The sequence below is a fragment of the Ambystoma mexicanum genome, chromosome 7q (assembly GCF_040938575.1).
Source record: "Ambystoma mexicanum isolate Mex_15411 chromosome 7q, UKY_AmexF1_1, whole genome shotgun sequence".
Taxonomy (NCBI): Eukaryota; Metazoa; Chordata; class Amphibia; order Caudata; family Ambystomatidae; genus Ambystoma; species Ambystoma mexicanum.
The window spans coordinates 684,885,470-685,173,827 of record NC_090941.1 but is presented as its reverse complement, the minus strand read 5'-3'; the positions used below and the strand labels follow the sequence as shown (position 1 = coordinate 685,173,827).

General features: G+C 46.2%; 1 protein-coding gene across 6 annotated transcripts; it reads right to left on the bottom strand.

Moving 5' to 3' along the window:
* Nucleotides 1–77,821: 77,821 nt before the first annotated feature.
* SPATA13 (spermatogenesis associated 13) lies at nt 77,822–260,874 on the bottom strand. 6 transcript variants are annotated; one of them, XM_069640701.1, is made up of 13 exons: nt 260,353–260,874; nt 255,301–257,082; nt 182,707–183,066; nt 180,977–181,121; nt 146,722–146,858; nt 143,343–143,522; nt 129,237–129,422; nt 125,571–125,750; nt 122,945–123,177; nt 114,801–114,930; nt 113,189–113,561; nt 86,997–87,071; nt 77,822–81,994 (listed from the first exon to the last, which is right to left on the bottom strand). In XM_069640701.1, exons 1-13 carry the CDS (start codon nt 260,383–260,385, stop codon nt 81,813–81,815), a joined length of 3,996 nt encoding a protein of 1,331 aa, XP_069496802.1. In that variant the 5' UTR covers nt 260,386–260,874; the 3' UTR covers nt 77,822–81,812. The 6 variants fall into 6 exon arrangements, with proteins under 6 accessions (XP_069496802.1, XP_069496801.1, XP_069496803.1 ...); XM_069640700.1 differs by lacking the exon at nt 260,353–260,874 and adding an exon at nt 257,633–257,728; XM_069640702.1 differs by lacking the exon at nt 260,353–260,874 and adding an exon at nt 257,228–257,355.
* Between the last annotated feature and the right edge of the window lie 27,484 nt (nt 260,875–288,358).

The window sequence follows — 288,358 nt, the reverse complement described above, 5'->3', positions numbered from 1 at the left end:
TACCGCCTAGACAGGGAGACCATACCATTCATGACCTCCTGACCCTGATCCAGGATGACATCGGGAGCAGGATCGGCATCAGGACAGCCATACCACCGATGTTGAAGCTGGTGTTGGCCCTGAACTTCCTGGGCGCTAGCACATTCCAGCACTCTGTGAGCCAGCTGCATGCCATTTCACAGCCTGCCTTCTCCAGAGTACTGGTGCAGGTACTGGAGTCCCTCCTGCGCCCTGTGGGCCAGCACATCACCCTTCCAATCACTCAGGCACAGGTAAACATCACCAAGGCCGGCTTCTATGTGATTGCAGGCATGCCCAATGTGTTGGTTGCGTTGGACTGCACGCACGTATAGCTGATGCCCCCACCCATGCCTCAGAGGAGGTCTACAGGAACCGGAAGCAGTATCATTCTCTCAATGTCTAGGTGACCTGTGACACCAACCTGACCATCATGCACTGCTGTGTCCGGTTCCCATGGTCAACCCACGACTCCATGGTGAGCTAAAACGTGGTTGTAGACCCTCCCGAGTGGGCACGTTCCCATAGCACAGGTTATTTGGCAGTGCTCGTTCGCAGTAGAGGGGCTCCAAGACCTTTTTGTGCATTTCCAGCAAATTTGGTTTTCACCCTAAGTTACCCAGGTTAATCCAGACATGGACCCCTTGCTCACTGTGCTTAGAGATGCAAAACTTCACCTTGCTGATGAGGCTCAACTAGGCCGAAACACGTGTCTGGGGTTGCTGTTTGTACTCTTGTTCAGAGGAGAATTGCCTAGCATTTCGGTGCTGGACTGTCCTTGTTGGTGGGACAAAGACTGATATGCAAATGGATATTTCTCCTCTGTGAAAGTTACAGTGAGCTAAAACGTGGTTATTGACCCTCCCGAATGGGCACCTTCCCATAGAACAGGTTATTTGGCTGTGTTCATTCTCAGTAGAGAGGCTCCCGGACCTTATTTTGCATTCTTGCGGAACAGCACCCTGCCGGCTTATGTGGCGTGCCACAGAGGACAAAGGACCTGGATGTTGTGTGAGCACATATACATTTACACCTACATTGCAGCATGGGTCACAGGCAAATGGGGGGAGGTAATCTCACAAATGCATGTCCGGGGCCCTTTCGGACTCTTTGGGCGAGCATAACGAGGGCAACAGAGGTGCGTCCCTGGGCTTGTGCGCTCCTGCGTCAGCTGGCTTGAATTCACTCCTGCAGGAGCTGAAGCTCATTCAGCTGTTGCTGAAACATCCCAACTATTGCCCTGTGCCGGTCCTCCATGGCACGGATCCGCACATCCATATCCCTGATGTTAGGCAAAGGTGGTGGAGGGGGCTGTGCAGAGTGACCGGGCTAAACAATGGTGTCGGGTAGGGGGTGTGCTCATCCTCCTCCTCCACCGTGCATTACCTGCCATGATAGGGCAGTGGCTGGCATGGCATTTGTGGTGTGTGTGGTGTGGGAGGGATGGTGGGGCCACTGGAGATGGGTGTTGTCTGGCAGCTGGCAGTGGTGGTGGATGTGCAGCTGTCACGACAGGTAGTGATGGTTGTGGTTGTTGGTCCGGCTGTGCAGCACTCCTGACAGGTGGTGGTGTTGTGTTTGGACTGCAGGAGGTGGTTGTGGTGGTTGGGCTACAGTAGGTGGTGGTAGTTGGGCTGCAGGAGGTGGTGGTGGTTGGGTTGCAGGAGGTGGTGCGGCCGTTGCGCTTGCATGTGACCATCCTGACAACGTACCAGCGATATCGCTGTCAGAGAATGTGCCTTTTGGAGTGAGATGAGCATTCAGTTAGTCTTCAGGGAGTCACATCTGTGGGCTTGCATTACACTCATGCTACATTTGTGTGTGCCCTACACTTGTCATGCTGTTTGTTTGGTCTGTTTGCTCCGATGTGTGCTTTTACATGTCGGTGGTGGTGGTGGTGGTGCACATTGACTGTTGGTCTGCCAAGGTGGCTAGTTGTTGTGTGTGTGGTGGGCCTATGTTTCACAAACTGTTCTTCCTTGGCGCACATGGGCGCTCATCATGTGTCCATGTGTGGGGCAGTGCATCTTGGCTATGGTGCTTATGTATGGCTACGTCTGCCCACGAACCCTGGCATATGTGTTTGATTGGCCTATTTACTGTGACTGACATGTGTTGTACCTGTTCCCTGTCTCCCTGCCTGGGGATGCATTTATTTTGACATAAAGTTGACATTTACATGGGGTTTATTGTACTCCTCACCATCGCCTTGGGTACCAGCGCCGATCTCTGCTGCCCGACTCCCTCGATGTCCTCCATGTGCAAGATGAAGCTGTATATCTTTTCCCAGGGCATCAGGGTCAGGGGTGCCACTGTCCCTTGTCCTGTGGCAGCAGATTCCCTCCGATGGGTGGCCAAGAATTTGCTGAGCCGCAGATCATCTCAGTCACTGGGCATGCGTGAGACGGGCCCCACTGCAGTCACCTTATCCACCACCTATTGCCATATAGCCGTCATACTCCTTTGGCTGGTCCTCTGATTGCCGGCCGCAAATAGTGCATCTGCATTGGCAACCACATTGTCTATGAGTGCTGTCAGTTCAGGCTCTGTAAAACGCAGCTTGCATAGCCAGACCCCTGGCACTCTTAATTTGACATTGTCTGACATGTCTGCTGTGTTGTCAGCGGTGGATGGCAGCAGGACGTGGCTGGTATTAAGTGGATTGTGTTTTTCAAAATGGCTGTTGGAGCTCTTTCTGTTCATGCGATGATGCTATTTCCAGTGCCGGTAATTCCGGTGTAGGAAATTCCTGCTTTGGAATTTCCAGCACTATTGATTCTGGGAGTCTGGATGCTGATGATGTTGTTTCCGGCACATTTCTACCGGAAACACTGGATATTTTTGGTCTTTGGCAGTAATTCTGACATGACGGTAGTACCGTTTCTGGCAAGGGGGTAAGCATGCACCCGCAGACCTGTAATATACAGGTAATTCCAGTGTTCAGGATGCCGGTAATGGTACTATTGGCACACCGGAAATACCAGCATTGTTTGGGGAAACTCGTAATGAGGGCCATAATCTTTGTACACAGAGGTGGCATTTGAACCGTCTGCAACTCTGATCAAAATTAAAATGATTTTGGACTCTAGACAGTCTGATGGTATGTAAATCTGCAAATATTTACCATGTTTGATTTTGCAGGCTTATATTTGGTGACTGTTAGAATCACACAATTATAAAGTGACAGCAATTTGATATCACACCAGTGTCAGCTCTGTGAGCCGGGCCTAACTATGACTGGAAAGATGTGCATTGGCGGCCAGACTGACTGTCTCCACACCTGCCAAGTGGAACAATAGCCAGGATACTGCCCCTTTGATTCTCTAGCAGGAAGGGTAACACCTTCCCACCAAGGGCATACATATATAACCAGCCTCAAACCAGGGTGCTGGTCACTGGAGTCCTTTTGAAGCTAGCAAGCATGGGAAGGGGGTGGGGTAAGAGTAGCCAGAGAGGGCAGGTAGGCCTGGAAAAGGCTCCAACCATCGTGCTTTCTCTTAGGGTTCTCTTCCTTTTCCTGCCCCCTTCATTTCATGCAAGCAAGGTATTCTGGGTGTGATGCCATAAGTAAAAGGGCACTTGTTATAAAAATGGGGATTGGACCTCTTACAGCAGGCTTGCTTTGGACCAATCTCATATGGCAAATTGCCTTTAAAAGGAGAAGGGAATCCACTGTTCTTTGTTTCATCTTTGGACCATCAAGTGAAGAAGGAAGATACACTTTTGGACCTCTGTTGGGAGTGCAGTCCCTTCTAAAGTCATCTGCCATAGAGGTGAAGACAGAAGAAATCCAAGGCCAAGGAGTGCTCTAGTCCCATAACCACCCTCAGGGGACAGTGGGGGTGACTGCTGCTGGACCAAGCCTGTTCTCTGCTGGCCACACTGGAACCAGGCTCCTGCTCAACGAAGGTGATGGATCTCTTACAGATGTCTGCCATCTCCTTGGAGGGAGAGTGCAACCAAATGATTTACTTTGTGCTGAAGCCACTTGATTGGAACTCCCAGCATCTGCAGAACAAAGGAAGTGACCCCTGGCTCTCACTGCATCTCCAGAACTGCCTCAACATCAGTTTGTGCAACCTTGATCCATCCAAGCTGCTGCACGGAATCTCCTGAGTCTTCCTTGACCTCGACGCTCAACTGCCTCTGCATCTCTAAGTTTGTTTGACACTGAACCTCCCGCATCCATACACCTGTGGCCTGCTACCCCTTCTTACTTTTCCAGCATAACACTGCTGCCTGGTTACCAGCTCCCTTGAACTCCAAGCCGATGCCCCTGCAGTCCCCCAACGCCATGTCGAGCCCACTCGCCGCTGAATGCAAGTCTCTGCTTGTCCATCCCTGAGGTTACTGAGTCTTTCAGCGTCACCAACCCAACAATGCCTGCCATTCGCAGAATCTTCAACTTGCAAACCGATGCCAGTGACAGCACCACATTGTTTGAACCTGTCACCGCTGCCACCATGGAAAGCACACAGATTCCTGGTTTGATGCCGAAAATCCTGGCTCAATTCCGTTGTGCCCCAAAAACAAGTATAAAGAGGCCTTGTCCCCCAATCCACTTATGGGGCAGTGGTGACTTTTAAGGCTCCCTTCTCTGCCTTTTCCATCTAAGACATTCTTGAACATTGATATTGTGCCAGTTAAGTGCCCGAATACTCCTGCACATCTACCCAGAGTGCCGTTCTACAACAGTGTTACTAGTGTTGCATCATCACCTGGGCCCTCCCCCAAAAACCTATCTCTTATTCCTGTTGAGTGCTCGGAGTGGTAGACCATATAGCGGGCCAGTATAGGTCTAATTCTACTGGACCTTCCATGTTAGGTGGCTGACCTGCCCCGTCTCCAAGAAACTATCTATCACATTGTTGCAGGGTCGCAGACTTACCATTGGCCCTTGCCCTCTGCCATCCACCCCTGGATTTCTGTCTCCTAATTGGTTGGGACTGGTCTCCCCGGGCCTGGGACCCAGTTCAGTTCTAAGCCCTCTGTGCACCTTTCCAAGGTGATGTGAGCGACTATGTGTCCCAAATGTATCTGAAAGTCACACCACCTTTGCCTGTGAGAGTGTGGACCACGTTGCAACATTTGTTTCACTTTTCATCTGGGTTACTGAGAATGGTTCCTCTTCCCATCATGGGTGAATACACATTGTCTAGTTCGGTCGCATCACGTGGTTGTGGAACACACAATCGAGCTCTTCAGGTCTGCAATTATGAGGATGTATTCTGTTTTCCTTCAGCTGGCCCCTTGTCGTTTCAAGCTTGGAATGCACTTGTTTATCTCTGGCCTTGGCTGTGAGCTCAGTCTTCCCGCTTTGTGCAGCCTGAGTCTGCTTCCCTCGTTTGGTGTCCTGCAGCTTAAGGCCTTCTGTGATTTTCATTAGACTTATAATATGATTTCTACATACGTATATTCCATAGGGTTAGTTGCCAAAAGCATCTGCAAGCGTGCTCAGGATCTCTTTGTTGCATTGCATTTGGCATTGCTACACTTGACTAATAAGAAAAATAAAAAGCTTTGAGAGCATGTATATGTATCTGTCCTCTAGCTACAGAACTGTGCAAGCATGTTCTTCGTGTATACGAGTGAGTGTTTGTGTAAACTGTGTGGGGTTGCGAGTGTTCTTCGTGTTTAATGCAGCTATGTCGTGGTGTCACTAATGACATCAGCACAGTGGCTTCTTGGCATTTAATCGATGCAGTCCACTATGGTGTTCGGATCCCTGATCACTGTTGAGTCACCTGTATCCGTGAGGACATGCACTGGATACGGTTGGAATGGCTGTCTGCGGGAATATCTCTCTGCATACGCGTCAGTCAGTGGTGCACTTGGGGGTTGTCCAAATAATGAGTGACTTTGAGTGTTCTTGACTCTTCCGGCCGTCATGTTCATGGGGGTGAGAAGGGGCCTTCCTGGGACCCTCTTTAGAGTATTGTGGCTGGGGACATTCAAATTAGTCATAAATATATAAATAATTAATTACCATTAATGGTGTATTTCAACAATGTGTGTACCCAACTCTAATGGTCCACTGATTCCAAAGGTAAACTAAACAGTGGTCCTAGGAGTTGCAGGGGAAGGGTCATTTTATGTTCTATGTCTAAAATGATTACATTTATATGTGTCATAAAGACAAAATAGCCTCACATTCTAGGGTGTTTACATCCAAAGCAGAAACAGTTTCCCAAACATATGAGTGCACTGTCATATTGTGGAGTATTTGTAGTAGAGTCCTTCCCTTCTACAAGCACCACTACAAGACCAGGATCTTGAGGTAAGTGCCTTTATTCCAGTGAAGATGGAGAGATGCAACTACTGGCATCCAGCACCCGAGCCAGCTTACTTAAAACTTTATCTCTGTGGAACACTGACACAGGGTCACGCACCAAAATTCCACACATGCATCACCTCTATGCACAAACATTCCGACAGGCAGAACACAACACTGCTCCCTCTATACATATTCCACTTGCCAATGAGAAGTGGTCACTAGACCTGAGCAGAAAACAAATCTCTCCTCACACCAACCTATCATGTCTCCAAGAAATCATTCATGGCCACTAAATGACAACCCAGAGCCCTAAACAGAATCAACACAACTCCACCTACACACGACGACGTTCCTCCACTGCTACACAAATAACTTACGGTCCATATCCAATAAAAAGCAAATAGATAAACAACAACCTGAACCCTCCTTAACACCCACTCAGCGCACAAAAGCGGCAGAAATGCGGTCCACTGAAGTATCCAAAGGACAAATCAAGACTGTCATAGGAACCGACTGCCAGACAGCAAAGCGAAATACAAAACTACTTTTACTCTGGGCTTCCACCCCAGAGTCCCAGGCCTGCCAAACCCGAGCACAGACTTGCTCTCCCCCAAGCAAAGAAACAACCTACACACCTGAACAACCAAAATAAACCTTACTCCTTTTAAACGGGGATGCCACCCGAGAGTCCCAGGCCTGCCATGCACAAGCACAAACGTTGCTCTCCTGTGAGCATCTAAACAGCCAAACACAAATCCTGCCAGACTTAAAAACCACAACCATTTTACCACCTGCAAACACATTTAATTCCTGAACCACACCAAACACTTCATGACTGGTCATGAAGACCCCATTGAAACAAAATAAATTCTGTCCAAATGCCCCTAACCAGGGAAATATGACCAAACTACAACCAGATGACAACATCCCCATAACCTAACCCAAACCAGAATGTAAACCATCACACAGAAATGGAACGTAAAACACATGTCTGTCACCCGACACTCACATCCCAACACCTTCTGTAAAACAGCACCAATATGAACACCAAATCTCACCTGCTTGCACCAACGCTTTTAGGCTGTCTGCAGTTACTTGGTACCTGTGGCAATGACTGTCACCCAGTGGCAAGAGATACATTATTTATTTGGACTGTTTTGTACAAAATGTGTTGAGACGCTACTTTGCCACGCCTCTTCTCACCAATAACGTCTAAAATGGACAGCCGCCCGCACCAGCGCGCTCACCAACGGCATGCATCAATGAGTGCTGTTAGTCTGCTGTTACCTGGTACCTGCGGCAGAGACTTTCACCCAGTGGCAAGAGGTACAGGTGTAGGGAGAGCATCTGGGCCAATTCCTTGGACTTGGGCAAGCTGGAATCCTTGGACTAGTAATTTACGTGTTCTCTATTTTTATTTTTTACATACATTATTTTTTTGGACTGTTTTGCACAAAATGTGTTGAGCCACTCCTTGGCCATGGCCCTTCCCGTCAAATAACTTTTAAAACGGATGGTGCGCGCCTTGTGAGAAACCTGAAGGTGTCTCACTCACTAGTCCCCAGGGATCTGTCATCCAAGTGGACAGGACATGGCCATCGCTATTGGATCCAGTTCCTGGGGGTTGACCAGTGCAGGAGGATCACCTTGATGGTGTGTCCTCTGGGAGTGGAAGTGGGACACAGACAGGTGAGACACGGTACCCCCTTCCTTATAACACCTTTTCCCCATCCTACCCCATAGGATATTTAGAAACTCTACCCTCTCCCCTTTTCCAACACAAACACTTTCTTACACCCCGAAAGACAATGGACTAAAACCAGGGCCATTTAACCTGACATGCCCCAACACAAGGGTCGTGTAGAATCAGGCAATTGACAATAAACACGCACACACACCTGACGGCCCTTTCCCTTCCCCACAGGGATTAAAGGTGGAGCACAAGAGCACACGTTGAGCAAGGCAGACTGCACAACGAGGCGGCCATTCCAGGACAGCAGTTAAAGAGGAGGAGAAAGGCAGCGGTAACCAAAAGGATGACAAGGAGGGAAGTGCCCTTGCCCTTTTTCGATCCAGAACCGTGGTGTAACAGATGTCAATTGTCCACAGAGCCCTCCTACACTGATATCCAAGTCAGGGAGACACGTGGTACCGCCCTTAACTCCAGAGACAAGAAATACCTAGCAGTGCATCACAGCCGGTGAGTCGGAGGGAGAACTGATAGTAAACGGAGCTGTGTTGAGTGAAGGTTGCAAATGGCAACATAATGTGAATCAAAGAACAAATGAACTGTTGAAACAACACAGGGGGAGACGAGTGGTCTGGTCACCAGCTCCCTCGAACTCCAAGACGAGTGGTCCGGTGCCACATGGGTGCTCATTCGAAAGATTTGTCCGGTCTCAGTTTGTTAAGACTGCAGATCCCAGGAGAGCCGACACAAGAGGTCAAAGTGGTCATACAAGGGTTTGAGTAAAACCCCTTGTACAATCAAAAGTCTTTGACCCACAACCACAGGAAATACAGTGAGTTGATGGTCTGAGCACGATCTAGGGGGGCTATTGTAACCAAGAGGAAAGCAAAGGGAAGTAAATCCTGCATTGTGTAAAATAAAATCAACTAGACCACTCCAACCCAGCTCTTAATGGGGCACTAATAAATGCCAGATCTCTAGGTGCGCATGCCACAGAGATCTCTGACCTGATTTTGGCAAAAAACGATGACTTTCTCGCCATAACCGAATCTTGATTGCATGCTGCTGCAGGCCCTGCACTAATGCTAGCAGTTCCTGATGGCTACACTATCCTGAGAGTAAAAAGATGCGAGGCGCAAGGGGGAGGCATTGCCCTCATCGCCAAAACTAGCCTATGCTTAAGATTAGCCCCCACACAAGAAATTCAATCCTGTGAAGTCCTCACAGCCAAACTACCTCTAGCTAACTCCCAGACTCTTACCATCCATCTCATCTATAGACCCCCAGGCCCCATAGGGTCATTTGAGGAGGATATCTCTACTATTCTCTCAAATAATTAAAAAAATACTTCACAAGTACTTCTATTAGGGGACCTCAACTTGGGCTTCAATGACCCACAAGATAAACACGCGAATACTACAGCCAACATCCTGTCAAAACTAGGCCTTACCCAGAGAGTTAACATACCCACACAAAATAAAGGCAGAATACTCGATTGGGTGGCGGACTATAACTGCAACGCCATCATCACAGCCATCACCCCTCAAGCCTCGACTGACCACCACCCTTTGTCTTTCACATTAGCAACGACAAAACTCACCCCCATATATACTCCTACCGCTCCCCCCCACTCTAACAAGAAACAAAAAGAACATCACAGCAGACAGACTTATCCCCCTCATCCTTCCCACCCTCAACTGCCTACCTGACATGGATCCTAGCATGCTAGTTGATGAGTAAAATAAAATCATGACAGTATCTCTAGACTCCATTGCTCCTCTTAAAATAAGAGAAAGCAAACCTAAAGCTCACCTGAACACATGGTTCACCCCCCATTTGAAAACCTTACGACTGGAAAGAAGAAGCTGTGAGGCTTCTTTGTGACTACTCCATCCAAGAACTAATAGAACTAAACTTAACAACATATCATCTCTTTACAAAAAAGAAGTGTGTCTAGCTAAACGAGAATCTTACAACAACTGCATCTCACAAGCTAACTCCAGTTAGAAGGAACTATTCATAATTTTAAAAGAACTAGAAACACCAATCATAGTGCAAGATACCTTTACTAAAGACAAAACCTGGTGCTACAACATTCAGCACGCGCTAGCCAATAAAGTTACTACTCTCCAAGACATAATTGCTATAAAAAAGTATCCTTAACCACCTTGACCTTACCTAACAACACACCAGTGCCCCCCAACATCCCTCCCACCCGTTTCTACTTCTCCAAAATGTCCATTCTCAAGGTTGAAAAAGTTATATTATCACTTAAACCATCAAATTGCCAAGGCGACGAATGCCCAGCCCAACTTATTAAGGATGCGGCAAGGGACCTGGCCCCCTTTATATCAAAGCTGATTAACGCCTCATTCACATCAGGCTCCATTCCAAGTAATCTTAAAGAGTCATGGATACTCCCACTTCTAAAAAAACAAACCCTACCATACCATCTAACTACCGGCCCATCACCACAGTTCCATTTCTTCTTAAAATAATAGACAAGGTTGCATATCTACAAATTCAGAAGTACCTGGAACTGCACCACCTGCTAGGAACCCGCCAGTCAGTTTTTCGCCCACAACACGGAACGGAAACTGCACTAACCAACCTCAAGGCTCAAACTGATGAGCTCAGAGACAACGGGAAATCAGCCCTCCTCCTCCTCCTTGATCTCTCTGCTGCATTTGACCTGGTGGACCACAAGGTCTTATGTAGCCATCTAGACTCAGCCGTGCACTTCTGTAAGGAGGCCATAACCTGGATTGAATCATTCTTAAGTAACAGGACTATGAGAGTTTTCTCACCTTCAGCAGCCGCAGACCCCATCCCTATTACCTGTGGAGTGCCCCAGGGATCATGTGTCTCACCTACCTTGTATAATATATTCACCAAGCCCCTTTCAATGATCTGGACCATCTTGGCATCCCCTACACCAACTATCCAGATGATACCCAGATTCTCCTATCACTTTCTGGGTATTACGGCAAGGATTTGGCCTTGTTGAATAGAGTCTACCTCATCATCCATGCATGGATGGATAGCAGTACATGGTCTATGCCTGAATGATGACAAAACCAAACTCATCATCCTGGCTACTTCCACTAATCTCCAAAAATTAGGCCATGAATACACTGCCTTCATAATCAATGGTAACTCTATCTAAGTTGCCAATGAGGTAAAAACGTTAGGTTTTTACCTCGATTCCACTCTCACATTCACCAAACAAGTCAATTCCAAGGCATCCACCACTGCATACACATGTAAACTCATCAGAGCTGGCAAACCATTTCTATCTAAGAATAGCTGCATTACTCTTGCTAGAGCCCTTATCCTGTTCAAATTGGATTACTGTAATTCCCTCTACATTGGATCCAATAAGTACATTATCAGAAGAATACAAACACTCCAAAACAATACCCTCAGAGCGGCCCTTGGCGTAGCAAGGAGAGAGCACATCTCTGAGATCAGGAGACAAAATAACTGGCTCTCCACAAATGCCATAATCCGGCTGAAAACTGCTTTGCTTACATACAAATGTCTGAACAATGCCGCACCCAGCTACCTTACTGAGAGATTCCATAGAAAATCCTCTACTAGGCACACTAGAATAGCTAACACTAACTGCCTTGCTATCCCAATATTTAAGCTATCTAAGGTCGGGGGCAGTAGCTTTCCTGTCAAAGCCGCTCAACTCTGGAACTCCCTGCCTCCATCCCTTCGAGCGGAGCAATCAATCTTGAATTTCAGGCACAACTGTATCAACTGGCTGAAAACTAATGACCCTAAGGTCTTTTCATATTCTATGCTTTGTAAATAGCATCCAGAGCTTGTTTTTATGCTATCTGCATAGTGTTTCTGTTCCTGTACTGCCTATTTCTGTCATGATACCCTGTAACTGTATTTGCTTTACCTCTTGATTTGTATTCTTGTCACATGTAACCTAGGCTGAGAACCTTCTTGTAATCACTCCGCCCTGATACCCTTGGGTCTGGCGCGCAATATAAGAAAAGAAAGAAACAAACAAACAAACTGTGTAACTGGCAAGTGTGAACCCAGCTGAGGGATGCCTGCAAAATGGGGTGAAGTACGATAACCCTGTGAACATTTTGTTGACAAGAGTGAACCCAGCTGAGGGATGTTCACAGTAAAAGATTGTTTTGCGACTCGTGAATAAAAAAAGTAAAATATTATGAGAAAAAGGCTGTAGTGAACCCGACGGAAGGAGGCTAACATTCGAGAAGGGTCTGAGCCCGGATGAGGGGGATCCGAAGGTGAAGAGTCATCACGCAATGTATATACAGAAAGGAACATTTGTTTTTGGTTATTTTGGACACAACAGGTCCTCGGAGGCAAGAGACTTTGTAGAAAAGAGACTTAACCACCAAAGGTCCTGATATCACTGAAAGGAACTGTAGCCTTGTGCTGGAGAAGCCCAGGAGTGTGCTCGCTCAAGAGTCCTGCCTTGTCCCGTGCTAAAAACGTGGGGAAGGGAGACCCTGGCTATAACATCCTAACTTATCATTTGTGAACACTACTTTCTTTTCCTGTGACCACTAGCCCACTTTCTTTTGTAACTTAGTGGTAAGGATTGGCAATAGTTTTTTCTTAGTATAGGCCCTTTTATTTGACAAGACGCCACTAGGACTGCCTTTTTATTATTTGATGGTCATATCTTGCTCCCATCTTAGAAGTAGGTTTAGATTATGTGTTTTTCTCACCCATTTATACAGTTTAATAAACACCCTTGAACTGTGATCACTTGTGTTTGTCTTTACTGTTGCCACCATGAGTTCCTTATATATGGTGTCAGCAGTGGGATGTGACTCAATGAAACTAATTGGGGGACCATACAATTTCAAAAACATAGTCAAAAAGCTTTTAGCCCTTCCATTGTCACCAAGGAATACATAGGTTTTGATATCTGTAGCAGAAGAGAAGCTATTATTCCCCCTGGGAAAAGAGGAATGATTCCTACAGCTTTGGTCGTGATACCGCCTCCGGTGTGCTATATAAGATTGGCCCTAAAATCTGGCCTAGCGTGGAAGATCGGGAAAGACGTCTTAGCAGGCGTCATCGATCCTGATTTACGGGGAGATTTAAAGGTTCTCCTACAGAATCATGGTGAGATCCATTTTGAAGTACCTTGTGGAGATCAAACTGCTCAAGGAATTTTGGAAAGGGCTCTATTTCCTCAGTTTAAAGAAAGGAAACCAGATAAGACAAAAAGAGATACCATAAGATTTTGGTAAGCTGATACATATTTTAACATTGAAGAAAGGAAGGGAGAAGAGCCTACCATCTATCCCGATCTAGCCTTCACCCAGCGAAATGATCCAGCTCTCGCTGAAGCTTTTCTACAAGCTATTCCAGAAGGAAAAGGCTTATAAAGAGTAAGCTCCTTTTTCTTCTTAAAGCAAGGATTACTTTATAGAAGAGAGACATCTACGGAAGGCTTCATAAAAACACAGTTGGTAATACCCAAGAGCCACCAAAGGGTTGTGTTGGAGATTGCGCATTCCCATCTTACTGGGGGGCACTTAGGACAATCTAAAATCCAGGCACATGCTAGTGGGAAGTTTTACTGCCAGGTTTCCATGCCGATATAAAGACCTTTATCCAGACGTGCAAAATATGTCAAACAACCAGCACGCACATTCCATTACCTGCCCATCTGAACCCATTGCCAATCTTAGAAGTCCCTTTTTCAAGAATCGGAACGGACAAAATTTGACCTCTAGAAACATCCAGACTAGGCAACAAATATGTACTTGTGATTGTAGACTATGTGACCCGATATCCCGAAGAATTCCCCAATACGAAATAATACCACACAGCAAATCCTTAAACACTTTCTACCATATTTCTCCAGGGTCGGCTTTTCAAAGGAAATACTAACAGAACAGGGATCACATTTTATGAGTAAGCTCATGGCAGAAGTCAAAGAGCTACTCCACATTACCACCCTACGAAAATCGCTGTTCCATCACCAAACCGATGGCTTAGTAGAAAGATTAAATAAAACTCTGAACTTAATTTTATGAAAATTGGTAGATAAGGATGGGAAAGACTGGGACCGAAAGATCCCCTGGGCACTATTTACAGTAAGAAAAATCCCTCAGGCCTCCACGGGTGTTTCCCCGTTTGAACTTCTCTATGGTAGAGAACCTAGAGGTGTCCTGAAAATGCTGCGGGAAAGCTGGGAAGAATGAGAAGAGGCACCCATTCCCATCTCGCACACCACCACCAGAATGCAAGAACATATGAAATTGGTTCGAGATCTAGTTTGTACTCATGTGGAAAAGGCCCAGAGCCAACAAAAATCCACTTACGAGAAAAAAGTGAGCTTAAGATCATTCTCCATAGAACAGAAAGTACTGGTCCTCTTACCCACCTCAGAAAACAAACTTGTCTCCAAGTGGCATGGACCCTATGAGATATTAGAACTAACGGGAGCCTGTACTTATAAAGTAGCCCAACCGGACAGAAAACAGAAGGTCCATTTGTATCACACAAATCTCTTGAAAGAGTGATAAGAGAACCCATGAGCCACCCATGCCAAAGTACTAGCTTGTCTGGTCCCCGAAGAGATAGATAACTTTGACTTAATTCCTCCCGAGCTATCTATCCAACAACAATAAGATCTCAAAGATGTAGATACCTCATTTCCCGATGTGTTCTCAGAAAAACCAGGAAGAGTAAAAGACACATATCACTATATTAGAACACCTAAGGGTAAAGTGGTTCATTTGAAACCGTATAGATTACCAGAAGCCCGTAAACAGATAGTGATTAAGGAAGTCAACACAATGTTGAAAGCCAATATTATCGAGCCTTCATCAAGTCCATGGTCCTCTCCTATCGTGTTGGTCACTAAACCCAACCATTCCTGGAGATTCTGTATAGATTTCCATCAAGTTAAGGCCATTTCATACTTTGATGCCGATCCCATGCCACACATCGATGACCTAATTGATAAACTCGGAGCAGCTACCTTTCTATCGACCCTAGACTTAACCAAAGGGTACTGGCAAGTTCCTGCATATGGTCCAGCAAATGGAAATACCACATTTTCAACGTCTCTAGGACTGTTTCAATTCAAAGTCCTCCTTTTTAGCGTACACAGCGGGCCAGCCACTTTCCAACGCCTCATGGATAAAATCCTGCACTCCTATTCCGATTTCTGTGGAGCTTGTATTGACAATATCGTAATTTATATTAAGACTTGAGAGGACCATATCTTCCATCTTTATACCATCATGAAAGTCCTCAGAGGGGCTGGCCTAACTGCTACTCTAGTTAAGTGCAGATTGGCCCAGTCGTCCGTAAAGTACCTCGGCTTCTTCGTAGGTAATGAGAATGTGCAGCCTCAACATGAGAAGGTGAAAGCTGTCTTAGATACAGCAACCCCCAAAAACAAAAGAGATCTTAGAGCTTTTCTCAGGTTAATAGGATATTACCGTAGGTTTAGCCCCAACTTTTCAGACAAAACAGCCAAGCTTGGCAGATAAAATCAAGTATGCCGAACCCCAGAAACTTCATTGGAATCACGAGGGTGGTACATGTTATAAAACCTTAAAACAGACTTTGTGCCAGAACCCAATCCTGAGGGTATTCGGATTCTCTAAAGAGTTTGTATTACAGACGGATGCGTCCCTTACAGGGTTAGGAGCAGTCCTGTCCCATGTTTGCGACAGATTGGAACACCCCATCTTATTTGCTAGCTGCAGGCTGTTCCCAAATGAAAAGAATTACTCTTTGTTGGAAATAGGGGCCCTGGCCTTCAAGTGAGCCATTATCCATCTTAGATACTACCAAATTAGGACGAACGTTCACACTCGTTAAAGATCACTCACACCTAGTTTGGATTAATCAATGCAAAGACTCCAACCCTCGGGTCATGCAATGGTTTTTAGACCTACAACTCTATTGTCTGTTGTGGAACAAGAAAAGAGAAACACCAGGGAAATGTAGATTCCCTTTCCCGGTTCCCCTGTGTAACAAATGTGGCTACATCGCATGGAGGAAGGGTATGTGAGAAACCTGAAGGTGTCTCACCTGCTAGTGCCCGGGGATCTGTCATCCAGGTGGCCAGGACATGGTCATCCTCTATTGCATCCAGTTCCTGGGGGTGGACCAGTGCGGGAGGATGACCTGGAGGGAGGGGTCCTCGGGGAGTGGAAGTGGGACACCAGACGGGTGAGACGTGGTACCCCCTTCCTTATAACACCTTTTCCCCATCCTAACCCATAGGATACTTAGAAACTCTACCCCCGCCCCTTTTCCGACACAAACACTTTCTTACACCACCAAAGACAACAGACTAAAACCAGGGCCGTTTACCTGACATGTCCCAACACAAGGGTCAGGCAGAGTCAGACAATTGACAATAACCACACACACCTGACAGCCATTTCCCTTATCCACAGAGATAAAAGGTGGAGCACAAGAGCACACTTTGAACAAGGCAGACCGCATGACGAGGCAGCTATTCCAGGACGGCAGTTCAAGAGGAGGACAAAGGCGGTGGTAACAGAAAGGATGAAAAGGAGGGAAGTGCCCTTGCCCTTTTTGACCCAGAACCACAAAGCCTCTGTGAAAGGAATCATAATAATAATAATAATAATAATAATAATAATAATAATAATAATAATTTAGCATTTATATAGTGCTACGAACCCTCAGGTATCTGAGCGCTGCTTATTATTACCCACAGTGTGTGGTGCTCATTTATCGACCTCAGAAGGATGAAAGTGTGAGTTTGGCCCTGCCGGGATACGAACCTGTGTTAGCAGGCTCTGCACAGATGTCAAAGTGAGCGCTCTACTTGCTGTGCTCTCGGAGCAGCTGGGAACAACAGCTAGCGTATGGTGTAACATATGTCAACGGTGCATGGAGCCCTCCTACACTGATAACCAAGTCAGGGAGAGACGCTTGCTACCGTGGTACTGCCCTTGACTAAAAAATACAATAAAAGTAGGACATGAGAAATCTCCTAACTTGTATAATACATTAAACAATGAAAATTGATTGAACAATTTTAAATATCTAGAAGAAAATGGAGGATATTTTTGCGAAATGAAAGTAGGACGAACAAGGGAGACAAACAAGACAGATGATATCTATAGACAGTGATATCAGCGCTGCATATGTAATCATTATTATTCAGTATTATTAAGATATTGGATACAAAAATATTCAATATTTTGTTACATTTATTAAAAAGATTTGCAGAAAAAGCATGACATTGTTAAATACGATGGCTAGAACAAATGAAATATGACCATGTATTATACGACAATGTGGAGGTGTGCTTGCAATTAGAAGTAATGTTGTGAAATGCAATATGTAGAAACGAGGCACACCAGGGGTAAGTGAAAAGCTCAAGCTTTATTTTACAGTCCCGCTCAGGAGAGCCCAGCCCAGCCAACGCAACGCTCGCCAACCGTCTCCACTCCGCTATGAGCTGGGGTAAACACCCCAGGAATTTGCTGATTTTCGGCGCAATTACTGCGCAGCAATACCGCTGACCGGTGCTCCGCTGAAAATTCCCCATTGGGGCCAATGGAGAATGGGAAATTCCTGAATGGGCCCAATGGGGAAGGGGGAATTACCGTTCTGCCAAACCTGTGATCCGGCGCTGATAGTACTGGGGGTGTTTGGCGGTAATGCTATTAGTGCCAGGGTATTCCCGGTGGTAATACCGCCGGGATACCACCCAACTCGTGATGAGGCCCAAAGTCTTTAGCATCTGGGTGACAAAAATGCCAGGAGTCAATTAAATTAAATGTATTTAACATACTGAGAAAGTTATTGTAGGATTTGGAATCGACAAAGTTGGAGTTAGATTTATGATCAAGAGTGAAGTCTAAAATGTGGTTAACATCTCCACACAAAATAAGTCTACCCAAGTCCTTTTGCACAAGTTTCAATTTAAGGTTGGATCATAAAAGGCGGTCAGGAGCAGTAGGGTCATATACATTAACTATAGTCACAAGTAGGTTGTTGAGCATTGCATCAATAATGATCCTGCGTCTTTCAGGGTCTTTTTCTTCATAGACACGAGAGAAGGTTAAGCACTTATTAATCAAAATAGAGACACCACCCTTTTTAATTAGACCATTAGAGAAAAGGGTGTTACTAATCCAAGAAGCTTTAATTTTGTAGTTTTCACTGTCAGAGTTCAGATGAGTCTCTTGAAGAAAGGCAAGGTCAACCTTGAGTTTTGCAAGATGAGTAATAACCTTATGGCGTTTAATGGGATGATTTAACCCCTTAACATTCCAAGTGACAAACTTAATAGACATTAGTGATTAAAAAGTAGTAGATCAATTGACCAAAGGAAACAGCAAAATGAATGCAACAGAACAGATAGATTAAATATATGGTCTTATAGTAGGTGGAGAAGAAGCTAAGCATTAGCTTCCTTACATAGCAGCAATGTTGGGATATATAGGGAAGCACAGAAGGATGGGAACATGACGAAAGGGAGAAAGACATAAAAAAGAATGCTAAGATTATTCTAAATTGAATGTGGAAATGTTGAAAAGTGAATGTAAGATAACTGAAGGGAATCCACATAGAAGGACAAAAACAAAAGAATATCATGAGAGATACAAGAGAACGGCGACGAACAAAGCAAAAGTGAAGAAAAGCTATTCAACAGGAGATAAAGAGATCGAACAATATAATAGGAAATATAGGCCAATATATAAGTAACACACCTAGAACATCTAGGTTATGTGAGCTTTTTGCATTAGATAGGTTGTTAATAAGAACAAATCAAAGCAGAGCACTGTAAGAAAGTAACAATATGTTCAATTTTGTAAGGCAGCAAGAGCAGGTTCCATGGTTTTAATCAGTGATCTGGATTTGTCTCTGGAGAAAGTAGGGTTGAAAGGAGAAGCCACAGGGGTTGATGAAACAGATCTGCTTCTTATGGAGTTAAACTTTCCTTGTTCACTTTTTGTTTTTTATATAAAGGTAGTTGAGGATGAGGGTCTGATTTAAGAAAGCAGGATGTTTAATCTGAAGGAGAATAAGTATCCATCGGAGTAGTTTGAAGAGACTGGAGTAAATTAAGGAGATCGCTGGGTTCAGTGACGTATTTCGTCGGGCCGTCTGGAATTGTAAAAATCATGTTCACAGGATTGAGTAGTCCATACCTGATGCCTAGGGTTTCGTGAGAGGTCTCATATCCAGAAATGTTTTCCTTTGGGCTTGAGTGAGTTTGAAAAAATCTGGTGAGACAAAGATTTTTTGACCTTGAAAAAGAAGAGGGGAGTTTTTCCTGGCAGCTATTAAGGTTTGGCGCTCTTGTTGATCTCTCAGAAAGCAATCAATAAAAGGTCTAGGCGTACAGTTGTTTTTGGCAAAACAAGGCCTTACTCAATGAGCTTGTTGTAGTTCCAATGGAAGTGAAAAAGTGATACCTCATGCTGAGATGATCCATTTAGTAAGAAAATGTATAGGATCATCTAATTCAATTTTCTAAGGGATCCCATAAAAGCATATGTTATCTCTAAGATTTCTATCCTCCAATTCTGTGACAACAAGCTCCAGTTGAAGACATTTCTGCTGCATGTTGTCAAGGCCTTCCACCCTATAATCAACAAAAGAAATTCTCTCCTCAGCCTCATCTAATCTGCCTGAAAAAATGCGTGTCTCATGTTTGAAGCCTTTGATTTCTTCTTGAATGTTGGAGGAACGATAATCAAGTGTGTAGATTGAGGAACGGATATTGCTGAGCTCCTCTAGAATCTTTTCCATACGAGAGTTGAATGAAGAATTACCTAACATATGTGGGGCCTTGGCGTTATTATCCATACTTGTAATAAGAAGCAGTAATAGTGTGGCAGGAATTTAAAAAAAAATCAAATTAATATGTGGCACGCAATATCTTATTTCGACACTGGGTGTCAGTGTTAGGCAGGCCAACGAAACTCAAAAGAAGCCAGGAAGGAGCAGGCCATTTCAGCATGGCCAGGTCACCGCAGGAGCCGATTTGGCGCGGCCGGTTTGACAAGGCCGGTTCAGGGCAATTTCTCAATGAAACAGTGTCAGTGCAGCATCCTGTGGAATTTCTACGAACATACTTACTGCGATTGTTTGCATACTTTTAAAAGTCTACTTTCAATTAAGATTGATCAGGATATTTGTAACAATTACACATACAAGTAGTTCAACCAAATCACGTCCTCTCCATTCGGCAGTTGGCCACAGCCCCCTCTATCAACTATGTATGGAATATAAATCGGGATGAGAATTGTTACGCATAATCTGGGGAGTCCAAGTTTCCAAAATATCACAATCTCAATATAACAGTATGGCGTTTTTTGTAGCATTGTTCTACGCGCTGACTGTTGCCTTTTTAAAGCACCTGCATTTTCAATGCTTAGCATTTTGTTATTTTTCAGATACATTCATAAAAAGAGGAACCTACAATTCCACTTTTACCCGGGTTATATCAGGGCTATTTAGATACACGCATTACTTCCTCAGTTGAGATTCTGGCAGCTTCTCCTTGCACTTCGGAATGCTTTGTGGGAAAGTGGAAGGGCAGCGTTCTACTCTTGCAATTCAATGGCCCACATGAGACACGAAACATATCAGCTGTTGTAATTTTATTCACAACTGGCCATTGAGCAGCAGAAACCTTTATCATGTGTGCCCATGGGCAGGCATGAACTGATGCGCTGAAACATGCTGGCACCAAAACATCCCTGCGCCGGACTGGTCGTGCCAAATCGGCCCGCGCTGAACTACCCACGCCGAAATGGTGTGTACCAGGCCGGGGAATAACGTGATGTGTGATGCCGTGGAACGGGAAGCAAAACAACCGAGAGAGTGATAAGGCACCACAGAGAGTGCAAAAGAGGGCTGTCAACGAGAGGTGCAACCATGGGCTAAATGGTGGCAATTGGTCCACCTTCTGCGAGGTCGCAGGCCACAACAAATGAGGATCCACCAAAAGACGCCATACGCTAAATGCTTGGGGAAGTTTATCTGAGAAGGGGAACAAGGCGGACACACAAGACTCTTACCGGCACCAAGAGGACTCTGCTGCGACCACAATCGGAGCTCAACAGGATGCCAATGGATAACCTCCTTTGCTTACACTGGCAAGATACACCATCAAAGTCCGGGAAGAAGCGTAGTGGAATTTAACTTCCAGAGGCCCGGATGCCACATTTCCTCAGACGCGGGGCCTCCAACATCATGCTAGGATTATTAGAGTGCTGGAGTTCAGAAACGCAGCGACAATTAGAACCTGCTGCTGTTCAATGTTCCGTAGTGATTTTGAAAAAAATAATAAAAGTTAATAAAAAGTGACCATATTTAAGAAATCATCTCTCTGTCAGAGGGAGCCTCTTACTTAAGTGGGCATTTTAGGTGCTGCTTGGCCACGCCCCCCTTATATAATATACAGCTTTAAGTACAATTTTATATAACATTAAATACAATGCTAAATACAATTTTAAATGGGAAAAGAGAATATTATGCAGAAGAAAGATCAAGTGAAAATTCCATTTGATTAAATACCACTAAGGTTTTCATAAAAACAGTCAGATATATCGTTAAACCAATTGAGAATTTAAAATTTCTAAAACGAAAAAAAAATTATTGTTGTTAAATCACAGCAACATGTTGGCTGGTAAAAATCTTTTCCCATAAAATGTCTGGTGTTCAATATCTGTAATCCTTAAACACATGTTGCAAGAACAATTTTCTTTGTCTCAACAAGTATGGACACAAGACCATCAAATGTTTCAGGGTTTCGAGCTGGTTCTTGTTTTCACAAAATCGGCAGCTTCTTTTCTTTATTGGCCAGTTTAGTCTTGATCCTAGAACCTCCCTATTCTGTCAAAGGTCAAAACGGAGTCTTAAAAACAACGCTGTGAACTTTGGCGACAGGAACTTTATGAGGTAGAAACTAGTTTGATGCAGAGGTTTCAACTCAAAAGGGCCACTCTTAAAAATCTTATATTCAGTACCCTGCTCCCAAGTAAGTCTCCAGTCATAATTCCATAGTTTTAATTTAGCTCAGTCTGGATTATTAAGAACTAAATCTAGGGCAATGTATGTTTCCGTCATAGTGTCTATGCAAACCTTTTTCCATGTCTCCAGTGCTCCAGATAAGATTTTGAGGTGGGAGTATTTTACGCTTGAGTTTTCAAATTAGAGATTAAATGCACTTTCAAGAGGTTAAAAATTAGTGTTATCCTCTACAACAGAGTAAAACTTATCCAACACATACAGCCAATACATACATAAAATCAGACTCGTAGACCAAAAGAGTTGTAGATCAAAGTTGTCTGGCTTGCACATAGCCCTTCACGCCACATGCAAACGGCGCATCCCTTCTAAGCACATAGTAACAGCACATCACTTCACTTGATAATGGTATATATCCTTCCTGAACATGCTAGCTACACATCTCCTCTTGACACATACTGACAAGTACGACACATACTCTGTTGCACATATTAAAGGCACATCTCCTTTCAGCATTTTCAGAGATGTGCTGTTAGCATTTGAAGAGCAATTTTGTGTCATTTGCATGTGTAAATTGCACCTTTACACTGTGCACATGCTAACAGCACATCTCTATGCATATGCTAATGTTAGACACTGTTTTCATGCATTGATAGAACACGTTCTGTTTAGCAAGTCTGATATTTGCACACATTGACAGGACATCTCTACCCATAGTGACCTCAAATCTCTTCGCTGTGCATGCTATTGGCACATCTCTTCTTGTCTGCTAATGGCGCATCTTCTATGCGCACATACTAGTGGGACATCTCTCTACATGCGTGCTAACTGCGTGCATGTGCACAGAGGAGATGTGCATGCTCACGACACGCATTCTCAACATACATTCTAATGGGACGTACCCTCTCTGCACATGCTAACTGCACATCACATCCCTGCACGTACTAACTGCACATCCTGTGCAGCGACAGGATGTGCAAACTCCACATCCTGTCTCTGCACATTCTAACGGCACATCTCGGCTCTGCATGCTAATTGCACTTCTGTTCCATACTAATGGCACATCTCTTCTTGACACGTGCAAATGACACATCTTTACTAAGTACGTACTATGGGGACATTTCTCCTCTGCTCATGCTATAATGGCACATCTCCTCTCTACCAGACCTAACAGCAGGGCTCCCTTCTGCACAGGCTAATGTTGGCAAAGCACATGCTAACGTTGCATCCAAAGAAAGGGTGGAAAGCTATCGGGTAGGAGGGTGGCCTGTACTTCCCAAGTTCCAATGACGTGAAGGGCTGACACAGCCTTGATGGTTGTGGCTCAGAGGGAAGACCGCAGAGGAGTCGCTTTTTTCTTACAAGAAATTCAATAATGAAGAATGACCGTTCACACAAGTTACTATCAGTGCTGGAAATGGACAAAATGCACTGGGGCCAAATGTACCTTATTTTCCCCCTCCCCTTTCCTTATTCAGCCTGACTCAAACACGTCCTCGCCAGCCCCCACCACAATGCCCAACAGTGTTCCCCAGGCATTCTGCTCGGTTTTGCTGTAATAAATCAAGTACAATTTGAAATGGGATAATAACTGTTACCACAGTGCTTAAAAACTGAAGGAATTTGACTAAAAGTGCTATGTAAGAACACATAATCCCTTTCCAGATGTTCTTGGCAAGCCTCCGTACACATGCAGCAGCACATCTCCTCTCTGCACATGCTTACTGAGCATCTCTTTTCTGCATGTCCCAGTGGCACATGGCCTCCCTGCATGTGCTAATGGCAAATATATTCAGTTCCCGGGCTGCCCCGCATCTCTTGTGCAGGCTAATGGAACCGTTCATCCCTGCATGGGGTAACGGTCCATCCCTCGTGGTATAGCCCAACAGCAAGCGCACTTCTTACTACAGCCAGTTTAACTTTTTAAATTCTACACTACAGAGCAGGTTTGCAACGGGCCATGGTGCAGCAAGTACAAGTAAAAGAATAATTGCAGATGTGTTGGCTCCCGCCCCTTTATTTCAGCACTGTGAGGGGAGAAGTGAGGGTGGCTGGTGGGTTGTGAGAGTGAGCCAACCTACCTGACCTCTCTCCCATGCAGGGGCACAACAAAACCTACATTTCGGGTGGGGGGAGAAATTATGTTGTGATGGGAGGAGCTACTTCAGAGGATAGGCATGGCAAACTTGGAGGCTCTGCCCCCACTGTTCTACCCACCTCCCCTCACCTCTCTGCCTAACAAAATGCAACTGCGCACATCCAGGGGTGCACCTATGGACTAAAATGTAAGCAGGGATAACCCTTTAAATGTTTGAGAGGCACCACCTTCAGAGACTGTGGAGGAGTGGCAAACTTACTTGTGTAGGGGCATCTAACTTCATTACTCATTGTAATAAGACTATTCTAGTGCAGCTTCAATGTTACAATCAGTTAACTGCTCTCTCATTTGAGTCTGAAACACCCACTTCTTGCCACTCTTGAAGGTCCTAGAAAGTGTGAAAATGGTAGATGGTGTGCAATGTAAGATTCAATATCATAGCATAATAGGACATTGCAGAGTGTGGGGGCAGTACTCTGGACGGCCCAAGCAACTTCAGTGGCTGGGAGCAACAGGGGTTAAAATGTAATGTTGGTTCTACCACAGTCCACTATACTAGAACCTCTGGTGCACTGACAGGCTGGTGAGACGATGGAGGTCATTATGACCTAGGCGGTAAGGGGTTAACGGTCCACTAAAGGTGCTGGAGCCGTCAACCCCTTACCGTCTCATTACGAGGTCTGCTCGCGGACCCACTAAGGACGCCTGGTAAAACCTGGACGCCTGCGAGCAGACCAGGATGCTAACAACGGGCCCGTTGTTAGCACCCTCCCCATTCCCATTGAGCCCTATTGGGGATCACATGGGAATGGGGATGGGTTCCTTGCATGAGGAATTACCGGGCCCTCCAAGGTCGGAATGGCCCGGTAATTCCTCATTCAAGGAACCCGGACCCAGTACCCGGTAAAGGGGTAGCCATGCCGCTATTAGCGGCATGGTGACCTCCTACCTCGTAATGACCCCCTATGTCTGTCTATCAAATCCAGTGTTACAAGACTTGGGGAAGGCCAATGCAGCAATAATGCAGTTCTGGGCACCAGTATTGGAGCCACTAGCAGAGGAGCACCATGGTACACCGATGTGTCCCAACACTTATAAATAAATAATTTTTGCAATTGAAGTCAGGGTGAGATTACATTATTTGCCCAGGATCACACACTTACGCTAAACCATGAAGCAGGGATTATAACCCACTCTTTCAACTTGGGCACGGCCACCTTCTTCCGCGCTTTACTTGGAACAAAAGTTTTAGTTTTGGGTGTCAAGACCTACAATAATACTGTCCTATAGAGTTTACTTGCAAAATAAACAAATTGCATAGTAAAGCATCATGATAACATGTAAATCCTTATAGCAGCATGTTGGGCCAAAATAATATCAGTGTACCTTTATTTTCCACATCCTGAATGAAAAACTATAAGATGCAAAAGGCAAAACATCCTGATTTACCCACTTTATTTTCAGCACTTTAAAAACACAGATTCATCACAAACCTCCATCTTCTTGTTATGTATGGTTAAAGAACATTCAACTAAGGACATCAAAGCAAACTTTAGTTTTTAGCATATCAAGCTATTAGACATAATAGGTTTGAACACATTTTAAAAGGGTGCATGCTTTATTGTGTTGCTCGCTTTAACCATCACAGATTTGCAAGGGGACTCGTGGACTTTCAGTTGGAAATTCACCATCATGCATAAGAAAGGCTAAATTGCTGATCACAAAAGAAATGCGACATTGCCATCTAGTGGTGGGAAGTATGTTTTTTAATGAATGAATAAATACAGCGAACATGGTACACAGTCGAAAATGAAAATATCCGTATTGGCTATAATTACATGCGTAAAAAGGCACAATACACACCTTATCTGGAGGTCTGCATGTCTCCAATGAGCGATCCTGATTGGGTTCTAAAAGAGTTGATATGAAGGGAAGTATTGACCCCTAGGCAGCCCTCCTACATTACCTAGCTCGTAGCAGATTTCTCTGTGAGCTGCACCGTCAGGCACCTGCCTCACCTAGCCCATATAGCATCATAGCACTCGCTGTCCTATCTCAATATGTACACAGCCCACACACTGTACATTCTCATAGGTTTAGTTTACATCATACTTACTAGTAGTATTGCCTACCTCGTGCCCAAAGAGCAACCCAACAGCCACATCATGGAACTAAGGCACACCACCACACACGCTACTCCCCCTAAAATGCTCGAGATCATACTCAGGCAGCACAGATTCAGAACACGCACATTCCCCTTAGCATTCATTTCCACACCCATGCAGGTAACACTTAGGAACTCACGCCAAGGATCACGCACTCACGCTAAGATCTGCCGCCCGCCATACACTTTTACCCACAAGCAGCTAAACAGGGCTATGACGCTCTCTTCCCCCAGACATCACATGACCAATAAACCTACTCACACCACCAAAGAGCTCATTCCAATTCCCGACCTCAAGCCACCACAATCTAAAAAGCTCCAACACATTAAATGTGCTCTATTAAATGTTCGCTGACTCAACGCCCACACTTTAGAAGTCAATGATATTATTACCAGCCATGACTTAGATATGTTAGCCATAACAGAAACATGGTTGCATTCTGCCTCTGGCCCTACTTTCAGCCTAGCTGTACTGACAGGGTTACTCGATCTTAAGACAGGACAGATTAGCTAAAACGGGAGGTGGGGTTGCACTAATTTTTAAAGACACCCTAGCCTTAAGACAGACTCCCACCACCGGGGAAGACACCACTGACATCCTCTCAGCCAAACTAACCCCCTCCCCTAAAGATACAGTAAACATTCATGTCATATATAGGCCCCCAGGCCCTGTCAATAACTTCACAGGCATAGTCAACCACCTCCTTGGAAAAAACATCAAACATATTTCCAAAATGCTGCTCCTAGGAGACCTAAACCTTGGATACAATGACAAACTTGACAAAGCAGCTACCACTCTTGCCAGAAACCTCACAGATCTAGGATTCACACAGATAGTTACTGCCCGACCCATAATAAAGGCCGTAACTTAGATTGGGTGGCAGATCACAACTGTGGCTCCACCCTCAACTCTAACACAGCCATTCCATGGTCTGATCACAACTGCCTTCAATTCTGCATCCCCATTTCCTTATACTCCAAACCACTAATACCCGCACCGGCCAAGCTAGCCAGAAGTGCCAAAAAACGTACAGCAGTCAATATACGTTCCTTTCTCAACAACCCCTGCTTAGCACCTCCTTTCTCCTCTGACCCCAACATTCGAGCAGAGATATTCAAAGACACCCTCACCCATGCCATCAACGCTGCAGCTCCTCTTGAAAACAAAAAAGAAAAAAAATCGTTTCACTCCAACACATGGTTCACGGAGGACTTATTAAATCTCCACCAATGCAAGCGCCAATCCCTCAAAACATGGCAGGCCAATCCCTGTGATGCCACCAAAGTAGACTTTCTTTGTATTTCTAAAAAATACAAAAGTGCCATATTTAAGGCGAAGTCAGAAACCTACAATAAACGTATCATGGAAGCCAACTCCCACTCAAAAGAGCTTTTCACCATCTTTAAAGAGCTCACTGTTCCCCTAATCTGTGCAGATGAGATTGTTAAGGATGAAGCCTGGTGAAATAGCATCCAAACAGTGATGTTAAAGAAAATAAACCTTCTCCAAAACAAAATAGCAGGACACTTCAAGGCTCTGCACCCCCAACAGACCCTCTCCGTCAATACCTCTAAAGATAAGCACTCCTCCAAATTTAATTTTTGTCCTATCTGTAACAAGCGCCGCGATGCCCTCTGGGCAGCCTGTGCGCTAAACAAATGCCTATAAATAAATAAATAAATAAATAAATAAATAAATAAATAAATAAATAAATAAATTGAAGTAGACTTAGTTCTGCTTAAAATACATTCCCTATACAAAGTCATAATCTTCCATTTATACATAATATCTAGCGATACCAGTCCAAATGTGTGTCTTATCAGTTGAACTGGCAGGCTTGATGGAAGAGACAGCACTTTCTTCCAGAACAATCCTTCCATTTTGTTCCAGGCCAGCATAACTTCAACCATCTTGATCTCTACCCCGTAGATCAAAATGGGGACCACCTTTTGTTTATAAATGGTGATTAGCAGCTTAAAGGAAAATGCCCTGTATTTCCTGTGGGTAACCCCGGCCTGTGCAGCCACCTTGAGGGCCTTTCTTCTAATATCAAATTTATATGGGGCCTCTTGATCATTATTGTTCATGTTCATTACCCAAATAATGATACTCCTGTAGAATTACCATAGGCTTTTTGTATAAAAAAACCATTTGTTCTAGGCTTCTTGGATTGCTTTCTTGCGGTCAGAATAACAATGCTTGATTTATGCACATTAATGGTCAATGGATTCTTGTTCACATATTGTTGGAGGGCGTTTAATATTCTTCGGAGACCCACCGGTTGAACCACATCCCACCTCTGACACCAGTTGTGAAGGCATCATGAAGCAAGATACAGACAACAGACTTAAAGTTCATACAAAAGATATTTATTAACTAAAATGCAGGATAGTTGAAGGCCTAACTTGCCCTATGCTAAGGTGGGATTTCCCTACCTGAACGAAACTAAGGAAAGACTGAGTTAAAGAGTTCAACACGAAAGTCTGTGTGTCCAAAACCTATTCTGCCCCTCACAACTAAAGCTAAACAATCTATAGGGATGCCAATAATGAAAGTAATGGTGATCAACATCCGGTTCTGAGCTTCGTCCAGCTGTTAGCTTCTCCAGCTCCCCCTTCCCCAAGTTCCAAGCAACAAAGTTCAAAAGCAAAAGGGTCTTGAGACCTCGTTATCAAGACAGTGTTCACAATTTCTTGAGCCTCTGGGTGCCCTTCCTCAAGTTCCAAGCACCAATGTTCAAAATTAAAAAAGTCTTGAGACCTCGTTATCAAGACAGGGTTCACAATTCTTTGAGTCTCAGTGTGCCCTTCCCCAAGACTTTAGTTCGCACAACGGGCCTCATTACAAGTTTGCCGGTCTGGAAACAAGGATGCCGGTAAACTCACCGGAAAATAACCAGAACCCCTACAAGCTTTGTGCCATCTCCAAAATATGGTACTTACAAAATCCGAAGTGATGCAACAAAATGCACCAAAATGGAAGCACCTGCAAATTCAAGTAATCAGTTCTGGGCTGCAAGATAAGCTAGCAACTAAAAGAGCATTTGCAGGTGTGTACGCAAAAAAAACAAAGGTTTCAGCTCTGTGCTACTAAAAAGAAAAAAAAAACTGAAACAAGATTGTCCTAATTCTGGTCAATCACGGATGGATGACATCCTGATTCTACCTCAATGGGATTCAAACATGTGACCTTTAGATTGGATTCAGCAGCATTTGCTCAACCTAGCCATCCATCCTAGCTAGCAGAGCTAACATTTTCCCTCACATCTAACCTGCCTTTGTCCCTCACTTCCTCTGCTTCCACTCTAGCACTTCACCCATCATAGTCACATCCAAAGCGCAGCTGGCCGTACTGCCTACCCCTCCTTAAACATTTCTAATGTTGGTTGTCCGTAATCTATGTATGTGCACTTATCAGGGTGCAGCCTTGGAGCAGCAGAGAAAGTGCAGTGATCGTGTGGGGCATTCCTGTCCTGGTGTTAAGTGGGTTGGACATGAGCCTAACACACTGGAAAGCCTCCGGATTGGCCAGCTATGCCTGCTGACTGGAACAAAATCAACCCTGAGATCCTGAGTGTTCTCCTGGCAAGGAGTAAAACAAGAAGCATGTAGCACCTGCTTTAGGAGTGTACTTTCCAGGACAGTGTTACACCAGAGACCACTGCTGGACAAGCAAGCCAATAAGATTGGAGTGGGGGTGCACTGGGAGACACGCGAGTCTCACTGCAGTTTGTTATTGCAGGTAACTGGTATAAAGCTTAGCTTCTTCACAGAATGGCCAAGTAACCACCTTCGGTTGACACAGAAATACTTTCCGGGAGCTGAGCCCGCACACTTTTTGGCATTCTGTTCTACTGTCCTGTGGAGGATATTGGAAGAGAGTTCAAGTTTCCTGTGTCTTCAGGTGAAAACACAACAAGAGTTCACCCTCATGTCTTTATCAGGTTCTCACAGTCACCTGAGGAGGGGAGGGGCACACACCTTTTTCACTGGGTGGCGAGGGGAAGATGAATATTTAAGCTCTACTATTTTTCAATCAAGGAGGTGGCTAATCAATGATATATCAAATCAAGCGTTGCTTGCCAACAGGCCTCGGAGGCTGCCCTGCCCTACTTGCAATACTCACCAGCCACACCTTGCATCTCTGTTATGTGGTCTTTGTACTTCAAAACTGGTGAAAAGCTGCCCTAGTCGACATTCTCGTTTTCTGAGAAAAGGGGAGCCACCCAGCAAGGTCAAGATTGCCCTAAACCAACAGAAATGCCTGCTTACCATTTCTCAATTAGTTGGAATGTTTAAATGACAGTTTGCAAGCAGTAAGAAAACACTTCTAAAAGCAGTTAATTTATTCTGGAAGCATTCACACTGATTTTCCCATTGCAAAAAATGTTTTCAAATCAGGCCCATCATTTTTACTAATAGATAGCATTGACACAGTTTTGTTTTTGTGTGTCTTTATGACTTGACGGAAACGCTGCATAACGCATAGAAGATTTTAGGCTGACATAATTTTGCATTCATATACTTATATTCTTCCATTCCAAATAGGGAAAACAAAGTTACTGTCATACTATTTTTGATTCACAGAAGTATGTATATATGTGTCATTTCAGTTTACAATGCGATGTGTACATAATCCCGCGATCACACAAAGAACAATGCTCAAAATCCGTGAGCACTGTCCTTTGTGTGTTTGCAGGAATTTGCTCACACTTCAGATTTCTAGAGCTAATAATCCGAAGTGCAAGTGAAAGCCTGTGAATACAGAGGATATTGCTCACGTGCTGTAAAACATTGATACATATTAAAACTGATTTAAAAAGGATGAGCAACAGCCCTGGCTATATTTAAATAAACAAGGAAATGAAACACAGAATGGACAGAAATAATTACTGATGTCGAAAGTATTGTAAATTACTTTAGCTATTTAAATAAAGATTATACTCACATGATTCAATGTATCATTTTATTTTGAAGACGCCTGGTAGTTTCGGCTTGTTTCCAGAGAGCTTCCTTAGAGACAGTCATCCAAGATGGCTGCCTCCATGGAAGAGCTCAAAGAGCTCAGAGAAGAAAGGGTAGGAATGGGTGGGATTAGCAATAGGGATTAGTATAGTAAGGGACAGGGAATGGGAGGTGTTTAATAACCTAACAACTGTGTATCCATCCTCATATCCATTGGAAAAGCATTAAGACTCTCATTCAAAGCCCATATTTGAAGCTCTTATGTTAAATCTCCTATTTTAATGACAATAGTTTCGACTTAAAGCGCCATCTAATAGCCCAAACTAAAAGGGGTATATTAATATCATGCTACAGGTGAGGAGGGGGTAAGAGGAGCATATGTGTAGTGGGGGAGTTTGGGATCAGCTGGGATGGGCTGGGGAACCAGTTTGGGGGAGAAGGTTTTTGGCTTATCGTGGAATCCCACCGGAATCTCGCAATATTTCTTCAGTAACCCCTTAAGGTGCAATTGGAAAAGAACATGGGTCACATGAGCCAGAAAGTTAAATGGTAATGGCAGAGGGTCAGGGGTAAAAACAAAACATGGGAGGAGACTGGGGGCATAGAAAAGAGGAGGGGGGGCACATGGTGATTGCCATTGAGGACATGAAGACTTTTTAATTTTCACGCGTTTTCCCATTACCACAGTAATCGGCAAACATTGCCCTACTATGGTAATGATTTCAGGAATTAATCATGTGGGAAGAAGCTGTTTATTGTTGGTGTGATAAATTAATGTGGGAATACAAAAAAGGCAAGAAACAACAATAGCCTATAGACTACTGGGCTTTAACCATAGTATTTTAAACTTTGCAGAAAAGTGCGGTCTACTACATTGGCAATGTACACTGGCAGTGCGGGATCGGATTCATATGATAGCTGGGATAATATGAAAGAACGTTTATACTATAGTTTTTCTAAGGTTAGAGCATAAGAAAACCCTTGAAATGCAGTGAAAAAATCTGTCAGTTCCTGGAAAGCTCAGAGGTCTCGTTTGGTCTTGGCGAATCATTGTTAATTGGACTGCTTTAACCTTCTCGGCTTGAGGCTCCTGTGAAATGTGAGTATGGTTGAAGTACTTTGTCATTTAATCTCTTTAATGTGGTGAGTGACCTGTGTAACCCAAAGGGTAGGACTTTGAACTGAAAGAGTCCCGGGGGCACGAGGAAACATTTCTCACCCTGTCAGATGGATTCTGGGGACCTTGCCAGTATCCTTTTGTTAAATTTAACATGGCTATATATCGAGCTTGTCCTAATTTTTTCGATAAACGTTGGTCTGGCTGAGTGACTACATAGTTTAGGGGCCTTTTCTTTCTATGTTCTTATGAGGCCCATACCATTATGAGACCATTTTATTTTCAGTAGTGGGCAATAAGACCATGAGAAAAGGACCAGGCAGCTTTCTGGTGTTCTTGTGTTCTAGTTAGATGATATTTCACAATTTCTCGTACTGCGGACATTTGGTTCTTATGTTTCTGGGCGGGTTGGTCAGATGGGTTACATAGCCTCTTCCCTTTCTTCTCAAGTTTCCCTGATCATGTCTAAGACATCTTGCAGTTCCTTCCAATAAAAACGTTCGAAGGGGGAATTACCCAAGGATGCCTAGGGTGTTTTCCTAACAGAAGATCCCAGGGAATCTTCATGTCCCAATTACAGGCATCAGTCGCTACTAACTTATGAAAGATCCACTTGAGAGTCTGATTAAATTGCTCCACAATCCCATCGGTCTGAGCGTGGTATACTGAGGTTCATAGGGTCTTAATCTGTAGGATCTTCTTTACCCCTTGCATGATCTTAGACATAAAGGTGGTGCCTTGATCTGTAAAGTTCTGCTTAGGGAACCCCACATGGGAAATAAAAGGGAGTAATTATTTTATTATTTATTGACTGGTGTTATTCCTTAATGGAAACATTTCAGAGTGCCAAGCGGGTGGTCAACTATTACTAAAAATAAATGTATTCCCCAGATTGGCTGTCTCTAGCGGTCCCACAATGTCTATAGCTATGCAGGAGAATGGAATCTCAATAGGGACACAGGGTACGGGAGCAGTTGCAGTTTTTTGGCATATTTCACAGGCTGCAACATAGTTGTTTTTTACATCCAGGTACACTCCCGCCAACAAAATCGAGGAACTACCTGATTTAGGATTTATTTTCCCTATGCCCTGGTGAGCTGCTATAAGATGAAAATGGGCTAACTACAAGACTATTCGCTGATTACTTTTCAGGAATTATGAGCTGGGTTCTAGGAAGGCTGTCTCTTTCAGTATCTCCCCGATATAACAAGCCCTTTTCAAATGGTCTGGTCTGACAGCGACCCCATTCCTCTGAGATGACTTGCCCAAAGGCTTTGGTGAGAACAGGGTCATTTCTGTAGCAAAGGCCAGGTCAGTTAAGGATAGGGGATCGACAGACTCTATTCTAGAGGTCACCCTAATGGAGGTGTCAGTGTCTCCAAACCCTAGGGAACCTCTCAGGGTATTAGTTGGCTCCTCAACCTATTGGGAACAGGATTAATGTTCCAGTACATCCATTGTTCTACTGACCTATCCTATTTTAAATGCATAGTGGTTGGATCCATGGTTATGTAAAATAATCTGGATCTCTCCTCTAAACTCAGGATCTGCAAACCCCTGCTGCAACAGCTAGGGAGTGTCACCATGCTTGCCAAAAATGTTCTGCTAGTCTAATATAAGTCCCGGGAGTAGGGGAAATGCTAACCCTCATGGGTATCAAGCGTCTTTCTTTTGGGGGGTATATGAACTTTGTCTGTACTGAATAGGTCAAACCCTATGAGTTGGTGGGTGATCCAACTAGGAGGTTTGGCGTTCGAGAATAGGGGTTGAACTAACATTGGCCCCATCCTTGTATTAGGTGGTACCAAACCCACTTCTGACACCATATATGGCAAGCCAGGAGGAGGACTCGGACCAAAGGACATGTTTGAATGTAGTTTTATTTACACTAAAAGAAAATGACTCACTAACCCTATTACTAAAAGGGAGTTCTCTTCCTGACCAAACCAAACTAAGGTGCTTGTCAATTGTCCAAATTGAAATAGTCTTCAGTGCAAAACTATCAACTAAACTATCAAAAAAAACATAAAAGAAATAGGTTGAGTGCCCTGCACTCTTGGTTCTTCATAAAGGGATCTTCGGCAGTCCCAGCAATCCCTTGCAGGTCTGGATCCTATGGCCAGAAGTAAATAAATGCTCCACTCAATGAAAACAGTTCTTGTCAGCCTATCAAAAGTTCCTAAAAATTCTCCAAATTTTCAAAAAATCTCAAGTTCCTGGAAAAAGAAAATGACCAAACTTCTTTAGAAAAAGGGATATTTCCCTGATCCCATTCAACCAACTTGGCTGATCTTTCCACGCACTCACCAACTTTCGGAAGTCTCTGTGCTCTTGTTAAATCTGATTTTCACTTGGCTTATTCTGGCCCTGTGGCTCCTTTGGGGTCCCCTGACCCAATATCTCACTTTGTTCTTTAGGGTTCACATGACCCCCCTCTGCTTGTGGTTCTTGTAGTTTTCTCGGGTCCCTGTGACCCTTCTCGAGGTTTATGCTGCTTGGGTTTCTTGGGGTCCCGTAACCCTTTTCCTTGTCTTGTTCTCTCTCTTATCTCAGGTGCCTGTGACCTTCGGATGGGGCTAGGGTAGTCCTTCCCTCTTTCATGGTCGTTCCTCCCCCCAACCTGGGCAACCTGCATAACTGCTGTGTTGCGATGCTTTCTCCAGTGAGGGTCTGTCTTGTAAGCGACGGCAGTGTTCTCCATGGCTTGCTGCTCTTTCGTACTGGATGCTAGCATTCTTTGCATTCCACTCGGCTCTTTCTCTCTCTCGCTTGAAAGGCAGAGGACCCAGTCCTCTCTTCATTCCTGGACTCAGAGTCTGTTTTCGGGTTCCGGGCGCCTCCAGGTCTGGTTCACTCTTCATGGCCTCTGTCTCTCTGGCCATGCACTCTTCTTTGTTTAGCGTACAGTGTCTGCCTCCTTCCACTCTGCCCGGCTCTTCCCCTCCCAGACTGTCTCATGTTTGGTTTGTTTGTTTGTTTATTATTTATAATGCGCGCCAGACCCAGAGGTATCAGGGCACAACTGTTACAAGACAATGCAAAGCTTAGTTTCAGGGATTCAAAAGTGTGAAACATAAATTACAGAGCAGGATAAATTGCTATTTACAGATATTACAGGCATTATGTATAATGTTATAGTTATCCCCACGGGGTAACATATGTTAAGTCATGAAGTGATCTACATGCTTACAATGGCAAAATTTACAAATATTTACAAATGTTATATACAAGGAACACCAAGTAGGGGTTGCAAACTTGGGATGGGCATTGTTAGTTACAATTCAGTTGACATCATTTGAGTTAATGGTCATTGGCTTTCAGCCACAGGATGGTGTTGGTTCTAAAGTTAAGATAGGACTGGTCTATTCTCAGTGTAGGAGGCAGGGAGTTCCATAGTTTAGCCGCTTTAACGGGGAAACTATTACCTCCAATCGTGGTTAGTTTAAATTTAGGGATGGACAAGCGGTCCCTGTTTGCTAATCTGGTGGGTTTTATGGATGTCTGTTTGTGGAATCTCTCAAAGAGGCAGATAGGGACGGTGTTATTAAGAGATTTATGGGTAAGCGACAAAGTTTTTAGAAGGATTTTGTCATTGGTTCGGAGCCAGTTATTCTGTCGTCTACTCTCAGAGATGTGGTTTCTTTTGGAGATGCCTCGTGCCGCTCAAAGGCCATTGTTTTGTAGGGTTTGGATTCTTCTAATGATGGATTTGTTGGAGCCTATGTACAGGGCGTTGCAATAATCCAAGCGGGACATGAGTGCCAGGGCCAGGATGGTACAGCTGTTATTGGAGAGAAATGGCTTACCTGTTCTTATAAGTTTGCACGTATAGGCCGTAGAGGATGCTAGCGTGTTGACCTGTTTGGAGAGTGAGAGCGTAGAATCAAGATAAAAGCCTAATGTTTTTACCTCCTGTGCTACCTTAATGCGGTTACCATCGATTATGAATGAGGAGTAGTCAGGTCCCAGTTTTTTTAAGTTAGTACGGGTACCCAGGATGATGAGTTCTGTTTTATCATCCTTCAGGCATAGACCGTGCGTGGCCATCCATGCCTGGATGATGATGTACACTCTGTTCACCAAGGCCAAATAATTGTCATAATCTCCTGAAAGTGGGAGGAGGATCTGGGTATCATTTGCATAGTTAGTGTAGGTGATACCAAGATGGTCCAGATCATCGAAAAGGGGCTTGGTGAATATGTTGTACAGTGTGGGCAAAATGCAGGATCCCCGTGGAACACTCCAAGTGATGGGTATGGGGTCTGGAGCTGCAGAGAGCGAGAAGACCTTCATAGTTCTGCCACTTAAGAAAGATCTAATCCAAGTTATAGCGTCCTTAGAGAAGTGTGCTGCTATGTCCAGATGGTTACATAATATTGTATGATCCACCAGATCGAACGCAGCTGAGAGGTCCAAGAAGAGGAGCAAGGCTGATTTGCCACTGTCTCTGAGCTCATCGACTTGGGTCTTGAGATCAATGAGGGCAGTCTCCATTCTGTGTTGTGGGCGGAAGCCTGATTGTCTAGCTCCTAGTAGGTGGTGTAGTTCCAAATATTTTTGTATTTGCGTGTAGGCCACCTTATCTAATATTTTTTAAAGAAAAGGGACTGTTGTGATTGGCCTGTAGTTGGTAGGTGTTGAGGGATATAACGTTGTTTTTTTAAGAGTGAAGTACCCATGATTGTTTGAGGTTAGTAGGTATAGTGCCTGTGGTAAAGGAAGCGTTGATAAGCTTGGATATGAAGGGTGAAAGGTCTTGAGCCGCATCCTTAATGAGCTGTGCGGGGCAAAGATCACCCTGACAATTGGATGGTTTGAGGGACAGAATAATTCTTTCCACCTCGAGGATAGATACTTTGGAGAAGTTGAATCGGGTGGGTTGGGCTTCGGCTGTGTTCCCAGTTATTTTGGGAGATGGTGGGTTCTTTAAAGAGTCTTTTTTTTGGATATTTTATTTTGTAAAGTAGATACTTTATTAGCAAGTGCATGTTGGATGTCTGAGCACCATTTTTTTTATCTTTGTTACATGTGTCTGGTATAGCGATGGGGTCTCTAATTGTTTGAGAATAGTAAATAATGTTTACATATTGGAGTTAGGTTGGGAGATCCGAGTGTTGTAGGATGCCCGCTTAGCTAGGCAGATTTCTTTTTTGTAGAGGGATGAGAGTTTGGTGAGCTTTGATTAGTTGGTTTCCGAGGGTAGTAATTTCCATGCAGATTTGCAATTTCTTTTTTGTTGCCTTAGGTTTTTTAGGAAGGGTGTGAACCATTTCTTCAGATGGTTTTTTGGCTTACTTGGTCTGAGTTTAAGGGGGGGGGATCTGGTCCAAGGAAGAGGCCATCATTTTGTTGAACTGCTCAACCAGACTCTCTGGGTCAGCACTGTCAGGAAGTGCATTAAGGATAGGGAGTAAGGCAAGGATAAGCCTGTGGGTGGAGCCATAGGGCAGGAGTGGGCAGAGGTCTATTGGTGGAGTGTGTAAATGAGAGTAGGTAGTGGTTGTTCCAGGCTAGCGGTGAGATGGAAAGGATGTTGGCATGGCAGTTGTGGTCTGCCACCCAATCTAATATTCTACCTTTGTTGTGGGTGGGTGTTGTGCCTCTTTGGGTGAAACCTAATTCTACTAGATTATTTGCTGTTTGCCGGGGCAGGGAGATCTGAGGGGTCATTGAAACCCAGATTGAGGTCGCCTAATAGTAATACTTGCGTTGAGCTTTTGAGGTTATTAACTAGGATTGTGTTAATGTCATCCTCAAATGTCCCAATTGTGCTCGTGGGGCGATATATCAGGTGTATATTGAGGGTTTGAGAGTTAATCAAAGGTACTTTGACTGACAGTGCTTCACACGATTGAATATCATAAGGGGGGCTAGTCTCATAGCAAGACTGCATTTGGGGATAATGGCAATACATCCTCCTCTAGTTCCCTGTCTGTCTTGTCTCAAGATAGTATAGTCATCTGGGACTGCTAGCATAAGCATAGGGCCAGCTGCGGCGTGTAGCCATGTCTCGTTGGTATCAAGTAATATTATCCCCATATATATGGTCGCCATAAATAATATCGCCGGGAAAAGGTTGCAGCGATATTATCTGGGTGACCATATATATGGGGACAGGGGCAAACAAAAAAAAGAAAAAAGTTTGGGGGTTGCGGGGGTGTCCCCCGCATGTTCCATGCAATAATGTCACCAAAAAAACGGGCATTTTCAGCAATATTTTTGCATGGCGAGATTTTTGTGGTGACATTATTACATGGAACCGTCTCGGTGATGGCGAGGAAGTCTAGGTTATCCCTCAGGATCAGGTCGGCAATCTCTGTGGCATGAGCTACTAGGGATCTAGAATTTATTAGAGCTCCCTTCATGGGCGGGCTAGTGGGAGCTGTAGTTGCTGTGTGAGAAGCTAGTTGGCCTTTAGGATTCAAGTGCTGGACTGTGCAACTTTTTGACTTAGGAGGGCGGTTATTTGCTAACTCGGTACCTGCGGGCATTAGGCTCGGCAAAGCGTTAGGTATCCTTTTTCCTATAGAAATGGGTAGCGAGCTTCTAGGTGGCTCATATATTTTGGCTAGTCTAGCTCTAAGGCGAGTATTCCTAGATTCCGTTCAACAGGGGTTACTCGGGATTCGGTGTATAGAGCCATCCATAGCTAGAGGCTGTTTAGTTGTCGTATTGTTGGGCAGGTTGGGGGTGTTGTTGCGGGTAAGTCCCCAAGGGCCTGTGTGTGGCGTCTAGCAAGGCAAAGTGTGAGACTCAATATAAGTAATGAGAAGCAAAGAATTTGTCCAATGGCTTTAGTGAGCATGCTGAAGCTTGGTGAGCGAGTCACTTTAAGAAGACTGGTTCATGTAAGGCAGTGGTGACCAAATACGGGAAGACACATGATGGCAATGGTAGTATAGAGAAATTGGATGTGGGAATAATACAAAATCACAATGACATAACTGTAGATAGAATGCCGGTGGAAGTGCAACGGGCACAGCAGTTAGAGTCACTTAGCTCACCTTCAGGGCTAGGTTGCAGTTTTAAGCTAGGGCAAAATGGTCAAACAAGATGCAGTTCAGGGCTACAGCACAATGATCAAGCAAGATGCAGTTATAGGCTAGGGCACAGTGGTCAAACAAAGTGCAGTTCAGGGCTACGGCGCAATGATCAAGCAAGATGCAGTTTTAGGACAGGGCCCGGTGGTCAAACAAAATGCAGTTCAGGGCTACGGTGCAATGATCAAGCAAGATGCAGTTTTAGGCAAGGGCACAATGGTCAAACAAAATGCATTTCAGGGCAGAGGAGCAATGATCAAATACGCTACAATTCCGGGCTAAGTAGTAGGCAGGTAGTGTAAACTGGTAGATGGCAATTTGTCAGTGTGTACATATATACAGACGGGAGGGCAAACAGTTAGACAATATGATCAGAAGGCAGAGTAGTACAGGGGGGATATCTAACAGGCTGTGCTGGAGGCTCAATGTTACCGAAATGTGGTTCAAGGGGGGGTTAGGAGCAAAAAGCCACAACATAGGTGGCTTGGTCACGGTAGCAAACAGTCAATTTAGAGAGAACTAACAGTCATGTAAAGCGATAGCATGCAGGAGGTGGCATCAGAGACAAGTTAACCAGTGACGAATACAGATTGCAATATAGTCATGAATTTAAGCAAGGTGCTCGTAGGAGGCAACTTGGTAAAGTCTCGTGTCACACGGTTATATGAGTGACACAGTGGTACCTTGCGGTCATATTGTGTAGTCGGTGTCTCACCGTGTAAGCTTGGAGAAGCTGGGGTCCGGGCTTGCAGGCAGGAAGGAGTGGCTAAGGTGAGACAAGGAGGCAGAGCTTAGGGACCTGGAGCAGCCCGCAGCACAGCACGCTCGGTCAGCTCAGTCAGAGACTTTTTCCTCGAGCCTTCGTACGAGAGCCGGCGCTCGCCTGCCAACGAGACTCGATTGGCTGTTGTACGCTGAGCCAGCCAATCTGGAGCCTTGGGGAGGCTAGATGCCTATGGGCTCGATGTGAGGGGAGTCATGGAGGGCAGGGCGACCATCTTTGGGTAGGTTTCTCCTCGTGTGGCTCAATGGTGGATGCAGTGCGGCTGACCAGTGCTGGTCAAGATCAGCAGCCGTAGGAGGGGCGAGTGTGCATAATTCAAGCACACGATGAAGAAATTTTAATAAATTGCATGGCGAAATACAGTGCGCCCAGTGGGTCCTTTTGTGCACTTGGTAATGTGCCCTGAGCTTACCTTTGCCTCCGGGCAAGGTAGATGGTGCTGGTACTGCTCCTGCAGCACCGATGGAACACAGCCAGAGCTCCTGCTCTACCGAAAAAGGGCCTGATGCTTTCTGAGGCATGTCTGAGACTTGCCTCTGCTTTGGGTTTCTCCTCCATTCAAGGGTTGTTTGCCCTTTATTCTTGCTCTGGTATTCAACAGGGGCATATTGTTCACCACAGGCTGTCAAGCATGTGGAAGGTTCAGGATTCCCTTGATCAAAACACAGATGTATTGTCAGTTTTTCTTAGTCCCATGTGTGCAGATAATACCTTAGGCATAGAGAGTTTCCTATGGGAATGTGAGTTCTTGTCCCCTAAAGGGGAGTCACTCCGAGTGAGGTCCCACTTTTCCAAACTGCTAGGAAGAGTTTTGCTGAACGGGCTCACCTCCCTAGCCCCAAAGGGGGTGGCGCCACCTAGGGAAGAGGGGAGGAAGTCTCCAGATTCATTACAATGTCCAATATGACAGGTGGCTAAAACAGCACAATAACTCCTAATTCAGTCAAATCTAACATATGCGACAAAGCTTTGAGTACTCATCAAGTGCAAGACAAGACCTTTTTAACCATTCCAGCCTTCTGATGCATAAAGCTAGCACCATGGGCGTAATTATAGGGGGGCATAGGGGGTTTTGTCCCCCCCCCCAACTTCTGTGGCATGCCTTTTTGTCCCCCCTCCAACTTTTGGAGGGAGGGCAGGGGGTCACAATGATCAATTATGCAATTGGACTCAGCGAGGCTTGCGCTGTCTCATTACGTAATGCAGAGATGCATGCCAGCCGTGCTGCAACACATTCAGGGCTGGGATGCCCTGCGTGGCTCAGTCCCTCACCCTGGCTGGCCTGACTCAAAGTCAGCAGCCAGGGTGCTGAACTCGGTGTTGCAGGGCCTGGCGCCTGTGCTGTCACACAAGCAGCAGCACTTCCGGGGGCCATCGGCACAGAGCATCGCTTTCCGGCTTCGTGTTCATGCGACACACAGACAGGAACTAGGAAGCTCATTCAGCTTCCTTATTTCTATCTGGAGGCGCGTGAGCGCGAAGAGGTTAGGTCGGTGTAACATGAGACATGGCCGGGGTGGCATTTGAAAGCAGAGCAGAGGTACTTAAAAAAAAATAATGTATTGTGTTTGTTTGTCCAAGCCCTCTGAGGCAAAATAAATGCAAACTTCCTAATTAGCACAAGGATTGTACCAACAGAAGTGACTTCACAGAAAAGGATATTGCAAGGCGCATCATCAGTCTTTGATACTTGGAGGCACCATGGAATGACTTTAGAACAAGTTGCCATAAATAAGCCAAATGACAAATAACTTTGTGGTGCGAAATACCTAAATTGCACTATTTTTATATATGGAGCAACTCTATAGTCATTAGGCTCTTCCATTATAATAGCATGATACATTAACATAAGCTTTGAAGTGAATCAATCACTTACAGAGCTTCAGATAAGGCACAATGTGATTAAATTATTTGCTCAGGATCACACACTTGGTTAAATGGTGAAACTGGGATGTGGATAATTTACGCGACCATGCACCTCTTTGCAGGCTTAGTTGATATAGATATTTATTAAGGTTTTGCTTTACATTTCATGTGCTTGTTAATTATATAATACATATAAAATATAATTATTTATAGCAATGTATTGGAAGCAAACCACATTACATAATAAACTAGCCTTTCATAGTAAACTACCATACACTATATACATTGTCATAGACATATATTGAGCAATGGGATTATGGCTTTAGTTTAATTCTCCCCATTCTGCATGCAAAGTCACAATAGCATCATGCAGATTAATGTGAGCCTAACAAATCCTCCCTGGGTTTTAAAGCCATAATCATTATTTCATAAAACATCCAACATTATGCACCCTTCTCACTTCTGATCACTCCCTCCCATCCACATTTCTAAAGGGACAAAAGTCCCTGCTAAAAGTACCCCCTCCCTCCCATCAGTGCCTAATGGCTCACATTCTAATACTCTGATACAGAGCAACGTGAGGACTCTCTGCTGCCCGGAGCTCCTTGGGACATTGTCCTGGCAGCGGGACATCTCTGCCATTCGGACAGGTAAGATGTCCTGCTGCCAGGACAATGTCATGCTGAGCAGGAATTGCTCAGCACACATTGTCCTGCCAGCGGGACATGTTTGGCGTTGGGCACCCTCTTTGAGGTGCCGAATGGGAGAGGTGTCCCAATGACAAATGTCCCAGTCTGGCACTTAAAAGAGCTACAGGGGGCGGCTTGACTATCCACTTGCGACTCTCCCGCTTGGTACTCCACTGCTTGGAGCCATTTGAACACAGGAAAACATACCTTCATTTTAATCAGTCAGAATTTTGTACCCACGTTTGGAGATAAATGGAATTTAAACATCTATACCAATTATACTTGGTCACCCACTGCACTGCATTAACCAATGGTTTCTGCCTTTGAATGAAAGGAAAAATCAGACAAATTACTGATATTGCAGTGAATCTGGTTCTTTCAGCCATGGATTTTATAGTTCAGCTGGGTCAAGTCAACGTAGCCCAAAATTTCAGGTATCAGGGGGTGATAAAGTCTGGTCTGCTCAATGGATGTTGCACCACTGTTTCCATGTGTTATTGTAAATGTACATATAAATGTTGTGTGCACACAGTGTATGTCAGTGGAGGTGCTGGGTGCATTTGTGTGTGAGTGAGAGTGTGTGCAAGCATATGTGTGTTGACTTTTGTGTCTGAATGAATGATAAGTAATGCATTGTTTGTATGTTCTAGTGGAATTAAGTTTGTGAATGTTATGTTGTGTCACTGGGTGCATGGCAGGCCGGCTGAAGATGTGGGGAGGCACAATTGAATTTTAGAGATCATTTTAGAGATAAGCCACCAGTCTTATTAAACTTATAACAGAGCGTCAGCAATGGACTCTTGTGGTGTAGTAGTTTAGTGTTATCCCTCAGGGATTTAAGTTGTTTGACCGACGTACAAAATCACAGCAGAATTAATCAGTCATTTTCGCTGCAAACATGTTTTTACCTCGGTACATAAAACCAAACCCATGTCCCCTCAATCCACCAGTACACCCATAAAACCCCCACTTAACTGTTCTCCATCTGCTGCCTATCCTGCAACCTGCAGCGTCAGATCCATCCCTTTAACATGGGTCGGATCTGATGCTGCAGCGTCACTTTTCTTCTTTTTTGTTGGGTCCCCTCCCACCAATGCTGAGGAAGCGGGGGACACCCCGGCAACCGCCAGAGCCAACAATACCAAACATGGACTCAGGGAGCCACCCCTGCAACCGCTGCTCTTCATGTTCAGTATCTTCGGCTTAAAACTAATGGTGGTGACTGAATTTGGTCAAATCTACCATTCGACCACTTTTATTTTTACAATTTGGCCGAAACAATCCCTCAGAGCCACCACCCGCCCTCCCTTCACCGCACCCCTTTCCTTCAGTTGTCATGTCTGTCCCCCCCAACATTTTCAGCAAAGTTACTCCACTGGCTAGCACCAAACTGGGAAGCACTGGCCCTGTCTCACTCCCAGTGTATGATTTTACACCATAAAGTTGCCAACAGTCTGCGTGTTGACTGCGGACTTTAAATGTTTTACTGCTCTTCATCTCTTAGGTTTCTTCTCTTTCTGCACATTTCCAATGTTACTTTAATCACAAGACATGTACTGCATAAATGGACAGATGCAAACCTCACCTGCATTGTGCTGTTTGGCTGTTTCAAAATGGCTTTAGTCTTTCTGATGCAGAGCCTTTTAGATGTAGCCTCTTGGTGAGCTGGTGCGGGAAGGTTTACATGTTCCAGAGATATACCGAAGACGCTGCGTGGCTAGAAATGTGCACTCCAACTTCTCATTGATAAATATGCTGTGCTCATGATACATGGGAAGGTGTCTATTTAGTCTGCAAAATATGTCATGGTTGGGGGTGCTAAAAGAAATGTCACTTGATCCTGCCTCGTGAACGGTGAAAAGCAGAGAGGGTGAAGGAGTTCATGTATCTTGGGGGTTCCTCGGAGAACCTTACAGGGTTTATTCAGGTGATTAAACAGGCCCCTGCCATTTCTTCAGGCTAATGGTGCAACAATGCAATTCTTTGCAATCTTTCTGGGGAGACAACCAATCGTGACGAGCATGTCTGTTTATCAAGCAGAATCCCACTGTGTTGCACTATATGGTGCAGATGTATGGGGACGTAAGTGCAAGGATCGCCTACAGAAAGTTGAAAATCTCTTCTTTAAAACTATTTTGACTTTGTCTACCTCAGCCCCGACTTTTGAGACTCATAATGAATTGTAGCAGTTTTACATGTCAGAGGAGTTCAGGCTGAAACCAGTCCACACTTGGTTATCCTCTTGTGGTGCCTAGAAACACTTGAGTACAGGCATGCTATAAATACCAAATCATATTATCTCATACGATCAGCCATCACAAATGATGAATGGTAAGAAATTCTGGGCACTATTAACCATTAGTCTCCCAATATTCCTCCTTCTTGCCTGGCTGGGCTAAGCCAAACACCCTTGATATCTGAAGCAGCTCCCTGCTTTAACTCCCATTTCACTGCACACTCAGCTGCCCCTCGCCCCCTCGTTGCCCATCTCACATTGCTGGGTGATGTGGGCCCCGCTTGCTCGCCCTTCTCAGATCCTTGTTGCTGCGGCCTGTGCACCACCTTTTTCCTTGCTGAGGTCACACAATGGTTTTCCTGCACAGGCTCTAGTAGAGCTGGTGCTTAAGATGGTTGTCCACCTCACAGCACTCTCACAAGCTGCAGGATTCTTATCTTCCATAGATGTGCTCCTCTGTCAAACCTGCAGCACTGTGTATCTAACGGGTACTAATAGCTTTAGCAACCCAAGGGTGGTCAATGGCAGCAATTAGGTACCCACAGACCTCCTTTAAACCCTTGCTTCACGCTGGCCATTAAGATGGGTTTTCCGGGCATGTAATGGCCTCAACTGCCCACTCCCATGGGTATTAAGGATTATTAGAATGCTGGACAGGTGAATAACCCTTCTCCATTGGTCAACTTGTGGGCAATACGAGCCAGTGTCGGCTCAGAGTTTTCTTATAGCTTGCAAATGGGGCCTTTGCTTTTTTTTAGCTAGGAAAGTCGAGCACTAACAGTGCTTCACCCCCTCTAGTGGTCTTGTTTAAAATGACATTTTCCTACAAATACCTTCAATTTTTCGTTTCTTTCGTTTAAATGAATGAAAAGTATAATTTACTATAAACAAGCATGACATTTTTTATCATGTTATTTTTCATGTTTCTGTAAACTTAAATATTCCACATGGAGTATTTAAGTTCCCCAAAGAAATATAATAATTTAAAAAATATATATTTTTACATACACTTTTTTGGTGTTGGACCATGGGTTCTAAAAGCTTTATAGACCTCGGCCTCGGGCTGTGCCATCATTATAGGCCCTCATACCTCGTTGAAGGCACTCGCTGTGCGCAGGCCTTTAACTCAGTCTTCAGGACCCATAACTCCCAGTATGGCCCTCGGGCAAGGTCTATAAAGCTAATAATCCCAGGCTCACTCAGTGAGCTGCTCTTGGCAATACCCAGATTCATTCAGACTTCGATCTCAATAATACAGAGGAGGTGGTGGCAGTAAGTCAACACTGCTTGTTTTTTTTTAGTAGGAGTACAAGAGTGTAATACTAAAAGTAAAATCAGATTGGATTTGTATATAGCACAGTGGGGTAAACACACATCTCTTATTCTGATAACAGTGTGTCCTGTCACGTGTGTGCACTCTTAGATCCGAAGTATTTTATCATTTGCCTCTGTGTACCTTTATAAATTCATGTGGACTCCCTATGAAAAATTCCAGTCTTTGAGTCAGTCTCAAAGGGGGACACATTTTAGAATAAACTGTGAACTGATAACTGCAATGATAACTGCAATTCCACCACTTTCTTGCTTTACTGTTCGCATTTTAAAAAGCTTGAGTTTCGCCATATTGCTGAACAGTTAGCAGACACCCGTTGAGGTTATGGCCATGCTATACACGTCTGATCAATCAGTCAGCTGACACAAGATGCAAACAAAGGAATAGTCATGTGCTGCAACTTACATAATGTTTCTGCATGCGTGTCAAATTCAGGTGAAAGGTGGAGAGAGGTTGAGACAGGTGTGCGTTCTTCATTGCTGTTTACATCTTCCCTGCTCATCGAAGTTAAGAGGCTCATTCAATCCCTTGCCTCTCTGCTGAGATTTAACATTTGCACCTGTTTGGTACTATTTACAATGAAATGAACTCTGCTCAGAAATCCCAGTAATATTACCTGAAAACTATACCTACTCTGATTATAAGGTACTTCAATGTGAACTATAACAGCCCTATTGAGACATGCTAGTACTGCCTCGCTAAAGGTATATCATCATACGTGGTAAAGAGGGGGGTCTTGGGGTGGTTTGTGGAAAGGGTGGGGGGAATCTTTTGGGTTGTTTTTGGAGCAGGTGGGGGAGCCCTGGGGTTGTGTCAGGAGTGGGTGGGGGAGCCCTGGGGTTGTTTGTTGAACCCCATTTGAGGTATAGGTGCATTATAAATACCCAATGATTGAATAAAATAAAATAATAAAGGACAGAGGGTCTTTGGGTTGTTTTTGGAGAGGGTGGGGGACGCTTGGACTATGCAGGTGTGGGTTAGGGGGAGCCCAAGGACTATGCAGAGGGTGGGGTAGGGAGGAGAGGGGCGGGGTAGCCCTGGGTGGGGGTGGCTTGTCCATAATGGATGAGGGGGCATTGGCCCAGTGACCCCCTCACCCATTACGGAGAAGCAGAGGAGCAAAGGAGCCAGCTCAGTGAAATATGAGCTCTCCCTCAGCTGCTTTTTCCAGCTCAGGGGGTGCTCCTGGGCTGGCTGAATGGTCAAAGGGAAAAACTGTTTCCCTTTGACAATTCAGTTCCACAGCCATACATGCTCAATGAGGCATGGAAGGCTGGGGGCATTTTGCTTTGGCAGAGCTCATTGTAAACTCTGGCTGGGGAACCGTATGTATATATGTGCGAGGGGGTGCCCCTGCGCTTCCCTGCATCTACAGACAGAACAGATTGGAGCAGGGCATTTCAACACCCACACTCCGGCTCCTGCACGCATGTGCAGGAACCAGGAAGCTCTTGCTTCTCAATTCCTGTTCAAGATGCAGTAGCTGGAGCGCTGGGGAGGAAACCTAAGTTTATGTTCATTTGTTTTCTATTTCAATATGTGTATGCATGCATGCATGCTTGTGTTATGAGTGAGTGTATGATGATAGGTTCTTGTCTGAACGATAGAATGCTTGCTTTGTGTGTGCGTTGTGTTGGTTCATGGAGCTGATTTTGGCGAGTGGGGGGGGTTGTACATTTTAAAAATACCTTTGTTACACAATCCCCCTACCCACCTGCCAAAATCAACTCTACTTCTGAGGTGCTGTGGAGCTCAGGGGACAGGGAAGGTATTTTTTTACTGGACATCTATCATAGATGTCCAGTAAAAAAAACACCACGCCTTCCCCCCCTGGGCCCCAAGCGCCTTGCATACAAACATAATCCCATTTATTATGTTAGTGTGTTAGACACTGTGGGGCCCAGGGGATAGAGAGGGCATCTTTTTGCTGGATATCTATAATAGATGTCTGTAACAAATACCATGCTGACCCCTGTGCCCCCTAGCACCAATTTCAAACTGTTTGTCTTTTTACCCAATTTATGCAAAAATATGATCTAAAATACAACATTTTAACCCATTATTTTAAAAATATTCCCAGGGGGAGAACCCCCCCCTAAGCTAGAGCTGGGCGAGCCCGGCAGGACTCGGGCTTGCCCGAGCCCCACCTAAGGCTCTGGCCTGACCCCCCCCCTCCTCTCGGGCCAATGCCTGCCCAACGCAGGGACCAGCCACGAGCCCCACCAAGTGCTCACCCAATCCTATTTAAAAAAATAATAATAACATGCTCGAGTTTGCCTTTATTTCGGATTGGTTTATAGTTAGTGAGGACATGGACTTCCTAAGTTAGTTTATCATTGTGCAAGATATGATCCATGTTTTGTTAACCCTTTTGGTTGCAGGGTGATGTTTATTGAAGAATATTTAATTTGAAGTCAAATTTCTAATGCATAGTACTAATGTCGTAGTTAAAACTGTGAAAGAGGTCTGTGTGTTTGGTGAACTGTGAAAACTGTTGGAATTGTGATGCCTTGGTCCAGTGTGAGTGGTCATGGGTGACGTGTGGTTGTGTGTGGCTTGCTGCAATGGAGATGTTAAAGTTTTGGAAGTGGAGTGGCCTCCTGCCAAAGGTGTGTAGTTGCTTCTGAGGGGTATTGGGCACAAAGAGAGCTTGGAGATCTCTTGTATAGTATAGTATAGTACTCCCTGCATGCATGGAATGCTGTGAGTGACAGACATGGAATGCTGTGTGAGAGAATGTTATGTTATGAATGGTTCTGCGGATGTCAGTTGAGAAGGAGGCTTGACAGAGAGGATGCCGGTCGATGTTCTGTCCCTGTAACCTACCTCATGTGACCTAATGTAACCCTGTACCTGGAGCTGGAACATGTTATGCTATAGTGCATTTGAATAGCACCTTATGTACCATTGGTATGACCTCAAAGCACTGTGCGTTGAACACCCTCAGGGATAATCAAACAGAGGTCATGTGAAGAGGATCATTGCTATTGTTTCCCCCCCTGTCAGCGACGAAGGGGACACTCATTTTCTGTCTTTATTGAACACCCTCGGGGACCATGGTCCATATCAGTTGAGAGAGTAGTGTTGCATATAGTGCTTGGGTGCACTTGGTATGTGAGCAGCCAGAGTGGTTTGCACCAGTTGGCTGCATTCTAATGCTACGTGTGGTGCGGTGGATGTGAGAGATCAGTGCAATGCACGCAGCATTGAGGGTGGTCTATGAGTCTGCATTCTGGATGCCGTGGGACATGTGTAAGAGATTATGTGTGCTGCTAGGCCGATTTATTCGTGGGGTATGGCTGCGTTCTACCAGGCTGTCGAGGTGTTTTATGAGCGATATAGGTATGTGTGAAGCTAGGCCGAATTGATTGAGGGGTGTAGCTGCGTTCTATTGATTGTTGATGGAAAGTGGAGAGTGAGCATATTGGTAGGAATTAGTGTCTGCGGTTAACAGTGGGTGGCCCCCTTCCTTGGGATGCTTTCGAAGTTCAGTGTGCCGGCTGTATCTGCCCTGGTGTGGTCGTGGTAGTGGATTACAGAGAGAGGTAGACTGGTAGGTGGGGTATGTTGTGTTATCTCGGCCGGGCTAGCCTTTCCAGATGCTTTCTAGTCAGACTCAGAGGGCCCATTTTCCGGGTCCCTGGAGGAATTTTAAGCTGAGTTGCTGGGTGCTTCTTGGGTTATTATATGATTTTCCGGAGAGTTTAGCCAAGCATAGTTACTTCTCTGCCGCCAGTGCAGGGTTGTAGGTTCTTATTCCTAGGTAGGCAGAGGTCACCACTATTGATTATAAAGCACCAGCTATGCGTTGACAGTTGAGCTAGGTGCATGCAGCTTGCAGCAGCATAGGCCGGAGGTCTTTGGTCCGTAGGCTGACTTGCGTGTTCTGACTGTTCCTGCTTTTCCAGGGTTAGGTAATTAATTAATTGGTCAGCTGTCTTCTATGGCTCTCCTGTTGTGTTTCAGGTTAGTGCTGATTCACAGAGAACTTTGGTAATTGAGGGATGGGTTTATGGCCATGGGCGGACCCTGTCACAAATTTTGGAAGAGCTATGATTTACTGCTTTATGGAAGGCCATGTAATTCTGGTTGTGTCGAATACGATGAGGTTGCAAATTCCATAGAGTTGGTGCCAAGGTCGAGTATGCTGACCCTCTAAGTCTGGCTGAATTGGAGGGTGGGATCATTAGTATGAGGGCCGTGATTGACCTTAGGGTGTGTGTTGGGCGGTAGCGCATAGTCTTCTCTTAGAGGTATGTCGGGCCGGCCTTGTACACTGCTCTGTGGGTGATGCACAGGATTTTGAAAGTGGCTCTTCATCCAATGGGTAGTCAATGGAGGTGCGCAGAGCAGGTGAGATGTGGTCTCTTCATCCCAGTGCCAGGAGGAGTTTTGGACTCTTTGGAGTTTGTTAAATTGGTATGCCGGTGCACCCAGGTACATGGAGTTCGGATAGTCCAGTCTGGACAGGAAAATTGACGTAATAGAAGTCAATCTGTTGGGGAAGGAGAGATAAGGGAAGATGCATCTCAGCAGCCTGAGGTGGTACTGACAGGATTTGGATACATTATTGATCTGGTGGGATAGGGTTAGGCCCGAGTCCAATGTGCAGCCAAGATTTTTGACTGTGTTGGAGGTGGGGCGGGGAGTGGCGAGGTAGGGAGTCTGCATTGGAGTGGTTGCTCGAGTAGATCTGTGTTGCCACATACCATGATCTCGGTTTTCCCTGGGTTGAGAAGGAGATGGTTTGTAGTCATCCATTTGTCTATATCACTGAGGCAAACTGCTAAATTGGAAGATGATCAAAGCTCGCCTGGGGGATTATCAGGATAATTTGGGATTCAAAAGAATAGTTGTAACAGGTGAGGTTGTGCGAGCGGATGATCCCTGGCAGCGGGGTCAGGTAGAGGTTGAAAAGGAGCGAGGAGAGGCAAGCGCCCTGGGATGTTCCAGTGTTCAATGGAAGAGGTGAGGTGGTAAAGGGGGTGGGGAGGATAATGATCTGTTTCCTATTGTTAAGGAATGATGGAATCCAGTTGAGTGCCAAGTCTCGGATTCCAAGGGAGTGGAGCCGGTCAAAGAGGATTCAGTGGTTAATGGTGTCAAAAGCAGTAGAGATCAAGGAGAACCAGAGCAGCATATCCTTCAGTCTGCAGTGACTTTGCGGTTGTCCCAGATTGAGATCAGTGTGGTTTCAGTTCCATGGTGAGGCTGGAAGCCAGGCTGAGTGGGGTCTAGTAGGCTATTGGATTCAGCGAAAAGGTTGAGCTGACAGTAGGCAGAGAGGCCGATGAGTTTCACCAGGAATCTGGTGTTGGAGATGGGCCTGTAATTGAATGGCTGTTGGGGGCCGAGGCCTGCCTTTTTCGGAAGGTGTTTGACGTGCGCTACTTTGAAGGGGAGGGGGTTGATCTTGAGCGGCGGGTGTTGGGCGGGGGGAGAGGTTGGAGAGTTTGGCATTAAGCGTGGCCGTCCTGTCCAGTGTTGTTGTTCTGTAGAAGTGATGCCAGAGGGTGTTGCAGAGCACTTGTGTGGGCGTGGTAGGGGCAGTGGTGCAAGTGGGTTTCCCGAATTCCGAGATGATCCTGTGGAGCTCTTTACTACTGCTGCAGCAGTTTAGGATTCTTTTCTTATAGTAGATTTTTATTTGCCTTTTGGATCTCGAATTTGTAGTTATGGTGATGAATGGACGAACAGGGATTTACTAAGAGGGGTTGTTCATGCTTGCCATTTACGCTCAAGGGAACGGTTATGGGATATGACAGTCTTCAGGTGCGGTGTGAACCATTTCGGGGTTGGTCCCTTGCGAGTGTGGGTGGGGCATGAGGGGGTGAGAGGGAGGAGTGAGTCAATGAGCAAAGAGTCAAAGGATTCTATAGGTATAGGTCTGTCTGTCTATGGTTGGGAGTGATCGTAGCAAGGCTTCAGCCAGGTCAGGTAATACCCTGACCATGTTCCAGCATTTGTGGTCATGAGGTGAGACCGGGCGGACCATGGGTGGTGGGGCCGTTATGCGGAGAGGGAAAGGTAGGGCTGAGTGGTCTGTCCAGATGAGGGGTGGGGCTGGACACCAAGAAAGTCAGAGGAGCTGAAGATTGCATCAAGGGTGTGGCCTCTGGTATGGGTGGGACCAGTGGTAGGCCCAGAGAGGTTGAGTGCTTGTAGGCTTTTGACTATGGGTTGGGGCATGGGGTTGTTCGGTATATCAAACCAGATATTGAAATCCCCCATTAGGGTGAGTGAAGGATGGTTGATCAGAATGGTAGCTAGTGAGTCACAGAGATTGTTGGCAAAATGTCTGTCATATCCCGGTGGCCTGTAGATGAGTCGGAAACTTTGTGAGAAATTGGGCAGCAGCGAGAGTTTGATCAGAAGGGATTCGCAGGGATTGCATGACTGGGCTTCGGGAGGAGAGATGGATATGTAGGGTTTGTAGAGGATGGCTATTCCCCCACCTCTGGTGGCTCTGTTGTGGGGGATGAGAGTAGTCGGGAGGGAAAGCCTTGTGTGAGACTAGTTTAAAGTCGTCTCTGAACCATGCTTCAGTAATGAAGTTTAGATTGGGGTTGCCGGTGGATAGTTGGTCAAAGATGTTGTGACTGTTTCTGGCCACGGAGCGGCCACTGAATAAGAGGCAGGTGACATGGTGGGGGGAGGTGGTTCCAGTGGTGCTGGTGGCCGGATGGACATGATGGGCATGGGTGGCTGGTGCATGGCTGTCGGGAGCAGCGGGAGGCTGGGCGGTGGGAGAGGCCGGAACAGTCTGAATAGTCAGGGAAGATGTTTGGGGGGGCAGCGGTTGGAAGAGGGAAGAGAGAGCGTGCGGTGGCCACTTTGCATGCAATGGGAGTAGGTGAAAGGATGGAGGGGGGTGGGTGATGAGTGGTGTCAGTGTGGTGGCTGGGTACCGGCCAACTGATGGATTGGCTGTAGGTCAGGAGGGATGTGGAGGTGTAGAGGTAGTTGGTGAGAGGTTGTGTGCGAAGAGAAACAATCTGGGAATTGATAGCAGCGAATTCTTAACAGCTGAGCTATGGGTAGATGAGACGGAGGACTGATGTAGGCGAGGAGAAGCATAAAGTGTCATTATTCTTGAGATTACAGCATTTCGGTGCAGGAAGTGTGTAACGGAGGGTAGGGGGGTCAAAGGGGTTGAAGAGGAAGCGGGATGAAGCGATAGTTCTGGAGAAAGCAAGTCGTGCCATGTTGAGAGAAGGGAAGGGGTTGGAAGGGGATGTCTTGAGATGGAGGGTGAGTGGATAGTGTGTGTGTTGGGGGGTGGGCGTAGCTGGTGGAGAGTGAATGTGGTTTGACTCGGGGGAGATGGGGGTGGTGTGCGCAGGCTGGGCCTGCTGAGAGCACAATTTAGGTCAGAGTTGGAGGGGTGAGAGGGTGGTTGTGTCGGTGGGATGGTGGTGTTATTGGAGGGGTGTAGACCCTTTCTTGAAAGAGTGATTGGTAGGGTTTTAGGGGAGGGGAGGGTCTGCAGGGTTCTGGCTGGGGCGTGGCGGTATGTGGGTGGGGGTGGTGATCTATGGGGTGAAGTTCTGTGGGGAGGCGCAGATGAAATGGTGGTAGCAAGAGGGTTGTGTAAGGAGTAATGAGCGCCAGTGTTCTCCTCAGGTTTAGGAGTTGGATGTAGCGCGCTGTGGGGTTCTTCATGTCAGCAGGGATGATGGCAGCAGATCTGGGTGGATTGCGGAGTTGGGCATGGAGTTTATGGGGGGAGGTGCAGATGTTGTCTAGGTGGTTTGAAGGATTTGTTTGGAGCGACAGAGTACTCCTCTGGCTTGGGAGTTTGAGATAGCACGATCGGTGCTCGAGTAGGGGTGAAGGTCATTCTCGGCATATGACCAGGTGGAGGTGTTGTGCGATGGCAGAGCATGAGTAGAAATGAGCGGGGGCTCGGTAGGGTGGGATGGTTTGTGGTGTGCCAGATGGCTCCTCTGGTCTGAGGGACAGAGTTCGAGGTAGCACGGTGAGTAGTCGAGTGGGGGTGACTGTCATTCTCGGCGTATGACCAGGTGGAGGTATTGTGCGAGGGCTGAGCAAGAGCGGAATTGAGCGTGGGCTTGGTAGGGTGGGGATGGTTTGCGGTGGCCCAGATGGCTTCTTTCGTCTGAATGACAGAGGTGGTGTGGAGAGAGTGTGAAGGGAGTAGGGTGTCAGTGTGGAATGCTTCTGGGGCTGGGGGGTCGAGAGGAGTGGCAGAGTTTGTTTGGGGTTTGTGAATGAAGGTGCTTGGTTGGGCACAGAGTTTATTCGCTTGCCATTGTGCTATTTTTGCTTGTTAGTTGGGAAGTGTGAGTGGAAAGTCTGTGCGCAGGATTGCTATTCTGAGTGGCTGTGTAGTTGCGGGGACAGCGTTGAGGGTGCGGAGAGGGGATCTTGGTTCTCACTCAATTTCGTTCAGGTTGGAATTGTCTGTCATGGTGGAGCATTGCAGCAGGTGGGGTTCATCAGGCCTGGGTGGGTCACTGCAGGTAGGGAGTGCTGTGGTAAGGGGTATTTCAGTGGTGCGAGTCACTCACGTTTGGTAGAAGCAGTAACTGCTAGATACTAGATTTGGGACAGTCGTATATGCTATACTATTCTACCTTGATTTGGGATACCTGAATAGAAGGAGGAATCACCTAAGTGCCTACGGTGAGGGCACAGTAGTGAATGCAACAACACCTAGGTTTAAGACAGTTAAATGGGGGGCAGCAGTGAATGCACCAACACCTAGATTTAAAAGGCCTAATGTGGAGAATGTAACAACATAGGCGCGCAAACCTGCAAAGAGTACTGCAGAGTACCGACTGCTGTCCTGCTGCAAAGTATGTTCCACGCTATGGATATTCACCTTCACCTCAACTCTGCTTGAATTCAATTGGACTGCTTTCAACACAGGTTTTGCAGACTTCATGGAGTCCTATTGTTAGGGCACAAATAGGGGGGGGACATAGCCTAAGAGCCTCATGACATTCGCTGAAACACAAGGGTGGATAGATGAAGACGAAAAAGCATTTCTGACTAAAATGCGTCCAGTAACACCAGAATTTTATTGCATCCACAAGATACATAAAAATAACATCAGACCACCAGGAAGACCAACAGTATCCGGATCAATTCACTCCTCAAACCTTTATAAATATATACAGACATCTTCCTATGCCTTTTGTGAAATGTATGAAATCTTTCATCCAAGATACAACAGCCATGATACATAAACTAGACACCATCAGAATAGACAACAAAGACATACTGGTAACCTTAGATGTAGAATCACTGTATACCAGTATTCCACATGAAAAATGCATACAAGCATTAAAACATTACATGGAGAAGAGATCTAACACAAGTACCCCCACATCATTCATTTTAGAATGTGTGCGGTTGGCACTAACAGAGAATTTTTTCATGTACAAGGATCAGTACTATCAACAAATTCATGGAACCAGCATGGGGCTACATTTGCCCCCGATGTAGCAAATCTTTACATGGACAATTTGTAAAACAGGTACATTTAGAGTAATAAAAACCATTTTGCCGCCAGCATCATATGTTGGTATCATTAAATAGATGACATGTTCATGGTCTGGAGAGGCAACTTAACCCATCTACAATTATTCCATACATGGTTGAACAACCAAGACCCACACATCAAATTCACCATTCATCGCAATCAAGGACACGTACCTTTCTTGGATTTAGATATTAAAAAAACAGAAGAAAATACGTTTACCACAAAATTATATAGGAAACCGACAGATAAAAATACCTTGCTTACTTAAACCTGTTTCCATCTACTAGCCTTAAGAGAATATTTACCATATGGTCAATTCTTGAGAATAAGAAGGAATTGCACCACCCTTACTGAATTTGATCACAACAATAAAGAACTTGGAAGCTGCCTTGCAGCATGCGGATATCGAGCACAGATCATACGAAAAGCTCGAAAAACAGCCAGAAATACTAACAGATAGGTTTGCCTGACAAAAAATCAGAGAGAAGAACATAAAGAAAAAATGACATGCATGATCACATTTTCACCTATTAGCAATGAGCTGAGAAGAGCAACCCTACACAACTGGAATATTGTGAAAACAGACACGTTTCAACCAATAGAACCTCGGTTTGCATTCAAATGAAGTGAGAATCTAAAAGACTGATTAGTACATGCTTAGCCTGGGCAAAAAAATCAAAGGAATACACAAACCAAACTGTGGAATTTTCCCCCCATAGTCGTCCTTCATAAATGTTGTAAATGCTCGGTATTTAGCTTGACACAAAACATCAAAGCGATTGATCTCAACGGATTCATATGGAAGTACAAAAGCTTCACCAACTGCTTAACAAAATGGAAGATATATGTGATCAAGTGCCCATGCAACCTCCTATACATTGGCAAATGCAAAAGAGAAATCAGACAGCGTATATGCGAGCACAGATTGTGTCTAAAAAACCTGATCGATGATAAACCAATGGTGGCACATTTTAAGTCCAAGAAACACAAAGCCTCAGAATTACGCCGTTTCATTATACAAACAGTGAACAACAAATCCAGAGGTGGCGACCGACACATGGTGTTAAGCAAACTAGAACAAAGATGGATACATCACTTGGACAGTGTCAAACACGGACTCAACGGTAACGCAGTGCATTTACTTCGCTTTCTGATGGTGGAGATTGTTTTTTATTTGTGTTGACTTTTACTGCTTCACCCGTTCCATCTTTTGGCTGGTTAAAACACTACTTTGGTCGGCGTGCACTTGGAGCATATGATGACGGCATATCACCTAACATTAGGCATGCCGCATCAAGCACCAGAGACTGCAACTAATCATCACAATGCCACGCCAAAAGCTACTTCTGCGCGCTCCTCCTTTGTTACGCAGTTCTAATATTAAGGCAGACATTAGAAATTTACTAACCTCAAATGAGGAAACACTAGTGCCACCCCCTCATGAACTTTAGCATGTCCGCGAGCAAAGACTCGCCTTCAGTCACCTTTGCCTCAAACTCCCGCTTTTGCCCTACCCATTACTCTCAGATCTAACCATTCAGGCACATGCCTCCCCGCCTGTATCGGGTCACGACATTGAAACATTTTACACCCCAAACCTATGGTTGAAGCCCAGTAGGACAAGATCCAGCTGCCATTCACACAATAGACTCCTCCGCAAGTAGTGCAGCTACACACGTCTGATAATTCTCTCAGTATTCAACCTGCAACTTCTAAGTCAGTGTCCCACTCCGACTCAATTGCTCAATTTCATTCTACTCAAATCTCATCTTTGCCTAATCCTGCATTTGATTCCCCCATCCAGCATAACCCTGCTGATGCCAAAATGAGACTCTCTAATTCTCTGGCTCTTTAATCTAATGAAGGTCCAACTCATAACATTTCCTCATCCAAGTCTGAATCTTCCATGGTTGCATCGTTCTCTAAACCTACTCCTCGACCCTCTTTGGGTTTCCCTTCTGCTTCTTCTCTCCTTGATTCAGCCGTTACAGCGGTTAACACAAGCAAATTTACCCTAACCAAACTGTATGAAATTTTAGACCGGAAAGCTACTTTACACACCACCCTGTTACAATCTCTTATTGATAAACTTGATTGGGTAGCATGGAAGTTACCCTGCATGATGAATTTTGGTCCTTCATAGGATGTCTCCAATACACTAAATCCAGTTGCATCCAGTCAAACTCCCTTGGTGATGCCAGAAACTAGGACGGAGAGCCCCATCAATTTTGCGGCTTCCTCACCTGGTTCAATTATTTAATTAAATTCTCTTGCTCAGATGTTGTCTGAAAAACACAACCTTGATCCCATCGCTCCAGAAGCGACAGAAATGTTTGGTTCTGAAATTCCACTATATGACGTATTCTGTCCTGGTGCATTAGGCAAGATGAAAAAAAGAAAAGTAACAGGAAACGTACCTCCTTGATATGTGTTGATTTTAAAACAAAATAAAAATAAAAAACCTGACCATGCCACCTATAAAAAGCTGCAATCACAAAACCAGAGCCTTTATTGTCAACATCTCAAAACCGAGTAGTGCTCAGTCTCCTCCGGATGTAGGTGCCACTGAAGACAACAAACAAAGCACTGATTGCCCTACTTCTTCACCATTGACAGGGCTCCCTCCTGGATCGAATCTGGCATCATTCCAAGGTAAGATTGCCAATCATGCTACGAATTTCAATGTTGCGCATGACAATGTTGTACCTTCTGACAAAGTTCAAGCTGATTCTGATAACATCCATGATGAACTCATGGACCTTTCTGCGTATTCTACCAACTCAATCCACATAACATAGATCATGCATCATCCTTGCCTTCATGGTTCCTGTTTCACATATGATATACCTAAACAGACCTTTTGTGTCAATTTGAATGTAGATGTTTCGACCTTCAAAACTGCGGACCAGAAACCTGCTGAGTCCCTAGGAATATCGGCACTGCCCAAAGATCATCCTTCACATGACCCTCCTCATTTTCACCTAGCTTCGAGTCAACAACTGTCTACTCACATTGAGACAAACACAGTCCTGCATGATCTCCCTGTCTCAGACCCTTTGCTATTCGACACAGAGATGCTACTAATAACAATGCTCGATAGAATGCGATCATATCCTTATCCCAACAGGTCAACACCTTTAACAGTGTTTAATTCCATTCCAGCTTTTCAGCCCATCCGATCAGGAGACATTGAATCCATAAGATATCCCACGCCCTCCAGTCAGGACACTATAGAAGCTATCATCCCTTCAATGATTGTTAGAAACATAGTTTGGCAGGAAAGGAATGCGCTACAATTAAAGGGTCTCCTGCTTGAAACTCATAAGCCTCCTGTACCTCTCGACCAACCTGTCCCGCAGCAAGCACGATCACAATGGCCACTTGGACTAAATTACCAATCCTTGCCACTTCCATCAGATCAATCCTGTTGTAGATGTAGAAGAGAACTTCCATTAGCTGACCAACAGCCAGCGCAACAAGCTGAACCCAAGTCAAAATTACTCTGGGTTTCTAAAGCTAGAGATGGTGTCTCAAGCACTGCCCTACATTAGCATGATCCCTCGCATTTGCCACATGCCTGTTCAATGGCAATTTGGAAAACGAAGGCAACCTATCAAAGAAGGCACAATTCCTGACCTCTTTTGACCTTGTTCTATTTCAAGAAACTTGGATCATGATAGAACCAATCTGGGCTGATCATCAAATTGCAGCAATATCAGCAACAAAGGCAGCCAGAGACCGACCAGCTTCCGGACAATCAATAGCAGTCAGAACTGACTTACAGCTTCATCTTGAACCTTGGCTCTCACCGGACCCGGGAATCTAGGCTGCGAAAATATTCACTCTAAATCCTCATCACCCTTTTTTCCCCATTAAAGCAATTTTAAATATTTACTGGAATCCCTTATCCCCCAAGGAATCCCATTTTGTTAGAAAAATAGAAACAATCCTAGATCTCATTCTTCTTGACTCTCAAATTCAAACTACCATTATTGCTGGCAACTAATATGAATTGTATTCCATCACCTAATAATCAATACAAATCACGGGCAACTGAGTGGATGTCTCATGAAAATTAGAAACGTTTCCATGTTAAACGGCCCAACCCCCGAAGACTCCCCACCTGCCCACACGTGATTGCAAGGCTTGTGTGCTTCTATAACAGACTATGGGGCTCATTACTAGTTTGGAGGTAGCCATGCCATTTTTAGCGGCATGGCTACCTCCAAACTAAGGTCCGGGTCCCGCAAAAAGGGGCTTACTGGGCAATTCCAACCTTGGACGGCCCAGTAATTCCCTTTCGCGGGACCCGGATCTGTTACATCCCCATTTTCATTTGAGCCACCATAGAGCTGAATGGGAGTGGGGAGTATGCGAACAATGGGCCCGTTAATGACGGACCCGTTGTTAGCATCCTGTTCTGCTAGCGGGTCCCGATCTTCACGTCTGTTCTGACCAGGCGTGCAGAGCGGGACCTGCTGCATAACTCGTGATTTGGCGGCCTGGAATGAACGGTGCCGGTCCCTTACCGGCACCGTTCATTCCGTGGCCGCCACACTTGTAATGAGGCCCCATGTCTTTATTTTGACTAATGCGAATAAGAACATCGCCTCGAATAAGAACATTGCCTCTTAAGGTTTCGCCAAGAATTACTAGTGATCACCAAATACTTGAAACTCACTGGACTCCCCATGTACTCCAAGGTACACAATACTACAACCAATCACTTGAGCTTAATTCCGGTAGAAACCGCTTGCGATGGAATCCTACTCTAATTGCTTCACTAACTTAGCATCTCACTAAAAACTACGTTTGCAATGAGATCACTACGTAGATACTTTATACGGATTATATACAAATAATTACTCAATCAACACAGTTCACTTTTCAGCCTGTATTCAGACAAATGTACCTTTAGCTTGGTTATTCATGAACTTAAAAGAAAATTACGTCAAGCTTTACGGTCTCTCGCCTCTCACCCAGTCCATACAGAGGTGAAAACTTAAGACCAAATCCAACAATAAAATTAAACAAATATTAGTAAATCAAAAACAAGATGATGCATAAAATATGCTTAAAGCCATTATGAGTAACCATTATGAGTAACCCTGGTACAACATCACCTATAATCTTTCCTAAATTCCCTGATTTTACGAAGTTTGCATTTGACACTCTAGACATACAGCTCATAATTAAGAAACTGAGCCTGTCCAGAGTCCCGGGTCCAGACAATCTAACTAACGCAATACTTAAAGCACATCCTGAGGATTGGGCTACTGCTCTCGAGCTAATATTCGAACAAGTCATTTATACAACTCACATATCTCCCTCTTGGCAAGGATCTATCATAATTCCGATATTTAAAAAATTTGATAGAAACAATCCTAATAATTATAGGCCAATAGCCCTCTTAAATGCCCCAGACAAGATTCTTGCAAGGCTGATATTACGTGACTTTTAAAATGGTTATGTGATAACAATTTACTGATTTTAGACAGAACCCCTATAGGACTTCAGAGAAAGTTAGCAGCCCTAGGTTCTTATGCCAAGGCCAATCATCTTACTATTAATACTCACAAGTCCAATATTCTTATCTTCCACCACCAATTACCCAAATCGGGATACAGGTTTCATTGGCTGCTTTCCAAAATTTCTGTTTCACAAACTTTACAATATAAATATCTTGGTGTAAATATCAATTCTCATTCATCTGATCAACCATATAAAACCGAGCTTAAGAGCAGAATGAGACTTTTAGCGACGAGGCAAAGCGATGCAGCGCAAAAATGGAAAATTCTCCATTTCGCCGGCATTAACCTTTTATAAACAAAAAGTGTTCCCTATAATTACGTATGGAGCCCAGACAAAATCCCTGACTGATTCTCCCAGATGGGACACTGTAGAAGGTATCTACAGGAAAACCATGTTATCTCGTCCTCTAAGCATTCCCATTTCTATTATCAGATTTGAACTAGGCCTCACCTCTCTTTCTGCAATAGTATCATTGGAAATACTGGCGGCCTACAGGAAATGCTTACTCACTTCAAACACTTCCGACAATCTCTTCCCTGTACTTAAATATTTACTTGAATCTCCCCTATCTGGCCCTCTCCAATTATGGAAGAATCATTGTCTAACCCTATTGCAAAATGCTGATATCTCGTTTGGAGTATTATTAGAAAATCCGGAAAAAGCTAAACTTAAGCTACATCGATGGGATTGTATATGCACTTGGGAAAAATGCAATACTTATATAGTCTTCAAAGCTGAAACTTTTATCTTAAAATACATGAGTGAATTACCACACTATCTTGCCAAATCACCAGACCCTATTTATGCTAATTCAATCCTTCGCCTTCGACTCAATCTCTGGCCAACAAAAGCTAAAATAGCGAGTTATCCCAAAACAATCATCCTCAACATTGTTTGTCGATTCTGCAGAATAGAGGAACACCCTGAAACTCTTCAACATTTAATAACAATGTCCCGTCCTCGCTGATTCCAGACATCATTTTTCCATAAACATTTTAAGCATGAAGCTATTGACCAAGAAACAATTATGGGCTGAAATTTTTAATGCTACCAAAATCACGCTGAACATTTCTACTGTTCAATTCCTTTTATCCTTGAACCTGAATCAGGCCCAAGATAGCACCTAGAGACTGATTTCCATTTTATCTCAGTTAAATCACTCCAAATAATGAAAGTTATGAGCTGTTCAGAAGGTTTTATGCATAATATATATTTTATATCAAAATGCAGCTGAATTTTATGCTTCTATGATTTTAGCTGTTGAATGTTCAATTTTATACTGGCTGTAAGGAAAATTGTTTTACATAATTTCGATTTACATTGTACATTGCATCGTTTTTTGATACTAAGTGGCAATGAAAATAGATTATTGTTACAATGCAAAGCCATTTACCTATAGGCCTGCGTTAGAGCTCTCTTGCCAACTACATAGGACGACCATACAGATCTCCATCTTATGTCCTATTGTTTTACCAATGTTGATTGATTTTATATGCAGCGAATATTTTTTAACAATATTTAATAGTGAATTATATTCAAGCAATGCGATGAAAGTATCATCTGAACACTCTATTACTTCCACCACTATGTACGATGTATCTTGAATAATCAGGTTTTTTAGTCTGTTCACATTCGCGATTTCCAACCTGAATAAGTTTATATAATGATATAGCATCCGATCTGATCATTTGTGGTATTGAGTTGAACATGTAATCACCAAATGCAAACTTTCTAGCTCATCATGATTGTTTTAATTAACTTATTCATATTATTGTAATCTTTTCACCATTATGTCTGTACTGTACTATAAGATTGTATTGAAAACGTTGAAATTTCAACTAAATCAATTTCAAATTAAATTTTTAAAAAATGAATGCAACAGCAGCTGGATTCGAGACACTTAATTTGGGGGTACAGTAGTGAATGCTACAACACCTTGATTTTAGAGGCCTAATGAGGGGTCCCAGTAGTAAATGCAACAACACCTAGTTTTGAGACTTCTAGGAAGGGGTTACAGTAGGGAAAGCAACAATACCTGGATTTGAGATGCCTAGAATGGGGCTGAAGTCGTGAATGTAATAACACCTAGAGTTGAGATAGGTCGTTGAGGGGGCACAGTGGTGAATGCCAGAGTGCCTAGACTCGAGACACCTAGATTGGGGGCACAGTGGTGAATGAAACAATACCTACATTTAAGATACTTAAAATGGGGGCACAGTACCAAAAGGCAACAACACCTAGAGTCGAGAAGCCTAAATGGGGGTACAGTAGTAGATGCACCGACACCTAGGATTGTGAAGCCTGCATAACAGGAAAACACCTACAATGGGGGCACAGTAGCAAATGCAACAATACCTAGATTTGAGATGCTTTAATGGGGGCGCAGTAGTAAATGCAGCAGCATTTAGATTTGAGAAGTTTAAAATGGGGGCACAGTGGTAAATACAGCAACTAGAGGTGTCACACCTGAATAGCAAGAGAGAGATCCAAAATCAGGGCACAGTAGCTAATGCAACAACGTTTGCATTTGCAAACTAAGTTTTGAGATGCCTAAAATGGGGCAGAGTAGTAAATGCAGCAACACCTAGAATTGTGATACCTGGATAGCAGGAGAAACACCTACAATGGGGGCACAGTAGCAAGTGCAACAACACCTAGATTCAAGAAGCCTAAAATGGGTGGACAGTAGCAAATGCAACACCTAGATTTGAGAAGCCTAAAATGGGGGCACAGTAGCAAATGCATCAACACCTAGAATTGTTACAACCGGGTAGCGTGAGAGAAACCTAAAATGGGGGCACAGTAGTAAATGCAACAACATCTAGAATTGAAATGCCTAAAATGGGGCCACAATGGGGCCACAGTAGCAAATGCCTAAAATGGGGCAGAGTAGTACATGCAGCAAAAGCTAGAATTGTCATATCTGGATCGCGTGAGAAACACATAAAATGGTGGCATAGTAGTAAATGCAGCAGCACCTATAATTGTGATATCTGGATAGCAGGAGAAACACCTAAAATGATATATAATAAGTCATTTATAACGTGCCTGTACACAAGACAAGGGAGGGAAGACAGAGGGAGGACAAGACAAACTATCTTACTAGGCCTTGTGTCATTAAAATCGTGCAAGTGCAAGAACGAGAAGAACATGGGGAAAGGGGGGGGGGGTGCAAGAGCGAGGCGAGGGGAAATCAGGGCAGCAATGCTCTGAGAAAATGCAGCCAGGGCAGAGCAACTCTGGGTAGTGCAAGGAGAACAAGAGAATGTAGGGTAACGGTTACAGCCCCTAAGTGCATGGTAGGCCCGGAGGCAGTGCAAGGTTGACTGATCAAGAAAGAGCCTGGCACCCACTAAGACTCTGAAGGTAGCCAAGAAACCAGTCGGTACAGCAGACAGGTTGGTCAGGTACGCCAGAAGGGGAGGGAGAGAAAGAAAGCAGAGGAGAAGAGGAAAGTTTTGAGCTGCTTACAGAACTTCAGGTGGTCCGGCTCAAGTTTGAGAGGGGTTGGGAGGCCATTCCAGAGGGATGCACTTACAGAGGAGAGAGATCTGCCCCCCCACTCTCTGCCTGCAGAAGCGTCTAACCCTTAGAGAGTTGGAAGTAGCTGAGCAAAGGGCTCATGGAAGAGAGCGTTGGATGTAGTGCGGGCCCTGGCCCCAGAAAGCCTTCTGGACAATGCAAAGTGTCTTGAACTTGATCCTTGCAGCCACTGGGAGCCAGTGGAGAGATTTACAGTCCCTGGGCTTGAGGCCAAGGATAATTCTTGCAGTCCTGTTCTGGATTAGTTGCAGAGGGCGGTGAGTAGAGGAAGGCAGATTGAGAAAGAGGCTGTTGCAGTAGTCCAGCCTAGAGAGAACCAGGGCTCTGGAGACAGCGAGCTTCTGAGGGTAAGGGAGAAAGGAAAGCGTCCCTTTGAGGAGGTGCAGCTGGTAGTGGGACTTCTTGGCTACGTCTGAGATGTGAGGAGTGAAAGAGAGAATGGAGTCGAAGAAGCCACCAAGGTTTTTTGCCTCACAGGAAGGCGAAGGAAGAGGGCCCAAGGCGGGCAGCCAGAGTGAGAGGGAAAGCAGGGGCAGGGGTCCCAATGTGAAGGATCTCTGTCTTACTGGCATTAAGGCAGAGATTGTTGGAGGCGCACTAATCCTGACTCGCGGATAGACAGTCAAGAATGAGCAAGAGTAGAGAGAAGGCTGAGGGGAGCCTGAAGGAAAGTGGAGTGTCATCCACATAATACTGAAAGTTAGAGGAGAAGGTACAGATTAGGTGGGCCAAATGATAAGGTATTTGTAACGCGCCTATACACAAGTGTTTCAAGGCGCGACGAGGCAGGGAGGGAGGGAAACAAGGGGAAGACAGACAAACGATCCTACTAGGCCAGGTGTCATTCAGATCGCGCAAGTGCAGAGGAAGGGGAAAAGGAGAAAGTGCAGGGGGAGGAGGTGGGGGGGAAAGTGCAGTACAAGGTAAGTAGCGTAAATAAATAATAAATAATAAATAAAAAGGGCCAGCTGGTGGCAAGTGCGAGCTGGGAAGGGGGCTGTAGGGATACAGTGACAGTCCCGCAGTGCAGGGGGAGCCAGGGAGGCAGTGCAAGTGGAGAGTGGCTGGGCCCTGGACCGAGGTCGCTGAGAGTGGCCCAGATGCAGGTATAGTGCAGAATTCAGTGGGGAGTTAAGCAGGTTTAGCAGGGGAGAGGGAGAGAGAAGGCAGAAGCGAAGAGGAAGGTTTTGAGGTGCTTCCGGAACCGGAGATGGTTCTCCTCAAGTTTCAGGGAGGCAGGAAGGCTGTTCCAGAGGGAGGCCCCTGCTGCGGAGAGAGATCTGCCCCCAGCTCGTTGCTTCGAGAAGCGGCTGACCATGAGGGAGTTGGAGACGGATGAGCGAAGGGCTCGTGAAGGAAGATATTTAGGAAGAGAGAGTTGAAGGTATTTGGGCCCCAGGCCCCAGAAGGCCTTGTGGACAATGCAGAGGGTTTTGAACTTAATCCTCGCAGCCACTGGGAGCCAGTGAAGAGATTTCAGTCCTGGAGAGATACGGTCCCTGGGCTTGAGGCCAAGGACAAGTCTCGCAGTTCTGTTCTGGATAAGTTGCAGAGGGCGGAGAGTGGAGGCAGGCAGATTAAGATAGAGGCTGTTACAGTAGTCCAGCCTTGAGAGAACCAGGGCTCGGGAGACAGTGAGCTTCTGGGGGAACGAGAGGAAGGGAAGAATACCTCTGAGGAGGTGCAGCTGGTAGTGTGACTTCTTAGAGACGTCAGATATATGAGGAGAGAAGGAGAGTGTGGAGTCGAAGATGACCCCGAGGTTTTTAGCCTTGCAGGTAGGGGCAGGAAGGGGGCCAAGGGAGGCCGGCCAGAGAGCTGCAGGGAAGGAGGGAGTGGGTGTGCCGATGAGTAGAATCTCAGTCTTACTGGCGTTAAGGCAGAGGTCGTTGGCGGCACACCATTCCTGGATAGCAGACAGACAGTCAGAGATGAGGGAAGGAGAGGAGGAGGCCGAGGGTAGCCTGAAAATGAGCTGGGTATCGTCCGCATAGCACTGGAAGTAGGGGCAGAGAGTGGCGATGCGGTGGGCAAGGAGTGCCAGATACTGGTTGAAAAGCCAGGGAGAGAGGTTGGATCCCTGGGGGACACCACAGGTGGAGAAAAAGATGTCAGAGAGGAAGGAGCCCATTTGGACCTGGGAGGGTCGACCGGAAAGGAAAGAGGTCAGCCATGCCAGAGCCTGACCAGTGATACCCAGGTTATCACGGAGACGGTTGAGCAGGATGGCATGGTTGACAGTGTCAAAGGCAGAGGAGAGATCGAGCAGAATGAGAACACAGGGAGTGTTGGAATCGAGGTTCAGGAGCAGGTCCTCACGGATGTTCAGGAGAGCAGTTTCCGTGCTTCTGGCCGCTCTGAAGCCGGATTGATGGTCATGAAGATTACCAACAGATTCAGCATGGAGGTTAAGCTGGGAGATGGCCAGTTTCTCCAGGAGCTTGCCCAGGAAGGGAGTAATGGAGATTGGGCGATAGTTGGCCGGGCAGGAGGGGTCGGAAGAGGGTTTCTTGAGGAGGGGGTGCACAAGGGAGTGCTTGAGGGGGGATGGGAAGACTCCAGAGGCGAATGAGTGGTTGCAAAAGTCAGCCAGGGCAGGAGCCAGGGAGTCGATGTGGTCCTTGATGGTTTTGGAGGAACAGGGATGAACCTGTTTAGACGAGGCTTTCATAGATCTGACTTGTCTGGAAACCTCATCAGCAGAAAAAGGTGGAAAAGCAGAGAAGGAGGGCGGAGGGGCGGCTGCAAGAGAGCAAGAGGAAGAGCCGGGAAGAGAGGGAGGGGGGAGGGAGGAGAGAGGAGGAGAGCGAGGACAGGATGTCCTGAGTTTTTGAGATGAAGTGCGAGGCCAGTGCAGTGCAGAGGGCCTGGGAGGGGACAGGAGAGGTAGAGACTGCAGCAGGGTTGGCCAGCTCCTTGCAGATTTTAAAGAGTTCGGCCGTGTTGTTAGAAGCCTCAGAGATGCGGGCTTGGATAAGGGCTCTCTTCTTGGTGAGGACGGAGAGCCGGTATTGCCTTTGGAGCAGGCGGCAGGCCAGTTTGTCAGAGGATGAACATGAAGCACGCCATTTCCTCTCTGCCACCCTGCACTTGCGTTTTAGGGTGACGAGATCAGAGTCATACCAGGAGTTACATTTGGCTTTGGGCTTCAGGCGGATTCTCATGACGGGGGCAAGGATATCGAGAGTATCAGATATAGAGGAATAGAGCATGGAGAGGGCTGTGTCAGGGTGGGAGTCAGCCGAGGGGGGAGGAGGGGGCGAGAAGGTAGCAGCGAAAGCCTCAACTGACACGCGCTTCATGGGTCGGATGACCGAGAAGGTGGGTGGCAGTGGAGAGGGTGGCTTTGCCTGTGGGGTAGGGAGGGAGAGGTGGGAGGATAGGAGAAAGTGATCGCTCCAGGAGAGAGGAGTGGAGAGAGGGAGGGAGAGGGGAAGGTCAGAAGAGATCAGAGCATCAAGAGTGTGCCCTGCAGAGTGAGTAGGCCCAGACGGGAGAATAGAGAGTGAGAGAGAGTTGCAGAGTTCGCGAAAGAGACCAGTGGGGGGACAGGAGGCATCGAGGTGGATGTTGAAGTCACCGAGAAAGAGGAGTTGGGTGGTTGAGGACAGGAGTGAGGAGGAGAGGTCAGCCCACTCAGAGAGGAAGGAGGAAATTAGACCAGGTGGCCGATAGATAGTAGCCACGGTAAGGGAATGGCTAGGAGAGAGAGAGAGTCGGCAGACAAGACATTCAAAAGAGGAGTAGGTCTGCGTAGGAGTGACAGTGGCAGGAATCCACTCAGGGAAGATAAGGGCAACACCACCCCCTGAACGGTTGGGCCTGGGCACGGAGAGGATCTTGTAGCCGTCAGGTAGGAGTGTGTCGAAGCTGGTGGCAGAGCTGGCAGTGAACCATGTCTCAGTGAGACCGAGGACGTCGAGGTCCAGTTCCTCAAGAAGGCGACAGATATCAGAGGAGTGCTTGATGGCAGAGCGAGAATTTAGAGTGGCAATGTGGAGAAGGTTGCCACCCTTGAAAAACTTCCGGGGAGGGGTACAGATCAGAGGTACGCCCTGCGGAGGTGTTAGAGAAGGAGTTGAAGAGGGAGCAAGAGAAGGGGCAGGGAGGGAGGGGAGAGGCAAGGTAGCCGAGGACAGAGGAGGGGGGACAGCGGGAGCGGAGAGGAAGTTGATGAGGCGTGGGAAGCGTCTATCAAAGAGGTGAAGGTTGGCCTGAGGGCCTTGGACCAAGACGGTCCCGTTAGCATAGACATTAATGATGGCCTTAGAGGAGTGGAAAGGGGCCAAGAGGACATCCCAACGGGTGCCACCATTAATGGGAGAGGAGGAGAAAGGAGAGAGCACAGCGACCATGTGAAGGGTCCATAGGTCAGGTGAAGGCACGAAAAAGAGAATGTCAGTGAGAGTTTCCTTGGAGCAGGCGCTCGTGTAGGTGTCAGCGATAGGGAGGCCTGGGTTGGAGACCAGGATGTCCTTTTTAAACTTTTTCCTACCGGATTTAGTGAGGAGAGCAGGATAGTCAATAGAGAAGCAGTTAGAGTAGATAGGCGAGATAGAGAGCACCATGGAGTAGGAGGGGAGGCGGACGACACGAGTATGCAGACAGGAAGTGAGTGGAGGGCACTAGTTTACCACAATGCAGAGCAAACAGTAATGCGTAGTAGGTCAGGGCCACCTAAGTTTGAGAATCCTGCGAGGGGAGAAAAAGCACCCTAGTTTACCACAATGCAGAGCAAACAGTAATGCGTAGTAGGTCAGGGCCACCTAAGTTTGAGAATCCTGCGAGGGGAGAAAAACACCCTAGTTTAACACAATGCAGAGCAAACAGTAATGCGTAGTAGGTCAGGGCCACCTAAGTTTGAGAATCCTGCGAGGGGAGAAAAACACCCTAGTTTAACACAATGCAGAGCAAACAGTAATGCGTAGTAGGTCAGGGCCACCTAAGTTTGAGAATCCTGCGAGGGGAGAAAAACACCCTAGTTTAACACAATGCAGAGTAAACAGTAATGCGTAGTAGGTCAGGGCCACCTAAGTTTGAGAATCCTGCGAGGGGAGAAAAACACCCTAGTTTAACACAAAGCAGAGCAAAACAGTAATGCGTAGTAGGTCAGGGCCACCTAAGTTTGAGAATCCTGCGAGGGGAGAAGAACACCCTAGTTTACCAATAAATTGGAATAGGGGGGCGAGGCATCATGCGGATGAGGTGAGCAAGGTGAGGAGGGGTGGGCCGGAGAGCGGAGGAGCTGGCGCCTGGCGTCCCCTGCGGACACCTGCAGACACACAGGGAGCCGCAGTCGTAGGAGCCACCCTTTGCCTAAGGGGCCCTTGGCCTAGGGGGCTGCCGGGCAGGGGGGCTGCCCAGAGGGAGTGGGATATAAAGCAGGGGGAGAGGAGGAAGGGGAGGGGGGGTGGGCAGGAAGGGAGGCGGGAAGGGAGAGGGGAAGGAGGACCAGGAAGTGAGGAGGAGGGAGGGGGCAGGGGGCACCACAGACGCGGACGGAGCGCTAACGACAAAAAATTACAGAAACAGGAGGCTTAACTGGAGCCCAACGGGGCTAGGGAGGCAGCCTCAGCAGCAGGCCACACGGGGCTACGGCGACCGCTCGAACCCGCTCTGGCTCAACAAAGAAGCGAGCGTGGTGAGCGGTCGTACCGTAGTCCCAGAGCGGCTGCAAGGACAGCCAATCAGAGGGGGGGTGGGCGGGAAGGGAGAGGGGAAGGAGGACCAGGAAGTGAGGAGGAGGGAGGGGGCAGGGGGCACCACAGACGCGCACGGAGCGCTAACGACAAAAAATTACAGAAACAGGAGGCTTAACTGGAGCCCAACGGGGCTAGGGAGGCAGCCTCAGCAGCAGGCCACACGGGGCTACGGCGACCGCTCGAACCCGCTCTGGCTCAACAAAGAAGGGAGCGTGGTGAGCGGTCGTACCGTAGTCCCAGAGCGGCTGCAAGGACAGCCAATCAGAGGGGGGGTGGGCGGGAAGGGAGGCGGGAAGGGAGAGGGGAAGGAGGACCAGGAAGTGAGGAGGAGGGAGGGGGCAGGGGGCACCACAGACGCGCACGGAGCGCTAACGACAAAAAATTACAGAAACAGGAGGCTTAACTGGAGCCCAACGGGGCTAGGGAGGCAGCCTCAGCAGCAGGCCACACGGGGCTACGACGACCGCTCGAACCCGCTCTGGCTCAACAAAGAAGCGAGCGTGGTGAGCGGTCGTACCGTAGTCCCAGAGCGGCTGCAAGGACAGCCAATCAGAGGGGGGGTGGGCGGGAAGGGAGAGGGGAAGGAGGACCAGGAAGTGAGGAGGAGGGAGGGGGCAGGGGGCACCACAGACGCGCACGGAGCGCTAACGACAAAAAATTACAGAAACAGGAGGCTTAACTAGAGCCCAACGGGGCTAGGGAGGCAGCCTCAGCAGCAGGCCACACGGGGCTACGGCGACCGCTCGAACCCGCTCTGGCTCAACAAAGAAGCGAGCGTGGTGAGCGGTCGTACCGTAGTCCCAGAGCGGCTGCAAGGACAGCCAATCAGAGGGGGGGTGGGCGGGAAGGGAGGCGGGAAGGGAGAGGGGAAGGAGGACCAGGAAGTGAGGAGGAGGGAGGGGGCAGGGGGCACCACAGACGCGCACGGAGCGCTAACGACAAAAAATTACAGAAACAGGAGGCTTAACTGGAGCCCAACGGGGCTAGGGAGGCAGCCTCAGCAGCAGGCCACACGGGGCTACGGCGACCGCTCGAACCCGCTCTGGCTCAACAAAGAAGCGAGCGTGGTGAGCGGTCGTACCGTAGTCCCAGAGCGGCTGCAAGGACAGCCAATCAGAGGGGGGGTGGGCGGGAAGGGAGGCGGGAAGGGAGAGGGGAAGGAGGACCAGGAAGTGAGGAGGAGGGAGGGGGCAGGGGGCACCACAGACGCGCACAGAGCGCTAACGACAAAAAGAGGACAAGTAGAGGTTGAAAAACCAGGGTGAGAAGATAGAGCCCTGGGGAACGCCACAAACCAGGGTGAGAAGGTAGAGCCATGGGGAATGCCACAGGTAGAGAGATGTGGCAGAGAGAAAGGGATCAAGTTGGACATGGGAGGGGCTGTCCAAGAGGAAGGAGGTCAGCCACTACAGGGCCTGATCCGTGATGCACAGGTTCTCACTGAGTTGATTGATCAGGATGGCGTGGATGGCCATGTCGAAAGCAGAGGAAAGATCAAGGAGGATGAGAACAGAAAGAATGCCGGAATCAAGGTTAGAGAGCAGATCTTCACAGGTGCTCGGGAGCGCAGTTTCCGTGCCTCTGGCAGCTCTGAAGCCACACTAATGCTCATGGAGACAACCAACAGATTCAGTGTGCAGAGTAAGCTGGGAGATGGCCAGCTTTTCCAAGAGTTTGCCCAGGAAAGGGGTGATGGAGATTGGGAAATAGTTTGTGGGGCAGGTAGGATCGGCACGTAGCTTCTTGAGGAGGGGGTGAACAAGGGAGTGCTTAAGGCCAGAAGGGAAAGTTCCAGTGATGAGTGTGATTACAGAAATCGGCTAAGGCTGGAGCGAGGGTGTCAATATGGTCCTTGATGGTTCTGGAGGAGCAGGAGAGCACTTCTTTGGACAACACTTTCATAGGTCTTACTTGTCTAGAAACCTTGTCAGGTGTTGTCAGAGAGAAAGAGGAGAAAGGAGGATGAGAGGTAGAGGTGGCCAGTGGGGGCCCGATAGAAGAAGGAGAGTAAGAGGAGATAAAGGACAGGATTTTCTGAGTTTTAGCTGAGAAGTGAGAGGCCAGAGCCATACAGATGGACTGGGAGAGAACAGGAGAGGTAGAGACTGCAACAGGATTGTCCAGGTCCTTGCAGATTTTAAAGAGTTTGGACGTGTTTTTAGAGGCCACAGAGATGCAGGCTTGAATGTGTGCTCTCGTCTTGGACAGGACAGATTATGTATTGCCTTTGGATCAGGTGGCAGGCCAGTTTGTAAGAGGATGCGCCCAAGCCCTCAACTTCCTCTCAGTCACCCTGCACTTGTGTTTCAGTACGCCGAGGTCGAAATCATACCAAGAATTACACTTGGGGGTATGCTTCAGCTGGATTCTCATGACAGAGGAAAGAATGTCCAGGGTGTTGGAAATGGAAAGATGCAGATTAGAAAGGTCTGTGTCAGGGTGTGAGTCAGCCGCAGGAGGAGCAGAGAAAGTTGAGTCAAAGGCATCCTCTGACACACGCTTCATTGGCCGAATGACTGAGAAGGTAGGTGGCAGTGCTGGATGGAGCTTTGCCTGAGGGATAGAGTGTTTCAGATGAGAGGAGAGTAGAAACTGGTCAGTCCAAGAGAGGGGAGTGCTGAAAGGGTTAGATAGGGGGGTGACTGCGGTGATGAGAACATCCAAAGTATGTCTGGCAGAGTGTGTCGGGCCAGAGGGCAGAATGGAAAGAGAGAGAGTGTTGCAGGAGTTGCGGACAAGCCCAGAGGAGGGATTAGAAGCATCCAGGTGGATTTTGAGATCTCGGAGGACAATTTGAGAAGTAGAGAAAAGGAACGAAGAGGAGAGGTTGGCCCATTCAGAGAGGAAGAGGGCAACCTGGCCAAGTGGCCTGTAGATAGTGGCCACAGTAAGCGAGAGGACAGGAGAGAAAGAGCCTGCAGACCAGGCATTCAAAGGAGGAGTAGGACAGCATAGGGATGACAGAGGCGGGGACCCACTTCGGAAAGATCAGGGCTACACCACCTCCAAGTCGGTTAGTTCTGGGTCAGAACGGATCTTGTAGCCCACAGGGAGGAGCGTGTCAAAACTTGTGACAGAACTGGCTGTAAACCATGTCTCGGTGAGAGCAAAAATATCTAGGTCGAGTTCTTCAAGGATGTGACAGATGTCAGGACTGTTTGACAGCAGAAGAAGAGTTGAGAGTAGTGACGTGGAGCAGGTTGCCACATTTGAAAGACTTACATGGAGGGGTACAGGTTTAAGGTACAAAATGAGGGCACAGAAGCAAGACGTAGAATTCTGGTATCTGGATAGTGGCAGAAACACCTAGAATTGCCACACCTGGATAGTGGGAGACCTATAATGGGGGCACAGTCGTAAATACAACAGCACGTAGATTTGAGCAGCCTAAAATGGGGGCACACTAATAAATGCACAACACCTAGATTTGTGATAACTAGATAGTGGGAGAAACACCTGAAATTGAGGCAACAGTGGTGAATGTCCCTTCCCTCGCTGCACTTACCAGGTTTGTCGAGGATTATTGATGGCTGCAGGCTCCCCTGCAGTGGATTCTGCTGAAGCGTCCTTTGCCTTGGGGTCCTTCGACACGGGCTGCACGAGCAAGGGGCTGCCCTGGATGGTTGCTCTAAATGGGTCTTGGCTGTTCAATCAGGGGAGGGCGTAGGGATGGGAGGCGGGTGGGAGGGTGGAATGAGGATGCACGGTAGAACTTCTCTCAGACCAACTAGAAGTGGGAACACCAATTGCCTAAATATCCCCCAATACAAACACACTACCATCGGGGGCAATGGCTTCACTGTTAAGGCAGCCAAAAGCTGGAATTCACTGCCCCACGAGTTGAGAGCTGACCAACCATATCCACTCTTCAGGAAAAACCTAATAAAACGCATCACTGCCACCAATCTTTAGACTCCCATCACCCTCTCCCCTGAGGACACTATCCTGCAATCAAGATCTTGCTATATTTGTTATGTAAATATTGCTGCCTGTGTATATGTAACAATATAAGCTTTATATCCTTAGTGCATATACCTTTGCTTCAGCCCTATTGTTCATATTGTATATATCCTGTAGTCATGCAAAAATTGTTCATCTAGCTATATGTAAATTCTGTAACCTGTGTATACGTAACTATGTAGGCCTTGCATTTCCTCGTCATTGCGCCCTTTTACTCACAAGTCTGGGGCGCTTAACAAATGAATAAACAAACAAACAAACAAACGGTGGAGGAGAGGGGAGAAGGGGCACTGAGAGCATGCTAGGCACTAAAGGAGCTTTACAAGCCCCACAAAGGACTCCAGCAAGCCCAGGGGGGTTACAGCCCTTATCAAATACAAACATAAACGAGTAAAGATGTTACCTGTTCTTAGACTGGTGTCGGAGTCATCTTTGGTCAGGAACCCAATGTAACACTTTGCACTTGGGGAAGGGAGCTGAAGAAGTGCGGACATTTGTATTGGACACGGTTTTCTTTTGGTTTCTGACATCCCTACACATTGTACATAATTAGTTGTGAGGGCAAGCATAGGTTTTGGACTCAGATTCCCAAGTTGAACTCTGACTCAGATTTTCATTAGTTTTATTTCGTAGGGGAATCCCACCTTAGCATTGGGCAAGTTAGGCCTTTTTCCATCCTGACATTTACGTTAATAAAACCATTTGTTTTCAACTTGGAATCCGTTGCCTGTGCCCTCCTTCCTGATGCCTTCATAGGACCCATGTCATGAGAATTAACAATCAAAAATTTCACATCATGATCTTAAAAGGGGGATGTGATTGCAGATGTCTGCAATTATCTCTGGGCCATTTCTTTGATTATGGTCTGGTCTGCAGGCTACAGACGTTATGTTATGTTATATGGCATTTGTATAGTGCTTACTGCCATTGGTATGGCCTCAAAGCGCTGTGGGGTGAACGCCATTGAAGGACCGAGGTCCGAGATGTGAAGGAGTATTCTAGAATGTGTGTGTGCGTTTTTAGCCAGCACAAAGGTAGGTAGGGGTGGCCAAGTCCTCAATAGCGACCCATGGAGATCTTGATAGTGGATGGGTGCTGTGATAATCTGTCAGGAGAGTAGGTGAGTCAAGATGACCGATTATGTGCACAGCTGGACTGAATTTTGTTCGTGGGACTCAGCTGCATTCTATTGGAAGTGGTGATGTGTGTTGTGAAGTCCAGTAGTGATTATTGCAGATGTATGCAGGGGGGGCTGTGCCTGTGAGGGATACAGCTATGTTCCATTTTGATGGAGTGCTATATGTACCAATGAATTAAGGCCGATATCTAATTACCATGAGGTTATGCAGATGACAAACCAACCTGAACAAATAGCCCTACAAACTAACCACATTAATTTAGGTATTCTGCATTTTCAGCCAATTTTGGTGGTAATGCATTTCTACCGGCAAATAAGATATCTCGGGAGGATAGCTCAGGTGCAACGCGCTCGCCTTGGAAGTTAGATGACGCAGAGCAACACAGGTTCAATCGCCGGGTCTGCACTTCAAAGTCTCTGGGTTTTAAGCATGTTAGAAATAACCAATTATAATTATATATCAGATTAAATCGTGTGGAACTGTTCAATATGCAGTAGGGGCTGGCCTACTTTAATCACTATCACTGAGGTGGAGAAATTAGCTTTTCATAAGATTGCCTACAGCAATTTAACCCGTACATTGTTAAGGCACACACAAAAGCTCTGTCTGGCATTCTTCACATTTTCCTCATTTTACTATGGCTATCAATTTGGACCAAACATAGGGTCGCCGTTTCTAGCCATATTTTCAAGGACCAACTAAGATGATAGATTGAGGTCTTATTGGGTGAAGTCTGTCAAGGCAAAGCTCTAGCAAGACAGGTGATCGATTAATTTTACTGAGATGGCCCATGCAACCAAAACGACTTTAGTGATCAAAGCTCTCGAAAATTGAAAGGAGGAAAAAATATTGCATGCTGAATGGTCAAAATCAACTATTAACACGTTTTGTGGGGCTTCTGGAGATCTGCATGTTATTTTCAGCACTTATCAGAAGAGTCTACTATGCACTTTCTTTTGAAATTGCTATGTATGTCCACATCTTTAGTTCTGGAAAATAATGGATTTTAAGCAACGTTATCTGGCTTATTTGCACCTTATGTTGGCTCATGATCCTAGGGCCTGATGGGGTCTACAACATTTCTTTCCTGCTGCACCGAGAATTGAGGGAATATCCATTCTGAAGACATTCCACACTTTAAAATGAGGCGTGTAGTGCCTGTTCGCATAGTGATGATCTTTTAAACTTGTATTGTTTTATGTATTTACTGATGAACTGCTTTATGGATTATTCCACTCCACAAGAAACACGATTATGAGGTGGAGGCCAGCCACGTAGTTTGAAGAGGCTATATTGAGACCAGAAATGATACATGAGGTGGGACGGACAAAGAATCCGGAAGTGCAGTAGTTAAAGATCAGCGCTGGTAGAAGACTTGGCCCAGGCCCAAAGAAACACAGGCACCTGAAGAACCTGGATGTGCCAAAATGGGAAATTAGCTTTAGAGAGGCAAAGGCTGTGATAGTAGTACCCTCATGTGGCCAGCTGAAAGAGGGCACATTGGAAGTGTTTAACCAGGGGGTGACCAGATCCATTAAGGTGGCAACAGAAGTACAATGCTAGAATCCTTCAAGGTCCCAACATTACTCTCTGAAGGAGGATTGTGTGGAGGGGTTACCATCTGGGGATTAGGCGGGAGTTGGGGTTCAGTACCCACATGGGTTAACTGGTATCTCTATATTACGAAAGTCCCTTAAAAGGGACCAGTCCTCACGTTGGCTCCATGCGCAAGACCCCACCATAAATCTAGGCTATGGTGGGGCAAGCAAGGGGATCTAATCACACCACTCCCCTGATCCCAGTGCCACGCAGCATGCAGGAGCACCCTATGGCTACTCAACCCTTCACCTTAAGTGCCAGCCAGGGGACTTCGTCACATGAAGTAGCATTTCCATACTTGCTCCGTGGCTGGTTGGATTTCAGAATGAATGGCAACCACAATGGAAGGTGTCCTGTCCAGCCATACACACAATCCCTAAATACTGTTGACAAAATGCTCTTTAAGAATTCTGGTAAGCTGCCCCTTTGCAACCTCATCCCCCAAGATGAACCATGCATGCAAAGCTCACTGCTTGAACATCTCATTCTGGATCATGTAGTGTGTTGCACAGCCCCTCATCAACTAAAAACACACTGGATTCTTTAAAAAGAGACACGTCAGTCTAGCATTACATAAGGTGCATTGCACTTATTTTAATGAAAATATATACAAACGAGGGATGGGATGCAGAGTTCTTGCAAAGGAAAAACACAGATGTTCTCAAACCCAAAGACAGAAACCTGCCTTGTACCACACAGAGCTTTTCAGCACTTTCACAGCAATGTTGAATGGCCCATACTGTACATCACTCTTCAGCTGTCAACAGCCAATTATTGTGTTTCACAGCTGTGTAACAAAATACACATGGATAACATTCTGATGTGGCCGCAAATACAAAAATACATAGCATAGGTTATCAAAAGGCTTGACAAAATAATAACGATACAAATATATATGTATTTATATAACATTTTATATTCACATGTAATACAGAACATATTACTAATATATACAAATATAGCTCATTAAATTACAGAATCCTTCATAAGGCATCTTCAGAACACAAATGCCAAATACACACTAGAAAGAGGGAAGGCGATGCAAAGGGTTTCTTATGGCTAAGAGGTCCTTTGGCTCCAAAACTCTGGCTTGTGGTCCCATTAAAGGCCATTCAAGAGAAGAGAGGTACTTCTTTTGGCAATGGCTAAATATACGCTAATCACCATCATGCAGCAGACAGATGAAAAGATCAGGGTTTTAAAAGACATTTGAATTTTTATCAAGATCAGTTTTCTGGACTAATGAAGGAGTAGCTGACTTAGTTATTGAAAAAGTAACTACTCAATGGCAAAATGAGGGGACTTTCGCTCATGTTTGCTTCTATTTCATTACTTGGTACCGGCAAGGGACACCACATTGCAAGATCTAGAAATAATGATGGCTCTAACAAAATATGAATTGTCTTCATTTTTAGAACTGGAGCTTGATAAAAGAATCAATAAAACACCAGTGGCAATCTGCTCAATTTGAGCATCCGTTGAAAGCATCCTATTTGCTCTAAAAGGCTTGTTAGTCAAAGCTGAACATGGACAGCTGGGCTGGGTTAAAACTCACGTGTACAGACTCCCTGAATTTATCCTTGCCGGTGCCCATGGCAACAAAAAATATGCCTATGCATCCGATCATGTGACCTTCTCTTCCCACAGCCGCTACACATCTCAAACTCCTGGGCATGCCTAATTTGGATGGCCGTTCCAAATTAACACAACTGGCCAAGTGACTTGATCTGCACATTATGTTTCATGTGTGCCAAAGGTAGCAGCATTCCATTTACTCATGCTTTAAATCAAATAAATATCACACAGAATAGTCTGCTGGCCTCGCGTGCCTATTTCTGCACTCGGTATGGCAGTTTGATGTGCTCAATAAAGCCTTGAAATCTTAGGATGAAAAAGGTTTGAAGCATTAAAATCATCAAACGGTAAGCGTAGGTAGAAATCGGATCTTTCATTCTGGCTGAAAACGCTCAACTGTAAATAACACGCTGTGACATGTCTCAGATATCAACATTTTGAAGAAATCATGCCAGCTCATACTGTATAACCATATTTCACTAGGCTTTGTGGCACAGTTCACACGTTATCTGAACCAACTGTGGATAAATCGTACATATAAGGAATGGCCAGGCAATTGTTTTTGGCACTTGCCCAAATATCCGAGTCTATAACCGTTAAAATCAATCCTGTGCAGTTTGTAAATGCAAAGAATTAAACTGAACCCAATTCGAAGGCAGATGTCTAGTGTTCAAAATACTTAAGATATTATCATTGTTTTTGGTTATAAAGTTTACAGTTTGCCCTTGATAATAGATGGACATCCAGTGCCTAGTTCTACTGTTAGGGTAGCCCTTTGTTGCTTAGCTATGAAATACAGTAAAGTAATTAAATCTGTTTGAGAAATGACAGCTCAAGCTGTTTTCAGATGTGCATCCTGAAGAAGACTGAAGACTAAACATCTAAGAAATCAGTGTTGCATCAGTCGAAACCTCTTTGCAACTACTGCCAAACCACGAGGCAAGAGGATCACAAACACTCTATAATTTAACATGTACAACCATAACAAATACACACCGTTTTGGTAAAGAACGGCCTCGGTTTGTAAATCACACCTTCGCAATCCTGAACGCGTTGCGATCAAAAGGAATCTTCTTACATTGGTGCGTCTATAACTCATAAGAAGGCGTTAATTGACATTTTCCCAATGTATTAAGGAATTACATTTATACCAACTGGTTGGATGTATTGTTTCGGCATAAATACATTATTATTACAGGCAAGTTAACCGCTTTACAGAACAGTAAACAAGAGTACAAAAACATTTTAACACCAACTTCTACTTTGAAAATAGATTTGATCTTTGTAGGTTACACAAGTACCTCACACATCACTGTACATTTCAAGCTCCCTAAAAAAGAGAAGCTGCCTTCTAGACCCCAAGCGGCAACGAGTTGGCCCTTGTCCACTAACTGGACAACAGTGATAGAATTCCAAGATAGCGAAAACGTTTGGACCAGGGTCACTCTGAAACATTGTTCGTTATCCCAAACATTGTGCATAAGGGACAGTAAGAAGGTTAGTGGCCTGACCTATACAACTGCAGGTAAAACTGAAAATACTTGGTTTAAATCGCCTTAATTTTACCCGAGTGCTCGTTTAATCAGCAAGAATTACAAAACAATACTGGTCAAACTAATAGAATTGATAAAAGCAACCCAATGCTCATCAATGTCAGTTGTCAGAAATTATGTTTTTCCCCCAGTTTTAAAGTGTTTCTTTTCTTTCTATGGAAACTTTGTTGCAGAGGTAAGATCCGAACATTAGCTCCATCCTCATCGGTCACTCCAGTTTGAGATTGCAGAGGTCTGGGATGGACAGCAACGCAGTAGTGGATCAATACAATAAAACCGAGTGTGAGGACTGAGAAATGAGTTGTGAAACTGGAATTATATTGTCCTAGGTCTTTCCGAGAAACTACAGGATGCCAAAGCCCACAAATGTCTGCGCAGCAAAAAGGAGACCACCTGGGAATGCAGAGCACAATGCTGTATGAGGGTTGTCCCCGATACCTCAAAGAGAGGTAGGTGAGGATTTGAGTCATGCAATCATCATTGCACCAGACACAAAGCTTCAGAAGTTCCCCGGCATGCATGAGACCTGGGTCTGTGGCGATGGACACCCCCTTCTTAATGCCAGGAACAGCTGGCATTTTCAACCTTTCACTGGTATTCAAACCAGGCTTTTCAGTACCCCATTTGTCCTCGTGTTTCACATTTATCAAGAAGCCTGCAACATGCATTCACATTAATCCTACCCGTATACCACACTTCGATTTTTTCATTATGAAAAGTAGGCAAAGTATAGTACGGTAAAGTTGTGCTTTAAATAAGAGTTGAAAATTAAACATATCTTATTCGATCGCTCCCCAAAAAAAAATATCTACAATGTTCACCGTCTGCGAAGCGACTGAAGGATCCATGATACTCCTTTGATATCGTTGGGACAATTAATCGGTTTGCCATTTACAAAACAAATAGGTATTGTTTTACCAGAGGCAAGCTGAAGATGGCCGAGTAAGAAAGTCCACTGCTGGCAACAAAACCAGCATATTCCACTTGAATTAAAGCTGAACATACCAAATACAAGACACAATTATTCCAGCAGATCAGTTTTGCAACAAGAGGATATCTTCAAAACAACCTGGAGCGCACAAGGTCTTAAAATGAATAAATATACAGAGTATATGTTACTGATCTGGACAGAAAAGAAATCGTAGCCTGGTTTATGCTCCAAGCCCATCACTAATCACTAGCCGTGTCAGCGGGTAGTGCCTCTAGTCCACCAGGCAGGCAGCCTTTTACATTTCCCCATTGCAATGTTTCCAAATCGTCAAGTTCCTGCTTGCGATTGGTGAGAGTTTTTTTGGTGAAATGACAAAGGGATTTCTTTGAACCAGGACATTTTGTTTGGCCCCAGTAGTCCATCATCCCAGCTGAAATGCGGCAGAGGCTGGCGCATGTTCATGTCCATACAAGCCCCAAAAATATCAAATGCTTGTCCTCATCACTTCTTGAAGGGTGTAAGTTTGGTGAAGGTGTGCCAGAAGGGAGCTGGCTTATATTTGGGTTCAGCAAGGGCGTAGACCTGCTGCTGAGGGATGCTGGTGGGCACGGTAATGTGCCGCTGTTGAAGAGGATGCAGGTTCTGGTGAGGTGGCGGCACAGGACAGCCATTATAGTTGACACCTGGATTAGGGGGGAGGGGACAATGTGTTAGACCAAGAGGAAATGTATTCAACACTGCACAAAACAAAATATTCAAAGCTGTGGACTGCAAACAGACAATTACCAGGAACCACGTGTTAGTTCATAAATACATCTGAAACAATCCAAGGCTTAGTCTTCTTTCAGTTTTCACATGCTCTTGCGAGCATTACTGCATTCTCATCTCTATCTAATGACAAAATTGCACACTACATTAGTATTTACTCTAGTTTCTCAGGAGATATTAGTGCCCACTACATCACTGAATACTCTTGGATTATTATTAGTTATTAGACAGGTGTTCCAGGGTGGACAGGTCTGGTATTGGCCCACCAACCTGAGCCTATGCTCAGTGAGAATTCATGGCCATCAGTGGCCTTGTCTGCCCGCAAAAGAATCTGGTAATTGATATTAGCTGAAGGTATTTCTCTTAGGGCCATGCATACGGTACGTGTTCAATTTTCATAGGAAAGCAGGCTGCCGTGGAAAATTGTAAATGGGGTAAGTCCCTTTACTATGTCCATGGCAAGTATGACTGGCAAGCAAGATGGCTGGTGGGGAGGTAGTCCGTGAGCTGCAGAAAGGTAAGTGAGGAAGTCCGGGGCATTGGAGGCAGGAAGTGCCCAGGAGGAGAGGAAGCAGAAGTGAGGACCACTAGGGCGAGGCTGAAAAAATAAAAAGAAACAGAACCAGGGGAGAGGCGACAGTGGCCAGGACAATATGTGGGGAAATATTGGCAGATTCTGCCCGCTTTCCCAGTCACACGATTGGCCAGTGCCTCATCCCTGGTGCTACTAGACCCACTTTTATGGTACTAAAAGCTCCTCCATCTATGCATATTACGACCGCTTGTGAAAGGACTGTCTATTGTAGGACTGCATACCAGGGTCTATCTTAATAGTATTAGAGACTATGACATCCGTTCCTTTCTGCAGCCTCTCAATATTATTGACAACATCATTGGTGCATTTCTTAAAGTGTGCTGTAATACTGCCACATGTTGGATGTAGTAAATTACAATTCAAAAAAGTAAGTCAATTCATTATATTGTGTCGGTCATTTGTAATATTGCTATGCATTCCTAACAGGGCATACTGCACCATCTCTAGTGTATCCTCCAAGAAGGCATAATGCAGTCCGTCAGGAAATCATTGCTCACCACATGTGAGCAACGGTTCACATCATCAGTGCATACTTCTGACTCTCTCGCAATGTGAAGACCAGGGAGATAGAGATACATAATGGAAAGCACAGAGAAGAGAGGCAGGATGGGAGGGTAAGAATGCTGAAGGAAGAGAGCAGAAGGGGGATTGCATAATTGAGAGTGAAGCTAAGAGAACAGGTAAAAGAATGAAGGAGGAACACGACATTGAGGGAGAGAGAGAATGTGCATAGGAGCATCTCTCTCAATTCTCCATAGTTTGCAGGGTGAAACTGGGGGTCACACTCCAGATATAAAGGGGCTGGTCCATGGAATTTGTGCGCCGAAAAACAGGGATGTGTGTGCCATTCTGCCGGCAAATCCCCATTTGTTAAACAGGGATTTGCAGGCAGAATGGCACACAAATCACCGTTTTTCGGCGCACAAATTCCATAAATCTGCTCCAAAGTTTCTTCTTGAGAACGCTGTATGTTGGCCTGAGAGTGTGGGCAGTTTGCCAGCTGTGACTAGGAGCAAGTGGTTTCTGGGCATCCTGTCTCCCCCTCCAACCTAGCTAATCATACTCCCAAATATTTTATTCAAAACAGGTGGCTGGGCCTAAAAAGGTTTGACGGCCACTGACATCACAAGAGAAACCGGAAGTGATCACTGACCCTAGAATCATAGTTTGGTATTACCTAAAGATGCCCACCAAGCCTTTTATATTCCCTACCTGTACAAAACGTCTATTGACGTTACCGTGACATGCAATTAGACTAGTCCAAGCTCACCAAGCACTACCTTATTCCCAATAACTGGTTCGGTCTAATCTGAACCATACACCAGAACATTCTGCTCCTCATACCCACCCACGGCCTATTTTCCCCATGTAAATGCAACCTCGGGATGATAGCTCAAGGGCAACGCGCTTGCCTTGGAAGCAAGACGACGTGGAGCACCCCACACCCTCGATCCCCGGATCCACGCTTAGAAACCTCTGGGTATTAATACCCGATCAATCATAATCATAAGATGTTTACGGGTGAGGTCAGATTTATTGACAGCAGCATGGAAGTAATGCAATCTAAATGTGAAGTGTTCAATATTTAAACTTATTGATGAATGGGTCTACTGTACAGGGCCTGGACCCATGATACGTGTGTGTGACATTCTCTCGTGCAAGTCCTGAGTTTCCAGCTATTACAAGCATGCTATGCCCTTGCCCATCCAATGGCCAATTAGGCGAGCAGTGTTGTCTAGTACCAAGGTCATTAATGGCCTAGACATGGTTTCCTGTACTTGCACCGCCTCAGTCCAGATGTTTCTTTGCTCCGCATCACAGCAGAGCAAATAATAATGGAGGAGGGTAATACCGTCTGCCCAACTTGTGTGTATCGGTCATATGGAAGAAAAGAAGCGATTCCATGAACTTGGCATGTCGTGTGACGAGATGGTGCCAAGGTCAAGAGCCAAGCAACACGGATATGACGAAGCTTCACATATGCACCAATGTCACAAGACACTGGGAAGAGTGGATACGGACTACCTTAGACAAATTAATAATGCTTCTTGTAGTGGATTATTACAAGAGAACTGAAGGCTATTTGCTGTTGTAGTGAGCATTAATACTGCGTGAGGCCCCAGCGTGTGCTGACGAAGTATGAACTAATATAACGAAAGAGCCCCCCGTACGCAGTGAAGTGGGCAGCAATATTGCCGAAGCCACTGGAGTATGCACGAATATAGTGGATACTTTAGTGGAGTGTACGCAGCACCAGCCTTGAAGCAGAGTCATGGAGTATTCCCCGATTTGACACGAGAGCCGCAATAGGCACAGATGCCGTGGGTGTTCATTTCAAGGAGAAACCTGGCTGTACAATAATGCAGTTGGTCTTATGTGTCACCAAGAGGAAGTAGTAGCCCGGAACTGTGTGAAACGTAATACCAAAAGAGAAGCCAGACTATATACTAACGGAATGGATATTCATATCATAAATGGGGCCGCAGCAATGAGGTAGGCAGCCTTATCTTAAGAGAGGCCACAGTATCAGATAAGAGAGTGGACCGCAATATCACAAGCGGCTACACCATGCATTGAGAAGTATGCACAAAGGTGGGCCGACGCTGCATGCCATTCTCCGTTACTGCTCTCTCCGGTTTGGTCACTCTTTTCTCCCTCTTTCTAGCTCGGTCCCATTTTATTTCCCTCCTCCTCAGTTTGTACCTCGTCATTCAGTTCACTCACTCCTCCTTTTCCCGCTGGTTCAGATTCTGTTCACTCTGCTTGGCATTTTGGTTGCCTTTTCATTCTTTCCAACAATGGTCCTTCCCATGTGGTCTAAATCTCCCTTAACCCCCTCTCATTCTTCTGCCTCTCCTTTTCTGTCCCACCTCTCTCCCATTAGGCCTTTCTGCTCTCTTCATGTCATCTCCCTCTATCTCCATCCATTTTCGCTCTCCCTCTAGTTTGCTCTCTAATCTCTCTTTCCATTTTTGTTGCCTTATTCTATCGTTCCTTGCACTCCTGTACCTGTTGTCCTGGCTCTTTGCCCACTTTCCCTACACTCTACTGTTCTCGTTTTAGCTCTTCATTGGGTGTCCCTCCTCTCACACACCTCTCCATTTCCGGTTACGGCTGTGCTGTCTGGCTCTTCTTTTGTGATCTCCCTGCCAGAAAGCTTTTTTTTTAGTTCCTCAGGTAGTGCTCCTCCCCCTGACCTGGAGTCCCCTCTACGCATGGCTGGTGAAAGTCTGATCTTTCTGCAACAGGGCCTATATTGGTCAAAGCTTACTATCATGCTGTGGAACTTGAACCCCCACTCTCCGCTGTTGGTCTCCCCATACCCCAGTGAGGTCATGACCCAGAGTTATATGACCACTGACATAGGCAAACATACACATGTAATGTCGGTTCTGGTTAATCGGTTTTAAGCAGCTTCTTAGAGGCTCTGAAAAGAGATTACCCAGCTCTAAGCTTTTAAAACACCAATGCGTTAAGCATAAGGAAAAGAGAGGGGGAGAAAGTGAAGGGAAACAGAAAAGAGGAAAAATGAAAATAAAAAGGAGTGGCGGAGTGAGGCTGGGGAACATGGAGAGAGAATAGAGATGGGACTGAGGGAAAAGGCAGAGGCGCGAAAACAGGATAGCGATGAGCACAGAAGGAACCCAGAAGGCGGGGTAGAGTTGCAAAGAAGGGGTGAGATGAGGAGGAAGACAAAGAAATAAGAGCGCATAGTTGGAGGGGTGTGCAGAGTGTGAGAGGAAATGAAGACAGCGCGTGAAAGAGGGGACGAGAAACAGAAAAAGTGAGAGGGAAGAAAGGAACAGAATAGAGGTGAGAAACGTGAAAGGGGAGAGAAGGAAAAGACAAAATGAGGCAGAAATGCGAAGGGGAGAGGTATTTGCAGAGTGAGAGGAAGTAGGAGGGAAAAGGAGAAGAGGAGAGAATGAACTAAAGATGAAAAAGTAATTGAACTTGGAGTCACTAAGAGCATGGGGGCGCTGGTACAGTGAGCAGGATGGGCAAAGTAAAAGGAAAGGAGTGGGAGGAGGCCCACCTTGGGAAAGAGCAAGGAAGAAAACAGGGAACAGACAGGAAAGGCAGGAAGTGAGGGGAGAGCGAATAATTCAGGGTTTTCGGGATCCAAAGAGGAAGAGAGAGATAAAGAGTGAGAAAGGGAGCAAAGGGGAGGTACAGAAGTAGCCTTGGAAGTGACAAACCTCGAACTGTGAAGAGGGTGCGCCCACTGCATGTGGGCAGCAGGGCTCCGAGCACGGGTGGCAACCCGACAGCCTGAAAGGCAATCAAACGGAAGTATTGCAATACAGCGCCCACTTGCTCACCTTTAATCTTTCCGTGTCGAGATTTCCGGGCATTTTGCATGGCTTGCTTCTTTTGGTGTTCGGAAATTTCCATCCCTAAATATAAAAAGAGGAGAATGCGCTGTGAGTGTCACTACCCGCTGGTTCCCTACCAACACATAGGCGTGCCATTGTTTTTTCGATGCTCGCTTATCAGTGGACTGCAACCTCGGCCTCTCCAGATGTTTTGGACTACAACTCATCAGTCCTGGACAGCATTTTAGAGACCAGGCATCATGGCAGCCACAGTCCAAAATATCTTTAGAGCAGCAAGTTGCAGATCCCAAGAACAGGCACAGATCTGGCTGCCACTCACAACCCCCGTTTCCGTCAGAACCGGAAGTGTGGGCCTCGTGCACAGCGGAAACCGAGGCACCCTGGGGCCATTATCATTCAACGAATCCACAGAGGCTGGGTTAGCGGGGCCCATGTGGGTGCCCGTGTGCAGGATTTAGCAGTAGCCAAGCTTGGGGTTTCCCGTCTGAAATAGGATGAATTCTGCTCCTCAGATTTGGGTAAAAAAAAAGTGTTTCATAGGATTATAGTGAAAATATCAGTTCGCCCTGAATATTGACAACCCCAGACATGTAGAGGTGGAAATGCAATCTACAAAAATGGAAACTGATTAAAAATGCAGGTTTCAAACGTGTATGAATGGGGTCGCAGGATAGTAGCCGGCTGCAGGGTAAAAGGGGGAGGCGTGCACGCATGTTGGCTTATCAAGTACATACTCCGTGTTTGTAGGGCCCCGGGATGAGCAGGGGTGCGGTGGCATTGGACAAAAGGGCCACACTAGAGGAAGGGTTTGATTTTGGTGACGTGTGGGCCCAAACGATTTTCTTTCCTTCTTTTCACATATAAAATCACTCAATGAAATAATTAAAGTCTACTTTGGACAAATAATATTTATACAAATACAACTTTGTATTCAAAATCACTACCTTGAATAGTTGGTGTCTTGTAAACAGTATATACTCCTCCAAGCCATCATATGTTCCCCAATACACAGATTGGCAAGTCAAACCCCCCCCAATAATTCGCAGACATATACAAACATCTCTATATAGACGGACACCGTGAAAAGCCAGAAAGGCTGAAGTGGACGAGTGAAAAAAGAAATTCTGCGGTTATAGTCAAAGGCTTCCTCTTTTTCCCCCCCAATTTGACTTTCTTGAGAAATACTGGGTTTCCCCATCTCAAGAAAGCTGAAGTGGCAGCAGAACTGGCTACGGCAAAATTACCAGAAGGAAAGTTCCCACAATGACCTACCGAGGAGAGACCAGCCCCTCACTTCTTAAGCCATCTGCGCGTGAACTGCAGTCACACGTATAAATCCTGGCAGGGCGGACTCAACCCTTTCACTTTCTGCACTCACTGTCTCAACCTTGGTTAGTGGGGTCATCAGAACCCTTATCGTCACAGCGCTTAGAAGGCGCAGGAATCTGGTGTTAAGCTCTATATTAACAGCTAGGCATTGTTACGGTCAGACTGCAGATGGCACACAAGCTTCCAGCTGCTCCCAACTTCAAGTTAGTCACAGCCTGTAAGTTCATCAGCCCCGTGGCTGCGGTTCTCTTTGATTTGGTGAATTTTAACAGTGTCCTGAAAGAGCGCAGCAAGTGACCCAGAGTAATTATAAATGTAGTTCTCTACCTTTATTATTTAGACACATTTTATAGATTGTTTCCTCCCACCCCCAATATCCGATGAGCACTACATTGCTTTTTTATTTTGCTTCTTGGCTTCTTGAAAATGAGTTCCAACAACAGAAGCCAAAATCCAAGAACCCAAGAAAAAGAACAGAAATAAAAGGCTTCCGTTGTCTGCGTGCTGCTTTCTTACACATCTAGTGATGGCTGGAACTCAGTAGGAGACCTTATGTGCCACTCATTCACGCCACCAGGAAAATGTGAGGGGGTGCGTCGGTCTACTCAGGATTTGAACCGGTGACCTGTAGGTTAACACTTGGATCCTTGCAGCTAGCACCGAATCCATCGAGATAAACGACATGGCAGGCTTACATTTGGGGGAAACCATTTTTTTAATGTGGAGGGAGGTTTTGGCAGAAACTTAGATGGTGCTTCAGGCTCGAGCTCCAAAAGTTACACAAAAAACTGCAGCCAATAGGACCAGAGAAATCCCCTCTCCCCCGTGTTCATAAGGGAGTAGTTCAGATCAAGAGGCACCTCCTGCACCCCTTAAAGTACTAATGTCTGCAGATACGTCCCAAGAAACTATCCATCAGTGCTGTTGTGATGCTTTCAAGGGTTACATTTTCCTCTGAAGGTTGCCCTCATCATCTGAACTTTGTGACATTGGCCCCTGGCATGCTCAGGATTTCTACAGAATTCTGCCTAGAGCCTGCTTGCTTTCACTTTCTCCACTCTTTCGGGTCTGCTAAGCCCCACACCCTGCGTACTGATGCACAGAAATAGGGCATCCTTAACTAATGAACCTGGCCCTGAATGGATGCTCCCTTCCTGCTTCCATCACTCCAACACTGCCCAGGATTAAGCGCTCACAAAGGAAAAACTGGCATCCTCACTCACGTAGAGACCCAATCCATGAAGCTACATCCACCACTGCCCAGAACTAAGAGCTCATAGAAGGAAATCTGACATACTCCTGGACACCCCCAATACATGAATCTACATTCATCACTCCAACACTGCCCAGGATTTAGAGCACAAAGTAAAAGCTGGCATCTTCACTCCTGGCCAGATCCAATACATGAATCTACATCCATCAATCATTCCAACACCTCCCAGGATTAAGAGCTCACAAAGGAAAAGCTGGCATCCTCACTCCTGGCCAGATCCAATACATGGCGCTTGTTTGACATTTTGGCACCGTTTAGACAGAGGAATTGGCTAGTTTGTGAAATAGGAGGGCTAAACTCCCTTCTCATCACCCCAACTGTACATAAACAAGATATTTACATTTGTGGGGAGCTCCGAGACCATACAGAGCCTTCATGCTACTTACAGATCTGGGGTGACTTGCCGTACCCCACTCCGTAGGGTAGTTCTATACCATTGCAGGTAGGGGCTTCAGCTTGCTGAACTCCAACACCCAACAAAACCCCCAATGCGGAATGCCCAAAAAGAGGCTATCAAAACTGAAGGAGCACTACACAAAACTATACAAAAACATTAGCTCACGATGCAGATGCACAAGCAGGAAATTGTAACACACGCCTTGCTTCGTGCAGCAGATGTAATGTAGAGCATCCTCTGCTCTGATCCATCTGCTCACACCAACTCTAGGACTTGAAGTGCCAAGAGGCCATGCAAATGGCAGCAGTTGTACTATAGCACTACTCAATAACATAATATGTTGTACAGCTCCATGGCTTGGGATTTTGAATAGATTGTTCGAACTGCACTTGAACTGCACTTGACCGCAGTCATTACTGAACTGCAGGGTAATAAATTGCGGCAGGCCTCCTCGGTAATAAGTGCAACATGATACGCCATTTCTAAAGTACTAAGGCAGTCGCCCAAGCAACAGATTCCATGTCACCAAATTCAATCAGATTAATTAAATAACGAGAACAACGAGGAACACTGGTTATGCAAGATGAAAAAACCTTGAAGGCAGATTGGATTAGAAACCATTAAGAAAATGTCATCTTATAATTATGACTGGAAAGGAAATGCCAAAGGATATACACAGCAGGTGTCCCTACTCTACTGGGACAACATACAGTTTAAACTACTCGGCGATGGAAATCAAACCCTGCAAATACAATAGCTTTGTTCCTGTACAAGATGTCCCAACGATTAAGGATGACTTGTTAAAAGATCGCACCCCACAAGCTCACCTGAAGCGGCAGAATCCCAGGCCACAGAAGAGGCAGACGGAGGATCTTCACCACGGCCGGAGCAGGATCCAAAATGTACTGGCTGGCAATTCCCGGCCTCTGGCATTTTATAGCGTTTTGCGTTTGCTACAGCCCAGCAGGCATCCTAAACCAAGAGTCATTGTGACGGGAAATGTAAAGGCCACTGCCTTGTAAAAGCCACTTCTTGGGAAATCCCAGATTTCCAATAGTTTCCTGTTAAGGTGTTGCTTCAGGGAGGCATTTCCCAAAGGATTTCTCAACATATTTGGCTCCCCCCTACCCCCTTCAGATTTTGACCGTTCAATAGATCTAAAAATAGCGTGACAAAACCCCTCCCTCTTTCCGCACAAAGGGTGGAATATGCAGGGCATTTTTTGAAGCTTGCAGTCTCCAGGTCTGCTTGGGATGAGCCCACTGGAAGTGGCTAGGAAGGGATGAAGCTATTTAAGCTCTGCTTGCCAGGGGTCGGTCGCTGCCATCAAGTGCTGGACGCAGGATGTTCGTAAACCTCCGCTAAAATTCGGATAATTTCGGAGCATTAGGGAATCTCTCTCTGAGTAACGGAGCACACAGTCAGAAGTTGGCGATGAAGATCTTGGCCAGAAAGTATAATTCGGAAAAGAGAAGACTTCAAAACATTATTTCAAGAGAGGAACCCTAGCAATCCCCAGCAGAATGCCAGTGCGTCGTTGTTGGGACACATGGAGTGAATCGGTCGTGCTGGGCCGCGTGAGGTAATCGGCACTGCTGCTCGGAGCCAAAAGCGCTGAAATGACACAGGATCCGGGTCACAGCAGGATGTTAGGGAGGGAACAAGTTTGGTTCCTCCCACTTTTGTTCTGGTGTGTCCTGAGCTTGTGGGACACCTCCTCCCCCATGGTCTCGCCACCGGATTGTTGTTGGGCCGCCTACATCATGCTTTATCTTGCTGTTCCATGACCCGTGCCCTACGGTGCAGTCAGGTTTCCACAGTGGAACGCTCGTCCTGGGAGCTTGAAGCTGCACCAACATAGCGACAGTCTGCAGCCCCAGGTCCATGCCTCGGGCACAGGCAAGTGGAGTTTGGTGACAGGCTGCTAGGTTAGCGTGGCTACCGGGATAGGGGTGCTGGGTGGCGATCCTGCCGAGTCAACAGGGAACGGAGTGAGGATAGAGAAGCCTGCGGTAGAGCAGCTCTCCTTTGCTCGGGAGGTTCGGTCTGAACAAACAATGAATGAATCTCCGATGTGTAAAGTGGGAAGTGTTATAGCTCTCCTTCAGTAGGGAGCAGTGAGGGTGAAACGCTAGTAAAGGTATAATTTTGCTTATACGCGGCAGCATTTTGTTGAACTTGCCCTAGCCCTGCTCCAGTGGACTGAAAAAGCTGTGGCACAAGGGTGTATCGAGCATGGCCTTGGAGGCTGGAGATCTGAGTTCTAATACCGTCTTTGGTCCAGAATTGAATTGTATGGGCAATTGGCCATTTATGGAACTGGGAAGTGCAGCAGAATTTTAACTGTACCATTTGGCTCCAATGACTGGTGCAAGGCACACAAGAGGGGAAAAGTTAATTGGGTATTAATCCATCAGATGCTAATTAGCAGGATTTAGCAAGATGGTGGCCGACCCGAACAGTGCAGTATGAAACACATTGATGGATGCATTGAGTGCAGTGTGGGACATTGGGTTTTGTGCAAGTGCTGGAGCAACCACACGGTGCAGGGGCACATGACACAGGAATGAGGTGTCTGGGAGGAAAGCAATGCAGGGCCTCGAAGGAAAGGGATGCCCCCAAAGGCAGCTTTACACCTCTTTGCCAAGAAAAAGAGGATTCAATATTTTCTGTCAATACGAGAAACCAGTGCCAGTTATGCAGGTGCTAGTGGAGGTAGTGTTCGGTTCAGTGCATGTGGGGTGGGGTGGGGAGCAGAATGTTGAGCCTGGATTGGGATCACCTCCTAGGTTAGACACTCCTTGAGACGGGTGAGCTGGTGGTTGTGGAAATGTTGGCATGGCAGTAAAGGTTGGTAGTGTTCTCAAAGCAAATGTGCCTCCAGCACCGATGGGATCCTGTGGCAACAACACACTCAAAAATAGGGGACAGTTGGTGTTGGAGTAGCGTGGCTATGGGCATGCCACGTCTGATGGGGCAGGGCAAAGGCTCAGGGGGTCTGGTATGTTGGGGGCTCAGCCCAGGATCGACAGAAAGCAAGGAGTACTAGGGGCTACAGGCCCAGTGGTCCAATCTCTGCAGACAGGTAGCCCAGTGGCTGATTGATGCAGGTAAGAGTGGGGCCTGGATGACTCCACCTTCCCTTCATCTGAGGTTGATAAAATAATTACAAAAAAACAGGCAAGTGATTCTGATCATGGAAAGGGTATGCGAGAGGTGCCTGGGTGATCCATTTAGATTCAATTTGGCAATAAGAGTCAAGGGGTGGGATGTTTTAAAGATGGAGATCTCATCCCAGTCCAATGCAAAATGGAAGGTGAATAGGACTATTAAGTGCATTCTCTACCGTTTGTGTGTCTTCTTAGCACTAGGTAATGTAAAAGGTTATTGGAAGGAGAGGGAGAGGTGAGATGTGAACCCGGTTGTGTTTAGGAGTGCAGGCTGGAAGAACCAGTGTTCTGGTTTATTTGTAGGCGAGTCGTGGTGGGGGCACTTGGGTTACATTTTTCCAGAGGGTAGTCACATGTATAGGTAGCCAGCTTGTTTTGCTACTAATGGGATTGGCCCTGAAAGCGAGCAAGGGTTGAGGGGTTCTGGAGGGCTGTCTGTGACAAGATGGTGGGTGAGATGTAGAGTTTGCGTGGTGACAGAATGTACAGGGGATGAGGGGGCTACTAATTAGTGTTCAGCACAAATATGTAAGTGTACAGTATAAGATGGGTGTGTACTAAAAGATGGGTGTGCGCAGTATAAGAATGGTGTGCACAGTATAAGAACGGTGTGCGCAGTTTAAGACGGGTGTGTGTAGTATATGATGTGTGTATGCAGTAGAAAACGGGTGTGTGTAGTATAAGACGGTATTACCCAAATTGACCTTTTACAATTGACCTTTTGCACAATTGACCCAATTATAGTGGTCCTACTTGACCTTCTGCACAATTGACCTTTATATTATTTTAGTTATTTTGTATATGTATTGGGTTGGTTTTGGATTATAAATAATATAAAGGGGATTGGGTGGGGGGTTGCGGGTTTTTTTGGATTGGGTGGGGGGTTGCAGGGGGTTTACCCCCGCATATATGTCCTAATTGACCTTCTAAATTAGGTCAATTCTCCCGAGGTCAATTCTCCAGAGGTCAACTGAGAAAAGGTCAATTAGTAAACAACCGTATAAGACGGGTGTGTGTAGCATAAGATGGGAAGTAGAAAGTTGAGCAGCTTAGTGAGAGGTGCAAACCATCAAGAAGCCACATGGATGGTTGTAACCATGCACCGTATATACTCATTGGGTCCAGCGCACGATTTGAATGCATGGATAAAATGTCTGCACCATGGTCACTCCAGTGAGGTTCGAGGGCCGTTTGCTTCCAATTCCCTGGTCTGGAAGCTTAGCAGACTTTCAGCCCATTCCATGCCGTAGGCTATACACACGCATCAGTGCATGTCTGGCGCAGGGCAATACCCATCTCCAAGGCTTCCAACGTTGGTTGAAGGGGCATCACATAAACCAGCAAGGACAAAACACGGGTGTCCATGCGCCGTTGCCATAGAATGGGTGGTTAGTAGTGCCACATGACACTGTTGAGACTCCCACAAACCATAGTGTGCACGTAAACAAGAATAGGAGACCTTTCACAACAATGCAGATGTTGCATGTGCATGGCCAGAAGCCATACCACCGCACCACAGTACAGTGTTAAATGCTGTAGCACGAGGTGAGATAAACGTCAGTGGGCACGTCCAAAGAGGTTAAGAAGTGTGCGTCAATAAATGACATCGTCAGCAGATACAAAAGACACTAAATGAGTCTTGTGAATGGCACATCACAGTTGTGGCAGCAATGGTACCGTTATGCAATGCATGAAACCATGGCAAAACCAAAAAAGTTGATGGCTGGAAGGGTTTGAATAAATCATAACCTCGAGCACAGCTCTGAGCAACCCTCCAGACCATGATTCTTCGCCTGCCACACCATTACAGAAGGGGAAAGACCAGATGCAAATCAGACTTGGTCCCACCCCAAAATGGCAGTCCAGCCCGAACTGCTAGGCCACATCCCTTCTGCACAAAAACTGTAGCATCCCCAGACATGTTTTGATCTTGTAGGGCCTCATCAGTGAGGAGTAGCTTGGGTCTCGAGGACCAGCAGGCTCGGGACCCACGTCTGGGCATACCCGCCCCACCCGGGGTGACCAAAGCAAAACCAAACGTATGAAACCATGCCTGGTAAGCTCACAGAAATACACATTTACTATGCACCCAGGTGCACACAAAAAGAAGGTGTCCACTACGCAAACGTAGACACAAAAGGTGCAGTGTTCAAACACAAAGCACATCTTAATTGGCACAAGTGTTACTAATGTACAGGTAAATCTATGGCAGAAAGTTGTATGGTATACCACACTTATTAGACAATGTAATCACACAACCATATTAAAACAAGGGTACATTTATTGGAAGTGCAAATATGCAAACACTATGTGCAGAAATGCACTGTTAGTTCATTGGCAAAAAAGTGCCAAACGGTGTATGAAAATGTACTCTTATCTGGCATATCTGCATCCTTGTACTTGAACCTCTTGCCCCAGGTTTCCTGAGCCAGCATCCCTCTTCCCATTTATCTTATAAGAGAAAAGATGTGTTTTTCCTAAGGGTCGTGAGGCCCGGGTTGGAACGGTGTGATGCATGGAACCATGGGTGCACCAGCTGAGAGTATGTTCAATGAATGCCAGTTAGACCCCGATAGAGGGACAGGATGAATGAAGAAATGGCCGGTGGATACTAACCAAACACCATCTTTTATGCTACTTGAAGCGAAGGACCTGACCAATTTAGTAGGACAGTGGCCCTCATTAAAACTCTGGCAGTAGCCGTGCCGTTAAAAACGGCACGGCTGCCGCCGGAGTTGCATTTTTTACGGCACCTGTGAATGGGCAAGAACCGGGTCGTGCCGAGTTAGGCGGACCCGGTAATTGCCCATTTTCGGGTGCCAGAATCAAGGGCCTCCCCATCCCCATTCTGCCCCATAGGTCTGAATGGGGATGGGGACATTGGATGCACCGGCACATTCAGAGTTGTGCCAGTACATCCGACGTTCTCTGCTCGCGGGTGCCGTTACACCCGCCAGGAAAAACCTGGCGGGTGAAACGGTTCCCGCGAGCAGAGCCCGTAGTATGGCGGTCCGGGAAGTATGGTATAAGTATGATTACCAGTACCGTACTTCCCAGACCGACATGCTCGTAATGAGGGCCAGTGACTTATTCTCCATGAAGAAACCCGGGACCAGAGTCATATGTGTGCATCCTTTACTGCAACACTGTTCAACCAAAATGTGAACCTGTGACCTGTAATTTTCACACAGATCTTGGCTAAGGATGCGTAACCTATAGGATTCTTATTTTGCCAGCTGAAAATAAATAACTATATGAAGATATATAAGAGCCACTTGTGTACACATTTCTTTAGAAGTCTCATTTCTGTGTGGAAAATGTTGGACCTTTCGAACTGCTGCTTACCTAATCTTCTGGCAGGCCCCATTTATCCCTCAGATTGTTACAGGACTACTGGCAGTGTCACACTCGCAGATTGTCTCTCGTGTTAGTGGGTTGGGTATTTACAGTCACCACTACAAACATGACCGACTACTACACACCAGGTTTTCCCAGATTGGAATGGAGAAATAGTGAATGTGTTCTACATACTGCAGCAGGACTCAAAGGAGACTGCAAATTCGACCACATCCCTCTGGCCCTTATCGAACAGCACTGGCTTCCACTGCAAGTACATTTCTCCTTAAAATCCTGCTGCATCATCTACAAAGCGGTCATCCTAAAGTCCCCAAACTTCCTCGCCTAGAAGCTCCGACTCTCCACAGGCCTATGATCCACCAGAACCAATGAAATATATAGCGCGTACTCTGCCGGTACAAAAAGGGAAGAACCAGAAGGTGGGGCTTCTTGCTCTACGCCTTCAAATCTGGAACCTCTCACCATTTAACACCAGACCCACAACATAGCTGGAGTGCATGGAGATTAAGATTCTCAAAAGAGGAGGAGATAAGCTTTAAATGTCACTGTGATCTATATTATTAGATTGTATGACAGTATTATCTTAAATAGTGAAAAGGCACATACGCACCAGGGGAAGGGTGCTCATCCAATCAGGTGGCTGGAAACACAGCCAAGAACACAGTGTACCGCCTGCATTTTCCAGCCACTGAGGCCCTTCCCTGGGCGCTGCCATCTTGATTGTGGGGATGTAACAGAGAGCCTTCTCCCTATCGCCGCCTCCCACCCTTTCAAGAAATCTCGCACCCTTCCCCACTTACCTGCTGGATCTGAGCTTTGTGCTCCAGTCCCAGTGCCCCTTCCCACCTTTGGCTGCAATAGAAAAAGAAAGCGGACTAAGTTCCTTTTCCTATGGCAGCAGCCATATTTTTTTTTCCGGGAGATTGGGCTTGTGAGATACCGGCAAAGTATGTCTCCCACTAAGATAAATAAATACAACTATTGATGTGAATAGCAATCGCCCCTGCTTAGGCGTGTGTACAGGGCTGAGAATGGCCCTGAGGCCCCTACATAGGCTCAGACTGGAGGGCCGTTTCTGGCCCAGTTCGTACCCCTAAGCGGAGGCGATTGCTACAGTCAAGTGGGTCATTATATGGTTATGTGGACTTCCCATTTTAGGGGACTATGACTTTGGTAATACATAATGTTGTTGAATGGTCAGTTTATAGGCCAAGGTCGAATGGCATTTTATTCTTAGACTATTTCAGACGTTTCTATGTTCATGATGTGCCACTTGAGACGGATGCCTGTGATGGTTCTACATTATTTTGCCACAGAATTTTTCGTCGCGGGACTTTTCATTGCCTTTTTTTAATTGAAAAAAACTCAGTTTTTTTTTCACCCACAAATATTTATTTCATTTTTCACCCCCCCCCAAAACAAAAAAAACAAACTTTTTTTCGATAAAAAACCGCAATGAAAAGTCCTCCGACTAAAAATCCTGCCGCAAAAGAACAGTATACCCCTGTGATGGTCCCTCATTTATATTTTTGAAGGGTAACATGGGGTTGTTCAATGTGGATGTATAGGCTCTGAATACTATAACTTGTTTGGGTTATTCTTGTTCTTGGTTGAGAAGGGGGTTAATGTGGACGACCACTTGGGATGGGTATATAAAAGGATTCCCAGGGCCCAGTAGTTATTTTTCACTTTGTCTCAAGGAGGTTCAGAGGTTCTTGCGGTTGGGATTAGGGGCTTGTTTTGTACAGTTTTAAATGTTAATGGCTGCATATGAATCATGTCAGGAGCCAGCAGCTGGCTTGTTTGAGGGCTTTCCCTGGGTGATTTTCTTCTGCTCGTCTACGGGGCTTGTCGTGGTTCTGGTAGACTATAGATTCTAGGGGACCTTTTGCTGGAGGGCTGTTTCTCCTATGAGTGGAGATACCAGCATCCTAGACCTTGCTCGGTGTACCTCGGATGTTCAGTTTGTTTGCTCATGGGCAAGGACTGGTGTGATTGTGCAGGCTGTTAGTCCCTGTAGGGTCATGCAAGCTTTGGTTTTTCTGCCTTATTGCTGGTCTTGTTGCAAAGAATTCATAGTCATAAAATATGGTATCGCCAGCATCATCACGTTTTATAATATTTCAAATCATTAGCTCACCACTGTTTGTTTTTGTTAGTGTTTGTGTCAACAGATAACAGAGCTTGGTGCACAATAGTACCCTACACGGAATGTGTTCTGTAGCTGTATTTGCACATGGAATGTAGTGGTCTATTCTGCAGGCGCTACAAGGCCACTAGGAACACAATATCCTCGAATGGACACCACGACCGCAAGAATCTCCCAAACAGGAATAGAATGTACGCCTTGAGAGTTGCTCAAACAGCCCGAGCTCATCCACTATGGCAGCACGGGTGAGACACATGTACATCTACCCATTTTGCAGTGGGAAATACTGTGCATCTAGGCTACCTCTCCCTTATTGGCTGCTGAAATACATGGTCAAGGGATGCTTTGTGAACAAACCGAACACAGAACTCCGTCGGCCAAAGGAAAGCATGTGGCAAATGCATGTTCCTTTCCATTTGATTCACGCGAGGTGTGAAGTGGAATTATTGAACAACGCGAGGGCATTTGACAGATGCCAGTGTTAATTTTGCTCTTGAATTTATGGCCTCTGAGCGAGGGCTCAGGTGGTGGGCCAAGATGCCAATTTATTTGCATTGGGCACAGCGTGTGGGCGCTTTGAAGGCGGTTGAGCCATAGCATCTTAAAAGGGTGGAAAATACAATTTACATACATATTGCCTACATGTCTAAACTACCATTGGCAATATTTCTTGCTGTTCTATTTCTATTTTTTTTTATTTAGTGCATCTTACACCATCTTACACCAGTAATGGTATTTTAGCAATGGGATTAACTGGTTAGGATCTTAGTGGTAGCATTTAGATACTTGATAGAGGCTAAAGTCATTCAGGATAAAGCTAAGTTTGAACAGCTTTCATCAAAGAAGGACGATCAGAAACATCGAATCTTAGGGGCAGCGAGCTTAGCCATCAAGTATCTTGGACGGAAAAAGCACGGGCATCAAGCTGCGCAGAAAGACACTGTGGAGTGATTAGATAAGCAGCTTGGTAAGGGCACAACATTTGAACGAAAACTATGACTTGGGTGAAATAGGTACTAACGGGAATTACAGCAAGGACCTGCTGGTGACATACTAATGGAAACCAGACTTTTTGGCCAGTCTGGGTTTATGCTCATTGCTGGAAGGATGTCAGAACTATTCTCATTTCAAATGGTCCCCGCTCTTAAACGATGATCATGGACAGGTTAACAGAATTTTACTTTTTATAAAGTCAGTGATTGTGTTACCCCAGCCTAGAGACCCAAGCTACTCCTCACTGATGAGGCCCAACAAGGCCGAAACATGTTTGGGGATTCTTGTGGTCTCGTGCAGAAGGGATGGACTGCCCCTTTTGGGGTGGGACCAAGCCTGATTTGCATATGGTTTTTTCCCCTTCTGTAATGGCCTGGCAGGCGAAGATCGATGGTCTGGAAGGTTGCCCAGAGCAACACCAGTGGTAAAGATTCAGTCTAAACCTTCCAGCCATCACCTCTTTGTTTTTGCTTACCCCAGCTTTAGCCAATTCATTTAGAGGCTTACAGGAGGGACACAAACGAGGAGTGATTGGATCAAATGATGTAGGCATTGGGAGAGGGAGGGAGTAAAAACACTACTTTTATTACGCCAATGCAGGCATAGTAAGTAAGATGTACTACTCTGAGGAGTGATCGTCCTGCCAGGTGAGGCAGGCATACCATTATCCAGATGCATCCAAAATGGGTTGCACAATTGTTTTTACAGGATTCATAGACGTTTGGGAGGACCATACCCTGTAATACAGTATTCTGGGGACATGAATGCTGTCCCCAGAATACTGGGCCCCCAGGCATAACCAGCATGGGGGGGGAGCGGCCCTGATCTTCCCCGAGTTTGTCCCCGCTACCATCATACCCACTCGAGCCTATTCTTCTTTCAAATGTCTTGTCTGCAGGCCTGATGCCTCCCCTGGCAGCTCTCCAACTCTGGCCACCATCTAAATGCCCCATGGCCAGGTCTCCCACTTCCTCTCGGATTGGGCCGACCTCATCTCTTCTCTCCTGACCTTCTCCTCCAAGCTGCTCCTCTTCAGAGACTTTAATATTCACATCGGCTCCCCTAATGCAGCCTCTGGGCACTTCTGCAACATCTGACTCTCCTTCACTCTCCTTCTTCCCTCCAGTCCTACGCAATCTGCCGGACACACCTTGGATGTTCTCATAATCTCAGACTTGCTCATCTCCAACCCTCTCATTACTCCTCTCTCCCGGTCCGATCATGCTCTCCTTTCCTCTCACCTGGACCTCCTTGGGTCCTCGGCTAAGCCTCCACCCGCACTGCCAGCCTCCTACTTCATTCGACTAATGAAGCGAGTGTCAGTTGCCGCTTTTGCCGCCACCTTCACTCCCCCCTCCTACGCCTGCCACTGATTCTGACACAGCCCTCACTAACCTTCAACTCTCTATTTCCTACACTCTGGACATGCTTGCCCTTGCCATGAGGATTCGGCATGAAACCTGCCTCTAAGTGCAAGTCCTGGTAGGACCTTCACCTTCTCTCCCAACTTCCAGTGTTATGCAGAGGACATGCAGCTCTCCTTCAAACTACCCGCCTCGCTCATTCCTGAATGCCCCTCTGCTATTTAGCCCTGCTCCCTCTTTCCCTCCCACACTCTGATCACTATCCATGGGGCCCCTTCATCAGCCTCCTGTGAAGCAAAAAACCTTGGTGTCATCTTCAAATTCCCCTCTCTCCTTCTCCCCTCACATCTCTGACCTTGCCTAGACGGCCACTTTCAGCTGCACCAGAGGCATTCTCCCTTTCCTCACCTTCCCCCAGAAACTCAATGTCACCAGAGCTCTGTTCTTTCTAGGCTAGACTAATGTAACAGCCTCTTCCTCAATCTGCCAAACTCCTTCCTTTGTCCCCTTCAACTAGTATCACTAGTATTACTAGTACTAGTAATCCAGAATAGGGCAGCAAGACTTCTCCTTGGACTCAAGCCCAGGGACCGCATCTCTCCAGCCACAAAGTCTCTCCACTGGCTCCCAAGTGCTGCAAGGGGGGGGGGGGGGATAGCTCAGGGGCAACAAATTTGTCTTGGAAAAAGACAAAGCAGCGCAACACAGGCTCGAATTCCGCGTTTAGAAACCACTAGTTGGTATTAAGCGCACTATATAAAATAACCAAAAAAAGGATTAAGTTCAAGACCCTCTGCATCATCCACAAGGCTTTCTGGGGTCTGGGACCCCTCTACATCCAACTCTCTCTCCTGAAATACCTCCCTGCTAGAGCTCTTCGGTTATCTAACTTGCAGATCAGATGTTTTTCGAGGCAGAGAGTGGGGGGGGGGGGGAGGCGGGAATTGATCGCGCTCCTCCACAGGTCAGAGGTGCCTTACTCTAGAATGGCCTAAGACTTGAGTCGGATCTCCTTAAATTTCAGAAGATCCTCAAGACCTTCCTTTTCTCTTCTTCCTTCCCTCTCTCCCTCCCCAGCTAATGTCCCCCTCTGCCTTAGACTGACGGCCTGGTTCCTTAAGAGTCATACAGGGCACCAGCCTCCCACTCACCCCCCATGTCCATTATACCCCTGCACTTGGTCTCCCCTGACCCACCCACACCCACACCCGCCTCCTCATCTTTCATCTGCCTTCACGCCCCCCCCACTTGACTTGATGACCTTGGAGCCTTTCCAGCCCCCTACCTCGCACTTTTCTTGTGGTCCCCCCCCTTCCACTGCTTTCTCTGCTTCCCCTGGCCAAGTCCATTTGGCCTCCCCCCTGGCACTCCTCGCGGGCCCTTCTGCACAGTTCCTGCACTTCATCCTCCCCTAACCTTCCCCTGGCACTTTGCGTTTCTGTACTTGCATGATCTTAATGTCACAAGGCCTAGTAAGAACGCTACCTTTCGTCTCCCCTGTTCCCACACACTCTTGCATTGTTGCGCATCAAAACACGTGTATAGGCGCATTATAAATAACTAATAAATAAATGATTTTCGGAGCATAATAACCTGCAGACCATCAGGTAAACATTCTGGAGACATTGCTTTCCTCACAGAGAATTTAAGCAGGACCATTACCATGGAACAACAGCCCGGTACATGATCTTCTGCACACTATGCAGCACATTATTTTTCAGGACCGTATTCGTATGAATTTAGCACACCCTACATGTGAACATATTCTATACCAAGCATTGTAGAGAAAATTCCTGCCGTGGCAGTGGGCAGTTTACTGTCTGCACATGCATTGGTAGACATTTTACTCTGGCACAATGATTTGCTGGCATGTGCTCAAGGTCAGTGTTCATGGTTCCATTTTTAACACAATTTTAGGGCCCTTTTGACACAGCAACCCCAGTAGAGCGAGTATACAGTAGAGTATTGCTTTCTCCAGTAGAGTATGGTTATGCGCAAGTGCTCCTTGGCTCTGTATTCCTGAAGAGTCATTACCCAGTATTACTTGTAACTATTGCTTCAGGGCAACGTGCTCCTCTCAGAAATCCTCTTCTCTGAACAGGATTACTGATGGCATCGCTGCGTCTGGGACACATTTCTGATAATTATTCATTCTTCTGGCACCGTTTCTCTGGTGTTGCATTTATTCGGGCACAATGTTTATTATACCCATCCTGATGGCATTATTTTTCACTTTTTCCCATAGCTAAGTATTTTGGAAAGGCAACATTTCTCTGAACTAACTAGTCCTTAGGGGTGAATCTGATTATTGAGCAGTCTTACAGTCAGATTTTAGGATGATCACAGAATACCTGATGGGGATTGGTCATTTATGGAAAAAAGAGCATTTTTGGTATTGCCCAATTACTGTGGGCACCATGCTCATCTAAGTATTACTGAAGGTCCCACTGACTACTTGTATGCACAGAGGAAGAGCAGACATCCGGGGCAACCACATCAAGTAAAATATCACCTAGGATAGTATTTATAGGAATGGAATTTCTCATGCCATAATATTTAGAATGGACATCATTTCTTCTGGATCACAAAATTCTATTTATTGTGCATTACATCTTTACATTGGATGTAATAGAGCTGCAATGAGTCCTTAAATCAATGACTGCGCTTAATCAGTGAATTTTTGTGATAAAACATGTTGAACTACTAAACAGCTCTTCAGAATGGTCTGTCTTCACTAAAGACACATTAAAAAAAAAGGAAAAGTTGGAATGGCTCTAAATGGACAATCAAGGCATGAACAATAATACAGATATCCTATTAACTATGAAGTAGATGAGGGGCAATAGAATGAGTAGATCACTGCGCTTGATCTTTGACCTGAAACATTTTACCCTGCAACTGGTGATGGGGTTCTATTGAGAAAGTGCCTTCCTTTCTCCAAGTGTTTAGTTGTGAGTAGGGGATTGAGCCCTGTTCACCCGAGCGGTGAGTTATTCAATCAATGCTTGTTGTGCTCAATAAAACAGGATTTGTACAGACTTGTTGGTGCTTTGTTTTTTGTTGGAAGTCAGCCGACACATGTTTCGACCCTCAAGGGTCTTTCTCAAGGCGTGTGAAATGTTGGTCAATCATTGCTGGGGGTGTTGTTGAGGTGTGTTCGGGGCGCACTTTGTAGAACCTCATGCCCCCCTCACCCCAGTCATCCTTCGGGCCTCACAGTTTGAAGACCACTGTAGATGGCAGTGCCTTTCTATAGCATGAAGTCTGCCACTTGAGTCCTGCAGAAAAACAAGGGTGGGGTTGTGGGTGGTGTGACAAATCCCAGGGTAACATCACTGCTTCCATGGAGCGAGCCCCTTTCCAGGAGTCCAGAGTGGTGAGGCCGCTACCTGATAGTCCCACTCGGTGTGGTACTTGGCGGGTAGATCTCACGAGGAGGGAAACCCTTCAGGGGACCAGTGACAATGGCCCTGGGAGAACGCAGTATTTATTCACCCCTTGGATGTCGCCACCTTCCTTAACCCCCACTCAAAATGCCCTCGGATTGCACACACCACTTTTTGCTATGGTTTAGCAGAGGACATCCTTAATAAGACTGGGACGAGGAAGAGGGAGAATCACCCAAGCCTGATGCAAAATATCTCTGATGAGGAAGATGAAGCAAGGAGGTGCAGTGCAGCTGTCCAAAGGCAAGCCAGATTGATAAAACGAGAAGAAAGACTCACTCAGAGGTTGAGCCGCCAGCACTGGAGGAATAGGGAAAGCAACGCTGGTCCTGTACCGAAAAAACCAAAGATTGGGGCGCAGACAGTCACAGACCAAGACATGCGAACAGAACAGTGAAAAACGACCAGGAACAAAGACGCAGGCAGCCAAAGGTGAGAGAAAGACACTGGAGCTGTAGAGCCACGAGAAGGAGAAAGCTGAGCACGGGAGGTACAGAGAAGCTTTGTTCCACCTTCAGAAGAGACCACTCTGAATTCCCAAACGTAGGGAAAGGGACAACCTGGTTAGGGGGGCTTTGGGGGCGCTGAGACACCTCATGAAAACATCCTGAAGAGCCTAACGGGGTGAAAGTGATCCTATACAATTTAGTACAAACTTTGCAAACCTTATAAAATTACCCCAAAGGGATAAAAAAGGAAGCAATACAAATATATACAAGCTTTATGAACCGAATAAGAACATCCCAAAGACCACAAGAGGGTGAGAAAGGGAATATACAATATAATAAGAAATGTTTGAAGCTGGTAAACATGCCTAGAGGGGTGCAAGGGAACAATAATAGAGGCATACAATCAGATACAAACATTGAGAGTGCACCTAGGTGGGACAGTAACAAAGGGTTGAGATCCCACCAAGACAAAGCAAGAGGGTCTGGGACCCAGATGAAAGCATGCAAAGCCCACCACTGGAATGTTTAAGGGTTGAGAACCTGGAATGGAGGAGACAAACTTTCAATCTAACGCAAGAAAAAGTGGGTAAGGGACGGAAATGGATTAGATACAGGATGGTGGACATGTTTGACGGACATCCTGACTCGGCTAAGAGAGCGGTTTTGTTGAGGCAGGGCAACTCCTTATAGTTAAAAAGGGCCAGATAGGCTTTTCGTTCCTTCTTTTGGTATAAATAACACTCTTTAAAAAGTCTGACTCCTGCTTCTGAACCCTTACAGTGAGATAGTGAGAGAGCGCAGTCTTCTATTTCAGTGGTTGTGCAGGCGAGTGTGTGCTGTGTGCATGATTTTAGTGTGGAAGCGGACAGCAGGCCGGATGGGTAATGGTAGGGTGCGTGTCATCATGTTGTCACTGGGTGAAGTGTTTTCCAGCCTGGAGCCAATTTCCTGCATTTGTGTTAATATAGGTAGCTTGAGGTTGTAGGTGTGGAGAGAGAGACCTATTTGGTGAGTTAGTAACCTGCATGATCCATGTTGCGTGAAGATGAGAAGGCAAGTGAGTGATGCTAGAGCAGAGTCGGGGAATCGGTAACACAGCATGGGCCACTCACATCACACCAAGACGCAGTCTCAGGCCATTGCTCACGACCAGACAACAGCAATACATATTGCAGTAAACAGGGCAACAGTGGCAAGAAAACTACATCACAGACCGAGGGAATTACAGTGCAGTCAGGAAGGTCAGTGTGCGCAAGAGGATCTATGCGATTATTGCGATGGCCGAAAATGCCGACTTTTTTAAAAACCCCTTTGCACCACATATATATGCGGGAGTAGACCCCCCCCGCAGCTCCCCCATATTAATATTATATTCTATACCCCCCCCAATATGTATGTGGTGTAAGGGGGTCCCCAAAAAAAAAAGTTGGAATTGTCAGCCGTCGTAATTGTGAGGGCGACATTGTGGTACGATTCCTGCGCAAGATGCACACAATTATACTTTGAACAGGTGCACACCGAGGAAAGCACCAACAAGGGGAATCCAGACTGGGTCTCCTTTCCACTCCCTATCCTGTGTATCCCATGTAGTAGACCCCCGTGTCCACCATCTTCATAGTCTTTTAAACTGTACCCTTAGAATTCGACCATCGGGTGTATGGCTATCTTCTTGTGGCGCACAGCTCCTATGCGTCACAGCTGGCTACTCTGCTAATTGTAACCCAGCACATACACGCGCCATTCAGAGGGCAGCATTTTGTAGCTTGGATCTGTCTAGTGCATCCCTTCCCTCTTCCTAATCTAGTCATCTATGAAACAGTAGCTATGCCAAGAGCTTTGGTAAATCATAACCTTTCCCCGGAAATAGATACATTTCCAAGTACTGAAAACACGTGACAAACTCACAACATGCCACTGTGGGATTTTTATGTAAAAGGGGCTAAGAAAGAGCTTAGTTTTATCACTGCACCCCTCCGCCCCACCCCCCATTTTATTTACCACTGGTACGTTTATTAATGCGTCACAAAGCAGACTTTTTAATGCAGTTATTGAACTACAAGAACTATGGAGATAGTTGGCTCAGTATCCCAGCACTCGATATCAGAAGATGCCATTGAAATCCTATTTTGTTGTGGGCATTCCAACACCCACAGCTTTGCCCCATTGAGGCGCTAACTTTGGAATTCGTAGAATATTTGGCACAGAAACAATGGAGGAGTTTGTAACCAGAAGATGCCAGAACATAGTACTTTTGTACGGACGCCATTTACATTTCTAATCAGCAGTGTACGGGTTCCTCCATGCACGCCACAAGGCTCCGTGAGGATTGGACTCTGGAAAGCCTGCTTTGCCTCGCTCCTGTGGTTTAACCTCGGTCATGCAGCTTATGGATCTGGAGATTGAAACGCCAGAGTTGAAGCTAACATACAAAGGGAGTTGAGAGCAAAGTCCCCAAAAATGCAGATGCACTAATTCTAGTGTCGCGCGAGATCCGAAAGGTAGACTGTATTATTAATAATCCCTGCGGTGCCTACTTGGCCCAGTATTGCCAGTCGGTTGGTACCACTATGATTCAGCGTGTGGCACTATAACAAAACCATACCACCCCGTGCTTCTGATCTCCGATGTGCCCCGCTCTCAAACAGTGTACATTTTGAGGTATACATTTTTACAATAACAAACACCAGTTACAATGAAAAGGCGGAGGATCCTGCAGAGCAATGGTTACCTGCAACAGGCAACACTATTCACTTCCTTTCCTGGCACCACTCTGACAAAAGGCTCTCCGGGTTATCATTGTTTAAAATAAATGTCTTCATCACATTAAACTGTATGGTTAAGGCCCACAAAGTACAGCAACTTATATCTATACCGAAAACCCAAATGCCAGCTTTTCACAGACCCTTTATTTTGTCCCTGAAATTAAAAAGGGACTTTTTTTTTTCAACATAAGCTTGTGGGCATAGGAAGCGTTAGAATTAAAACTGGACCGCACCCACATCCTTGCTGATTAATGGATAAGAGTCATAGGGCTGCTGCAGTGTCTTACACACCATAGGCGGATTGCCAATAGGGGGCGCCACCCCTTCAATTTTCAGGATCCTCTGAATCCCAAAAATGAGGTAGCTTAGAATAGATAAAACTATGCATCTGCAGGATTAGTGCCTTTTATTCGCTAAATAATGCAAATGTAGCCTTGCCATTAACAAAGAGTCTAAACGTATTACAAAGACTGGTGTGGTGTCCCCAATACCCCACAAAGCATTTCCAATTGAATATGGCCAGTGACATGAACCGCCCATTCCCATATTCAAGCAGAGCCTGGGAAAAGCATTAAGGACACTAGAGCCGCTCAGAAATTGGGCATGGTGAATAAAACAAAGAACTGTTTACCCGTCTGTCTCTTTGCTAGTCTCAGGCCATTGGCGGGGCCAGAATGCTGATCCTGGCCTATGATGGGCAGGGAGTTGGAGGAGTGAAGAGCGAGGAATCTGACGCCTGACCCGCTGCATGCTCCATGTTGCTTGTGCCTGGAGACTGAAGCTGTCCGAAACAAGTGTTTAAATGTTTATGTAGGAGTCTGCAAGTCTCTGTGAATGTATATATGTGTGTTTTTGTTTGAATGCGGAGGAGAGCATGTTAGTGAGTGAATGGTGAATGCAGTGGTATGTATGTGTGTCAGAGAATGAATGATACATGGGAGGTATTTTTACAATTGGATACTGGCCTACATTGGAGTAGCCAGCATGCAAATGTTTCCTTACAGTGGGCATGGTATTTTTACTGGCATTATAGGCACGTGAGTGTTCTTACGAGGAGCATTGATATTGGTCTACACCGGTGCATGGATAGGTTTTCCTACAGTAGCATGGCGTTTTTAGGTCATTTTGGGAAAGGTCTACTTAATGAGTGTTCTCACTTTTCGATAATAGCATATATTGGCACAACCTGCATGAAACATTTTCTTTAATTGCTGAATGCTGACATATGTTGTGTGCTACGGTATCATGAAAATGTGTTAGAAAATGCTCCTGTGCACTGTTGGCGTCCTGAAATATATTGGATTTCCTTAATGAGTTACCCGCAAAACTGATTTAAACTGTGTGGCTTTTTGCCCACTATTTCCTAGAAATTGTGCTGTTAAATGCGCAATTTAATCCCATTGTTTTAAAACATACTCCACTGGCCTAGTTGGGCTACATCGCTATGCTCGGTAGCTCACACATTTTTGAGAAATGTTCACACCCCTCTAATTAAAAGGTTCACCAGCTTCCATTCGGAAGAAGCATCAATCCTGCAGAGGCAGATAAAGAATTGCATCACTGTATGCATCAAATAACACAAACACCATAGAAAGTAGCTCATCAGCCAACTCAATAATTAAACACAGCTCAACAGTTAGCTGTAATGCTTATGTAACCATTCCACTTCAGGGAATACTGTCCATCCGGCAGACACAAGAACACCAACCGCCGCAATCAACATCCCTCTGGAGCCGTGTCTGGGCTCCATGGAAACGGAGCACAACAAAGGAGGAGCGGAGTCAGCTGACTCGCGCGCCGCGACCTGCAGCCCCTCCTCTCCCGCTTTAAAGGGAGAGGAGGCCCGCCGCCAGGCAAAGCCGCCACTTGGCAAAGGCCTATGGAAAAGGCCTTTGCCTCTCTCTGCAGCTCTCCGCTGCTCGACGTCGCGGGACGGAGCTCCCAGACTCCATCATCTAGGTAAGCCATCCAGCTGCCTCCAATCCACATTCCTCAACACCCTACCTTGCACTGCCCGAAATGCACGACTTAACTCACGTACCATAATTTCCCAACGGACTCGCACTCAAAGTATAAGCTCTCGCAATAAGCGTCTCGGCAGTAGGTGCTGGTGTGATACCTCTGCGGCCAATACCACCCTCTGCCTCACTGGCACTGCTTGCCATGATTCTAACCACCCATTAGCTTCCACACGAGCACCCAATGTTGCACACTGGCCCGCTGTGCCTGCTGCCCCCACTGTGTTGAACCTGCCTGCCACTGTGTTGAACCTGCCTGCCACTGTATTGAATTTGCCTGCCATTGTATTGAATTTGCCTGCCACTGTATTGAACCTGCCTGCTGGGTCTGCTGCTCCCACTATATTGAACACACCTGTGCCTGTTGCCCTTAACAACTATCCTGCCTACGCATGACCCCATGGCCATCTCAGCCACGGCCCTTCCTACCTCCACCCTTAAGTGTGCCCTAATTAATGCCCGCTCTGTTCGTGCACATGCTCTAGACATTCATGACCTAATTCTCAAAAACAACACTGACCTCCTTATTATCACTGAAACCTGGTTGAATGACTCATCAGGGCCTGCCCTCTCCCTGGCCATCCCAGACGGATACACCATTTACAGGCAAGACCGACACCTTCTCAGAGGCGGGGGAGTAGCCCTCATCGCCAAAGACAACCTCACCATTAGGAGGATCGAAGGGGAACTTGGCAGCTGTGACTACCTTCCCCTTAAAATCTATCTTTCCCCCAACCTCACCCTGACCCTTCACATTGTTTATCGACCTCCAGGTCCCATTGCCGAATTCCAGGAATCCCTCATCCAAGCCCACGCGGCCGCCCTAAATAAAGCCCTCGCCACTCTCGGATTCTCACAAACGATCTCGAATCCTACCCACCTCAAAGGGCGCGCTCTAGATTGGGTTGGCCACCACAACTGCCCAGTGCTAATCACTGGTAACTCTCCTGTCCCGTGGACAGACCACCATCACATCCAATTTGACCTGGACACTTCTAAAGGGCCCCCCAAACCCACCATCCCACTTCCTGCAGCTCTGGCAAGAAGCTCCCGCTTACTAACTGTAGAAAGATCACGCCCTTCCTTGAGGTACCGGCTCTCCAAGCCCCCTTTTCAACTGACCCTGACACCCTTGCCAACGCCTTCAAACTGACAATCACCAATGCGGTTGACGCCGTCGCCCCTCTCACTCTCAGAAAATCTAAGAAAGCCAAGCATACCAACGCTTGGTTCTCCCAAGAGCTTCTTCAGCTTCGCTCCAAGAAACGAGCTGCCCACTCAGCTTGGAGAAATAAACCAAACGACGCTACCAAATCCTCCTTCAAGACTATCTCTAAGGACTACAAAACAGCTATTATCTTCGCTAAAGCTAACTCCTTCAACAATAGGATTGCCAATGCCAAATCTACTACCAAAGAAATCTTCACCATCTTCAGGGAACTTGAAACTCCGTCCACCCCACCATCCACCATCCAGAAAGATGAAAAATGGTGTAATGATATCCAAACCGCCATGTTTAATAAACTAAATACCCTGCAAACTAAAATCCAGGCACACCAAAAAGCTATGACCCTCCTAATCGCCAACCAGAATACTAACACCAACAAGGAGACCAAAGCCCACTCCTGCCCGCCTTTCGACTTCAAAGACATCACTGAATCTGAGGTCATCACGCTCTTAAAAACCATCAAACCATCTAACTGTAAAGGCGATGTATGCCCTGCACAGCTAGTCAAAGACTGCGGTCCTACCCTGGCCCCCTTCCTCACAGCCTTCATAAATGCATCCTTTCAGTCTGGCCATGTTCCAACTGACCTTAAGGAAGCCTGGGTCCGTCCGCTCCTCAAAAAGCCCTCACTTGACCCATCAGTACCAGGGAACTACAGACCCATCACTGCTGTCCCCTTTCTATTGAAAATTTTGGACAAAGCGGCCTACCATCAAGTCCAAAAATTCCTCGAAGAGCACCGCCTTCTCGGCCTTCGGCAGTCTGGTTTCAGACCTCGTCATGGGACGGAAACAGCCCTACTTGACCTAAAAAATCAAATGGATGACATTCGTGACGCAGGCAAACCAGCGCTCCTGCTCCTCCTTGATCTATCAGCAGCATTCAACCTCGTTCATCACAACACACTCTGCCACCATCTCTCTATAGCAGCCAACTTCTCCCCAAAAGCATGCGCATGGATCACCTCATTCCTACAGGAAAGGGCCATGAAAGTCTTCTCGGACTCAGCATGTGCATCTCCTAGTCACATCAAATGTGGCGTGCCCCAGGGCTCCTGCATAGCACCCACCCTCTACAACCTGTTCACACGTCCTCTCTTCAATCTCCTTGATTCTATGGGCATCTCATACACGAATTATGCGGATGACACCCAAGTACTCATCCCGCTTACAGGTGACTATGAGCTGGACAAGAACACCCTCAACTCCATCTACGCCACCATCCAAGCCTGGATGGCTGACAATTGGCTTTGTCTCAATAGCGAGAAGACCGAGCTTTTACTTATTGGGTCACCAACCATTCTAGGCAACCTTGACAAACAATACACCTCTTTTACCATCGACAACATACCGATTGCGGTATCCCAATCAGTCAAGACTCTAGGAGTCTACCTCGACTCTAATCTCACCATGGACAAGCATGTTAATGCCATAGCCTCCTCATCAGCATACTACTCCAAGCTCATCTACGCAGCAAGACCCTTCCTATCCTCACAAAATGGCCTCACTATTGCTAGGGCTATCATAGGATCTAGGTTGGACTACTGCAACGCACTCCTTGGTGGGACCTCCGGAAAAAACATCGCTAAACTCCAGCTTGCCCAGAACAACGCCCTCAGGGCCGCTACAGGTTTTTCCAGGAAAGACCACATTTCTGACCTTAGGAGGCAGGTCCACTGGCTGCCCATTAGGCAGAGGATCATCTTTAAAATCCTCTCCCTCACCCATAAATGCCTCCATGACCTTGCTCCCCCCTACCTTGCCCAGAGAATTTCACGACCCACCTCGGCCAGGCCCACCAGATCTGCCTACACCAACCTGATTTCTACTCCCAAGACTTGTAGAGTACGTGCGGGCGGCTCGAGCTTCTCAGCCCTAGCAGCCTCACACTGGAACGCCCTACCTTCGCTCCTCAGGGGGATTGACTCTCACCTAGCCTTCCGCAAAGCCTTAAAAACCAGGCTGTTTGTCTAAACCTTCCTGCCTTTATATTTACAGGCTTACGAACGTCATTTGTAACTATGCTCCGCTCTTCTCTCTGTAACTAAGTACCTTATGTTTCCTATGTTTACACAATCTTGCTGCTTACGCCTTCATGTAATAGCGCCTCGATGTCTATGGGCTGCAGTGCGCTCTATAAATGTAAAAAATAAATAAAATAAACCGTCCCCTTCTCGCCTAGGTCTACATATAGTCTGACATCCATTGGTCCATTCCACATAATATTTCACATGATGACTTACCCATTTCTTTGTCCTCTTGAACCCTTTTTCTTTCAGCCGAGAAGGCCTGCAGCCACCGTTTCTTATCTTCTTGCTTCTTCGCACAAAACAAGTGGACCTCTTCAGTAGCTTGGTTTAAAATTTTAAAAGCGTTCTTGACATTGAAGTTGAAGTCTTTATCCTTCCCGTCCTTGGTATCCAAGAGCTCCATCTGGTCCATGTCCAGCCGGCCCTTGTAATAGAGCATGTCCCTGCGGAGGAGGTCCTTCTTGCAGAACACCAGCTGATGGTCAAACAGGAAAAACGTCCTCTGCTGGCTTTTGCCTTGCTTGGAGACACTGGTCAGTTCCCCCGAATGGATGAGCTCAGAACTTCTCCCCAAAATGTCTTGTCCCTAGAGCAGGAAAAAAAAAGGCAATTACTCTTCAGCGAGTCTCAGATTTACGTTCAAGTAGAAGAATCCATGACTGATGCTGGCACAATACATGCACATCTGTGCATTTGAGAGGAGCTTTCAGCAGAATAAGTGGGTAACGCAGAATACATTTTAAGGGTGCTAAAAAATGTGACTGTTGTTTGTGTTCGCCATATATTACAAATGCAATACAAAACACGGAATGGATTTGGGGGAACAAAGTGAGGAATAAAATGGAATACTACGTAAAGGACCCATTTAAAAAAATCCACCTTTATTGTGTGAACAAAAAATGATGTCTTCAAATAAGGAGTGTGCTGTGTTTTCAAACACACATTTTAAAGGATTCTCATCACATCCTTTACGTATCTGTACCATGTGGAGTGATCAATCGGAATAGAATTCATGAGCCCGTTGCTTACCTGCCAAGGCTTCATTCTGGCAGCACAAATCTTACGTTACAAGCTACCACCCAGGCACAGAGGTCCTTTACCCGCTGGGCAGAATTGCCAGTTCTCCACGGCACATCATTTCTTACTCACCAAGAGTGAATAACCACTCACCAATGGCCAGCGCCCATTTTGTGGCCTGCTCCATTCATAATATTTGTACTTTTTTTAAAAAAATTGTGGGACATGCAAATGTTGTCCTATTTCTGGGTGCTGAAAGTATTACCAAATTAATGGCACTATATTTATTGATTGCCTAAAGTTAAACGCACAAGTTGGCCCTACCATGAATCTAAATCCAGAAGTGCAGGCCGCCTAATGTGGGAGGCGATTGCTGAACCTGTGAGCTACCACCTGGCCATGATAAATATGCATATGGTGGATATAATATGATTGTTTATATAGCGCCTATACACAATGTGTTTCATTGCATGTACATTTAGGAGAAAGCAATGGATGGTATTTTCTCTCCTGTGTCACAAAAATCTCTTGACCCCTGTGCCTGCAGATGTTATTTTAAGGTCATTCCTAGACCTAGGACATCAAAGGTTTTATTTCAGTAAATTAAATGGCCATCTCAAATTAAAGGCTCACAGGAAGGGTAGGGCACAAACTGCTCTACACCAAGAGTGAAAGGGTAAACAAAGAAGCTTAAGCAAGTCTGAAAACAGGAAGGCTGCCAAGCATCAGAGGACATACAGAGAGAGCACAATCAACTGGAAGGTCAGTACTTTCAAGATATCATAGGACCAGAAATGCCATCACTTACCTCCCAACCTACAATCGACACCTGCCAATGTGCAATCTTATTTATGCTTTCCAGCCGTCGTTTGCGCTCATTGATCAGACATGCAACATTCTTCATGGCTTCATAGGCTGCCTTCACATTCTCATAGTCACTGCAAAAGGAAAATCCGCACCAACAACATGAAATGGAAGTAGAATGGTTGGCAATCTCCAAGGTTACAATCATGACAGGACTTGAGCAAAAGACCATTTGCATGACGTGACTAGGGCAGCGGATGCTCACGGCCCACCTTATCTTGAAATCTAGGACTACGATTTGTAATGCACAGCGCGAGTGGCTATTATGACCTAAGCAACCCAAACAATATGTAGCCAATGCATCATTCATTGAGGGCTACTGTGCTAGGAACAGTGTTCGCTTGATCACAAAAGAAGGTACAATAGGCAAGAAATCAGATTTGATGGGAATCAGTGATTTTCTTACAATGTGATAAGTTGTGGCCAGGTTGTGGGGGTGGAGGGCTATCAGGTGTCAATTTAGACTCCTCGGCCACTTTAACCTAGCCATACAATCATTCGGAAATGTTAATTATCCTTTTTTCCTTTTTTTCTGGCTACGTTTAGAGTTTTCCTATACTGAAACAGTCACCGTTAAAGGGATCTACCAGCACCCAGGATTGTCCAGAGTGGCGTATTGTGCCCCGTCAGGGGTACCAGACCTTTCTCTGCGAGAGAATAGAAAAGGGCAGCAGAGGAGGGAGACCTGCAATAGAAATCCTTTACCTTTATAGGATGGGGATATTGTTCAGAAAGGTTTTCTTTTTTTCCACCATTGCCTTCAATGGAGTCCCCCAGCATAACTGGTTTTGTCTGGATACTAGCTGATTTTTGGCGCAAGGGAGGCCCCGTTGCCTCACTGGCCTGCATCACTCATTTGGTGAGGGGCGCACTGGACAGTCCCTATGGCTAGCAATGCGGGGAATGTGTCCCCCTTTTTTTATTTTTACACTATAGCACAAGCCACCTTCAGTGGAGTGCTGCAGGGACACTAGAGTTACCTTTGTGTTGTTAAGTGAGCAGGCTGGTGGGAGTGAATAGTTTTTTCATCTTTTTCCAGGTGCGTAGCATGCACCTTGTTTATCTCATAATGCCTTTTTATGTACTATATACTCAAAATGGTTGCTATTCAGGGTATAAACCATGTTATTTGTGCCATCCTCTCTGTTGGCCATCTTGCTTCCTCTTTCGGTCAGACTTCGCCCTATAAGGAGCCTTGCAAAGGACTCCGATCTCAGCTTTTTGTGTGTGAACAGGCTGAAACTGAGTCCAGGAAAAATCTGGTCCTAATCCACACTTTACCAAGGCTATCTCCTGTTGCTGGGAAGATTATGAGGTGCCAGCAGGTCCCTGTTTGGACAGCCTCCACCTTTTTGAATGTTGCAGGTCCCTTCCATTGGTGGGTCAAGGCACCCCCCCACCCTGAATTCTGGATAAAAGGAGAGAACCTGGAGCCGTTCGGGATAGCCAACCCCAAGATTGAAGATTCTGAAGCAGGAGGGCCATGAGAGACCAGCCTGAGGACTACTGCAGTGACCAGCACGGTCAAAGCCAACCACTGCGTACCAGACCTATCCCGTCAAGTTGACAGGGAAAACCTGAACATGGTGCCATCCTCTCCTGAACTGTCTGAAGCCCTGCTCTGTGTCTATCCCATTCCCCAAAGTCAGAAGTATTCCCGGGTCTCAATTTGTCCTGCAAATGAATGGGTTTGGACTGCACTGTTGCATGGACCCCTTACTGCTTCATCACTGCAAACTCAAGGCTCTGCTGGGGCCTCACCAACCTGCTGCAGCCACCTCTCACCATGGGAAATGGCCTGCTGAAACCTAAACTCTGACTGTGTTGCTACTAAGTCTGCCGACCCTACCCTGGGCCGCTCCAACATCTGCTCCTCAGGGGCCCCGTCCTGTGCTACTGGAACTGACATTGAGATGTTTTAACCCTATACCTGGGTCTCAGCAAGGACTTGACAGAACCATCAGCGGAAGCCTCGAAACTGCAGCAAGTGAGCCTTCAGCGACTAAGTCTATGGTGAGCCCCATTGTCTCCGCTGATTCCCTGTCGCGAGTGATGCTAGTTTCCCCAAGTGGTAGTCTGTGGATAGAGATAGGGGTGCTTAAAAAGATATACGCTATCTCCATTCACTTGCAATGGGCAAGCCCAAAAGTAGCCACCTTACTGGCCTATATGCGCTGAAGCCTGGGTCGGGAGTCTCTCTAGGGTCTCCCAGGGCCTGGGAACCGATAGTGCACAATGACATAGCTAGAACATGGACAACTTTCCAACGTGAATTTCTTCAAATACCTGCCAAGAAACCTTAAAAAGGGTGAATTCTGAAAAGGGTAAGGGCACACTGCTAAAGTGCTGCTCTTGTGTATTAGCGTATACGGGCCTTTGATAAGGCTTCTGGGTCTACTTCTAGCCTTTGCTCACGCAATTTAGCTGCTTGGCAGTGTATTAACCCATGTCTCACCGTATTCAATTCTAAAGCAAAAGGGAACTCATTTTGGTGCTACCAAACAGTGAACAAGTTTAATAGTGATTTTTCGTAACCGGGAGTGTGCCGCACTTAATGCAGTTCTACAATTGAAAAATAGTATCTTTTTGTATTCACCTGTGTGGACCTCTGCGCCATGACAGGCTTTGCTCTAGTTCACTGTACACCAAGCCTCTCTACTCCCGAGTCTCAGCCGCAATACTCAGTCAGATTACCTTTCAAAGTTTGGTCAAATAGTTTAGTGCAACTGTTTTCACCTTTAAGTTGGCTCGATTAACTCTCGTAACAGATACCGAAACCACTTTATGAGAATTGGGACTACTGACGCGCCTATTCTCGGGAAGGTCATTAAAAAAAAGTGGCATCACGACAAAGAGATGTATTTTGGTAAGTGACCATAGAACCCCAATTTCAGTTATTAAACATGGTGTCATGATGGCTACTAGTGTGGTGAGGGGGATGGAAAATGAGATATGTAGGAGGGGCTATGAGGCATACATCCCCTTGTTAGATGCCAATGCCACGCGTATTCGTGAGGTGCCCAATCGCTTATTATTTTCCTTTCTTTTTAAGAGACTTTGTTCAGGGGTTTCCTGTGGACTATTGGCAATGGGTAGTGCTATAAAGTTATTCAATCAAGCCGTGCATGTGCCAGATAAAGGTGCCGAGACAATGATTCTGGGACCACTTATGTTTAGTGGGTGAAGGCTACAGAGCTGCCATGTTTGGTACCGACTGGTTCTGTCTCATGAAGACAATGATACTCTGTTGGGAACAGGAGTAGGGGGCAGTGGACCAACGCCCCTCTCCTGAGGACAAGCCTGGAATTTGGACACCTATCGAGATGAACCGGAATAACCATGCTACATGATGAAGAAGTAGGAAGAAGAGAAGACAGACTTTGTCGGAAGAACAGATGTTTCCTATATTGTAGATAGGTGGGAATAATGTACCGGAAAGCCTGTGCCTTGGTCCTTGTAGGTGAGGGGTCGGGCGTCATTAAGGGAATAAGGCAAGGTGGTACGGAGGGTAGATGTTCAGATCTTCAGGGCTGGGATGCGGATTGTCTCTTGCAAGACATGACGCTGTTCACCCCCCTAAGACTAATAAGATTCCATTGATGGGTATTAATGGACCCCAAAGAAGCAGTTGACCCGCTCCACCTTGGGGCGCTCATTTACCTCCTTCTACTTAGCCTGGGTCTGTGGTGTCTTATTCTAGATTGGCTTGTCTCTTTCTGGCCCAACCACTGCCAACTGGTCTACATGGGTGACTCTGAACACCTGTAATGCCATGGCTATTTATCCATTACATGGAACCACTGGGGGTCTTGTGGCGAGTTGTCTGGCATCCTTCATCGGCGCATGGATTCTTCCTGGATGTACCCGTGTGTGGTCTCCAAACTATATCCATCTGTTAGTGATCTGCCTCAAGGGACTCCAGGCAGGCCTAGCCACTCACATTCTTCACATTAACACTTGAAAAACAGTTACTATTTTCTCAACATAAAGCACGCCTTCTGTGTCTTCATTTTTCCATGATTTTCTGTTCCTGGTGCACCTGCTTCTTTGGCAGACGGCTGTAAGTATTTAGGTTTTATCGCTGTAGTTGTCATTCCAATTTTAATGTACACAACTCATCTCTCCTCCATGCGGGCTATAAAGTATTTTCTTCTTGCCTCCAGTTCAGACAATTCTCATCAATCACATAGGATTGGGAACGTTAATTTGGTGCAGCCACTCCCCTCCTCAAGGCAGGCAGCCCACCACACTGTAGTCAGGCTAGTTGTTGGGGGGGGGGGGGCATTAGAGGGTGACAGAGCTGAGAACATCACCCCTGTTCTTGAAGAGAGGTCCTGGCTCCTCTGGGGTGCCATCATTTATATGAAAGTTCTCTGCTTTAGCCATAAGGCCGTCCACATCATACCTACTTATCTAGCCCCCAAAGGTCAGATCTCACAGTGACTCAGTGGTTTACGGAGTTGTGGACAATTCTGTACCGAGGGTCTCAAATTGAAATGCTCATCAAATAGGAGTCCTTTCTGACGATGCAGTGTTGTCCGGGAAGGCCTTGCCTGTGTCCCTCTGACAAGGGCCTGATCCGTTACCTTTCTGTAGACGCACAAAACCTTGTGCCAACCTTTCCACTGTTGATTTTATTTCTTCTTCAGATTTCTTTTAGTTGCACTGCACTTTACATTATATATCATCAGGTTGCGTTTCTTTGCAGCCTGCAGAGAAATGTGACCCTAGGTTTGCGATAACAGGATGTGGCTGGCCTTGAAGGCAGCCCATCACAGGGAAAACGTGTCTTTAGACTTGCTGCTGAAGTGTGCACGCTAAACTGCCAAACGTGCGAGAATAAGTCCCTACTTGAATACATCTGGGGGGACTATGCACAAATGCGCGCCAAATATGCCTGGGTTACCCAGAGCAACAGAAGCAAACTGCACAATTGGATGTGCGCTCGTCCTTTTAAGAGACTCTTCCTTTCCCACCTTGGTTTCAGACCAACAGATTACCCCGTAAAAGTAACCTGTCAGATTAGTACCTCTGTGCATCATGGGTTTCAGTTCACATTTTCAAAAAAAAACTTTCCTGGACTTGCTACGTGTCCGAGAGCCATTAAAAACGTTCTTATGGAAACTGTAAAGGCAGAGGTTCGAGGCAAGAAGCCATCGATAAGAAAAGGCCTTTTGTTGGCCTGATCCTCCTAGAGTGGCACCATTTTTCATGCTTTCAGTGGAACAAAGAAACATCTCTCTGCTGGGGTGAGAAAATGGCTGAACAGTAGCTCTGTTGTAGAATTAGCCCACACAATTCAGCTTGTCAGTCCAAGGGAACTCCCAGGTCCTGTATTCCACACAAAGGACAGACAGCAGTCAAGAGGGCTATTTTCTGAATGAAGTTTGGCAGGCCAGCTGTAATTTCGAGAACCTTGGGAAATAAACATCAGTGGAGAAGGAATGCCAAGAGAGCTGAATAACTCAGTGTTTAGCAGAGCAGCGCCAGTGTATGTGCGCGAGGGTTGGTGTGTGTTGGCGACGAGAGGGTATTTTTCATGTCCGTCATACTGTGCAATTTTACTGGGTGATTGGGGTGTGGGGGGGACCGCAAATAATCCCCACCTTGTGCCTGGTCTGAGAAGAACATCAGGCTGCAAATTGACAAATTAAATCAATAACTCACAGAAAAGGAGTTAAATCATTCCGCCATTTGGATATATTTTAAATTAATTGGATTCAGGCCATGCAGATAAATACATGGGTTCCTTCTGGGGCAGTAAATTCACAGTACACTCAGGGCATGGCCTTCCCACTTTGACACAGGCAGATGAGAGAAGGCCTGATGATGCCAGTATAGTCACCATTACAGAGGATATTCCTGTCGCAGCGCTTCTTCCCTGGGCTGTGCTCCTAAAGGAGGGTGGCTTAAATGGGAGACTGAAACATTCCAGTTTCCACCGACATGGGGCCTCCTGGTTTTTTCCCAAAGGCAGCATACAGGTCTAGTAGAGGAATGTGCAGGTGCATGTGTGTGTTTAGGGGTGTGTCTGTGTGTAGGGGTGAAGGTGTAGGGTGTGTCTGTGTGTGTGTCTGTGTGTGTAGGGGTGTGTATGTGTGTGTGTAGGGGTGTGTAGGGGTGTCTCTGTGTGTGTATGGGTATTTGTTTTTCTGTGCACCCAGTACAACCGTTGCTGAAGAAGTCAGCAAACCTCTCCCACCGTGCAAATCAACACGGTGCTCCGGCACTAGCGATGATGAAGAAGGGCACCCTAATTGTCAGGCTCCACCTTGTTTCATTAGGTCGGTGCTTTTAACATAATACAGTGCAGAAAGGATGCAATATGCCACGACACAGAAATACAGAGAGACGTGTGACTTAAGACTGAGTTTAACACACTTGCCCTGGTTTCTAATTTAATTTATGTGAGATCATATAATCTAAGTGAAACCCCTGCATCACTGTTTTAAATCCTGTCTGTTGACTCAATCGCTCATTCATTTGATTATAGTATACAGAAATGGGGTCCTTTGACCTATATACAAAACTGTAATCCTTCATATGACATCCCAATTCCAGCAACTCATTGCCATCATTTTTTGGGTAAGATCTTAAACCCAATTTTCCACAATATAGCTATATATTTCAATGATCCGCTTCTTAGCTGGTCATAAAAAGAACAACCATACAAAAAAATACTACTTATCAATTATTCATTGTATTCTACCAATCTAATACTAATCAGATATATGTGAAGGGCCCACTATTAGTGGTCTAATATCCCCTGCCATTTACGCATTATATAAATACAAATACATTACAAATTACACATAGCATGAAGAGATAAATAATAAAAATTACAAACCGCTTTACCCATTGCAGTCCAAGAGCATTATGGCCTATTCTGAAAAAACACCACAATTAAAAAGGGTCCTTTTGTGGTTCGAGTACAGAGCCGCCTAGTGAGCGCGCACACGTTTTTTTTGACTGGGGACGCTCTCTCTGGAAGCGCTTCGTACATGCAGACACTCCCAGTTTGGCAAAGGCACATTTTGGTCTGACCGAATATTGCCCGCATTAGCATGCCGCACAGAGATGGGGGCCGGTAAGCAATGCAAGAAATCAATGGTCTAGCGTACGCTGGAATTATTGGGTGTCCCAAGGGCCTCAAATGTCATGGTCGATTCTGTATATTGATTTATGCAATTCCCAGCCAGGTAACAGCCCCCTCTTCCAAAGATAAATTCGCCCAGGGATGTCATGACCTAGCAACAGCCCGAGGAGGGGGGGCATTGGGGGCATTATTGTTATTAAAATATTCCACCCAGTGAGGGGAGAACATGGAAAGACGAGGAGAAACACTGGGCTGTCGGGGCAGAAGACTTACTTGTTGTCTGAAATAGAACAGACAATATTCCAATGTTCTTAGTCAGAAGTATTGCTGGGATCCTGGGCTATAGGGCTTCTTCAGGGCAGCTAAACCCAACGTATGTCCCGGGGGAAGCAAGCAAGGGCACATACAACAAGCAGTATTGCCTGCGGGTCCCGGCCCATCCGAGAAGCCATGAAATGGTGTGACAATACCCAAAGGAACAAGAGGACAGCTGAACATGGATGCAATGGAATGGAATGGACATGCGTGGCCTGACAGTGGCAGTACTTTGTCTAGGTCAAAGATCTGGGAGATCAAGGATGGGCCAATGTGGGCAAGGGCGGGTGCCCAGAGGTAAATTGGGGGGGGGCAAGAGGAGGGGGACATGGACTGTGGTGGAAGGGGCACAGAGAGCAGCAGCACCTGGTGTTGCAGATGGAAACCTGTGAGGCAGCAGGATCCATGGCTAAACCAGCTATTTCCTGGGAGCCCTGAATACTGATGCATCGGCAGGATTCCAGAATTCTATTCCAGGCGACAATTAGACAAACACAATTTGGATGAAGAAGTCATGACTCTTGCTCGGTTCTCTGCACAACTTCAAGATTTCCAGATCGCCTCTTACCACGGAGTGAAATAATACGTGGTGACATTTCCAACCTCCCGTTGTTACAAACTTCAGATAGCTAAGGGTACTTCCACTGAACTCAGTGATAAAAAAGGCCGGCGCTCACCTATGCTCAGGGGTCGTGTACTTGAGCAGCTCTCCTAGCTGCAGGGGATATTTGCAGATTTTCTGCACTGGCGTAAGCAGGAAGCCGTCGATGGCAATGTCGATCATTTGCTGCAGCAGCCGGCAGGCCTCGAAGAAGTGGCGGTATTTCCCCTGCTTCATCAGCTTGGAAAGCTCCACGCATGCACTGGGGTGATTGTTACAGTACTCCGAGTAGATGGCAAACCCTTCTTGCTGTGGCAGAATGAAAGATGGCATAAACATTGGGCATTAGTACAAAACACAACTTGGTTACTTGTCATTGTCCAAGATCATTTGAATGTAGTCGCTAAACAGGGACTCATTTATTTATAGGTTATAACAGTATTTATTTGTATGGAAGATCCGGGGCTACGCTAATGTCAGGAGTCGAGGCTAGGTAGCCTTTTGGTTGTAGCCCCCGAGATTCTATCTGGGGCTACAACTAAAAGACTCGGGGCTATAGCCCCTAAGCCGCCCCTTGGCAACGCCTCTGCTTAGAATTACTCAGTGAAATGTGTGATTTGTTTACACTGGATGCACTATGGCAAAAAGGTTCAGGGTGATTTGCTCAAATACATTTCCTGGAAGGAGAATTCAAATATTTTTTTTTTGACCGGTTCATTTTGCCACATATATATGCGGGGGGGAGACCCCCGCAGGCCCCTCTTTAACCACCTGCATTATTTCCCTAAACCCACCTCCTACATATATATGCAGAAAAATTTGTTGCGAAAAAAGTGATGAATTCTCCTTCGACTAAATGTATTGTAGCAAAACCTAGCATTCTCTGGCAAAAATTCACTTGGTTAATATGTCTCACCATTTCATTGTTGCCAGTCTCACATTCATAATAAGGTCTCAGATGTTGAAATAGCTTTGGCTTGTCACGTGCAAAAAGGTTGGTATGAATCATACGGTTTGCCACTCGTCCTAAAGTATTGGAGTGCCAAAACTGGAAGCATTCTTCACCTATCACTTCAGTACTCTTGATATGTTCATTCTCCCGATAAGGGATATTAAAAAATAATAGCTTTCCACATGCTCTCCCAGTAGCAGAGCATACTGAAGATTACTCAACCATAGGATCTTCCACTGGGAGATTATATGGAAGAGCACCTCCATGCCATTTGACGAGTATATTCATGACTTACATGCCATCTCATCAGTACTGTATATAGAAGAGTCATTGTCCATACGTTCTTTCATATTTTCTTGCATTAGTTTAGTAAATGTGTGAATACGCTCCCAAATGTTTCCCTATGGAAAGCAAAGCTTCCTCGCCCGGGGGTGTACATGTAGGAGTAGTGGTGGGAACGCAACATTTTTTGGAATGACTGGAAAGTGTTCTTACAGCTTTGAATAAAAATCAATACGATGCAGGCCTAAAGCATTCATGCAGTCGGACTTAGACCCAGAGAAATGCTTTAGAAAAAGTGACTCGCCGGATCACATGTGCACTAAACTGACATCATGTTTTTAAAATTGTGCTATGAATTCCTAGTCCACACTAGACTGCTGCTTTTCCTCCAGGTTTGAAAACCAGAGAGTTGCAGGTCAGGGTATAAAATGCACCCATCACCTCCACACAATTCAGGGCAATCTTTACTGTGCATCCAGTAGAGGGTGCGCGAGATGCATCAAACAAATTTCACAACCTGTAGTAATAAAGCCATTCCACGCTGCACAATGTCACAGGGCTGAGCTGCAAAACACAACAATTAAGACAGTCCAAGTCTTAAAGCGAGTTGTCGTTTTGTAAGTCACTTTTCACGGATTCCCAGAAATAGGCTTAATGAAAATTGAGCCCACCTAGGCCTCTGCTTGAATCACTGCGCCTCCTGGCCTCCAAATAGAAAAATGATTCTGGAACCTCAGAGATGGAACAGTAACTAGAATGAAGTTGCAGGTGGATGCTGTGCTTTACTGCTAGTAAGCAGGCCACACGAATCCAATCTAGATATCACCCACCGAAAGTGTTTGCACATAGGAACCGAATATATTGCATAGGGCTGAACAGCCCCTTAACTCCTTTACAGGGGCAGAGTGGTGCCCGATTCAGTAACACATGTCTTTCCCTTCACCCATAAGATTCTTGTGGTGGCGGCGGCACAGGTGAACTGAAGAAGTCTTTACGAAACAGGGAGAAGGATTTCAACTTTGCATGTGACAAAATGCCAGTTCCTGTAGATTTCAAGTGTGTCTTCGTGGGCATTTAGTGCTGCCCCTTGATCTGAACAGACTATGCCAGCAGCGCAAATAGCATGGAGCGGGAATAAGCCTGTGTGGAAATACTAATAGTTACTTTCCCCCAAAGCTAGGGTAGGCCTTTGTAAATTGGTTTCATACACACACTTATCTGGAGATTGGCGTCCCCCTCCTGCTTCAACCGTTAACTCACTAGAAAATTAGTGGGCAGAGTTTACTTTTATGTCCAGTTTATTTGAACAATAATCTAGCACAAAATATTGTAAACGATGACGCCCAGTTGAAGCACTTCCCCCCATATAATCAGAAAAAACAACGAAATGTCTGTGTTCTTATCAAATACCACATGATTTTATCCGTTTTCTTTCCAGCTTTCAAAACAATTCTTCAAAGAAACGTACATGCTGTAGAAAACAGGTGCCGATTTCACTCAGATGGGGCTCTTCTTTGTTGTATTGTTTCTCGAGGTCCTTCAAAAACTTCCGCTGGAACTTGTAAATATCCTCAATGTTTCCGAAAATGATGTTCAGCTGGGCCTCTGTGAACATAACCGTATGCTTCCGACACTGCCGAATGTAACCCTGGATTTAAAAAAACAAAAATTGAAGAAGAATGTTTAGCTAAAAACAACAGGTGAAATTAATTTCAAAATACTTTTTGGGGCAACACAAGGTCATCTGTACTTTAGCAGGACAGTATTCGGTGGGTTGTCTAATGCTCATCACTACCGAATTGTACTTAACAATGCTTTAGAGAGTTTTTGTTAAGGGCACAGATACACCACCCCTGCCACTGGCTGACAAATGTGACCTAGTTTTATAGAGATGTGGAAGAAGGAAGGAAGATCAAATGACCATTGAGGGGAGATTTCAGCCTCCTCCAAGCAATGTAATCCCATCCATTTCTGCTTTCTGTGGTGTCAATTTCTTCTTTATTTTGTGATCTTTCTCTGAAGGCTGTCATTCAACTCCTCGAGTGAGAAAGTGCCCCAAACCCCCACCCCACCCAAAGAGCCGAAAAATCCTAGAATGACATGAGGATTTCCAACCACGTTGCGGCACTGCGGTTCTGAACTGTAAAATCTGAATCGATTGTCAGACCTCCTTAATGAATGCTTGCAAAACACATCTATACATAATGGCTCTCAGCGGCGACGGTTCACATACATATGCCAGTCAGAAAACTTGTTTGCAAGGTTACTACTCTTTGGTGCATTGCAGACCCAGCTCCTGGTTCGCGGGGAGGAACGAATGTCCTTTGCAAATTCGAGGAAGAAAATGATTCTGCGATCCGTCGTTTCCCAGTCTGCAAGAGCTTCATTATCAATATGATGGCAAAGGTAGAAACGTGGTATTTTTAGTACTCCTTGTTTAAAATACCACTTTCTGGATTGGGATTTTATGGGATATTTACAACATGGCAAGTACTTGACCCACATTTACCCCAAGCAGTAATTTCTACGTACGTTATCCTGTAAATATTGCATGCAATGACAGCCCATAATAAGGTGATCATTTCAAAATCAGTAGCATTTTAGAAACAGGTGGCATTTAAAATGGGTTTCTCGCCATTACATCTACACTCATGGGGAGGCGCAGTAGTAAACTGCCTTTCTCTGCTTTCAAGGGCCAAATCAGGTAGTGCCAGATAAAAAAAATCATAAATAACACGAAACACAGAATAAAATAGCAACGGTTGTCCCATTGTTATACCGTTAGAGTCAGTAATACCATGAACAAATCCTGTAGAATACGTACTTTAATACACGTTTTATGAACAAAACACAAACAATTGTGCACCATTGATCACACAAACTCACAATCTAGTGTCATATGCTGGCAGTACAGGGCCATCTTGATGTTGTATTGACACAAACGTGATGACAGTGTATTAACTTGCAATATTTTAAGCGCAACACTGTACACTTCCTTTCATCTATTAATTTGGTCCTTGCTGGCAAACATGCAGAGCCATACTCATTCACTTCCGGTATGAGTCTCAACAGACTGGGAGAACATGCCAAAAGTGCAAGAGGCTGACGTTGACCCATTGCCATGCCTGAAACAAGCTGCTAAAGGTTTCCGCATGTTCCCCTCTTGATGAGCACCCCTTTGGGAAGTAAGCAGAAGTCAATGAATCTTTTGATTGCAGAATTAGTCATAAGTAGTTACAATAAAATATTGTTTCCGCAGTTATATTAAAAAGAACTTGCTAGTTCCTTTTTTCCACAACACGAATTAAGACGGATCTCGACTTTAAACTGCATTCCCCATGTCGGTTTTTGTGAATGGCCCAAGTGTTGCAACGTCCTTTTCGGTCATTTAGTCCGCTACTCATTGTGTAATCATTTTGGAGAAGTCCTCCACTCTTGTGCCACTGTGTGCTGTTTATGATTTAACAACACGACAAAATAGTACTTTGTGAAAATAGCACTGCCAGAGGAGCCACGCCATGAACAGAGCGCTGATGAAAAAATTGGCAAAGCCCAGGATTGTGCATGGCAATGCCATCTTCAATAAACCTTAACAATATACATTGGTCTTCACGTCTGGGCCCAACTGGGCTAAGAGCTGGTTCTGAACTGACATCACTTGAGGTAGAAATGGCCTGCAGCCTCCAGTCAGAATAACATAATACCCGTTTAGCACTCACTGGCAGAAGCTTGTAGCTTTATAGGAGCTGCACGTATCAGGTGCTGGTATCATGCCCACGCAACAAATCATGCCAGCAAATCCTGAGGGATAGCACTGCTGTGCCACCTTACATTCCAGTGCCCCTAAACCAGGCACAGGAGTCTTCAGTAAACCACTTTGCATGTACAGTACTTTCACCAGTTGCAGGCAGGACATTTCAATGACCTGGGCTGCTGGGCAGATCACTCCAAAAGTGAACTACCATCAGGACACTGCTACTCGGTGGCCTTCATCATCAGAATTCCCAAAGGATCCCATCACATTAGCTGTTCGAGGTGATCTTACTATGTTTCCCCGGTTCCATGTAATAATGTCGCCACAAAAATATCGCCATGCAAAAATATCGCAGAAAAATTGCTGTTTTTTGTGGCGACATTATTGCATGGAACATGCGGGGGACACCCCTGCAACCCCCAATTTTTTAATTTTTTTTTTTTTTTGCCCCTGTCCCCATATATATGTACACCCATATAATATCGCCACGACCTTTTCCCGGCGATATTTACGGCGACCATATATATGGGGATAATATTACCTGATACCGTTTCCCCCCCCACCGGCTTATCTTCAATGTTCACTTTTCACTCAAGGTCTGCTATCCCAGAAAACCTTTACACAGGAAGCCCGGTGACCGCTGCTGCTCCCAGAAGGATATGGCTGTGTCCCAGGGGACGTGCAGGACCTTCCGAGCAGGCTATGGATGTGGCCCAGGAGACGTGCAGGACCTTCCGAGCAGGCTATGGATGTGGCCCAGGAGAGGTGCAGGACCTTCCGAGCAGGCTATGGATGTGGCCCAGGACACGTGCAGGACCTTCCGAGCAGGCTATGGATGTGGCCCAGGGGACGTGCAGGACCTGCCACAAGGTTTCCTTTCAGGTTTTTAGTTGTCGTGCTCGTCTGACTCAGCTTCCCGATCCACTTTCCTTTGTATCCCGACCACGTACAACTGGTCTTCCTTTCCTTCTCCTTCCTGTGCACCAATCAATGCCCCATTCTCATCCCTTTGTTCTGCTCATTGGGAAACAGCATGTTTTTTGGTCACTTCATGCTCACTGATAAATTTGCCGACATTCAGCTCTCAGTACCAACTCACCGGACACCAGTGTTGACCATACTTGCGTTCTGAAAGAATACGATTTTTAGTGCTAGGACTCCAACACTAAAGCTACACCAAAAGTATACTGGTCAGGAACTATTCCAGCTGTGTACCTACTTGATACTTTTAAACACCCAAATGAATTTAAGCAGAAGTTGGCAATCATCCCAAAATTATTTAAATTCATAGCATTCATGCATTTATAAGGCGTGCAGTATTTGACAAACAACAAAGGCTTTCTCTTGAAGACAACAAGTTGCTACAGCCTGAAGCTTTACCTCACAGATGTCCTTGAGATGTTTTATGTAAACTCGCTCTGTGTTCATTATTTCTTGGATAACATTCGTCCTCATCTGGTCCTTGTTCTCTGCGTGTTTAAGGCGGTGCTTGTTCGCTTCAGAGCCTGGCTCCCCGCCTTGATTGTTGCTTGAATTTCCTGGCTCATCTTCCTGATTTACTCGTAACTGCCAGAAGATCATAAATAGTATATAAGCACATACACATTTTATTCTGCATAGTTTTTACACATAATTTTCATTGTAAATTCTGCTGCATGGTACACAGGTTTCCTATTTTGCATTTTACTTTTCTTCAGTAACAACTGCCTACAGGACAAGAATACCCATAATCTTCCCCTCTAAACTAAAAGCCCCATACACCTCAATGAGCTCCTCATTATCAGTTCCATAAAACAGCCAAGCACACACAAAAAAAGAATCCTCTTTTCCTTCTGCTAGGAGGTGCCACAGCAAACAAGTACCTTCATTATTTTTGTTGTCACAACCTTATCGAGTTTGCTTTTCCAGGGTACTGTCTTGGGTGTTTGTGGTTTGGAAGCTCATGTGTACCCGCTGCTAGTAGCTATGGTGGCACCATCCATTAGCCGGTGAGGGGAGTGTGTGTTGTAGAATATGGGTCTTCCAACATGAAGGCACCTTACACTGTTTGGCGCTGCTTGCTGGGGAACCGGTTACGGCGAGCCCATGGGAGCCAGGAGTGAGCGTGGATCGCTGCAATGTGTTGAGGGGCAGGAAGATGAGCAGGACACATTTTGGGGACAAATATATTGTGTTTTTGTACGTTTGTAACTATCATGACATCTATTGAAGGGAATAAATTCTGAGCTGCAATTTCTTGGGGCGAATCTGTTGTTACATCTGGAGCTGCTTATTTTGTATGGAAGACGGCACTCCCCCAAATAATTTCCCAGAGTACGAAACAATAAAGATCTGTTACAAGATTTTAATCTATAAAATAAGATTTTACTGATTGTTTTTAGAATAACTAATGTTTGGATCTAATTATCACGACAATTTAACATTTCATATTCTTTATATTTTAAATGGATTTTATCGATGATTTTGTGGAAAGTATATATATTGCTTAGAATTAATGTGTCCTAATATTAATTACTGAGTAATTGAATGTCTTTCTGCTCAATGTCGCAATCTGAAAACTGATCATACGTATATTTCGTATAATTTGTGATGTAATATTGTGTAAAGGTTTGTATTAACCATAAACACAAATAAGTACATTTTAAAAATTGTGTTTTTGCCAATTGTGGAAAAGTGATGGGTGCCTACGGGACTCATAGGTCTGGCACCAAAAAAAATGTGTGGTTACGGAAGCCAATTAAACTTCATAGTACGTCGATGGTTGGTGGAAGGGGCTTATGAGCTTTGTAGAGATTTCTATGATCGGAGCCCGAGATAAGGGTTTTGATGAAGACCCTAGGCTTTATGCAGGGCATTCGATACCTTGCCAGATAAGGCTGTATATAGGGGCCTAGCTCCCAAAGGGCAAGGTGGGCACAAAACAACAATGTGTGTTCTGCCCCTCTATGTCTGAACCCCACACAAAGAGGAAGTACTCCCTGCAAGAGAGGGGAGAATGCTCTGCATTATCTCAGCCGATCGACCACAAGGCAGGGATGGTTTTCGATCAGACCTTTACTGAGAATACATTGGCTCTTTCTACAGCCTTGGGTCAGGAGAATAAACATCTGTTTGGGAGAGAAGGGAGGTCTAGACCCATCAACTGGGAAGTTTGAAATGCACCCCCAACTCACCCTCTCCCGGTGATGGCACAGTTATTGAGGTGTTTTGAGACAATGTCTAGATCCAGAGGAGGTTCTACGATTATCCAAAGCTTCTATTCTATCTGTATGCTAGGTGCGATTTATCCTGTGGATTTGTTGATGAATGCTTTCTTTCATACAACATCTGTCTCAGCCTCTTATAGTAGAATGAAAGGTGAATGTCAACTGCCCATTTTCCAGCAGAATCGGGTGTTCCTCTTGTGGGAGACCAAAGGCTCCTGGTGTTATTCTAGAAACATGACAGGGACCGGTCTCAAGGCATTTTTGTCAGGGTGTGGTACATCCATCAGATCCTAATCCTCAATAGTGTGGGCCCACTTGGTACAAACTCTCAACCTGGCTGAGATGGCTAAGCTAGAAGGTCAGCCTCTGGATCAAGGAAAAGTTAACATTTGGGGGACACTAGTGAAAATCTCTCAAATGAAAGATGCAAACGTATCCTCTTGAAGGTTAACCCAAAACTAGGGTAGGCTTGGCGATGCTAGACTAGAGTTGACTAGTTCTGTATCTAACCATTTTGAGGATTCTTCTGAGAAGGCAGTAGTAAGTCAACCTTTTCATAGCTATAGATACGGTCCGGGGTTCACTGAAAAAAAAATAACATTTGTCCTTCAGCAATTTTGGGATTTGTGCCTAAAATTCTTCATCAAAAGGCAAGCAGAGATTTTTCTAGAGTTGGATTAATGGTAATACCTGGCCATAAACTGGCAAAATCTTGAACATTGTGTATACCTGGGCACATCATAGCAGTGCCTGGCAAATGCCATACACAAGCCAATACTGTGGGCTTTTTCAATGCTTGATTTAATGGGCCAAGAACTGTGCAAGGAACAGATAGAAATCAAGTGGCTAAAGACAAGCACATTTACAGCTGCAATTAAGAAACTAAATCGCAGCAGACCGCAAAATCTTGATGTTACTGGTTGATAGAGATAGCTCAAAGGAGGATGCGTTTTGGGCAGGGCAGGTAGTGGGTGGGCATGGTCATAGGAATGTGAAGTGCTATGAGCAGTCAATGGGCAGGCATGTAACCCAACAACCACAATCTGGGTCCTTCCTCACAGGTCATCTTCCTCCTAGCTGTACTCCAACGCAATAGTTTTGGCTTATAGGTGGAAGTAAGGCACCACCCAATACCCACAAACTGAAAATGGTTATTCCATCCATTGACAGCTGTGGTGTGAGATCAGCGCCAAGGTAAAGTGACTTCCAATGAGGATCATCAGGGTGCAGTGACATCCATGAAACTAAAATGTCCCAGAGTTGTCTGGACAACCAATTTACTGGGTATTGAATGCTTGCCTGAAGAGAATTTGTTTTTCCTTTTTTCCGATGCAGTGGTCATTGGGTTAAGGTCTAAGGGATTGGTCAAGGTTGCTGCAACCTTGAATTCCAGGAAATCTGGTCTTGTGTTTTTTTTGCCAGGAACGTGGTCCTGCAAATAACTAAAGTGTGGCACAACCTGAAATTTCTAGTGGCAGTCTCTTGCAAGAGAGGTGGATTTTTGGGGTAACCCAGGCTTTCTTACTCAGGGGGTACTCCTGCAAGTGCACATCATTTTATATTCCAGGTGATTTTCTAAATAGAGGCAGCACGTCACATTTTCAGTGAGGCTTCTCTCTATGTTGACCTACCGCCTGCGTGGTTTTTATCTTTGTGCCACGTCCTGTTTTTTCTTAAAGTACCTTTGCAATAGTCATGGTGTGCTACAACACTCGACTAACGTCAACTCGATAGATGGTGGGAAAAGTGGTACATTTTGTTCACAGGACTACAGCATACAGCCAGATAGGCGAAGAGTGATCTGAATACAGTGGGTTTTAGACAAGTTGGGCTTCTCCGCATTAGCGAGGCATGTTTAAGGGTAGATTTTTCTAATCATCGTAGCACAGAGGCACTTGGATTTCAGCTTAGGGAAATAGTGTGTGATGTTCTTTATGTACGTGGAGCTGTTGCGTAATAATACATGGTCTTGCTGATGTATGGCAGGATTCCAGTCTGATGGCAGATGGACTCCTTTTGGATTTCATCCACTAAAGATTTCTTCTGCCGTGGGATCAAGATTGCATGATCTAAAGGTTAGGCAACTAACTGAAACCTGTAGAATAGATGCTTTAACCATCTTGATGGTGTCCAGGGGCAGGATTGCAAATAATTATTCTAGAAAACATGCTGAACAAGGCAGAACCTGTTGGTTGCAGATATTGGTCATGTCTGCAGCCTTCCGGGCTTTGTTTTTTGGTGGAAAGCACGATTGGCAAAACAGGAGACAGAAGACATGTGGGGGAGAGGTCTATATATTCTGACAATTTTGTTTTAATCCAAGATAGGCAATGGAGGGGGAACAGAGGGAAGACGGAGAGCGATCTTACTAGGCCAGGTGTCATTCAGATCGCGCAAGTGCATGGGAAGGAGGAAAGTGCGAGGGAGAGGGGCGCGGGGAGTGCAGTACATGGGATAAAATAATAATAACAATAAGTAAAGTACGGTCAGCTGGTGGCAACTGCAAGGCTAAGTGTAAGTGTAGACATCTGGTGTCAAGTGCTGGTAGTGGGACTGTAGGGATACAGAGACAGTCACAAGTGTGGGGGGTTGCCAGGAAGGCAGTGCAGGTGTACGACTGGCAGTGGAGGGGACCTGGGCCCAAGATCAGAGGATGGCCAGGTAACCAGTGCAGTTTCAGCCAGGGATTCAGCAGGGGAGAGGAGAAGAAAAAGCAGAAGCAAATAGAAAGGTTTTGAGGTGCTTCCGGAACCGGAGATGGTTCTCAAGTTTCAGTGAGGCAGGGGGGTTGTTCCAGAGGGAGGCCCCAGCCGAAGCCAGAGATCTACCAAAAATGTGCTGCTTGGAGAAGCGACTGAGCCTGAGGGAGTTGGAGGCAGATGAGCGAAGAGCTTGAGAAGGAAGATATTTAGGAAGACAGAGTTGAAGGTATTGAGGCCCCTGCAGAGGGTTTTGAACTTTATCTTTGCAGCCATTGTGAGCCAGTGCAGAGATTTCAGTCCTGGAGAGATACGATTCCAGGGCATAAGGCCAAGGACAAATCTTGCAGTCCTGTTCTGGATACATTGCAGAGGGCGGAGAGTAGAGACAGGCAGATTTAGAAAGAGGCTGTTGCAATAGTCTAGCCTAGAGAGTACTAGAGCTCTGGAAACCGTGAGCTTCTGTGTGAAAGAGACAAAAGGAAGAATACCACTGAGAAGGTGCAGCCGATAGTGTGACTTCTTAGAGACGTCATAGATGTGAGAAGAGAAGGAGAGTGTGGAGTCGAAGATGACCCCAAGGTATATAGCCTCACAGGTGGGAGAAGGAAGGGGGCCAAGAGAGGCTGGCCAGAGTGACAGGAAAGGAGGGAGTGGGTGTGCCCATTAGGAGAATCCCAGTCTTACTGGCATTAAGGCCGAGATCATTGGCAGCACACCACTCCTGGAAGGTGGAGAGACAGTCGGAGATGAGAGAGGGAGAACAGGTGGATGAGGGTAGCCTGAAAATGAGCTGAGTGTCATCCGCATAGCACTGGAAGTTGGGGCAGAGCATGGCAATGTGGTGGGCAAGAAGTGCCAGATATTGGTTGAACAGCTAGGGAGAGAGGTTAGACCCCTGGGGAACACCTCAGGTAGAGATAGAGGAGAGGAAGGACCCAAGTTGAACCTGGGAGGGTCGATCAGAGAGGAAAGAAGTCAGCCACACCAGTGCCTGACCAGTGATCCCCAGGTTATCATGGAGACGATTTAGCAGGATGGCATGGTTGCCCGAATCAAAGGCAGAAAAGAGATCAAGTAAGATGAGGACACAGGGGGTGTTGGAGTCAAGGTTGGAGAGCAGGTCTTCACGGATGTTCAGGAGAGCAGTTTCCATGCTTCTGGCAGCTCTGAAGCCAGATTAATGGTCATGGAGGCAACCAACAGATTCAGTGTGAAGATTAAGCTGGGAGATGGCCAGTTTTTCCAGGAGTTTGCCAAGGAAGGGAGTGATGGAGATTGGGCGATAGTTGGTCGGGCATGACGTGTCGGCAGAGGGTTTAAGAAGAGGGGGCACAAAGGAGTGCTTCAGGGGGGAAGATAAGACTCCAGTGGCGAAGGAGTTGTTTCAGAAGTCGGCCAGGGCAGGAGCCAAGGAGTTTATGTGGTCCTTGATGGTTTTGGAGGAACAGGGGTGAACCTGTTTTGACAAGACTTTCATAGATCGGACTTGTCTGGAAACCTCGTCAGGGGAGAACGGGGGAAAAGGCAGAGAAGGAGGGAGGAGAGGTGGCCGAAGAAGGGCCAGAATAAGAGCAGGGCGCGGAGGGAGGAAGGGGAGAGGAGGAGAGAGAGGACAGGATGTCCTGAGTTTTACAGATGAAATGAGAAGCCAGTGCCATGCAGAGGGCTTGGGAAGGGAAACCTTGATAAACTCCAGGTTACCCAGAACAATGCCATTAGGGCTGCTCTCAACATCCCCAGGCACACCCACATCTCCTCTACCAGGCGCAACCTACACTGGCTACCCATTACACTTCGCATCTCCCTCAAAGCTCTTGTTCTAACCTACAAGGCTCAAAATAATGCTGCACCTGCCTACCTGTCCACGCGCTTCACACAACATAGCATCCAGACCCCTGAGATCTGCACAGGCACACACACTAACCATTCCCAGTTTCAAGCTTCAGACAGCTAGAGGCTCGAGTTTCCCAGTCCTGGCTGCTAAGCTTTGGAACTCCCTACCCAATGATCTTAGGAATGTACCAGCCATCCAATCCTTCAAAAACAGAACTAAACGCTGGCTGAACGAACAGGATGCACTGGCCTCCGCTTTGTAACTCATGCAGCGGTCACCCGCTAACAGGCTACTCACTGTATGTACTGTATTTTTGACCATTCTGCCATTCCGTGTAATATTTCTGATTCATGTTTTTATTCTTGATGTAAATATGTCTATACAATGTAATTTGTAACTATCTATGTAACTCTTATCTGTAACTACCTTTTCCAAACATGCGACCTGTGCCTTGGGAAGGGTGCGCAATACAAATAAATAAATACAAATACAAGGGACAGGAGAGGTAGAGACTGCGGCAGGATTGGCCAGTTCCTTGCAGATTATAAAGGGTCAGCCAAGTTGTTGGATGCCGCAGAGACATGGGCTTGGATGTGAGCTCTCTTCTTGGTCTGGACAGAGCCTGCATTGCCTTTGGCGCAGGCAGCAGGCCAGTTTGTCAGAGGATGTACCAGAGGCATGCCATTCCTATTAGCCACCCTGCACTTGCATTTAAGGGTGACGAGGGCTGAGTCGTACCAAGAGTTCCACTTGCCGTTGGGCTTCAGGCGGATCCTCATGACAGGGCAAGAACACAGAGTGTATCAGAAATAGCGTGTGGAGCATGGAAAGGGCTGTGTCAGGGTGTGAGTCAGCCAAAGGGGGAGGGTGAGGCGAGAAAGTGGCGGCAAAAGCCTCAACTGACACGCGCTTCATGTGTTGGATGACCGAGAAGGTGGGTGGCCGTGCTGGAGTTGGCTTGGCCTGGGGGGTAGAGAGGGTGAAATGGGAGGAAAGGAGAAAGTGATCACTCAAGGAGAGAGGAGTGGTGAGAGGGATAGAAAGGGGAAGGTCTGAGGAGATCAGAACATCCAGAGTATGCCCTACAGAGTGTGTCGGGCCAGAGGGGAGAACAGTGAGTGAGAGAGAGTTGTCAAGGTCGCGAAAGAGTCCAGAGGAAGGACAGGAAGAATCCAGGTGGATGTTGAAGTCTCCAAGAAGGAGGAGTTGAGTGGTCAAGACCAGGAGGGATTAGGAGAGGTCCGCCCACTCAGAGAGGAAGGTGGCCGATAGTAGCCATAGTAAGAGAGAGGCTAGGAGAGAGAGAGCCTGCAGACGAGGCATTCAAAAGATGAGTAGGCCTGCGTAGAAATGACAGAGGCAGGAACCCACTCGGGAAGATCAGGGATACACCCCCTCCAGAACGGTTGGACCTGGGTGTGGAGAAGATCTTGTAGCCGTCAGGGAGGAGAGTGTCAAAGCTTGTGACAGAGCTGGCCGTGAACCATGTCTCAGTGAGACAGAGGACATAGAGGTCAAGTTCCTCCAGAAGGCGGAAGATGTCAGGAGTGTTCGACAGCGTAGCAAGAGTTTAGAGTGGCAATATGGATAAGGTTTCCGTCCTTGAAAGACTTCCGGGGATGGGTAAAAATCAGAGGTATCCCCTGCGGAGGTGTAGAGGAAGCTGTAGTGGGGGCAGAAAAGGAAGAGGGAGAGAGCAAGGTAGTCAAGGAGGAGGCAGCAGGAAAAGAAAGGAAATCGATGAGACGTGGGAAGTGTCTATCGAAGAGGAGAAGGTTGGCACATAAACATTAATGATGATCTCAGAGAAGTGGCTATATACCTCGGGGTCATCTTCGACTTCCACTTTGTTTGCTGATGGTATTTGCATTGAGGATTTTCAAAATACGTTCTAGAATTACTCCGTCCTGCTTGGCTGTGAAAATCTGACTGGCTCATTTTGTTCGATCACCTAAGGGGGATTGGGTCTTCATGGGTTTTGAGGACGGGGACTGTAGAGACTACACCAAGTAGGAGCGTTTAAGTTTGATCAGAGTCGAATACCTAAAATCCATACTGCTTGCCAAGATAATATTTGATGCCCAACGTCAACATGGCTCCTAACATTTGCATCCACGAATCCTCCAGATTATCTTGCAGGTCATTTAAAGTCTACTCTTTGTGCGATGATTCCATAAACTAAAGTCTCCAATTATTGTCAATGGTTGGTACAGTAAGTGTAGGTTAATGTTTGAGATGTCTTCAAGTTGATATTAGAACACAAGTTTATTACACAATGGCTGTGATGAAGGAAATATGTGAACTGCCTATGCCACACACTGCCAGGCAATCAAATGCTGTGTTGGTCATGCTCGAGATGTGGGTTCAGGTCATTCCACGCCTCTTTTGGATGCAGTAGTCTGTGGCAATGAGTCATGACATGTCAGAGAACCACATTGCTTAGGGATCCAGGATGTGGTTTTTGTTTTAGATTTGAAGATTATCATGAATTTCTAAAGTGCGTCGGTTGTCAAATGGTATGTTAACGAATAGTACTTTGTCTTGGGATAGCGTCTGCTAGAAAGTTGTTAGTGTAGTATGGGGGCTATGGTTTGGATCGAGTGGTTAGGGATGTTAGGTAGTTGGTCCTTTTCCTCACCGGTTTAGGCCCGTGGTTTGATCATTGATCAGTTTGTTGGGGAATCTACTAGATTTATGGTTGTTTGGGGATCATGGGGTCTGCTAGTTGGTGTGAGGTTTTCTGCTTGTTCATGGAGCCCAGGATGCTGTGTGGTTGGATTGTTGGTACTGGAGTCTATCTTTCAGCATTGGGTTTGTCATTTGTTGTCACACTTTTTGTCTTTTGAGGCACTATCAAGCGTTCTACGTTCAATAGGTAAAATGTTTATTACCATTCAACTCAGCATTCTTGGAAGGGGTGCCTGGGTCTCATTTAATGCTAAATATCTGTACAGTTTTGGGTTGAATGGCCTCTGTATGCAAGATCCTTTAACTTTTAGGGAAAGTTGGATCAGGCATAAAATAGTTGTGTAACTTATTTTACCACTACCTATGGGGTCCTTTCCCCCGGTGCTATAGTTCCTTAATAGCCTTAAAATATTTAACCCTGCACATACTAATATCACAAGAAATGATTGCTGCATGCTTCGACAATATAAAACATTTTTTTTTAAAAGGTCAGGTTCAGCAACTAGGACTTGGTGGGCTATTTCAATCAACGTCTCAAATCTGCAGTCCTCGCATGCCCATTGCCTTGTTTACTGAGTGTGCAGTGGATTTCAAAGGGCCTCCATTTAGGTTGGGGTTCTGCGAGGATTGGAGTGCACTTATGATATTTCACTTTGGCTAAGTTGAATGTTTGAAATAGGACATGGAGTAAACGTAAGGTCCAACTACAGCGAGTGCAAGAAGGAAATAACCAGAAGGAAGGCCTTCTCTGTCTATGCCCCCGGTTAGGAAAGTTGTAGCACCTTTCCCTTCATTTTTATGGACCCCCAAACTTTTTGCTTTACCGAACCTGGGCGGCCTGCTCCCCCCTTTTCTCCCGTAGTTGCTTGTTGATTCCTTGCTACCAAATTGCCACCCACCCTCCAAATCCCAGTTGTTAATAGCTCCACTTGCCTTGTCCCTCTGCTTGCCTCACTGAGCCCTTTCCCCTATGACTTGTAAAGCACTCCGTTGCTTCCTGAAGCTAGGTATGCAGTCAATAAGTGCCCGAAAATAATAAAGTTGTTCATTTTGTGTTATTATTGTAGTGATGTTTTGTGTGAAGCGCTTTTGTAGCCTTAACATGGGTTTGTGTAATGTTATTCAAGGTTCATAGCTTGGCTTCCTAGTTACTATTGGTTGTGACTGTGGGTGTGTCTTTTGTGCCAACTGTGGTTTAGTATCTCAGAAGGCCAGTAGGAAAGGCGGTATGCTCCCTCTCACTCGTCTAGTTATCTTTGCATGGCCGTGGGGAGAGCAGGTCTGTGGATTAGGAACAGGGGCTCCTTCTATGCCCCGGGTACCAGTCATGTGTGGTTGCTCTCGCTCTCTTGCTCTCGTCATCGGAGCCGCTCTGAGCCAACTACCTGATGGTGCCGCGTACCTTCGGGCCATGCCCCCATAATGAGACCACCAATGTAGGTCTTCAGTTTAGGGTTTCACAGTCGTCAGTCAGCGGCTTTATATGGGAGCCCCACGTTGATTGTGGTCAATAGGGACAAAGAGCACAGGGAAAACAACAGCATCTAGAGGTGGTTTTGTGTTAATGCATGTTCATATTTCTTTTACTTATTAAGTGCAACGGTTATGTAGGGCAGCAAAGAGGACTGCTGAACCCTTTGGTAATGATGAGCTGTTGGCACTGCTCCAAAAACCACTATTTGACGACAGCTCAAGGCACGCTAGATCACTTTGCACGACTGATAATACTTTAAAAAATTACATATATTAAGGTCATGGATTATTTTACGGGGCACGAAACAGTAGAATTAAAGGCTGGGTTACAAAAAAATATCACTGCATGGTGTAATAACCAAGAATAATGTTGCTAGTTTAGGCATGCCCGATTAAAACATGAAAAGCAATTTCTGAAGGGTTTACTCAGGTTATGATGTATGGACAAATTAAGTATTTAATCCATTAAAATCCTGCACGAATACGCGAACAGAGCAAAGTCTGAATTTGGGTCAAAGATCTATTCCTCATGATAATCCCTGGGCACCTGGCAGTCATTCAATAATGTTTGAAATAGCATAAGAACAAAAGCGTATAAGCACTCGGTTGCACCCAGCGCCTGTCCGAAATGAGCAGAATGCGGGATTCTGCCAGGTTATATAACTAAACCTGTGGAAATGCTGCTCCATCAAAACACAAGAATAAATAGGACAGGCATCTGGGCCATGCAGGAAGCAAGTGCCCTTCTGAGAGGCAGCATGGACCATGCGCTTCAAAGGAGCAAATGAAGACAAGATTCTTAATTGAGAGATGGGCTGAGCAGCATGACGGATTGCTCGCATCATTAGAAGGGCCTCCAGTGGAGCGCTATGCAAGCCGAACAGCGGGGGGTTAATACAAACTAGTTACGACAGGTCAGGCATGGGCAATTAGTGCAAAGGCAGCCATTTTAATCACATCTCGCCTTGCCTCGGGATACGGTGGCATTGATTTTAAACTGTTGCAGCGAGAAAAAGGAAATGTTGCGAAATAAACATACAAATGTTGCAGCAAAAAAGCTTCATTAAAATAAGAATAATAAGACTCCCTAAACAATGAGCGTGCAGGTCTATGTGATGATGTGCTTTTTGTTTTACTGAAGAAAGTTTTTATATGGATTTGTTAAAATCATGAGTGTCGGTGAGGACTATGAGGCTTTGGGCATTATATCCAAAGTTGACCTTGACCTGTCCTTAATTCCATTTGTTTTAGTTAGCATGAAGAGGTTACATTTAGAGCCCTTTGCTACATTTCTGAACATTTTGCAGAACATTTGAAAATGAGCCAGGCCGGAGGGCCTGTTTGGCATGCTTCCAGGTTTCAGCTTGGACGCATCGTACATTTGCCCCCTTTCTATCAGCTCATGGAGTGAAGCTTCCATTGTGGTTAAATGATACGGTCCATAAAATAAACAAATGGCAGTGGCAAAATGACGATATCAGTGACCGTGTCACTGGTTACAATGGTCAGCGGAGAGGCAGGGGTTAGGCTTCACTGTGCTGTCATGTCACAGTTTGGTTCCCCAGTTTTGAGCTGAGAATCCATTTTTTAACAGCTGATAGCCAAGTGAGCTCTAACCAAATTTATCAATCAATCTTTGATGCAAGTCAGGCCTCTTGGCTCTGCTCTGGCTTGGCTGTACCCATGAATTCTTTGCCTCACCCGCCTCTTCTGTGTATTGCGATCTAGAAAGGGGTATGTGCTTGAAAGTGCGGGTTGAGATGGGACTATAAGCTATGCCACTGACCCGATTGCTTCTTATTTTATCAAAAGTAACACTTGTAAGTAACTGGGCAAATTGAAGAACCAGAAGTAGTCCCAATCAAGTAAAAATTGATTCTGACTGGACCTTTTGCTCACTTATAACATTCGAGGCAGTTTGGTGTACAGCACCAGCACACCTTATGCTGTCCCAATTGCTAACACCATGTCTATGTTTTCTGTTCCATGTATGCTGTCATTTTGGTTGGGCTGTTCTTGTTGATCGGCTGAATGACAGGTGGGTTTTCCTGAATGACCACAATTAGCCTGCAATAAAATGCATTATATACACATTTTCACATCCATATTCATAGTGGATTGGTTGAAAACATGGCTGGATGTACTAGCTGGCTGCTCCATGCCCCCAGGCCAACAGTTTGCTCCTCTTCTCACCCGCAGCCAGTTTCTAGAATATGAGGGTCCTGTACCATCACTGTGTGGCAAGAGTCAGCAGATTTTCATTTAAAAAAAAACATTTAGAGCAAAATCAGTCCCAAAAATGATTTGTAATAAACCCAAAAGATAAGCCTTAACTTTGTTGTTTTTTTTTACTTCATTTTTTTATGGTGTGGTCCTGAATTCTAAAATGTAAGCCACTGCTCTGAAATGGTAACGTCCCTCCCTCCACACAGATAACCCTCCCCCCCTTATTGATTTTCCATACCACTGGATGATCAGGGTCATGTGCATTAAAAGGAGAATTATGTGTGCATGAATGCGTGAGGGTTGGGGCATGCAACAAGATTATAACAGCTTCACACACCCCAATCCATCACACACCCGCAAGAGCCTGCACACCGACAAACCTTGGTTTTCTGAATGGTACGGATGGGGGGACAAGCTTTTTTTGGGAATAGAAAAGAACTTGCGTGTTTGCATATTTATAAAACGAAGCCCATCAGAACTCATAACACTAGTACTACTGAGGTCAAAGACAGATATTGTTCTAGTTTGCAAAGCTGGACAGCACGCAACCTTTACTGGTTTATTGCTCATTGAGGATTTGAAATCCTCATTAATGCATGCATGTAGCAAGTTTATCAGAAGGGAGATTTTTTTTTTTTATCTCGCTTCGCTCTATGACATTATGCAAATGTGAACACAGATCAGAGGCGCGGCATGCTGCTCTAAGGTGGTTGCATGATACAGTTTTCACTGCATCTGCGGGAGTTCAGGAGACTGGACTTACACTCCTGATCTTTGACTCATGCCTTCTGAGATATTTTATCCGACTGTCGGGTGTGAAGTGTAGCTCCTAAAATGCTGGTCTGGATTAGGAACCCAGTGCTCCTTCGTGGTGCCATTCTACATAGGCACCACGGACAACAGCTTTGCTGGGGACTAGGACACTGAGGAAAGCCGCGGCGATCAGGAGCACGCTCACAAACACCAAGCCCTTGTTACACTTGATTTGGGGGAAGACTTTAAGATAAATCTCTAGAGCATTTTATGACGTCTAGCCAATTCCAGACAATTGAATGTTTTGGAATACAAGATGAGGTTTCCCTGCACGTGCACCAACTTAAACATAAAGGCAATGCCAGCAGTGCTGCCCCCCATACATTCATCACAGAAACTCAGAGGCAACCCCACCAAATGGGCTATTGTGGCTACACAAAACCACCATACTTTGGGAAACTCTCCCATTCTCCCACAAAAATTAACTACATGTCGATTATAGAGTATCTGTCAAAATACAAGCATTGGCTCAATCGAGCGACCATAACTGCAAGGAATCCATTACATATAATTACATTTCTCATTCAGAGACCAGAGTACATACCCGGACGAAGCTTGCTGGAAACCAGGCTTCATTGTCGTCAATCCTCCCCCACCACCAGTCGTCGTGCTGTTTATCAAGGACGTGAATGACATCACCAGCTTTGAAGGCAAGCTCTTGATCATCCATAGTCACGTGGTCCCATAGCGCCTCTGCATAGACCACACTGCCATCACCGTTCAACTGAAGGAAACAAAAGTTAGGAGGTGAGTACGACAGCAGCATGCCATACGACCCAATACCCACATTCGTAAAGAGGAACATCATTCTGCTAGTGGTGCTCAATCCACAGTACAATCCGGTCGAACGTCAGAGCATAAAAAAGAAAGCATTGGCAAATCATCTCTATTCAAATGTGTTATATGCATGAAATCTTTGCGGGATTCAAATTCTAACAATAATCTATTGACACAAACGTTTTTCAGTGAACACTTTTCAGACATGTCTACCATTTTTTATCTTACACAATAACAGAACCCCAAGAACATGGTAACACAAAAATGATAAAACACTATCTTTGAGTGGTTTTTTTTGGGGCCTATCCAATTTGTGCATTCCTGTTGGATGCAAATGTACAAAACGTTCTGCTCTAGACACCCCAGTATATGCAAGATGCCACATTGCCAGATGACGTCTGAGCTTTATTACGTTTCAGAGCATGGCATTCTCCCATACTGATATTACTAAATATCCAACACGGATGTTAATTCAAGTTCTTTGCCCCTTCTACTTTGGATGATTGCACTGGGGTAGGGCCGAGTGCATCAGCTGTGTAAGTAATTCCAATGAAACGGTCTTGCCGGCAAATGGCAACATTTGGTTCAACCTCTTCGCATAGACCAACATTCCAGCCATCAAACATAAGCAATGCACTAGGGTAGAAGGCCTTTGAACATCACATGCTTTAGAAAACACCAAACAGAATCAGAATGTAGAGCTATGGTCATTGGAAAATGCCACGGTATCATCCCACGCTGCAACAGAGCCGTGTCTGTGGCATTGGTGGGACGAAACCTGAAAAGAAAGAGGTTGAAAACCAAAGGCTGGCCCGAACTATGTGGATGCTGCATAGCCACAACATGTGTGGGATTTTTCTTTAAAAAAAAGTGCAATTTACAACTTGTAGTGTAAGACCATTTCTGTTTCCAGTGCGTTGCACGTTGTGAGCTGTCCCCGCACCAATGGAAGAGGATATTGCACAAAACAGGATGTTGCACAAGTCTCATTCAGGACTCTATTCACTTGCTTACCCCATCTTGTTTAAAATCATTAGCTCGTCCTTTAGAACATCTGTTCTTCCTTCTGGCTTGAAAGATGCGTGGATAACACCTGCTCTGAAGAAGCCTACCTTAGATTCCGGGAATGTTGGTAATTATCAACCCATTACCAATTTACCATTTTTATTGAAGATACTGGACAAGATCGCTTATTTACAACTTCAAGAACATGTCGAACGACATGGCCTTTTAAGTTCACGTCAATCTGGATTCCGTGCCATGCATGGCATGGAGACAGCCCCGATTGTCCTACGTGCAAACTTGGCACACATAGTAGAAAGGGGCAAGCTTGCTCTTCTGGTTTTGCTAGATTTGTTGGCTGCCTTTGACCTGGTGGATCATTCCCTCCTATAGGACAGGATGAGACACCAGGTTGGCTGCTCAGAAGCCACAGTCTCTTGGCTTGCCTCATTTCTTGACCTAGAACAGTACAGGTGGCTATTGACACCTTTAAGGCCCCTACGGAGACCCTTTTATGTGGAGTTCCACAGGGTGCCTGTCTTTCGCCTATTCTATATAACATTTATAGCAGTCTGCTGTTCGACATGCTCGATACTGCTGGTGTCGTCTACACTAATTATGCAGACGACACCCAGCTTATCCTGGAACTTGATGGAGATTATGAGATTGATCTTCTTTGCCTAAATAGCGTCTATGAAATGATCCAGCACTGAATGACTAACTCACTGGCGCTGAATAACGAGAATACAGAATGTACGATTGTAGGATCCCCACAAAGAACTTTGAAACTTGAAGCACGGTATTCCCATTTTCTTATATCCAACTGCCCTATTGCGGTCAGCCCACATGCAAAAACTCTTGGTGTCACACTAGACTCTGGCCTGACCATGAATCAACATGTTTCACAAATAGAATCTTCATGTTCATACATTAATAAACTTCTGAGACAGATCAAACCTTATTTGTATCTAGAACATATTGCTTCATTAGCTGCAGCACTCGTTAATTCATTATTGTAATGTCTATTGACAGGCACTTCAAAGAAAAACCTTCATAGCCTTCAGGTAGTACTAAACATTGCGGTCAGAATATTTGCAATTTGGGTCCGCGCAACCATGTGACTCAGTCAAGACGAGAAGTGCACTGGCTGACTATTTGCGATCGCATTTCTCATAAAGTCTTGACTTTGTCATACAAATGCCTTACCAGCCAAGCACCCAGCCTCTTAGCTAATAGATTAAGAAAGAACACTGCTACTTGCACTCTGAGGTCCAGCGAGCAATTTAAACTTTGTCCCCCGGCATAAGATGAGAATTGTTGGTGGCCGGTGTTTTTCCCCTTCAGGCCCTGCTCCTTTGGAGGATGTACACTAAAATAACGTATCCCAAAAGACTGAATAAATCACAGAGCCCACTAGCCTGCATTTTGTAATTCGGTCGTTTGGCATTTTGGCCGTTTCGTTTGTCCGCCACACTGCCTATAATGTATGCAGGGGACCATCCCCTGCAGCCCAGAATACCGAACTGGAGGTGCGTGGGACACCCCTGCAACCCTGTTTGGTATTATGTGCAAGATCTGATCTACAATGCCAAATGTGCACTAAACGTGCCTTTGGCATTTTAGATACGATCTTTTCGTCTAAACCCCGTTCGAAACTTCATACCCGTCTGCATCCACCTTGCGGCTAGTCTTGCAGGCTTCAAAAAGGCTGTTAGGACATTCTTTTTTTAATTCTAATGATTAGATTGGAATTGCTTTCGGTTTTCAGTCCTGGTCCTGACCCCTCGTATTGGCCCTCTTTCTTGCAGCGCACTGAAGCCTGTGGCCGTGTTGCGCCATATAAGAATTCAATAACATAACAAAACACATTTAAATAAACTTCTTTGCACCACCGACTATGATCTGAGCTGCTCCCTCTGTTTTCTATTGTTCTATGTGTTTCACTTCCGCTGTTGTTCAGAGCAGAACCTCCAATGGGTGGCTGGAGAGTCTATGCAACATATCAACAGCATCAATGACGTTTGGGGTTATGTAATCTGCACACTGCAATGACGAATTAAAATGTACATATACATGCACAAGCCAAAACCATACAGTTTCCCCTTTACTACACACTACAAAGAACTGCACACGCTACAGCTTACCTTGTCGATGGCTATATGCTCTCCTCCCGGGTGCAGATATCTAGGGTTGGCCTGGCAGACCTCCTCAAAGCTGTAATCTTCTTCACTGCCATTATCATCCACTAGGGCAGACGACTCAGCCACACCATCTGAAGATACTTTTTAAAAAGAGAATGAACATCTGTAAGCATAGAAAAATCTCTGGAAAAAAAACCACACAATACCCCACACCACTTGGGTGTGGAACAGGAATATATGAAAGGAAATATTATATACAAACAGCAAGCAATCAAACCACTTGGAGAAGGGGAATACTTCAACACTAGAATACAAACAGAAATCAGTAAGCATTTATGTTGCCAAGTCTAATAGAAATGTCAGCTGAATTTATGTCCATCAACTGAATGGTCCCTTTAATCGATGTTATTGCTACTCGAATAAAATGGTATGAATATCAAAGACTGCCCTAACCCGACCAGAATTCAAACACGCAACACACACACTCTTGCAAGCACTCAACTTTCTTAGCCGTCTTACTGAGGTTTGGCCCCTTTGCTGTACCAAACACGCTATGTGGTTGTCTGCTGGGCTTATCCATCGAGCAGCGTCATGGCAGCATCATGGGGGAGTGGCCATCCAAGGAGATCCCGCTTGGATACCATGCATCCCTGCCCGAGTTTCTACCCCTTCCTCTGTGATCCACTATGAGGAGAACTAATCACCTTTCACCTTCCCCGCCCCACTTTCCTCAGACATACCTCCTTTTAGGGAGACATGGGGGGTGGGGAGGGGCACTTCCCCTCTAGAGGGTGAAGGGGAAAGGCAAACTTCCAAAACAGTAATACAGAAAGAACAGCCAGGGCGAGGCATAATCAAGAAGGGTGGCAAGGGTGGAGAAAGGAAGTAAGACAATCGGCCAACAATCCACATGAAGGTAAAAAGAAACAAAACCAATACATTAAATACAGACTTGGCGTGTATGAAAGCAGTCATTTTCATATGGAACTGTTCACTCTACATTCGATCATCTAGGCATTCATCCAAGGTCCATCCTGAAAGGGATTGGACGATCGCATTTTCGGATAGCTGATGAAAGTTGCATGGCTCCAGCAGGAACAGTCTGAAAAGGCACGGCTTCGGTTTTGGGTATAAATTCAGGTAAACAGACACGCCAGAGAATTACAATGATCGCGGCCACGCGGATGGAAGGTTTGGGCGCGTTTAGAACTGGTCATGCGCAGATTTAACAATGCGTACACCTATGGTTCGAAAGTGAAATTACGATAGCCCACGTTCTTTGCATAGACCACTGGCTTGGGGCCACAACCGTGGTGAGGGGTGGCGGAGGGGAGAGGGCCCAAGAATGGGAGAGGTGGCGGAGGGGAGAGGGCCTGTGAATGGGAGTGTGTCTGGGCTACAGGAGCATAAGAGCAGAACCTAAGTCTTGTTGTCATTCAGGTGAAGCCAGCTGTTTTGCTCAGTGTGCCAGCAACTCACCACCCACTTGCTGCGCATAGTTTGAGTCGCCGTGAGGGTGCAGTAGAATCTTTGAGTCATTGTTGCACATTTCTGATTTCTTCTCTGCTTTTAGCCACACTCATCTCATCCAGCCGAGAAGTCCACATCCAATCGCCTCAAAAGAAATTTCTTGGAGCTGGATCTTTGAAGTTTTAGAAATGTCCCGACAACTAAAGGGTTTGGATAGAAAAGCTGTACCCTAACAGTCTGTATCTGTGTAATCTCTTAACCCTGGGGGTCAAATGTGGGCACATTCCAGGGATGTCATTTGGGGGTTGCCAGGGGTCGCAGTTGTGACCCCTGATGTCTCCCTTGCTACCCCTAGAAAAAAAGATTTTTTTTAACTTTTTAAATGTAAGCTCCTGTGCTGTGGCCAGTGTCATGTGGCTCTTTATTTTTGGAGTGGCTGACATTCTTGTGCAGGCTTTTTTAAAATAAAATAAAAAAAAAAAATGGGGTTCGGCAGCTGTATCACTGAGGAGTGATGCTAAATGTTATGTTATGTTTTTTTGAACTTATATAGCACCTTATATACCATTGGTATGTCTGAAGGCGCTGGTAGGTTGAACGCCCTTGGGAACCGAAGTTCAGGTCAGTAGGGAGAGTCAACGGCGCGTGTGCGCACCGGGTATGTGTGCAGCTGGTGCGGTATACGTGAAATAGCTGCTTCTTAGCGGTAGGTGTGGTGGTTGAGATCAGGGGTAAGTGTTCGGCTGGCAGGATTTATCCAGACCGACTGTGGCTGCGTTAGGCCTGAGGAGAACGCCTGGCTGGGGGTGAGTAACCAGCAATGTTTACTTAGAGTGATGGGAAGTGAGCGGGAGGTGTTGGTATGAGAACAGTTATACCGAATGGTGTCATAGTATCTCTGTATTCCAGTTTAGTGGTGGTGTAAAGAAGGGAGTAAGAGTGGGGTGTGATATGATGGGTTACATGCTCTTTCAAACATTCCCTGCATTCAGACCATACCATGTGCGTCGCGCAGGTTCTATGCGCTCCAGTCAATTCTACTGACTTTTATTCATTCCATGCATCCCTGACAGAGCTACACACTCAGGTCTGCTCGACGCACTCATGCATTCCAGTCCGCCCTGCCCCACGCATGCTCTGTCTGCCCCACGCATGCACCCTGTCTGTGCCTGTATTTCGCATTCACCCACTGTGCACAGTCACCTGCTCCCCGGACTCACCCGCTCTATGCGCTCGTGTTTTCTACGTATTCAACTCGTCCGCTCTCACACTCATTCGCTTGCTTCACTCATCCACTCCCTGCGCTCAACAGTTCCTCGTACTCATCCGCTAGCCGTACTCATCCGCTCAATGCACTCGTGCTTTCCACGCATTCAACATTAATATGCACTCATCAGCCCCCATTCGCTAATACAGAGTAATCTTGTTCTATAAATTCATCCACTCTACACGCTCATACGTTCAGTACATTCATCAGTTCTGCATTCGCTTCTCTGTATTTTTGCCCTCATACGCGTTCGTCCGATCTACATACCCAAACACTCTACACGCTCATCCGCTTAACATGTTCATCCATTCTATACCTTCATCCGATCTACATACTCATTCAATTTACCCACTCATTCGATCTATGTAGTCATCTGTTCCTCCACTCATGCATTCTTCCACTCAGTGCATTCATCTGTTCAACACGCTTCATCCATTCCAACTATTTCATCGATGCCATTCACTTCGTTCCCTCCTCATGCATTATGTGCATTTCAGTAGTTTACAACTCCTTACTGTTTCCCTATGATTTATTCTTATTATCCACTTCACTGTTTTGATCTACTTTACTCGTTTAATTCCGTTTGTCTTTCTAGTTTATATTCGGGGTTATTAGCTGTCCATTTATACCTCAGGTAGTTTGTTGGGTTGGTGTCGTTGAGGTGCTGTTTGTCTGTTTGGGTTATTTTAGTTGCTGGTTGGTTTTAGGGGAAGAGCCAGGTTTTCAGCAGTTTGCGGAAAGATATAGAAAGAATAGGAATAACACATAATTTGTCTTTCTGGAATTCTATCTAATAATTGCTAGACTCAAAGGTTTATTTCCAGGCACACTTCAGGTAGTAAGTCACTGATTTAGCCTAACAGCTCAATTCAGCCTTTCACCCTTCTGAGGTCGATAAATGAATACCAACACAGGTTGGGTGATATTGTATGTACAATTGATCTATATAAAGCGCTTAAGCATAAGTGCTATATAATAACATATCATTATCATTTGGCCTTGGACGTCTGCTTGCATTCTCAGTAATTTGGTAATATGGTCCTATACACACTGATATCAACGATACATATGGTGATCTATTCTTGTAGGAAATGTATATAACATTCTAGTGGTATCGCAACCATATTTTTTGTAGTGTACTTAGAAACAATATGTGATGTCCCTTCCGGTTTTGTCATGGGGTGAAAGGTTGTGTTTCATCACTTCCCGTGATGTCACTTCGAGGTGGGGGGTCAAATGACACCACTTCCTGTGATGTCATCACAGGGCAAAGGTCATGTGAGGTCACTTCCGCTACCCCTGGCATTTTGGTGAAATGACGTCCCTGACATTCACTATGCTAGACATACACTATTCACGGAAACATTGCACAGGTTTTCTTCCAATAAGCACAGCTATCAGGCCTGCTCAAATAACAGCTGCCACTCTGATCACGTCACACAACCCTTTGTCATCCTCTGGAGTTAGGCCCTCTCCCCCGCCGCCTACCCATCCTAGCTCCTCAGCTACCCACTGCATCCTACTTATAACCCCTTTGTACAGCGCTTGGTTGCTTCCCGGGTATGTGTGCACTTTATAAATCCCATTCACGCATTCATCATGCCGGCACTAAATACACATGTATATTGTCACTTCATTGTTGAATCGTTGACGGCACCAGACAATGACCCGGTAAGTCGCTATTCTGGGCTGCCTAGGACAACAGCATCAGGAAACAGGAGGAACCCTTTTGCTTCATTAAATAGCAAATCTGCCCACATTTTATGGGGGGGTGGGGTTAGGAGGCAACATGTCGCTTCGCTTTGTATCATCCCAGGAAAGAATACATATGCACATGGGGTGCAAGTATTATCGAGTTAATGACCAATCCGTCAAATACACTTTAAAGTACGAAAACATGAACCTCAATATTCTTGAAAGCACAATGCTTTTATTGTACTCCCGAAGCAGAACAGATTACGCTGGCTTACTGCATTCCTGATGAGATAAAAAATGTTGTAATTTTAAAATCTTCAAACCTATGTGTGTGTTTAAAAATAGGGATGTGACACTGAACCTGTGCACCACCACGTGATAAGGGAAATTATTTACCCTCCAAAACATAAGCGCAACAATGTTTTTTGGTACACTAAAAAGACATGTTTTAAAAATGAAAAAAAAATGTGCTCCACTCGAGCTCTGTAAACACCCAAAACAATGTATTACTACTTTTCTGAGCTACGATGTTAAATAATTATACCTTTGCATCCCTAATACATCCAAAGTACCAACGTTGCATACACAAAACAGTGACTGAAGGAATAATATTGCAGTATAGGGCCATGTGCAGAATCAAATGTGTGCAGTTTCTGCAACATAAAATAAAATAACGGGGGACCGGGGGCTAAGAAAATTAGAGATCTCTCAAAAATAATTAACTGGATCAGGACTTCAAGCAGGATTGCCCGAGATACAAGAAAACGCTAATTTTGCTTAGCTATCTACTGTGGTTACTTTATACAGGAAACTGTGATGGGCCCTAGGTGAACTAGTTCACATCCTTGCTCTCCGCACCCACAGAAGCAGTGGTTTGCTTGTCATAACTTTTCCCATGCACGTCTACAGCTTTTCAATTGTAGGGAGCGTCACAGACTGGTCAAAGACGCATACAACCTCAGGGTGGCACAGATCCACACAGATGAACACACAAGCGTGCAGTGCATAGACCTGCTGAGCAAACCAGCCATTGGAGTAGACTGAAACCTACGGTCCAAATCATCTCAAACACGGCCTATTCTAAGGAGACATTACCCTGGCATTGCACCTTACATCGAAGCTAGTGCTGAGCAGGATGTAAACCTGCACCGCGTGGTTTCACACAATGTGCAGCAACGACTGAACTCCCACCGAAAGTGGAACAGTCGCACTGACTTTTCACAACGAGAAATGTGTGCGTCCCTTTAAGCTGTAGCCAAAATAGCTGGGTGGATCCCAAGAAGCCAACAATGTGTGCCTTGTGCTCGTGAACAGCAGGTTTCCTCACAGGCACAGGGTTACCCGACATCGGTTAGCGGCTTCCCTCTGGGAAAGGTTACCGGCACTTGCATTGCTGTGCTATATGCGAATAAACTCAACGCAAACGATGCCGCAAAGTCTACACCACACTGCTCATATAGGAGGAGCGTGGCTGTGTGGTGCAGTGGTGGTCAAACTTGTGTATGCTGAAACCCCCTCGCCCAGCAAAATGATTGGTGTCGAGTCCCCCTGGAGTAGAAATAGTGTTACGGGCCCCATCACTTTCTACTAAAAGCAGTCACCATGCTCCCTTTTGAAGAGCCAGCCCCACAGTTTGGAGACCACTAATGGAGGCTTCCGTCAGATATTCCATTATTTAGCATCTGGGAAATGTTTACAAAAAATACAATTTCAGAAATGATCTGAAACATTTCGAGTCGGGTGGCTGCCAAATGTCAGTGGTCCTCCCAGGTTTCAGTTTATAGGCACCAAACAATGCATCCTTGGCGTTTCCTTCGCAGCGGTAAGGAAAAAGTAATTTTGATGGCGAGTATCCAGCTGTTTATGATGGATAATCAAGAATTTGAAACCAGGGAAGAACATTTAAAACGGATTGAGCTGAAATCTATAACAGGTGGAGAAAAAAAGCTATTGGATTAGAAATTAGGAGCACACTACAGTTGCTTTCGCAGGACCAGCTACGCACCTGTCTGAAGGCTCTCCAGACTCCAAAAGCGTGCCATCTCCCCCCTGGCGACCATGCTGCCCTCGAGGGTGCCCACAACACCAGCGTCCCGCCTCAAAGAGCAGCAGCTTAGTCCAGAACAGAATCCCAGGACAAAAAAAAACAGCGCCCGCGCGCCCGAGAAGCTGGGTGCGTTGTGAGGCAGCCGGGCTGCGCGCACTCTGATCCGCTCTGCCTGCCTGCAGTCCCGAGCCTGGCCGGGAAATGACAGCTCGGCGCGGCGCGGCGGCAGAAGCTGCGAGTTTTGGTGGCATCTGTGACGACAGCGTGGGGCGCCCCTAGGGGGGAAGCGCGGAGCACGGCCAGCCCTCTGCGAGCACCCGCTCCACTTGGCTGGAACCATAGCGCGGCAGACGAGCGAGTTTATTCCGTCCACCAAACAGGATTTGGTCTTCTACACCAAACACGCAAAAACCCCGGCACATACACGAAAAGATCAACGCTTGCTTTGTGGAGGAAACGTGGTTACAGTTTGAGGTTTGCAAAGAAAAGACCCACGGTTACGCTGTACTTCTGGTTGCTAAACATAATGACTTGAAACGTAACCCAACAATTCCAAGGGCATAGAATAACACGCTGAAGTGTTTACGAAGTCGCCGACTGCATCGCCAAATGGCTAGACTTTGGCAGCAGAAAGTGTACATGGGCAGTGCTCTCTATTTTGAAAGGCCTCTCATGAGCATAGCCCCGCCAACTGCCGGAAATATTCAAGTGCCCGCATCGGTTCAATGACAGCACTCGTAAACCCCCTCGGGCACCTCGCGCTCAGCGCACACACATGGCATCACTCCGATCCTGCAGAAATCACACTGCCACACCAGCGCGCGCTGGCTCGGGCACACGACGCCCATGTCGGCGTGGCATCATCACTACATTTACGGTTGCAAAACCATACACAGTTTAATCTGTACACAAATCCTGACTAACTCGCCCAAACCGTCAAGCCGAAAGCAGCAGCAGTCACTTGCAGTTCAAAAAACACGAAACGTAATTTAAAATCAAGAGTCGACATTTACCGACTTGCCCGGGTCCGGTGCTTTGTTGCAGTGAGTGTGCCAATATGCGCGAGTCTCCCCGTGTTCTGGGGGAGGTTTGGACCTGTGGGGGCTACAGAGTGACGCCAGGCATTTGCGGCTAACTGCTGCATGCCGTGTGCGAGCCTGGCCTTGAAGCACCACCATGCAAACATGGCCTGTCCCATCCGGGCGATGCTAGTCCGGATTTTCGTCTTTGCATTCTGAAACTTGTGGTCCTGGATATCCTCATTATTAAACGAGGACTACATGTCCCACAATTCAAATAAACACAAACAGGGCTAGACTAGCATCTCCAGAATGGAATGGTGTGTTGACATGTATGTATCAGTGTAATGCTGTGAAAATCATGCTGAACCATGCCAGTAGTGAGTCGAGTGCTTATAATGGAGCAAAATAGCGTGATGCTGGTAGACGAATATGCATTTAATTTACGGAGGCGTCCTTATTCCCCACCCTTTGAACATCTCAGGCATTGCGATTTGGCTAAACATGTCCAAACCTCCTCAGTCCAAACACTCACCATCTGGAGCTCACTCCCTTTAACCACGCGTCGTATAGAAGATCGCCTCGCCTTCAGGAAGACTCTCAAAAACCTGACTCTTCCCTTAGACAGCCTGACAGTCAGCCCACCTCCCGGATCCATTATGCACCCCTATAGGGAATGCATTGAATGCATCACAGTCTAGCCTTTATGTTACACTTCAAAATACCTTTCGAACCAGGGATAAGTCTTTCCCCCCTGGAAGGTCAAGCACAACATCACAACGAAACATAACCGTAGCTCGCCCGGGCACAGCCCACCCCCCCCCCATTTCTCAATAAATGCCACTCGATTATACACACACAAACACGCATCACCACCTTCAAAAGAAAACAGCTGAAACCCACACAAAATTTGGACCATCTGTTGACATAATCTAACCATTCTGACTTTCCCTTACCATTGACAATCTGTCCCAGCACCCATTCTCTCACCAGATAACTATGGCTTGCTGCAGCAAAGGAACCTTGCCTCTCCCTACCCTCCCCTTGCTGGCAAAAATGCACACACACATTTTAGAATCGCTTTCATCACCTCTCACATCTCAGACTACAATCTTCCAAAGTGCGGTCATCCCCCATAGCGCTTTGAAGACATATCAATGGCAGTAGGCGCTATATAAATGCCATATAACATAACATTTCTAGCATTGTGATTTGCCGAAAAATGTATATTATGGGTGCATCTAAACTGCATCTGCTGTCAATTTTATGGAGAGAATCCTAGATGCCAGAGGCTTGATGGAACAGTGCTGCTTGTACTCCAAGTGCTTCCTTCTGTTAATTTCTTTAATGGAAGTTAGTGTGTTTAATGGTGTCACATTTATTACGGTCCTTTAGTCATGGTATGAATGTTATTTGAGACACTCTAGCCTGCACTCAACATATCACACGGCCAAAACTTATCGGCTTTGCCAATGCTTGGTCATTTTACAGGTGGAGAGTGAAATGTTTGAACCTAGACGTCATCAGTATTCCTTCGGAAGTGCACATGGGGGTCACCTATAGCTCTACTACAGGCCATTTTTGTACATTACGTGGCAATGGTGCACACTTGGTATGTCACACAGAACTCATGACCATGAATATCTCATAGGTCCAAGCTATAATTGTTGGCCGCAGTTTAGGAGGATTGATTTTACCAACCACCGGGCATTTCTTTGATTCCCTGTCACTCTCCATATTTTGGGGGGGGAATTGTCATGATACACAGTTTCGTAGGTTGCAGACAGGTCCAGAAACATTGACATTTAGGTGGTGTAGATGGGGAGAAGGGGAGGTCCACTGTATGGTTTGTAAGTGCAGCTTTTGTCTCTCGCATGTGTCTTAAGTAACACTTTGTGGTGGCTTATGAGAGGTGCACCAAACCACAGGAGGGAAGTCCCACAAATTATCTCAGCCCCCAACATCAACATCTGCTTTTGTAACAGGAAGCCAGAGCCTGATAGGACCAGCAAAGTTGTACATAGATATAATTTTGAACAAGGTGAAAGAACATTGCACACGTCCTATGGCATATAATCTTGGCCATGCCTCTCAATCTCATGGGCTACTTCAGCATGATAATGTGGACGCCCATGTAAGCTATGATCTTATATTCAGCACTGAGATGAAAATTCAGGGTTCCCATTGAGGTTAGGTATCGGGCACATAGCACCCAAATTGCAACACGAACCCTCAATGATCAAATGAACCTGGAAGGCAAAACAAGCATAGAAAGGACACTATTTACCTAGAAAAGAGAACCCTACCTGGATCGGCACTGTTACATGTACTACCCTCTAGCGGGAGGTCACCAGAACACGTGCAGGAGACCTTCAAAATCACAGCAGAGCGCTGGTACATGCACACGCCCAACAGAGCAAAAAGCTGTCGTTTTAAGTGGGAGGTCAAGGGCGGTATGTGGGTGAGGCGAGACAGGACAGTTGCAACGCTTCATAGCCTACAACTACCACACACCCCCTTCCACCAGTTGACTTCCTTCTTCACCCGGTGATACAACCAGAGTACGTACTTTTTTTTGTTTTTAAAGTAGCGTGGCTTTAGCTCTTTCTAGGTTTTAGTGGGCAATTGTTTGTGCTCGTTATCAATATCCACTTAAAAATAAGTTGCAGTCTCAAAATAATCCTGTAACACGTCCTGCCCTGACGGGGGAGGGGATTTTGGGTGTTAACGTTCATGCCATTTCGCATCTTGTGAGATCATCTGGGGAATAGGATTTGGGTGGAATGACATCAACGAGCAAGGTCCATTTGCGCCTCCGATCCAGAATGTGCTGTGCAGTGATATATAGATTTTATAAATTGATATTTTATTCTGTATAAAAATTGTTTACACAACGTTCGATACAGTACATCATATAATCAATACAATCCATCACTGGATGCCATTTGCAGCAATTCACCTGCTTCTAAAGAGGGACCCCCCTTATGAGGCCAGGGAGGTAAGGTTGCTACTCGATAGTCCCCCTGGGGGTGGTACTCAGTGGGTGGATCTCATGGGTGAGGAAACCCCCTGAGGGACCAGTCACAACAATATCGGGAGAACGCGGTATCCCTATAACACCCTCCCTTCTTAACCTCCTCCCTCTCCACCCCTACCCTCCTATTCCATGCATTTCTGTAGTAAAACCAAAGTAGAGAGTACTGAGACGAGGACGATCTGTAGTGAGTTACAACATCATAACTCAATCAGTACCGGGACGAGGAAGAGGAGGCGAGCAGTACAGAATACTTACCAGAATCACTTTGCCCATTCTAGTAGTTCTCGACAGCCGCTTGGAAGGAGCCAAGTTAAAAGCAAACAAAGACTTGACAAAGTGTCAAGCTCTCCCTGGAGAAATTGCGAGAGAGTACGCTCAGGGAAGGAGAGAGGCATTCTGGGGAGGCGAGCATGAAGGAGGTCGCTGTCAAGCTGGTCCAGTGTGCAGTGACAGCATGATGAGCAGCAAGGAAGACACTCCTGGCATCCCTGAAGGTCGTAACCCATGGAGAAACGGTCCCACATTGACAAGGAAGAAGCAGGCGTAGCAGAGCCGCCGGCATCTGGAGACAAGAGAAGGAAGTAGGGAAAGCCCCACTGCAGGCAGCAGGCGCCCAGAGCGCATCACGGACCACAAAATAAGGTATGCCGATGGACAAGGAGGTGACGGGGCGCTGTAGAGTGGCAGAGACAATTTGAGGAGGCAAGTAAGCCTAAAAAGCCACATGAATGGTGTTTGGGACCCTGTTGAAAGTCAAAAGACATTCAGAAAGCCAAATCAAAAAGAATACCCTATTGCTCTCTCGCCCAGTCCTGACGGTCTATCCGCGATTCATGATTGGTGCGCCTCCACCTGTCTTTGTCTTAATGCCAGTAAGACAGGGATCCTTCTCATTGGGACCCCAGCTCCTACTTTCCCTCGCTTAATCTGGCCGCCCTCCTTGTGCCCTCGCCTCTCGCTTTCCAGTGAGACAAAAAACTTTGTTGTCATCTTCAACTCAAGTCTCTCCTTCTCTACTCACATCACAGACCTTGCCAAAAAGGCCCACTTCCAGCTGCACCTCCTCAGAGGAATTTTACCTTTTCTCACTTTACCCCAGAAGCTCACTGTTTCCAGGGCCCTGGTTCTCACCAAGGTGGACTACTGCAACAGCTTCTTTCTCAATCTGCCTACCTCTACTCTTCGCCCCCTGCAACTAATCCAGAACAGAACTGCAAGACTTATCCTTGGCCTCAAGCCCAGGAACCGTATCTCTCCAGCCCTGAAACCTCTCCACTCATTCCCAGTGGCAGCAAGGATCAATTTCAAGACCCTCTGCATCATCCACAAGGCTTTCTGGCACCGGGGCACGCACTAGATCTAACTATTTCTTCCGAAACACCTTCCTTCTAGAGCCCTTCGCTCAGCTACCTCCAACTCCCTGAGGGTCAGATGCTTCTCTTGGTAAAGAGGGAGGGGGGGTGGGAGTAGATCTCTCTCCTCTGCAGGTGCCTCCCTCTGGAACGGCCTCCCTTCCCCTCACAGACTTGAGCTAGACCTCCTGAAGTTCCAGAAAAGAGCTTAAACCCCCCCCTTTTCTCCTCTGCCTTCTCCTCTCTTGCTCTCTTGATAACTGACCTGTCTGCTACGCCGACTGGTTGTTTGGTTTCCTCAGAGCCTCACTGGGTACCAGGCTGCTACACAACCAGTCTTCCTTTGCACTGTCTCCTGGCCTTCCGCGCACTTAGTGCCGTAACTGTAACCCCTATCCCCCCGCCTCCTTGCACTTACCCAGAGCCGCGTTGCCTTGGCTGCTCTTTACTCAGAGCCATGCTACTCTAATAAAACCTCACCTTTTCCTCTCCCTTGCACTTCCCCTCTCCTTCCATCCTGAAATTTTCTTTGTTGCACTTGCAACATCTGAATGACACAAGGCATAGTAGGATAGTTTGTCTTGTCCTATTTGGCACAATGGTGTCTTGGAATATCAACTTTAAAGGCTCTGCGCCCAGTTTTCAAGTGTGTCGCATAGCCGTGAGACTACAGAAAATTCCCCCTGCTCTGTGAAATTGAAAGAAAGCTGTAATTCTCACAAATGGGCTGTGTCACTTAAGTAGGTAAACTTCAGCCACAAATAGTTTATATTCGTACCAATTTATTAGATCATAAAGCCCATTAATGAGACACGTGTTTCGGCATGTACTGTGCCTTTTTCAATCAGGGCAGTATTAGTTCGTTTATTCATTTACATGTGACCTGGAGGGTCTAAATTCTCTGGTCTCATTGATTTCAAGGGTTAAATCCAATCTCTAAAAAGATCCATATCAGTCTCCTCTCGTCGGCAGCACCTACCTATATGTTTCCTCCCTTGTCTTGTGGCACCTAGAAACACTTGTGTAGAGGTGCGTTATAAATGCCATATCATACTTGGCAGAACAGTGAACCAAGTTTAGAGGCGTACTGGCGGAAACCCGCAGTGCAAGTCTGGGACCCGCATCCATATAAAGAGGAATGAGAGCGTGACATTTAATAAATGCTGTACTTGGCAGGTGAGTAAACCAAGTCAGTATGTGACACCACAGCTTGGGAGTGCATCTAAGCTACTCTTTTTCGTTGCAGTGCCTAGTAGGAGGAAGCCAGGTCTGCCAACCAGGGTCGTGGACCCACCCCAGTTTGGAAACGCATCCAAGCTCCTTTTTTTTTTTGCAACTGTGCCTGGTGAAAAAGAAACCAGGTCTACCCGTCAGGCTCAGAGACAGGGACCCAGAGACCGGAAAGAGGCCAACTAGGGAACATAGTTTTCTCCAACAATTGTTGAACTGTATTTCAAGCCTGAACAAGGCGAGGGAAGGGAGATATTTGCCAACACTTAAGGATCTGAAGATTCCAGAACCGTATTTTGGGAAGGGAGTCACTCCCTTTGGGCTAAAAACACCCCCTTTTCATTTAGTTTGTGTGAAGAACAGAGTTGGGATTCTGACAATGGGACATTTGCTTTGGACTTTCCGACACTATTTATTTCGGTCGAGGCTGAGAAACACTTCTTAAAGTTAGGGTAAGACAGTGTTTTCTTTTCATTTTTGCACTTGAATAAAAGTTTCAAATAATCACCACGACACTCCTAATTACACCCCTCCCTCTGCCCCAGTGTCATAATCTTACTTCTGCACCCTTACAGAAGATATTGTAAGTAGTACCATGAGGAATTCCAGGCATAACTATGACTCAGGAACCGGTCAATAACAAGTATCTGTAGTATTTGCTATGGAGGAAAAATCCTGCATTATGAACTTAGAAGTCTCAATGTTGCCCTTATGAATTCGCATGAAGGCAATCAGGAACTACCTTAACACACATTTGACAATCATCATGAACCGAGTTTGGGCAAGCTCCATATAGTCCTGAGATTACAAATGATTTCCACTGCAATGATGGCCACTGACTTTTTGGAAGAGCTAATTTCCAACTCATCCTGCATGCACACCCATCACAGACAGAAGTGGTTGCCAAGAGTTGAACTATTCAAGATAGCCACACTTCACTAGGAATCTCCTACTTAGAAGAAGGGAATCGATTTTGCGTCAGGACTCCGAGGCACATTCCTTTCTCCCAATAGGATAGGACCATACGAGATTACCCTTCTTCACATCGAGCACCGATAGGAGTGAAATGTCCTTCCTTTCGCCTGAACGGCTCATGTTCAGATAGATGCCACCATGGTCCAAGCTGCTGTAACGGGCATCTGACTCCAACATAGGCAAAGACTGAACTCTAGCTAATAAAGGCATTGTCCCCAGATCCTACTCCGAAAAGCATTCCCTAATGAATCCCAACTTTTCCCAGCCCTTGGGGTGCTCAGTGAATAGTAGCCATACAAACAGCTCATTTAGGTGCTTTATATGACACTATGCAACACTTCCAGAATATTCAAATGGCATTGGGTGTTTGACATGCTCGTATCCGGCACCACCTCTGCCTCTTGCCGGTTAATAAGGAGTTAGTGCTTCAGTTGTCATGCTGCCGGGGCAAGAGACAACCACAGCTCAGCAGCATCACCACCTTAACGGCTAGCCTCCTGTTTTGGACTGTAACCTGACAACAGAGGCCGTGTTTAGGCTATCACATGCTTATATTTCAATGACTGCTATGTTGTGGTTGAATCTGGTATGAAAGGGAGATGTTATATTGCAGTCTTGTCTTGTCATTGCCCTGGAGTGCTTGCTATCAGAATGTCGATGCATGAATGCAGCTCAGGAGAATGTTGAGTGGATCTGTGTGTGAATGTTCCGAGAGTGTCAGTTGGGGGCCTGAGCTGGGATGATAGGATGGCCAGTGGGCCTACTCCTTTGTTAGTACTGTTAATACTCATCCATGTTCCTGTCCTGTCCATATGTAACTGTAAATACCACAAGAGTAACTGGAATATGTACATACTGTATAATAAAGCCTTTAACTGGACCAATCTGGACTCCACAGCAGCTCTGTGTAGGAGTGCTGGCTGCTGATGACTACAGAGAGGCTTTACAACACTGCTGCCACATGAAACATTGGATTAGAGGCCTCAGATACTCTAAAGCCCCCAGATACTGGGGGAGAGGGACAAAGACCCACCTCACATGGACATTCAGTAGCTGAACCCAAGTGTCCTAACCTTAAGGCCATTCCTCACCATACAAAGAAAAAGTTACAAAGGAAAAAGTTGCATTTCTAAATTAGTAACACCATTGTGTTGTTTCACTTCAACAAGTATGCAGCACTCAGTCCAACCAGTTGACCCAACTGCGCTTGCTTATTTGGGGGTCTCGCTTTCTGTTTGGCCGGAGTCAGGAACACAGACGAAGCAGGCCCCATTCTGCGCTGTACGACGTGGATTTTAAATCCATTGTAAAAGAGGAAAAAACATAGGTTTCTTCCAAAATCAAAGTGGGAGGGATTCTTGGGATGGAGATATCCTTTGCAAATTTCCAAAACAGGCAAATTTAACACTCTGGTCGAGTAACTCAGCATGCGGTCATTCCACGACAGCTGCATTCCAGCATCTACACCCGAAAAACACCATAACAACGAAGGCATTCGTAAGATCAGGGACTCAGATTTGAGAGTCACATGCAGGGCAGGTGGTGAAGCATGGGTTTAAACACAAACGTCGGACTATATATTTCCTGACCACTAAATGATAGCTTGTGAATTAATTGTGCACAAATGTGTACGCATATTACGGCATCCTGGAAAGCATTTTGTTTCCAAGCTATCATTATGGCTTTTCTCAAAGTGCAGAGTGATTGGTTAGGCAAGCATCTGCAATGCTGTGCAGTGGTTCAGCCATTGGGCATTATGACGCAATGCTCACCAATGACATATTGTGTGATCTTCATCAAATTCCATTACCTCACTGTGAGTGCCTCGGTTGCTAAGCAGTACATTGGAAGGAGAAACGTGCCAGAATAAAGATCAACACATTATATTGCATGCCCACATGCCTACTTTTCACCCTAATGCAGACTTTAAAGCACAACCGACATTGGGTTTTAAAAGGTCAAGCACAGACCAGAAGGGATAGCTTTGTGCCTACGTTACAAGTGTGAACTGGTAGGCCCCGGTGCTATTCCAGAAAACCCCAAAAACAAAACCATGCTCTTCAACTAATCCCACTTACCCCATTCTAACCAGCGGCCAGAGTCTCACCCTTCCCAGCCGGCCTTCTGTATTTTTCCTTTACCTATCTCTACCCTATCACCCATTTGTTACTGCTACTTACTACTTTCAGTCACTGTAACCCCACTAGCTACATTATTGTGGTATGAACTGCTACCCTACCGTTGCCAGGTTCACTGTAACCACGAACCTCGGTCATAACGTACCCCTTTCTTCTCCCCTGTTCCCCTCCGCTCCCCTCCCTTAACGTCTTGTAACTATGTAAGCTTGCTTGTAACAGCACCACGATGCCTTTGGGCTGCTTGTGCGCTATATACATGTAAAAAATAAATCAATTGATCAGATCATTTCATTGTGTTTGAACAGTTTTTAACATACAGCTCTACAAATGTGTGGCACTTTTAGCCATTTAAGTAGTTCAGGGATTAAGGTCTAGAATACAATAAATTGAATCCTATCTCAGTGTTCAAGTCATCAATTTCAAAAGGAAACGCACTTCCAGACTCAAAATGGAGTTTGAAACACACCTCACTGTAGCCAGTCCCTGCCGAGTCTCAGGCGTTTCTAGGGAAACCTTCCCTTCTGCGGCCATTCCAAGGACTGAAAAGCAACCGGCTGGAGCCAAGGCCGATGCGCCATGTGAAATTTTGAAAGAACACGTTTGGAAGGAATACCTTTTATACACAGTTTCTAAAAACAAGGGGTTAAAACTGCACAGAGAATATCAGCCACGGCCCCAATTGGCCGCCTTTACATGCACTAAAAACGGGCTGGAGAAGAGAGGATTGTATCAAGGGCATTGCTAATGCGACATGGAGTGCGTGAGCTGGAGGAAACTGTGATTTCAACCGGGAACTCTATCCATGGCCGAAAAAATGCCCCTACTTTCTTTTTTCTGCACACAGCATTTTAGTTGAGGTCGTGGTTGCACGTTGCCTGATCTTGCTCGGTCAGGTGGTTAAGCGCATCGCTGACGCATGGCCTCCACGTGCTCCGGTGGACATGAAAAGAGAGGGGGGGCAAGTGAGGGTAGTGGGGAGGGATGGCACAGCTGTTGTGTCGATGCATGAAGCTCGGAGGTTTCCCGAGCTTTGCATGTAGCTCTGCTTTTGGAAGTTCTGTGCCAAGAGCAGACAGGCACCTGTGGCCAGATGAGAGCCTCGTGTGCCATGGCGTTAGGATGCCATTGGCTGGGCAATGGTATGTAAGTTGGTTGCAGAGGTGCATGCTTCTGTTTGAGGTCTTCTTGAAGAGTGAATGCTGCGTGTTTGCTGTATTGTTAAGCATAGAATATGAGTGTAGAAGTTAAGAGTCCCAGAAGGGCCGGAAGTCAATTTAGAACATGTACCCAGGGTGACTTCTCGGTGGAAGTCTCGGAAGTGTTCCCTTCAGATGAGGTACTGTTGATGAGACGTCCTGAGGCAGTGTTGGCTGGTATTGCTGGCAGAGGAAAGTGTGGCGCAACTGGTTCAGAATGAGAGTAGGGAACATGGGGAAAGGAGAAACGTAGGGAGCATACAGCAGGCAGTATCAAGTAGGCGGCGGTTGATAAGAACTCACTTATTACGTCGGCACCAACCACCGTAGGACCCCTGACTTTATTTAGCGCAAGGGGAGAATTACAGCGAATCCATGTTATTTCAAGGACCTGGCACTCACATTAGTGAAATAATAAATGGGCACCAGGGGGGAAAAATATACACAAAGTCCGGTCCAATCAGAGCTTAAGGAAAGCCTCAATGCGATGCAACGAGCAAGTGGCCTAGAGACCCACAATGAGAGTAAAGTGGCCACTGGACTGTCCAGCGGCTCAGTGGCATAGCCTGGCTTCTAGCCAGGCCCAATGGCTACTTCACGTGTCCTGGCCTCAGGCAAAGTGGTCGCTGGCCATGGCCACTCTGGTGGCCTATTGGGCACTGGGCAAAATGTATAATGGACATGGGTACAGACTTTCCTGATGGGTACTGTAGTTATGGTATTGTGCATCATTAAAAAAAAAAACTTTGAAAATCATAAGAAATATTTTTTATTAAAAAAGGGATGTTATTATTAAATTGGAAAATTGGTGGGCCCCAGGTTGTGAACACTCCTGCGCTGTGCTCTAGTATCTGGTGCTCTCATGATTGTTTACTGCAAGGTGACGCCCACACCTTCTTGGTATAGTTCGAGAGAGATCCTGGCTACCTTGCACTGGTATATTCAAAGGAAGGAGTATCCCCACAGTATTAGGTAGGTACGTTGCAAGTTTATTTTGCTGAAGACCTTTAGTCTTGGTAGTGGTCAGCCGATAAGTGTGTCAGACCACTCCAGGACAGTGTACGCAGACGGACGGCACTCCGAACAGCCAACAGGCCCTTCCAGGACCCAAGACTGGGAGCCAACTGAATCGTTTCTTCCTTATCAGAAACCCCAACCAGGAACAACAGAGCCTATGCACCTCAATTGTAGCCTTGATAAAGACCCTAGGAGGTCGAAACAAGTGTCGGCTGACCAGTAATAAGACTAAATGTCTTCACCTAAATAAATGTGCACCATGCCTACCTAATACTGTGTGGATACTCATCCTTTTAAATTTACCAGTGCAAGGTAGCCAGGATCTCCCTCTTATTATTAAATTGGCCTAATAAAAACGATATAATAGAAGTGAAAAAAACTGTGAAACAAGAGATACTTGGGATGCAAAAGAAAACTAAAAAATAAAGTCACCAGTTATGGTTGTTAAAGAAACCACAACGCCACCTGTGCAATGGAATGCTCGTAACACCACCGATGACCACATTTGACATCACCAAAGGTTAGCTACTCTGCAACAAAAAGAAGCTGTAAGCAAATAGTACATGTATGGACACGCGTGCTGGAAGTTCTGTGTAGGGACCGGGATGAATGTGTATTGACTGGAAAAATATACAATTTTAAAACTACCTGGGGTAAGTGATCTAAAGTTGCCCTCAGGCACAATTTTATTCTAGTTACACTGGGTCTCTGCATGTGTGTTGTTATTCCATGTAAATGTGTGCAATGGGAGCTCCTGCAGAGCAGTACTGAAGCACCAACGCTCATGGAATGGCATTTGGAGTCTTGTGGGGGTGCTTGGCATCTCTATAGGGTACGCCTCGTGTGCTTTTAAGCATTTTCGCCACATACATACCTTGCTTGCTTCGTTTTACTTTCCCATAAGCATGTTTATTTTCTGTTGTACCTATATGCACTTCAAATGCCACATGTTCTAGCATATTTAATGATTGCCAAAGTCATATTGACAGACTACATGCAATCTACTAAATGTCGTTTGTGCATTGCAGAGTGTCTACTGGCTATGTCATTTGGGTTGCCATCAGTGATGCCACCATTTGTAATGCTATCTGATGTCATGTGTGCCAATGTAAGCACTGCAGCGTGGTGTCAGTTATGGTTCCTTTGCATTTATGGGGTTTGTTCAAAAATATATATATGATTTACCAATTAATAGAAAATCCATACAATCAGCCATCTTTAAAAGTGACACGGGCAGCCATTTGCCAAAACCACACGTGGCGGCATCCAGAAATGCCCATACACCTCTGCAAGATTTGCAGAAACACTATACCTACAGGTTGTGAGCGCAACGGATGCGGGGCGCAAACAGTATTCTTGATTCCTTTGGTTTGGTGGAGGGGGGCCCCAAAGATGTCTGTGCCCAGGGCCCCAAAAGTGCATAAGATGGCCCTGGCTCTCGGATGTATAGAGGAATTCCTAGCCATTGTCCCTCCATCTCCCCACCCTCACTCAGCACGTTTAGCACATGTGATGTACGCAAGGGAATGGAGACCAACAGTAACTGACCACGAGTCATTAGCCATCTAACTTCACAGTGGTGCTACTGACCACCATCAACACAGCTCCTCAATTTAGATTTCAAACCCTTTAAATATTTGAAAGGATTTTAGAAACACAGAAACTGAGAAGGCGGTCTGTGGGGATTTGGACATGCACCCTTCAGGGGCTCGTCTCCAGCAGGCCACCCGAGCCGCTTCTCGTAGGGCGAGGTTGTGCATGAACATGTGTGATGAGAGTGTGTGCCCATCTTCTGCAAAGAGGACTCACACAGCAGCCAGTGCCCAGAAAGTCCATAGGTTCACTTTGTGGGTTCAGACCTTTGCATAAAAGATGGGGGCACTGCTGGGGGACACTTCTATAAAGTCACGACATAGGATACACACACAGGAAGGGTAGGCAACCTACCCATGAACACGCGCGGCGCTTGCCCACCTTTCTTGGATTCCTTTGTTTATCTGGCCAGACCGGCTTTTCCAGGAACCAGGATACAGCAGTCCCCCCCTTGCGGGAATGGCAACAGGGTTATATTTGCAGTCGCAGGGAGTCGCTCCACTTTCTGGCCAGCGAAGTGAACCGCAATAACACTGTTGGAAGTGTATAGCGCACCGCTGTTGTAATGTGGCCGTTTGATCTTCGAGTATTGGTAGAGATATTTGGTCCTCACTTGCACCACGAGGCAACTGGACACTAGACAGAGGGATGGGGAAACTAAAAGCAGGGGCTAATAATTAGATAATATCCAGTGGCAGTGCACAGTGGAAGGAGGGGAAGAAGTACCATGGAAAAGCAGCACAACCCATTGTGCTGGCGCCTAAACGCACCAACAATCATAAGGCGAGGGTAGCTTATTATATGGACAAAGCTTTTCTTGGATTAAAATTGGGAGCGCGAGCCTCAATATCCCAGATGACGGATCCATTAAGCGCTTTGAAACACACTGTGTATAGGCGCTATATAAATAAACTATCATATCATCAGGATTGAAACTTTATTCGTTTTCCAAAAAACAAAGATGAGGCGCAATCGGGAAGATGAGGGGTGCGAGGAAAGGAAATCACCAGCTCCAAATATGTGCGGTCCATTTCCTAATTCGTTATAACTATGCAGACAGGAGTCGGTTTATGTACCCGCCATTATTTCTACCATTACTGGCCAAATACCACTACCATAATTCTGTACATGACCATTACTGCAGCTAGTAATTCAGTTAACGTTTTAATGTAATGAAAGCCCACGCCAAATCTGCCCACGAATTGCTTTAGATCAGAGAAACGCAGTGCCCAAGAGCACACTTTGGAAAAGAGGACGAGCAGATCCAGAAACCAAGGATAGCATGAGAAGCACAGAAAGTGATCAGCGTTCACCGTCAGTGTCACTGCCCATGAAAGGGCCCATGTTAAACGTGCGCCCTGCGCGGAGCACCTGACTGCAAACACACGCTTGCCAGCCAGAAAACCTTTTGTTCTTTAAATGGCATTACTTCATCTCAGAGAACACCCACGCTCTGCCAACAAGAACAGCACAGCGCGCAGGCAGCTGCTCTTAGCAAAGGAAGGAAAAATACATCATGAGTTGGCATATAAAAATGAAGTCTGCCTTCACCCCCGATGCCACCCACTCTACAGTTTTGTATTCCACCTAACTCGCATCATATGGTAATGTGAAACCGCATCCACACAACAAACAGAAGGGGTCTTTCTCTCTGTGTACGCTCGGATGCCCTCAACGCTCCAGAACAGGTGGATAGCTCAGAGAGTCAAGTGCTTCCCGCTGTGCTCTGTACTCAACCGAATGACTCAGCCATTCAGAATTCCAAGGCCCATGTGCGGACTACCATAGCATTCAGAAAGAATTACACCTATTTTTTAGAGCACTATAAAAATGGCAAAGGGTGGTCTAGTAACCGCCAACAGGTTATTTTGCCATCTATGAGCGCACTCTACAGCATTGCTTTTTGTGGTTCAAACCTGGCAAACACGATAACGCACCAACTCCTGCTGGAGAATCTGAAAATCAGCCCCATGTCCGCCAGCCATTAAAATATCAGCCACTCCATAAAAAAAATAATCAATTTGAGGCAAAATGGCGCGCTTACACATACTGCATCCGTACACTTTGTGACACGGCACCACCAACCAAGCACAAACCAGTGGTCGAAGTGAGAAAAAAAAATAAAGAAGAAAAGTAGTGGTTCCATGTTCCCCGCCCCCCTTTTCTGCCCCACCCAGTTTTCTGCTCCGTCCACTCCCCCATACTCCCCGTCACTTCCACCCCCCCGCCCCACCTCAATTCCCACTGCATACCTGGGTCCGTCCATTCCCCATTCCGCCACTACATGCAACACTGGGTTGTTAGCAGCAGGGATCAGGTCCTGGAACAGGACTCTGGCCCACAAAGTAGGGAATGATGACACATCTCCCTGAAAAGTGAGGGAACATCACACCCTTCAGTTCCCTCCCACTTAGTCGTCTGGCAACAACCCATCATCCATAGCACGAGTCCCCGTAAACATACTTCAAGCATTCCTAAAAGTAGTGAATGCCATCTTATCAACATTAAAAAGCCTGAACTATTTATCCCTGTAACAGGTCAACTTTTCTCATCTCAATAGCAGCAAACTACCCCATGTCCTTCAAGCAATCAGTTTATCTGTCTTCTTCTACAGAAACTCGCCCTTGAGCCCACTGTCCAGGGAAAGTACCACACACTAGCTGCCCTTCATTGGCTCTGCAAAGCCATATCAAATACAAAAGGCCCATTTTGAAAATACTACTGAGCAGTTAAACTGGCCAACTAGCCTTGAGGTCTCCCTCAAAGACAATTTCTTTTGTGTGTCCATGCTTACCAATGTTGAGAGACCCTTACTGATGGCAATCCTAAGCGGCAACCAGCTTTGGATGATCCCATCAAGAACTCTACCCTGCCGCTCCAAACTAGACCACGCTTTGGTAAAGGCACAGGGCTTGAGGACTGTAGGTGAAGATTTTATTCAAGAACAGCGGCAAGCAACAGCACTCCAAGGGACTCTGGAACCAGTACTACGAGAAGCGAGAAGTAGAACTCCAAGGGACACTGGAACCAGTACCAACAGAAGGGAGAAGTAGAACTCCAAGGGACTCTGGAACCAGTACTACCAGAAGGGAGAAGTAGAACTCCAAGGGACTCTGGAACCAGTACTACCAGAAGCGAGAAGTAGAACTCCAAGGGACTCTGGAACCAGTACTACCAGAAGCGAGAAGTAGAACTCCAAGGGACTCTGGAACCAGTACTACCAGACTGGAGAAGTAGAGGAATGGACGAGGGTAGTCTGGGCAAATCCGAGCACCGCTCAACACACTGAATGTAATGGAATGGGAACTAGTGGTAAGAAAGCAAGAAGCTGTGGAGGAGAGAGAGGGAGGGCCAGTCAGGGATACATACTGGTCTGGTTTTGTGCACTTGTTGATTTCCAATATTCTTATTGAATGGCATTTGTCACCTCTCCTTGACTATTTAATGCCTACCTCATGCCACCTTTGACCTTCTTTGTCTCATTCCAAACCTATCCGGATGATAATGCTTTCAAATCAGGTAGCGTGACCGCAGAATCTGGAGTCTTTTCATCATCTTGTCCTTCCAGCATCAACAACTGAATGAGTGCCAATCGTTTGTGTTTTAACATGTCAAAACTCATCTGCCATTTGTCAATTCCTGCCCTTCGCCGGGCTGGCTAATATGGGTACTGTCCCCACGCTTGACACAGCAGCAAAGAACTTGGGTATCACCTATGATTGTCTGCTCCCGTTTTCCACACAAGCAGAGGACATCACCGGGAAATCCCACTTTCACCTCCGTTGGCTGGAAAAACATACAGTCTTTCCTGAAGCAACGCAGAAACTGCAAGCAGCAAGAGATCCTGAACAAAGCTTGCCAATGCTTACATGCGAATAACCTTATGGAACTGCAGGAGTACCTATGAGACCTGACAGAACCAAGTGTGACTAACCTATGGAGAATGTAGAATAGCACGAACACTGTAGACGCCACATTATGATTTAGGAAGAGTACAGCAGGGCACAGGCCTCACAGCAAGAACTGAATACAGGCTGAGCAGAGAGAAAAATGTGTGGGACAGGGCCCACTGCCAAGGCCACAAGATTCGGATGACATTCCATTCCCTGAAAGACAGTAGCACCAGCTGCAATAAATACGAATAATTCCTCATAATTCAGAGCTGCACAGCTCCAAATCATAGTCTCCGAACATGTGAGCCGGCTGACGCAGACAATGGCAGCAACCCGTGCTGGGAAAGAGCCGATCTCCTGCCACCAGACAGAGGACCGCATCAAAGATGTTACAATGTGAGACAAGTGTTGCAAAGAGCACTCTCATAGCCAAAGGTGGTACACACAAGTTACAATGCAAACACCTAGTCATACATATTACCTTGAAAAGGTACACCAAGAGCTGAGAACCTTTGTGGATCCCAGGCCTGCGGACGTCAGCTCTAGCCTATCACAGTTTAGTATCCTTGGGGAGGGTAGCAACTGGCAAGAACCAAATGGTAAGACCCTCATACTGCAGCATTGTCATAGATGGTGACTTGGGGATGTACCAGGCCAGCCACCTGACATGGGAGAGCCAGTAGCATAACATACATAGGCGACCATATAGGTTATTAGGCTCCTGATGACCAATCACAGATGTCGATGGGTTTTTGGAAAAAGGCACAGGTAGGGACGGAGCAGCGATCATATTCTACATCAAAACTGGCCTGCGAGCCAGGAGAAGTTGAGATGACCATGGATTTCTTCTATCCCTGTGCTGATCCCTGTTGGTTTTGTCTGTAATAAACCGCAGTTTGAACTTGCCGTTGTCCGAGTCCTCTGCTTGTCCTGTGGAAGGTGTTAGGCCTTCCAAGAGTCCGCAAACTCCTAGTGGCCCTCTGGCATACCTGGGAGTTTGTCCTAACACCACACACAGTTTTAACCAATAGGATAGTGTTGTCACACCTTTACTACACAATTCTCAAAACGTGCAAGTTCCAGACACACTTTATTTTCCTAAGAAGGCACCTATCTCATAACCATAACATTTTGTATCCACACAAGATGCACCCGTTGCAATTAATTTCCACTATTTCAAACTTTCTAGGCCTCCCCCCGCTCCCAAGCAAAATGTGGGCTGGCCAGGTCCCCCATCCCAAAATACTGTCCAAATAGCTATGAACTATTGCGTGCCCTCAACACACCCTACTATAAGTATAGTCCCTGGGTTCCCCCAACTGCTTCCATCGGTTCCATGTGTTAATATCCCAGCAAAAATATCGCCATACAATAATATCGCCATATTTTTGCGTGATATTAAGGCATGGGACCTGTGGGGGACACCCGCACAACCCCCCTATGTTCCCAAAAAATCCTAATATTATCCCCACTAAAAATATCGCCTATGGCCGTTCCCAACGACCATATATATAGCGATATTTTTGGTGGGGATAATATTACCCGATACCCTTCCATCAAAGTCTCTGGGCTCCTTCATCCCAATCCTACCCAGTCCCTGGGCTCTCCCCACCTCACCACAGACCATGGGCTCTACCCACCACTATCCTATGGCTCCCGTCCATCCTGCTCCAACCACAGACCCTGGGCTCCCCTATCCTGCTCCCAGCACAGTCCCAGGGCCAGTGGCAGCTGGTGGATTTAAGTGGAGGGGCATAACTATTTCCCCCAGATATGGCATAGCAACCGAGCGCAGTGAGGGAGCCCAAACAAATCAAGGGGTGGTTTGGGGGGGTAGGGAGGTATCCCCCCAGGAATTGTTCTAAAATACTGGATTAAAATGTAGCATTTTAGAGCACATGCGATTACAGTGCTTAAGTGGGAGGCATCCAGCGTGAATCACCTCACAAGAACACAAACCATTATGATTAGATTCAGTAGAGCCTCGTGAAGCTGTGCCCTGCTAGAGTCGCGCCATCCCCTTCACTCCCATCATGGTCCTGGGCAGGAAGAAGACATTTGGCAGCAGATTTCTGAAGCCCCCGCATGGAACAAACCCACCACAACCGTGACAGCCCTTGATAACGACCTATAGAGGAATTCAGGCAAACCTTGGACTCTTGAAGCTTGCTCTCAGGTGGATCGGATCGCCGGGCACGATGATTAATGCACCGACATGCAGCTCCCAGCCACCTACTTTCCTACTCAGTTCACTTTGCTCTGCATCATGACCGGTCTCATAGCACTGTGACAGCCATTTGTAATGTGTTCTCACTGCGTATGGAATGCATCCATCCCCCCCAATCCACCTCCCTGTATTTAACGGATATATTGCAAGGTGCAGAATGAAGCGACGCTTCCCCATCCCCATCCTTTCCACTCCTTTACTCTTGGGGGCGCTACGAAGCATTTGCAATTGGCACCTTATAAAATAAATTTAAAAAAATAGGTGAAATGTGTCAAAATGGTTATTGATTACATGCCAAAAAAAAAAGAAGAAAAAAAAAACCTTGCATTTGCCTGCTGCTAATGAACCTGCTGCTCGATTCCACTACCTCCACCTCCGCTCCTCTCATTCAGGGCGTTTTCTGAGCGATCACCCTCTGCCCTCACTCCAGCTATGCCACTGAGTGCAATTTACCACCATCAGAAAGAACCCAGCACCCTGGCTCTTCTCCGAATGCTTTCCCTATCGAACTGACGTCATCGTCTGCTTCATGAACCGCCTCTTCTCTCTCTATTGATCATGTAACCTGTGCCTAGATGCCTACAGACTTGGTGCGCTACTTATAAATGCATAAATAAATAAATATGCCATTAAGAACACAATTAAAATCTCACAGAAATGCAGTGGACACAATACCCTTCATTGGTGCCACACAACACTGTAATTGATCCAGTCCCATCACCTGTGGAAACGACTAATGCTGCCAATGATATGATAGGATATGATCTCTTATTTATAACACGCTTAATACCCAAAGGTTTCTAAGCGCGGCCCCAGGGATCGAACCTGTGGTGCTCTGTGTCGTCTTGCTTCCAAGGCGAGCATGTTGCCCCTGAGCTATCCCCCCGCCCCCAAGACTATGCTGGCCCCAAGGGAAACAAAATACTCTCACTTATTCCTAGCTGTTGTTTCTGCCCTATCGTGAAGGGAAACGTTCATGGCTCGTCAGCCTGTTCCCAGGCTCCAAGATTCGAGACTGGCAAAGAGCCAAATCCCCCGGCCTTCTTCCGGGCTTCCTTCTCTGGCGCTCACCTTAGCTCTTTAAATCACAAGAGAATGCTTTGTTACACATGCTCAGATCCGGGGCCTATCAGATTCCCAGATCCCTTGCTGCTCAGTACTATTGGGGGCGGGGCGAATCTGCCAGCAAAGTTCCCGAGGGCAAATAAAATAAAACTTGACCCAAGATACTCTTGGCTATTCAGAGAAAACTGAACAGGCAGGTTTAGCTGCCCTATACAGCATTACGCCTAACAAGAAGGCGTTCAGGGAAAGGAACATGAAATAAGAGGTAAAACATGTTCCAACCAACAAAAGGGTGCACATGCCGCCATTTGGTTACTCCGTGCAATGGTTTGCTTGGTGCCGAATGCAAGGTTCTCCCTGCTTTAGGGTGGCTGGCTGGTCTATGAAGCGCAGCAGATGAATACATTTGGTTACTCCGTGCCATGGTTTACTTGGTGCCGAATGTAAGGTTCGCCCTGCTTTAGGGTGGCTGGCTGGTCTATGAAGCGCAGCAGATGAATAGATTTGGTTACTCCGTGCCATGGTTTGCTTGGTGCCGAATGCAAGGTTCTCCCTGCTTTATGGTGGCTGGATGGTCTATGAAGCGCAGCAGATGAATAAATTTGGTTACTCCGTGCCATGGTTTGCTTGGTGCCGAATGCAAGGTTCTCCCTGCTTTAGGGTGGCTGGATGGTCCATGAAGCGCAGCAGATGAATAGAATTGGTTACTCCGTGCCATGGTTTGCTTGGTGCCGAATGCAAGGTTCTCCCTGCTTTAGGGTGGCTGGCTGGTCTATGAAGCGCAGCAGATGAATAGATTTGGTTACTCCGTGCCATGGTTTGCTTGGTGCCGAATGCAAGGTTCTCCCTGCTTTATGGTGGCTGGATGGTCTATGAAGAGCAGCAGATGAATAAATTTGGTTACTCCGTGCCATGGTTTGCTTGGTGCCGAATGCAAGGTTCTCCCTGCTTTAGGGTGGCTGGATGGTCCATGAAGCGCAGCAGATGAATAGAATTAACACAGTCAGGCTTCTTTCAGAAGCTGGATATGGAACCTTCAGTACAATGTCTGGGGGTACAAGCTGTCCCATTTCACGGCCTAAATTCCCATACCCAGAGGTCCCAAGCTCATGTTCTTTACAACCTTTTGCGGACAACCCCTTACAGTTAGCAGCATCTCTGCCGCCCATAATATCCCGGTAACATAGGGACATAGGGTGGGGGAGACGGTGTAGTCGTTCCCTGGTATCCTGCCAGAACTACCGACGGGATACCGGGGACCTCGTAATGAGCCCCATTGTTTACAGACTTTCACCAGCTGAGGGAGGCCATATCCCATAGACTGGCTATCCGACACACCATTCAGCTGCAACATAGATGCCTACTTTAAAAACAAAAGCCAAGAACTATTTGTCTTCACTTTAGTGCGCTTGCCCTGACTAGAGGTAGGAAAAAATAAAAAAATATGGTCTATTGTTGTAAACGCATTCTATGATCAGAGCAAACATTTTTCGTTCCATCCACCGAAATACTATGCCAGTATATTATTTCAGCAGATTAATAGATTCAATGGATGCAAATTATTGTACATTAACTTCAACAAAATTATATTTGGCGTTTTATATTTATATAGCACCAACTCATGGGAAACCCATTTCGAAGCACTTGTGACCAGACGTCATGATACATGAACTCCTGCGCGTGCTACAGATTGGGCTTAGTACACTGAAACCGAGACACAAAAATCATAGAAATCATTTTGTCGTGTACACGGGAGTATCCAAGGTGGCAGGAGAAACTAAATAAAAATACCTTTTTTGGGAGGGGTCAAAGAAGGGAGCAAGACCCAACCAGCTATCTTCATGGGCTTCCATGCCCCACACCGACAATATCGCAACAGTTTGCAAAATGTAGGGGTGCACATGGTCTGAACCGAGCGAGCCAACCTGAATTAATCCTGTAGGTTTTGGTTGGGGATTCTGCTTAGAATGTTTTTTTTAAAATTATAGGTTCACATTGGGTAAAACTGTCTGAAAAATATGCAGAATGTACGTACATTCCATTCTGCAGGGCAACATACGAAACACTCCAATAGATGCCAGGGGTCAACAGCACACAGCAGCATGTTGTAATGAGTTGATGTTGGCGGTTCCCAGAGGAAAACAAACAGGACTCCTCTCTAAACAATATATGCTGTCATTGCCCAACTTTCAAGCAGGTTTAGTTCTAGACAAGACACCCCAGCAATGCCCTCAAAAATAGATTTTCATGCTGCTAATGCTGGGAAAAAAAACAATCTCTCAAAAATTCATGCAATCATTGCCCATCTTTCATGGCCAAACCCAATCCTGCCCACACTGCCCCAATTCTGCATTATGTCGCTCTGTGTGTGCACAATCTGCACCTTTGCCCCAGACATACACACAGGTAAACTACATTTGTTTAAACCTACCTTTTTATTTGTTATGAGCCTAAGAGTCAAAGCGGCTAATTATTTCACAACTGACCTTGGAAAACTTCAACTCTCCTTAAACTTTCCTTCATGTCTTCGTTTGAAGACATAGACACGCCCAGGAGAGCCTTTGTGATAAACCCATTTGCTTGTAGTCATTTCAAAAAGGTACGCATCATGTGCACCACATCTGCAATCAAACAATCATTTAAGGACAGCCGATATTTTTGAGAGGAAAGGCTACTCCTGGTTTGTTTGCCATGTCTGCTGCCAAGGGTGCAACTACATTTAAACTTCGGAGACCTTTGGGGCAGCGGGGGAAATCATATTTAAAATGGTGTGGGAGCAGTTACCTTCAGCGACTATTGGCAGACCAAATTTACTTGTATGGGGCCCCCATCCTGTTACCAAAAAATGTTTTGGAGAACTAGTGTCAAATTAGTGCACATCTAGCCAGTGACATTACCCAATTACATGATCGGATTTAAAAGACGACATTCACACTTTTAATGAGTCCTGCCAGCATGAGGTGGTTGGCTTTGTCAATTGCTGGTTCATGGTGCATGTCCTTTTGCCAAAGTTAGACTGAGTGACACTATCGTTGTGATGTCTCAGTGGTGCTATTGGGCTGTCGGGAGGAAAGTTCTGAGCAATTGAATAGAAAGAGTGGGCAGTGCATTTGTGCCATGACATAGTAGGGCCTGAGGTAGCATCACTTAGCCTAGAAATCACATAATATGGCACAATAAGACATAAAAGTTGGAGAAATAATGTTTTTCAAAGATAATTAAATGTGACCAACTGTGATGTTTACAAAGTGAAAAAGTTCGCCCTCAGTTATTTAGTGGTTTGCTGGCCAAGACTTGTAACAATAACCATCAAATTTATTGTTTTCCTCTTGTACATTTTCATCTAATTGTTCTGTGTGTGGGGGTAGATGGATCACCCAATTAAAGATCGGTGAAAATTGAGCCAAAGTGCACGAGGAAAGGACACAAGAGAAATCTGCAATTGAAATTACAAGCATTGGCTTTCCAGCAGTTTTGTTTTTTGTGTAGGCCTGAGAAAGACATTTGCAAGGCACTGCTGTAATGGTACTAACTGGCTATTAATGATAGCGGTTTCAAAAAGGTGTAAGTAGCTATGCATATAATCGAGGTGCCTAATACCAATACACAAACCAACCAAAACTGTTGGCTTTGCCAAAGCTTCTTTTTTTGCAGAACTTCATGAAAGACAGGCACACTGCTTATAATTCAAGTGGCTGAAGGCAGACATGCAAAAGAAAGTTGTATTACACCCGTAGTGCGTTTATATCTCCAATTAAGTTATTCAACCTCAGAAGACTGCTCTGAAATAACCGTCAGGCTCTTTAGTGCAAAGGTTGATGTTAAGGCTTGTTAAATTAGCTCAAAGCCATCCCAGTCGGATGTGTTTGGGCAGAGAGGGGCTGGGAGTAGGTGGGAATGACCATAGGGATTAGCATGGCCACGAGCAGTCAATGGGTGGGCCAATAACCAAATAACACCTACAAACCTTATGTCTCTCCTCGTATGGCATTTCCCCCCCTAGGTCTACTCTAACGGAATAGTTGCAGCATAGAGACCCATCATTGTAACACCTCAAAATCATTATACCTCCCAACCCAAAACACATCTCAACACATAACCCCAGTGCCAAAACAGCACAGGCAACACAATGGAACATAGACCACCTGCGGACATATGGTACACTACTTTTCCCTAAACGACACACTAATCCATTACAAATACACTAATTCAATTCTTCACACTGCTTAAACACTCCGACACCACAGACAAAGACAATTTATCTTAGCAACGTGAAGCACATATTAACCACTGCTCCAGACAACTGACAACATATGTTATGTTATGTTACTTGGCATTTATATAGCGTCTTAGGTATCATTGGTATGATCTCAAAGCGTTGGTAGGTTGAACGCCCTCGGGAATCGCAGTTCAAGTCAGTAGAGAGAGGAAGTGTTGTATGGTGCGTGGGTGCACTGGATATGCGTGCAGCTGGTGTGGTTGTTGCATGATAGCTGCTTCTTAGCGGTAGGTGTGGTGCTGAGGAAATCAGTTAGAGGTGTTCAGTCTGGAAGGCGGACCCCCAGACTGAGTTATGGCTGCGTTAGGCCTGAGGAGACGCCCAAGCTAGTCGGAATGTGCTCAGCTAGCTGTGTTTTATTAGTATGATGAGGTGTTTGTGGGGTCATGTTAGTATGAGAACAGCTAGGCCGAATGTGTCATAGCATAGCTGTGTTCTAGTTGAATGATGGTGTATAGGAGAGAGTAAGCGCAGTAGTGTGATATGGTGGTTATCAGTGAAGCGCATGCGATCAAGCACGAGAGCAGAACCGGGGGCGTACATAGCGGATACGTATATAGAGAGACAGGATGGATAGGCTTAAACATGTCATACAGATAACACGGAGATACAGGTACGTAGCATATACACAGCATATATATAGGAGATAGAGAGATATACAGAGATATATCCACTCCATCCACTCTGTCCTTTTGTTCCATCCACTCCATCCCATCCTTATGATAAAGAAAGGGTCCTCCACTAACAATGCTTGCAATTCACTAACTCTTCATATGGAAATAATAGCCACCAAGAAGGCAGTCTTGTATGTTGCATGTTTAAAGCTGGATTTATGCATAGGCTCAAATGGGGGCCCCCATGAGCTTTGTTAGTACTATATTGAGATCCCATCCTGGTGGTGGGTTTGAAATACGAAGGTGGAGTTATTGAATGCCTTAATGACTGGAATTTTCCACCACGATACCTTACTCCGAGAGGTGGTTTAAAAAAGCACTAGATTATGCTGTCTTAAGCTGAAATCTAAACTAGTATTGTTCAATATGAATTGTCGGTTATATATATATGGTTTGATGTGATGTTTATCTGCTTTTATGGTACTCTACCGAATAAAGCTATGTTTTATTTCTTATACACACCACAGAAAGCCGTATCCATTCAGATCTGCACTGATCAATATTGCAACAAAGCAACCTTGCCCGGCTCCATTAGTCCACCACCCCACATTTTACAAACAAAGTCAAATCTTCCCGGCATCCAGTGAAGCCAGATTGGGGGGGGAGGGGGGAAAGGAGAGAGAGAGAGAGAGAGAGAGAGAGAGAGAGAGAGAGAGAGAGAGAGAGAGAGAGAGAGAGAGAGAGAGAGAGAGAGAGAGAGAGAAGAGAGAGAGAGAGAGAGAGAGAGAGAGAAAGAGAGAGAGAGAGAGAGAAGAGAGAGAGAAAGAGAGAGAGGGAGAGAGAGAGAGAGAGAGAGAGAGAGAGAGAGAGAGAGAGAGAGAGAGAGAGAGAGAGAGAGAGAGAGAGAGAGAGAGAGAGAGAGAGAGAGCTTAACCATCACATTTCTCCAATTTAGTTGCTTTAATGTGTGCACTAAATGTTAGTCACATGTTCAACGAATCTTTATAAGCAGGGCAAGATTGCCATGTTAAAAGCTAGGCATAACAAGTTCCTTGGCATGACTGCCAGTTGACCACATGCACATGGTGTATCACTTCTTATTCGCCAATAATGGTCACTCGGCATTGGCTATTGGCGAGTTCATATTTCTTGGCACCAGACACATTATCAGCCTGTTTTGGAGTAGAGAAGTGGAGCCATTCTATAATAGTTTAAAATCTAGATGGCTATCACATTCATGGGAGTTTAAGTTGTTACATAAAGTAATACCAACAGTTTGGTCACTAGATGAGTCACGCCTACCCTTTCAAGATGCATATTCTAATGTCTATAGTCAGGGGTGGACTGGGATCCAAAAGAGGCCCTGGAAATAGTTTTCAAAGTTGCCCCATATTACACATTTTCAGCAAGCCCAACCCTTCTCCTATAAGGAAATGTGTAAACAACATAGGTTAAAACACAAAAGAGGCCCAGGTTGCGGAGACCTACTGGGAAATCTCCAGAGTTTCTTATAGGCCAGTCCACCCCTGTCTATACAGTGTCAACATAGTTCTGTTTTTCCGAAGCACCGAGGAGCGGTGACCCATTGTTAGAAAGAGATGATGACTATGGTGGAGGTGAAGGTTGGCGTGCTCTATCTGCTTGTGCCCAAACATTAGAACTGCCACCTCAGTGACAGCAGAAGCATGCCGAGATGCCATTTTTAGCCCTGCGTTCCTTAGCTGGTACGAGTTTGAGATCTGCTGCCCATGAGATCTGTGTGCCACCCACTGTCACAGATTCGAGGCCCAGAAGCACCAACTCAGACCTTCATCCTTATGAAGAGTTATTATTGAAGATGGAGCAAATCTGTACATATGTCCTAACTCGCTACATAAAAGCGTGATAGAAGGATTACTCATCTTCAACATTGCATCAGCCCGTGTTGGGACCCAACGCTATCTGGAATGGCATCCATTTCTTTGCTAAATGTTTGGAAGGATGGTTGGAAGTAAGGGGTGGGGACTTAAGCAATACCAATCTATTGTCGCCATATACTTGGAAAGCGAAATTAGACGGCTCCCATTGTGATAGGTCTACATTCCAAAAAAGTCCAGATCCCTCTTCTTCATCAAGCTATGTCTGGGAGGCACTGTTAGACTTACTGTTGGAAGCTCTCATTTGCCGTCTGCGTCCCACTCGGTCCAGGCCAATGGGCGTGCTCTGCGAGAAGCCGATGGGCCGTAATCTTGCAGAAACAGCCTTGTATGGTGGCACCTGATGGGCAGGGACAGGAGGCCTCGTTGTGGGCTGCAGGAATAAAAAGAAAGCAGCATTAAAAACAAAAATTCTGGAAACAGTGGGAGTTGCATGGCCATTCATTCACAACACATAGCCTGAGAACGCAGCCCGAGATTCACTAAGCAGAGCTTATGTCTCATTCAAGATGGCGAATGTCACATAGAGAAATGAACTGGCAGATTAGATAGCTCTGTGAGATAAGGAACATCAGCACGCAAATCAAAGGCTTGAATGACGATTGGGGGGCTCTGCCATTTCTAGTGTTCCACCTTAAATTCTTCAGAGCTTGACATAATGGCTGCCATTGGAGGAAGGCATTGAAATCAACACACACACACACACACACACACACGCACGCACGCACGCACGCGTCATGGTCCATCAATATATTTTGTGCCAAGGTACAGGAGACACTTCCCACAAGCAGACCTACTAGCAAGCTTATCGTTTTTGGGCCGATAATCATCCACAAAATATGTCCTGCCCAGGGCATGCCCCAATCGGCAGCCACCTTTTCTCAAATCAATTTAATCAGACGAGTTAATTCAGTTTCTGTGGGTTTGTTTGGGCACTTACTGTTCAGAAACATAAGAACGCCCAGCTAAAAGGTGATATAGAGCACATTGCCTTACCAATTATTACCGAAAGCTAAAATGATTATCTGCGATGCATATCACTCAGTGACTGCTGAAAACTAAAAAGGGCTTGCTGTGTTCGACGCACTGCCAGGTTGCTTTATTATACGTTTTGTGAATTTTGGAAGCACAGAGCATGCTGAGGGCCTCATCACGAGTTTGGCAGTAACCCTTAAATGCAGCCGTAGCGCTATTACCGCCGCATTTAAGGGTCCTTCAAATCATGACCGTGGCGGATTTCCCCCAGCTGAAATCTGCGTCAAATTTGCCGATTTTCGGTGCATTTACCGCCGGCGGGAAATCCGCTGGCGGTAATATCAGGAATCTTCCCCATTGGGCCCAATGGGGAATGAGGAATTCCCGAATGGGCCCAATGGGGAATGGGCAATACCCGTTACGCTAGTCGCACCAGGGGGTTTGGCGGTAGGGCTATTAACTCCGGCGCTAACAGTGCAGCCGAGAAGGGTAGAAAATGGCCGCTTCTGAGGTGGGTATAACTCCACGCCTCCCAGTTATCTATAAGGATACAGTGGTTGCAATTTAGTAAAATATCATGGCTATGAAACGTATTAATGTTCTGAAATCTTCCTCAAGGTGTCAAAAAAAAAAAATACAAAAGGTACACTATCGTGGGAAAAGAGCATGTAGCCCCTTCAAAAGGAATGTCGTCATTAATAGAGTAACACTTATACGTCAGGTCCACAAGAGCTTCACACATTTGTTCTGCCGATATCAAATACAAACTCAACAGCTTTGCAGCAAGAGTGTTAGTTTTTGTTAGAAAGAGAAGTTTGAAAAAAAATCAGATGTTAGTTTGATTAATATTCATGCTTGATTAGACTGTTCAAGAGGTCATTAAATAGCAGGAGCAGAAGGAACTCCATAGAACGTGTTAATGCTGGAAGAGACAGGCAGCGTGGTAGTATTCCTTATGCAAGGAGAGCCCCCGTAGGTCTTACTTGTGCAAGCAGATCAATTTCTTCAGACTGGCTCGCTCCATAGAAACTGACCCCCCCTATGACCGAGATTGGTCTCCGTTTCCAGTGTCTTTGGTTGCCAGTTGCAGAGATGTGGGTTTCAGGAGCAGAGAAGGACCCAGGGGGATTTCCACCATTCACAGTATCCATGTCCTGGCATTTTGCAGCAATTGCATCTTCTGGGATGGAGAAGCTACGGATGGCCAACTGCCCATAGTCCGAGAGAGGTCGGGGCCGTGGGCGACTTTTCCCAGAACTCCACCTTCTGGGTGCGTTCCTGGTGGCATCTGCTCCTTCTTCATCATCCTGAGATGGGGACTTTCGCCAGTCTTCATTGATGACCTTTTTATAAACGTGGAAACATCAGATGAGGCACTTCCATTTAATTCATAGGCATGAGGTTCTACTTATGGATGAGTACATTGTATGTTAAAAGGCAAATACGACAAAAACTATGATCAAAACATATTCGCATTTTGCTTTTTATTGTAATTTCTTATCTTTTGCTAGCGCTTAGATCTTTACAGATGAACACATTTGTACACTTAGCAATGCTTGATAGTTTGTCATGTATGATCCGTTTGACACTGTGAACAAACTTTATTGAAAAAGGTAACTAACCCCATACACCCTTGTGAGCAATGCAGATTTGAAATGTCATGAATGGTAGAAGTTTTTAAGTGAACTAATTTTATGGAGTCTGAATACTGCACGCGGTAACTGGATATCGTTGGTGGTGCAGGTTTGTTTGTCCTTCTACAGACATCAAGGTTTTCCATTTTTTTGGGTGTGGGTTTGCTCATCACGCATCGTCATATTTGATTATCCAATGCCTCACATATTGGTCACTCTATTAAACATCCTATGCAAGTGGACAGTAGGACACCCAAGGCCAGTCTCACCAGAACAATAATCATTGGGGTTAGGACCAAGTCATGTCGCAATGCGTCACTACCATGTGCAGTGCGCACAACTCTTGTGCAATTCAATAGTCTCAATCTCCTTCCTCTGAATTACCTCCAACAACTATTCCAAACAGCCAAAACACTTTGCTAGGTTTAGACAGACACTCCCAACACTAACATTTACTTAAGCAACGTCCCTTTCAATTGCAATATGGCACAACCAGCTAAGAAAACTGCCACAAATATCAAAACACAATGGATTCAGGAAGCTTGCCATCTCTGTCCCTTACAAAGACCTCGTTCTGGGATGACTATACGCCTTTTATTGACACACACATAATGGAGGGACCCTAAATCATGGTCAACAAGTACATAAAGAATGGTGGTGTTGCCTGGCTCTATACTAGTAGTCTTAAAGGCCACATCCCTGACCTGGCTCTGAAAGCATGTCCTAATACCAACACATGTGTTTTTATCATTGCTAACTGCTCCTCAGGACAAGATCCCAATTTTCGTCTAGATTGGAGTGAACGATTGGCATTCCTGGACAACAGCTTGATGATGTATAATCTAAATACCTGGATCAACGTCAAAGGAAACAGCACAGCCCCTGACCTATTGGATACCATAGAAAGTCTGGGTTTTAAAAGACATATTGAAGGTCCTCCTCACTCCCAAGGTCACACGTTGGATGTCCTGTCTCACAACTGTACTGTCAGTGTGCATCAAGAATGCACAGACCAGTGCTCTGGGTAGAGCACTACCACATCTAAGGTTACCTCCTCCTGCACGAAATCCAACACAACCTGTCCAGAGGCCAAATCAGAAAAGGAAATCTCCCTACAGGCCTTTCCAGAGCTGTTTTTTGACAACCTAGAAGGCCACACTGACACAAATGACCCTAAATTACTCCAAACCTCTTAATATGATTATAATATATTTTTTTATAACACTCATCTAGCTTGCAAGCAGAGTGCTGTACAGGCTCTCTAAGGTGCCATTGGACGCTTAGCCCACCTTCTTTATCTAAACGACCCAAATCAGCGGTCAAGACCAAGAGCAATGTCTGATCGACAATTCGTCCTCAAGAATGATCTAGAAGCTACCAAGGATCAATCAGGCCAATCCAAACTGGCCCCACTACCCAATCCCTGGCCACCCACATGGTGACCTTCTTAATCTGCAAAGCTGAAGCGATGTGAAACTCCAACCCAACGCTGAATGGCCATAACCACACACACCAGTCCTCAACCCCAAGTGGAGTGCAGTCTTTGAAGTCTTTCGACCACCATCCTTGGAAAATATTGTGCACATCCAGAAAAAAATGAAAACATTTAAATCAAAAGCACACCCATGTTTAGTGCACACAACTAAGCCGTTCATGCCTTAACTGAGGAGTCCCCTTGATGACCTTGTGCAATCTAGACCTACCCAGCAGCCCCTTCTCAGTCGCAGTCAACAATGTGGTAATCGCTCCCTTCAAAAGAAGCAGGGGGTTACACTCTGCTAACTATCAACCTATTCCTAACCCCCCCATTTTAGCCTCAATTGATTTAGAGGACAGTGAGGAAAACCAGCTATAAATCTACCTGGACTCCAGCCCCTCCAAACACAACACATCACACGGCTTGCCTCTCCCTGTCCAAACCCGGATGCAGCTGCGCCTTAACCTAGGAACAAATGCTCTGCAGTCATGCCCAAGAGTCAGCGGCCCAAGAGAGCGGCTAAACCGGCTTCCAGTCCTGTAACAACGACCAAGAATTGCAGAGGGATATTCTGCCGGGCCGCCTTCCCCTTCCAGCGCAACGTCTCAGTCACTAATCATCTGTCACCACACACTCAACTTGATGCATAGGGTTCTTAAATTAGTGGCCATGAAGTAAAAACAGTCCAAGCCCGGGTGATGACAAAGCTGGACCAGTGCAATAGACTGTTACTAGGAATTCCAAAATGGAGATTTCCCAGCTATAAGCCGTTCTAAAGAGGGCAGTATGCAGACTGCTCAGCTTAAAGAAATTAGACGATGTCTCCAGAGCCCTAAAAATAAAAAAAAACAAAACAAAACAAACATTTTTAAAAAACACAAACATGCCCTCCCTATCCATTCTTATCCACATTGAATTTAAGGTTCTTTGCACAATCAGAAGAGTGGGCTACAACATCAGGCCCGAATCTCAGTCCAATCAAATAGACCCCCCTCAAAGAACATCAAGATCAAGCTCAATGAACAAGTAGTCACTCTCAACCTACTGATGGAGCATGTTTGGAAGTAGAAGTCAAGCAGTTGCAGGACTCAACCTTTGGAATGCTCTCCTGCAGGAGGGAACGCAGGAACCCAACCACCTGAAATTCACCAAAGCCTTAAAAATCCACTTGTTCCAGAATGCCTTCATGGAGAGGTGCTGAACAGAATATGGGCCACATAATTAGGTCTGAGTCATCACACTTATAAGCTTTATATTATTTTAAACTACTAGACAGCAATATGCTGGTCGGTGAGTACCTCCTATCCCACCCTCTGTGCCCTTCCCCTTTCCCCCTTTCCCCTCTAACTCCATGTGCTCCAAAATATTCTGTATATATACACGTCACATTGCAAAACACTGAAAACTAAAATCTAGTCAACTGATTTGCTTCTCTGCAAGTTAGGACAGTCATTTGTGCAAACATTATGGGATGCCATGGGCCAGCCAACAAAAATGGCCAAACCCTCCTTTAAACAGGATGGTCAACACCACATGTTGAAGCCACTGTTACTCTCCAAGCATGATGGGAATTATTCTCATTGGGCCCATGATATTCTGGAGTACGAGCAAGCATAACAGGGAATTTAAGACCAGTGTTTTTGCCACCAAGATGTAGGTTGGGGCCTTGAAATGTGTTATAGCAGCAATACCACTTTCTTTTGAAATCACAACAAAATCTATAAAGTTTAATACAATAAATAGTACAAAAAAATGCAATAGAAATTCTAACACTACGTGTATGTATTGTAAAGAATACATGGCATCAAACAGTGAAGACAAGACACAAGTGATCACAGTTCAAGGGTGTTTATTGAACTTCAATGGGTTAGTTGAACGCCTAGATAACCCAAAATCTAAGGATGGGAGCAAGCGACGACCATCAAATAGTAATAACGTAGTCCTAGTGGAGTTTCTGTCAAAATAAAAGGGGCCTATACTACCCTATTGCCAATCCTTACTTCTAAATACAAATGGTGTGGGACAACAATAGAAGCAAAAAATAAAGTGTTCAATAAATGATATGTCAGGATAGTTGAGAAGTTGACTTCCCTTCCCCACATTTTCAGCACGGGACAAGGCAGCAGGCTCGAGGTTCGCACAGACTCCGGCTTCTCTGCCACGAGGATACAGTGCTAACCATAAGTATCAGGGCCTTCTGCCAAAGTCTCTTTCCAAATAACAGTCTCTTATTGCAGAGGGCCCGACGTAACAAACAAGCATCAAAGTTCCTTTCTTATCAGGAATCTCACATTCACAAGTTCTCAAGTCCACTGTTCACCATAGGTATCCCTCCTTCAGGCTCAGACCCCCTTTAGAACAATATTCACAATTGGTCTCACTTGATCGGGCTCGGACCATGAACCCCCTCTTCATTTGGGCTCAGACCCCTTTAGCACAATGTTCGCGATTGGTCTCCCTCGTTGGGGCACAAACCATGTAATCTTACCTTCTACGCTTTCTTCTTTATATCAATAATTGAAGACTTTCGGGTTGTGTGATGGATTTTGCATAAACCGTCGCCGCACCACTTCGATTCACTTAATTTCTCATTCTCATCTTTTACTTTCACTTCTGCCACTTCTTGGCTCGATATCTCAAAGAGACTATCGATTGAGCACACTTGTGGTGCCGGACCACTCTGTAACTGGTATTGTATCTTTCTCTGTTAAAGCTCAAACATCCATCAGCAATTAAGCTTTCCTTGTGTCTTTCATCACACACGTTATCAATCTTGGTTCTTGCGCTCTTCATACAATGTCGCTGCTTGCAACCTTCACTTTAACAAAGACCGGTCTTGCATCGGTTTCCCCAACTCACCGGCTGTGTTGATCTTTCAAGCACTACTTTGATCCTGGAGCCAAGGACGGTACCACATCGGCTCCTTGACTCGGTCAGCCATGCAGGAGGGCCCCGGGTATCTACAACACACAATGAAGGATTCTTCAGTAAGGTTTCATGGTCTTACGCTTTTTAATCTGAAGGATTCTGGAAAGTAACAGTTTTTCGCTGGTAAGGTCAATGTTATCTCCCTCCTTGCGCACCCTCCTTGGTTTGCTGTCTTCCTTCCCTCGTTCTGCTGCCATCTGGAAATTGCTGTTCCTTTGTGTGCTTTGCCTTGCTCCGAGTGTGCTCTCATGTTCTGCCTTTTATCCATGTGGCAAAGCTTAATTGAAGTCAGGTGTGATTGGTTACCAGTAATTGTCTCACCATAGTAGTGGGACATGTCAGGTACAATGCACGATTGTGAGTCTGTTTTCTCCCAGAGCAGGCTGTCCGTGTGAAAGTGTTCATGAATGAGGTAAGGGGGTAAAGTTCCCAAATATCCTACTGGGTAGGATGGGATTAAGGTGTTACAGGGAGGGGGACACCGTGTCTCGCCATCAGGTGCCTCACGCCCCGAAGACCGCTCACTCATGTGATCCTCCAGCACTGGTCCACTCTCAGGGTCTGAATCTAAAGGCAATGGCTGTGCCCTGGCCACCTGAGAGAGAGACCCCCGGGGACTAGCGGGTGAGACACCTTCTGGTTTTTGGCAGTATCAAGCAGCATATAAAAACACAGCTTCAGCATACAAGCCCACTCATATGTGTCCCATAACATTAGGGTGTGCAGATGTCCCGGTTTTGCCGGGACCGTCCTAGGATTAGGATCCCTGTCCCCCGGTCCCAAAACATTTTTTACATTTAAAACACATGACCCGGTTTTGGGAAAGGGAGGGTGGTCGCCACTGTAATACAGCAGTATCGCTGACGTTATTTACGTAACAAACTGTTTTCTAGCATCACCATTCTTGGAAACCCCAAGGTAGCCTCAAAGCTCCAACCTTTTTGTCCATACCACACGCATCTACTGATTGTGCCACTCTGACTGGTCAAGGAACAAAGCATGTAACAACCAAAGCAAAAGCTCCACCAAGCGGTATAGTGATGTATGTTAATATATATGAGATGTGCTGGAAATATTTCTTTTAATGCAGGATCCCATGGGCAGGGGGTGCCATGGAAAGGGGGCGTGACAGAGGTGGGGCAAGGGGTTGAATGTGCTTTGTGTGCAAGGCCTATTTTTATGTTTCTAACCTGTCCCGGTTTTTCATTTTCAGAATCTGGTCACCCTACATAACATGCAACCAACTAAAAGTTCTCAGTGCATCACTTTAACAAAACTCTTGATATACCATCATCTCACCCCTTCTCGCTGCGTGCTAAATTTACACTTCACTCTTATTATGCTTGCCACATAAAGTGTATAATGGCCCATTAATGTGCTTGAACCCACCTCTCACAGTACACACTACAGTTTAATTGAATAGGGGGCATTAGAAGGGGCTTTAGGAGGTGAAAGGGACAGAATTAAAAGAAATATGCATGCACAGTTGTTTACAAACCCGCCACACAGGCCTGATTGCCCTCTTTACATCCCAAAATTATTGTTCCCAGTTGCACGGTACTTAATCTAAGCATGAGGTGAAATGTATTATAGCCGCCCCAGAGTACTGCTCCTGTCCAGGAGGGGCTTAATATCCATATAGGACGGACTCTCAGAAGAGCCCGTTTGTTGATTCCTGTCCCAAGCAGTAATGGCACTAGTCCATCTCAAGGCCTGCTTTAGCCATCATTTGGGCGAAGATCCACATAGATGAATTCTATAGCTGGCAAAACACTCTTAAATGTCTATACCAGGGGAGTCTCCCCAGTTCAGCGCATGGGTCTCAGTGCAACAAATGTTCCTGGTAGTCCCCACCCTAGCGATCAGCCACAATCTCAGCCAAAACTGCAATGCAGGGTTTGAAATTGTTGGGAGCTTGAACTTGTTGATCTGGCTCAAGTCCGAGAGGGGCAGGGAGCCCATTCCAGAGGGAGGCAGCTGCGGAGAAGAGAGATCTACCGCTGACTCTCCGCTTGGAAAAGCGTCTGATCTGTAGAGAGTTGGAGCTACAAGATTGAAGGGCTCTAGCAGAGAGGTATTTGGGGAGAGTTGGAGGTAGTGGGGTACCAGGCCCCAGAAAGCCTGGTGGATGATGCAGAGGGACTTGAACAATGGAGGGAAGGAGATGGGGTCCCAATGACAAGGATTTCAGTTTTACTGGCATTAAGGCAGACATTGTTAGCAGTGCACCATGCCTGAATAGCAGACAGTCAGGAATGAGAGGGTAAGAAGAGGAGGCCACGGAGGGAAGTTTCAAGGAGAGGTGCGTGTCATCTGTACAACACTGGAAGTTAGGGAGAAGGCAGAGATCAAATGGGCTAGAAGGGCAAGCTAGATGTGGAAAAGGCATGGCGAGAGCATAGAGCCCTGCGGGACAGCACAGGTGGAGAGTGAAAAGGAGGAGAGCAAAGGGCCCAGTTGATCCTAGGAAGGTCAGTCAGAGAGGAAGGAGCTCAACCAGTCCAGAGCCAGCTCTGTGATGCCAAGGGTATCACGTAGCCGATTCATAAGGTTGGCATGATTGTATCAAAGGCAGAGGAAAGGTCAAGAAAGATGTGAACTGAAGGAGAGTTGGAATCGAGATTAGCCAGCAAGTCTTCACTGGTGTTTAGGAGAGCAGTTTCCATGCCTCTGGCTGCTCTGAAGCCAGACTGGTGGTCGTGGAGACAACTAACAGATTCAGTGTGCTGGATAAGCTGGGAGATTGCCAGCTTCTCCAAGAGTTTGCCCAGGAAAGGGGTAATGGGGATAGGGTGGTAGTTGGCCCGGACAGGATGGGTCAGTAGAGTGTTTTTGACGAGAGGGTGCACAAGGGAGTGCTTGAGGAGTAGCGGAAAGGACCCAGTGACAAAGGAGTGATTATAGAAATCAGCCATGGCTGGAGTAAGGGAGGCAATGTTGTCCTTGATAGTTTTGGGGGAGCAGGGGAGCACCCGTTTGGATGATCCCTTCATAGAGCGGACTGTCCAGAGACCCAGGTGTTAGAGAGAAAAAGGAAAGAAGGAAGGAATAGGAGGGGAGTGGTAAGGGAGGCCCGAGGAAGGGTGAGGGAGAAGGGAGTGGTGTAGAGGAGAGTGAGGACAGGATGTCCTGAGTTTTAGTGATCAAGTGAGAGGCCAGTGCAGAGGGCCAGGGAAGGCAGAGGAGAAATGGAGAATGCAGTAGGATTGGCCAGTTCCTTGCAGATTTTGAACATTTCAGCCGTGTTGTTAGTGGCCCCTGAGATGCGAGCTTGGATATAGGCCCTCTTCTACGAGCGACTTGTGTCGCATTGCCTCCCTCATCCCCTATCTTCAGGTGATTTCTCAGCCTTTGCTTCTGTCTCTAGGCCATACATTAGGAACTTTTAATTAAAGTCCCTTGGACATGTATACCCCCTTTACCTTTGCCGAGCCAAAGCATTTTCTGTCCTGGCCAGGGGGACTCCATCACCCTCAAAAAAAGAAGTACAGCCAAATTCCGGTGCCGGTCTTTGCGTTTACTTGCATTCAATTCTATTGTACTCATTTGACGTTACCCAAGGACTACAGCTCCCAGAATTTAATTGAGAATTGAAAAACTAATAATGGGGAATGGAGTCCCAGATAACATGGAGTCATGTGGAAACTGAATTCTTTGGTCATCTTACAGAACAACCAGATATGGTTGGACAGGTCTACTAAGAGATGCACTGTTGTGGATCTTACAACTACCAGACAATTGTATTTATTCTATTCATTTATAGGTTTTCCACAGTGCCAGCATGCAGATAGAACCACATTTTGAGGACTTACACAGCAGATTATCCATCATTTTATGGGTTTTGTAGTACACAGTGTAATCCTTATTTAGCACGACTGTGGAGTGTTTGAACTTGCAGGCATCAATGATAGTGCCTATCCTCATTCCAACACTCCTGGGGTGTGTGTACATATATATTAAAAAATAACCAATCTACGCAGAGTAGATGTTTGGAGATCGAACGATGCACTTTAATTATAAAGCCAAACCGATTGCATGGGAGTACAGATAAGTGGGATATAGCCTGTGGGTTTGTGGGGCTTTACCCACACCAGTGGCCTTGCTGATCCCTCTAGTCATTACCTGCCCCGCCCCACCCAAAACACTGCCTCCTGGGATCTCCTTGAGCTAGCTCTATCAAGCAGTCACATCAAACTAAGGGCTTTTATGGAACTTTGATTGTTATTTTAAGCAGCCTCCCAAGAGGTGATGTCTTAATTGCAGCTGTTAAACAGCTTCTGGTGTTAAAAAAAAGGTCTAAACACAAGTGTGCCTTCAGCAACTTGATTTTTAAGCAATATGTGTGTGTCCTCACATCTGCTCATTGCATCCCACACCTGTTAAATATAAGGTTTGGCAAAACGAACACGTGGGACTATTTAAAAAAGGTATCATCTAGGCATTTTCCAAGTAGTAATGCCAAGGTATTCATACACTTTGTCGGCTATTGCCATTTTCTGACCAGGTAGTGCCATTATGGCAGAGCCTGGCAAATGTCTACCCAATGCCTATGCAAAAGGCAAAACTGCTGGCTTTGCCAACGTTTTTCCTATGGAAGGATTTATGCTGGGACTGGGGTGGCATGTTTAAGTGCACCCAATTTGGTAGGAGGGCACCGAGGCACTCTGCCATTAACTCATCTATGCAAGATCGCATAATTCAGTCAATTTAGGAAGTCACTGGTTCCCAAGATGGGTGGTTTAACCACGGGCCAAACATGGTCTGCGAGGACTCAACATATGCCCTAGAAAGCTCAGTGTGGGATCCATCTTGCCTGACAGCGAAGTTTGTACGAGCCCGCCCGATCGCACATTCCTCCATGCAGAACCCTGGTGAGCAACATGCTCAGGCAGCTTCTCAGCCCATATCCCCTTCCAAGCTTCCACGCGCGGTTTTACTGTTCCATTAAAAATACCGTCAACTACGCTCTAGAACTGAAAGTGCTTTGAGCTAAAAGCCAACGCTGGCTGAGCATCTCCCACATCTCGTGAGGAGCATAGAGGAAATGAGAGCCTTCGTCTGGATAATGACTGGACCGATAATGGTTTATCAGGGGCCAATGCTGCACAATAATCTTTCTAGTACACAGCAGACCATGGGAAAAAATCTGCAAGATGATGTGCGAGCACTCTACAGTAATGTTTTGGTGCTACCAAAGCTGGTATGAAGCCTATTGTTGGCACTTCTTTGGTTGATAAGCAGCCAGTCCTTAGCGGCCTTGTTCTATCCCAACTTAGTTGCTGTGTGTTTCGTTAGTGCCACGACTAGGTGGCACGTACAGGATGCACTCCCATGAGTTTAGGAACCAAAGTCCTGCCACTGGTGGGTCCACCCCCAATGAAGGATTGCCTTCAACTGGCAGCGCCATCTCGGAGAACAAGGGAGCCAGTCGATCCCTTGCTATCTCTCCCAATGGGTGCAAAATGCAAATCACCTTTTGGGCGGTCTACTTCTGCTGCGCCCTTGGGAATCACTCTGCTATTACTCATGCTACTTAGGGAGGAGAGCTGCCAGGCCGAAAGGGTATTCCTCGATTTGCACTACAAAAGCAGAACTGAAGATGCTGGCATGCCCCGCTGGGCATCTTCAGATACCCCGCGATTATGCTGTGCAAACACATATGTGCACTGTTCAAGGCCCACGAACAAACACTTACAATTTCACCATTTGCGAGCGGCATGGACGTTATCTGATACAGCCCCATTGTTTTTGCAATGTCTCCTAAAAAGATACAAGACACTAAATAGCAAAATTAAGAAAAAGGAGCATCTAAAACACTGACACGGTGCACATTGGGTGGTGGTGGTAGGTACTCTAGAGTCATGAAGATGAAAAAGGCTTTAGTATGGTGGAGGTATGCCTGCAAAGGGCACGTTGTGATAAGGGCTACCTGCGCTCTCAAGGGTACAGGATCGACAACGGGGTGGCGGGACTCAAAGGTGCCCATATGTAACAAAGAAAGTACTGCTACTTCTTTTTTCAAAATGGTTTTTGTGTAGTTAATGTGGTAGTAGGTGATCAGCTTTTGAAAGAAAGAGGGATGCTATGGCCATAAAATGATTGAAACAGACCAGCTTCAGACACCAAACGAGCAACAGGACTTCATGAATGTCAACGCTGGCGGCCATTTTGAAAAGTAATGAAATGCGTGGCAGCAAGTAAAAAATTGGTGGCATGTTCCCAATAAAGGACTAGTTCAGAAGGGTCAAAGTTAGATAACTGACCTCTTAAAAGTTCCCCAAGTTGATACACATAGTCAGCTTTGCCTCCATTTGGTGCACAGTGCTCATATTCCAGGATTCTCTTAACACCCAGCGCAGCTCTCCGCTGCAGAATAACCACATCTGCTGGATCTCATCCGTTCTGTAGCTGGGGGACGTTACCCCATGTTGGGTTATATAGAAAGAACCTGCTGCTCCCTACCACCCTCTGCTGGTCAGGGTGCTAAGAATGTACTAGGGCCCAGAGAACCACCCTCTGCTGGTCAGGCTGCTAAGAACGCACTAGGGCCAAGAGAACCACCCTCTGCTGGTCAGGATGCTAAGAACGCACTAGGGCCAAGAGAACCACCCTCTGCTGGTCAGGATGCTAAGAATGCACTAGGGGCAAGAGCACCACCCTCTGCTGGTCAGGATGCTAAGAACGCACTAGGGCCAAGAGAACCACCCTCTGCTGGTCAGGATGCTAAGAACGCACTAGGGCCAAGAGAACACCCTCTACTGGTCAGGATGCTAAGAATGTACTAGTGCCCAGAGACTCTGCTGGTCAGGATGCTAAGAACGCACTAGGGCCAAGAGAACCACCCTCTGCTGGTCAGGATGCTAAGAACGCACTAGGGGCAAGAGCACCACCCTCTGCTGGTCAGGATGCTAAGAACGCACTAGGGCCAAGAGAACCACCCTCTGCTGGTCAGGATGCTAAGAACGCACTAGGGCCAAGAGAACCACCCTCTGCTGGTCAGGATGCTAAGAACGCACTAGGGGCAAGAGCACCACCCTCTGCTGGTCAGGATGCTAAGAACGCACTAGGGCCAAGAGAACCACCCTCTGCTGGTCAGGATGCTAAGAACGCACTAGGGCCAAGAGAACCACCCTCTGCTGGTCAGGATGCTAAGAACGCACTAGGGCCAAGAGAACCACCCGCTGCTGGTCAGGATGCTAAGAACGCACTAGGGCCAAGAGAACCACCCTCTGCTGGTCAGGATGCTAAGAACGCACTAGGGCCAAGAGAACCACCCGCTGCTGGTCAGGATGCTAAGAACGCACTAGGGCCAAGAGAACCACCCTCTGCTGGTCAGGATGCTAAGAACGTACTAGTGCCCAGAGAACCACCCTCTGCTGGTCAGGATGCTAAGAAAGTACTAGGGCAAGAGAACCACCCTCTGCTGGTCAGGATGCTTAGAACGTACTAGGGGCAAGAGCACCACCCTCTGCTGGTCAGGATGCTAAGAACGCACTAGGGCCAAGAGAACCACCCTCTGCTGGTCAGGATGCTAAGAACGCACTAGGGCCAAGAGAACCACCCTCTGCTGGTCAGGATGCTAAGAACGCACTAGGGCCAAGAGAACCACCCTCTGCTGGTCAGGATGCTAAGAATGTACTAGTGCCCAGAGAACCATCCTCTGCTGGTCAGGATGCTAAGAACGCACTAGCGCCTAGAGGGGAAAGAGAAAATACCCGACTTAAATAACATGTATTTACAGTCTTATGGTATGCAAATCAGCTTTTCAAAGTTTTAATGTAAAGACAGTTTTCTACAGAAGGAGTGTCCACGGGAGATGCTTCTTCCACAAGAAATGTTTGGCTGAGCAGCTAACACGTGTGACCTGCCTTGCTATAAGGGGCAGCAAACGAGTAGGACATGTGCAGAGTATCGTGAACTCAATGCGCTTCAGTGTGCTGCGATCCAATAGTTCACAAGCAAAACACTATTTAATTTGAATGCTTTTATTTTTAATGAAATGAACGCCACTGTTTTGCTATGTCCCGACACTATACATCCAGCTAAATGCATTTTTGTGTGTCAGGGGACCCTCATTAGACCTTAACAGGATGAGGGCTATGCCAGGGCCTGCCTTTCAAGACTGGTGTGCAGTTTCGTGCTTTACTACTACGTCTTTTTAAAAGGATCCCACAGTCACCAAAGGCACAGCCTGCATTTTGGCCCTGGTCTGCATTCACTAGCATTCCAAACTAACACAACCCCATGCACAATTTTACATCCGCCTGGACTCCGTTATCTCATGGCGTCCGGAGGGAGGAGTCAGGGCTGCATGACCAATCAAGAACTTAATGCAACTTCAACTCTCGGCGATGAGCCGGATACAGCAAGTCCCAGTGAAACGCGCGCGCCTCCCTGATGTGCTTAGCACGTCTAGCCGGGGATCCTCGCGGATGCAGGCCCCGCGCTGCCACCCCACCCCTTATCAGTCTCGCGGGCGCAGTGAAGGGCACTCATGGTGCGACAGCGGCTTATCAGGTTCGCCGGTAGACAGGAGTTAGCGCCGGGCCCGCCTGCTGTCCCGTTCTGTAAATAGGGGGAGTTAAACACGGACCCGCAGATCTAACGCAACGCAGACGTACGTCTGACCATCCTGTGACACATGCAGAGAGGATTAACCGGACTGGGTACAAACAACAATTCCAGTAGGCTGTGCCTGTGGCACACCAGAATCTCGGCATTAGCTGTTGATTTGTATATGCATTTTGCATTAGTGTTTTATATGGCGTACACCTAGGTAGAAAGCGACAAAGCGCTGCACACATTGTCGCGATATAAGGTGGGGTTACAATGTGTGGCACAGGGTGGGTGTTGCGGCCATGGGCGCGGGATCTGGTGAGGGAATGCAAGGCCTGCATGAGCGTGTGTTACAGTGATGTGTCCCTTCGACCAACAAAGACAATATTTGCTATCGCCCCTCCCCCACGAGTCCTACAAAACTTGCGAAATGCTGATATCAAAAGAGACACAATACTGCCAATTATTTTAATTAGCTCAAACTAATGCCAATTTTGAAATCTGTGGACCAGTCTCCATGTGGCGCACGTATGAAGTGAAAGCAGAATTTCACATTTAAAAAAAAATGTAAATCAACAAAAACACAAGGTGGTCGCCTACAATATAACTCCAACTTAAAATGCAGAATTGCAAAAGAAATGTGTAAAATTACATTTTCTTTTCATGTTGCAACATTTATAAATCGGGGACACCATATACGTGGCAACATGACCCATAGATATCCCAGAATGCAAAGAAAACACCTGGACTCGACACGCACCTCCCAAATGGAATGTACCATGTATGATCAAGCTTTCCATCCTGTGTGGCGACACAGCACACATATGTATGTGTGCGTTTTTATGAGAGTGCATCTGTGTGCGAGTAGAGAGAAGTAAGCACTACAGGGAATAGAGTCACACGTTTACCATACTCCACGAACCTTCCCCCACTTGCAGGTGAAGAAAAAGAAACCACATGCCAATAAAATGAAAGGATAAGGACTCTGATCCCCTCCAAAAATCAGAGGTTACTCAATGAAGATAATCGAAGCACTTATTAACCAGGACCGCAGTCCTACAGCAACCAATCACTGACTAGCCACAATGGGCTGCAGCGATAGACTAGCATTCTACCTACAACAACACAACCGTGCATCTGGAGGAAAACTACACTTACTGTAGCATAACTCACATTCAGCCGTTTCTTATCCAAGGCGATGCGGCCCTTGGCAAATTGGTTCTGCATTTCCAAAACCTAAACATACAACCACACCTTTGAATATTCATTAAACCGGGCATTCTGCAATTTTCTAATTACTACAAATTATTAACAATGAAGAGCACGCACTGCTGAAAGGAGCCAACGCCTTGTAATGTATGTAGGACTGTAAGATGGACACTTTCACAGAGTATTTATTTTTATAACGGCCTAATACCATACCAGAGTTCGGTTTCTGAGCGCGGCTGCAGGATTCGAACCTCTGCTGCTCTGTGGGCTTGCTTCCAAAACCAGCGCGTTGCCCCCTGTGCTACCCTCCGTTCAATATGCGGTCGGGGACGGGGACGGGGACGGGGACGGGGACACACACACACACACACACACACACACACACACACACACACACACACACACACACACACACACACACACACACACACACACACACACACACACACACACACACACACACACACACACACACCCCACCCCACCCCACCCCACCCCACCCCACCCCACCCCACCCCACCCCACCCCACCCCACCCCACCCCACCCCACCCCACCCCACCCCACCCCACCCCACCCCACCCCACCCCACCCCACCCCACCCCCCAGCTGTCACCAGCCTGCCAAGGGCGACTCAGCCCTTTGCCCTTCTGAGGTGGACAAAATGAGTGCAGGGCCTAGGTTCACGAAAATAGTTAATATTTATAACACCAACGCATAATTTCGTCTGTACTCTGGTGGGCATTCCCCTGGACCAGTTGCAAAGGTGTTCAACCATATCTACTGGGAGGATATGGAAGTAGGGACACGGGTGTATACAGTTGACAGTGAGACAAACTGGGTCTGTCCACTGAGGAAATACCACCATGAAAGTAAAATACTAGACACCAAGAGCCCGTTCCAATATGCAACTGAACCCCATATGGTGGAAACTACACCGAGTAATAAACCAGAAACTCAAAAAGAAGATGTGCACTATTTCAACTGCATTAAGATCATTTTATCAAAGCCAAAATGTAATTAAACAAAGAGCAAACCTCCGCCGCCTAAACCGCTCAGGAGCGTTTTCATAAGATACGTGGCGGAGTTTCTGCTTTAATTCCTCGTCAAACTTTCTGCCAAACCACAAGAACGTGTCAGCTCATGACCCACCTCTGAATCCGCGCCAGGCACCGCAGCCCCACAGACACACGGAAAGAGCAGGCAAGAGGCGGAAGGCATCCTGGGGTTTCCTCATCGAATGTTTTTCTTCTGTTATCGCCGGCAAAAAGGCAGCCGGTCCCCGGGGAGGGGTGGTGTTCATCCGCGGGGCACTCATTAACAGGGCCCGGCTCGTACTTTGACCGTGCGCTCTGGGCTGCAGCCGCATCTGGGCCACGCGTCATCATCCCCTGAACTACGCCACAGGTCGCTGTTCACCCACGCCCAGGCGGCAGGTACGCTCCGGCAATCCGGGCAATGCCCTGGCGCGCACCCGATAACCCGCCTGCTGGACTCGCCAGTTCTGCGGCTTTTTCGGCTCCAGAGACAGGGAGGTCGAGAAGTGTATCGGTGACAACGTATTCCCTAATTTGATCCCACGGTATGTCCAAACATGCAAAAGGCCGCCGTGCTCCGATAGTTACCTTGATCCAGTTCTAGTTTGGCAGCTAAACGCTTTGCGTTTGGGGAGTGGTAGTTCATTCTCTTACTATGGGTGCACATGTTCCAGCACTGCAAAGTACAGCTGGGTGAAGAAAGGTACAGCACTGGAAGACGTTGACACTTTTCACCTGTGTGTCGGTTGCAGTACTGTGCAGTCTCACGGCGTTTAGTTGTTTGCTCCCAGTACATGGGTGACTTTAGTGTTAAAATGCTTTGATTGAAATACAAGTAAATGCCAAGTGCCCCATGAAACCTGCCCTGGTGAGTGACACTGTCACCCCTGACAAGCACAATATACTGCACTCTACTGCAAAGAGTCCATGAAACGAAAGGTTATTTGCAATCTTTGCAGAGAAGGGAGGGATGCAATACATGCAATAAGTAATGTCCCCCCCGCCCCCCGCCCTCTGGGGTGCATTTCTTCTGGATTGGGCTGATGTTTATACAAACATACCAGCATTGTCAATTCCAGTCCCGTTTTTAACTTTGCATTCTGGTACTTGAAGTCCAGAATCAACACTGGGGGAAATCCAGGACAAGTCCCAGAATGTTAAAACCAGGACTGGACGAGTGTCTCCCAAATGGAATGGATAGTGTTGGTATGTATGTTAGTAGCTGTTCTGTCAGACCAGAGATGGATAATATTCAATGTTTCGATTTCACCTGACTCGAACATAAAAAAAGGGAGTGAGCCTAAATCTCACTCTATGGACGCAAGTCCCGCCCATGGCCAGTTCAACAGATCCCATTGTTATTAATATACTCGTTTGCCTCTCATTTGTAACCTTAAACGGAAACCCTGCTTTTCAATATGCTCCCCACTTGTGCCCGACAACGATATCCTCAATGAGCAAGGACTCTATTTGTGCATGAGGTCTTCAGAGCCCTCAAGTTTCCTGTGGTCAAGGCCATCTAGTCCTGCTTTTTCCCCTTTGGATTGTGGGACTTGTAGTTTTTTCTTTACTTTTAGAAATACAGAAAAGCTAAAAATCTCAGTATTACAAAAAATGGACTGGGCGCCCTTCTCATGCATGGACACGGGAAACATGAGAGCTCTTGGGGAGGGGGCATGCTACCTGCATTCAGAAGTGAATACAGCCTCACTGCTGCCCGGTTTCCATGTCCACGTTGTTGATCAGGGGCTATAAGCAGCTACTGGCAGGAGCAACCTCAGGAGAACCAGGAGCCAGTACATAGCAAAATCCAGCCTGTGGGCCTTCATTTAATATCGCAGGCATGTTTCTCAAGTACATTGGCCAATAATAACCCTTCACACAGGATTCGGAATGAGGGCCATGAATATTGACCAGGGGCAAAAGATCAGGACTAATGACAGCGGTCAAATTGTTAGCAATAGGGACCTAGAGTTGTAGAAGCAGCAATGATCCTTTGGATAAAGGCGCTATATAAGTAACACATCATTATCCTAAAGTAGCGTTTGTAATATTGATGAGCAGGTGGGAGGTTTGCTAAAATTATAAAATGACAGCCAATATTGCTATCAAGTGCTACTATAGAAACATCAGACTGGGATAGCCATAATGATCGCATGGCGGATTACTAATTATTACAAATCAAACCGCTCAGAAATTGTATTGCTCAAATATCGCACCCATCCCCACCTCGTTATCCACCACAGATACAGAAGCCCTGCCCTGGCCTATTTGCCACACTCCATCCTCCCTAAGTCCTCGCAGGCACATGCATACTCTGTTCACACAGCTGCCTCCAGAGAGCCATCTGCATGCCTCACCCAATTGAACATTGGCAGTGCCCCACTTTCAATCACCCTGATGTACCATAACGGGCATAGGATATCTAGCCACTGCACCACAGGCACATTCCCACCCTACCACACATGTGCAAAGCACCAAACCCCAATCGACACTCTGCTGGCACATCCCACCCTCCACAGAAACCCCATTCCACACAGACCGCAGCCTCCCATCCATCCATACTCCCACAGACCCATATTCACTGTCCTCACACGCTGCCCCGCCAATCACAGGCACAGGGGAAGAGATGGCCGAGAGGGGAGCAGGGGGTAAAGGAGATACATTAGGAGAGGATGGGAAAGAAAGGGGGGTAAAAGAAGGGCTCTAGTGGAAACCAGCAAAGAGACTGGCCATGGGAGATGGGATGGGATTTACTGGCTAAACTGTGGCCGTTGAAACCATCAGAAATGGAATCTATTTATTTGTTGCCGATCTATTTGGTACGGTCTGGGAATGCCGTCGCTTGTAGCACTCGCCTCATGCTCTCGCCACTTGACCAGAAGTGTGTTATCTCCGGCACATCACCTTAGCTAGCGGTACTCCCGCTTATTTCTAAGCATTACCATGTTTGGCACACACGGAAACAGGACACAAGTATAACATGCAACACGAGAGTACATTGGGCAGATGCATTCTCGGGGTTGAAGATCAATGGCTGGCTTCCTAGTGTGTCTCAAACGGTGTCCTCTTGAACTGTGTGGGAATGCTTATACATAAAGTGAACCCCAATATAAAGTGCTATATTAAATGACAAGGAAAGGCCAAGAGGGGAAATTGCACGGGGAAATATTGTGAAATGTCACATTGTCAAACAAAATATCTGGATCTTAATTGGGGCTTCCCGGCCTTATCCGTGGTTTGACTCGCGGGCAAGGCACTGGGGCGAAAACGACAGCAAATTAAAGTGCATAGGATGCCGTGACCTGTGCATTGCAGGAGGTGGGAGGGAGTGAGAGGAGGGGGGAGGGAGCAGCAGTCTAAAACACACACTGGACAGCGCCCTTGCATACATTAGTCTCTGGAAAATTTTCCAGAGACTAATGTATGACTGGCTTTGAGCACCCACGTGAAAATATACTTCGTGCTGAGCATCCCTTTGCCTCTCACTGTCAAATGCTAAAACACAAGAACAAAGCATTGCTATCCCCATTTGAGGGGTAGAAATGCAGGTGCGACAGCAGCGAGGCACAGCACTGCTGTTCCACTTAAAAAATATTGAATATTTGTAAGGCGCCTCTACAGCAAATGGTGTTTCAAGGCGTCACAAGGCCAGAAAAGGGGTTGGGGGAAGAAGGGAGAAAGATAACAATAACGGTCCTACTAGGCCTTGTGACATTTGGATCATTCAAGTGCAGTAACAAGAAGTGCAGGGGGGGGGGCAGGTGCCGTCTGCCCAAATGCTACGTGCTAGGGTGGGAAGGGAAGAGGCGGGCAAAGAGGAGAGAGTGAAAGTGAAAAAGGGGAGGGTGGGGGGCTAGGTGAGTGCTAAAGGGAGGCCAGGTGGGCAAGTGCCAGGGAATGCTAGGAGAGAGGGTCCATATGCTAAGTGCGGGCAAGGGGGAGGACTGTACAGGGGGGGGGCTGGTGCCCTGTAGGATTCAGAGGGAACTAGGCAACCAGTCACTGCGGCCCATGGGGGAATTAGCAGGTGAGGAGGAGAGGGAAGGAAGAATAGAAACGTAGGGTCTTGAGGAGCTTCGGGAACTTAAAGACATCAGGCTCAGGCCTGAGGGGCAGGGAGACCATTCCAGGGGGAGAAACCTGCAAAGGAGAGAGATTCCCCCACTCCTACCCCAAAAAGGCCCAGTGAATGTCTGTTTTCTGCCCCTTTTTAAAGCGTATCCCCTGCTAGGAATATGGGATGCAATTTAAAATGTCCAGACATGCCTCCTGATTTGCTCAAAGGGGGTAAAAGAGCGAATTTGAATATGCGCGACAACATAGGTGCACACCTTCAAATGCCCTTTACATTAGGGTGCATCTGTGACACCCAAAAAGTAAAGGTTTTGAGAATGTGCCCACCATCTCTGTGCTTCAGTACCCTTATTCGCTTAATGTTTTTCTTTTTCGCGCGTAAAATCGTGTCATTGTTGCACATTCATTTTTCAAATTAGTTCAATGGGGATAACTTAAGCGTCTTATCTATCTCCCACTGTCTGGGAGCAGTGATGCATGGCTCAGTGATTCCAACTCGTGCTCACTAGGGTGCCTGGCATGTGTTTATTTGACTAAACTCATGTGAAGGGTGATTTTCTTTGATTTTTTTCCTTCACAACAGGCCTATGATCATTGGAACCTGGTCATGAAAAGGTTGACAAGTATGACACATTTCCTAGAATGCAACAGAGGCATGTTTCTTCTCTGGCACAAATTGTTCTTGGGATTCAAAAGTAGCTCCTGGTAGCTGTTGGTGTCCAGCTGACCAAGCTGCAAGACAGTCAAATGTCTCCTGGCAAGGTCAAACCCTGCGTTCTCAAGACTGCCTGTTAGTCTGACTAGAGAAGGCCACATGGAGCAATTGGCAGATGGGCTAGAGGGGGAGGGGGCCTCCTCACCAGTGTAAGACCTGTCCAGATGTGAAGTCCCACCTGCTGCAACGTGCAGAGCCAACATTTCATTCTAGGAGTGTCAGAAGCGGGCATACCAATTATCCGGCCTCTGACCACTGAGGGGTGTGCATAGGCCATCTGCCCCAACCCTGCACTTCATGAGCAATGCACCGTGCAGCTGGGCAGAAATAAGTTTCATTTACCATTGTAGCACAGAGCACCCAGCCACAATGCACCTGTAGCCTTTTATCCAAGGACATCACCCAAGAGGGCAGGCGCAAGCAGAAGCTGCATGCAAGCATTTGCCACAATGCACCTGCAGCCTTTTATCCAAGGGCATCACCCAAGAGTGCAGGCGGAAGCAGAAGCTGCATGCAAGCATTTGCCACAATGCGCCTGCAGCCTTTTATCCAAGGGCATCACCCAAGAGGGCAGGCACAAGGAGAAGGTGCATGCAGGGATTTGCCACAATGCGCCTGCAGCCTTTTATCCAAGGGCATCACCCAAGAGGGCAGGCGCAAGCAGAAGCTGCATGCAGGCATTTGCCACAATGCACCTGCAGCCTTTTGTCCAAGGGCATCACCAAGAGGGCAGGCGCAAGCAGAAGCTGCATGCAAGCATTTGCCACAATGCACCTGCAGCCTTTTATCCAGGAGCATCACCAAGAGGGAAGGCGCAAGCAGAAGCTGCATGCAGGCATTTGCCACAATGCACCTGCAGCCTTTTATCCAAGGGCATCACCCAAGAGGGCAGGCGCAAGCAGAAGCTGCATGCAAGCATTTGCCACAATGCACCTGCTGCCTTTTATCCAAGGGCATCACCCAAGAGGGCAGGCACAAGCAGAAGCTGCATGCAGGCATTTGCCACAATGCACCTACAGCCTTTTATCCAAGGGCATCACCAAGAGGGCAGGCGCAAGCAGAAGCTGCATGCAAGCATTTGCCACAATGCACCTGCAGCCTTTTATCCAGGAGCATCAATAAGAGGGTAGGCGCAAGCAGAAGCTGCATGCAGGCATTTGCCACAATGCACCTGCAGCCTTTTATCCAAGGGCATCACCAAGAGGGCAGGCGCAAGCAGAAGCTGCATGCAAGCATTTGCCACAATGCACCTGCAGCCTTTTATCCAGGAGCATCACCAAGAGGGTAGGCACAAGCAGAAGCTGCATGCAGGCATTTGCCACAATGCACCTGCAGCCTTTTATCCAAGGGCATCACCAAGAGGGCAGGCGCAAGCAGAAGCTGCATGCAAGCATTTGCCACAATGCACCTGCTGCCTTTTATCCAAGGGCATCACCCAAGAGGGCAGGCACAAGCAGAAGCTGCATGCAGGCATTAGCCACAATGCACCTACAGCCTTTTATCCAAGGGCATCACCAAGAGGGCAGGCGCAAGCAGAAGCTGCATGCAAGCATTTGCCACAATGCACCTGCAGCCTTTTATCCAGGAGCATCACCAAGAGGGTAGGCACAAGCAGAAGCTGCATGCAGGCATTTGCCACAATGCACCTGCAGCCTTTTATCCAAGGGCATCACCAAGAGGGCAGGCGCAAGCAGAAGCTGCATGCAAGCATTTGCCACAATGCACCTGCTGCCTTTTATCCAAGGGCATCACCCAAGAGGGCAGGCACAAGCAGAAGCTGCATGCAGGCATTTGCCACAATGCACCTACAGCCTTTTAACCAAGGGCATCACCAAGAGGGCAGGCGCAAGCAGAAGCTGCATGCAAGCATTTGCCACAATGCACCTGCAGCCTTTTATCCAGGAGCATCACCAAGAGGGTGGGCGCAAGCAGAAGCTGCATGCAGGCATTTGCCACAATGCACCTGCAGCCTTTTATCCAAGGGCATCACCAAGAGGGCAGGCGCAAGCAGAAGCTGCATGCAAGCATTTGCCACAATGCACCTGCAGCCTTTTATCCAGGAGCATCACCAAGAGGGTAGGCGCAAGCAGAAGCTGCATGCAGGCATTTGCCACAATGCACCTGCAGCCTTTTATCCAAGGGCATCACCAAGAGGGCAGGCGCAAGCAGAATCTGCATGCAAGCATTTGAAAAATGGCAATCTCTTTCAATGATCCCACTCAAGCCCTAGCATAATGGCACTTTTTTCTGGAAGGGGGCGCAGTGGCTTGAAGCCCTGTAGATATCGGTCCATCTCAGGGTTGCTGCACCGGGCATTGCTGTGAGGGAGGAAAGCTCCTAATGCCAGGCTTTTCCCACACAATGATATTGTCTCTCCGACAAGGCCGCCATTGAGGCATCAAGGTGTGTGCATTTTTTTCCTCAAGCAAATTGCCACACTTTGCCTCCCACCACTTTGTTATATTCAGAGCAGACCTAATCCTTCTCTATTCTCACAAAAACTCCCTCCCGGTGCTTGAAAGAGACCGGCGGAAAAAAATTTCAGTGACAGGCAAAGAGCGCAAATTGTGGAAGGTACAAAAAACGTAACAGAAGGAAAGTAGGCAGCAGAGAACAGATCAGCACTGTTAATTTGCAGGATCAGAAACTCCGAGGACTGTGGGGAGCTTGCAGTTTCCGTTTTCGGCTGCCAGCGCCTGTGCGAATGGCGCAGTGTGTGCCAAGGGGCGCTTGGCGAGGCACCCACAGAAGCGGTCCGCGAGCTGCAGTCAGCCCCCACTACATGTGTTCAGCCCTTTCTTTGTGAGCACTCTAGTCTTACCGCTGTGTCTAAGCTGCAAAGATCATTTAGTGTGGGAAAACCCAGCCGGCGATGCAAGGCACCGAGGACGTGAAGGTGCATTGGGTCTACGCAGCCAGGGAGCATCAACACGGGAAGATGATGATGATGATGATGATTTATAATCAAACTTCGGTATACATTGGAGCTATTGTGAAGGAACATTTTTCTAAGAATGTGTCTTCCAATGAGATAATTAACCATGCAGGTAAATGTTATTTGGCATTTATGTAGAGCTCTATATATCATTGTCATGACCTCAAAGCACTGGTAGGTTGAACGCCCTTGGGGACCATAGTCCTGGGCAGTTGAAAGAGTAGGGTGTTGAAGGGTGCACCAGTTAAGTGCGCAGCTGATGTTATTGCCTGATGGTAGCTGCATCCTAGCATTAGGTGATGCATCAACATTGCAGACTGTCGCCAGTGATTGCCAAAGCCACTCCCTGCGCAGACACCCTGTCAACAGTATCCTCTGTTCTGTATTCCCCCGTCTTCAGCACATAGAAGTCACGGTTCGTAGCGCGCTACAATAAATGTTAGGAAGGGTTTTTGGATTGTTCCTTTTGGGCAAAGGAAAAAAAAATATTTTCACAATTAATGTGTGCAATATTGAGAAGGCACAACATTGTTCTTAAAACAATAGTACTGCCCCCTTAGCAGAAATTTGGATTTCTGATTTGTATGTGAGCTGTCACTCAAATACGAAGAAATGGAGGCATGGCCTGTACCCCCTTTATAAGGGGCGGTTGAGGTTATGTGACTCTTTGTTCGATCATAACTTCAATTTTACCCTGGGCCGGGCGAATTAAATCCATACCAGAGCCTTCTCCGTAAAGGCCTCACAGCTCCCTATATCAGTCTGTGGCCGGCATGCAGTGATAAAATTGCGGCAAAAATGTCGCCTGTACAAAAAAATTGCGGCAAAAATGCTGTGGCTTGACCCGGTAAAGGTGTACCCCATGATACCATTTAAGGGGAGCATGGGTTGCGGGGGTGTCCCCTGCTCTCCTTAAATGGTATAATGAGTCCAGGGGTTGCGGGGGTGTCCCCCGCATCGTTTACATGGGTTGCAGCGGCAAAACCAGAGCCTTTTTGCCGTGCTATTTTGTGTCAACTGCCATTTTTGCTGCGATTTTTAACACATGGAACCCTCTGGCCCCCCTCTGACTTCGGGAAAGTGCACATGACTGATATCTCTAATAATGTCCACGAGCTATTCCAAAGAATGACCTTCATGAGAAAGCTGGCTAACCTCTCTACCCAAGCAAAGATTAGAAAATACGGATATGATGACATGATGTCTTTGTCTCTCTGAACAGCTCGGGGTTCAGCTAAAGATGGTCTCAGGGAAGACATGGACATTACAATGCGATTGACAAGTCTTCCTAGGCACATGTTACCATCCTAAAGAGGAGGTGGTTCCCGTACAGGAGGGAATGGATGGACAAGGTAATTTACATGGCACTGTGTGTCTGGATTTTTCCATTCACAAACATTTCTTAGGAAGGCGCGTCATCACCAGAGAACTTAGACACTGTGTGCATTAATCGATGCGATTAGTTGTCCTGGGATAATTTAATAAAATAATCCATATCTTCTTCAATAGGGCAACAAAGATCACATCACACGTTAGCGGAACACTGTACCAAGAGCCTACCCAGTGCCTTATTTATTTTAGGGTTCGATTAGGAGCAGGTAACTTCTCATGTGTCATGCCGGTAAGCTAAAAAACAAAAACACTGCGGGTGTGGGGGGTGGGAGGAAGTTCCCAATCTTCTGAAATAGAGTCGAATCTGCTGAGCAAAACGGCCTTCAGATCGATATCTTTTACCTCATGGAATGATACTGGTGTGCTGGCACACCAGAAGCCAGCCTATGCCTTTATTGTGGTTCTGAATAGTAGGCCACATTGGGTATACACCTCAAATCATCTTCAGTAATCCTTCTGCAATATGGTGTTCCTCAGGGTTCGGTTCTGGGTCCCCTTTTATTCTCCATCTATACTTTCCTTCTGGCATCCATGATCGCGTCTTTTGGTTTTTCTCACCATTTTCACGTGGATGATTCTCATCTTTGATTTTTTTCTTTTCTTTCTCTTCATTCTCCCCTTCTATCCAATCTACCCTTACTTTCTGTCTTCTGGCCATTCCATCTTGGATGTCTGACAACTATCTCTGTCTTAATCCTTCTTAAACCAAAGTCCTGTTCTTTCCTGCTGCCCCTCCTCTATTTTCTTCACTCCCTCTTCTCTTGCTATTTTCTCATCCGCCTGGAACATTGATGTTATTTTATATTCCTCCTTTATGTTCTCTTTCCATATTTCTACTATTGTCCCATCGTCTCCATATATTTAACATCTGGAAAGCACGTCCTTTCTTTTCTTTCCACTCAGCTAACACTTCCTCCATCTTTTCTTGTCTGTTCTGTTGATCTAGCCTTCTTCTCGGTCCACCCCACCCGCCACTCCGCTCGCTCCACTCTGTTGTATTTATAACTCATCTATAGGTGTTCTTTCATGTTTATTTCTTTGTGAATCCATTTCTCCTGCGTTAAAGTCACTTTGGTAGCTTTCCTTCGAATCTCGTCTTTTTAATTTTCTCCCTTACGTTTAGCTCTCTCTATATTATGCCCCTGCTTTATTTCTCTTCTTTGATCCTTTTCTATTCCCCCGTCGCTCCTTTCCCTCCCAGTCCCTTTTCCTTCTTTCAATCCCTCATACACCGGTGCCCAATCTCGTTTTTGCTCTTTCTCTCTCCTTGCCCCTATGAGGTAAATTGCTTATTGACATGGGCAGTGCAGCTCTGAGAAGGCTGGCTCTTTCTGCGAGTCTGGTCTGCCATGTTGGATATTGACTTCCAGCAACCACTCGGAATGCAGCATTCTGATATTATTGTATGCCATGCCAGTATACAGTATGCAGTATGAGCAGGAGAAGCAGTCAAACAGGTTGCTGGTCTCTTGGGCTGAATGCACTGGTAGAAGCCTGGGTTCTGAGCAAGCTGTTGACTGCTTTGGAACGCTCTGCCTGCTCTCTGCCTTTCCGCCCAAAAATGGGCCCAACAGAAAAAGAAAATATAAATGTGCATTTATGTTCCCTTCGTGGGCCTCTATGAAAATGGAGGGGAGTGTCTTTTTTTTTAGCTCCCTTTGCCACTTCGAGGGCGGCCATCTTGCTTGGATAACTGTTTGATGAAGAAATGCTGTGCAGTCCCCACACAAACCATATTTCACAAAAAATTGCAAAAATGCTGTGAGTGGTGAGCTGTACTGGGTGGTGCTGTTCTCCTGCCTATGTTAAACTAGCAATTTGGGCAGCAGGCCACTAGTACCAAGGACAACCCACCATTCAAGGCTTTCTGCTTAACTAGAAGAGAATAGTTTAGATAACGCTAACATATTCTAATTTTGAGTCCTTTCACACAAAACGTATGTTGGGATGGTACTAACACCGCTGTGCAGCGCACTGAATCTGTACAGATTCACGCCAGCGCATGTCACCTGTGCAAAGTGAAAGGATGCAGATGGCTTCCGAGCTGTGGGAGGGCGAGAATCTAATTCAGCTTAAGGTCTGAATATCAATTACATTGATGTGCAACCAAATGAACTGAATCTTCCCTCGACAAGTCTGGGCTTTTTTAACAGAGCGGTTTCTAGAAACAGATGGTGATGGGACACGAACAAACGGATTATAAATGTGAACACATGCATCACTGGGAAAAAAAAATATCCGCTATGCTTCCCTGCAGAAATGCCTTTTTCATAGCCTTTGGCAGTGCTGGATTACACTGTTAAATTGTTTTTGGGGTGTATGTGTGTAGCTAGAAAATATCAAATGCTGCTGAATATACAATGTGTGTTTATATTGTACACTAGGGAACTGCGTAAACAAATGTGATGCTGGAGTCATTATTATGTCAAATTGCCAAAAGACCTGTGCTTTTGTGCTCTATAGCTAATCCCCCTTGAAATCCGTTGTTGCCGGGCACCAAATTATGGGACTGAAAACTTCTTCAGGTCGTTGGCGACTGCCCTAATCCTAGGTGTATGGACTTGGACTCCAAGGTTTCGGCTTCAAAGCTTTAGGCACTTATAAGGAACTAGGGCATGATATGCACACTCTGCAGAGGTCTGTGGCTGGAGCCCGCGGGGGCGCATGTGATTACAGATACTTTAGGCCTTAGCTACATTTCACATTCTACATAATACTCTAAATATGATCCTAGACTGCATCAGAAGTCTGCAACTCTTTATTTGTGCCAGTTTGTTGGGGTTTGTTGTTTGTTAGGTTAAGATAGAGCCCTACTGAGTATTTGGGGCTTTTCCACACGCTTCTTAGGGAGTCCTAATTATGGGTCATAGTCCAATAGTCTAGCTGCGCCACAACCTAGGTTCTCAGAAGTCCCACACAATGGTTGATTGGTAACAATGGGAGGACCTCCATGAGCATAGCCACTTGGAAGTTAGTGGGATTGGCCAATGAATTGAATTAGGAAGGTGAACGATAAGCCTGTGTCAAAGGTTATAGCCATATACGTTCCTTTTTGGGATGAACAAGAGACATTCCTATGGTTGTGGGCTTGCAAAGGCAATGTTCTCCTCATTTCTGTCATCCAGATTAAGGGCCTGTTTCACCTCCATTCAGACAAAGTTGGCCACCATCTAGTAGTAGATGTGTCTAGGCAGTTTGAGATGTTTGTTTTGTTCACAGAATCATCTTCCAGACAAACGTGAACCCTGGTATTCAATTTAAGAATGGAAATGGTGCAGCTGAATGACTTGTCCTAGTGAGCAAATATATACATTCAACAGCAGGGCTGACTGTTGTAAGAAACCTGAGGGTATCCTCACATCTGCTTCCCCGAGATCCTCTGGCCAGGTGGCCTGGGAAAGGCCATCACTTTTGGATCCCGACCCTGGTGGCTGACAAGTGAGGGAGGATCACCTAAGTGGAGGGTCCTTGGGAAATGGAAAGAGGGTACCTGATGGTGAGACATGGTATCCCCCCTTTCCTGACAGTAACCTACCCTCCTCTCCTTTACCCTTTATGGGCTATTATCAGTCTTATTCCCTTGACTCTTATGAAAACCACTTTAGTACTAAGAAGAAGAAGAGGCAACTAGGAGTAATGCAGTTTACCCACTGCAAAACCCACTTTGATACCGTCATGAAGAAGAGCAGATCAGAGGCCTCTAGCTATCAGAGTCAGGAAGGTCTCTTTAATAGGTACAGGCAAGGTCAGACAATTGAGGGTGATTCAAATCACCTGCAGCCCATTGATAATCACAAAGTGTATAAAAGGTGGGAGCAGAACAGAAGGGCGAGGCAAGGGCAGGAGCAGGACTGTAAGCAGCAGGAAACCCGTAAGGAGAGGCAGCCGTGGTGGTCTAGAATGAGACAAGACACCAGCAAGAGACCCGGAGGACTCACGGGACCCAGAGGAGCTGAGCGCTGCAGTTTATCCGAAGACGAGGTCTGCGTGCCAATGCCAGCGACGGAGGTGCTGGAGAAAGCAAGAGCGAGAAGCCATGCAGTGAGCAAGTGAGGCTCGCCTCTCCGTGAGGGAGGGCGGGGGGCAAGGTAATGGGAGTGTCGGAGATACACTCAGGTCTGGAGGCAGCTGACAAACTCCAGTGAGTAATGAACTGTAATGCAATACTGAAAAAACATGTTGAATGCCGAAGTGAATGGAAACCATGTATTGAATGAACTAACAGTGAATGAACATTTATTGAATACCGAACTAAACAGAAACAATACATTGAAAGTATTACGGCAACCTTTGAATAATGACCCCCATTTAAAAACCTGAATGATGAATGTCAGAAAGTGTCTAAAGCTTTGACTTTAAGATTGAATGTGGTGAACAAGGCTGGTGAGTCCATCCTGTAAATCTGTCTTGACTTTGGCTGACGTAGCCCCCCTATTGCGATCTGCTATTTTCTTGACAAAGGAACACCTTAAGAAACATTTCAACTTGGAAACCATTGAACATCAGCTGGGGGAAACCTATGGTTGCGTGACCTGTGATGGGTGGACCATGTGGTATTACAACTGTGCCTAGACCATTGAGGTTCCATGTGTCAAATTTGTTAACATCAATATTCAAGTTTCAAATGAGGCAATTGGCTTCTGGTTGCGTGATCTCTGATGGGTGGACCATGAGGTCCAACAACTGCGCCTATACATGAAGCCACAAAAGGGCTGACAAGTGGCGAGAGGTGTGAAGGTTTGTTGATACTAACCAAAGGAGGGGTCAAACGGACAGTAGGTTTTCTGAGAACCTGTGAAGCAACCATTGTGACAGTGGCTCGTGAGGAAGGGAACCCTGACATGTAAAGTCTGGAGAATCTTCATCTTGGGGGAAGGGAGTCCCAAGACAACAGCGTTTTATGAACATTTCTATTGCATTTGAACTTTGGGAAGGGAGAACCCTAAATCTTCATTTTTGTGAATTGTGATATTACGAGTCTACGAAAAGATAGTTTCAGAGTTGGCGCAGTCCTGGTTGGAAAGAGGCCATATTGGAAGTGTGTTAAACTTAATTGGAGAACTTTAACTTCATGCAAATCTGAATTTATATTCTTTGAACATTTTGGTTTTGGAACACTGATTTTGGTTGACAGCATTTCCCCACTAGTTTTGTTATAGTTGTGAGGACAGCATAGGGTTTTGACACAGATAGTTTTGCTTTTGGACTTCCTGACATAGACTTTCCTTACTTCAGCTAGGCAGGGAAATCCTGCTATAGTATAAGGTTAGTTAGGCGTTCTATCATCCTGAATCTTAATAACGTTGTTGAAACTATAGTTGCGTTGTCTGTGTCATCTCTCTTGTTGCCATGTCTGTCTCACACTGTGAGGACTACTGAGTAATTCTATTCGAAGCCACATGTTGAGAATTGTACTGACCACATTTTAATATGCAGACTATGGTTGTGTGTTTGAAAAATTAGATCAAGTCGAGTGACTAACCATATAGTCCCACCCATGTTCAGTGCTGCTAGTGGGATTTTGTGGTCTACCATGTCGGAGGATGCTGAAAGATCCAGGAGGCTCCGTGCAGTGTGATGACCTTCACCTAATGCTGTAAAATGATCCCCTCTGATGTATATGAGAGCAGTTTCTGTCTCGCTCATTGGTTCAGATTGTCAGTCAATAGGCTGGTTGTTGATTTCTATGCATTCCTGCCATTGTCTTGTTTCAGAATTGTACTTGTATTGGTTGGTTTCTTCAAGCGTGCAGTGACGCTTGCATGCGTGTGTCGTGCACAGATTCCTTAAGGGTGGATGCGTTCAGTATGTTTGTGATGGGCAAGGGTTGTATTGCGAGGAGTTATTGTAGTTGGAAAGCCATGCAAGTTTCCATTAGCAGCTTGTATGCATTATATTGTGCTGTTGATTCTTGCAACTTCCTCTGCCTTTAAGCATTTAAGCCTGGCTTTAAGGTTGGATATGAAAATTGTATGTTGGCATGAGGTACACAACCTGTGTAGGTGGGGCCAACTACTTCTTAGTCAAATCACAGTGCCAGCATATTGTCACACAGGTCTGTAGCTGGTTGATCTTCTTGGCTGTTCACCTAAATAATGCCCTGCAAGGAATGACATAACCTGGAGCTTTCTTTTTGCTTTGAATAGCTTGACTAGTCGAACGCAAACTACGTAATGGGACTACATTTACTCTAAGAAAACCGGTGGCATGCAAAAGCATGCAGGCAACATTACACATGTTACCCATTTGAAATTCCCATAAATTAGCATTTTTATCACATTTATAATTGATATTTTCCAACTAAGTGCCCTTTTTACCCTTCATACTTTTAAGACCAGGATTTTTGCCCTTATGTTTCTGCCACTACCTTTTGGAGTTCTAATGTGTCAATTAGTATAGTGTGCTTGATGGAGAAGTGGCACTGCCTTGGCTGCATGTGGAGGTTAGATTTGCTGCACACTGTATGCACTGAGAGCTCCCTGCCCGCCAGAGGTAGCCCAGGCTCGCTGGGTGATGCCCTATCCTAGGAGCTTCTTTACCTGATTGCTTATCCACTCACGTTCGGGATCCCTGATCAAGTTTTTCGGTGCCAGGGTTTTAAGGTGGCGAGATATTGTGAGGATTTGCCCTAGGAATTTAGGGATGCAACCTAGCGAAAGGTAGAAAAACGGAAGTATGTATGCTGATTACACATCCTGCGCTGACGCACTCGAGAGACGTGCATTAGGTCTCCAGAGTGTAGTAATACTATTCAATCTTCCCTTCTGGAGTCTCCCATATTTGTAGCCTGGTGGCAGGGGGTTCAACGAGTATAGAGTTTCTCGTGCCATCTCAACCAGTCGTTATCCAAGTAGCTCAAATAATTTCTATAGACGCAACATACCACCGCTGACTCCGCTTACAGTAGGTCGGCCTGTTCACATTTCCTGCCTCCAGGTGGTCCATTGAAGAGCTAACCAACTAATGACAGGGGAAATACTTTGGGGTTCAATTACATCATCTCTACACTGGCTGGGTAAAGATGCCTGTATCCCTTTAGGAACCGTCTACATCACCCGCAGCTACCTTCACAGCAAACTGCAACGCTACATTCCTTGACACTCCAGATGCTTTTGCAAAGCAGAAGTGAGAAACATGCACAAACCTTTTCATCTGTTAGTATTTACGCTTCCATATCAAATACAATTATAATTATTCCCAATTACAGCAAACCTAGATTCAGCTCTTGTTCTATGAAATCCTTGAAGGGGTTCTATGAAATGCTGCACAGTAAAACGCACATGTTGTTGCCATGGCTACATAATTCATGCATGATTCAGTTGGACTCCTCAATGCCCAGAAACACAACCTGGCAAGCGGAACTTTCCATTGTATATTTATGGAAACTTTGTATCGTCTCTGGCAAACACTGGAGAAAGCCATCAGGGCGGCCTTGCTGTATAGAGTAAATCGTTTGACATTCGGTTCCATGGAACCTTCTAAAGATGGTTTGCATACTATTGGTACACAATCAAGCATAAGATGCTTTGATTGAGAAAAAAACCTACCGCAATACAGAAGTTTGGGATTGAGAATGTTTCCCAACGCGGACTGAAGGGTCACACATGAGTCAGCCTGGGCAGCGCTAAGTATTTCCATCAGAGACACGTGACACAAATCTTCATTAAAAAATAATCATCTGGCCAGTTTTAAGAAACGGAAGCAAATGACTTACTTCAAACACAGATCAGTCAGAACCACTGCACACCATCTAATATTTCCAAGCTGACCGGGGCAGCGGCTTGATTTTCAGTCCCCCCTCCCCACAGATAGTGAGCAGAGCATTGAGTCAATAAAATGGCATTAGTCCAGTCCCCCCATCGGATGCCGGTGAGAATCGGCAGACCTGTATAGAAGATGCCCAGTCAAAATCCTGGGGCAGGGCTCGAACCCGCCTCTACTACTGCACTGGAGGCTGGAAGCGGGTGGGGCTATGGGCGGGGTGACGGGCAGCAAAAAGAGGCAGATTTAGGACTTCTCCACAATTCCCTGCCACCAGCCCCCTTCCAGCAAGTTCGAATGTGCACAGGATGCTCTATACGGTCAGAAGCAAGAGATGCCCTCCACCCATAAGTGCTTTACAGATTCCCCCAGAAATTCTGTTTGAGAAAATGTCACACTTGAGAGTGTGCACCCCTTCCAATCCAGCGATGGGACCAAACGTACACATTTAAATCCTATATCATGCGGGGCGCCCGTGGATGCACAGATGGACCATTAAGTGCAACGCAAAGCAGCTTCCACTCTGCACGCTGGAAGCGCAAATAACTCTACACACGAGTTGGTGGTGGCCACTACAACCTCTTGGAAGCACAAACAAGATCCAATTGTGTTACCACAAGCGTTGGCAATCAGTGGAGTAACTTTGCTGAAAATGTTGGGGGGGGGGCATGACAGCTTAAGAAAAAGTGCCCCAGCCAAATGAATGGGGACAAAATGGTGTTCCATGAAAGTTGGGGGGACAAACACCCCTGCCCCCCCCCCTAAAATTACGCCAATTCTGGCAATAGGCGCTCGTGTCACGACAGGCTTGCATGTTACCGCTACAGAGCTATATGCAATTAGTCCCAAAATACTCCAGATTAAGTGACCCTAGCACCACCCTCTGCTGTGCAATACAAACAAAAGTGAGTCACTGTTTCTTCTCTGCGAGTTCCCCATCTATAGCCATCGCCACTTCTCGTGGAGTTTCCTACCACGACAGCACTTTCCTCTGCAATACCAAGCATTGCAATCTTACGACAGCAAAGGGGGCGGAGTCACTTGTGCAATGCGCATATCTCGCTGGGTGGTGCCAGCACGTGTAGGGGAAACTCGCCTTTGCCAGAAAAGATATACATTATGCATGTGTATTTCTTTCTTACGTTGCAGTCCTTCGCTAGCTGTTTGGTGCATATTGTACATAACACTTTAGTAAACATTATGGCTAAAAACAACGCAGTATAGCCCCTTACCGAATACTGTACACGTTTAACCACTGGCACAGGCTTCAAGCTACTCAAAAACCCCTTTGTCAAACATTTTAGAGAGATTTGTTTGTTCAGATTTTATTCGTCCTCGAAGGATTGTAGTCCACAATTTTGAAGCACCTAGAAAGTCTCGTTTTGCTGCCTCGGGGCACCTTATAAGTTTCCCATCTGACCAGCTGGACAGCTCAGGGGTGAGCTCCCGCTACGGGCTAGCCTGTGCGTCACAAGTCTGACTCACAGGAAGACTGACTCAGCCCTTTACCCTTCTGTGGTCGACAAAATGAGAAACCTTTAGTGGGCAATGGGAACACCTCTTATCACAGTTCTTCGTGGTGGGTGGAGTCTGGCAAGACGGGCTGTGCCAATTGTCACTCCATTTAGCCTTTAGTGAACAGCAACAAAGAAAGGCACAGATAATGTGGGCGGCTCTCTTTCTCTCTCTTTCTCTTTCTCTTTTGTACTTCGATCAGCAATCAGTTTTGGGAGGATTAGCAACAAGTGACTGGAACCTTGAAAAATCCTCAAATGATGAAAACTGAAGATTGGCTCAATGTGTTAACCCTCCAGCAGACTACTATAAAAAACGTCACACACAACCTTCCCACCTTAAAGGGCTGTTGAAACCTACAACACAACCTTGCATGCTTATCTAGACTTGTACAATGACTACATGCATTCCTAGTTACTTACTATACCCTTAGGTTCTGCTCCCTTTATGCTTCATTCTCATGCTAACTTGATTGGACCAATTCAAAGTTATTATTACTGTTTGCTTGTATAGCACTCAACCCCACTGAGAGCATTGCATGTGAGAGCCAGAATGCTGCCATGTAGCTATTGGGCTAGACAAGTAGGTTTAAAAGAAGGTTTTGAAATGTTTTTGCATACAAGCGTCTTGAACGGACAACCATTTCCCAGCAGCAGACGTTAAATTGAATCTGGGAGGAGTGGGCAATGCTGGAGTAGAAGACTGGAAAATGTACAGAAGTTGATCAAAGAAGCCAGGCACTTGGAGAGAATGTAACAAAAGAATGTATAGACTAGAATGGCCACTTCAGATGTTATCCTGGCCTCCACAGGCAGCCAATGTAAGCAATGGGGATTTGGTGTAGCACAGGCTCATGATTGTGCTTTTGTCACTATTTTGTGCTGCCTCGAGACGATAGATCAAATCTTTAGGTGCTCACATATAGATGGCATTGGCTTAATGAAGCTCAGCGACGAGTATAGCCCTGGGAATTATGCCAAGGTGTTCTTTCACTAAATAAAAGACACAATAGTCTAAATAGCCTGATGTAGTGGCCAGAACCACCCCAAGAGTCTTCACTTTCTAGGCTATGTGGAGATATTGGGAGTCTAGGGTCATGGCAATGAGCGAGGATTCGTAGAATGTTCCTTTTTGAGGTGGATGGATATGAGCCAACTTAGCTTTTGTTACTGTTAAGACAGTTCTCAATTATCCATTGCTCAATCCTGCCTGACGTCTCAAGGTATGAGTGGTCATGACTAAAGTTCCCTTGCAACTGGGAGTCATTGGCGTAACAATGGAAGACCTCTTATTGAGACTGCAGTAAATCATGAAAAGGTTTTAGATGAACTTTAATAGAGGGTAATGGATGGATTCCTTTGGCATAGCGAATTTTCCTGAAAAACCTGAGTTGTGACGCTGTTATGAAAGCTTGGTCAGTTAAAAATGAATGAAACCATTAAATGGCTTCGTCGGACACCTTTGCCTTGAAACAAAGCCTTTGAAGGATTAAGTCATGGACAAGGGTGTTGAAGACAGTCAGCAAGTGAAACTGATGAGCAGAGAGTTTTTGTTTTCATCTATATTCCAAAAAATTAAGTCTCGGATGTCAATCAATGTGGTTTCTGTACAATGGCCCAATCGGAATCCGGATTGCTTTTCATCCATTCGGCCGAGGATCTTTATGCATCTGGAGTTACATGGTAAAGACTGTTTCCAGATATTTTACAAGAAAAGGGGTATTAGCAAAACATCAATGGGTATTGGGAGCATCAGAGTTCAGATCTTGCTTTTTACCAGAGGAGTAATCCAGGCCTTATAGAGGTTAATGGGCACAATGTCTTGCTCTAGCAATTCATTGATGAAGCAAGTAATAAATGGTAAAACTTGGGGGTGCAGCCTTTCACGATATCTGTAGGGTATGGACCTGATATGCCCTCTAAGGGCACAGGAGCACCAGACAATCCATCTTAATAGACTTGGAGGCTCATGAGGACTAAACCTAAAAAAAAGACCACTTTCAGGCTAAGTTTGTTTGAGCCAGAAAATCTGTCAGCCCTAATGCAACTGTGGCAGCGGGTCCTTTCTGATAGATTCTTGTCTTTCCATAGATTCTTGTCTTTTTCCACATGGGCAGTAAAGCAGCATGGGAATCCAGGCAGAACATGTTTTGATGCATGCGACTTTCTGCCTAGGAAGAGAGAGCATAGCTGCGAGCAGCGATTTAGCAAAAAACATGGTGGCCGCCATTACAACAGAGCCCCATGAACCCGGCCCGCGTTTGGAGCACAGAAAATACTGTGAGGGATTGGAGAATCCTTCAGATTCCCTGCATGGAGCTGGGTAATGTGTAGAGGGAATTTCCCGCTGTGGTTAACATTGCACAGATTTAATCTGAACCAAAAATGGTGCGAATGCTACAAAACCCGCAGAAATACTGCCTTTGCCGTTTTTCACGCATCTGCACCACTGCTACAGCTCCTGCTTCTAGCCTAGGAGAGCTTGGTTAGCTTGCACTTTGGGCTTCCCTTGCGAATTGGTACCACACAAATATACATAGGGCACATTAATGTTGAGTATTTGGGAATGTTAACTAAGAAGAATTTGGACACATTTAAACATAAAGGATCATAACTAATGGGCAAAAAGTTCAAGTTTGTCTCTCCTTGGAAGTTAGATTTGCGGTGCGTTGTGTACTCGCTCTTGGCTCCCCAGTACTACCTCCTTCCTACTGGGTGATGCCCAAAACACAGGAGCTGGTTTGAGCTCCTGCTCATCGAATCTCAATTTCGGACCCTGCTGCTATGGAATGACTTGGACTGGTCCCTGAGATTCAAACATGCTGGAATGGGGACAGAGCGGTATGTGCACCAGACAATACTTGAAGAGTAAGGCTTTCCCTCGACTGCAGTATAATCTCACGACCATTCGGGAACAGACCGAGACCCTCGCTGAAACACATGTACACGGCAAAATTACTTCTACTGGTTTGAATGCACAGAATTATACGTTTCAATGGGCCTCATTATGACATCCGTCGAGGTCTGCTTGCGGGTGCCTGTATGTCAGACCTGGCGGGCGGAAAGGCGCCCGCGAGCAGAATTCGTAGTTTGCCGGACCGGTACCAACAGTACCAGCAAGCTTACCGGTATCGATGTTACCGGACCGGCATACTTGTAATGGGCCCAATGAGTGTAACTGAAAGACACAAGGCCCATAGAGTCTAACTCGCTTTCAGTTGACCGAAAATGATCCGCGTTTCTAAACGTCACCAGTACAAAGGTTAAAAATGTATGCAACAGTATCCAATTGTGTTGCAAATGAGGAAGGCGGGGCATTGCCTCACTTCGTTTACACCACTTTGCCTAGGCAAGGAGGATTTCCCCATTCAAAGCAGTGCACCGGAAGGACAAGATGGTCACAAAAACAGACTGCGCACCTTCATAAAAACGTCACGAAGGAAAAATCACACTTACTAACCCTTGCCAAAACGCAACTGCTTCTAGTTCATAATGAACAATCGCCGACCACATGCTCACGGCGGACATGTTCAACTGAGGTAAATAAGGGCAGTGTCAGTACTAATGTGTGCCACCGCAGAGGAAGTTTCATTCTACCTGCTAATCCACTGCAATGGTTCCAGTCAACATGGTGTCTCTGAGCGCCTCCTCCTGGTGGCAAACGGAGACAGCTGCCTAAAACTGCCTGTTGTATCACCGACATCGGTAATGGCATGGTACTGAGATTGCATTCTCAGTCACATAAGGGAGAGCTATTGTTAACCAGTTAGATATGTCCACAGCCTGTAAATTAATGAAAAGCAGCCCAGAAGCACCTCGGTCTAGAACCGCTCGGTCACATCTCTCCCTGAGGGCCCTACACTGGTTCCTTGACAGAAAGCACTAACTTCAAAGTCTTTTGCTTCTTACACAATGCGATGAACAGAAGGGGGTCCATCTCCCTTTGACTGCTCATGACTACTTAGAATCCCTCCCAGGCACTAAGATCCCCCACGGAGCAGACCCCATCGCTACCTTTAGGGGAGAAAAGCTGGGCCTGCGATCCGTTGGCTCTGCCCTCTAGAGCAGCCTACCTCTTGGCATCAAAGCAAAAGAAACCGTCCCAGAGCCCCCTCTTCAAACGGAACTACCCTGATCCTGGGTGGCATTTCTCGGGCCGTGCCACTTCTAGCCCCTGCCACCTCTTTCTGCCGCGGTTTAATTGTTTCCTTTTTGCGGCACCTTGGTTGATGTACTTCCGTAGGGCATTTTCTGCTCCTCCTGGCGTTTATTGTTTACCTCTTGACGCACACATATATTGTCTTGTCCTTAGCTCTTCTTCCTCTTACCACAGGTCTAAATGCTCCAAGGACTGTGAAAGATCTTATGCATGCCCCTCCCTCCTGGGGAACACCACAAAACATTTAGCATATTGCGTCAAACTCTGTGTAAATCCCGAATAACCAAGTGTGCTGCTCATTTATGCTAGCTGAGGCAGTGCAGGTCAAAGTGGAGAGCCCACATGGGCTATCCTAACCCTCTTATGATTTTCAAATCACCTCCCCACCACGGCCCCCACATGGTGGATCTAGAGCAAAACATGTGCACGGCCTTCTTTTCCACAACACTTCTCTAAATTGGGAGGTTATTTCAAAGGCTGGGAGCTCGTGCAGAGAAGGCCCAGCCACCTGCACATTTGTTTTGGATTTTTGAAATGACAGCCAATGGAGCTGGCTCGGGTTCAGCATATTCTGATCCTTTCTTCGTCGCCGCCTCTGCAGTCTCGGTGATGGATCAGCTAATATTTGAGATGTCCTATGCATATGTCATCAGCAGAGTGCAAGTGGGCAAGAATGATTGCCATGGTTACTTGAACTTTATCTGGGAAGTTCGGGTATGAAATACTTCTGTTGAATTTTCAGGGTAGAGAAATCCCTTTTGACCAGAGCATGAACTTAAGGGGCCACTGTCAGGAATGAATCAATTAAATGGCCCAGAATTCCCACCAGTGGCCTGGTTGGAGGCGGGTGCCAAGCTCAGGAGATTGCACAAGATGTTTCAGGCCCTGTAACATTGTAGTCATTCTCTCCTGGCAGGAGAACAGGGGCCTGCTACCTCTTGCAAGTTTCTCTCTCGACTGCCTGCAAGACATATCCCCAAAAACGGACAAATACTCCCAACAAGGTATGATAAGAAGTAAAATGACCCCCACCAAAAATAAGAAACAAACATATAGGAACCTGCTGTCACCCGCACAGGTGCCCTGCTGTGTTCACATCAGTGGCTTCAGCAAAGAAGAGCTGTAATATATTTCGAGTGTCTGAATAGTAATTTACAGATAACACTGCTTAGTTTAATATGCATGAAATAGCAGGTGTTTAAAAAGTGCCATTGATTGTGAATTTTACTTTCAACAAAAGAATTAAGAGTCCAATGCTTTTGCTTCCTAATCATATCTGGGGCCCTGCTTATACATCTATAGAGTGGCTTGCTGCGTTTCCCTCGTGTATGCAGCCAGTCCCCCCAACTGTAACCAAATCCCTGTTGTGTATTGGGCATGTGTGCGCCTGGAAACATGGCTGCAGAATGCGAGGCACATTCTGGGTGTGGAATTGTCCCCATTGTGTTTTCTTAGCTATTTCACACCCAAAAGTGGAACATTCTTCTAAAAGTATATGCCAATAACGAGTGATGGATAAACTGTACAGGCATGTGGAATACATTAAAAACCCAATTATCTCAATGCATCAGCCCAAGAGCAGTGTGTACAATGTAAGAATCAAAAGATGAGAAAAGAAATTCTTTACCTAAGGTGATGCCAGATTTAACAGATAGGAAATGATATGTGCAGTAAACCTTGTAGGGTGCGGCATGCAGTAAAATGAATGCATTGCATTAAATTGGCATGAACATATTAAAACAGTTGGGGAAACCTTTGAAATCTAAAACTGGCATCTCACATACAGCAATGGTTTTGGTTGTAATCCTTACATCTAGCTTGTGAAGAATGGGGACTTCCTCTGTTGACCCGCAGCTCCCACCTCCTGTGCCTTGGCAGGATATGAGCAGCAGGGAACAGTCGCCATAGGCCATGTTGCTTGGCATGCCACAGTTGTTGAAACTGACAAAGGAGGCTGTGTTGGAGGGTAGCTCAACCGGTATCACTCCTTTTACTACGAAGCAAAAATGCTGAATGCGCATTTACTGTGCATTTGGCAGAAAAAAGAATCCTGAATCCCATAATACCAAACAACGGGAGCGATCCGTTTGTATGGTAAAATGGGTTAAGTGACTGAGGGGTTGCCCACGCATGCATTGGGTGGATGGTGGCAAAAAATAATGTTTGGGCAATAAAGGATTAAAAGGACCTTGCGACGGGAGTCCCTACCCACATTTGGGATAGCAAACTTCCGTCGCAGAGTTTGGGGGCGAGTTGCGACACCTGAGAGAAGCTGAGTAAGCAGACAGAAGGTAAGTATGGATAGAAGGATTGCGGGTATGAGGAATGCAGGAAAGTGTGAGCTATGTGATCACTGCGCGCCGCCGTTATCGGATTCAACATTTTCATCTTCAAAATTCTGGGGCGCACAGTGATCACACTGAACTTGATGGGAAAGGTACTCAGAAAGACATAACATCCTGGGCTGTGCCACACCTGGGAACAGAAGAGTGAAAAGGGGGTGGGCGCGAGCAGATTAGGATGTGGGTGGAGTTAATAGGATCACATTCGAAATGATTCTCTTCCTGCACTTGCCTTGACAGGCATGTTGCGTATGAAACGTTGCACAATCCGGCACCTAGAGACTGGCCAAATGGTATCCGAGAAGTTTACCAACCAAAATAACATAACATGTAGGCAAAGAAGCCCATCAAGATTTCCTACTTCTGAACCTTAGCGGGGTCACAGTTGCCATATATAGGCATTTCCCCAGAAAATGCTCGTCTCTTTAGCTGTCATTAAGTGGCATAGACCCCTGGAACCAAGTTAAATAGTGTAGTGAGCCATAGTGTATTCTTTGCCTGCGTCCCAGAACTGACAGATCTCGTCTTGGATCCTAATGTGATATATGCCGTAGAATGTATGTATTTATTGTGCATTTGTAAGGCGCTTATACATCAAGACATTGTGTTTCAAAGCACCCAGAGGGCAACGGGAAGGGAACATGGGAACGAAAGGCAATTATAATCTCAACAAAGAGAAAGAAAGAGGCGGTCCTATTCGGCCTTGTGCAACTAAACCTCACAATTCTTCCTAGTGCAATACATTGGCCAACCCTCACAATTCTTCCTAGTGCAATACATTGGCTAACCCTCACAATTCTTCCTAGTGCAATACATGGGCTAACCCTCGCAATTCTTCTAAATCCAATCCATTGCAAGTGCAGAATGTCCAACAGTCCGCTTGAAAAACAATATTGGAAAATTAAATAATACATTCTGGTTTCATATGTTGCTAGGTAGGTATTATTCTCCATCTCTTGCTTTCTATTCAATTTCCCACATGAGATTTCAGGTCAAAACTCAGAACTTTACTTTAGAAGACAGAATAAAAAAAATCTAATCTTTAAAGAATTACCAATAAGACATTTCCAACTAACATCATAAAATTCCTGAATTTCGGAAGTGTAGGATGGAGGGGGCAGTCTTATCTGTCATAGTAACTTCTTTCGGAGACCAGGTGCATGGCAGGGAAAGGCATGTTTCCTGGTGTCTTCCCTCTTGCAGTTCTTTGATTGCAGCTGGGCCATGGGTGTGGCTTCTGCTGGTGCAGTGCCTCCTGAGATGGTGACTTTCTAGGCCAAATAGAGGGGTGTTTTGGTTGTGACTACTTGCAGGTGATGTTAAACATGATGCCTGCTTGAAGCGGTAGCTAGTTCAGCACCTTGAGGACAGGGGTGATTTGGTTGAATTCTTTCAGTGTTGTGATGCTGTGTACCATGTTGAGCATACTCAGAAGGATGACTTTCAGAGGGGTCAAGGTGCCACCCGAGACTCCTGTGAGTAGGGTGTTGTTAATGCCCAGGTAGGTAATTGCCAGGGCTTGGACAACTGTTCTGAAAATCGGGGCAGGGATGAAAGGTTTGACTTTGTGGAGAAGTACAAGCTGGTACCCTTCTGCTTCGATCTTCTTGGTGAGGTGTGTGTTGAGTGACGTCACAGTCCGATAGCTTTAGCATGGGTGAGAGTTGAGGCATACATTTGTCCAGCTTCATCTCAGTTTGCCAATTCTGGACTTGCCCATGCTTGGTGGGTTTTCCCAGGAAATTTAATTCTGGATTTGTAAGCAGTGCTCCAAATAAAATTTGGAGGTGAGAGTATATGACTCCTTATTTTTTAAAGCTGGGAGTAAAGTGATTTGTAAATCCAATTTCCAATGACAGTATTTTATAAGCTAGTAAAAATATGATTGAATTAAAAACGGAAATGTTTTTGTAATAATTATTTCTTTGCACCTAGTTATTTGTGCGCATTTAAAGATACATGTTTACTTCTGCCGATCAGGCAATAAGAGTTTCTTCCTGTGGTACTACGTGCACTACTAGTCCAAACATTTCCACTGAACTGTGTGCGTGGAAGCAGGGGGACCGTGCTCTACACATCTATTTCCTATTTTTTTCTCTCCCTATTTTCTTTTTTGGGAGTATTTGCCATTTTTAGGGAGTAAACGTGGTTGATACACCCCTTATTTGTAGGGCAGTTTGTAAGGTTTAGCTTCAGACAGGTTCTTGACAACTCTCCCTTCCTCTGGTTCCTTGCCTCCCCCCTCTATCTCCTCCTTGGCTGCTTTAACTCTCCTCCTTCCTCTTCTGCCCCCCTCCCCACCCCCGCTGTGGCTCCTTCTACACCTCTGCAGGGCATACCCGATTTGTACCCCTCCCCGGAAGTCTTTCAAGGTTGGCAACCTTCTTCATATTGCCACTCTCAACTCACTCAGCTGTCAAACACTCCGCTGACATCTGCTGCCTCCTCGAAGAATTTGTCCTCGGTCTCACCGAGACATGGTTCATGATGACCCTCTCTGTGCCCAGATCCAACCGTTCTGGAGGAGGTGTAGCCTTGATCTTCCCGGAGTGGATTCCTGCCTCTGTCATTCCTATGCAGGTCTACTCCTCTTTCAAATGCCTTGTCTACAGGCTTCCTCTCTCTCCTGGCTACTCTCTTACCGTGGCTGCTATCTATCAGACATCTAGTCAGATCACCTCCTTCTTCTATGAGTGGGAGGACCTCTCCTTCTCCCTCCTGGCCTCGACCACTCAACTCCTCCTTCTTGGAGACTTCAACATCCACCTGGATACTCCTTGTCCCCCCTCTGGATTCTTCTGTGACCTCTGCGGCTCGCTCTCTCTTTCTATTCTCCCCTCTGGCCCGACTCACTCTGCAGGGCACACCCTGGATGTTCTGATCTCCTTAGACCTTCCCCTCTCTATCCCCCTGACCACTCCTCTCTCCTGGAGTATTCACTTTCTCCTTTCCTCCCATCTCTCCCTCTCTACCCCTCAGGCCAAGCCAACCCCAGCACTGCCACCTACTTTCTTGGTCACCCGACTCATGAAGCATGTGTCAGTGGAGGCTTTCACCACCACTTTCTGTCCCCCCTACTCCTCCTCCCTCCTCCTCCTCCTCCTCCTCTGGCTGACTCGTATCCTGACGCAGCCCTCTCCATGCTCCACTCTTCTATCTGATACTCTTGATGTTCTTGCCCCTGTCATGAGGATCCGCTCGAAGCCTAAAGCCAAGTGCAACTCCTGGTGCGACTCGTACCTTATCACCCTTAAACACAAGTGGCTAAGCGGAAATGGCTAGCTTCTTGTGCATCCTCTGACAAACTGGCATGCCACCTGCTTCAAAGGCAATACCGTCTCTATGTCCGCACTAAGAAGAGAGCCCACATCCAAGCCTGTGTCTCTGCAGCATCGAACAACTCGGCCAAACTCTTTTAAAATCTGCAAGGAGCTGGCCAATCCTGCTTAAGTCTCTACCTCTCCTGTCCCCTCCTAGGCCCTCTGCTCGGCCCAGGCTTCTCATTTCATCTGTAAAACCCAGGACATCATGTCCTCCTCCCTTCCTCTGCCCCTCCTCCCTCTACCCCCGGGCTCCCTGCGGCCACCTCTCCTCTCTCTTTCTCTGCCTTTCCTCTGTTCACCCCTAATGAGGTTTGTAGACAAGTCTGATCTATGAGTCTCGTCAAAACAGGTTCTTCCCTGTTCTTCCAAACCCATCAAGGACCACATTGACACCCTTGCTCCTGCCCTGGCTTACTTCTGCAACCGCTCCTTTGCCACTGGAGCCTTCCCTTTCCCCCCTGAAGCACTCTCTTGTGCACCCTCTTCTCAAGAAACCCTCAGCCGACCCCTCCTGCCTGGCTAACTATCACCCGATTTCCATCACTCATTTACTGGGAAAGCTCCAGGAAAAGTTGTCCGTCTCCCAGCTTAATCTTCACACCGAATCTGTTGGTTGTTGCCATGACCATCAGTCTGGCTTCAGAGCAGCCAGAAGCACGGAAACCGCTCTCCTGAACATCCGCAAAGACCTGCTCTCTAACCTTGATTCTAATCTCCCTTACTCGATCTCACTTCTGCCTTTGACACCGTCAAACATGCCATCCTGCTCATTCATTTTCTGTGATAACCTGGGTATCACCAATCAGGCCCTGGCTGGTTGACCTCTTTTCTCTCTGATCAACCCTCTCGGGTCCAACTTGGGTCCTTCCTTTCCTCCATCTGACTCTCTACCTGAGGTGTTCTGCGGGGGTCTACCCTCTCTCCCTGGCTGTTCAACCAATACATGGCACCTCTTGCCCACTGCATTGCCGCTTTCTGCTCCCACTTTCAATGCTATGGGGATCACACTACGCTTGTTTTCAGGCTCCCCTCTGCAACCTCTTCTTCTCTTATCTCTGTCTGTCTGCTACGCAGGAGTGGTGTGCCACCAATGATCTCTGCCTTAATGCCAGTAAAACTGAGATTCTCCTCATCGGCACACCTGCACCCTCCTTTCCTGTCACTCTCTGGCCAGCCTCCCTTGGCCCTCTTCCTGCTCCCACCTAAGGCTGAGAACCTCAGGGTCATCTTCGACTCCACACTCTCTCCTTTGCTCCTCACATCTCTGATGTCTCTAAAAAGTCCAACTACCAACTGCACCTCCTCAGAGGTGGTATTCCTCTCCTCTCCTTCCCCCAGAAGCACACTGTCTCTAGAGTTCTGGTTCTCTCTAGGCTGGACTACTGTAAAAACTTCTTTCTAAATCTGCCTGCTTCTACTCTCCACCCTCTGAAACTCATCCAGAACAGGACAGCAAGACTTGCCCTTTGCCTCAAGCCCAGGGATCGTATTTCTCCAGCACTGAAATCTTTGCATTGGCTCCCAGTGGCTGTGAAGATTAAGTTCAAGACCCTGTGTATTGTCTCCAGGGCCTTCTGGGTCTTGGGTCCTTAATACCTCCAACGCTCTCTTGGTAAATACCTTCCTACTCGAGCTCTTCGCTGCTCCACCTCCAACTCCCTTGGGGTCAGTCGCTTCTCCAAGGAACAAGTTTGTGGCAGATCCTTCTTCGGCTGGGGTCTCCCTCTGTAACAGCCTCCCTGCCGCTCTGAAACTTGAGGAGAACCATCCCTGATTCTGGAAGCACCTCAATACCTTCCTCTTTGCTCCTGCCTTCTCTCTTCCTCTCCCCTGCTGATTTCCTGTCTGATAATGCACTGGTCACCTTGCTACCCTCTGATTTCAGGCCAAGGTCCCTGCCCGCCCAGTTGCACACCTGCACTGCCTCCCGGCAACTCTTGCATTTAGGGTCTGTATCTCTAACCCTACAGTCCGCCTACTTGCACTTTTGACACCTGCTGTCTGCACTTACCCTTGCACATGCCACCAGGTGGCCGCACTTCTTGTTATTGTTTTGATACCATGTACAGCAGCCTCCCCACCCCCACCACTGGCACTTTTCTCCTCCCATGCACTTGCATGATCTCAATGTAACCTGGCCTATCAAGATCGTTGTCTCTGTCCTCCCTCTGATCCCCACCCCCTTGCTGCGTCGTGCCTTGAAACACTTGTGTATAGGCGCGTTATGTATGCCATATTGTATCATATCAGGCTTTGATCAGGGACAGACAGCGCTTGAATCGATGGTCGTTCATGCAATTGACCTTTAGGTACAGCTGTGTGTCATATAATTGGTGTATCTTGATGTCAGTGTGGAGTTCCCCCAGAGGTTCCATGTAGAGGTTGAAGATGACGGGGGACTGGATGGAGCCTTTTGTAACTTTGTAGGTTACTGGGTAGTGCTGGGATTTATTTAGGACCGTCTGGATCAGTTGGTTTTTGTTGGTGAGGCATGAGATGAGCCACTGCAGGACAGTTCTGTAGAAGACCATGCGTGTGACAAGAACGCTGAGGAGGACATGTGGTCAATGGTATTAAAGGGAGCTGATTAAACGGGGGTCCCCTTCATCCAGGATGTGTAGAGCATCATTGGTAACTTGGATGGTGGTGGTTTCTGTGCTGCATTGTGGCTGGAAACCGGGATGGTAGGCATGTGGATGTTCAATGGAAAAACCGATGACAATTTATAGGAATCTGTGCGAATATGATACCATACTACACATGTTCCCATTGCTTGTAAATCCATGGAGGGAAACCGAAGCATGGAAATTAGTGACACTACCTCACATTTTATAATAAACATTTCTGAGATGGAACGTCAAGAATTCTAAGAGTGTAAGCAAATAAACAAGACAACAAAAACGATTATGTTCCTACATACTTTGGAAACAAAGATGAAAGTCATTATAAAAAGAGCATGAACCTTTGCACTTTTTGCATATATTTTGAATTTTCATAAAATGTCCTTTTTTTTGTATAGCACATTTCTGCCAATTTGGTAGGCTCTTGGCACATGATTTTGGAAAAAAAAGGGTGGGGTGGTTAGTGGAAGGCAAGTGGGAAGCCCAGGGAGCCCTGTGGGTCGATATCTAGGCAGTGTCAATTCGGTGTCCGTTTATCCAGAGGGGAGAACACAAGACTGATTTGCAGTAGGAGAGTCACTTCCTTGGGGTGAAGGTAGTATTCCCCCTGCACTACGGGACTGTGTCTGTATCCCTACAGCCCCCCTTCCCAGCACTTGTCTGCACTTACCTCGCACTTGCCACTAGCTGGCCCTTGTTGTTTTCTGTATGCTATTAACCCTGTACTGCACTTTCCCCTCTCCCTTTCCCCCTTGCACTTTTCCCTTTCCCCCTACCCTTGCACTTGCGCGATCTGAATGACACCTGCTCTAGTAAGATCATTGTCTGTCTCCTCTTGTTTCCCCCCCCAGCCCCCCCGCCTCGTCGCGCCTTGAAACACTTGTGTATAGGCACGTTACAAATGCCATATCATATCATATCATATGGCCTGGAATAAGGGGGGAGACGTTGCCTAGCATGTGTCTGGATCATAGCACAAAGATACACTGAGGTGCCTTATTTGCAAAATAGGACATACAGTGGTGCCATAGTGATGCACGACACATCTCTGGGCTCGAACAACTATGGCTGGATGAATAGGTGGCTTGTATGGGACTGCAATAAATATTGTTATAGAAAAATATGGACGGCACACGTCGTCACCACAGGAGGGACAAAACACGGCTCAAGAGAGGGCCCACACACAAGCTGTGCATTCCGGAAACCAGGAAGATCAAGCAACACAGGAAGGAAGGGCATCACAATAACCCACGTCACGGATGAATCGAAAGCTAGACGGCAAACGCGCAGCGGGCAGGAAGACGAACCAGCTGCCTCTACTCGCCCCGCCCACGTCACAGCAAGGTTTCTTTGTGACTCAAGCCCAACTTCTTCATTCCTCTGCAGAATGTGAAATGGCCGCTTCCCGCCAGTCTCCCCAGAAGCCTTCTGCTCACCGTGAGGTCACGTTACATCAACTCTGCGACTGAAAGCACGGCATTGATGTTCTTCCGTTCAAGTTTCTCATCTGTCTTTTCTCCACCGACTATTCACACGCCACAAAAAGATGACATGTTTAAACCCACTGGAGGCATCTAGCATCCACAACTCTGCTTTCGTGTTTTTTGCATGCGAAGGTGCCCAGGCGAGAACCTCATAGTTGCCAACTTGACTTGTAGGCGGTTGTCCAATTCCGGTATTATCCCTTGCATTCTGGGACTTGTAGTTCTGCTTTCCCCATTGTAAAATTTAGACTGCAAGTCCCAGAATGCAAAGGAAAAACCCAGGACTCGGTAGGTGCCGACAGAGTGGAATGCATCATGTTGGCAACTCTGCTTCCTGTCCACCTAGCACTCCATTAAGTAAAAGCTGCACAAGCATATCTGGTGGTGCAATGCGTCTATGCCACAGAGGTGCACTTGTTTTATTACAGAAGAATATGTTCTAGTTTTCTGGGCAGCGTGGGCAACCATGCAATATGTTTGTACCAGGTTACATATTGCATGTCCCCTCTGGCCGGCCAACTGGAATCATTTTTATTTTGAGCATTGGTTAGGCGCTTATACAACTGAATATTGTTTCAAAGCGCCACAAGGTTAAAGGCGAAGGGAACAGGGGAGCGGGACAGTGGCAGAACAGTAAAATACAATCATGGTCCGACTAATCATGCACATTCTAAGACTGCCCTCTGCGAAAGAGAGGGGATCCTTTGATAGGACAAGGGGAGGGCGCAAAGGGCCGCAGCACTACACTGCTTAATCCGTTGCAGTCAGGCACCGCATGCTCTTCGTCCAGTGCATGTAGCTCTGTGCTTTGAAGGTAATGTAGATTGGCCCATCTGAGGGTTGGTTTGCAGAAGAGCGGCTTCTTTAATGAAAGGGTCAATGCACATCGATCTGCATTGTGTGCTGGCATGGGATTTCACCACCATCAGTATGTGATGAGCACATGGATATTTCTGTTCTTGGAGAGCCATAGTTGTATTTATGGTGCATAAAAATGCCTGACATGGAACCAATGGAATCCTTTTGGACTGACAACATTCTATAAGAGCAAGCCTTCACGTCGCCATCACGTAGCCCCTTGCACCACCTGACTTGCTAGACACTGTCCAGCCCCCTCCTCCCCGCCACCCTGTACAGCTGTACCCCTTCTTTGTGCCCCTCTGTATCCTACCTCCCACTGTAGATCTGTTCTGTTGTTATCCCGGGTCTGCACTTAGAAACCTCTTCAGTATGAAGTGTGTTATAAAAAAAAACTATTATTATACCTCTTTTAAGCGCTCTGTTGCTTCTTGAAGCTAGGTCTGCACTCAATAAATATAATAAAATTTATAATGATCATCTCCGGGAAAGTGATTTGGAAACTGTAAAACTGATGAGATTAATTTATAAAAAATAATGTGGGTTACAAAGGTGGCTGCAGGGAATCTAGCGCATGCTTGTGCACACAGGAGTCTGTACACCTCCGTGCAGGTCTTGGAATTAAGTTCCGATGAGCTGAAGCAACTCCTGGGTTTCGGGGATCACCCAGTGAGTAGGAGCTACAGCTGGGCAACGAGGAGCTAGGACATATCGTTCCACAAACTTCCACATGAGATATGTTCTACAATGAAAAAAGCTGTCAAGTGTAATGTGTATTTGTACAGAGCATTTTCACCCCCGGGGAGAAGCTGCACTGCACCAACAACAGAAACTTAAATTAAAAGAACTCATTGTAGTTGTAGCAACCTTGGAAGGGTTAACATTAAAACCTGCGATTATGAGGTAAAACATGGATCCCTGTAGTGGATTCATTAGTCCACTGAACCACAGGCCCAATATGCTTTAAATGTCTCTGATGTGTCCTAATGCTCCTTTATGCACATTCCCAATGCAGAGTTTGCATATTATAGGTAGATGGCCTGTGGAGTCCACAGCCTCGCCAAAAGAGATTTTTTTTTATTGCAAATGTTCCTTGCATACAGATTGCACCCCTCTTCACTACATATTTGGCTTCTTGGTATATAACCCTGGATCAGCTATCGACTCTTGGCGGTCTTTCTTTAACGTTAATGTTGCTCACCCCAGGCACATAAAAACACTTGCCACTTCTTTAAAGGGGAAGTCCACTCAAAAATGTTATTCTTTTAAAATATTGTTACAAAAAAGTTCCTATGTAAAATGTGCGACAAATGAGCCTCAAAGTCATACATTTGAAACACTAGGGACGGGGGAAGCCCTGGAAACTGTAGGTAACTGCCATTATCAATACACTGCTGTTCTCTGCTCTGCGGCAGGAATAAGCGAAAGCTCCCAATAGTGGGCTTTTGATTGATTATTGCCTCAAGGGCAGAGTTTACATAAGCACAGGAGGCTCATTGCTGACTTTGAGGCTCATTATCTATACCGTTGCACAGCTGTATTGCTTGTCTGAACAAATGTCCTATTTAACTTCTGTATGGTCTTATCTCCCTCTTTCCTTGTGCCTCTTAAACTTCCCTGCTGCTGCCCTAATCCTGAAACAATCTCCTTCCTTATCCTATTTCTCTGAAGACCTCCACCCAGGAGCCCCACAACCTCCATACATATGCACCCTGAATCACATTCTTTGCTGTCTCATCCGCTCCTGCATCCCAACGACCAGCCTTCTGCTCTTACTGATGCAGCACTCATTAGTGCACTCTGGGTCCCACTTCTTCAGTTCCATGCATTTCACCAGCCGTCAGGCCCTTCCAGTGCAAAAGCCAATGTAATACTACCCTCGAAAGATGACAATGGAAACACCCCTCACCACAGAAATAACTACTCTTAACGGACCCTAACCATTGCTACAGAAGCCAGGAGGCCCACTATGGAAAAACAGTCTTCAGTGCATGAGACTTGTAGGTTTGCCCCTGACTGTAAGAGGATCAAACTGCTGCAAGCAGTACACTAAGTGCCTGCCACTGTGAGGATCAGAGCGTCACTGGAACGGTGCAGGATTTACAGAAGATGCAAAGGGTCCGTTCTGGCAATTTACTGCCGGATGAAGATACTGCCAGGAAACATGGAGTTTTGAACAGCATCTCCAATCTCTGCCTAGCCAGCATAGTCCATGGTGAATGATACTGGTGGAGGTAGTCCAAAACATCTGGAGAGCTGCATGTTTCAGACTCCTGAGCTTCATCAACAGTCTTGCCAAGCTCTTGGAACTAGCTCCTGAAAGATTGATGCACAATTGTAGCATAGCTCACTGTGTTAAGTGTTCTGTGCTGAGATTTATGGGTAACTGTCATTTTTCAAAATAGGGGTAAGGCTGACACTAACTTGCATCCAACAGCCAGTAACTTGAGTGCAATTGATTTTGGGTTATATTAACATCTATTATGTTCACTGCTATCAAAGAGAAAAACGATGCCAGCAAGTGACATATATAAAAATAAGCACAGCGCCAAGAGGGCCTTTGTCGTGGAGCTCTGTAAAAGGGATTGGGGTCAATTTACCCTGGAACTGTCATGACTCCCTCTCTCATCGCAGTTCTGCGGTTTAAGTTTGTGGTCCTCCTGTCCTCCTGGGGCCCATTCTCCAACCTTGCCTGCTCCCTTTTCGTGGCATCTGTGCCCTTAGCCAGCCCATTGTCCCCTTCTTTTTTTCATTTGCGTTCCTGGCACCACTTCTGTGGGCAGCATCCATGTTGGCTGCCTTGACAGAGAGCCCATTTCCCCAGTCGTGCATTAGTGTAGGTGCATGTGGTCACCCCTAGAACGTGCAACTTTCCCCCATGCAGGACACCCACCCGCTCCCCAACCACCACCCTGTGGCTCCTGGGTTTTTGGTGCCTCTTCTTTATCATTCCAGATTTGCCCCCCTTCCTCCCCTGCACATCATAGATCAATCACTCTCATCACCTCCCATGCTGGGCATGGAAGGAAAGGGCTGTGATAAAATAGCCCGGTCCCACCTAAAAGATTGGACTTCTTACTAACGTGTTTGAATTGCCTGCATGGGGAAAATATTTTAATGAAAAAAATATATATAAAAAATAAAAGGAACTCTGCATAAAGAGGACCTCAGTAAACTGAGGCTGCATGGTGGTGATCGATCCACAGCATCAAAGTGATGTTTGCCACTTGCGCGTGAGAACTAACTTTGCTTTTTCAGGCGTTTGCTTATAAGGCGTGCACACTCTAACCGCAGGCACAACTATGGGCCCGAGAGCTCTTTGACCCAGTCACAATGAACGTTTCAAATTATATTTTTTCGAATTTGTACAGATGTTACTGCTGCAAAATATAAAGGGCTGTTGTTACATTTACGTCTTTAATTCCACAACGCTTGGATTCTTTACTTATTTAGGCAACGTACAAATGGACTGATTCACAAAGAAGTTACTGGTTGTAACTCTGACTTTCTCCTCATAGACTATTCGATTATATTCCAATCACTAGAAGTAACTGTGGTTTACACCTGGATGACTCCTCAAAAGTATAGACTAAGTAATATTTACTCCTGGTAACTGCTTTGTGAATCGGCCATTGTACTGGACATATCAGCAGCTTTCAACACAATCAGCCACACAACCTTAATTGAGAAACTACAAGAATCCAACTCGGCACTGCAATGATTAAAATCCTTCCACACAGACAGAAGCAAAACCGCCTACATCCCTCCTTTCACCTCAGCAAGTGGAACCAGATGCATCCCACAAGGATCAAGTCTCTCGCCACCACTATTCAATATATAAATGGCACCTCTTCACAAAACTAATAAAACACAAGGACTAACTTGTCACAGCTATGCAGATAACCCTCAACTTGTTTTCAAGAGGACTTACTAGCTCAGACTCACAATTCCCTCAATGAGAAACATCTGGATGGCCAACCGCAAACTAAAACTAACCAAAACAATACCGATCACCCCATGCAACGACAATGAACTGCAGACTTCGCTCCCTTAGCTTCTGGAAATTGGAATAAGACCAGAAACATCAACACTAGCACACAATCTGGGAATACTCAGTGGACTCGCCCTAGGACCACAGGTCAACGCAATAGTATGAACATTCTTGTACCACCTACGAACAATCAGATGCCTCTTCTGCTATCTAAGCTTCCAACACCTGACCCTCACCTCTCACTGATACTGTCAAGAACATACTACACAAACAGCCTATACCTAGGAATGCTTGACTACCTCACAAAATAAACTACAACACATCCAACACACGGAGGGAAGACTTCTACTAAGAATAAACAGGAAGGAACACATCACCCTGAACTTGAGAAGCCCCCACCGATTACCAGTGAAGAATCGAACGTGGTGTGTACCAAACTTCGGCTTCGAGTTGCGTATTCAGCTTAAGCCAAACACTTTCTGGAACACTCCCTTGAAGTCAAAGTCCACTTCCTGTGATTAGTTATTCTCTCTGTTTGAGAGAAGATACCCAATCACATAGCGTGAACTGCTGGGGGATGGTTGCAGCAGAAAATAAACTGCTTGCTTATTGGCTGGTGCAAACTTTCCTGGCAGTATTTTGCCGACAGTTTTTTGCTCATGGAGACTCTACCAAGGAAATCCTTGGAGACTCTCTGTGGTAAAAATACATTCTGCACACTAGTGATGGTCATGTTTCCTTAACACTACTTTCACTGGTGAGTAGAATTTATTTACATGAAGTACCTTCAGCAGCATTTTAAACTTTAATACCCTGCTGGAGGCACTTTATGTAAATGATACAGCATTTTCCTATATATACATAAACATTTTCTGATCGGTTTAGTTATTAAACCGATCAGAAATGTTTTGTGTATCCATATACTGCTTGGGACAATGTGCTTCTAGCAGTATATGTTCTACTGCTGGAGGCATATTATAGAAATAAACTATTCAACTCTCTATTTGGCTTTGGCCAAATACTTGGGCCAACAATTTGATATTCGACCCAAATAGTAATTTCCCAATAGTAATTTCCCTATTCGGTACACCTCTAAATAAAACCCAGTTTTAAGCACTCTGCATCACTCACAGAGCACTGCATGGACAGGGATCGGAATCCCTCCAATGAAATATCGCCCCTTACCACCCATGAAGGACATTAAGATTAAGGAGCAACATAATTATAGAATGAGCGCACTGTGAGAAAAACCATTTTGGAGTTCATGCCTTTCCTATCCTCATAGCAAAACTGTACAACTCGATCTCAAGAGCGATCCAGACAACCAAAGACCATCTGACATTGCGAAAGCAGTTAATGTATGGCTATTCAACACACCAGGGTAGAGACCTCTCAACAACCCTAAGGCAGGAAACAGACTACAACAGTTTGCCACAACGCAGCCACTGATGCATGACCCAACACCTTCTCAACGAATGATGCATCAAAATGAACACAAGGACCAAAACACACCTAAGGAACAACACAACATGACCTGACACCTTTTCAATCAATGACACATCATAATAAACACAAGGACAAAAACACCCTTTAAGAAACAACAAAACAACCATCAAAAGCAAAGGAACATCACCAAATTGTGCTAGCTTCCTCCTGCTACAACATTTGTCTTTGTCTTCCTCCTGAGCCACCACCAGAGAATGTGGGAGTCGAACACAGAGCAAAGATATGACCAGAAACACATTTACAAGATGACCTAAACATATCAACAAAACCTAGTCCAGCAGATATATCCAAAGAATGCAACTGATTAACAACCTCACTCAACACACACTCACAAACTCACAAACACAAAACACTGCTAAAACAAATATGAGCCCATCACAACAAGTCAAAAATCTCCACCTCTCCACCCAACTGCTATAGCCCACACACAATGCACAACCCCCCTGTCCTCTCAGGTCTTCCACCTGGAAACGTAGAACTCCAAGGAGACGCCACAAACCACCTAGCAAACTCCCCCACACAGATGCGAGTTGCTTCTGGCCATACTGGCACAAACAGTTGAGCACAACACAATGTCTTTTCCCTTTAACCCCCTAACCAATCCCCCACCCCTTTTTCTCTTTCAGATCCACAAGAGTGCCCGTAGAGCATAAAAATGGCAGCAGGCAAAATACAAATACCAATAACTTAACGTAACATGAGTAAAACTGGACATTTTGCATATGCAGAATCCTGCTGTCTTTACCACTTCAGGACTTACGTTTGTCATAAATAATGGGGGACCTGAGGCACAGGGGAGAGGCACTAAGAAGTGCATGAGGGATGTGTGTTGCTTAGCAAGAATAAGTGGGTTATGCCCAAGCACTATGTTATTGTTATTTGGCATTTATATAACGTCCTATATATCATTGGTATGATCTCAAGGCGCTTGTGGGTGGAATGCCCTTGGGGACCACAGTCCAGGTCAATCAAGGGAGCAGGATAGAAAACATTGCTTGGGTGCACTCGATATGCGTGCAGCCAGTGTGATTGCATGATGGTGGCTGCATACTAACACTAGCTGCGGTGGTAGTGAGAGATAAGTCGAATGTGTGCAGTCAGGCGATTGGTCTCCGAGACGGCATTCTGGCGGCATTAGGCCTGAATTGGACTTTATGTGTGAAGCTAGGATGATTTGTTTTGTGGGGTATAGCTGCATTCTAATAGGCTGTTGAGGTGTTAATGGAATATTTTTCGTATGTGAGCAACTCGGCTGAAATTGATGGAGTGGTATGGCTGCGCTCTATTGGGTGTTGGTGTAAACTAGAGAGTGAGCTTAGTGGTAGGAGAGGTGAGTGTCTGGAGTGGATGGTTTATTCTTACGAGCCCAATGTTCAAGGATTACAATCTGGATCTGGATGAGGTGGTAGTGGTCATCCTCGCGTGTCGCTGTAGCAGTACACTGTGGTAGATTCACAACTGGGAGCAGTGTAAGATATGTTTTCTCGGTCAGAGGGTCATTATTCTTAGGCTCAGAGCTATGTATTTTAGGGGCCCAGTTTTGGGTCACTGGCTGAGGTTTATGGTGGGTTGCCAGGTAGGATTAGGCAGTATATTTTGTTTTAGGGCCGGAGCTGTCGTACCACCGTAGTCACACCAAGCCCATTTTCCAGCTCTCTGGTTGTGGTTAAAGTTGGTTTGCTGGTAGGTCTAGGCAGGATATTTGGTTATAGGTCAAGGGGTATCTCGCACTAACATAGTAACACCGAGGCAATGATGCTAGATGATAGGGTGGACATAGGCATTGTAGAGTCTTGGTGTTTTAGCGTCTGTGAGATTGTATCTTGGGTAAGTATTTGGAACAGGGTATGGAGCGAAAGGGTATTATCAACTTGATGGCACAAGATGCTGCTAGGCCTGAGTAATAGACTCTGGAAGCGGAGAGTCAGCAGTTACATATGTTAGAGCCTGCAGTTAGAGCTAAGGTTGTCATCTGTGGTATCAATTTCTTAATTCTGTCTTGGTGACTTATTGGTCTATTTCTGTGGACTCTTTGCTCGGTATCTCCCGAACAGTTATCTGCAGGCTATAATTATTTTCCAATGTAATGTCAATGAGGTCATGGTCCATGATGATGATGATGCATTTCAGCGGCTCTCGATGGTCCTAATCAGGCTTATGGAAAGAGACAGGTTTTTAGAGCTTTGCAGAAGGCCATGTAGTCTTAGTTGTGTCGAATAGGTGGAGGAAGAGAGTTCCACAGAGTTGAAGTTAAGGTTGAGAAAGCGGACCCTCCAATCCTGGTTGAATTGGAGGCTGGAATCAATAGTAAGAGGTCAGTGCTTGATTTTAGGGTGTGTGATGGGTGGTAGGGTTTATTCTTCTCTTGTATGTATGCTGGGCCGTTCTTGTGCACTGCTCGGCAGGTGATGCATAGGATTTTGAAGGTGGCCCTTCGTCCCACAGGTAGCCACTGAAGGGTGCAGAGAGTGGGGAGATGTGCCTCATGTGTCCCAGAGCAAGAAGGAGTCTGGCACAGTGTTTTGGGCTCTTTGGAGTTTAAGTTGGTATGCTGGTGCACCCAGGTAAAAGGAGTTGGCATAGTCCAGTCTCGACATAACTATGGACATAATAGCGGCGAGTATGTTGGGATAGGTGAGGTAAGGAAAAATGTGTTTTAGGAGTTTGAGGTGGTAGTGACCGGAATTTGATACATTATTGATCTGACGGGAGAGGGTTAGGCTCGAGTCCATAGAGCAGCCAAGGTTTTTGACTATTTTGGAGGGAGGAAGGGGGGGTGCCAAGGGAGAGAGGACATGGGAGTGAATGTAGGAAAAGGGCAGTATTGGTGCTCACCATGATCTGTTTTATCTGGGTTCAGAAAGAGATGGTTTTTTTAGTCATTCATCAGCCGATATCTCTGAGGGAAGCTTCATGGTCGGGAAGAGGGTTGGAGCTTGATTTGGGAATTCTTAGGATAATTTGGGTACTGTCAACATAGTTGTAGCAGGTGAGGTTGTGCCCGTGGGGTTGTGCCCGTGGATGATTCCTGGTAGAGGGGTCAGATGGTGGTTTAAAAGGAGAGCAGAGAGGCAGGCGCCTAGGGGTACTCCAGTGTTCACTGCACGAGCGGTTGAGACAAAAGGGGAGAAGAAAGCAATTTGTTTCTTGTTGCTGAGGAAAGAGGCAATCCATTTCAGTGCTGAGCATCGGATTCCTAGGGAGTGGAGACGGTCAAGGAGGGTAGAGTGATTAACGGTATCAAAGGCTGCTGACAGATCAAGGAGAATCAGCACTGCACAACCCTCTGCATCTGCCGAGATCTTGAGATCATCCCAGATCGAGATCAGGGTGGTTTCTGTTCCATGGCGTGGTATGAAGCCTGATTGAGTGGGGTGGAGAAGCTTGTTGGATTCTATGAAGCAGTTGAGCTGAGAGCCTGCAGTACGGTCAATGAGTTTCGCCAGGAATCAGGTGTTGGAGATTGGCCTGTAATTCTTAGGGTTAAAGGGGTCGAGCAATGCCTTTTTTAGAAGTGGTTTGACGTGCACTATTTTCAAGGCCTCTGGAAAGATGCCAGAGGTGAGGTAGTCTTTTAGTATGGACCTTGCTTGTTTTCCTGCACAAGTGGAGGAGAACATTTCTTTCAAAAGAGAGGCGGGACAGGGATCCAGGGGGGGTTCCAGAGGGGGATCCAGAGGGTCTGCTGCCGGACAGTAGATCTAGGAACTAGTCTCTTGAGAAGGGGTTGAAGGAGTCGAACAATGGCGTTGCGGTAGTTGGGGCAACGGAATCATGGGGAACAGGTGTGGAGCAGGGGGAGAGGGTGGAGAGTCGTGGTAACACAAAAAAAGGATGGGTGGGGGAGGGCAGGAAAACCCTGAAATCAAATGTATGCAAACAAGCATGTATGATGCTTGTGAGTAATCCTATATGTCTGAAGGAAAATGAGAACAGTGCTCTCCCATCACACGGTAGAAACTACTACTGACTTGCTATGTATTCTACAGGATTCTTCAAAATTGCCTGGTCCTGTCATCAAGCAATTGATTTGAGGGTTTGCCTGCCGCCCTCGCCCCCTTCCTTTTTTGTGTTACCGTACTGAGGAGCGGATCATCCAAAGATGAAGCAGATAGATTCTAGAGCTCATGTAAAAAAAAATTAAAAAAAAACTTTAAAATCGAGAGTTCCAAACACCATGTTGTAATTGGAGGAAGTTCTGTATGGCACAAATCTGGGGGGCGGTCAAGTGAGGACAACATACATCATGCTGCTAAGGAAATACGTTCCAGCAACAGGTCTGGGATCCAACCTCTAGACACAAAATAAAACCTGGAGCGGAGCAAGGGGGGCAATGTAATAGACACCAGGGGACACAGGAAGCAAAAACTGGGGTAACGCCACACTCAAGGCTTGAGGGAAACCTGTCTGACTTCACTGACCCTCCCCCAGGTTCAACCATTCCGAAAAATCACTGAAGTACAACAAATGTGAGCAAAGGTTACCTAAGCGTGCTGAAACCATCCCACTACCGCTTTAAGGAATCTGGACTGCCTTCTCCTGCTCTGTCAGGCTCTGCTTTCCTGACCTGCTGTAGTGGCAGAACCATGCAGACTACAGGTAATAACTGGTGGGGAGCCTCCTGTGTGGCACCCCTGTAACCATTTAACCTCTGTATCATGTGATATGACATGGACTATGCTAGCCAGCACTTGATGACTTCTGTTAAGGAGATCCACCTTGAACATGACAATAACTTTTCAATATCTTATGTCCAACCATCTTTGCGAGGGCATTTTTATCAGGGACATTTTGAGGAAAACATTGCTTATCTTTAGGGGGGGAAATGCATAAATCATACTCACAAAAATGGGAAGAAATGATAATGACTTAAGTCCATGCCAATTTAGAATGTAATAATTGCAAATTATAGTACCCAATCAATAACTGTAAGAGTGTTGGCCAACACAATGATTCCTTTTACCCTGACAATGAATGTCAAGACCCCCGTTTCAGACGCGTAATTTCATAGTGTTTGTGGTGGTCTGCCAGCAAATATGCCATCAATTGAGGGGGGAGATATTCTGTGGCAAACATTGGAGACTGGGAGATGGACTCCGATCCTCGAGGGCTGCTAACAGGCCAGGTTTTCAGAATTTCCAACATGACTATTCATGAGACACATTTGCATCCAATGGATCTAAATGCAGCATGAGCTCTGCAGGCTCACGGGTCAGAGTTGCGCATCACTGACCTGCTGTAGGAGGCTGCGCGGGTTGAGCATTTACTCCTATTCCCAGAGGTCTTCTAATGCCCCGCCACCGTCTTGCTTCCAGAAAATTCTGGTCAGTGCTTGGCTGTGTGTTAAGTCAGATTTGTGCATAAGGGACAACCGGCTTCAAATGGGTATTCTGCACCTCGATAGAAAGCAAGCCAAAAAAAAAAAAAATGGGGGCAAAAACCAAACCTTTTTTGCCGGGTCCTGAAAGATATACTCTGCTGCAATTTAAAACAAATATATGTGTGGACTTTTGTAAAACATTGACATGTATAGAAGATGCTGTGGAGCTCAGCAACTTCGTGCATGCATACAAGACACTTCGGAGCTCAATTTGGTACATGCATACAATAATATTGTGCTTGAATTTGACCCATGGACCTCGAGCAATAGCCTACAACATTCTTAAGAGGCAAATGTACGAACTGTTCGAAGGATAGAAGCATACCCTATTCTGGAATGAGAAAAACCTACAATGATGCAATAGCTCCAATCTACATCATTGTGAAAAGTAGCCCCAATGCCCTTCTGATCAAGGATAGCAGTGTCCCCTGCTTCTTGGTCCTACTAGCTTTATCCGACATGGTATATCACAGCCTGTGGATAAAATTACCATAGGACCGAATGGGATTCACTAGCACGGTACTTGGCGACTTCACAGCCGACTTATTGAATAGGCATGAATTAGTCCACATGGGAATCGGATCACACTGCTCCCAGGTGTTATGCGTGGGTGGGGCCTTTCAATCTATACATGAAGATGCTGGGATCGCTCACCCAGCCAGATCAGTGCCCCAGTAAGCAAAGATCAGAGCTATATCTGAAAATGAATTGCGTGCAGGAAATCTCGCACCTGTGACTGTCTCCCAACCATCCAAACCGAAGACACGAGCACAAAACCTCAACTAGACGAAAACCAAGATCGCGCAAAGCCACCCCTTGAAAAAGGCGGCAATCGAAAGATAGCCAAAGGATATGTAATTAGAGGAGTTCTCATTAGAATTACCATCAACATAATAGCTCTGGGTTATCATGGACAGCGATGATCCTTCAACCAACAAATATTCCCAAACCACCTGATATCCGCTAGATCTCCTCGGGACTATCGAACATCTTCTCATGCAACAGGACTTCCAGACCCATGTGATTTTACAGCTGGACAGATGCGCCGCCATCCATACTGGTGTCACTACCTCACACCTCGCTTCCCTAAAAGGAAGTCTACATGTTGAAGCGCATGCAATCGCTGGAACCAAACGATGAGACAATATATTGCCAACACTAAAACGATTACATTGCCTCTACCTTCTGCCCCATGGTTACCCATTCAGGCCAGAATATTGTTCAAGATGGCATGCATCGCGCACTAGGCAGTGAACACCGACGCCGGCCTAACTGGCCATACCATCTCCTGCATTGGGAGTACCATCCCGTGGCCTACACTGGAAGACTGATGCCCCATTGCCATGCCTTACATGTACACCCTCTTGTAGCCCTTATTGTATCATTGTACAGTGCCCCATTCCTTCCCAGCTAGCTCTGCACCCTATAAATGGACCAACATACAATTTGATACCAATAGCCCAGGGGCCAAAATACAGATCTGATGAGTAGAAGCAGCTCGTGGGTATCGGGCATCATCCGCTGAGCTAACCCTGGGGACCGAGGGGCTAGTACCTTGTGTGCCACGAATCCTCCACATGAGATGCATCTAGAACTTTCTGACCCTTATAAATGGCCCATGATACTTTAAACAATCGTTGCGATGTGTAGTAATGCTCCTTTATTCACACAGTATGAGCCACACAGGGATGTTTGTATGACACAAGGCGTCAAAAGTAGGTCCTGGTTTTTTGGCGTCACACTAACCAGGCTCTTCTAAGGGACTACGCAGAGCGAAAAGGCTCGCACCCATTTCCAGCCCCGTGATCTAAGGAGGGTAAACTAGACCATTCTAGAATTACCCAAATAAAACTGTGCTGCAATGGACCCAATGACCTCTGAGATGGAATTAGGTTCACTTGCACAATGCAGAAGATGCTGAAAAGGTGTTGGAATGAGCACAACTACTCTTTGTGTAATGGGGGAAAAATGCACTGGAATAGGGAAAATGTACACTGTATGACCGGGAAGACTGCACTGTGTTTAAATGAGGAAATACTGCACCCTGCTGGAATCGGGTAAATCAACACTGCACTGGACGTGGGATAACCAAACTCAAACAAGCCCACGCCTTCACCATGCTCCCCGGGGAACAATCACACATGACGTAACTACGCTGTATAGGGACGTGCCGAAACGAAGCCTTTATGGGATCCAGTAAAATAAGATTATGGGAGAATGAAGAACGGCTATACTGCTATGGAAATGGAAACACTGCTGCGGGCTGGCAACGGTGGAATATGTATGTGTGTGTGTGTGTGTGTGTGTGTGTGTGTGTAAGTGGTAATAAAACTACACTCAGAATGAATCGGGTTCCAACATGCCACGCTTACACCAGGGGTTAAAAATTCAGGTAGCAAGCTACACGCCAGCCATAAAAAATCACTCAGCACCCCCATTATATACATACACACAAAACGGCGTTTCTTTCTCGCCAAGAGTGAAATATCACTAGCCAATGGGCAGTCGCCGTACCTGTTTCGCACCCCGAGTACACCGTGCACTAAACTAAGTTTAACCCGTCAATCATCGAATGTAGTAGGAGCACAGGGTTGGGCTACATCTATATAGCGCCTCAATGGGGTAAACTGGCACGAAAATGGAAAGCGGCAAACACGCGCAGGGCTTAAATAAGGCAAAACGGCACCCTGCAGCACGATGGTATTTGTTAAAACTTAATGTAATGGGGCAAAGGGTTAACTCTACAGCAGGGTGGGTTTAAGTGTATAATGCTGTTGGGGTAAGAAGGAGGGTGAAGACCTTACTGAAAATGGGCCAAGTAAAAAGGCCATGACCTAAAATAGTGACTGGCTCCACGGAGCTTTAGGGGTAACTGACAACCTGTTGCCGGAAGGTGGTGCAGCAGGTGAGCTCGAGCTTGCTTGTAGATAAGGGGGCATGGGGACATCAATGGCATTACTTGATCCACTTTACTTCACAAACAAGTCCGGGAAGGCCTCTCGCGTCCACGGCCGTGCATGAAAGTTCTTCATATGACATGATCATGGTTGACCCCATTTTTACACACTGTAGAGGAGCCCAAGCAAAATTCCTAGCCCCAAAAACTAGACAGCAGAATGAAACGCCACACGTGAACTTCTAGACAGTGCTGGAAATGGAAAAAAATGTACTGGGGCACTTCCCCCTGCCCCCTCCTGCCCTTTTGCATACGCTAGGAAGGTGGAAGCTGATTGTCAGTGGTGTGGGCAGGACTTTTGGTTGGGTGGCGGAGCTAAGTGTCGAATGATGTGCGTGCCCTGAATATATGATGCTGGCTGCTTTGCATAAAAACAAAGTGCATTTTGGGAACATAAGAATGATCACCAATTTATCAAACACGTCTGTGCTAATAATTCAAACATTCATTCCTACTGAGCATGCAATGCACACCTGGTATGGTGTTTGTTTCCTCTGCATCGCGTTTACACGGAACAGAGCTACAGCAAGACCGTTTTTGCCAGACTGCAGATCCATCTTGTTCTGGCACAATTCCTCCCCTGCTTCTATCAGCATTCAAGCTGCAAAACTATTGTGTACAGCCAAGTGACAATGTGCACGAAAAGGGAGAACAGCGTTGCACCAAACGATGGGAAAGGATATTGCTAGAAGCGAGTCAAATTGAAACTTATTTTTATGTGTCTAAATGTCAATATATATCTCCTTGTCCAAAGCTAATGAATAAAGTAACGGGGTCTGCAACCGGCGGCTCTCCAGGTGTTTGACTACAATTCCCATGATCCCTCACAATTGACTTAACTCTGTAGGGATGATGGGATTTGTAGTCAAAAACATCTGTTGAGCGAACGGTTTCAGAACCCCGGAGTTCAGTACCCCCACTTAAAATCTTCTCTGGGGGATCTTTCTCCTTTCTCCACTTAAAACATTATTGGTGTTCCTGGGCCCTTGCTGCCAACTGTTTCTTATAGTTTTGATGATAAGCCTACTACTGCACAGGGATTGCGGTGCTGCAGCCCATGCAAAGGAAACGGACAGTTTTAAAGAGGTGATCCAAACTTCTCTGCAAGTTCTGCCCGGGCAATGCTAACGGATCTTTATTGATTGTTCGTTAACACAGCAGCATCATCTGCAAACAGTGTTTAGTGCTTAGCTGGAGGCACTTCATATTTCCTTTTGTGCTCTGATCATTCTCCACAGAGGATCATGGGAAATGCCATGGCCAGCGTATGGAACACTAGCAAAACATATCTTAAACTTCACTGGAAGTGAAACATGGAATAAAGAGCCACTGTGACGGTGTTTTGATTGTAGTGTAATTTTACATATCACAATTTCACCACATAAACATTGTTTACCCTTTAAAATAACACAGTTGTTTGCTTTCACAAGGGTGCTAATAAATACTGACAGTGCATCCATGCAGCAGTGTACCTGAGTGGTGTTTGGTGCATTCACGGGAAATGCTCCAGGGACATGCTTAAAAGGAGAACGCATGTCTCCGTGGCGGCCATTGCATGATGCAGTTCCTCCCATTACCCGCAGTCTGTCACAGATATTATCTGTCGGTGAACTGCTTCAGGAGGGGTGTGCGTGAGACCCAATAATCACGTACTGTTGTAGGCCCTGGCTTGGGGCAATGTGCCAAATGGAGGCAGTTGGAGGGAGTAAAGGAACACCGCACCAGGAGGCTAAGACAGTGCCAACATAGACACTCTCCTCCTATGCAGAGATGGTTGCTGAGGGGGACGGGTCAATCGACTTTCCCACCCGTCTTCCTGTTTTCCTGTTGCTGTGCAGGACACCAGGAGAGGTTTATCCAGAAGAAGGGCATAGGTGGATCTGCCAGGGGGGTCCAGTCATTTCATCGAAAATAAAAGATCGAATGACCATTTGGTCGAATACCAATTGGTCGAAAAAAAAGGTTGAATTTTTTTAATTTATTTATAAAAAAATTCGTTTCGGTTGGTAAAAAAAAAAGAAAAAAAGAAAAATGGGGGTTGGGTGGAGAACCCCCCCCCATAAAAAAAACAAAAAATAAAAAAATCGACCATTTTTTCGACCATTTAGCATTCGACCAAATGGCATTCGATCATTTGGTTTTCGACCAAATGACTGGTAACATCTGGCAGGCACATTAAAAACAAAATAATTGTGGTGCCCATGTGTATGTTTGTATGTAGTTATTTGTGTTTATATATGTACATCTATGTTTGTGTCAGGTGGCGGGCACAAGCAGTGGGCACCATGCAAATGTGTTTTAAAATGACAACCCTGGCATATATTAAACACTGGGCGCATAATAACGTGTTTTAACGGGAGTACTGACATATGCTTGGCACTGACGACATCCTAACATACTTTACAGGGCAATGCTGCCATATTTTGGGCACAACCAACATCAACATTTTTACACAGTGGCAAATGTTTGGCACAGCTAGCACAATATTTTTTGCAGCAGCAGGCTAGTACATATTGGGCACAGCTAGCATGATGGAGCATGAACAGGTGTTTACAGTGGTGAATGGCATATATTGTACTGCACCATGTGTTCTTTGAATGGCATGCTGGAATATGATTGGCACACCTAGAATAAGCATGTTTTTACAGTGGCAATACTGGCAAATATTGGACAAAGCCAGCAAGAATATGTATTCTTACAGTGGTATGCAGGCATACATTGGACAAAAATAGTATGAAAAAGTGTTGATGCAGTGGTATGCTGGCATATATTATCCATAGACCCTGTGGATCTGTTTTTTACAGTGGCAATACTGACATATATTATTGGGCAATGCCAACATGTGGTTAAATGGCAATGTTGGTATATATTAGACAGGCCTCATGTTTATTTCCCTTTGGATGGACACAGCATTAAAACTTGTCGCACAATTACCTTGCATACCATCAGTGACCTGACATCTATGTTCATATGCTCCCCTACTGAACCAAATATACATTGTATGGCTATTTAACACATTTTTTTATTGGTGCTGTGGATGGCGCCATTTCAACCCATATTCTTGAAAATGTTGCAGGGCAGAGAACCCACCCACACCCCTAGGCTTACTCACTGTGCTCATATCAGCTCGGGGAGACTATTTTTGGCCCTCTACCTCAAAAATTCACCAGCCACCAGTGCATCTCACTGTTAAACACGGATCTCCGTATCCTGGATGTTTCCGTGTTTTTCTATTTTGCTGGCCCTGCAGTTTAAGAATGGTGGCAGAGAGTTAATACTTTCTTTTAAGGTTGTGCCATTTAACCCATGGGTTCCATACAGGTGCTTCAATGTCACTATAACAGAGGAACGGTGCCAGCCTAGCATTACTTCTGCACATCTTTAAGTTGCCATACATGGTGCTGCCCACTTAATATATATGGGGCGCCAATGTGGGAGTTATATAGTTTCATGGAATTGAAAAAGAAAAAAGGGGGTTGGTGTAGCAAAATGGGGCACCAGAAAACCAGATGTACAAGTTTCTCTACAACTAAACGCATGGCACACCCAGGCAAAGTGCTGCCATTGCCCTATCCAGTATTCTGGGGTAAACCTTGCAATCTATACTCAAAATCACAACCTGTGTTAAAAGCTAAGGTCAGTATGTGCATATTGAAATTGGAATCAACTTAGTTGACCCGGAGCTGGGGGGTGGGGGAGGGTTGTAAATTGAGAAATAGGAACTATTTTGAAAAGAGAGCATCCAGCACAGAGTAAGAGCTGTTAAATAGAAATGCATGACTATGTTCCATGATCACTAGTAGCTCCTCTTTGAACATCCAGTATAATGTGCCACCAGATCACCTATTTTGTCTACAATACAGTAGGAAGCCTTTCCATGGTGGTGCAGACCATAGATCTCAAGTCTGTGCCAATTCCACTTCTGTAATAGTAGAGTTTCAGCAAGGCCACTCCAGTGACTGTGAATGTTGCTGCTTGGAGATGCTAGAAGGTGCGATCAAGTGAGATGTTTGTATTAAAGGCCAATAGGGCATTGAAATGTCTAAACCCACAAGTGTGTGAGGTTCCCTAAAGTCCCAATATATTATGTGGTGTCTGGGGGAGGCGGGTACATTTCTCTGTTGGAATTGCTGGGAGCCTTTAGCTCGACGTTCCCGCCTAGAAGAGCCTGCAAAGCTTGACACCAAGAGCTGCCAGGAGCTACTTTTCACCCCCCACTGCCTGCTGGTGCCATATGAACATACCAATATCATATGACCTCTGTATGTTGGGAATATGCCCAGAAATAGTGGAAAATCCAGATTAGTGGCATGATGTGTGCCTGCTTCTCGTTCCACAGAGGGCGATGCCAGATAGCTAAAAGCACAGCAAATATGTATTCCAATCCTTTCCATGTGAAGACTACAGTGAAGTGGTCATCGTAACATGACCAAAAGCGCTTTTTCATGACATAATATGGTAAACACTTAATAATGGGCACATCTACTGTAATGTGCCATGGTATTTGAACACAGCATACTGAAGCCCCCAGTCAAACGATTTTAGCTCACATATTCAGAGGGGTGGGGGAGATTGTCATTTAAAAAAAAAAAAGTACAACAAAAAATAAACCGGGATCTTGCATCGATACTGGGGTAACTCATATTTTTTTTTTGCTGTGCAAACACCACAAGTCCCCTTCCTCAAGCAATTAAACTACAGCTGAAAAGAGGCCTTTATTTCTACGGAAGAACAGTGCCTTTGCTTATTACTACTGTGAAAGAAAACAGGAAGTATTACTTCTGTATTTTTGCAAAATGTATGGTAAGCTTGGTCAAACAGAAAAGAAAGATTTATCTGTTACAGTGAACTCAAACCACCGCTAGATGGGGGTAGAGCGGTATAAGCAGCAAAGGCAAACGTTATCCTCAGTACCATAGTGAATCACTGGACCGTGCTTGATTTCAACTAGGCTGTACATCTGGTCTTGAAATGCACACAATGTTTGGATACTATAAGTCGCAATGCCCGTCGCCCCTCATTCCTGCTGCTAAAAACGTTTCTGAGCACTTGAACTATTAGTTCCTCGCATAATTGCCTGGATCCAGGAATGATTGTTTTTAGGGACACCTTCGAGGGCGTCCGCGAGTAACCCCTTAAAGACTTTGGTCGGGATCCCCCGGTTGCAATGCTAGAAAGGAGGCGCATGTTTACCGTAAGACAGTCAGAATCGAAGCCTACAAAAATACACCACTGCTCCATGAATGCAAGATTGCCGCGAAACTAGTAGCAAAATAAAGGTGTCATGAAAGTGTCCATGGATCGGTAATGCATCCACTCGGTAAGAGCCATTGGAGTGGCGCTGGGATGCCTGCTAGAGATGAGCCTTTCCTAGCATTACACTGCAGTGGCCTTGCTGTATCCCTAGCAAGCGAACAATAAATATACATCACAAAAGGAACACGCTGCAGTGCTACTGCAATTCAATATCGCTGTGTTTTGGGGTATGGGGAGGTTAAGCACCCACATCACCTCCCAAATACTCCAGCCAAGGAGTAAGAATGTCAGGTGGTCTGCTTCGGGGCAGGGGCAAGTCACCCGACAGTGGCACGAATGACAGCTCTCACCGGGCACTGAAAGGACCGAATATCGCTGGCTGCTGGCTAGCTGCCACTGCACCTTCTGTGACCTGTACATAAAGGGTCTGTTGCAATGTTTCCTCAATGGGTGGAAGGCGTAACCGTTTGGAAGCAGGAAGCACGGAGCTCTTCAACACACACACGCTCGGAGTCCAATGGGGTTCATGCGAGTCTTTAGAACCAATCAGATGTTTAATTAACTTGCCCCCATGCTTTGCATACTGCTAATCCCACGCCGGACTCGGACAGGAGGTTCTGCTGAAGAACAGGACTGAATCCACATTTTAAATATTAATATATTGTGTATGACCAATAATAAAGCAATATGCCAGAGGCCAGCTAGCTTCGGTTAGCCAGATGTTTTGGACTGCGACTCCCATGAACGCTCACCATTCGAATATTCTGACTAGTACTGATTGGAGCTGTAGTGCAAAACATCTTGCTTGGCAGATCTCGCACTCTCCTAGAGGAATAACTAACTTTTGAACTTGCAAGGTCACACATCAGGATCAAAATGGGGATTTGATGAGCAGGAGATAAAATCGACTTCTGGGTTTCCGGCATCGCCAAGTGCGCAGGCCCTATTTTTGGGGAGCAGGAGCTAGTAACTGGCATGCCACAAATCTAACCCCCACGTGAGATCCATGCCATAACATTTGTATAACCATCCCCATGCACACGGGGTTAATGTCAAATAGATATGTTTGCATGGCAGCAGTTGTCTTGGGGAGCTAAAAGTAGCTTTTGGTAGCTGTTGGGTGTCAAGCTAACAGTAGCAGCCCTGGCGCATAGACAGGGTTGGGGCTTGAGGGGTGTGGGGAGCGGACCAAAAGGGGGAAGACACCAGGGGGCCGGAAGAGCATCTGGGCACCGGGCGGCGCTAGGATGACATTTTCAGGCAATGCTGCCCGACGCCGGAAGCGTGGGGTGTAAAGAGCGAGGGCAGATTTGGTGCTCCCTCTTTTGCCCGAGACCAGACCAGTAGATCTGCAGAGGCAGCTTGGATTTCTAATTTCTCGCCCTCCCACCCCAGACCCTGTAGATTTTGGATTCTGGGGGTGCTGTAGCGGTAGGTTGGGGCACATTGCATTGATTTGAGGAATGGGAACAAGAATTTGGGTCACCGAAAGAGAGATTTATTGCTGACTTATGTTATGGTCCAGGGTACAGTGCAGAGCAGGGAGGGGTCATGCCATGCGCTCACTGAGTGGTGCTCACTGTTCTGGGCAACAGGGGAACGGAACTGTGGGTCTGATCGGTTTCCGGGGGTCACCTATTACCCCCTGACCCGTTCCCGGGAACATGGGGGGCGATGGCCACGGCCACTCACCCACATTCAAGTTGGTGATTGATGACGTAGCAATTGATATGATATTGTTCATGTATGGTTGTCACGTTTTGGAGATAAAGATCATAAATGCACACAATAACTGCGTGTGGGGTCTCTCACTGGCCCTGCCACCTACGCCGCCCACCAGGCTCCCTTAGGGTGTAACCAGCAACTCTACAGCTCCTGGCATTTTCAAGCCCTGCACATAAACCATTTGATATTACATTTGATATTATACAAAACAACTGTGGAAAGTGAACCTGTGAGCTTTTTCACACATTTGTGTGCATGTTTTTATCACCATCATTTCTTATGAGGTGCCGCAAATCATACTATCAACAGGGTCTGTGAGAAAAAAAATAGCCATCTAGTGCTGTGAAAGGAAAAGCAGACAATCGGCAAATCTAGTGACAAGAAAATCAGCAAAGCCCCAGGAGAGGAAAAATCAGATGGTCAACAGGTCTTGAGGGGGGAAAATCAGTCAATCAACAAGTTCATTTGATCAAGTCCCATGGGATGGAATTCCGCCTTTCTACAAGTTCTGCAAGAGGCAAATCTGGCTATCAGCTAGTCCTGAAGAGGAAACCAAACTAGCAACAGCTCAAGAGAGGAAAATCCAGCCATCAGCTAGTCCTGAAGAGGAAACCAAACTAGCAACCGCTCAAGAGAGGAAAATCTGGTGATCAGCTAGTCCTGAACAGGAAACCAAACTAGCAACAGCTCAAGAGAGGAAAACCCAGCCATCAGCTAGTCCTGAACAGGAAACCAAACTAGCAACAGCTCAAGAGAGGAAAACCCAGCCATCAGCTAGTCCTGAACAGGAAACCAAACTAGCAACCGCTCAAGAGAGGAAAATCTGGTGATCAGCTAGTCCTGAACAGGAAACCAAACTAGCAACAGCTCAAGAGAGGAAAACCCAGCCATCAGCTAGTCCTGAACAGGAAACCAAACTAGCAACAGCTCAAGAGAGGAAAATCTGGTGATCAGCTAGTCCTGAAGAGGAAACCAAACTAGCAACAGCTCAAGAGAGGAAAATCTGGCTATCAGCTAGTCCTGAAGAGGAAACCAAACTAGCAACAGCTCAAGAGAGGAAAATCTGGTGATCAGCTAGTCCTGAACAGGAAACCAAGCTAGCAACAGCTCAAGAGAGGAAAATCTGGCTATCCGCTAGTCCTGAAGAGGAAACCAAACTAGCAACAGCTCAAGAGAGGAAAATCTGGTGATCAGCTAGTCCTGAACAGGAAAGCAAACTAGCAACAGCTCAAGAGAGGAAAACCCAGCCACCAGCTAGTCCTGAACAGGAAACCAAACTAGCAACAGCTCAAGAGAGGACAATCTGTCGATCACAGATTCCTGTCAGGGGAAAGTCAGGAAACCTGCAAGTCTGTTATATATATTTGAAGAATAGGAATGTCAATTTCAATCCAAAATGACTTACAACGACACTCATAGATGGTAAAAAAGGTTCCCGCGCAATAGCACAAAGAGAAGAACAAGTGGTGAGCCAGTTAAAGAGTGTAAAAAAATGTGGACATATACCAGTGACAAAACAAAGAATAAAATATATATAAGAAAACGGGTGAATTACAAAGGTAACATTAACCTCAGGGGGCAAGTCTTTCAAACAGTATAGGCATAAACGTAAAAACATTTGAGCTAAAACATTTGATCGAATTGTTTTGACTTTATTTTGGGTCAAATTTAATTAAATATATCTATGGAGGTGGGTTATGTTATGTACCTGCTTATTACGCGCGGATAGCCCGCAGGCATCAGGGCACGGAATATGTTATATATTAGGTCTCCCCCCGAATTTTAGACAGAAAAAAGGTCAAATAAATGTGTTCAAATCTGATAAGGTCACATTTTTTAGGTAGAATAGAATCAAACATTTCAAACTGAGGAGTACTATATAAATATACAACATTACATTATTGGAGTCAGGTAGGGGAGAGGGCAGAAGAGTTCCCTCTTTAGCAAGTGAAGTTTAAGCTGAGTTTTGAAGAGGTCGACAGCTCCAGTGGAGCAGGGTGTGTGGGAAGAAAGAGTGGAAGCAAGAGGAGGCATAGGGTGGGTCTGGGAAGGTGAGCTGAGTGTAGAGGAGAACTGAAGGGAACAAGATGGTGAGTAAACTGAGATCCGATTAGACCAGTACTGTGGAGCAGGACAATTAATGGCTTTGTAGACTAGGAGATGGACCATGAATTGGGAGTCGTTGTGCATGGAGAGCCAACCAGCATGTTGTCGGTAGGTAGACGTTGGGAGAGGATCTGGGTAGGTTGTAGAGTGCGGGTAGCGAAGTTGAGGACTTTGTCTAGTGCGAGGAAGGAGTAGAGAGGGAGGCCAAGGAGTAGGCTTGAGCAATAGTCCAGTTTGCTGAGCACAAGGGTGGAGATTTTTTTTATGTAAAGTGATTAGTAAGACAAAGGTGAATATTCTTAATGTTGAGGCAGTTAATACGAGCAGAAGAGGTAGTGGTCATGGAAAAGATCAAGCTACCTGCGAGTACAGGGAGAGTAATGGATAAACACACTGGAGGCGGTGCAGCCTTCCAGGTCCTCTCTGTCCCTGCATCTGTTAAACAAACGTAACACAGTAGGCTCATCTTTCCACATCATCTTCCAAACTGTCTATCAGAGAATTTGGCGCACCCACTCAATGCCCCCACCTTGAACACAAAAGCTATAAGTAGCATGACCTTTCCAGCATATTGCTAATTTCAAGCAGAGCCTGAGCGACAGACCCTTTGCATTCTGAAAGGAGCATCTATTCTTACCTCTTCCTTCTTGTCCTCGCTGGTGAGGTTGAGGCTCAGCTGAGAGTGGCTGCTGATGCCGCTGTCTTCATTTGCATCATCGTAGTACACGGACTCCTGGAAATACACAGGGCTTCTCCCCAGCTTTGGAGCTGGTGCTTCGGCCCTTTCCTCACTTTCCATTGAACTCAGAGATAATGTGCTGTGGTGGTTTGGGCAGCTGAAATTGATATTGCAATTGGATTTGTCTGCACCCGGGCTGTGCGGTTTGGGCAGAGCAAGCTTGGTTGGGGTACTGAATTGCACGCATTCTTCTGAAAACACTGGGGAGCATTTCGATTCATCATTACACTGGTAGAAGATGTCATTGGCAAATGGTCCCATGATGGTAAAAGAGTCTGATGGGCTCGTAGCTGAGGTACCACAGGTCTTGTACTGGTTGGCACCAGTAGCAAAAAGTTGTGCTGTAGCATCTAAGCCATTGCCCTGGTCATCGGATAGGCTGAAAGCGGAGGGAGATCCAGGGTGGGATGAATGCTGGCTGCGTGCAGGCGACACGCCCCGCCTGCGGTCATGTTCGGTCCTGCTGGAGACCCGGCGGGAGTAGTCATCGTGCAACTGGCTGTTGAGCCTTGTCGTCTTGTTGTTCGTCTGTGGAGGAGATGGGGTGGTGCATTTGGGGCTCTCTTTCTTCCAGGCAATGTCTGTAACATTACTCACAATTTTCAAAACCCTGTCAAAGTCCTTCGACCTAATGGGGCTTTTCCAGCGCTTTGTCCGCCTCCCTGTGTTTCCATTGACTTTATCGGAGTCCGTTGAGGAAGTGCTAGTGGTCCTTTGGGGCGTCTGTCTTTCAGTGGGGCTGGGAGTGTCTGTGAGGTTGGAGGTTGATTTCCGCTTAAAGGAGCTCTTCTTCAGAAAGTTCAAGTTGTCTGTGCTTTTGCTTCTTCTATAGATGATTCTGTTGTTTTCTGGGTCTTTGACGATAATCTCACAGATCCGCACCTCCGGGCTGGCGGGAGACTGGGCCTGGCTGCAGTGATTGCGAGCTTTGTCTGCATCCAGCAGGTTGATTCGGCCCACGCCATAGGCCCGCCTGATGCTGCGCGATCTGTGAGTACTCCTCAGAAATGTGTCCTCCACTTCCTCAACATCTGACCCATCGGAGGCCAGCTTATCTGACGTGCAGTGGAACTCGCCGCTGTAGGAAAGCCGGTTGGGCGTCTTGGCATTCACAACAGAACCATTTTGGTTATTCCGTCCCGGACTTCCCGTCTCCCTCTCTTTCAAGCCATCTGTATATTCCCTCGTCTGTATCCCCTGAAGGACAGAGGATTTTAATTTTTTGAACGATCCCATTTTTTTGAGCGAGGAAAGCGCGTTCCAGGTGGAGGAGTTGCCCGCCATGACCGCTGAGCGTGGCCGTTCTCCCTGGGGGCTGGTCCGTTTCCGAGGGGTCAATAGAAGGTTCCCCAATCGTGAAGGGCTCAGTTTTTCATCTGGAGATGCGCTTCCCATGTTGTTGTGATTCATGTTGTCACATGTCCCATTCTGACTAGCCGGCCTGCCTGTCACGTGTGATTCGCAGTTGTCGACAAACATGGGGGCGACTGAGATCCCATTCCTGCACACATTGTGAACTGTTGTCATGTTCTTGACACTGTAGGCATGTGGACTGAGGGCCCCGCCGCTCCGATCCACAAGGCCCTCTTTCTCAGTTGGCCCCAGTTCCGGCAACTCGCCCCTTTTCGCCTTGAAGTCGCATCTACTGTGCGGTGAGAAATCTCCAGTCAGAAGCAGGGCCTGCAACAAGAAAAAAAAAAGCAATGGGGTGAGCATGTTTTTCTCTCCACAGAACCCTGATACAAAAGAGGGACGCTTCTTTTGTGCAAGACCTAGGAACGTTAGCATAGAAAGAACAAAGATTGCCCACGTGACCGGTACTAACGGCCGAGCTTTGTGAAGTCTGCGAAATGCGCAACCGGATTCCGATTGGCCTGTCACTAAGTGGCGGCGGACCCCATGAACGACCACGGGCAACTCCCCCAAATGCTCAGGGCTTTCTTCAGTGGCATCACAAATCCAGCTCCTCTGCATGCTATCCATCTCCCATTACCCTGAAATATTCAGCAATATAGCTATCGAACCTCTCCTGGCACATACCCATCATTCTCTGTAACCCTGGCAACCCACTCGTCTGTTCTGGGAAGGGTTGGGCGAGGCCCCCAAACTTAGGTACACAATGGTGCGCGCACGGAGCGGCGACGCCCTGTGAGAGGGGGCTTTCCTGGCCAAAGCGGCTAGGCGCTGTATCTTGGCGCTACAGAGCGGCTGTAACCTCAGTAAATATTACCTCACTCCAAGAACGAGCAGCTCTGCTGTGCAAACACGGCCCCGCTCTGTTCCAGCAGCAGCAGCCGCGGCCCGGCAACATCACAACACCCCCATGGCGCGGGCACACTGTCTAAAAGCAAGACTTGCTGGACGGCGCGCAACAGTGCACACGGGTGACGACACCCGCAACCGCACGTGAAGTGCACGCGCAGAGCGTGCTCGATTTCATTTTTCTAAACATTGAATTCTGGAAGTGCTTTTATGCAGGGGAAAATATACAACCACAAGCCCCCTGAAGGCCAACAACAAAACCCGAACTGGTTGTGCTGCCCCGTGTTTGTCAGGTGAGCTCTGCGTTGCAGATTGTGAAAACTTGAAAACGCTTCGCAACACTCGAAAGATCTTAATAACGAGCTGTTTATGGAGGGATGTCAATCGGTGGTGTGTCCTAAAGTGAGTGGACACATTAATCGTGGCCGTGGCTTTCCGTGGCGTCTGGAGCCACATTGACCACGGAGAATAAGCAAAAGTACAAGACCCCAAATCGCATTAAAATAACAAAATGGTTGAGGACGATGTTAAAAAACACACACAAAAAACAATGCATTTAATTCTGGTTGTTGCCCGATGGAAGAAGGCGGTGACGGCGATGTGGGAGACCGACTCCACTTGTTGGCAAACCAACGGGTGACCTCAGCCTGTTTCACCCTGCCTCTGATTAAATATGGAGATCCGCCTCCATTATGAGGCGGGCTACTTTACAAGATAAAGTCCCCCCGGCCTGAAAGGCAGAGCATGCTAATTGGGGAGCGGGGGGGGGGGCATGAAATCAGACCTTCGGCCGGTGGGGGGTCTTTGTTAAGCTCTTTATGGCGGGCCCCGCCTGCAGTGATACTGGGGAGCCGTCTGGGGGCTGTTGATGGTCCCTGTGAGCCGGAAGTGCCGCCCGCGCCCTTAGCAACCAGGGAAGCCGCGGAGACGCAGCGTGGAGGCAGGCCTCGGAGGCGGTTCCCAGGCTCTGCTCCCAGCGCATCCCAACCGCAGGGCATTTCAAATGATGCGCCCCCTCCGAGGGGCCCTCGCCGACGGGCTGGGGAACCGCTATTCATGAGTGCATTGCCTTCACTATTTCCCAAAGCAACAAGCATGTGTGGGAGCCCGAACCCAACGGTTTCCATGTGCAGTGGGGGGGGGGGGGGGCTAGGAACCAACAGAGGACGTGGAATAGTCTTCAAAGTGACCCCATGTTACACATTTTCAGCCAGCCCAAACCTTTTCCTTTGGGAAAATGTGAAAATTCCACAAAAGAGGCCCAGGGTGCAGAGGCCTACCTGGAAATCTCCAGAGTTCCCTAAAGGCCAGTCCATGTGATGCGTGCAATTGTGAGGTGCTAGTCTCCTTTGCAATTATTTCGGATTCACCGGCCACTAATTATGTAGACGGGAATCTATGCAGTTCAGTGCGGGGATCAGCACAACACCAACTACGACCGTTTAGCGTCAGAATACGGGGAACGTGTGCCAGGGCCAAGTCCTACAACGGCCCACGGAGAGCCTTGTGCACACCTAGGGGACACCACTGCTACACGCTGCACAAAACCAAGCCGTTCATACGTTTACCAGGCACCGTGTGTTGGCGGGTTTATATCCTCACCGTAGCTACAACTGCGTTTCACCTTAGTTGCTTGCCAGCGTGTTTAATCACGATTTGGAGAGCGGTTCATCACGCGAAAAACTGCCGTTTTTAAATCCGCTGTGGTATCTATCCAACAGCAGGTCCAACTAAATGGTGCTCATTGTAGCAGGATGAAAGGCTGAGTCTGCCAGAAGCCTACACCATGGGCACAACCGAGTGAGTTATCTCCACACTTCCTGGGCCGAGGCTGTACTCCCTCCCCCCACTACTTGACAACTACAGAATTCAAGGCGAGTGGGTCCAATAGTGCGTTAACACGGTTGCCTCTTAGTTACTGGGCATGAACAACTGCATTTTACACCAAAGCCAAGGAAATGCGGCTAGACCGGGGTGGGTGGGTGCATGTGTGTGGGAAGGTGGGTAGGGGTCTTAAGCTTCCTGTGCATGCTCTCATCTTTGGGGCTACTGGCCACGGTTTCATTTTCAAGATGGTGTGCTTAACATACATCCACTTAGTCATACAAGCCACATGAAAGGAAAATGCTGCCCTTCTAGCTACATTTAAATATTTCACCACACAAGTGATCCCAAACCTCCCTCCCTTCGGTGTTCGCCTTGAGTCCGCACTATATCGCGAGGCACGGCGGGCTTAGGCGGTCTATACACAGAATGTTGGGGCGCGCTGGCCGTGTGATTTTCACGCATGGGTTCCAGTCACAGAGACACCGCACTGTGTCCGAAAATCACCCGGTACCATGCCGGTGCCTGTATGTGGCGTGAATCTGTGCAGGTGGTGGACCTCGGGAGACTGCGGAGACGAGAGAAGACACCTGCTCCAGGGAGGACTTAGCATCAGGCTTAATGAGACCAGGGCAGTAGATTCAAACGGGGGTCAGAGCGAGCCCAGGCCTTTCCCACGCCCTTTAACTTGCTGAAGTTGGGAGCGCGAGGATAAAAGTGCAGGCAACAAAAGGCTGAAAGCACAAAGTAAAGAACGGGAGGCGCAGGCGCTCCCCGAAGACCGGTTCAGTGCCCCCACACCACACAGAACGGGTTTCGTGAACAGGTGCACACCCCCGCCCCTGAAGATTCCCCGGTCCCTACCGTGTTCTCCGCCGGTGCCGCGGGCGGTCCCATTCCCAGGAGACGGGGGTCAGTTCGAAGGAAGCGTCTTTTCCCGGCAGAGGTTCTGCCCCCGCCAGCGGCGGATCCACATCGCGTCCCCGGGGCAGCCGGCCAGAGGGTCCGCAACTTGGAGGCCGGAGAGCCGCCCACAGTGTTCCCGGAGCCAGAGGAGCCGCCCACACTCCCAGTGGATGGAGCCGCCCACACGGTGCCCGAGAAAGACACACAGACGCCACCAGTCCAAAGGTGCCCGCGCTGAGCCGCAGCCAAGAAGTGAGTGAGCTGGAGGAGGGGAGGGAGGCGCCTGCCAGCATCACTGCCCAGAGCCTGGAGGAGAGAGGGGGAGGGGGGCGGCACATCACAAGTAACTGCACCAGCGGCAGGTGGAGAAAGGAAGACACTGTGTACACTTATCTACCACTGAGATGTCAAGGCATCCATGTGGCGGGGGCTGAACGCGCAAGACGCCCTAGATCCACAGGCAGGGACCCTTTGCCACGTGAATACCCAGGGGAGATGGCGATTAAAGCGAAACCGGACTGGTCGAAGTGGCATTTCATCTTAAAGAGAGGCAGTGCCCCTCACTGTACGTTACAGACACTCCTCTGAAGTAACACGACTGCGGCGTCTTAAATGTTCAACTCACTGACCGGTTGGGCTCATTGAAACACGTGCTGATTTTTTTTTAGCTTCAAGTGTATTAGGCTGGGAAATATAGCTCGGCGAGTTAAGCGTTTGCTGCTAAGTTCTGCATGTGATATACAGGTTTAAATCCTGGAAAAAGGCTATCTCAGCATTTCCTCCTCGCAAAGTTGATCACAATGAACCTGGTTTTAGTTTGATTTTAATCATTGTAAGCAAAAACATCTATGTACATTGCTTTCGGCAAAAACGCTCCCAACTTCAGAAAGTGAAACGGGGAGAGGATGCGACTCTTTTGCGAAATCTTATTGGGGGGCAATGGGCCCTATCCACAAATGTGTGAGAACGACCCACGTGCTCGCTTATACATCATCACATCACTCCCAGCTGTGCTCCCGGGCACGCTAACTACAAGTCCGCCCTGTGGGAGACACGCATCGCCTCGTTTTGGGAGATTGGCGACCAGCAATCATTTCAAGCAAGCCTCTATTGATCGGGGTGGGGTGAGGGGGGCGGGGCTGCATTTATTATCATCCACAAAGATGGAACAGTTCATATCGTTAATCTGTTAAGCGACAATTCACATTAGTTATATATATGAAAGTCCATTTGAGCCAAGTCACACATTCCACAACGCCACCTAATAGCCATCGCTGGATGTTCACCTCCAGTTCTGAGCCACAACAGCAAGGAATTGTGGGTATGCAAATTAGCCCAAATGCAAACCCTTTCTCCAGGAAATTGTCTTTGTCTAAGAGGGCAGTGCTACTTTACACCTAGCTTAATCAAGCCAAGACGGGCATTTGCAAGGCTGTCAGGACAAGGCGAACTTCCAGAAATGGCTACTAGGTGGCGTTGTGGAATGTGTGCCTTGGCTCAAACAGACACATTTCGGGTGAGGGTGTGTGTCTGTCTGTCTGTCTGTCTGTCTGTCTCACTCAGATTCCCCGCTTCTAAACGCTGAAGTAATTAGTATATGTTACTCCGAATTATTGCTCCTTCACAAGTGATACTGGATGAAGGACTGAGTTTGCAACTCGCTGAAGTGCAGGCTTGCTCCAGCGCCACGTAAGCGTTAAACGCAGAACCCCGAAAGTAAAATCAACAGTCCCTATTTCACAAACGGCCTCTTGGTGCTTAAATGATATGAATCACCCAGATCACTGCACTCGTTTTATCGACCTAGCTAGGTAAGGGCAAAAGGGCGGAGCCACCACCCCAGTAATCAAAGGTATGTGTATTGAAATGTGGAGAAATGACGCGGGAAGAGGCTTCCCACGTGTTGCACAATCAGATATGACCCAATGGATAACCTCCAGACACCTCGGCTCTAATCCCTGCACGCCACCTGAACAAACGGCGTGATCCTGGGCAAACTGCTGCATCTCCCTGAAACCAGTTTTCTTATCCGTAAAACACGGGGGTGCGCACAGAGCCGCGAGCTACCGTGCCAGTGTCCAATGGCAAGCGAAACCATGGCCATCGGCTACTCACGGGCACATCCTCTGCACGGGTGGATGCGCAAGCCGCAAACACCCGCACATGAGTAAAGACCGCCCGGCTTCACGCTGCCTGCTCTTTCCTCTGCCATCCCGTCGTGTTTGCTCAGAGCAAAGATCAAGTCTCTAGGGGGGATCTCCACCGATTTGTTTTACACACCTTGAATCCACTTCTTAAATAAACCGCGAGATCTGCAATAGACCTTCACTTCCCTTGCAAGACCCCCTTTCCCCCAGAACTATATGAATGAAATGCATTATATATATATATATATATATATATATATATATATATATATATATATATATATATATATATATATATATAATATGTGTGACTAAAACGTGTGCTATCCTTCCCTTGACCCTAACTGCGCTGGTACCGATTCCCCGGGTTGCTCAGTTGTTGGCTCTGGGATAGATGGCTTCCTCACCCCCATTGTTCACGTTAATCATTCACGGCACCTGTGGACCATCTTATCTATGTGTGACCTTGTGCACAGCGGGCTGGAGCAGCAGCAACAGGAACACGAGGGCCCGCACCTTCGATAGCCTTTGATATCATATATAATAAAAGGCTCCATAAAGTAGCCCTGTGCCTTCCAGAGTTTGCACACGAGTCCTCGCCAACATCACCATCATTATGGTGAAAGATGGAGCTGCGGGTGACAAGGTGCGTTGTAAGTGTTAACGTTCTCATCGTTACGCTTATCGCTTCATTATTCTTATCTACATACAATTAGTATTCGATTTTTTTTATTTCTATGCCAGTTCCGGCTGCGTCATCCTGCGTGGGATGGAGTATAGGGCTTTTCACCTGTTAGGCAAAGAGCATCCCAGACGACGAGAGGGCCTTTCCTTCAGTAATCTACAAGCAGGGCTCAAGTCGAGAGTACACACGTGGACGGAGTCCACCCACTTCACTCAGAGGGTGGACTCAGTCCCCCCACCTGAAATGAGAATCATTGAACGAACTCTTTGAATTTATGAATTAAAGATGGCTTTGGGGATCAAACAGCAGTCCTCAGGTTTGCAGGCTGGCGACTTCACCACTGCACTATATAACCTGATGAAAAATAACAACCAACTAAAGGTGAAATATCCCATTTAGGTACTGCAAGTCCCAGGGAAAATATTTGTATTTGTTCTTGGAGTTTAAAACATGCACACCTTTTAACGTTTTCAAAAACGCTATTAGAGCAAAATATCCTCTCTTGGTTTTGTGTTTGTGTTGATTTTATGAAAGGCAAATGCCACTCATCCTGTGCAATTTGGGTGGTTATGCAAAGCCAATTTAATGAAATGTGTATATTTCACCTTGATATGCACATTTCTGGCAACGTCGCATCCAATTGTGTTTGTTGAGGAGTCCCCCCACTTTAATTTTTAGCACTTGACCCCTGTCTACAAGACTTATAAACATAGATAAGCCTGGCGTTTCAGTGGTTTCCTCAGTGGTGTGTTCTCTCTACAGTATAGACACACATACATTCAACATAACACATTTTTCATACTTTCTAAAGGGAATCCATGAATGTCCACCAGAAAAGTCGTGCAGTGTGTTTGTGGCATTGCTGAGCCTGCATTAAGTGATATTGTTCGATCGTGTGTCGTGCAGTAACCAAGTGTGTCTAATATACCCTCTATGTCCGCCCGCAAACTGCCTTGCTGCACCTTTCTTTGTGTACCCAATATCCAATGGACCTGAGCTGCACAACTGAGGTTGTAACTCAATCCGGGGATATGTGGTGACACCCTCGACTGTGGGCGACCGCAACACAAAGGGACGCCCAGAGGAGTTCCAGGATTGGGTTTCCAGGTGCTATCCACACCGGATCAATTATTTAAGTTCTGGAAGTGACCAACGCACATTTTTAGTCATAGTACACAAAGGTTTTGAAGGCTGCTCCTCAAATAGGGCAGGAAATGGCTTCCTGTTGGGCAGGAGTGTCACGAAATATTATGCAGCACAAGCAAGTCGGGGATCTCTTTCCCTCGTGATGATTGTGGCGCACAATAAAACTGCTTTTTATTTTTACAATCCCACTTTGTTTTTAAGGAGGCCTCATCCCGTCCTGCCCCAACCTCCACAAGCACCTAGTGTCACAATAGACCAGGAACCAGGCCCGTGTGTTATCAATGAATATTTTATTAATTTGTGATTCAATGGGAATGTTGAATAAACAGTTACAATAGCCACCAAGGTGTGGCAGCCAAACTTCAAAGTACTTTTAGTCAAGTGACACACTAAGACAACTCAAACAGTGATGGCACACGGATTTACTTTACTGATTTCACCGCTACTATCACCATTCAAAAACCCCATGACAATGAATGCAACCCACAGGAACGTGCATGCACACACAAAGGATTCTTGAGTCCCAGCCACCCTCACCCCCCCTAGACCTCCCCTAGGCTTGTCAGCTTTGAATGGAAGGCAGTGGCAGGGAATGGGAACACTAGGTTAAAATCGAATTGTTGAATGGGGTTTTCAGAAACCATATGGGGAGCCAGCAATGAATGGAACAATTTGTTTTACTGCAGCAGGTGAAATGGGTTTTTACTTAGGACAACTGCAATGGGGCGGCACAAAAGGGTATCTCATGCTCCTTAGACAAGAAGACAAATACGTCTTCAGAACAGACTAGCCAGCACACAATAGGAAAATCGATTTTGGTACATGCAACACATGGGTAAATAAAAAGGGAATGCAATTGGAGATTCTTTATCAAAATATAGGAGGGGAAAAGGAATTGGTTAGGAAAAATGGTTTTTAAAAGGTTAAGCGAAATTTCCAGGAAAAAGAAAATGCAGATGACACTTGTTTTTACCAAGGCTGCAAATGACAGGCAGCTCTATACAATGGGGAAATCGTGATCGGAAAATCAGTTTTCATTTAAAATGACAGAGGCACATAACAGTCAGCCTCTGGGCAAATAAATTATTCACTTTAAGAAATCTGTTTGAGTTTAAAATGACAGATGCAAATAGAAATTAGTTTTGTAAAACACCATTTAAACACACAGATACCTTTTTGTTTTCAGCTCACAAAGAATGTAATTCTTTGGGTAACACTTTAGAACTATAACAACTCGCAAGACACTGGGAAGAGATAGTTTCAAATTCTAACTATCTCGATCCTGTGAAATAATGTGGAAATTAATTGATTTACTGAAAAAATATACTAGGGATCTACACAAGAAACTGGAGATTTTTCAAGGGAAATTACAGAAATGCATAGGCAAACACAAAGGGTTTTCATTGGGAACAATTACTACAATGCAAAGACAAGTGAAATATCGTTCAATAGGAAAATGACTGAATTACACAAACAAAGAAGATGGGGGATTTTTCCATGCAAAATCTCTATGGCAATGCTGAAGAAGATGGGGCTTATTTAATCTGTTGCTGGTGATGTATATACTCACAGGAGAGGGCTTAATGAACATCAAGGGGGTGCTAGAGCATCACTGCAGGGACAATCAAGGGATCAGTCAAGGCCTCTCTCTGTCCTCCAAAAAGGTCTGACTCAGGGCTCCTGGCTTCACTCCAAGATTTAGGCCCCTCTCTGCAAGTATGGTTCCTGATTTGGTCAGCTGCACACCTCAAGATCTGGTAGTGAGAGTCCTGATTTGAGGTGGAGTGACCTATTTATAAGGCAAGTGAGATCACTTATGTTTCATAGTTCTTGCAGAATTGATAGGGCAGTGGTCAAGGGTTCCCTCCCATCTGTGGGTCGATGGTTCCAAAGAAAGTGGGAGTATTCTCGGAAGCCAAGGGAGGATAACCCATCCATCATCTAACTGGGACAGAGGGCTGGGTCTGGTTTTTGCACATGGAAATCTCACTTTATGGCAAAGGCCCTTTCTCTTCATATTATGACACAAATGCCAGCATTTTTTAATACTAAATTTTTCAGGGAATCGCATAAACCTTGTTTGATGTCTGTTCGACCTACTGGTGCAAAGCTAACTATTTTCTCATTTACGCCAGTACTATGTCAATGAAAAATACGGCACTCGGTGGGCCGAATATGGATAATATTTTACATATTTCCTCAACTTTTTATGGTTCTCACATTTATACAGAGATTACAATCAAGCATTTCCTTGTAACTTTTGGTATGTTGGTGTGACCAACATCGTTTTTGGCTCACCAGAAGCAGCTCGCTGACAGCTTTTCATAAATTCAAACATGAATCATGTACAATTAATATTTCCCAAGTTATCCCGTAAACTGCATATTTCCCATTCTGTGCAATGCGTGTGAAACTACTCCTTAACTCTGTCCCCACCCTTGGAAGGGATCTGGTTTTGGCTCTGATGTCAAGAGGGAGGCTTTTGTTTAGATTAGCCCACATATTCAACAGTGGATGGCCAGCTTTATGATGGCCTAAGTGGTTTTAGTCATAAAACTGGGGAACAGGAGAATTCCTCAACTCGTCCCCCTGACAACAGAGCTTTGAAATATAGTTTCACACTTGGACAACCCATAGCAAAGAAATGAAACCAGGATTCCAGCCTTCCTCTGCTGAACAGCATTTTATATTTAAATCAACTCTTACAATTGCACCATTTCCACATGTAAAACCCTCGCACAGTGGTTACCTGCAAACAGTGATTACAGAAGGGCAACATAATGTATATATAGAGACTTTAGCTGTACATGTGAATGCTTAAAGTGTTCCTTGAAAGATACAATTGAAATGTCCTTTGTCAATTCCAGCCGTGAATGGCCTTCGCTCTGCTGCAATTCAACAACTCCTTGTAGATTCTGTGAATGATTGTTTCCTTTTGTGATGGGCCCATGATGGACAAAACCATTACACTTTTGCACACATTTTCATGAGCGTGCCTTTAATATAAACGGAAACACAGAGTTGCAAATTTCCTTTAATATTTCTGCCAAAATGCATTCTGCTTCGCAGTAACTGTAGCTCACAATGCTGCCATCTCATTTAGGGTTCTGTGGACTGTAGTTCTGGAGGATATTATTTCAGCTTTCTTCATACTTTGGCAAATTATGCCATTTGTCTTTCGTTTCTTTGAGGCAATGAACATTTTTAGGCCTATCCAAGTTTGATGCTTAATTTTGCTCCTTTTTGTTTGGCAAGGGCCTCATTTTGCACATTACTCCAGTGCAGGCCTTTTACTGAGCGGCATGTCCCTCCACTGACTCCAGCCTTTAGGTTATGTCATTTGGGGCTATTTCACCTCACAGGAGATGTCGTTCTAGTGGACCACATTCCGCCAGCGGCAGCAGCCTGCAGGAATTCGGGAACCTGCTCTGTAACACTGAGACGCCGTCGCTGTGCTTTTTCCCCTCGTTGCACGTCGATACATATGTTTCTCCCAATGCATTCCCACAGGTGCCCGTGGCAGTAGCAAACTGGGATTTGCTTGCACGCTTCTGTCTGATATGGATGGCCACCATACTCCTATGCATTCTTTGTGCGGCCCGTAGATAGTACCTCTCCCTGATGCCCCTCAACTCATCATACACATGGTATTATATGATTGGTTATTTATAATGCGCTTAATACGCAGAGGTTTCTAAGCGTGGACCCGGGGATCGAACCTATGCTGCTCTGTGTCGTCCTGCTTCCAAGGCGAGCACGTTGCCCCTGAGGTATCCTCCCGAGCAAGTGCAAGTGCTGGCGATATTTTTGTATCGCAATATTTTTGTAGGGATATTAACACATGGAACTATTCCATAGGGAGGCACCAGCCGAGGAGAGAGATCTACCCCCCACTCTCAGCCAGGAGAAGCGTGTGACCCGCAGAGAGTTTGAGGTGGAAGAGCGCATGGCTTGAGAAAAAAGTATTTAGGAAGAGAGAGTGGTCTTGAAGTTGATTCTTGAAGCCACCCAGAGCCAGTGGAGAGATTTCAGGGCTGGAGAGCTACAATCCCTGGCCTTGAGTCCAAGTACAAGTCTTGTTCTGGATTAGTTGCAAGGACAAGAGTAGCGGCAGGAAGATTTACAAAGAGGCTGTTGCAGAAGTCTAGCCTACAGAGAACCAGGGCTCTGGAGCCAGTGAGCTTCTAGGGGAAAGTGAGAAAAGGAAGAATACCTCTGAAGAGGTGCAGCTGGTAGTGGACCTTCTTAGAGATGCTGTGATGTGAGGAGAGAAGGAGAGGGTGAAGTCAAAGATGACACCAAGGCTTTTTGCCTTGCAGGAAGGCGCAGGTAGATGGGCCAAGGAGAGCGGCCAGAGTGAAAGAGGGAAAGCGGGAACGGAGGTCCCAATGTGAAAGATCTCAGTCTTACTGGCATTCAGGCAGAGATTGTTAGAGGCACATCATTCCTGAATCGTGGATAGACAATCAGGAATGAGCGAGCGAGAGAGGAGAGGAGAGGAGGCTGAGGGTAGCCTGAAAGAGAGTGGAGTGTCATCCGTATAACACTGAAAGTTCAAAGAGAAGGTAGAGATGAGATGGGCCAGAGGTGCCAAGTAATGGTTGAAGAGCCAGGGTGAGAGGTTAGAGCCCTCGGTAACACCACATATGGAGAGAGAGAGGTGGTGGAGAGAAAAGACCCCAGTTGGACCTGGGAGGGTTGATCGGAGAGGAAGGAGGTCAACCAGGTTAGGGCCTGATCAGTGATGCTCAGGTGGTCACAGAGGCGATATATCAGGATGGCATGGTTGACTGTCTCGAAAATATCGAGGAGGATGAGGAAAGAAGGAAGGCTAGAGTCGAGTTTGAGAGCAGGTCATCATCTGTGTGCAGTGTCTCCAGACCCGGGTCCCCCCCGTGGCTCCTACTGACCCAGACTGAATCACCAAATGTGACTTTGCAACCTGCTAGCACTGGGACCACCTGCAGTGCTACAGCCTCCACCCCACGGCCACCAACAACCCAAACAGAAGAACTGCCTCCTGGCCTGGGGCACCTGGGGATAACCATTTACAAATCATCTTAACCCTGCCCTATGTATCACACACAATGCATCCACCACCAAAAACATTAGGAATGCTCTGGGCATCCTTTTTATTCCTCATTGAAGGGGGCAAGACTGGCCCACCTGGCACCACCCCCACTCATACTGGACAGACCGGATCCTCGAAACTGTACAACTAACCCAAATGCCACCTCGACCTGTCCACCAGCATATGTATCGCAACTGGGATCAAGTGTGTGCCCCAATTCTGTCCCTCCACTTCCCGTCCCTTTACTGGGACCAAACCCCCCTATGCTCTAGACCTATGCACAAACACTGGCATGCTCAGAAATCCTGGCTCTCGTGAACACCCCGTAACTCAAACATCGGCGCCCCTGGCCCATGAACCAAGTTAGTACCTGTCTGTAACCCTGCACCTCCCTGGGCCGCCATTTGGGGCCCGTTAACCCATGCCCTTCTGGTGACCTCTCTGGCCGACAACCAACCACTGCTTTGCCTGACCACCAGCAACAGCCCTGAGCCCAGGGGGTGGTCTTGTAGGACGTGACACATACTGCCACTCAGTTGCCCGGAGACCAACCCCCCCCCACAGTGTGCTCCTGTGCTCCTATGAGGTGAAGTTACAGGGAGTGCTGGTAAACTCCCCTATCCCTACAGCCTGTGCCGACCAATGGTCCATCCCAGGAGCCCACCACATTAAGTCTTGGTGACTTCACTGACCCCACACAAACCATTAGTGTGCCAAGCTACTCCACCACTGTGCCCTGGCGGTGGGCCTGTACAACATGGAACATGCTGCCACTCTGTCGCAGAAACCCTAGCCCCCCGGGCACTATGTGCTCCTGTGCCCCCTATAAGGTCAACTGTCAGAGAGCCTTGGAAAAAGAAAAAAAAACCAGCATGCACTGATCAACAGGGCATCCCAGACACTCAGAGGTGGAAATGCGTGACCCAATGGTAAACCCATGCTCTAGCCACTGAGCCACTCAGCTGCCCCACTAGAAAAAATTATGAAATTACTAGAAGATTAGGGAACCACCCCCTACCCCCATACATCACCAAACACCAAGGGAACCTCCGCCAACACCATCCTGAATCTGAGGAAGAACCAGAGCAGGCCATAAACCCAATAATAAACCAAACCAATCTGTTCAACGTCAAAACTAGAAAAATTGAGCTAGCTTAACAACCCACACACGACAGGAAGAACAACCAACAAAACAAACAACCTTAAAGAGGAAACTCCACTGCAACCTAATCAATGCCAGATGGATGTGCAAAAATGCAACCAAGATCTACGACCTACTCTGCGACAGGGGAAATGAAATCCTATTCTCACAGAAACCTGGCTAGCTGAAAACTACAAAGTGATCCTTCACAGCTGCCTACCCAACAACTTCAAATGTAAACAAGCGAACAGGAAAGGGAAAAGAGGAGGAGGACTCACGGTACCCTACAAAGAACACCTAATAATAAAAACAGCCAACCCTTTAAAAATCGCTAACTGTGAGTCCCTAGTCCTTCAACTTACCATGGACCAACAATGAAACCTTGCATTCATTTTAATCTGCAGGCCATTAACCTATGACGCAACCTTCGCAGATACCTTCATAGAAGCAGTCACAAATCTAGCCATACAGCATGAACATCTGATCATTATCTGAGACTTCAACATATGGTTCAAAGATAAGAACCCCAACTCGCAGAAAACATTAATCAAGCAACTCAAGACCATGAACCTCCAAAAGATGGTGAAAGGAGAGACACATACAGCAGGGCACACCCTGGATACGATCTTTGCCAAAAAATCTGGTCACAACGTCACCACCCATCCAAATACTATGGAGCGATCACCTATTTATCCCTTTCGTGATCCAAATACCGTCAAAGCCGCCCAAAAAAAACAGAAAAATACCCAGTTATTTGGAAAAGAAACTGGAGAACAATCAAGAACAGGAACTTAGAGGAGCGACTAGAATTGTCAAAGCTAGCGACCGCATCATTGGATGCAACAGACATAGACAGAAAAGCAAACCTAATTCAGAAATGGATTGCAGAATCAATATATGCCATCTACTGAGAAAAACCTGTCCAATAAAGAAAGAAAGTGGTGGCAAAATGGTACACACCCCACCTAAAAGTGATGAAAAGAATTAACAGAAAACTAGAACAAAAATGGAGGAACAAATGCGACCAAGAAAAAAGGATAAAATACCTACTCAAAATCCGAGCATACAAATCCAAAATTCTAAAAGCAAATACGAAATACTATAACGAGCAGATAAAAAAAAGAATCAACCCTCAAAAGGAATGATTCAACATAAATGAGATGAGAAACCCACTGGGATGCAACAACGCACTGTTACCCTCCCAAAAACTATGCGATGATCTTGCAGATCATTCTAAGAACAAAATCACCATCATACGCCAAATCATACAAAGCAGACCAATCAACCAAACAACCCATCACCTACAACCAACCCCGGGACCAGCTAACATCATGTACTGCTTCCAACAGATGTTGAGAGAAAAACTACTAAGTTTGGGGAAAAAGAGCAACAAGGCGGGTTCTTTGATGGACCTCTGCCCTCCAGACATCTATAAATCAATCCTTGCACAGGACACATCAGCGAATACTACCTAAACCTCTCCAATCCCTTTCAACAGGGAAAGTACCAAGAGCTTTCAAAATGGCCTACATCAAACCTCTATCAAGGATACAACGGGCAATGTGGAAGACCTCTCAAACTACAGACCAATCTCTAACATCCCTTACCGGGCAAACATACTACAGACCTATGTCTACGAACAACTACTGGAGCACGTTGAAAATAACCAACTACTGGAAAAGGTGCAAACAGGAGTCAGACCCCTGAGAGGAACTGTAGCAGCACTAGTCTCAATATGGGATGACCTAAGGATGAATTCAGATTCCAACACCAAATCAGCACTGATATTACTCGATCTCTCAGCTGCCTACGACACAGTCAACCACAACATCCTAATAAAAAGTATGGACGAAATAGGGCTCACTGACACAGCACTGCTCTGGATGAAATCATTATTTGCGGAAAGGGCAGAAACGATCTGGTTAAAGCCTTTAAAATCCACGCCCTGGGATTCCTTCTGTGTAGTACCATAAGGCTCCTCACTATCATTGCTTCTTTTCAACATCTACATGACACTGCTAATCAACCTCATCAAAAGGCACAGACTAACATGCTACAACTACACAGACGATACACAAATCATCTTCAAATCCAGGGACATACAAGAAGAAAATGCACCCCTAGGAGAGTGTCTCAAGGTGCTCTACCATGGATGAACATTAACAAACTCAAAATCAATCCTGACAAAACACCGGAAGACAGAGGGAACAACCAGCACATACCATGGCCTATAGAGCTGGGAAAACAACTGACGCCATCTAAAGCTGTAAAAAAACCTCTGAATCCTCATGGACAACGAGTTAGCACTTGAACCCCAAGTGAATGCAATAATCCGGAAATGCTTCTTCCTCCTACAAACGATAAAAAAGATCCTACCATTCCTCTCCTTCACGCACAAAACACTGACCATCATATCCCTCATTATGTCCAGGATTGATTATGCTAACAGCATATACCTTGGAATGCCAGAATACGGAATTAGGAAACTACAACGAATACAAACCGTGGCAGCCAGACTCCTCCTTAAACTCGGCAGGAGAGAACACATCACACCAATGATCAGGATCGAACATTGGCTCCAGTCAAAAAGAGAATCTCCTTCAAACCCCTGTGCATAACGCACAGAGGAATACACGGTCAGGGAGCATACTTTATCCAAGAGAAATTCTCCATCTACAAACCAGCTAGAACCCTGAGATCCTGCAATGACATCTGTCTTGAACCCAAAAGGTACCGGAAGAAAAAAACGTGGCGATTCAGCATTCTCCTGATTAGCTGCAAATCTATGCAACTCCCTTCCAAAGGAAAATCGAACCGTGGAGGACCATACACAATTAAGGAAACTGCTGAAAACTCTTCAACTCCAAACACAGCAAAGCCAACTGAATGATGTCCGCAGACCTCCCGATCAAACCTATCAACCAAGCACAGGAAAAAAAAGAAGTAACCAGGAAAAACAAGATTGAGGGATAGGACCGGAAAGAGAAGCACCCCACACTCCCACCCACCTCCCGGCCAACATAGGGCCCTGGAAAGGAGAGAGGGTGATGAGCCAGAAATGCTAGGGCCAGGGAAGTAAGGGAAGGAAAAACCGAGGGATGGAAATGCGAAAGGGAGTGTCACCCCCAGGAATTCTACAAGTAAGGGCAACAAGAGGGAACTGGGCCAAACACCAACTACGCCTCTACTAGAACTTAACCCCCCAAAGGAATACAGTTAATGAACACCCCGTGGAACACTCTCTCTGGGCTAGGAACAGGCATCATGTCAGAAATAGGAATTTGGACAACAGACAGAGTAGCAAAGTAGCTCAAGAACCCTTTACCCAGAGGCGACTTTACTGATACAACTAGAAAGGGCACACAGAAAAAGGGAAGATACGACTAATAAACCGGAAAAGCTGAAGATCAGCTGCAGCAATTAACAAGTCAAACTGTCTCTGCATACAGCTCTCACATACTGCACTAAAACACCCAGAACTCCTCAGCACAGAAAACTGCACACACTTCATAAAAACGAAACAAGATATAGCACACACAACCTTGCGCAACACCACATGACATCTGCCTTCCGAATCTCGCACCCAAGCTGGTACATCCGAATTCAAGCTGCCAACATCAGATCACAGCTCCCTTGTTCTTTCTCATGCTCCTCCCACTAACCTACCCCCTTATTTTTTTCCCACAGAACTGCCAGAGCGCCGATAGACCACGCAAGCGCCACCTGTGCGTGATATAAAAACCTTTAACATTTATTCATTTATTGGACATATGTATGGCACCTATACACTAGTGTTTCCAGGCACCACAAGACAAGATGGGGGGTGGGACATTGGAATCACAAAAGTAGAACAATACATTGTTTTATTGGCCTTGTCACAATCCTACCGTGCAAGTGCACGACAAGGTGGAAAGTCAGGGGGTAGAGGGAGAAGTGCAGGAGTGGGGGGCCCTAAGGGTGGGGGCGGACAAGTGCTGGGCGGGCCAAGGCGGCAAGTGCCAGGGGAAGAGGGGGCAAGGGAGGACCAGGTTGGGCTAGTCCAGGAAAGGGAGCCCGAGGGCAAGTGCTGGCTAAGGATGCTGGTAGGGGGTGGACTGGCCCCTGTATGATTCTGAAGGGACCAGGCCCAGTCGCAGTGGCAGAGGGAGAGTTATCATGGGAGGGGGAGAGGGAAGGAAGAGGAGAAAAGCAAAGTCTTGAGAAGTTTCTGGAATTTAAGAAGATTCAGCTCAAGTCAGAGGGGGGCAGAGAGCGGTTCCAAAGGGAGGAGTCAGCCGAGGAAAGTGATCTACCTCCCGCGCTCTGCTTGGAGAAACGTTTGACTTGCAGAGAGTTGAAGCCAGAGGACCGAAGGACTCTGGCCGGGAGGTATTTAGGGCGGGAGAGCTGGATATAAAGGGTCTTGAATTTGATCCTTGCGGTCACTGGAAGCCAGTGTTGAGATTTTAGGGCTGCAGAGGTGTGGTCCCTGGGCTTGAGGCCAAGGATAAGTCTTGCAGTAGTTAGAGCAAAGCATACAGTTCACCACCCACGATACCTGAAAGGGAAGGTGAGTAATTGGCAATTGCACCAACAGGAATAGTCCCTAACATGTAAAGTCCAACCCTAGGTTCAATGGGGACTTGTGCCCAAAAGTTCACAAGTACTTTTGTAAGCAGGAAAAAAGTTCTAGGGGATGTGAAGATCAGCCCCGAAGACTTTCAAAGGAGTTTACTGGTGAGTAAATAACTTTTCTATCTTTTGGTGGGCTTTTGCAACCAGTGTTGGCAAACCGAAAGTAATGTAAAACAAATCAAAGTGCTTCACAAACTTTTCCAAAGGGGAAGGTAGGGTCACCGGTAAGTATGGTGACTACTCACTACCCATACTCCAGTTTTTCCGGAGACATGGTAGGTCAAAGGAGGATCGCTGGAGTTAAATTTTCCCACCAACGGTTCCAGTGGCAGAGACCCAGGAGTTGTGGGTGCAAGCAATGTTCTGGCTGGGTCCAGGAGCAGAGGGTATTGGCATAATTGACCTAAAAACATTTGACCTAAAACATTTGATCACATTTATTTTACCCTTTCTTTCGGTCAAATTTAATTAAATATATATATATATGGGGTGGATAAGGGTATAGATTAGGTTGAGGAGAAGTGGGTGCGGGTTGCAGGGGGTCCCCATTTTAGACTGAAAAAAAGGTAAAATAAATTCGATCAAATGTGATTAGGTCAAATGTTTCAGGTCAAATAGATCCAAACCGGAGGTGAGTGCTACCCTTTCCAGTGGAGATATGCAGCAGGCACTTCAAAGCACATTACATGACAGGGGGTGGCCGGTTCCAGGGATTATAACTGCACACATTGACAGCAGGTGTCTCAGTAGTCGCGGTCAAAGAAAGCCTTCCAGTTCTGGACCCCTTGATTCCAGGATGGTGAAATCTTGCAGCAAGGAGACATATGGGACCAGCTGGAGAGCACTGAGGTTCCGGCGGAAAATGCAGAACAGTGACGCTTCTGGTGCGGTAGCCCAAAATGGAGTTGGTCAGTCCACTGGTTGGCCAAGGACACTTCCGATCCAACCGGATGAAGCACCAGCAAAGGGTCTCGTGAGATCAGTAGCCAGGCGGTGTGTCAGGAATTCGGCCATCCGCACAGGGAGCGTGTGCTTGCCCGGGCTTTTTGATTTTTTTAATAAATGAAAATGAATGATGGGAGATCAACCTCTGAGGACTGTGTGAGGCCATTCCACACACAGTCCATCTTCTTCCCGCACAAAACGTATAGACGCATGTACTCTGAGAAGAAAAAGCCTACAGGCACCGTCTTCCCCTGCAATATTCAGCTGGAATGTGACAGCCCCAGGTACATCAACGCATCTCAAGGAGGGGGAAGGCACACCTTCCTCGAGCATGGTCAGCCTACTTTAAATATCAAAGGCTCCATGGATTTGAATTTCTTTTGTCCTCCGGCGGTGGCAGCGCATACTAATGAGATAATTGAGGCAAGCCTGCTGAGTGGGCTTGGTTGCCAAAGAGACAACAGGAAGGCAGGACTGACGCACCTTTTTTATGCAATGTTTCAACTTGAAGTTAGTCCCACATATCTGTATGAAAGGCAGTGAATGGCCTGTCTGAGTCCAGCAGTTACCGCAGATGTCCCTGCAGAGCAGACCCCTTTCAGAGGGGAGAAGTAAGTGCTTTGGGTGAGACAGGAAGTTTGCTCCCAGCACAAACTTCAAGGGAACTCTGCGCTTTAATCAAGAGTCACAGAGGGCTCTGTTAACTAGAGAGACACTTTGATCTACAACAGTCAGGGAGATGGGTGGGACTTGGGTATAGGTTGTCACCCCTTGTCTGACCTGTTGCAGAGCACTATGGTCCTGACCTCAGGCATAACAGAAGATTGTTGGTGGGGACCCATTTGGCTTTAATAGAGGGCTGAACCCCTCACTTAGCAGATCATCTAAAGATTTCAAAAGGAGTAAGAAGGAGGACTCATTTGGACCGGGGCTGAAGGTACAGTCTACCTTATGCCTTCTGACAGTGAAGAAAGGCCAGGTGTTCCAAGAGGGAAGCAAGATCCCTCCCCTAAAATCTCCCAGGGAACAGAGGGAGATACCAGACTCAAAGGACCCATCCAGCAGCTCTAGAACCAGTATCCAGCCAGCATACGGCATGCCCTGCTAGGTTCTGACGGCAAGCTTCCTAGTTGGGAAGTGCCAGAGAGTCTCTGGACAAAGGACAAGGCTGTTGCCTGCAAACACTCTCATGAGCTTTGGGCCGTCTGCCTTGAAAGGACACGGGCCCTGCGAAAAAGCTATGAAGAGTGCCACACAAGCATCATCCAGCATCCATCTTTTAAGGACATTTTCGAGACAGTTGAGTCTTCAAACTGCATCCAGCTGCACCGCTGACTGTTGTCACGCCGCAGTCACCAGAGCCACCCTAAATGCCTCGACCAGCATTCCAGATTCACCAACCAGCACAGAGACAACAATTCTTGGCCCTGAGTCGCCGCGCCAGACAGCCTGCAGACATCCATCCAGCCTTGTTTGCCGAACTGCCTGCCGCCTGGTACCTGCAGCTGTCTCCCGCTACTAGCTCTGTCACACAGGCTGCAAGTGCCCTGGAACCGCCTCAACGCTTTTGAGCACCAAGAACTTCTTCAGCATCAGGTACATTGTGGTTCTGCTCCCCTGGTCCTTCTCCCAAGGCCCCTAGAGACATTTACGACCCTTTGCCCCCTTGGTGCTGAAACCAAATGATCTTGAAGAGTAAGACTAATTACTTTAGCAACTACCCTCCTGTCAGTATCCACAGTGCATCCATTTTCCTTCATGAAACTGTCTGTCTTCTATGTTCCTTTAGAGGGTGGTTGTATTTGTAGTGTGCTACAACTGTCTGTTGTAGTAATAATAAAGTAGATATTTTTAAACAACCTTGACTGGACAGTCCCTTTTATCATTGGGTAATAATTGTATTTCGCTGTGTTGCAACTAACCAACGATACACGACCTTGCAGAGATAAGCCTCCATTCTGTCCACGTTACCAAAATTGTACAAGGAGGTTTTATAATTCAATTGTATTATAATTTGTTCGGATCCCTTCTGGTGTACTAGAGTTGTGGTGTTGATTGATGATTTAGAAACCGATATTCATCCCTGGGCCACTGGTGCCACAGAATTTGATTCATCTCACTGTACCCTCTCCATGCCGATTTTAACCCTGCAAGGCCTTTGCCCGGTTATATCTATATCCTTTCTGTTTTGCTTTTGATGGTTTCAGTGGATATGGTTGACTTTTCTAAATGTCCTCCTCTGCTGAAATATACCCCTAGCTATGCTAATTCAGACTGTTACTATGATATGTATACAATGTGTATGTATGTTATGATACTAAGGGCCTCATCACAAGTTGGGTGCTAAACCTGGCGGTATTACCGCTGGGGCGATTAGCCCTACCGCCAAACCCCCTATTAGTGCCGGATCACGGGTTTGGTGGAACGGTAAGTCCCCATTCCCCATTGAGCCCATTTAGGAATTTCCCATTCCCCATTGGAACCAATGGGGAATTTCTGGCGGTATTACCGCCGGCAGTAATGGTGCCGAAAACCAGCAAAATAGCATTGCTCAGAGCTGGGGGTAAATCTGCCAAGCCTGTGATTTGGCGGACCCTTAAATCCAGTGGTAATAGCGTTCTAGCCACATTTAAGGGTTACCGCCAAACTCGTGATGACCCTGCAAGTGTTTTAATAAAGAAAGTTTAAAAAAATGTGTTTGCTGGTGGCAACTTTGTAGGTGATTTGAGATGCAGCATAGATGTAGAATGTAAGCCTGTGTCATTTGATGATTGTCATGAGATGAGCCATACAGATGTTTAAGAGTGGTGGTGAGAGGGATGAGTCTTGTGGAACACCACATATGAGTTTGCATGAGGTTGAGCTGAAAGGGAGTAGTCAGGTGGTTTTCGTTCTTTCTGTCAGGAAGGATTTCACCCATTGTGGTGCAATATTGTTTACCCCATTTCTTTTATTCTTTTGATGAGTGTTGAATGGTTCACTGTGTCAAAAACCACTGCAATGTTGAATAGTAGAAGTGCAGAGGTGGTGTTAAAGTAACTACTAAACATATATGCACATTACAATTGTCCTCAACATAATAGCAATCCTTTGTTATGGTACAGTCTATTTCAAGCAGTTCTTACTAAGTCATTTCTTCCAAAATGTCAATATAGAAATGTTCAGGTGGAGGCAGAATGCCAGTCCCCAGGTCCCAGATGTTTGAAGAGAGGACCACTGACTAAGACTTCACTGGCTTTTGAGTTCAATGCAAGTCAATGTTGATGGGCGTTGTGAGGGGTCTGAAATGAGAAATGGACACAAAGTTAGATTCTTAGAGCCATTTTTATTAAACCAAAAATGGGTTGGGAAATCACCTTTCCAGCCTTATTCTAAAGAGGAACTTCCCTACCTAGAAACTAAAACCAAGGATCTGTCTGTGTCAGGAAGTCAGTGACTAAAAAGCTGTCCTTGTGTCCAGAACAACCTATCCTGACCATCACACTTATAAACAATGAGCAAAGGGTGCAAGGAAATGGGCCTTATTATGACACTGCCGGTCCAGAAACAACAGTGCCGATGAGCTTACTGGCACTGTTGTTTCTGTCCCATTATATTACAGGTCTGCCTACCTGCCACAGTAGGCAGACCCATCACTAAAGCACCGGCACCGTTAAGAATGGTGCTGGTGCATCCGTGTCCCCATTTCCATAGAGTCCTATGGCACTCTATCAGAATGGCGATTAATGAAATTGCCTTTGCCTGACTTCCCAGCCGCCGGAATAGCCCAGTGGCACTGGGAAGTCAGGAGCCGGTAATTGTTTATAGGTCTGGTGGCAACCCGCTGGTAGCACCAGCACGGTTACTGCTGGACCCGTAATGATCCCCAATGGTTTTAACTTGATATTTAGTTGTTCAAAACCCAAAAGTATAAGAATGACTGCAACAAAAATGTCATCCAAGTTGAAGACCCTTGGATCCAGAGGATGGCCCTCTTCCCCTGAATTCTTAAACAGGATGCCATAATGTCTCTTTAGCTAGCAGTTCCTTGGTGTCTTTACTGGACTCACAAAGTTCTTGTTTCACCAAAAGCTTCTGTTCAAGCAAGAGTTCTGTAACAAGCTGTCCAAAAAAGTTCTTGTAACTTTGCATATTACCTGGTATAATACCCTGCCAGGAATCGTTAACACAAATTTCAGCTGCCTGGTGTAATCACCTGCCAGGACTTCATTTAAAGGTTTTCAGATTACCTGGTGTACTCTCCTGCCAGGAATCATTGTATAATTTCAACTGCCTGCTTTACTTGCCTTCCAGGACTTATGTGTTTTACAGTTCCTTGATAAAACATCAGCTGCCTGGGGTATTCACCTGCCAGGGCTCTTATGCATTTCACAGTTCTTTGATATACCACAATAGCATGTACAATGGGTTGCTTGCTATATCTATTCATGGTAATATTTACTCAAATGTACTTGCTCAGACTTCTCCCCCCACATTGGCATCTCATGCATCTGTATTGGATTGGGGTTTTCCTTTTATACTTTGCCTTGTCTGCATTAAAGCATTATTCTTATTGAATCTTGCTTTTGTCCTTTGCCTTGTCTGCAGTCAAACACTTTGCCTTTGTATATTTTCTTTGGGCAGACTCACTGGTTTCTCCAAGCATCTCCAAGGCTGTTCTCCCTTCTGTGGTGTGGCTTCTGCTCCTGCTTTCCAGTTCAGAGTCTGAAGATGCTCCTGCAGCATTCAGTGCAGTTCTGCATTCACCTGCCAGCTTTCCGTTGCAGCCTGGTGTGAAGACTGCTGTCTCGTTGAGCGGCCCGACCACAAGGAGCTCCTGCACTGCTCTCGTGCATCTCCACGGTACTCCTTGCTGACATGCAGCATCTCTGTACCTGTCCCGTCAGCTTCCTCTGCTTCCCCAGCCTTGTCAGTGTGCCCCGTGTTCAGAAGCCTTAGTATGGATAGCAACATCTCCTCCTTCACTGCTCGCACAACCTGCCTTGCTTCCACGGCCAGCACTGCCCCCTCCATAGTCCGGTTGCCATATATGTCCCGCTCACTGAAGGTTTAAAAAAAGAAACTATTCTGCATGTTGTACTCAGAGTTTCTGCCATTCTGCATAAACTCCTTTGTCCTCCTCATCTGAGTGGTCATGGGAGTTGAAGTCCATAACTTTCTTTGGGCTTTTAACTCTTGGAGTTACCTTTGGACTCTGCTCCTGGACTTTACACAAAGGCACATCAAGAACAAAAGGGGTTATTTGTGAGTTATGAGTGCTTGGGTGGAAAGTGGGGACTTGGCTAGAATAATGTAGAGAAAAGGTTTCTTGATTCCCTCAATGGGGAATCGTTAATTGCCAATAGGCCGTTAAGGTCTTGGGGTTCAGGGGGTCTTTCTCATGGGAAAGGGGGAAATGCTGTGACTCCTCCAATGAAGTCATAACATCTCCCCGATAGTTGTCTTCCATAATTGTACAAAGCTTGTTAGGTGAGAGTTGGCGTTTGGAATGTGATAAATGATTTCCACTATTCTTGATGGGTGAAAGAGGGAAAATATCATAATGGGCCATTAGATTGTTACAAATGGTGAATTCATCCTGAAAGGGGGATACTGCATCTCAACCGAACGACTCAGGGTATCTCCCCCAGATGTTGTCCATGTGATCCTCCATCATATATTTGTATCGCGCTCATACACAAGTGTTTCAGAGCGTGACGAGGCAAGGAAAGGAACAAGGGAGGATAAAACAACGATCTTACTAGGCCCAGTGACATTGAGAATGCACAAGTGCATGGAAGAGGGAAGGGGGAAGTGCAAGGGAGAGGGGAGAGATGGAACTGCTGAGCAAGGGATAAAAAACAACAACTGGTAGTGCAGCCAACAAGGTGGCAAGTGCAAGGTTTAAAGGGGTGTCTGATAAGTGCAGTAAGGGGACTTTAGGGTTACAGATACAGACCAAGGTGGGAGGGTTTCCTGGAGGCATTGCGGGTGTGTGACTGGGTGGGCAGGGACCGGGGCCAAAATCAGTGGGTAGCCAGGTGCACAGAGCCGAAGCAGACAGATCAGCAGGGGAGAGGAAGAGCGGCGGTAGAAGCAAAGAGGAAGGTCTTCTGGAACCGGAGATGATTCTCCTCAAGTTTCAGAGTGGCAGGGAGGCTGTTCCAGAGGGAGGCCCCAGCCAAGGAAAGAGATCTACCCCCAACTCTTTGCCAGGAGAAGCGACTGACCCTGAGGGAGTTGGAGGCGGAGGAGCGAAGAGCTCGAGTGGGAAGGTATTTACGGAGGGGAGAGTGAAGGTATTTTGTACCCGGGCCCCAGAAAGCCACGTGGACGATGCAGAGGGTCTTGATTTTAACCCTTGCAACCACTGCAAGCCAATGAAGAAATTTCAGGGCTGGAGTGATATGATCCCAGGGCTTGAGGCCAAGGACCACTCTTGCAGTCCTGTTCTGGATCAGTTGCAGAGGGCAGAGAGTAGAAGTAGGCATATTTAGAAAGAGGCTGTTGCAGTAGTTTAGCCTAGAGAGAACCAGAACTCTAGAGACAGTGAGCTTCTGGGGGAAGGAGAGGAAAGGAAGAATACCCCTGAGGAGGTACAGTTGGTAGTTTGACTTCTTAGAGACATCAGAGATGTGAGGTGAGAATGTGGGGTGCATTTAAGGCCCTAAGCAGAAATCCCTGTCAACCAAAAACTGCATTTAAACAATGCCACAAAAACGGCTGTGCTTTTGTCTTCCTGGCACATGTATGGCGAGCACTGAACACTGCCACCCAAAGAACGGCTCAGCATTTGCTTTACTTTCAGTTGAATCATAAGAAAAGGACCTGCCTTCAAAACAGCACTGCAGCTGTTTTCTTACATTTGGAGAATAAAAAGTATGCACGACATCTGAAACAGCCTCGTTTTACTGATTAACCACATGAGCGGAAAAGAGTTCTGCATGTCACCCAACACGGCTTTTGTTTCCCTTTGATATGAACCCTCGCACTCAAATTTCTGCAAATGAAAGAAATAGCGTGCTTTCTCCTTTCTGTGTCAAAATCTAAGAAATTATGTGCAGTATCCCTTGTGTTCATGAACCAAACTACATGCAAAACACCCCCAAAAGACTAATTGAAAAACCATCCCGTGGTCTGCAGAACCGCATTTGAACTTGAAATAAAATGCCTGCACACGTGGGAATCTGGTCTTTGAAAAATAAGGAAAATGTTGTTTAAAAGTCAAATGACAGCTTTTTTCTTGCACAAATATATCATTAAATATGTGGGTGGGGGTTTGGCTACATAATGCACATTATATCTGTCCCCACAAGATTTGGTTAACTTGGAAAAGACTCAGAAACCAGTAAAACTGGGTTTTTGCCCCAGGCACAGAACTCAATGGCAGGCCTTGCCTCCCACGGAAAAGTCGCATCCTTAAGTGAGCCAGCCCACAATGGCATGTGAGGTAGCCGAGAGTGTGAGTATTCACTGCCCTGCTATACTAGCAGGCAGTCCTGGAAGAAGGAACAAAGGAAGCTAGTATGGTCTGTGTGTGACCGAGAGGTGCGATTTCCTCCAGCACCCACTCTGAAGGAGGAACTGTCAAACTTCAAAGGGAATCATAAAAGTCCTTTGTTGCAAGCCGAGCCAGGCAGAGAAAGTTTGCTGTGGGGGTCTGCAGCACCTCCCCCACATGTGACAAATCCTCCCCATTGATATTAAAGGACTTAAAGACATTTTTACCAGCACCCTGAATAAGTAGTAATTTTATATTATGCTAGTTTTCCATGTGATTTTTAGGCAAATGTACATGTTGCTAGCTTCTGGTGTACTGAAATGGCCATGAAAGACACATTTTGGGTTGAATTATTAATGGGACAGATATGAAAGTAAGTGAAAAGATGAAAGATGTAATTGTGAACCTGTGTAGTCATTGGCAGAATTTTGAATATTATTTTTATTCATAAAAAGGGCAGTAATCTGCCAAACGGTGATGCAACCTCGCACAGAGCCGGTGATCGGATTGTCCAATTCCATGTGACCTACTGAATCTGCATATCTACTTTTTATGGCGGTGGCTAGTATAAGTTACAAGTTTTGATCCATAACTCATTTTTGTTCAAAAGTAAACTTGCGACACAAAGACAAGTCATAAATACAAATAAACTTATTTTGCCATTTCTTCTGAACCAATCAGCCCTGGGGGAGGAGATAGGACTGGTAGGCTGTCCTATCCCAGGATAGGAGTAATTCCAGAGTACTCTCTCCACCCCCAGATTGTAAATGAGATGATGTAATTTTGGCTATATAAGGGGAGACCGAGAAACATAAGGGCTTCAGATTCAAAAACGAGCTCCAGACATCCATCCAGGCAGATCCATCCATCCATCCAGATCCAGGTACACCCAAGAATCCAGGGAGAAAGGAGAGGAATCAGCTGACCCCATCCAAGAGAGTGCAGTCACCAGACCTTGCTCAGCTGTCCAGAGTGACCAGATCCCTTGGCCCAGCTGACCAGAGTGGCCAGAGACATCACCAGCTTTCCATAATCCCAAATTCAAGCTTACATTGTAAGTAGCACATAACGCAAGTGCCCAAAGTGTATATCCCGCTCTTTTGACCCTTGCATCTCATTTCAAAATAAATCCCATTCAAAGTCCCAAATTGCCAGTATAATCTGTTCACCTTTCCATAGCAGAATTGGTATTAGCCTGTGTATGTTAGTGTATTCCTTTTATAGTTCTTTTAAGTAGTCTGTATGAATCCTTAGCATCATTTTGCAGTAAATCCATTAATTCCCCTATAAGGAAATTCACGACGCGAGCTGGTTAAAATTTGAAATCAACTCCCTTCCATTCAGTGTCTTTCTTTAATAATTATAGCCATTAAAATATAGCCTCAACAGAATTAGTCTTTGTATCCCAGAAAACGAATTTGCCCATGTATTGTGCATTCCTACGAATTCCAATGTGCTCCGTCCCATAGAAAACCCAAACCGTATCCCCATTGAGAGTACCCTTTCTGACAGAATCTTATCTGTTATGTGCCTCTGTTCCTTGCCCTGAAAACTGATTTCCGATTTTGACAGCTAAGTCCTTCCCGTGGCTGTCTTCATCCCAAGTCCCATGTAGAAATGAATTTCCATTCTGCTGCATGTGTTTTCTTTTGCATTTGTCTTCTTTCCCAAAATCGACTTTTCTTACCTTGTGTTCATGTTGCCTTGGTGCCTGCTTAGTGAAGCTTCTTTACCTCTCGAGTATAGCAACACAAAAATATGTCCTAGCTATCCCACTGCGGTTGTAAGGTGCTGTACGAGAAACAAGTGAAATCCGATAATGCTGTTTTGCTCATAAATCAGGTTTTCATTTTCTTTTCTGGCCTCCCATTTTGGGATGGTGGGCTGAATTCTAAATCTGATTTTTCCCTATTCATCCTGACTCCTTGCCACTGCCTTCCACACAAAAAGAATTTAGTTAGCAGGTGTTTGGGGGTGAGTGTTGCAGAGGGAGTGCTGAACATGAAATCTATCAGTTGCTGTCAAAACAATGTATCTTCTGTTTGCTATTAAAGGCTTCTGTAGGTTGTGTTAGGAGTTTGAAGTAATTGTGTTGTGGGAATCTTTGCATATTGTATTGCCACAACATTGGTGGCTGCTGCCCAATTGTTTGATTTTGCTTTTATTTTTCATTGAACCATAAAATTAATAGATTTCATATTGATACACACCGGCCTGGTTCCTCGTCTACTGTGACACAGGGTGTTAGTGAATGTTGATGTGAGACTGATTGGGGGCCTACTCAAATAAAAGAACCTACGGTTGATTAAAGATTTAAAAAAAAAACATTTTTATTTTGTGCCACGTTCATTATCAGGTGAAGGAGTCCCTGACTGGAGCGTACCGTGTTATAAAACCGTTACAAGAAGGAAGGTTCTTAGCCTCAAAGGTGGGGGCAGGAAGAGGGCCAAGGGCGGCTGGGCAGCGAGTGACAGGGAAGCAGGGTACAGGTGTGCCAATGAGGAGAATTTCCGTCTTACTGGCATTAAGGTAGAGATCATTGGCGGCACACAACTCCTGGATGACAGACAGACAGTCAGACATGAGAGGGGAGAAGAGGTGGAGGAGGGAAGCTTGAAAATGAGCTGAGTGTCATCCGCATAACACTGAAAGGTGGAGCAGAGTACGGCTATGCAGTCGGCAAGGGGTGCCAGGTATTGGTTGAACAGCCTGGGAGAGAGGTTAGAGACCTGGGGAACACCTCAAGTAGAGAGTGAGATAGAGGAAAGGAAGGACCCAAGTCGGACCTGGGACGGTCGATCAGAGAGGAAAGAGATCAGCCAGGCCAAGTCCTGCTCGGTGATTCCCAGCTTATCACAGAGATGGTTGAGCAGGGTGGCGTGGTTGACTGTGTCAAAGGCAGAAGAGAGATCAAGAAAAATGAGGACAGAAGAGATGTTAGAGCCAAGGTTGGTGAGCAGGTCTTCACAGATGTTCAGGAGAGCATTTTCTGTGCTTCTGCCAGCTCTGAAGCGAGACTGATGGTCATGGAGACAGCTAACAGTCGGTGTGAAGATTAAGCTGGCAGATGGCCAGCTTTTCCAAGAGTTTGCCCAGGAAAGGATTGATAGAAATCAGGCGATAGTTAGCCGGGCAAGAGGCGTTGGCTGTGGGTTTTTTGAGAAGAGGGTGCACAAGAGAGTGCTTCAGAGGGGAGGGGAAGGCTCCCGAGGCGAAGGAGTGGTTACAGAAGTCAGCCGGAGCAAGGGTGTCCATGTGGTCCTTGATGGTTTTGGATGAACAGAGAAGAACCTGTTTTGATGAGACTTTCATAGATCAGACTTGTCTGGAATCTCTTCTGGGGAGAACAGAGGAAAAGATGAGAAGGAGGGAGGAGAGGAGGCTGCAGGGGGCAGAGGTATATGAGAGAAGGGGGAGGAGGAGAGGACGAGAGTGTGGACAGGATATCCTGTTTTTTTAGATGAAATGAGAGGCCAGGGTATGGGAGGCGACAGGAGAGGCAGAGACTGCAGCAGGGCCGGCCAGCTCCTTGCAGAGTTTAAAGAGTTTGGCCGAGTTGTAAGATGCTGCAGAGATGCAGGCTTGGACATGGGCTCTCTTCTTAGTGCGGACAAGGAGCCTGTATAGCCTTTGGAGCAGGTGGTAGGCCAGTTTGTCAGAGGATGCACAAGAAGCCTGCCATTGCACTTGCGTTTAAGGGTAACAAGGTCAGAGTCGTACCAAGAGTTGCACTTGGCTTTGGGCTTCAAGCGGATCCTCATGACAGGGGCAAGAACATCAAGAGTATCAGAGATGGAGTAGAGCATGGAAAGGGCTGTTTCAGGATGCAAGTCAGCCCGAGGTGGAGGCGGGGTAAGAAAATGGTAGCGAAAGCCTCAGCTAACACACGCTTCATGGGTCAGTTGACCAAGAAGGTAGGTGGAAGTATTGGAGTTGGCTTGGGCTGAGGGGTAGCGAGGGAGAGATGGGATGAAAGGAGAGAGTTATCACTCCAGTAGAGAAGAGTGCTCAGAGGGATAGAGAGGGGGAGGTCCGAAGAGATCAGAGCATCCACAGTGTGTCCTGCAGAGTGAGTAGGGCCATGGGGGAGAATAGAAGGAGAGAGAGAGAGTCGCAGAGGTTGTGAAATAGTCCAGAGGAGGGAAAGGAAGCATCCAGATGGATGTTAAAGTCTCCAAGAAGGAGGAGTTGAGTGGTTGAGACCAGGAGGGAGGAGGATACATCTGCCCATTCATAGAGGAAGGAGGAGGTTTGACCAGGTGGCCGATAGATCATAGCCAGAGTAAGAGAGTGTCCAGGGGAGAGAGAAAGCCTGCAGACAAGGCATTCAAAAGATAGCAGGCCTGCATAGAAATAACAGAGGCAGGAATCGACTCTGGGAAGATCAAGGCTACACCACCTCTAGAGCGGTTGGGTCTGGGCGCGGAGAGGATCTTGTAGCCATCAGGGAGGAGGTTGTCAAAGCTCATGACAGAGCTTGCCTTGAACCATGTCTCCGTGAGGCCAAGGACATCGAGGTCAAGATCTTCCAGGAGGCGGCAGATGTCACAGGAGTGTTTGACAGCTGAGCAAGAATTTAGAGTGGCAATATGGAGAAGGTTGCTATCCTTCAAGGACTTCCAAGGAGGGGTAAACATCAGAGATATGCCCTGCGGAGGTGTAGAAGGAGCCTGAGGGTGGGCAGAAGAGGAAGGAGGAGAGGGCAAGATAGCCAAGGAGGAGGCTGAGGGAGGCT

Bases quoted from the DNA above. Each gene is read 5' to 3' on its own strand.
- SPATA13 (XM_069640700.1), bottom strand. From the start codon at position 257,713: ATGTTGCCGGGCCGCGGCTGCTGCTGCTGGAACAGAGCGGGGCCGTGT. The intron at 129,423-143,342 runs GTATGTACTCTG...ATCTTCTGGCAG, and splicing joins TTCCAGCAAGCTTCGTCCGG to TTACGAGTAAATCAGGAAGA. The intron at 125,751-129,236 runs GTAAAGCTTCAG...TTTTAAATCCAG, and splicing joins ATCTCAAGGACATCTGTGAG to GGTTACATTCGGCAGTGTCG.